The sequence below is a fragment of the Molothrus ater genome, chromosome 2 (genome assembly GCF_012460135.2).
Source record: "Molothrus ater isolate BHLD 08-10-18 breed brown headed cowbird chromosome 2, BPBGC_Mater_1.1, whole genome shotgun sequence".
Taxonomy (NCBI): domain Eukaryota; kingdom Metazoa; phylum Chordata; class Aves; order Passeriformes; family Icteridae; genus Molothrus; species Molothrus ater.
Genome location: NC_050479.2, coordinates 2,377,518 through 2,665,875, shown reverse-complemented (window position 1 = coordinate 2,665,875; position 288,358 = coordinate 2,377,518). Strand labels below are relative to the sequence as shown.

The 288,358-nt window shown below is 41.6% G+C and overlaps 4 protein-coding genes across 10 annotated transcripts in view; 2 read left to right on the top strand and 2 right to left on the bottom strand.

The window, feature by feature from the left end:
- The window catches only part of TTC3 (tetratricopeptide repeat domain 3), a 73,555-nt gene extending 44,753 nt beyond the window's left edge, over positions 1-28,802 (bottom strand). For 2 of the 5 annotated variants that reach the window (XM_054514123.1, XM_054514122.1), the window contains exons 1-15: positions 28,736-28,802; positions 27,673-27,761; positions 25,036-25,081; positions 21,286-21,418; positions 18,406-18,490; positions 17,019-17,072; positions 16,049-16,172; positions 13,842-13,927; positions 13,218-13,312; positions 9,665-9,727; positions 8,517-8,571; positions 7,734-7,896; positions 7,597-7,642; positions 5,453-5,579; positions 2,655-2,712 (exon numbers count right to left, since the gene is read on the bottom strand). In XM_054514123.1, coding sequence (XP_054370098.1) covers positions 2,655-2,712; positions 5,453-5,579; positions 7,597-7,642; positions 7,734-7,896; positions 8,517-8,571; positions 9,665-9,727; positions 13,218-13,312; positions 13,842-13,927; positions 16,049-16,172; positions 17,019-17,072; positions 18,406-18,490; positions 21,286-21,418; positions 25,036-25,081; positions 27,673-27,750 — 1,213 coding nt within the window. In that variant the 5' untranslated portion in view covers positions 27,751-27,761; positions 28,736-28,802. Of the gene's footprint in view, positions 1-2,654; positions 2,713-2,826; positions 2,907-5,452; positions 5,580-7,596; positions 7,643-7,733; positions 7,897-8,516; positions 8,572-9,664; positions 9,728-13,217; positions 13,313-13,841; positions 13,928-16,048; positions 16,173-17,018; positions 17,073-18,405; positions 18,491-21,285; positions 21,419-25,035; positions 25,082-27,672; positions 27,762-28,735 lie in introns of those variants that run through there. The other 3 variants (XM_036394227.2, XM_036394219.2, XM_036394242.2) reach the window with 2 other exon arrangements.
- A 118-nt stretch (positions 28,803-28,920) lies between these two features.
- Positions 28,921-33,126, top strand: PIGP (phosphatidylinositol glycan anchor biosynthesis class P). Its single transcript, XM_036384156.2, has 4 exons — positions 28,921-29,191; positions 30,413-30,485; positions 30,942-31,060; positions 31,326-33,126. Exons 1-4 carry the CDS (start codon positions 29,110-29,112, stop codon positions 31,454-31,456), a joined length of 405 nt encoding a protein of 134 aa, XP_036240049.1. The 5' UTR covers positions 28,921-29,109; the 3' UTR covers positions 31,457-33,126.
- Positions 33,127-50,483: 17,357 nt separating this feature from the next.
- On the top strand, positions 50,484-203,520 carry HLCS (holocarboxylase synthetase). 3 transcript variants are annotated; one of them, XR_004982280.1, is made up of 12 exons: positions 50,484-50,675; positions 54,783-54,935; positions 62,734-62,896; positions 64,546-65,426; positions 69,941-70,123; positions 98,829-99,100; positions 176,593-176,660; positions 177,768-177,928; positions 182,226-182,340; positions 185,911-186,124; positions 201,193-201,342; positions 202,364-203,520. XR_004982280.1 is itself a non-coding variant. In XM_036404865.1 (12 exons), exons 1-11 carry the CDS (start codon positions 50,484-50,486, stop codon positions 188,898-188,900), a joined length of 2,571 nt encoding a protein of 856 aa, XP_036260758.1. In that variant the 3' UTR covers positions 188,901-188,944; positions 201,193-201,243. The 3 variants fall into 3 exon arrangements, 2 of the variants coding, with proteins under 2 accessions (XP_036260758.1, XP_036260677.1); XM_036404865.1 differs by lacking the exon at positions 202,364-203,520 and adding an exon at positions 188,732-188,944 and having other exon boundaries at positions 201,193-201,243; XM_036404784.1 differs by lacking the exons at positions 201,193-201,342; positions 202,364-203,520 and adding an exon at positions 188,732-195,722.
- SIM2 (SIM bHLH transcription factor 2) lies at positions 196,161-258,314 on the bottom strand. Its single transcript, XM_036405066.2, has 11 exons — positions 258,140-258,314; positions 249,895-249,977; positions 245,858-245,947; positions 235,804-235,912; positions 222,113-222,198; positions 217,911-218,110; positions 213,948-214,054; positions 206,527-206,674; positions 205,302-205,470; positions 204,126-204,534; positions 196,161-196,951 (listed from the first exon to the last, which is right to left on the bottom strand). The coding sequence occupies exons 1-11, from the start codon at positions 258,312-258,314 to the stop codon at positions 196,245-196,247; spliced, it is 2,283 nt and encodes a 760-aa protein (XP_036260959.1). The 3' UTR covers positions 196,161-196,244.
- Between the last annotated feature and the right edge of the window lie 30,044 nt (positions 258,315-288,358).

Genomic DNA, 288,358 nt, shown 5'->3' with positions numbered 1-288,358 from the left:
CATCCCTTGTCCCCAGTCCCTCTCAGCTCTCCTGGAGCCCCTTTAGGCCCTGGAAAGGGATTTAAGGTCTCCCTGGAGCCTTCTTCTCTCCAGGCTAAAAAATAACCATTATAAAAGTATTGCTTGAACAAACAATACACTGCAGTATCAGTTATAACCACTTCCATTGGTAATAGATGGATTAAAATCCCTTGCTGTAATCATTATCTCCACCATCTGAAATCCAGGATTTATAATAGATGGATTAAAATCCCTTTTCTCTAATCATTATCTCCACCATCTGAAATCCAGGATCTATAATAGATGGATTAAAATCCCTTTTCTCTAATCATTATCTCCACCATCTGAAATCCAGGATTTATAATAGATTGATTAAAACCCCTTGCTGTAATCATTATCTCCACCATCTGAAATCCAGGATTTATAATAGATTGATTAAAACCCCTTGCTGTAATCATTATCTCCACCATCTGAAATCCAGGATTTATAATAGATTGATTAAAATCCCTTTTCTCTAATTATTATCTCCATCATCTGAAATCCAGGATCTATAATAGATTGATTAAAGTCCCTTTTCTCTAATCATTATCTCCATCATCATCTGAACTCCAGGATTTATAATAGATTGATTAAAATCCCTTTTCTCTAATCATTATCTCCATCATCTGAAATCCAGGATCTATAATAGATTGATTAAAACCCCTTTTCTCTAATCATTATCTCCACCATCTGAAATCCAGGATTTCAGATTTTACTTCTATTTTATTTCTATTTTACTGTTGGAATGCTGGGGGACACAAGGCAGATGATGGACTTTGGGCCTGGTTAACATCAGAGATTTGATAAGGGGATGCCTTGGCAAAAGCAAAGGGAACTTTGAAAATTAGACCTGGACTGCAAGAAGATTCAATCAGACAGGTTCACTGGAAAAAGAAAATCTCAATAAACTCTGCAAGCAAGAAATGTTGTTATATGCATAAATTTGTGTGTGTGATTGTAACCTAATCATTGTAGCACACATTGCTAGTCTCCCTAAAATAGAATATAAGTGTTTGTATCCCACAATAAAATCAGATCCTGATCACCAGCAGGCTCCTCATCTCTCTCCATCACCAACATTTTACCTGTACCCATATTTATTGGTTTATTGGTTAAAAACTCCTTAAAAGGTCTTGTGACCTGAGCCATGCAGTGAAGATGGGAGCTGAACTCACCCTTCCTGCCTGTGCAGAAAATAAGAAAAATAAACCACATCATCAAAAACAATTCAGAGGTCCCATCTTGAATTCTTTCAAAAATTCCTCACAACTCACAACCACTTCCATTGTGTAACAGATTGATTAAAATCCCTTTCTCTAATCGTTATCTCCAGCATCTGAAATCCAGGATTTATTTTAGCTGGATCAATACCTTGGGTTTGCCATCCTTAATCCTGAGGGACAAACTCCCAGGAAGGATCAGTCCCATCCCTACAAACCCTTGGGCACAAACCAGAGCTCAGGTCTGTCACTAAACCTGGCTCCAGTCACACCCAGACTCCTCCTGGAGAAGGCATTTGGGAACCCAGGAGTTCCTCACCCTCCAGGGGACAATTCCTGCCCAAAATCCCATCAAATCCTGCTCTGGAGCCATTCCCTGGGTGCTGTCCCCCCATCCCCAGACCCTTTCCCAGAGCCCCTTTAGGGACTCTGAGCTCTCCCCAAAACCTTTCCAGGCTGAACAATCCCAACTCTCCCAGCCTGTCTTCAGAAAAGAATCAAATTTTCATTTTTGCCTCCATTACCACCTGACATCTTTCCAATAAAAACATCTTGGGATTTCCTGTGCAACCTTCCCCACGTTTTCCCCCTCCCAAGAAATCCTTTAATCCTGCAAGGTGTTCACAAAGCTCTCAAGATCAGGATCCTCCTCCTGCTCATTCAAAAATAATATTTCCTAACACACCTTCAGTGCTTTCCTAAAATCCAATTTTCAGGTGCTCTGTGCTTTATAATTATTTGAAATATTCCAGGAACGGGGCACCAAAAGCTTCAGACAAGTGAGAGCAGGTGGTAAAAACCCCCAGGAAAAATGAGGGAAGGATTTCCCTTTGAAGCTCAGAACTGCCTGAGCTTCACTTGCAGTGCAGAAAAGGAGCTCTGGCACTGGGGGAGCTTTGGGGAGTGGGAGTTCTCTCTAAAAAATGATTTATTCATTAAAAAAAACCCCAAACACGAACAAGAAACCACACAACTCTGCAAGTCTGCAGCTAAAAATCCACTCTGCTGAATATTTTGTGGCCTCTTCCCTCTTAACCTGCAGAATTATTTTTTGATGGAGCATTTGTTAACCACAAATTAATTGTAAATACTGAAATACAGAATTCCTGTTTAATTTAAAGCCTGGCTTAGGAGGAGGGAAAGCATTTCCAGCCTGTGGCTCAGACTTTACTCTTTAATTCCAGTTTCAGTTCTGAATTCAGTCAAGGAGATCCAAATCGCAAAAGCATCGAGACAGAAATAGAGAAGTGTCAAAGGAAGAAGTCAAAGTTGATTTGCTTATTGTTGTGGAAATGACAGGATATTAACTTCTGGTCATTAATTATGGCACAGCAGAGGAAGAAGTGGCTCAGACTTGATAAAAAGCAAAAAAAGCAAAAAAAAAACCCCACTCACTTGGAGGCTGCTCCAGCGTGGAACCTTTGCCTTCTGCTCTCTGGGGCTCAGTCACCTGCTGGCAAAAATATCAGATTACAAAAGCCAAATCCACCTCCCTGACTGCACTTCAACAAAGCCAAAAAGCCCCAAACCCCTCAGCAAGCACAGCCATGACAAGGTGCTGCATTACCTTCCTCATCAAGAGGCAAAGAAAACCATTTCATTAGCAAGGGCTTTTCTAAAGATTTTCCTCCCAAGTTTGCCTCAACCTCCATTATCTACAAATCTGGCACGGAAACATCGCCCTGAGGAAGCCAAACTCACAGAGAGATTTGCAGCAGACAAGAAAAGCAAAGCCCTGAGCCCATCTGGGGCTTTCCCCAGCCTGTTTTTCTCTGCCAGAAAAGTCCAAAATTTCCATTTCCTGCCCTGCTGCTCTGGTTTCGTTTTTCCCAGGGCCACGTCACGGCCCAGGGCCCTCCCCCTGCTCGGACAGACGGACAAACAGCGCAGCAACAGCTCTGCTGGGGCTGCCCTGCTCTGGCTCAAAATCCCAATTATCCACCAGCATCTTCTGCATTCTGCAGCTTCTTTAGAGTGCAATTCATGGGCTAAATTAGAATATGTAAATATGTTATAAATATATTTATAAGAATAAGAATATATAATATCCATATAATATATATTTATATATTTATATATTTTATAAATATATAAATATTTTATAAATATATATTTATATAATATATTTATATAAATATATAAATATTTATGTAAATATATATCTATATATTTATATAAATATATAATAATATATTTATAAGAATATATATATAAAAGAATATAGATATATTCTTATACATTTATAGTATATATCTATATAGATGACATATTCATATATCCATATTTAATAGATAATAAATTTAAATGCAATATATTTCTAATCTATAATAATTATGTCTCTAATATATTTATAAGTAATATAAGTTATTATAATAGCTTAATGAATATATAAATATATATTTATATATCTATAATATCATACATGATAATATATTATAATATAAATGAATAGAATATAATATATTTATAAATATATTCATAAAATATATTCATAAACTCATTAATACTCAATATATTATAACTATATTATAAAATATTAAATATTAAAATATAATTGAATATTATATTTTTATATTATATAATATTCATATATTATATTATACAAATATAATATAATATATTCATATAATGTATCTATAATATTATATGTATTTTATAATACAATATAATATATTGTATAATATTATAATTTTTATAAATGTAAATATAATATATTTATAGCATATTATATTTAAATATATATATTATATTTATAATACATTATATATATTATAAATACATCCTATAGGATATAAATTGCAATTGATTATCTTACCATAATGACAGCCAAGACAACAAAAATGCCACAAATATCTCTTTAAATTAATAATGACTTATTACTGATTTTAAATTGAAAAACTTCAAAATAAAATCTAAAAAAAGAAAAGTAAAAAAAAAAAAACCATGACAACTCTCCCTCCAAGCAACCAACTGAAAATCCCAATTTCTGTGGTGGCTTTGGAAGGAAATATCCCAGGAAAATGCACAATTGCTGAAAGAATTGCAGAGCTGCAGGCACAGCACTGCAGGTGGAATTCCTGCCATGCCAGGTGCAATTCCTGCAGGAATTCCTGCAGTTCCAGCTGAAATTCCTGATATTCTAGATGGAATTCCTGCAGTTCCAGGTGCAATTCCTGATATTCTAGATGGAATTCCTGCAGTTCCAGCTGAAATTCCTGATATTCTAGATGGAATTCCTGCAGTTCTGGGTGGAATTCCTGCAGTCCTGGATCGAATTCCTGCAGTTCCAGCTGGAATTCCTGCATTTACAGCTGGAATGTCTGCAGGAAATCCTGCAGTTCCAGCTGGAATTCCTGAAACTCCAGGTGCAATTCCTGCAATTGGAATTCCTGCAATTCCAGATGCAATTCCTGCAGTTCCAGCTGGAATTCCTGCAGTTCCAACTGGAATTCCTGATATTCTAGATGGAATTCCTGCAATTCCAGGTGCAATTCCTGATATTCTAGATGGAATTCCTGCAGTTCCAGGTGGAATTCCTGAAGCTCCAGGTGGAATTCCAGAATTTCCAGATGGAATTCCTGCAGTTCCAGCTGGAATTCCTGTAGGAATTCCTGCAGTTCCAGGTGCAATTCCTGCAATCCTGGATCGAATTCCTGCAATTGGAATTCCTGCCATTCCAGGTGGAATTCCTGTAGGAATTCCTGCAATTCCAGGTGCAATTCCTGCAATCCTGGATCGAATTCCTGCAGTTCCAGGTGCAATTCCTGCATTTCCAAGTGGAATTCCTGAAGCTCCAGAGGGAATTCCTGAAGCTCCAGAGGGAATTCCTGCAATTGGAATTCCTGATATTCCAGATGGAATTCCTGATATTCCAGATGGAATTCCTGCAGTTCCAGGTGCAATTCCTGCATTTCCAAGTGGAATTCCTGAAGCTCCAGAGGGAATTCCTGAAGCTCCAGAGGGAATTCCTGCAATTGGAATTCCTGCATTTCCAGGTGGAATTCCTGTAGAAATTCCTGATATTCCAGATGGAATTCCTGCAGTTCCAGGTGGAATTCCTGTAGGAATTCCTGATATTCTAGATGGAATTCCTGCAGTTCCAGGTGCAATTCCTGCAGTTCCAGGTGCAATTCCCGCAGTTCCAGGTGCAATTCCCGCAGTTCCAGGTGCAATTCCCGCATTTCCAGCTGTACCTTGTCTGTCTCCTGCTTTTCAGCCCCCTGGGGCTGTTTGGGCTCATCCTGGCTCCTCTTCCTCTCCTTTTCTGCCCCTTTCTGCTCCTGGGAAGTTCCTGGAGCAGATTTTGAGGAAGTGCAGTCCCTGATGTGGAAAAACAGAGAATTCCTGGGTTTTTCCCCATGTTTTAGACAAATATACCATGAAAAAACCGGATTAATAAAAATTAATCTCACCCCTCTTGGAGGAGTGTAATCCCATAAATATATAACATATATTCATTTATATAGAATATAAAATAATAATTTATATCTATTATAAATATAGAAACGTAAAGGATTTCATCAGGCTTTTTTTACAGCTCCAAACTTGTGCAAAGATACAGCAACAGCAAAAAAAAATCCACAAATAAAAACATTCAATAAAATAATAAGATAATAAAATAATTTTAAAAAACATCTCAATTTTCTACAAAAATTAGAACTGAATGACTAAATTTATATATTTAGAAGTTAAATAATTAATAATGGGAATTAATTGTTAAAAATGCCCTGGGCCCACACTGCTTTGGATGCTGAAGTTTATAGAGTTCATAGAAATCCTCAGCACTTCTGATCAATTTATTAATTCTGGTTTTATTTCCTGATGGATAACAAAATTTATGCAATATGTGCATGATGTAGCACTTAATCATAATCTTAAAAAAATCTATTTTAAAATCTATTAAAAATCTATTAAAAATCAGTTAGAAATCAATGAATTAAATCAATGAATTAAATCAATGAACTAAATCAATGAATTAAATCAATGAATTAAATCCACAAGAAATCAATTTAAAATGAACCAAAAAAATTGCTAATTTTTTTAAAGAATCACTTAAAAATCAGTAAAAAATCAACGAAAAAATCAAGGAAAAAAATCAACAAAAAAAATCAACAAAAAAAAATCAACGAAAAAAATTAATGAAAAAAATCAATTTAAACCAAACAAACAAAAAATTGCCATTTTTTTTTTTAAATCAACGAAAAAGCAACAAAAAATCAATGAAAAATCAATTTCAAATGAAGCAAAAAACATTGCTCATTTTTTAAAGAATCAACGAAAAATCAACAAAATTCAACCAAAAAAATCAATGAAACACCAATTAAAAATGAACCAAAAAACATTGCCAATTTTTTAAAAGATCAATGAAAAATCAATTTTAAAAATCAATGAAAAAGGAACAAAAAATGAACAGAAAAAAATCAATGAAAAATCAATGAAAAATCAATATAGAATGAATGAGAAAAAAATCAATAATTTTTAAAAAATCAACGAAAAATCAACGAAAAATCAACGAAAAATCTACCAAAAATCAACAAAAAAATCAACAAAAAAATCAACAAAAAAATCAACCAAAATTCAATCAACCAAAAAATCAACCGAAATTCAACTGAAATTCAACCGAAAAATCAACCAAAAAATCAACCAAAAATCAACCAAAACTCAACCGAAAAATCAACCAAAAATCAACAAAAAATCAACCGAAATTCAACCAAAAAATCAACCAAAAAATCAACCAAAATTCAACCAAAAAATCAACCAAAAAATCAACCAAAATTCAACCAAAAATCAACCAAAACTCAACCGAAAAATCAACCAAAATTCAACCAAAAAAATCAACCAAAAATCAACCAAAACTCAACCGAAAAATCAACCAAAAATCAACAAAAAATCAACCGAAATTCAACCAAAAAATCAACCAAAAAATCAACCAAAAATCAACCAAAAAATCAACCAAAAAATCAACCAAAAAAATCAACCAAAAATCAACCAAAAATCAACCGAAATTCAACCGAAATTCAACCGAAATTCAACCAAAATTCAACCAAAAAATCAACCGAAAATCAACCGAAAATCAACCGAAAATCAATCGAAAATCAATCGAAAATCAATCGAAAATCAATCGAAAATCAATCGAAATTCAATCGAAATTCAATCGAAATTCAATCGAAATTCAACCAAAATTCAACCAAAATTCAACCCAAATTCAACCCAAATTCAACCCAAATTCAACCCAAATTCAACCCAAATTCAACCCAAATTCAACCCAAATTCAACCAAAAATCAACCCAAATTCAACCAAAATTCAACCCAAATTCACCCCAAACGACCCCCTTACTTTTTCTCTTGCAGAGGCTTCCTCGCCCTCTGTTTCTGTTCCGCCCCTACAATAAAAGCCAGAACAGGAGGAATTAAAGCCACCCCGAGCTCCCCGAGCACAGGGGCGCAGCTGAGCCCTCAGCAGGGAGGGATTACCCTGCGTGTCCTGGGAGCTCTTCCTCAGTTTCTCGTTCTGCTGGATGAGCTCCTTGATCCCCTCGGCGCTGCTCTGGCACAGCTTCTGCGCCTTCTCGTTGGCCACCAGGGCCAGCTCAGCCTTGCCCAGCAGGGCCAGGGCTTTGCAGTAGTGGTAGTGACCCTAGGACAAAAGAAAAAATAATAAAAAATAAATGAAATCAGGATTTTAAGGTTTTAGCCACACTAAGGAGAGGAGGATTTAATAGGAAATCTTGCTGCAGTAGCAGCAAAAAGGGTGAATTTTGTGTAATCCAGCGAGTGAGCTGCTGTCAGCTGATGAAAAATCAGATTTGAACTGCAACAGGGATAAGTCAGTGGGAAAAAAGGAAATTTGGGTGGTTTTTTTTTTGCTTTCTCTGCTTTGGAAAAGAGCAAATTTGCTTTTTCTTCTCAAATCTCAGCCACTTTCAATGTTGTAAGTATCTGTTGTTTACTCTCTTCAGGCCAGGAATATTGGCAAATACCTGTTGGCCATTAACCAGGAGTTTTCTATGTATCTAAATGCACTTTTTGAAGTATTCTGATAACTCCCAGCATAATAAATATTTTGTTCTCTCTTGACACATGCCAAGCACCTCAAAATAACATTTTAAACCTAAAAACCCAAGCAAAATGCACTTGGCAGAATCCTCAGCCCACAAAGCTCTGTGTCCATTCATTAAAAATCAGCTCTGGGTTCTCCTCTTGCTCTAAAATGCCAAAAAAAATAAAATAAAATTTTGGAATGTGCAAGAAACCAACCTTTGGCCAGTCAGGCTTGAGAACTATGGCTCTTTTTCCATCAAGGACAGCTCTCCTGAGAGAAAGGGAGGGGAAAGAAGAGGAATTTGTAATTTATAGCTTTATACGTTATATATATATAAAATAATAATATAATATTATATATATATATATATATATATATATATAATTATATAGTTTGATATATGTTATATATTATATAAATATATAATATATAAAACATACAATATATAAAATAAATATTTATAATATATAGCATATATATAAAATATGTATATATATGATATATAAGATATGTATAATATATAAGATATATATGTATGTATATTTTATATATATGTATGTATATTTTATATATATATATAATAAATATATATATATATATATATATATATAAAAATCTCCAGGCTGGTGTAAAAATAAATAAAATAAATACAAAAATAACTTAAATGCAAAAAAAAAAAAAAAAAAAAAACAAACAAACAAAAAAAAACCAAAAAACAAAACCCCTCCAAAATAATAAAAATACAAAAAATACAAAAAACCCACCATAAACAGAAATCTAATATATGAGAATATAAAAATTAAAAATTGAATAAAATAAATTAAATAACTAAATAACTAAATAACTAACTAAATAAATAAATAAAAATGGAACAGCAGCTCATATGGAAATTATGAAATGGTTTGGGGTTTTTTTTCCCAAACTATGGAATGGTTTGGGGTTTTTTTTTCCCAAACCATGGAATGGTTTGGGGTTTTTCCCAAACTATGGAATGGTTTGGGGTTTTTTTTCCCAAACTATGGAATGGTTTAGGGTTTTTTTTCCAAACTATGGAATGGTTTGGGGTTTTTTTTCCCAAACTATGGAATGGTTGGGTTTTTTTTTTCCAAACTATGGAATGGTTTGGGGTTTCAAAGGGCCTCAAATCCCCCCCAGTTCCACCCCAAAATGAGCGGGGCCACCTTGCACCACCCCCAGGCTGCTCCAAGAACAAACCCAAACTGGCCATAAACCCTTCCAGGGATCCATAACCACACCCAACTGCAGCCACACAACCAGAAACAACGTTTAGGGCTTTAGAAAATGGAATTTATTCCAAATGCATTCCCTTTTCTGCAAGCAGCTCAGCCCAGGGCTCACTCACCCGTATTGCCTGGTGAGAATGAAGCACAGAGCTCGGTTCCCATACAGCAGGTGGTTGGTAGGGCTGGGAAAAATCACATTATCAAGGGTTAATAATGGTTATTGCTCCTGGAATCACCAGGGAGAAGGGAGAAAATGGGATTTTCACCAGATCTGCCTGCAAAAAACTCCACACAGAAAACCCCGTGGGTTTATTTGTTCATTAGAACTGGGGATCATTTCTACGGTTTGGGGCCATCAATGCAACTTCCAATTGGTTAATAATGGCTACTCCTATTGAAAACCTTAGGGAGAAGGAAAAAATTGGATTTTTACCAGATCTGACTGAAAAAATTCCAGACAGAAAACCCCATTGGTTTGCATGGCAATGTTCATTGTAATTGTGGGATCATTTGTAACTTTTGGGGCCATTAATGCAACTTCCAATCAATTCAAATTATTCTCAGCCAGCTCAGAGTTAATAGTGGCTATTCCTATTGAAAACCTTAAGGAGAAGGAAAAAAATGGGATCTTCACAAGATTTGCTTGCAAAAGAGAAGAAAAAATTGAATTTTCACCAGATTTGCCTGCAAAAACTCCACACAGAAAACCCCATGGGTTTATATGGGAATGTTCATTGTAATTGTGGAATAATTTGCAAGTTTTGGGGCCATCAATGCAACTTCAAAATAATTCAAATTATTCTGAGCCAGCTCAGACTTAATCATGGCTATTCCTACTGAAAACCTTAAGGAGAAGGAAAAAATTTGAATTTTCATCAGATTTGCCTGCAAAAATTCCACACAGAAAACCCTATGTGTTTATATGGGAACGTTCATTAAAATTGTGAGATCATTTGTAAGTTTTGGGGCCATCAATGCAAACTTCCTATTAATTCAAATTATTCTCAGCCAGCTCAGAGTTACTGAAAACCTTAAGGAGAAGGAAAAAAATTGAATTTTCACCAGATTTGCTTGCAAATGAGAAGAAAAAATTGAATTTTCATCAGATGTGCCTGAAAAAAACTCCACACAGAAATATGGGTTTATATGGGAATGTTCATTAGAATTGTGGGATCATTTGCAAGTTTTGGGGCCATTCATGCAACTTCCAATTAGTTAATAAAAACTATTCCTACTGAAATCCCTAAGAAGGAAAATTTAAAAAGGGATTTTCACCAGATTTGCCTGCAAGAACTCCACACAGAAAACCCCATGGGTTTACAAGTTGTCACCGGGAATATTCATTAGAATTGGGGAATCATATATAAGATTGGGGGCCATTAATGCAACTTCCAATTAGTTAATAATGGCTACTCCTCCTGAAATCCCTAAGGAGATGGAAAAAAATTGGATTTTTACCAGATCTGCCTGAAAAAATTCCAGACAGAAAACCCCATTGGTTTGCATGGCAATGTTCATTGTAATTGTGGGATCATTGGTAAGTTTTGGGGCCATCAATGCAACTTCCAATTAATGCAAATTATTCTCAGCCAGTTCAGTGTTAATTATGGTTATTCCTATTGAAAACCCTAAGGAGAAGGAAAAAATTTGAATTTTCACCAGATTCGCTTGCAAAGAAGAAGAAGAAAAAATTGAATTTTCACCAGATTTGCCTGCAAAAACTCCACACAGAAATATGGGTTTATATGGGAATGTTCATTAGAATTGTGGGATCATTTGCAAGTTTTGGGGCCATTCATGCAACTTCCAATTAGTTAATAAAAACTATTCCTACTGAAATCCCTAAGAAGGAAAATTTAAAAAGGGATTTTCACCAGATTTGCCTGCAAGAACTCCACACAGAAAACCCCATGGGTTTACAAGTTGTCACTGGGAATATTCATTAGAATTGGGGAATCTTATATAAGATTGGGGGCCATTAATGCAACTTCCAATTAATTAATAATGGCTATTCCTCCTGAAATCCCTAAGGAGATGGAAAAAAATTGGATTTTTACCAGATCTGCCTGAAAAAATTCCAGACAGAAAACCCCACTGGTTTGCATGGCAATGTTCATTGTAATTGTGGGATCATTGGTAAGTTTTGGGACTACTAAGGCAACTTCCAATTAATTCAAATTATTCTCAGCCAGCTCAGAGTTAATAATGGTTATTCCTATTGAAAACCCTAAGGAGAAGGAAAAAAATGGGATCTTCACCAGATCTGCCTGCAAAGGATAAGAAAAAGTTGAATTTTTCATCAGATTTGCCTGCAAAAACTCCACACAGAAAACCCCATGGGTTTATATGGGAATGTTCATTGTAATTGTGGGATAATTTGCAAGTTTTGGGGCCATCGATGCAACTTCCAATTAATGCAAATTATTCTCAGCCAGCTCAGAGTTAATCATGGCTATTCCTACTGAAAACCTTAAGGAGAAGGAAAAAATTTGAATTTTCACCAGATTTCCTTGCAAAGAAGAAGAAAAAATTGAATTTTTCACCAGATTTGCCTGCAAAAATTCCACACAGAAACTCCCATGGGTTTAAATGGGAATGTCCATTAGAATTGTGGGATCATTTGCAAGTTTTGGGGCCATTAATTCCAATTATTCTCATCCTGCTGTTAAAAGCAGCCCAGCCCTGCAGCTCCTGGAAACCACACGACCTCCTCTGCACCAGCCCCAGGATTTCCTGTTTTTCTACCCAGTTCTGCTTTTCCCTTCCTGGCCTTGCCACAGTTTTGCAAGAAGGGTGAAATCAGCTCAAATGTGGGACCAAAACCCCTCCTGCCATGTGGCATTTATGGGGATTCAAATGGATTTATTCCCAGAATATTGCAAATTAATTGATTAAAATGAATTGTATACGATGAGATGTTGGTGTAGATAAAAGGGAGGGGAAATAAATCAAAAATCCTGATCCTTTGCAGGGCATAATTGTAAAGCTACAGAGTTCAAAAAATGAAAAAATCCAACTCTTGGCACAAGGGGGTTTTGTGGAAAGTGGGATTTTATCAATTTTCCTGCATTTTAGGGACACCTGGATGAGTAAAATCAGCATTTTCATGAGCACAGCCCCAATGGTGAACACACCAACCCTGCTGACACTCCAAGGGAAGGGAAAAAATGCCCTAAAAATTCCCATTTCATCCCTTTCTCCCTTCTCCAGAGCCTTTCAGGAAGAAACTGAACAAAGGTTTCAAAAGGAAACAAAGCCTGAGAGCTGCCAAGAACAAGCAGTGAAATATTTGCTCTTTGCTCCTTTTGCATCATGGGAATAAAGAGAAATAATGATAAATATTGGCAACATTTGCAAGAGCATTTCGAGGGCAAACACCCAAAGTGCCTGCTCTTGGTTGTCCACACCAAAGAATTAAAAGAATTTTTAAATTATTGGAAGAATTGATTTAAAATAATTTCTTTTTCTTGCAGGCTTGCTCCTCTTCTTCTTGGCCATTTGAAGCCCTAAAAGGACTTTTGGAGCAGAAAAAAAACAACTAAAAAAATAGAATTAAAATGGGTTAGAGGGCTTTTTTTAAAAATTAGGCATCATTTGGCCTCTAATTCAAGTAGCTGATGCAAAATTGCACAAAATGAGGAGAAATGGGAAGAAGTTGAGCTCAGCTCTTACCAAAACTCGATGGCTTTGGTGTAGGACATGATGGCAGAGCCCAGGGCTCCCTGGGAAAATTCTGTATTTCCTCTCTGCTTCATGGCTTCACTCTTCTGTGGGACCAGGAAAAAAACAATTTATGCACCAAATTCATCCAATTCAGCAGTGTAAAAGTCATCATTTCATCTAAGTGGGACAGGGAAAAAAACAATTTGTGCACTAAACTCCTTAAATTCAGCAGTATAAAGATCATTATTTCATGCAAGTGGGACCAGAACAGAAAATTTATGCACTAAACTCCTTAAATTCAGCAATGCAAAGGTCATTATTTCATGTAAGTGGGACCAGGAACAGAGAATTTATCCACCACATTTTATCCACCACATTTTCTCCACCACATTTTCTGTTCTGGCCCCACTTACATGAAATAATGACCTTGACACTGCTGAATTTAAGAAGTTTAGTGGATAAACTCCTTGAATCCAGCAGTGTAAAAGTCATTATTTCATGTAGTAAAGGGAATTTTTGATGTCAGAATTAAACACTTGAGCTTTTGAAATATTTCTCTTCAATAATTGGGGTTTTTTAACAGTCAGAACCCCCCTAAAAATGCCCCAAACAAACCCTGAGAGCTTCTCTCACCTTCCTGGAGCTCTCACAGGTCCGAGCTCGGAGTTCTGCCACTAAATCATAATCCTCCAGTGCCACCTTGGTGATGTAACGTTTCCCTGGGGAGGAAATTCAGGGGAGCACAGAGGGTGAAGAAATTCCCACTAAAAAAAATCCCACTAAAAAAAAATCCCACTAAAAAAAATCCCACTAAAAAAAAATCCCACTAAAAAAAAATTCCCACTAAAAAAATCCCGCTAAAAAAAATTCCCACAAAAAAAATCCCACAAAAAAATCCCGCTAAAAAAAATCCCGCTAAAAAAAAAAATCCCCACTAAAAAAAATCCCACTAAAAAAAAAAATCCCACTAAAAAAAAACCCACTAAAAAAAATCCCACTAAAAAAATTCCCGCTAAAAAAAAAAATCCCACTAAAAAAAAATCCCGCTAAAAAAAATCCCACTAAAAAAAAATCCCACTAAAAAAAAAATCCCACTTAGAAAAAAATCCCACTTAGAAAAAAATCCCACTAAAAAAAATCCCACTTAGAAAAAAATCCCACAATAAAAAAATTCCCACTAAAAAAAATCCCACTAAAAAAAAATCCCACTAAAAAAAAAATCCCACTAAAAAAAAAATCCCACTAAAAATCCTGCTCTGCTCCTGCCTGCTCCCAAAACCTGCAACAAATTCAGCAACAGGAGCAGCCCAAATCATCATCATTGTTATTATTATTATTACTATTATTATTGTTAGTATTATATTATCATTATTATTATCATCATCACTATTATTATTGTCATTGTTATTATTATATCATCATTATTATCATCACTATTATTATTGTCATTGTTATTATTATATCATAAATTATATCTAATTGCCAAAATTACATAAATATATATAAAAACTTTTATATAATATATAAATATACTATATATAAAATAAATATATAAATATAAATATATATATTTACATATCATACATAATATACAATATGTAACATATTATATATTATATAATTTTATAATCTACATTATATATATTGTATAAATTACAATATATAATAAATTCAATATGAATTTTATATATGATATATATAATTACATAAAATTATAATAAGATAATAATTTATATAAGTATATATAATTATATAATTACATAAAAGTATAATAAAATTATACTTTTATATAATTATATATAATTATATAATTACATGAAAGTATAATAAAATTATACTTTGATATAATTATACATAATACTATAATTACATAGAATTATAATAAAATTGTATTTTTATATAATTATATATATTATATACAATATATATTAATAATCACTATTATTGATATCTATTCTATAATTATATACAATTATAGAACATATATTGTAAATTATAATTATATATAATTGTAAAATATATATTATATAATTATATATTATATAATTACATATTATATAATATATATTATGTAATATGTATAATATAATATATATTATATAATATATATAATATATATAATATAATATAATATAATATAATATAATATAATATAATATAATATAATATAATATAATACAATATAATACAATATTATACAATATTATACAATATAATACTATATAATACAATATAATACTATATTATATTATATATAGCTTATATATATATTATCTTATATATATTATCATATATATTATATATTATATTATATATATATTATATATATTATCTTATATATTATCTCTTATATTATAATACAATATTGTATTATATTGTATTATATTGTATTATATTGTATTATATTGTATTATATTGTATTATATTGTATTATATTATATTATATTATATTATATCGTATTGTATCATATTAATTATATTATGTTATATTATGCTATATTATGTTATATTATGTTATATTATATTATATATAGCTTATATATATATTATCTTATATATATTATCTTATATATATTATATATTATATTATATATATTATATATATTATCTTATATATTATCTCAGTATTTTATATATATTATCTAATCATAACGAATTATATATTATATATTAACATATGATACAATATAATAATGATAACGATAATTATAATGACGATAAAAATAATTTCCTAGTGGAGAAGCCGGGGATGGAAATAAAAGCAGCAATGATTTCATGACTTTGAGAAGAGAACAGTGAATTTTCCCCCATTTTTGGCCCTCTGGAGGGTCCAGACTCACACTCAGAGAAGAACATGGCCAGGATGACCCTGCCGAAGTCCCCCATCTGCTCCAGGTCCTGCAGCATGCTGGAGTCCCCCACACACCTGACCCAGTCCAGCGCCTCTCCGAGGTGGAACTGACCCTGGTGCAATGGGGAAAAACCACAGAAAATCGAGGAAAAGTCACCAACCGGCACAGCAAAGCCTTGGAGCTCTGCTCTCTGCCTCTGTTCACAGACAATGGAGGAAAAGTCACCAACTGGCACAGCAAAGCCTTGGAGCTCTGCTCTCTGCCTCTGTTCAGCCTTGGAGCTCTGCTCTCTGCCTCTGTTCAGCCTTGGAGCTCTGCTCTCTGCTTCTGTTCACAGAAATCGAGGAAAAGTCATCAACTGGCACAGCAAAGCCTTGGAGCTCTGCTCTCTGCCTCTGTTCACAGAAATCAGGGAAAAGTCACCAACTGGCACAGCAAAGCCTTGGAGCTCTGCTCTCTGCCTCTGTTCACAGAAATCAGGGAAAAGTCACCAACCGGCACAGCAAAGCCTTGGAGCTCTGCTCTCTGCCTCCGTTCAGCTGATTTTCAAACGGACAGCAGCGAATAAACACAAATATTTGAATTATCACGAGAGCTCCAGCACAGCACAGCCACAAAATCAGAGCAGACTTGCAACAGGAAGAATTCAAATGGTGGAATTTCATTTAGAAGCTTCTGAAATGATTGAAAAATAACAAACCCCCCCCCCCAAAATTGCTTAGAAACATTCTTGTAATGACTGAAATTATTAAAAATTAAAACCTCTGAAAATTTGATTTAGAAACTTTCTTGTGATGATTGAACTTACTAAAGAAAATAATAAAAACCCCCTCGAATTTGGTTTAGAAATTTCCCTTTCTCCCTTCTCCAGAGCCCAGAAATTCCTTGTGATTCCCATTCATTCCTTGTGATGACTGAAATTATTAAAAGAATCTCCCAAACCATTCCAGAAACTCACATTTTCTATCCCAGTGCCAATCCTCAGGATGCCACTGATGAAATGGGGGATGTTCTGCAACAAGGATAAAAAAAAAACAACAAAAAAACCAAATTAAAAATCCATTTTTGAGAGGAGATAATTGGAATTTCTGCCTGCTCGGGTGCAGCTCAGTGACATTTCCTGTTCTGCTGGAATCCACCATCCCTGGGGCAGCTGCATTCCTGATTTTTGTTGAAAAATAAATGAGCAGAGAGGATTCCTGTGAGATCTGCTGAGGAAATTCTGCCCCTTTGAGCCCTTGTGCAGCTCCCAAAATCCCAAAGAACCCCAAAGCTGAGACACCCCAAAATCTGCTCCTCCAAGTCTACCCTACTCTTGGATCTACAACCCAGAAAATGAAGAGAAATTAAATAAGAAATGTGTTATAGCTATATTCATAAAATAAAATACACCTAAATTTATAAAATAAAATACGCCTAAATTCATAAAATAAAATACGCCTATATTCATAAAATAAAATACGCCTAAATTCATAAAATAAAATACGCCTAAATTCATAAAATAAAATATGCCTAAATTAATAAAATAAAATACGCCTAAATTCATAAAATACGCCTAAATTAATAAAATAAAATACACCTAAATTTATAAAATAAAATACACCTATATTCATAAAATAAAATACACCTATATTCATAAAATAAAATACGCCTAAATTCATAAAATACGCCTAAATTCATAAAATAAAATACACCTAAATTCATAAAATAAAATACACCTAAATTTATAAAATAAAATACACCTAAATTCATAAAATAAAATACACCTAAATTTATAAAATAAAATACACCTAAATTCATAAAATAAAATACACCTAAATTCATAAAATAAAATACACCTAAATCTATAACATAAAATACACCTAAATTCATAAAATAAAATATGTAGCTTGGGGTTGGACACACAATTTCAAGAAATAAAGTAAGAAATGTTTTATTACCGAAATTTAAAATAAAACCCACAACAAATGGACCAAATTCCTCACGTCCTCCTCTCCATTATTCTGTTTCTAAGTCAGCAAAAGCAAATTTAAAATATTGTTTGTTGAAATAAGGGGAAAATAAATTATTTAAGTCATTCATCCACCAACTTCATTTCTGACTGCAAATATTTCCTACATGATCCCATCTGGAATAAAGCCTAGGCCACAATTTCCTAATGATCAAATAATTGATAATTATGTCTTCACTTCAGCAAAAGGAAATGTCTAATTCAGGATTAGATGATGCTTAAGGGACAGATTTAATTAATTGTAATTAATTTAAAATTAAATTTGAAAAAAAAAATTTAATCTTTAATTAAATTTGAAAATTTAGAAATTTGAAATTTAAAATCCAGGACTTACAACAACTTTTTTAATTAAATCAGCAAGGTCTTCCATAACATTGAACTCATAAACTTTCTTCATGTTCCAGTCCAGGAACATCAAACTGTTGGAAAACAGAAGGAATTATTATTTAACAGAAGGAATTGTTATTTAGACAAACACCAAGCTGTTACAGGGTCTGAATTACGAATATTTAGAGGGATTAGATCTGAAAATGTTTAAAAATTCACGTCCAGCCCTTCAGAGGAGGAAGGAGAAAAATAATAATAATTAAAAGAAGAAGAGATGGAAAATTTTGCTGCTTTTGAAATGTCAGCATCTACAAAAATACTGAAATATTCCCCAAATTTCAGCTTCCCAGACTCCCAAAGGTCCCAAAACTCCAAAATCCCCAAGGTTCCCAAACTCCAAAATCCCCAAGGTTCCAAACCCCAGAATCCCCAAAGGTTCCCAAACTCCAGAATCCCCAAAGGTTCCAAACTCCACAATCCCCAAAGGTCCCAAACTCCAAAGTCCCCAAAGGTTCCCAAACTCCAAAGTCCCCAAAGGTTCCCAAACTCCAAAGTCCCCAAAGGTTCCCAAACTCCAAAGTCCCAAAGGTTCCAAGCTCCAGGATCCCCAAAGGTTCCAAAACTCCAGGATCCCCAAAGGTTCCTAAACTCCAGGATCCCCAAAGGTTCCTAAACTCCAGGATCCCCAAAGGTTCCAAAACTCCAGGATCCCCAAAGGTCCCAAACTCCAGGATCCCCAAAGATCCCAAACTCCACAATCCCCAAAGATCCCAAAACTCAAAAATCCCCAAAGGTTCCAAAAGGTTCCAATAGTCCAAAGTCCCAAAGATCCCAAACTCCAGGATCCCCAAAGGTTCCAAGCTCCAGGATCCCCAAAGGTTCCAAAACTCCAGGATCCCCAAAGGTTCCAAACTCAAAAATCCCCAAAGGTTCCAAACTCAAAAATCCCCAAAGGTTCCAAACTCAAAAATCCCCAAAGGTTCCAAACTCAAAAATCCCCAAAGGTTCCAAACTCCAGGATCCCCAAAGGTTCCCAAACTCCAAAATCCCCAAAGGTTCCCAAACTCCGGAATCCCCAAAGGTCCCAAACTCCGGAATCCCCAAAGGTCCCAAACTCCGGAATCCCCAAAGGTTCCCAAACTCCAAAATCCCCAAAGGTCCCAAACTCCAGGATCCCCAAAGGTCCCAAACTCCAGGATCCCTAAACATCCCAAAACTCAAAAATCCCCAAAGGTTCTAAAAGGTTCCAATAGTCCAAAGTCCCAAAGATCCCAAACTCCAAAATCCCCAAGGTTCCCAAACTCCGGAATCCTCAAAGGTTCCAATACTCCAAAGTCCCAAAGGTCCCAAACTCCAAAGTCCCCAAAGGTTCCCAAACTCAAAAATCCCCAAAGGTTCCAAAACTCAAAAATCCCCAAAGGTCTCTAACTCCAAAGCCCCCAAAGTTCCAAAATCCCAAAAATTGCAAACTCCAAAATCCCAAGGATTCCAAAATCCCCAAGATTCCAAACTCCAAAATATCCCCAAGATTCCAAACTCCAAAATCCCCAAGGTTCCAAAACTCCAGGATTGCCAAAGGTTCCAAAACTCCAGGATTGCCAAAGGTTCCGAAACTCCAGGATTGCCAAAGGTTCCGAAACTCCAAAGTCCCCAAAGTTCCAAAATCCCCAAGATTCCAAACCCCAAAATCCCCAAGATTCCAAACCCCAAAATCCCCAAGATTCCAAACCCCAAAATCCCCAAGATTCCAAACCCCAAAATCCCCAAGATTCCAAACCCCAAAATCCCCAAAGGTCCCAAACTCCAGATCCCCAAAGGTCCCAAAACTCAAAAATCCCCAAAGGTCCCAAAACTCCCAAGTCCCAAAGATCCCAAACTCCAGGATCCCCAAAGGTCCCAAACTCCAGGATCCCCAAAGGTTCCCAAACTCCACAACTCCCAAAGATTCCAAAACTCCGGAATCCCAAAGGTTCCAAACTTCAAAGTCACAAAGATCCCAAACTCCCAAGTCCTAAAGGTTCCAAACTCCAAAATCCCCAAGATCCCAAACTCCAAAATATCCCCAAGATTCCAAACTCCAAAATATCCCCAAGATTCCAAACTCCAAAATATCCCCAAGATTCCAAACTCCAAAATATCCCCAAGATTCCAAACTCCAAAGTCCCAAAGACTGCAAAATCACAAAGATGCCAAACTCCAAAATCCCAAGGATTCCAAAATCCCCAAGATTCCAAGCTTCAGAAAATCCATCTTAATTTTTTAATTTTTTTCCTGTGGATTCAAGAACTTCTGACCTCAACCCAGTCCAACATTTCTGCACCAGTTGGAGCCTCACTGGAAGCACCCATGGAATTTTCCCAGGAACAAGGAAAAGTGGGAGGATTGGGAGGGAAATGCCCTTGGAAAAGTGGAGGATTGGGAGGGAAATGCCCTTGGAAAAGTGGAGGATTGGGAGGGAAATGCCCTTGGAAAAGTGGAGGGTTTGGAGGAAAATGCCCTTGGAAAAGTGGGAGGGTTTGGTGGGAAATGCCCTTGGAAAAGTGGAGGATTGGGAGGGAAATGCCCTTGGAAAAGTGGAGGGTTTGGAGGGAAACGCCCTTGGAAAAGTGGAGGATTGGGAGGGAAACACCCTTGGAAAAGTGGGAGGGTTTGGTGGGAAACACCCTTGGAAAAGTGGGAGGGTTTGGAGGGAAATGCCCTTGGAAAAGTGGAGGATTGGGAGGGAAACACCCTTGGAAAAGGGGAGGATTGGGAGGGAAATGCCCTTGGAAAAGTGGAGGATTGGGAAGGAAACGCCCTTGGAAAAGTGGGAGGGTTTGGAGGGAAATGCCCTTGGAAAAGTGGGAGGGTTTGTACGGAAATGCCCTTGGAAAATGAGGATTCTCACCAGAAAGTATCCACAAAGGAAGTGCTTTCCCTGGTGAAGAGAGCACACCAGAAAATCCTGATTTTGATCACGTTGCAAATTTCCCTCAATTTTTCCACGGGCTTGCTGCACCACACCTCACAGGGATCGACTCCTGGAAGGGCAAAAATAAAACAAATGGCAATTCCAGGGCACAATTCAGGCATTCCAAAGTGCCAGTAAATACCAAAATCAATCATTATTTCAGGCAGTATAAATACCAATAAATATAAAAATAAATAAATAAATAAATAAATAAATAAAATTTAATATATTGGTATATAAATACCAATAAATAATAAAATAAAGGATTAATTCAGGCATTCCAAAGTGCCAGTAAATATTAAAATCAATCATTATTTCAGGCATTATAAATACCAATAAATATAAAAATAAATAAATAAATAAATAAATAAATAAATAAATAAATAAATAAATTTCATAAAATTTAATATATTGGTATATAAATACCAATAAATAATAAAATAAAGGATGAATTCAGGCATTCCAAAGTAACAATAAATACCAAAATCAATCATTATTGCAGGCATTATAAATACCAATAAATATAAAAATAAATAAATAAATAAATAAAATTTAATGTATTGGTATATAAATACCAATAAATAATAAAATAAAGGATTAATTCAGGCATTCCAAAGTAACAATAAATACCAAAATCAATCATTATTTCAGGCATTATAAAGTAACAATTAATATTAAAATAAAGGATGAATTCAGGCATTCCAAAGTGCCAATAAATATTAAAATCCATCATTATTTCAGGCATTCCAAAGTACCAATAAATACCAAAATCAATCATTATTTCAGGCATTATAAATACCAAATAAATACCAATAAATATTAAAATAAATATAAAAAAAATAAATAAATATAATAATAATTAAAGATATGTAATAAAATTTACATCTATTGGTATATAAATACCTATAAATATTAAAATAAAGGGGGAATTCAGGCATTCCAAAGTACCAATAAAATATTAAAATAAATCATCATTCCAGGAACTCCAAAGCGCCAATAAACATTAAAATCAATCATTATTTTAGGAATTCCAAAGTACCAATAAATATTAAAATAAAGGAGGAATTCGGGCATTCCAAAGTACCAAAAAACATTAAAATCCATCATTATTTCATGAATTCCAAACTGCCTATAAATATGAAAATAAAGGAGGAATTCAGGCATTCCAAAGTGCCAATAAATCTTAAAATCAATCCTTATTTTAGGAAGTCCAAAGTACCAACAAATATTAAAATAAAGGATGAATTTGGGCATTCCAAAGTGCCAATAATTAAAATCCAGGATGATTTCCGTGATTTCCTGACAAACCCAAGCAAGGGAATCTGAACACTCTGAACTCTCCTGGTAACTGAGGGGGGTTTTGAGAGGGGATTTTTATGGAATTATGGATAGGGAGCTGCTGGAAGGGTTTGCATGCCTGTGTTCTGAAGGGAGAAATTCGGATAAAAATGGAGAAACTCGGATAAAAATGGAGAAATTCGGATAAAAATGGAGAAATTCGGATAAAAATGGAGAAATTGGGATAAAAATGGAGAAATTCGGATAAAAATGGAGAAACGTGGCTAAAAATGGAGAAACGCGGCTAAAAATGGAGAAATTCGGATAAAAATGGAGAAATTCGGATAAAAATGGAGAAATTCGGATAAAAATGGAGAAATTCGGATAATTGCATCCTGCAATTCTCAGAAGCTGGATGGAACAGGGAGGGATGTTCAAATGAAAAATTTGAATTAAACATTAAAAATTAAATGGGGGCATTGAGGTGGCTTCAAGTCCTCTGGAGAAAATTCAAAGTTTATTGGGGTGGTTTCAGGTACTCTCAGGAGAGCAGCCTCACCTGAGAGATATGGAAAAGGCGGGAAAAGGCGGGAAAAGGGCGGGGCGGGAAAAAGAGAGGGAAAAAAACAGGAAAAAAAACAGGGAAAAAAACAAACAGGGAAAAAAACAAACAGGGAAAAAAACAGGAAAAAAACCAGGAAAAAAAACAGGAAAAAAACCAGGAAAAAAACCAGGAAAAAAAAACAGGAAAAAAACCAGGAAAAAAACCAGGAAAAAAAACCAGGAAAAAAAACAGGAAAAAAAACAGGAAAAAAAACAGGAAAAAAACCAGGAAAAAAACCAGGAAAAAAAACAGGAAAAAAAAAACAGGAAAAAAAAAACAGGAAAAAAAAAACCAGGAAAAAAAAAACAGGAAAAAAAACAAGGAAAAAAACAAGGAAAAAAAACAAGGAAAAAAAAAAAAACAAGGAAAAAAAAAACAAGAAAAAAAAAAAAACAAGGAAAAAAAACAGAAAAAAAACAGAAAAAAACCAGGAAAAAAAACAGGAAAAAAAACCAGGAAAAAAAACCAGGAAAAAAAACCAGGAAAAAAAAACAGGAAAAAAAAACAGGAAAAAAAACAGGAAAAAAACCAAGGAAAAAAAACAGGAGAAAAAAACAGGAAAAAACCAGGAAAAAAAAAAAAAAAACAAGGAAAAAAAACCAGGGAAAAAAAAAACAGGAAAAAAAACCAGGAAAAAAACAGGAAAAAAAAAACAAGGAAAAAAACAAGGAAAAAAAACAAGGAAAAAAACAAGGAAAAAAACAAGGAAAAAAACAAGGAAAAAAAACAAGGAAAAAAAACAAGGAAAAAGTACAGGGCAAGAAAGAGGGGAAAGGACAGGAAAAAAAAAAACGGGGAAAAAAAACGGGGGAAAAAAAGGGGAAAAAAAAAAAGGGGGAAAAAACCCCAGGGATAACAGACGGGAAAAAGATGGGAAAAGGAGACGGAAAAATAGGGAGAAAGGGCAGGAAACGGGCAGGGGAAAAAGACAGGGGAAAAACAGGAAAAAATGGGGAAAAAGAGAGGAAAGAAACGGGAAAAGACAGGAAAAAATGGGGAAAAAGAGAGGAAAGAAACGGGAAAAGACAGGAAAAAATGGGGAAAAAGAGAGGAAAAAACCAGGGGAAAAGACAGGAAAAAATGGGGAAAAAGAGAGGAAAAAACCAGGGGAAAAGACAGGAAAAAATGGGGAAAAAGAGAGGAAGAAACCAGGGGAAAAGACAAGGCAGGGAAAAGAGAGGGGGAAAAAGGTGAGAAAGGGGAAAAAGACACAGGGGGAAACTCACAAAAATACACAAAAAATTACGCAAAAAAAATTACGCAAAAAAATTACGCAAAAGAAAATACACCAAAAAAACACCCAAAAAAACCCCACACCAAAAAAAAAAAAACCCACAAAAATACACAAAATGCCCCATAAAAAAAACCACACCCAAAAATTTCCCTTCCACAGCTGTTTATCTGCTTATTCCCACAAATTAGGGGGTGGTGCAGAAAATAAAATTTCGAATTTGAGCCATCTGTTTTTCTGCAACTGGGAATTTTTGGTGAATTGTTACTGCAAAACATTCCCTGCAAAAAAATACCCCAAAAAATGGAAATTGTTTTTAGACCTACACAGCTGAAACCACCAGCCTTGCATCTCCACCCTCTCAGCATTCATTGCCTGCATTTCTGTAAATATTACTGAATATTTAATGTACAATAGGAGAAACAGATGAGAGTTGTTCCAGGGTAACAGAATATAACAATGCTTCTGCTAAAAAATAATAATGAACCAATTTTTCAGGCAAAATAAGGAAAAATAAAATTAAATAGCAATCCAAAGATCCAAGAAATGAAGAATACTGGTTTTGTTTCCATACCTGTTTTAGGATTAGGTGGCACTGTCTGTCCAAAGCTTCCATGATCCTAAAGATAAACACATTATTTACATATTTATATATACATATTTATATATTCACCATTTATTACATATTTACCATTTATTACATATTCACCATTTATTACATTGCACAGCCAATAGCAAACAAAGCCAGGAGCAAAGAAAGCATTTTGTTTGGAGGAAAAAAGAATATTTACCTGCATCCCCATTAAAAAAATGGCCACAGGTTAATGGTTGTGAATGGACAGGAAAAGCTTTACTCATTTAAAGAATATTTTCAGTCACACCAGAAGAAGATTCTAGGAATTCATAATTCAAAAAATCAGGCAGCAAAATCATGTTCAAGAGGACCTAACTAAACTCAAAGTTTTAAGAAGGTAACACAGGTTTTTTAAAAAAAATCAAAAATAATAATTACATTTTGAATGTGTATTTAAATAAAACCATCTAGAGGAAAATAAAGGGAGTTAATTTAGTATTTCATGTTACTTTTAAGGGGTTTAACCCCATTTGAGCACCTCAAGCTGAAAAAGAAATTATTTATTCCTATTTATAGATCCCTACAAAGTCTGTAATTTTAGCAAACATCCTAAATGAGTGATTTAATGAACACTCTGTATCACAGGAAATGCTGCACTATCATTTCATAGAAATGCAGAAATTATAAAATTCATGGATTTAACAGGCCAGGACACACAATAACAAAGAGGAGGAAAAAATCAACTGTGATTTAAAAATCAGCTCATCTTGAAAGACAACTGAGAGCTCCTAAAGATTTTGCTTTGGCAGCAGCAAGCACCCAAAAAATTTTTCACTGGTGCAAATAAATTCTGAATGGAATCAGAGGCATTAAAAATTCACATCAAACCCTTCAGAGGAGGAAGGAGAAAAATAATAATAATTAAAAGAGCTGAAATCCCAGGAAATAAAAGTTGAAACCCACAGGCCAAGAGCTGAAATCCCACAGGAGCCAAGAGCTGAAATCCCAAAGGGAAAGAGCTGAAATCCCAGGAACCCAAAGGGGAAATCCCAGGGGCCAAGAACTGAAATTCCAGGACCCCAGAATTGGAATCCCAGGAACCAAGAGCTGAAATCCCACAGGAGCCAAGAGCTGAAATCCCACAGGAGCCCAGAGCTGAAATCCCACAGGAGCCCAGAGCTGAAATCCCACAGGAGCCCAGAGCTGAAATCCCACAGGAGCCCAGAGCTGAAATCCCACAGGAGCCCAGAGCTGAAATCCCACAGGGCCCAAGAGCTCAAATCCCACAGGGCCCAAGAGCTCAAATCCCACAGGGCCCAAGAGCTCAAATCCCACAGGGCCCAAGAGCTCAAATCCCACAGGGCCCAAGAGCTCAAATCCCAGGACCCCAGAATTAGAATCCCAGAAACCAAGAGCTGAAATCCCAAAGGGCCCAAGAGCTGAAATCCCAAAGGCCAAGAGCTCAAATCCCACAGGGCCAAGAGCTCAAATCCCACAGGGCCAAGAGCTCAAATCCCAGGAACCCAAAGGGGAAATCCCAGGGGCTAAGAGCTGAAATTCCACAAGCCAAGAGCTGAAATCCCAGGGGGAAAGAGGTGAAATCCCAGGAACCCAGAGCTGAAATCCCAAAGGCCAAGAGCTGAAATCCCACAGGAGCCAAGAGCTGAAATCCCACAGGGCAAGAGCTGAAATCCCTGGAACCAAGAGCTGAAATCCCATAGGACAAGAGCTGAAATCCCTGGAACCCAAAGATGAAATCCCAGGATCTCAGAGCTCAAATCCCGGGAAACAACAGCTCAAATCCCAGGAACCCAAAGGGGAAATCCCAGGGGCTAAGAACTGAAATTCCACAAGCCAAGAGCTGAAATCCCAGGAACCCAGAGTTTAAATCCCAGGGCCCCAGAGCTGAATGCCCTGCAGGGACAGGCACTGAGTGTCAGGCTGAGCTGCAGCAGCCCGGGAATGGCCACAGGACCAACAGGTTGGGCAGGTTGTGTGACAGGAGCTGCACTCAGCAATGTCCCCCTGCTGCTGGCAGGGGACACAGGCTCTGGCTCTGCCCCAGTTTTGGGGTTTTTGTAAGGGAATCGTGGCCAGACAGCAGCTTGAGTTCATCAGCACTGGGAGTGACTCTGGAGATCTGATCAGAGAATCCCAGAATGATTTTGATTGGAAAGGAATTTAAATATAATCCCATCCCTGCCATGGCAGGGACAGCTCCCACTGTGCCAGGCTGCTCCATCCCCAATATCCAACCTGGCCTTGGACATTCCAGGGATCCAGGGGCAGCCCCAGCTGCTCTGGGCACAACCCCCCTGGAACATCCTGCAAGTTTCCTGTCACTACAGGACACAAAATAACTTGCTGCTCTTTTCAGGGTAAACAAGGACTTTTTAATTTCTGACTCCAACGTTTACAGATTTCCAAAAGTGGCAGAGGATTGGAGGGTGACAGTGCCACCTCTCCAATGACACTGGACAAAACAAATTTCTCCTCCTCCATTAAAGAATGCCAAACAATAAGTTATTTGCCTAAAGCGTGTGAGAAAGTTCCTTACAAGAATGTAAACATCAGAAGGCTTAGGAAAACTTCAAAAATCAGGGTTACAGCTTCCCATCGAGCTCCAACCCCACTTACCAGCTGAAAATAGGTTGGATCACCAGCAAAGAGAGCCAAGGCTGAAACGAGGTCGGACTTGGAGAGAGGATCGGCCATGGCACATCACCCTGAGAGAAAAGGAGGGTGAGAAACACCAGAAACACAAAAACCAGGAGCTGCCAACGCTTCCAAGGATCTCACTGCTAAACTCCACTTGGCTGGGTTTTGGAAAACTGTGCAGCACTTCGGCAGAGCTTAATGCTGAGCACGGCCAGCCTAAGCCCGGCTGGAAGCGTGGGACAGAGACTAACTCTGATCGGCACGGCAACAGAGCTGAAGCACGTTATCCCTGCCGGGACAATGGGAGCAGCAGCCCGGGAATCACGGCAGCAGCCCGGGAATCCCGGCTGCACCTCGGGAATCACAGCCGAACCCCCGGGAATCGTGGCTGAACCCCAGGAATTGCAGCTGCATCCCGGGAATCACCACGGCTGAACCCTGGGAATCTCGGCTACATCCCGGGAATCGCGGCTACATCCCGGCTACACCCCGGGAATCGCGGCTGCATCCCCGGGAAATCACCACGGCTGAACCCTGGGAATCACGGCTACATCCCGGGAATCACGGCTGAACCCCCCGGGAATCACGGCTGAACCGCCGGGAATCACAGCGGCAGCCCCACAATCACAGCTCCATCCCGGGCATCGCGGAGGAAACGTGGGAGTCGTGGCTGTATGCCCGGGAATCACGGATGCACCCCGGGAATCACGGCGACGCCCCGGGATGCCGAACACTCCGCCCCGTCCCGGCAGCTCCCAGGCTCCCCCCCCGCCATCCGATCCCGGAACGGCCCGGGCCGGCCGCTCACGTGCCTTATCCCGCCGGCACGGACTGCCAGAGCCCGGAGAGGCGCACGGCACCGCGCTCCGCCCCGGGCGGGCCGGGAGCGCCCGTCACGGTACCGGGCGCAGACCGGGCAGCGAGCGGCGGCTCCGGGCCGGGCGGGGCGAGGCGTGGGGGAAGGCGGCCGAGCAGCCACCGCTCCCTCCCTCCCTCCCTCCTTCCCTCCATTCCTGCATTCATCCCCGCATGGCGCACGCACCGCTCCGGCTCACGGCTCCGATCCCGATCCGCCGCCGCCGCCGCTCCCGCTCCCGCCGCCTCAGCGCGCCCCGCCCACCGGATGCACCGCCCATTGGTCGCCCGCCCTCTGACGTCACGGGCAGCGGCCAATCCGCGGGCCGCGCGCCTGCGCGAGTGGCCGGATGCGGGCGGCGCGGAGGCGGGAGCGGGGGGTAGGGAGAGCCTTCCTCCCTCCCTTCCTTCCTTCCTCCCTCCCTTCCTCCTCCTCCTCCTCCTGCTGCTGTCCCAGGGAGGGAGAGAGGGAGGGGTGCGGTCCCCGCAGCCGGGGGTCCCCCCGAGGGGCTGCCCAGGAAATCTCCGCCCTCCCCGCGAAGTTAAAGGGAACAGCCCGGGATGGTTGAGAACTCTCCGGCCCCGCTGCCAGAAAGGGCAATTTATGGATTTGCGCTTTTTTTGGGCTCGTGGTTTGGCTTCAGTGAGTATCCCACAGCCGGATCCGTCACCCCGCGCTGCTGCTTTGCTGCGTTCACGTTTTATTCCGTTTTTGCCCCGAATCGCGCACGTTTTCACATTCACCAAGCGCTGGAGGTTGTTGTGGTGTTACTTTGGGATGGTCTGGACAATGCTTTAGAGAACAGCCAAAGTTTATCTGCTTAACTCAAGGGAAATCATGGAGTGGTTTGGGTTGGAAGGGACCTTAAAGTTCATCCCATGGGCAGGGACACCTCCCACTGTCCCAGGCTGCTCCAGCCCCAGTGTCCAACCTGGCCTTGGGCACTGCCAGGGATCCAGGGATGGAATTGCATCCCAGCCCCTGCCCACCCTGCCAGGGAAGGATTTTTCCCCACCATCCCACCTAAACCTGTAATGTTTCAGTGTGAAGCCATTCCCTGTGTGCTGTCCCTGCATCCCCTGGAAATTGTCTCTCTCCAGCTTTCCTGGGGCTCCTGCAGGCCCTGCAAGGCCACCCTGAGCTCAGCCCAAAGCTTCTCCTGTGCAGGTGAACAATCCCAGCTGTGCCAGCCTTTCCTCCCAGCAGAGCTGGGTGTTTGTTACCTTCCCCACCAAAAACCTGAAATAAATAAATAAATAAATAAATAAGTCAATCTGGCCAACAGCGGAGGAAAATATTTTAGGTTCCATCAGCTTTTCTGTGCTGATTTCACTGAGGATCCAAGGTTTGGGAGGGTGGAAAACGCTTTTCTAACCCAAAAAAAGGTGCTGCAAATATCCTTCAGTGCAGGATCCTGCTGTGGGTCTTTGGCACCCTTGGGGAGTTGGGCTCAGCTCCTCTCCCAGGAAGAATCAGGAAGGATTTTCAATAATTTTTCATTACAGCTGCAATTCCATCTGGTTTTCTTCCCATTTAATGTCCTCTGCGAGATCATTTTCTGCTTTAATGTTATTTCTGTTCAGGTTCCTTTGGCTTCTTTTTATTGAGGTGTTTGGGAATGGTTTTGTTGGTTTTTTCTTTATTGTTCTGCAGTTTAAATTGGAATAAATTCTTGTCTGCCTTCATAGGAAATCAGAAATTAAATGTTAAATATAAAATGGATCCCAGGGACTGGGCAGGATTTGTGTCTGAGAGGCAAATTCTGCAATCTCTTGGGAGAGATATTTTAGTTTAAATAAAAGCAAAATGTACAAGTCTAAAACACCATCAGTCTTATTGTGACTTTTTAATTTTTTTGTGCAGTTTTGTACCTTATCTGGGCTTATGTTCCTGAGACTTGGCTCTTCTCCCTGGGACTGACATACTGGCCTCAAAAGTAAGTTCAGCCAATTAAACTCCTCAATCCTAATTATTTTCAAATAGAAAACCTTTTATTTTTAAGTAATGGCCTTGCATTAAATCCATTTTTCCCTGATGATAAAGGGCTGGAATGTTTCTGAAGCATTTTTTGATGTAACTATAGGGAAAGTGTTTTGTTGTGCCATGAAATAAATAATATTGGGATGTTTTAGGATAAATGTGACATTTTGCTTTTAGGAAGTTTGCTGGTGGAAATGCACTAAACTTTAGGCCATAATTAAGAAATAAACACCTTTTTAAAGGAATTTATCTGATGGTTTGTCAGCAGCTCCAGTGGAGTCAGGATCCATCACCAGAGGTGTTGTTTCTTTTCCTCTCGGAGAAACTCATCACAGATAAAAAACCAACATTAAAACTGAGTTGTTATTAAGCATTTGTTACTAAATGTCAAATTTGAAATCCTTTTTCTCAGGTACTGGGCAGTTGCTCTGCCAGTTTATCTCCTGGTGTCTGTGGGAATTGGTTACATTTTGCTTTTTGGGATTAACATGATGAGCACAGCTCCACTCAACTCCACTCACACCATCACAGGTAATTTTATTGCTTTTTGAAAAGTTTGATTCTTCACTGAGAATTCTGGAAATCTCTAGAGAATAAACCCCAAATTTTAAGCCTTTAAATAAAACCTAAATTTTAAGCCTTTTTTTAAACTCAAATATTTGATTTTTTCGGAACTCCCGGTGGGGTTTTCATCCTTCAAAGTAGCTAAGTTTGTAGTGTTGCACTATAAAATTACATAATACTCTGGGAAGAAAAGGACCTGGAAGCCATGAAATGCTCTCCTTATCTTTTGTAGATAACTTTGCAAGAAAGCAGCAGCAGAAGAAATTCCAGGAGGAGGCAATTCCAGCCCTGAGAGATATTCCCATCAGCGAAGTCAACAGGATGTTCTTCCTCCCTGAAAGAGGCACCTGCAACAGCAGATAGCTGCTATTAAAACCTGCTTGGACAAAAGATTAATAAGTTTTATTAATTAAAACCTCTCCAAGCTAAAAAGAAAAACTCCTCCAGCTTTTTTTTTTTTTTGGCCAGAATTTCTAATTAAATTTATATTATTATTATTATTATTATTATTATTATTATTATTATTATTATTATTATTATTATTATTATTATTATTATTATTATTACTATTATTACGCACTTTAATAACCTGAATTGCTCTGAAAATTATGCTCCAATAATTTATCTGGTTTTTTTCCTTTAAAAATTAAAAAAAAAAAGTGGTTTGAAAAGTGTTCTGTTGCTTGCAGCTTTCTGCTTGGAATTCCCCTCTGAGAGGGAAACAAAGCAGCTTTTAGGCAGAGTTTAATTCCTAAATTAATTCAATTTCTCTTTGAATTCAGGGGGAGAAAATGTGTTTTGCCAGTCAAACACTTGAGGATCTCTTTTAATTATTAACTGGAAGTGTTTGCATTGTAAATATGTCATTTGCCTTTGTAAATATTAATAGAATGTGGCTGGTTTTTCCATCTTCACCTTTTTCCTGTGGTTCTGGGAGGTTTCTCCTGGGCTGAGGTGATAAATGCTCCATTTCCTCCATTTCCCTTCACAAAATTCCTTATTCAGCCAAATCTGCTGGTTCCCCCACCCCCCAAAATATCAGATTTACTGAGTTACCAAAAATAAAGGTGGGTTGAGAAGATTTGCTCAAACAAGTGTTGAATTTACTTTTTAAAACTTAATTTTAAGAAATTACTGACAACAAAGTTCAAAGGAATAGCTGGAAATAGAGGAACTGACGGGTCCATGCTGTTAATACCCAAGGTTAAGTGACTCAGATGTTTTATAAACAGTGAATTTTAAGGGTTTTTTTGTTTATTTCCTTTCTCCCAAGTGTCACAAATTCAGTTATCTCCAGGACTCAATGTTATTTAGGTCTATTTTAAAAGCCAGTGAATTTATTAATTTATAATTAATAAATTAATAATCATAATTTATTAAGCCTGTAACCAACCTCAGCAGAGAATTGAGTTGAAAATGTTATTATTTCATTAAAAGATGAATAAATGGTTGAGAATTTGCCTGGAAAATCTCATGTCAGTTCTTTAGAAATCTGTCAAAATGATCATCAGCTGCTCTGGTAAAAATCACTTTGGTGTAAATATAAATCTGTGGTTGGTTGGCTTTTCTGCCTGAATTTGGAGGAAAAATCTCCTTGTTCAGCATTCCAGGTAGGATTAAAACACCTCCTTACTGAAGGGCAAAAAAGCTTTTCAACATTTCACTTTGAAACACTGAATTTTAGCTGGATTGGCACTGTATAAAAATAAATTTGTGTCTAAAGTAGAACAGCATTGATTTGTGTGGTAATTTAAAGTTATTTATGAAGTTTTGGGGTTTTATTTGCTGTTGTTTCTTGGCCCTGCCACGATCCTGTCCTTTTATTAATTCATTTTAATTAATGATTTCATTTCTTTAAATCGTGATTTGATAACCAGTTTTAAGTTATTTATGAAGTTTTGGGGGTTTGTTGCTGTAGTTTCCCAACCCTGCCATTATCCTGTCCTTTTATTAATTAATTTTCATGAATGATTTAATTTAAATTAACGATTTAATTCCCATTAAATCACGATTTGATGACCAGCAGCCACAAAGATGTGTTTGCCCTTTTGTCACTCCCCTGATCCATCCCAGACATTGAAGTAGTGACTTCAATCTTTTTTGTTTTTTCCTGTGTATTTTCCACCCTTTTTGCTTCCTGAGAGCAATTTCATCTGGAATTCCAGCTGCCACCGAGTGCAGGCCACATTTGGGATCATCTGATGGAAGGATTAATTCAGTGCCTTGCCAAGGGTGCCCAAATCCCTTCAGGACCAAGGAAAACCCCTGGAAAATGCCCTGAGAAGCACAAATTAAAGGATAAGAAAACCTTGGGCAAAGACTGGATGAGTTTCATTTCTCTGCAGACCCCACAATTACGGGGAGGCCAAGGCGGGGGGCTGGATGAAAATGAACTTTACTTTCCATTTTTCATACAAGAGGACTCTGAATTGTTTGCTCAAGGAAAACTTGCAGGGGTCAAACTCAATTTTGGTTTTTCTGTCGCTGCTGCTTCACCGCGGGGACCTTTCCTTCAGCTTGGGAACAAAATCAAACCAGGCAGTAGTGAGGTTTTGGGGCTGAAATGTGGATTTTGGGGAGTTGGGGATGCACAGGTCTTGCCTGTGACTGTGATGAGAAGATCCACAGCTCTGCAAAGAGGAGAGGGGGTTTGTAATGGAGATTTATTTAAATTTTGCTTCAGGTGTTGAGGAAAAAAAAAAAAGAATCCCCACATGATTGAACAGCAGTGGCTTTCCTTACAAAACATCCCTGGATATCAGGTGTCCATTCTTCTCAGAAACTAAGTGAATAAAAGGCAAAAAAAAAACCCTGAATTTGCCCTCATTTTCACCCTTCTGCCTTATTGGTAGAGTTCAATCCACTGCATTGGCCCTGCTGGAATAAAACCAGGGATGAAAATTCAGTTTTGAATTAAATTTCATGTAAATGCACCCTTTTGAGTTGTCCTGCAGGTTTTATCCTGTTGGGGAAGGGAAGGGAAGGGAAGGGAAGGGAAGGGAAGGAAAGGAAAGGAAAGGAAAGGAAAGGAAAGGAAAGGAAAGGAAAGGAAAGGAAAGGAAAGGAAAGGAAAGGAAAGGAAAGGAAAGGAAAGGAAAGGAAAGGAAAGGAAAGGAAAGGAAAGGAAAGGAAAGGAAAGGAAAGGAAAGGAAAGGAAAGGAAAGGATCACCATGAAATAATGGAGGTGTCTGGGTTCCCATGGAATGGGGCTGTGCCAAAGGAGCTGGGGCTGCCAAATTTGTGTCTCTGTCTTGTTTCCATCTTGGCAGGAAAGGGAAGGATGATAGAAACAAGGACTGTGAGGATGCTCCAAGGGCTGGAGCAGCTCTGCTGGGAGGAAAGGCTGGCACAGCTGGGATTGTTCACCTGCACAGGAGAAGCTTTGGGCTGAGCTCAGGGTGGCCTTGCAGGGCCTGGAGGAGCCCCAGGAAAGCTGGAGAGAGACAATTTCCAGGGGATGCAGGGACAGCACCCAGGGAATGGCTTCACACTGAAAAATTACAGGTTTAGATCAGATATTAGGAAAAAAATCCTTCCCTGGCAGGGTGGGGAGGGGCTGGGATGGAATTCCCAGAGCAGCTGGGGCTGCCCCAGATCCCTGGCAGTGCCCAAGGCCAGGTTGGACACTGGGGACAGTGGGAGCAGCCTGGGACAGTGGGAGGTGTCCCTGCCATGGATGAGATTTGAGGTCCTTCCCAACCCAAACCATTCCATGATTTCCCTTGAGTTAAGCAGATAAACTTTGGCTGTTCCCTAAAGCATTATCCAGAGCATCCCAAAATTATTCTGTAATTCCATATTCCATAAGGAATTCTGTCAGCTCCACTGGATCATTTCAAATTCTCCCTGTGGTTGGGCAGGGGGAGAACAGGAGCAAGGACAACCCAAGACCCCCTGATCTAAAATAAAAAGCTTTAATATTAATATTAAATGTTCATCCTGGGACACATCTGTGCTTGGGGTCTATAAACACTAAAAATGCAACAAGTTTCTCTGAACTTCAGCTTCATTTATGGGGGGAAATCATAAAATGTTTCTGCCTTACAAACAAAATACTTGATCTTGTGTGAATATATTTTGTTCGCCTTTCTTGTGGGCCTGAGTGGGTAAAATGTTCCATTTTAAGGGTCCTGTTGAATTTCCAGGCAGCTTTCACCCAGCTGGGATGAATGGGGGGTTTTGTATCTCTCCATTCAGGAACTTTCTCCTTTTCTGAGGAAAAAGTTTTGGAAAGATTCAGTTTTGTTCTGCCAGTTCCCTTCCAGAGGGGTTGCCAAAGTCAATTTTGTTGGGATGCTGTGCTGTGGATGAAAAGCAGCTGAGAGACGAAGGCAGTGCGGAATAAATAACATTTAAAAGGAATAAATAACAATAAGTAGGAATAAATAACAATAAATAGGAAATGTTTCAGTGAATTGGCTGGATTTTGTCTCTGCAGCTCAGAAAGCTGCTCTTGGGAATATTGTTGTCATTCTCCCTGCATAAATGTAATTTAGGAGGGGAAAATCCTGTTGTAGTCCTTTTTCTCTTAATTCAAATTAATCCTGCATCATATTTAGAAAAAAAACACATTTCTGTGGCATGCAAGAATTTGCTTCCCTTGGATGTTTTTATCCTTCAGAGCTTGTCTTAAAAGCTCCTGGAAGCAGAATTCAAAGCTGCTGCATGAAAATCAACTTTAATTATGATTTTTCCTACAAGAGGAATCTGAAATTGTAGAAGTTTTGTGGAGGCATCTCTGTAGCAGCGAATAAAAAGCTGCTTTTTGCTGCCATCATTTTTAGGATTTTTCATCTAAGAGGATCTGAAATTGTGCAGGTTTTGTGGAGGCATCCCTGTACCAGGGAATTAAAAACTGCTTTTTGTTGCCAATTATTTTTAGGATTTTTCATCTAAGAGGAATCTGGAATTGCAGAGGTTTTTCTGGAGGCACCCCTGTACCAGGGACCAGCAACAAAAAGTTGGTTTTGCTGCCATCATTTATAGGATTTTTCATCTGAGAGGAATCTGAAATTGTAGAAGTTTTCTGGAGGCATCTCTGTAGCAGGGAATAAAAAGCTGCTTTTTGCTACCAATTATTTTTAGGATTTTTCCTACAAGAAGAATCTGAAATTGTGCAGGTTTTGTGGAGCCATCCCTGTACCAGGGAATTAAAAACTGCTTTTTGTTGCCAATTATTTTTAGGATTTTTCATCTAAGAAGAATCTGAAATTGCAGAGGTTTTTCTGGAGGCACCCCTGTACCAGGAAATAAAAAGCTGGTTTTTGCTGCCAATTATTTTTAGGATTTTTCATCTAAGAGGAATCTGAAATTGTGCAGGTTTTGTGGAGGCATCTCTGTACCATGGACCAGCAATAAAAAATTGCTTTTTGCTGCCATCATTTTTAGGATTTTTCCTAGAAGAGGAATCTGGAATTGCAGAAGTTTTGTGGAGCCATCCCTGTACCAGGGAATAAAAAGTTGCTTTTTGCTGCCATCATTGCTAGGATTTTTCCTACAAGAGGAATCTGAAATTGTGCAGGTTTTGTGGAGGCACCCCTGTACCAGGGACCAGCAATAAAAAGTTGGTTTTGCTGCCATCATTTCTAGGATTTTTCATCTGAGAGGAATCTGAAATTGCAGAGGTTTTTCTGGAGGCATCCCTGTACCAGGAAATAAAAAGCTGGTTTTTGCTGCCAATTATTTTTAGGATTTTTCCTACAAGAAGAATCTGAAATTGTGCAGGTTTTGTGGAGCCATCCCTGTACCAGGGAATTAAAAACTGCTTTCTGCTACGCATTATTTCTAGGATTTTTCATCCAAGAGGAATCTGAAATTGCAGAAGTTTTGTGGAGCCATCCCTGTACCAGGGAATAAAAAGTTGCTTTTTGCTGCCATCATTTTTAGGATTTTTCCTAGAAGAGGAATCTGGAATTGCAGAAGTTTTGTGGAGCCATCCCTGTACCAGGGGATAAGAACCTGCTTTTTTTTTTTTGCTGCCATCATTTTAAGGAATGGAAAATGAAAGCAGCGCTGACTGGCAATGCTGCAGCTGTGGAATTCCCAAGGGGAGGATTTCTGGCACCCAGAATTCCACCCGCTGCCAGCGCTGCCTTTGAAGGGCTGAGCTGCCCCGAATCCTCCTGGGGAGGCTTTGCCACCTCGCTCCTGTAAAGGATGGAGGGAGCCCAGGCCACTCCGCCTCTGCAGGGCGGGACTGCAGACGAGACAAAAAAGCACAAGTGGGAACTGGAGTAAAAAACCAGAAGTGGAAAGCGAAAGTTGCCTGCAGCGGAATGAATGCCAGAGGCGCTGCCCCAGGCCACTCTGGGGCTGCTCTTAATCATTAACCAGGGAATGACATCAGGGCATTTTTGGGTCATCTCAGAGCAGTGAAATCATTCTGGGGGCTCTTCTGTTTGCTTTTGCTGCAGATTAAATAATGAGCAACCTGGAGCATTAGTAAATAATTAAAAAAAAAAAATTAAAATAATATAATTATATTAATATAATAAAATATTAATAATATTTAAATTTATTTATTTTTATTATTTTAAACATTTTAAAATAACATTTTTAAATATTTATAAATAAATAGTAAATTTATTTACTACATTTATTTCATTTTAAAATAAAAATGAAAATAAATTAAATTAAATTAATATCATTAAATAAAATTAATTGTTTTGCTGCAGATTAAATAATGAGGAAGCTGGAGCATTAGTAAATACATTTTAAAAAAATTTAAATAATATTTATATTTATTTATTTTTATTATTTTAAATATTTTAAAATAATATTTTTAAATATTTATAAATAAATAAATAGTAAATTAAAAATATTTTAAAATAAAAATTAAAATAAATTAAATTAAAATAATTAAATAATTTTTTTGCTGCAGATTAAATAATGAGGAAGCTGGAGCATTAGTAAATAAATTTTAAAAAATTAAAATAATATTTAAATTTATTTATTTATATAATTTTAAATATTTTAAAATAATATTTAAATTTGTTAAATTTATTTATTTACTATTATAAATAAATAGTAAATAAAAATAATATTTTAAAATATTGTAGGAAAAATAAATTAAATTAAAATCATTAAATAAAATTAAATTTTTTGCTGCAGATTAAATAATGAGGAAGCTGGAGCATTAGTAAATAAATTTTAAAAAATTTAAAATAATATTTAAATTTATTTATTTTTATTATTTTAAATATTTTAAAATAATATTTAAATTTATTAAATTTATTAAATTTATTTATTTACTATTATAAATAAATAGTAAATAAAAATAATACTTTAAAATAAAAATTAAAATAAATAAAATAAAATTAAAATCATTAAATAAAATTAAATTTTTTGCTGCAGATTAAATAATGAGGAAGCTGGAGCATTAGTAAATAAATAAAAAAAATTAAAATAATATTTAAATTTATTTATTTTTATAATTTTAAATATTTTAAAATAATATTTTTAAATATTTATAAATAAATAGTAAATAAAAATAATACTTTAAAATAAAAATTAAAATAAATTAAATTAAATTAAAATAATTAAATAAAATTAATTTTTTTGCTGCAGATTAAATAATGAGGAAGCTGGAGCATTAGTAAATAAATTTAAAAAATTAAAATAATATTTAAATTTATTTATGTTTATTATTTTAAATATTTTAAAATACTATTTTTAAATATTGATAAATAAATAGTAAATAAAAATATTTTAAAATAAAAATTAAAATAAATTAAATTAAATTAAAATAATTAAATAAAATTAATTTTTTTTGCTGCAGATTAAATAACGAGGAAGCTGGAGCATTAGTAAATAAATTTAAAAAATTAAAATAATATTTAAATTTATTTATGTTTATTATTTTTAATATTTTAAAATAATATTTTTAAATATTTATAAATAAATAGTAAATAAAAATAATATTTTAAAATAAAAAATAAAATAAATTTAATTTAATTAAAATAATTTAAAAAATTAAATAATATTTTAAAGAAATAAAATTCTTTTAGGACATCTTGTGAAATACCTTAAGTTATCTGTGCTTTAGTGCCATGTGTTTGGAATTGGAGAAGTGTAAATGAATGTAAAAGCTGAATTTTCCTCTGTCACTCTGGGGTTTCAATGTCAACTCATCATAGCGACAGAATGTTGTCTCCTGGTGTAAATTTAATTAATCATCCTCTTTTCAGTTTGCAAGTGAAGATGTTCCAAAAAATCCTTCATTCTAATTGGTTTATTCATTTGGAATCTTAATTTTCCAGACTTCAAATGTGTGACACTCCTTTGTTTGCCAGTGCCTGGCTGAGGGAGGAGCTGGCACAAACTTCCAGGGCTTCTGAAAACTCTCTGACCTCATCTCACAACCACCAGAGGTGCAGGAAAGGTCCAAAATCTAAAATTCTGCATTTGCTTTGTCTCATGGCAGTTTTGGTTGGAGTTAAGGAACATTAAAAATAAAAAAATTTTAAACTTAGTGAGGGCAAATATTTAATCCTTGATGTATTTAGAGGTGCTGGTAGCAGAGCAAGTGCTGAGAAACTCTCTGAGCATGAAAAACATTGTGGGGAAGGTACCACAAAATGCAAGTTTTGATGTGATATTACATTAAATTTTTGGGTTTAATCAAGGCTGACCTTTTTTCCTGGCTGGCAAAAGATTACAGAGGTGAAAATCTGATAAGAGGAGAATGGCAGAAGCCCAGAAAATATCACTAATGTTGGGTAGAACCCCAGAAAACATCCCAAATGTTGGGCAGAAGCCCAGAAAATCTCCCAAATGTTGGGCAGAACCTGTGCCTTGTACTGGAAATGGTGAGGCCAGCTGGGCATTCAGCATCTCCGCACTGCTCTCTGTAATCTATTTCACACTTTTGTGGATTCCAGCCTATTCTGGAGTTTAGGAAATTTCTCCATGGATGAGGGTCAGAGTCAGTGCTGCCCTGGGGGTCAGGGCACCCAGAGCAGACAGAGGAATATTCCCTGTGTGCCCTGGGTTTCCACATCATCTCATGGCAGTTGTCTTCTGTTCATTGGGCATTTTCTTTATCTCGTCCACACCCACTCCTCCCTCAGGAGGGGACACCTGCTGATAACAGCCATGGAATGTCCCTGCATGGCTGATAAGAACTGCAGCATCCCATTGGGAGATGTGAGCCCAGAGGGAGGAGCCAAGCATTCCTGCCTGGATATAATCTGGAGATTCTGGAACACCAGCACAGCTTCTCCACTGGATTCCCAGAGGAACAGCAGCTGCCTCTTCCACTGGATCTTCAGAGCAAGACTGCACCTTTCTCCAGGATCCCTCTTGGGTTCGGAGTTGTTGGAATGGCTCCCAAGGAATTAAAGTCTCTTTTTTCCCAGCCCCACGACCAAAGAAGAAGTTGAGATTCGTCAGTTTGGCTTTTCAGGGTTGTTTATTTTTCCTGATCTATTCCAGTCTTTCTCTGACCTGCTGAGATCTGTCCTGCAGGTCGGCTTGAGGCACACTGACTGCCCTCAGGGCGATGTTATCTTTTTATACTAAAAACTACACATATTTTATTTACAATCATTTTCCAATACCTATCAGCTATGTTAGACAGTCTGTCTCTAAACCAATCCAGAAGTGTCACCATCCCAGCAGAAGAAGGAGGACAACAAGAAGAAGAAGAAGGACAGGACATGCCCAGATTCCTCCATCTTGCCTCTTGAACCCCCATTCTAAAAACCCCAAAACTCCACTTTTTCACCCTGTGACAAATTCACTACCATTCCACTCAAACTCTTGTAGCTTGTAAATCCTCACACAAAGCTGGTAATTGTTTCCATGGGTTAAAATCGAAGGCACAGGTGTCTTTGACTCCGTGCCAGGGTCTCTGAGCCCCCTGCCAGGGTCTGGAGTCCTCCAGGGCAGCCAGGGGAATGTCCTGGGCTCTGACATCTCCCTGCTCCAGCAGAACCCCACCGGACACTGCAGGAGGGCTGCAGCCACAACTCCAATTGGAATGCTACCAACACCCTGACCCACAGGGTGTCAGGTTGAGTTCTGACCTTCTCCGTGTTGTTTTAGTTTACTGCATTGTTTATTTTATCTCTTTATTTTCTTTCTTCCCTGTGGTATTTTCTGGGTCCCCCATCAGAGGAGGAAATGATGAATCTGACTCCATGTTCTTAGAAGGCTAATTTATTATTATATTATATGATACTATAGAATGCTATACTAAAACTATACTAAGGAACACTGGGTACAGGCAGAAGGCTAAAAGATAATAATGAGAACTTGTGACTCTTTTCCAGAATCCTGACACAGTGTTGCAGTGATGCCATTTCCTGTTTCACCTATCCCAACCCCCAGGTGTGCCAACCTCTGCCGTCCCCTCCCCCTGTCCCCGGGCTTAAGAGGAGACAGGGCCACGTGGTCAGGATTCTGCTGGGAGCTGTTACCACATTCAGAGGTCTGTCATCCTGCAATAAACTCTGGATTAAAACTCTACAATAGAATCCTCTCCTTTCTCTCTTCAGACCATTCAGAGGTGTGTCATCCTGGAATAAACTCTGGATTAAAACTCTACAATAGAATCCTCTCCTTTCTCTCTTCAGACCATTCAGAGGTCTGTCATCCTGGAATAAAACTCTGGATTAAAACTCTACAATAGAATCCTCTCCTTTCTCTCTTCAGACCATTCAGAGGTCTGTCATCCTGCAATAAACTCTGGATTAAAACTCTACAATAGAATCCTCTCCTTTCTCTCTTCAGACCATTCAGAGGTGTGTCATCCTGGAATAAACTCTGGATTAAAACTCTACAATAGAATCCTCTCCTTTCTCTCTTCAGACCATTCAGAGGTCTGTCATCCTGGAATAAAACTCTGGATTAAAACTCTACAATAGAATCCTCTCCTTTCTCTCTTCAGACCATTCAGAGGTCTGTCATCCTGCAATAAAACTTGGATTAAAACTCTACGGCAGAATCCTCTCCCTTCTCTCTTCAGCATCGCCTGAACCTTTTCCACCAGAGGTAAACTGAGTTCCTGCTATGCCTGGATTTGTTCTGGCCAGCACCCAGCCGGCCAAAGGTGTCTCTGGGGTGAAACGCCACAGCTGCCACCTTTGGTCCAGCAGCAAGGGCCAGACAAGGCCAGGCACATCCCACCTGGAAATACTGGGATTTATATTCCATAACACAGCTTGACTGGGATTGGCCATTAAGTCAAAACAACTCACATGAAACCAATGAAACAATCACCTGTTGGAGAAACAATCTCCAAACCACATGCTAAAGCAGCAAAACACAGGAGAAGCAATTAGATAATTATTGTTTTCCTTTTTCTCTGAGGCTTCTCAGCTTCCCAGGAGACGAAATCCTGGCGAATTTTCAGAAAATGTGACAGTGACACTTCCCTAATACACAACTGTTATTTCCTGCTGCCATATTTTCCCCTGAGAGCCCCTTAATTTCAAATTAATAGCAATTCAGAGGGAGGGGGTTTGTATTCTCCATTTCAGGGGAGGCTCCTGCCTTCCTTAGCAGACACCTGAGACAAGTTCAAAGGTAGGACAGGCTCGCACCTTGGAGGCTGCTCCAGGCACACCAATCCCAGGGAAATGGCGTTTTTGTTTCTAGCAAAGCCCATGGGATAGAACATATTTATGCAATTTATCTTTCTGATACTGTTTTGCTGAATGGGAATTTACAGAATTCTCAGGATTGTTGCAGAATCGGGATTTGCTCTTTATTAAATACATCCTGTAAATGCACTTTTTTCATGTCCTGGGAGAACTCATCCACATCCTGTCCTAAAAAAAAGTCCAAATTCGCATTCAACTTTCTTCCCAGAGAAGGAAAAATAATTTTATTTACTGACCACAGATTATTTAGTGTGAATTGGGCACCTGCAGTCTAAATCTACTCCCTGCCATGTTTAAATACCTTGTGATATCTGTGAAGTTGTAAAGGAATCAATAGTGCCCTATTACAAATTAAAAATATGAGCACAGTCTCCATCCCTTTGACCATTTCTGTACCAAAATCAGTACAATTAACAGAACAAAGAACACAGTGAATAATATTAAAAATTCAAAATATTTGTTAAATAACAGCACAGTTCCTGAGGAAAAATGGCAAACTTCTTAAGTGACCTGCAGTGTAATTAAATATCTTGCTAAATTACAGCCTGACCTCCACATATTTAATTTCAGCAGCTCGGTTTTGTTTAGTCCTGATTTAACTTGAGAGTTGAAAGGGAAGTTTGCATTGGAGAATTGATATCTCTGATCTTGCAATCAGATCTGGATGTGAGGAAAATTGATTTATTCCTCTGCCAGCATGGATATTAGTGCAGGACTAGAGCCCAAACTGCTGGAATGTAACACCCCAGAAGGTGCAAAGTTATTCTCAAGTAAATCTCTTGGTAAAGCCCTGCAAGACCAAATTTATTACAGAATTATTGAAAATATAACTTTGGTGTTGAAGCTGCAACGTGATCAAATATAATTACTTGTATAAAAAATGTAAGTATTACATTATAGTTCTAATCAAACAAACCAAACAACATTAATTGGCATTTTTGTGGGAATCATTAACTGAAGTCAGGTTCCTTTCTGCAGTAATTTTAATGTAAGGTGCTTGATTTTGATATTTGGTGAAGAACACCGAATCAGAAAAGTTTTCCAAGAAGTCAGGGAAATTATTCAGATCTCTGACATTACCTGGGAATAACTTTGACAGATTCAACTTCTACAGAAAGATGAGCCCTGTGCTAATCATTTTGTGTTCATTAAAAGAGGCTTTTATCTTTGTGACAAATGGGTTTTATGCAGTTTTCTCATGAAGGCAATTGTGCATTTGCAAGAATAAAGGGCAATTAATAAATGATTACCAAGGTAAATTGGCATATTTGGGGAACCTGGACACCTCTACAGCATTTATAGTTCTGAATAATAGCTGATATTAAACAAAAAAACCACAGGCACTGATAGGAGGCAGAGCTCCTCCCAGAGAAATCCTTGGAAAAGCTTTTAAGGAGCAGAAGAGGGAAGCAGCTGGACACAAAGCTCAGCAAAGCCTCAAATTGTTCCTGTAAAGGCAAAAAGAGGAGCTCAGCTACTCCAAGGTTACTCAGGGCAGCTGGGAGCTTTGAGGGCTGAGATTACTCCCTGTTTTTCCAAGGTTTCCTCCCACCCTCTGAGAGAGGAGCTGACTGACATGGTTACTTTATTTTAGTTTAGAAAATCTATTTTAGTCAATCCCCTGGTGCATGCAAGGCCTTGGTTTCATAATAAAAATAATAACAACAACAGATTGTTTTCCCAATCTAAGGTTCTGAACTTTTTAGTAAAAGCTTGTCATAAAATCCTGAACTTTTTAGTAAAAGCTTGTGATAAAATTCTGAACTTTTTACTAAAAGCTTGTCATAAAATTGTGAATTTCTTAGTAAAGCTTGTCAAAAAATTCTGAGCTTTTTGGTCAAAGCTTGTGATAGAATTCTGAACATTTTAGTAAAAGCTTGCCACAAAATTCTGAGCTTTTTAGTCAAAGCTTGTGACAAAATTCTCAACTTTTTGGTCAAAGATGTCTAAAATTCTGAACTTTTTGGTCAAAGCTTGTCACAAAATTCTGAACCTTTTCGTTAAAGCCTTGTCATAAAATTCCAAACTTCCTAGTAAAAGCTTGTTGTAAAATTGTGAAAGTTTTGGTCAATGCTTGTCATAAATTTCTGAACTTTTTGGTCAAAGCTTGTGATAAAATTCTAAACTTTTTAGTTAAAGCTTGTGATAAAATTCTAAACTTTTTAGTCAAATCTTGTGATAAAATCCTGAACTTTTTAGTCAAAGCTTGTGATAAGATTCTGAACTTTTTGGTCAAAGTGTGTTTAAAATTATGAACTTTTAAATTAAAGCTTGTTTAAAATTCTGAACTTTTAGTCAAAGCTTATAATAAAATTCTGAACTTTTTGGTCAAAGTTTATCATGATTAAGTCCAAGTTACAAAATTACAGAAACTAGAAAACCTCCAGCAGCTTCACAGCTCTAAATTAATTCTGTGCTAACATGGGCAGGAGCTTGTCTTGAAACAAGGACTGGTTTTGCCTGTTTGGCTTTAGATTCCCTTGCATGGTGAGGCTTTGATTCAGTTTTCTCATTTCCTCATGAACTTCACCAGGGTAGGGGAACCTCAGAAATTGTCAAAAATGGGTATTTTATGATTGGCTTTTCACCAATATTCAAATGAATATTATATGTGCTATGTTAGAAAGTGATGCTGTATTTATTTTCTTAAGTAGTGTGTTAAATATAGTTTTAGGTTATAACATAATGATAAAATAGAAACTATGCTATGTAAGATATTTTTTTTAAGAGAGGAATGAGGTACTCCTGTAGAGAGCTTTTTAGATAATTGGTTAGCTGAGAAAAGACATTTCGATGTGATACCGATAGATAAAGATAAAAGAAACAAGCTGGGAACTGAGCAACCGGTGTCCAATCACTGACAAAGGTCACAGTGACCTTCGCTGAAACAAGAAGACGGGAGAAAAAAGCGCTTGCCAGAAAATGTAGATATCTTAAGTAGAGAAGCTAGAAGAATGCAAACATAGAAGCAAAATAATTATTAGAAGATAGAAGTAGGTGTGGTTGATCTAAGTGTGCTTTAACCAATGATGAGCTCAGCTTTTGCAATATGTATAAGCTTCATTAACACCAATATTAATATGTGTGGGGTTTCAATAAACCTGAGAGATTTGCCATTCACGCATGTTGTGTGCTGCAATTCCGCCCGCCGTATCTCGACATACTCCCACTGAGGCAGCAGCCACAGGACACCTGAATCTGTCAGAGAAAGAGAATTTATTGCCCCATTATCAGGAGAAATGAACTTCTTCCCACATCTCTCAGCCTTGAGGAGGTTGTCAGGATTAAGAAGAAGAAGCTGACACTGTCCAGACAGAACCCTGTGTTTGAATGGAATTTATGTATCATGGATGAGGTGTATGAATGTGCAACAGGCTGTTGTTTTTAAGGGTTAATCCTCTGTTAACGTGGGGCCTTTTTGGGGCTATTTTGCCCAGAAAGAGGTACCCAGACTGTCCTTAACTCTTTGTTCTTATTGTCTCATATTGCCCTAAATCCCAATTGTCCACATTTTTACTACTCTCATTCCATTACTATTTTAATAACCATTTTATTGCCATTAAACGTTTAAAACTCCAAACCCAAGTGATTGGTGTTTCTCACAGCAATCAGGACATGTTCCCTGTGGAGCTGAGCGCACTCCATGGCAGAGCAGGATGGGCAGCACGGCCCCTTCCTGCCCATGCAAAGCTCTCACAGAGCTCTGAGCAGGCCGGGGGCTCAGCCGCGCACCTGAGCCAAGCAGGAAAGCGGATTCCAGAGCACAGAGCTCCCTTCGGGGGTTGTTTGCTCTCTTTTGATGTGCCCAGGCAAGCACTGGGACTTCCTGCACGAGAGGAGGTCACACAAAGGAGCAGTGTGAGCTGTCGGGTGAGGAGCACTGGAGATTTGTTCCTCCCTGTGCAGGGCAGGCTGTGGCAGCAGCACAAGGTTGGTGTGAAAAATGGGTATTTGGTGATTGGCTTTTTGCAAATATTCAAATGAACATTGTATGTGTTGTGTTAGAAAGTGATGCTGTATCCATTTTCTCAAGTAGTGGGTTAAATATAGTTTTAGGTTATAACATAAGGTTAAAATAGAAACTATGCAATGTAAGATAGTTTTTTAAAAAGAGAGGAATGAGGTACTCCCACCGAGGTAGCAGCCACAGGACACCTGAATCTTTCACTGAAAAAGAATTTATTGCTCCATTATCAGGAGAAATGAACTTCTTCCCACATCTCTCAGCCCTGAAGAGCTGTCAGGATTCAGAGGAAGGAGCTGACACTGCCCAGCCAGAACCCTGTGTTTGAATGGAATTTATGCATCATGGATGAGGTGTATGAATGTGCAACAGGCTGTTCCTTTAAAGGGTTAATCCTCTGTTAACGTGGAGATTCCTTTCTCTCTGCGCAGGGCAGGATATGGCTGCAGCACAAGGTTGGGGTTTCTGAAGCTTGAGATGAAGAATTGTTTGAAATCTTTGGCCTCACCAGTGAAAGTGAGATCTGTTTGTGCCATGAGTTGTGGAAATATTGCATCCCATCCCTGGAGGTGTTCAAGTCCACAGTCACAGAATCCTCAGGGTTGGGAGAACCCTTCAGGATCACCCAATGCCACCGGCATCACCCCAATCCCTGTCCCCAAGGCCACATCCAGACTGCTCTGGGACAATTCCAGTGACCCCAAACCTCCCTGGGCAGCTCAGCCCAAGGCCTGACCACCCTGCCAGGGAAAAAAACATTTCCTGAATGTGAAAAACACCAATCACTTGTTTTTAAAATTTTTAAAGTTTAATAATAATAAAATGGTTATAAAAATAATAATATAATGAGAGTAATAAAAATTTGAACAATTGGGATTGGGACAATATGAGACAATAAGAACAAAGAGTTAAGGACAGTCTGGGTACCTCTTTCTGGGCAAAATAACCCCAAAAAGGACCCACGTTCACAGAGGATTAACCCTTAAAAGCAACAGCCTGTTGCATATTCATACATCTCATCCATGATGCATAAATTCCATTCACACACAGGATTCTGGCTGGGCAGTGTCAGCTCCTTCCTGTGAATCCTGACAGCTCTTCAGGGCTGAGCAAGGCAGGAAGAAATTCGTTTCTTCTGATTAATGAACAATAAATTCTTTTTCTCTGACAGATTCTGGTGTCCTGTGGCTGCTGTCTCCCTGCAAGTCCTTTCTTTAGAAAAAGTATCCTACATAGCATAGTTTCTATTTTAACATTTTGTTATAACCTAAAACTATATTTAACACACTACTTAAGAGAATTAATACAGCATTACTTTCTAACATAACATATATAATATTAATTTGAAACTTGTGGAAAGTCAGTCATAAAATACACATTTTTCACACTGAACATCCCCTGGCACAACTGAAAATCATTTCCTCTCCTCCTTTCACTTGAAATGTGAGAGCAGAGCCAATTTGTTCCTTGTTTATCTACTGCTAGAGACACACTTAGGGATAAAATTGTTATTTTGAAATACCCATTGCACTGAATTTCCAAGTGCAGAACAAGACCTTGAGTTCAGAATAATAATAAAAAAAAAAAGGTTGTGGCTTCCTGCCCAACTTTTTCAGGAAACAAGTGTCACATATCTGTTGATGCAGGTGTTTGCTTCTTTCTTGTGGCCTTGCATTTTGCATCTTTTTTTAATCTTCTCTTTTCCCTCACTCACCAAGTGTCTGCTAGGATCAGACTGATCCACACTTCCTCTCCCAGAGCTGTTGTTGTGGTTCCTTTCCCTAGAAAATACAGAAAGTATTTGCTAACTGTGGTGCATTGCTATATGGGAGGAGTTGAGGATAACTTGCTGTCTGTTGTGTATTCTGGAGGAGCAATTTGTGTTTGCCAGCACGCAGGGCACGTGCAAATCCTGCAGCTTGATTCCCTGCCAGGCTGTTCCTCACTCTGATGTCATTTGGTGAATCCAATGAATTGGCTTTAAATGCATTTCTGGCTGGAATTAAATGCATCCATTTGTGGCTTTGGTGGCTACAGGAATGGGAACTGGGGACAGGTGTCTTCTCCTGGTTCTGGGTGGGATATAAAAAGGAACACTGTGCCTTTAGGAGGACACCATCACTCTGGGAAGAAGGTCAGGTAGAAGTGTCATGTCATTTCTGAGGAAGATGAGATACTTTTGTGAAAAATGTGTATTTGATGATTGGCTTTTCGCAAATATTAAAATGATTATTATATGTGTTGTGTTAGAGAGTTATGCTGTGTTAATTCTCTTAAGTAGGGGGTTAAATATAGTTTTAGGTTATAACATAAGGTTGGAATGGAGATTATGCTGTGTGGGATGCTTTTTCTAAAGAAAGAACTCACAGCAGATAACGGCCACAGGACACCTGAATCTGTCAGAGAAAGAGAATTTATTGCCCTATTATCAGAAGAAGCGAATTTCTTCCTGCCTTGTTCAGCCCTGAAGACGCTGTTGGGATTAAGAGGAAGGAGCTGACACTGCCCAGACAGAATCCTGTGTTTGAATGGAATTTATGCATCGTGAATGAGGTGTGCATCATGGATGAATATGCAACAGGCTGCTGCTTTTAAGGGTTAATCCTCTGTTAACATTTGTCCTTTTTGGAGTTATTTTGCCCAGAAAAGGTACCTGGACTGTCCATAACTCTTTGTTCTTATTGTCTCATATTGTCCTAATCGCAATTGTCCAAATGTTTATTACTCTCATTATATTATTGTTTTTATAAAAAATTTATTACTATTAAATTAAAAAAAAAACAACAAGTGTTTGGCGTTTTTTCACACTTTCCTGTTTTCCATCAGGATAGTTTGAGCTTTGGAGAAGCAGAAGATTTATCCTGGGCTCCATCACAACTGGTGGGAGCAGCAGGTGAGGGGGGAATTCTGTCCCTGAGCCCCCACAGGTCATTCCCCACCTGCAGAGCTGCCCCAGGCCTGGGCCCAGCCAGGGAGGAGCTGGAGCTGCTGCAGAGAGCCCAGAGGAGGCTCCAGGATGGGCAGAGGGATGGAGCAGCTCTGCTGGGAGGAAAGGCTGGCACAGCTGGGATTGTTCACCTGCACAGGAGAAGCTTTGGGCTGAGCTCAGGGTGGCCTTGCAGGGCCTGGAGGAGCCCCAGGAAAGCTGGAGAGAGACAATTTCCAGGGCATGCAGGGACAGCACCCAGGGAATGGCTTCACACTGAAACATTACAAGTTTAGGCGGGATATTAGGGAAAAAATCCTTCCCTGAGAGGGTGGGGAGAGGCTGGGATGGAATTCCCAGAGCAGCTGTAGCTGCCCCTGGATCCCTGGCAGTGCCCAAGGCCAGGTTGGACACTGGGGCTGGAGCAGCCTGGGACAGTGGGAGGTGTCCCTGCCATGGCAGAGGGTGGAGCTGGATGAGCTTTAAGTCCCTTTTCACCAAAACCATTCTGCCATTCCCAGAGCAGCCGGGTCGTGGCGCCGGCGACGAGAAGACCTCGCCTGCTCCTCCTCCTCTTCCTCCTCCAGAGCACGCCTACAACTAACCCACGCCCCGAGCCGTTTGGAGCGATTTTGAGCGCTCTTTATTTCTTTTCACACCTCCTTCCACCGCGGAACTCCGCGGTCCTCTCAGCGGGAGGAGCAGGTGGCGCCCTCACGGCCGAGCGCTGAGGGGAGGAGGAGGAGGGGAGAGACGCGGCGCTGCCAAAGGGGCGGGGCGCCGCGCGCGCCAGCCCCCGCCAGCCAATCAGCGCTGTGACCGCCACCCGCCCTCCCTGACGCACGGCGCTGCGATTGGCCGGGGCGGGCGGCGGGGGGCGTGGCCGCGCGCCCGCCATGCTGATCACGCTGTGCTACCTCTACCTGTGGGCGCGCTGGGGGCCGCGCTCGGCCGCGCTCGTCCGCAGCACCGTGCGGAGGCTGCACCGCTCCCGCTGCTCCTTCACCTTCTGCGCCCGCCAGCCGCACCCCGACGAGCGCGTCTGCCTCCGCGTCGGCGGCAAGGTGTTCTGCACCGGCGAGGCGCAGGTAGAGCCGCGGGGATGCGCGGGGAGGCGCGGCGGTTGCCGCGGTAACGGGGATGCGGCGGGGGGCGCGGTTGCCGCGGTAACGGGGACGAGCATCCCGGCCCCGCGGTGACGGGGTTGTGGTTTGGTTCTTGGGGTTGGTGGCGGGCAGGGGTTTGGGATTAGGAAAAACAACGCGCGGAGGGAATTCCCACGTGGTGTCAGAGCCAGGGGAAGGAGGAGGGGACAGCCGGGTGGTCGCTTTGGTGGGAAATGTTAGTTCAGGTGTGGTTCCCTCTCCTCGCTGCTTGCCGGAGCTTGTTTTAGTAGGAAATGGGCTGAGAGATGCTCTGTGTGCTACAAATGTGTATTTGTATGTGTGTATATATATGTAAATATATAGAGGAAATAGGAAATATTTATACATGGGAATGTATATATATATATAGGAAATGTGTATATATATGGGAATAGGAAATGGGCTGAGAGATGCTCTGTGTGCTACAAATGTGTATGTCTATATATATATATGTGTCTGTATCTCAGAAATACGAAATATATCTATAGGAAAAAAAATATATATGAAATAGGAAATATATCTATATAGGAATATATATATAAAGGAAATGTATATATATAGGAATAGGAAATGAGCTGAGGGATGCTCTGTGTGCTACAAATGTGTATGTCAATATATATATATGTGTATATATCTCAGAAATAGGAAATATATCTATAGGAATGTATATATATATATATAGGAGACAGGAAATATATCTATATAGGAATATATATAAAGGAAATGTATATATAGGAAATAGGAAATATATATATATATATATAGGAAATGTGTATATATAGAGGAATAGGAAATGGGCTGAGGGGTGCTCTGTGTGCTACAAATGTGTATTTTTATGTGTCTATATATATATATATATATATGTATATATTTATGTATGTGTATTAAGTGCAGCTTTGCAAGTGCAGCAGTAGTTCTAGGAAAGCTTGGCTGGGAGAGCTTGAGAGAATTCCATAAAATCACAGAATGGTTTGGGTTGCTTGAAGATCATCCTGTTCCAACCCCCTGCCATGGGCTCCATGCCCCGTCCAAGCTGACCTTGGGCACTTCCAGCAGCCCCAGCTGCTCTGGGCACCCTGTGCCAGGGCCTCCCCTCCTTCCCAGGGAAGATTTCCCTCCTAATATCCCATCCAAACCTGCTCACTTTCAGTTTAAGGACATTTCCTCCTCATCCTGTTCCTGGGAAAAGCCTCTTTCATTTCAGCAACATACTTGGAGAACATGTAAGGCTTTAGTCTAAAAATATGTGCTGTGCTTGTGCCTTCAGGATTCGTGTCAGGGCTTTAAAACGCTGCTGGATCTGCCCTGGAATGTGAACTGCAGAGAGAGCTGGCTGCTTCTCCCCGCACAAAATGTGGTTCTAAGTGAGGAAAATGAGGTGCAAAATGAAAATCACAAATGAGCAGGGCTGGGGGAGGCTGTGGCCGCCCATGAGGGTGGAAAACCCCTGTTCCTGAACCAGCTCCACGTGGCACTGCTGGGAGCAGAACTGAAAGTGAGCTTGCTTGACTCTCAGGATCAGGAGTGGAGCTGGCACTGCCCCCAGCTCGTCTGAATTATTTAAATGGATGGTGGATTGCTCTGAATTTGGCACTAAATGCCAGAATTGGTCTGGGTGAGGCTCTTCTTGGTCTTTGTGCTTTTTGCTGCTGTTTGTGTGTGAGTGGTTGAGGATTATTTCAGTTGTTGCAGGGATTTATGGAGCATGTCAGTGGCTAAGTGCTCTTCAGGAAGCAGAGAAGCTTTTTGTAAGTTCAGTGGGTAAAAAGACCATTTGCATTTGAGGGAAAACAAGATTAGAAATGGTGATGGAGATGGTTCTATTTAAAACTAGGGTTTTTTGCTATTTATTAACAAATTATTTCACACTCAAGAGCGATGGTGGCAGTCTCAGAACCTTCCCCAGCCAAGTGAAATACCTAATTCACATTTCAATAAAGCCCCCCAAAACAAAACAAAGCTGTGTTTGGAGGAGTTCTGCCTCACTTGCCCTGGATTATTGTTCTGTGAAGAGGATTTCAGCTGATTTCTGCTCTTTGCTCCACTCCTGCTCATTTCTGAAACAGCTTCTCCTCAGCCCTTGCACTGCCAGCACATTTTTTTCTGTCTGCAGTGCTGTTCATGCAGACTGATTTTATAATCTGCTGGGTTTATTGGTGTTTATTGGGAGCTGGGAAGCCCTCTGGGGAATTGCAGCTTGGCATGAAGTTTGGCACAGACTCAGGGCTGTAATTCAATGTATTTTTGTCTCTTTAAAATATGGGGTGACAGCATTTGAAAATCCCTGGGGCAGGTCCTGTTGTGCTGCACTTCGGTGTGAGAGCTCTGGCTCTGCATCACTGGGGAGCTCTTTACATCATCTCTGAAGAGATTAAAGGTTAATTCAGATTTTTTTTTTTTGCTTCTGGGCAGCCAGCAAAGCTCCTTTTCTCTCTCAGTAGCTTGGACTGTGATCAGTAGCTTGCTTAAGATACTGCAAGTCCTAAATCATAACCTGTAAAGGGATTTTTTTTGGTTTGATCTTTAGCCAGAGGGGATGTTTAAGGTACTTTAAAGCTTCCTGAGCTGAGTTCACTTTCATGTGGGAGAAACCAGTGTTTGTTTGTGCAGCCTCTGTGCTCTCCAGGGTGGCTGGGTCAGTGAGCTGCCCCCTCAGTATTCTGGGCTGTGCAGGGATGAGCACATTGAGTGCTGGAATCCAGAGCCACGGGGGAATTCTCCCCTGCTTCCACATGGAATTATTGGAGGTGTGTGCAGAAGGGAAATGTGGGAAATAGTGAAGGTAAGAGGATTTTTAGGGAGTTGACAAACAAGACAAGACTACTAAAATATGTTCTTTGAGCTTTATTACATCACATTACATTTAAGACAATTAAAAGATAACAACTCACTTCTTACTAACAGCAACCAAAAAATTTCTTTGTAATAGAACATTTTAAAAACTTTTCAACCAATAACATCTGACCAAAACTTACAGGTAATTATTCTAGTTAATCACTAAATCCATACCTACTTCAAACAATACTTTCTTATATACTTCCTATTAACAATACACAATTATTAAACTTAAAACCTTCTCCTATCTTACTAAACATATTTTCTACAGTCTTAAAATCTGTCTTAACCAAACCTAAAACTCAAACTGAGTTGAGTTGTCTCAATAGTTTCATGTTTTGAGTTCTCTCATTGTTCCATGCCCTTGCTTACTGTACTGTTGTAACTTTTCTACTTTCAGATTTTACAGTTAACTCTAAGTTCTCTACTCTTTCTGTTTCTAACGCCTGCTTTCACAACTTTCTAAAAATCTTTTACCTTTACTATTTCCCACAGCAAACCAGTTGTTTCTAATGTTTGCCATTTTTAAAATATATCAGACAAATGAAGTTCAGTGCAAAATGAACGTGAAAATTAACAATGGATGTAATATTTTCCTGAGAAGCTGTGAGGTGTCTCAAATGTGTTTTTTGATCTGCTGATTCCAGGTTTTGAGCTTTATTTGCTCCTTGCTGAGGGCAAGAGAGGGAATCTTTTGTAATTTAATGAAGAAACTTTTGTGCAACGTTCTGCTGAGTGGTGGATGGAACAACTTACGGAAAAAATTATTCTGAATGAAGGATTTGTTTCTATTTTATGAGATTGGTAGTGAATGAGGAATTTTGTTGCAGGGGCATGAGGATTCAGTGCTCAGTGTGGCTGGGAGAGGAGCAAAGGTGAATGGGGGATGCTGCCAGTGGCAAATGTCCCACAAGGGTCCCAGTGCCAGGGGCTCAGGGGTTTTGTGTGCCACCCTCCCTTCCTGTGAAGCTGAGAGCTGGAGTTTGAGTTGGCTGCACAAACCCGCCTTGGCACTTCCAGTTTCACTTTTAGTGTTCCTTTTAACAGTTCACAACTTTATCCCTTCCTTTGTCTCGTGGGGAAAGTGAAATCATCACCACCCTTCCTGTAAGGCTGGAGGCTCGGATTTGAATTTAAGCTGGGCATAATTTAAAAAGGAATTCTTAAATCAGTTGTTTCCTGCTCAGACTTACTCTCCTTTCCCATTTCTTTCAGTTCCTTGATGACTTAAACAGGTGGAGGGGGCTGCTGGTTTCTCCCTTTCCTCACGCTGAGAAGCTGCTGCCAGCAGAGCACATTGCTTTTGTGACAGAAAGCATTTCTGCTCACCCAGAGCACTTGCAGAAAGCACCTGACTCTTCCAAGGAGGTGAGAAAATATCTTTGTTTTTGCATAGAAAAGGGGGACAGATATTCAATGTTCTTGTATAGAAAGGGGTACAGATATTCAGTGTTCTTGCATAGAAAGGGGTACAGATATTCAGTGTTCTTGCATAGAAAGGGGGACAGGTATTCAATATTCTTGTATAGAAAGAGGGTACAAGTATTCAATATTGTTGCATAGAAAGGGGTACAGATATTCAATGTTCTTGTATAGAAAGAGGGTACAAGTATTCAATATTGTTGCATAGAAAGGGGTACAGATATTCAATGTTCTTGCACAGAAAGTGGTACAGATATTCAATATTCTTGCACAGAAAGGGGTACAGATATTCAATATTCTTGCATAGAAAGGGGGACAGATATTCAATATTCTTGTATAGGAAGGGGTACAGATATTCAATATTCTTGCATAGGAAGGGGTACAGATATTCAATATTCTTGCATAGGAAGGGGTACAGATATTCAATATTCTTTCATAGAAAAAGGATATAGATGTTCAATATTCTTGCATAGAAAGGGGGACAGAAATTCAATTTTCTTGCATAGAAAAGGGGACAGATATTCAATATTCTTGCATAGAGGGGCACAGAAATTCAATATTCTTGTATAGAAAGGGGTATACAGATATTTAATATTCTTGCATAGGAAGGGGCACAGATATTCAATATTGTTGCATAGAAAGGGGGTACAGATATTCAATATTTTTGCACAGAAAGGGGGACAGATATTCAATATTCTTGCATAGGAAGGGGTACAGATATTCAATATTCTTTCATAGAAAAGGGGACAGATACTCAATATTCTTGCATAGAAAGGGGCACAGACATTCAATGTTCTAGTATAGAAAGGGGTACAGATATTCAATATTCTTGCATTGGAAGGGGTACAGATATTCAATATTCTTGCATAGAAAAGGGATATAGATATTCAATATTCTTGCATAGAAGGGGGCACAGATATTCAATATTCTTGCATAGAAAGGGGTACAGATATTCAATATTTTTGCACAGAAAGGGGTACAGATATTCAATATTCTTTCATAGAAAAGGGGACAGATATTCAATATTCTTGCATAGAAAGGGGCACAGATATTCAATATTTTTGCATAGAAGGGGGTACAGATATTCAATTTTCTTGCACAGAAAGGGGTACAGATATTCAATATTCTTGCACAGAAGGAGGCACAGATGTGTTGTGATGTTATGGGGAATAAAAAGGGAGTTGTTTCATTCAGATCACTCAATAATTAAACTCTATTTTGTGTTTCAAACAGACCCAGAGATATTTTGTTGAGATTTTCAGGAGCATTTTTCTCTGGCTGTGGGTGGGCATTGCCCCCCTGTTCTGGAGCCAGGCTGGGAGAACTTGGGATTGTTCAGCCTGGGGAAGAAAAGGCTCCAGGGAGAGCTCAGAGCCTGAAGGGGCTCCAGGAGAGCAACTCTGGGCAAGGAATGGAGTGACAGGACGCAGGGAATTATTGGGTTTGTGGGGTGCCCCATGAAGGGAGGAATGATGAACCTGACTCCATGCTCTCAGGAGGCTAATTTATTATTTTATGATACTATATTATATTAAAGAATGCTCTGCTAAACTATACTGAAGAATACAGAAAGGACACAGACAGAAGGATAAAAAGATAATAATGAAAACTCCTGACTCTCTCCAGAGTCCTGACACAGCTTGGCCCTGATTGGCCAAAGAGTGAAAACAACTCCCAGCAGAATCCAATGGAACAATCACCTGTGGGTAAACAATCTCCAAACACATTCCAAAGCAGCAAAACAGAGAAGAAAATGAGATAATTACTGCTTTCCTTTTTCTCTGAGGCCTCTCAGCTTCCCAGGTGAAAAATCCTGGGTGAAGGGATTTTTCAGAAAACCTGAATGTGACAGGGAATGGCTCCCACTGGGAAAGGGGAGATTTGGGTGGGATATTGGGGAGGAATTCCTGGCTGGGATGGAATTCCCAGAGCAGCTGGGGCTGCCCCTGCATCCCTGGCAGTGCCCAAGGCCAGGCTGGGCACTGGGGCTGGAGCAGCCTGGGACAGTGGAAAATCCTTCTCCTGCTTTTTGTGAAGTCCCCTTAAGGCCATGGAAGGCTTTGGGAGGGGAGGGATGGATCTCAGTGCCCCCAGGGAAGAGGAGGAAAGGGAAAATGTCCATGTCAGGATGTTTCTGGAGGCTTTAATAAAACATCTGGGCTGCTGCTGGAATCCCAGAGCTCTCCATGAACCAGGCTGGGATCACCCCTGGAGCCGTGGATAAGGGTGGGAAATGGATTTGTAGAGAATTTTTCAAGCAGCGTTAAAAGGGCTTAATTTCATTTGAAACCTTAATTTTAATTTTATTTTATTTTAAAACCCTAAAGTCAGCATTTCTTCTCTCAAAGTTTACATACAGAACCCTCTGTCAAACTTCAAGAATTCTCTACAAATCCACTTCCCACCCTGGCCTGGGTGTCCCTAAAGGGCCACCTGTCACCCTTATTTCCTGCAATCAGGAAATTTCAGGCTCCTTCACCAAAATTCCACATCCTTGGTGTTCCAGGACATCACATCCACAGGTGCTCATGGCCTGGCTGCTTCCCTGGGTGAGGATCTGTGTAAAAGAATTTTTTAGTCTTCAAGTTGTTGTTTATTTTTTGTCTTATCAGAAGTCCTACACTAGACTTAGCACACAAAGAGAAGGCAGCAGAAAAGCCACAAAAGTCACAAAATGTGCAGTTTCAAGGTCTTTTAAAGCTATTTTATCTAATCAACTCTTAAAATGTGCCTTATTTCTACTTTTTTCTACCAATAACTAATTATTTGCCTGGCACACAACATCTGTATTACAGCTCTCCCTAACTAATCACTCTATACCACCAGCACAATAGAAAAGAAAGCAGATAAAGAAGAAGAAAAAGATCAAACACCATCCAAAAGCCTCTGTTTTGTCTTCTATCCACCTCCATACTAAAAACCCAAAACTCTAAATTTTTCACCCTATGGTAAACTATACTACCAGCAATTTCCTTGTGGAAAAGCTGCAGCAGCTGCTTTGGGAATGGTTTTATTGCCTTTGGCAGGTGGAATCCATGCAGGTGAGCTCTGCTTCTGGAGATAAATGAGCTGTGCCCTCCCTCTTGTACACCTGGGCCAGCTCAGGTGGAAGATTTTTATTTTGTTTTTACTTTTTGTAGCAGAAAGATCCACAAAAACACCTGCATTGAAGCTGTAATTATCTATTCTTTTGGGGTTTATTGGAGTTTTTAAATCTTCTTGGGTTTGCTTTTGTTTTCCTTAGGAAGGAAAATTTTGCATTCTTACGTGGACATTAATAATTAATTTGATTTAGAAAGCTCAAAAATTATAGTCCAGGCAAAAAAAATCAAAACTAAAGAGGAAAAGGAAACCAGCTCTGCTGGTTTATTTTGTTTATTGTTCTTCTGTGTGAATACAATAAAGTGCTCTTAATTTTGGTTAAAAAACAGCTCTGGCTGTCACCATAGCCAGGGGCTGTGGGAACACATTGCTCCTGGGGGAATTTCTGGCCAAAAAAGCCATTTTTTTGTAGGAGTATCAGTGATCTGTGGCTGGTGAGAATGAGGAGGGACTCTTATACACCTGGGCCAGCTGAGGTGGAAGATTTTTATTTTATTTTTACTTTTTGTAGCAGAAAGATCCACAAAAACACCTGCATTGAAGCTCTAATTATCTATTCTTTTGGGGTTTATTGTTTTGGTTTTTTTTTTAAAAAAATCTTCTTGGGTTTGCTTTCATTTTCCTTAGGATGGAAGATTTTTCATCCTTATGTGGCCATTACTAATTAATTTGATTTAGAAAGCTCAGAAGTGATCGTCCATGCACAAAATGAAAACTAAAGAGGGAAAGGAAACCAGCTCTGCTGGTTTATTTTGTTTATTGTTCTTCTGTGTGAACACAGTAAAGTTCTCTTAATTTTGGTACCTCTGGCTGTCACCACATCCAGGGCCTGTGGGAACTCATTGCTCCTGGGGGAAATTCTGGCCAAAAAAGCCATTTTTTGTAGGAGTATCAGTGACCTGTGGCTGGTGAGAATGAGGAGGGACTCTTATACACCTGGGCCAGCTGAGGTGGAAGATTTTTATTTTTTATTTTTACTTTTTTGTAGCAGAAAGATCCACAAAAACACCTGCATTGAAGCTCTAATTATCTATTCTTTTGGGGTTTATTGGAGTTTTTAAATCTTCTTGGGTTTGCTTTTGTTTTCCTTAGGAAGGAAAATTTTGCATTCTTACGTGGACATTAATAATTAATTTGATTTAGAAAGCTCAAAAATTATAGTCCAGGCAAAAAATGAAAACTAAAGAGGGAAAGGAAACCAGCTCTGCTGGTTTATTTTGTTTATTGTTCTTCTGTGTGAACACAGTAAAGTTCTCTTAATTTTGTTACCTCTGGCTGTCACCACATCCAGGGCCTGTGGGAACTCATTGCTCCTGGGGGAATTTCTGGCCAAAAAAGCCATTTTTTTGTAGGAGTATCAGTGACCTGTGGCTGGTGAGAATGAGGGGGACTCAGACAACAGGAGTTTGAATAATGTCTCATCTCTTGCTGAGTGCTGGCCTTTCATCCTTTTTTCTGACAGAATTTTGATTTGGAATTGCAACAGGAAAGCTGGAAAATACTCCCTGAGGGTTTTTGCTCTGCTCTGAGCCAATGGATCGCTGCCTGATTTCAGGGTCACAGCTTTTGGCAAGAGCTTTGCTTTGTGAGCTGCTTCTGTGGGTTGGCTTTGTTTGCGCTGTGCAGCAATAATTACATTTTACATCTGAGATTTTACTTGGAGAAGAAACATCAAGAGCATCAACAGAACTTCCTGACAGCCTCCAGGTGTGGGTGTTACTTGTGCCTGTTCTTTGGGTAGGAAATGATGTTTAAATACTCTGTAAATCCTTCACCCTCCACCACAGGCAGTCCCATTGAAGCTGGGGCACCTCTGGTGGGGTTTCACCACCTTGAACTTGGGGGAGAAACCCCACACTCTGCTCCCCTTTTCCTCTGGGAAAGGGAATTTTTTCACTAAGGGTTAGCAGAAATCATGGATCACAAGATACCCAGCCAGGTTTATTGTTAGATATCCAAAGGCCAGAAATAGAAATATGGATTGAGAGCCCACCTGCAGAGCTGGGCCCAGCGCAGGGAGGAGCTGGAGCTGCTGCAGAGAGCCCAGAGGAGGCTCCAGGATGGGCAGAGGGATGGAGCAGCTCTGCTGGGAGGAAAGGCTGGCACAGCTGGGATTGTTCACCTGCACAGGAGAAGCTTTGGGCTGAGCTCAGGGTGGCCTTGCAGGGCCTGCAGGAGCCCCAGGAAAGCTGGAGAGAGACAATTTCCAGGGGATGCAGGGACAGCACCCAGGGAATGGCCTCAAACTGAAACATTACAGGTTTAGATCGGATATTAGGAAGAAATTGTTCCCTGGGAAGGTGGAGAGAGGCTGGGATAGAATTCCCAGAGCAGCTGGGGCTGTCCCTGGATCCCTGGCAGTGCCCAAGGCCAGGTTGGACACTGGGGCTGGAGCAGCCTGGGACAGTGGGAGGTGTCCCTGCCATGGTGAGGCAGAGAGCAGAGGCTGGGCAGAGCTACAGAATAAAGCAGGGATTGATTCAAAGCATCTCCTCCATGGATGCACCTTGGGCAGCACCAGAGCCCAGCCAAGGCTGCACCCAAGATGAACCAAAATGGCCCCAAAATGCACGGCCGGGCACGGGGTCTCTCCCTGGGATCAGTTCTGCTCCATTTGCATCTTGCAGTTCATTGTCCCATTGCAGCTTTAGCCCCTGCAGTCCCACCCTGCTTGTTTTTCTCTCTCCAGCCCACGGGGTTTGTGCTCTGGGGCTGAGATTTGGATCATTTGTCCTTGGTGCCCAGCTGGAGCAGGAATTGTTTTGTCTCCCTGCTCTGTGCACAGAGCTCACCATCCCAGAATGTGAACCCAGCCCCACACACTAAAGCAGCTCAGAATGTGAAAAATAGAAAAGCTCCAACCTGAGGCATCCATGGCAGGGGTGGCACTGGGTGACTTTTAAAGGTCCCTCCCAGCCCAACCCATTCCATGATTTTAACATGCTGTAAAAATGCTCAAATTTGGTCACTTTCAGAGAAAATCTCAACACAAGCCCAATGCAGCAGAGCAAGAACCACTTCAGGAAAATAACAAATCCATTTTAAATCAGCATCAGATAGTGGGGAAAAGTCCTTCCCTGGCAGGATGGGCAGGGGCTAGGATGGAATTCCCAGAGCAGCTGGGGCTGTCCCTGGATCCCTGGCAGTGCCCAAGGCCAGGTTGGACACTGGGGCTGGAGCAGCCTGGGACAGTGGGAGGTGTCCCTGCCATGGCAAGAGGTGGCCCTGGGATAATTTTTAAGGTTCCTCCAACCCAAACCATTCTGGTATTCTGTGACTGAATGGTCTCATTTGTGTTTGTTGATTACTCACCAGAAATTGTCTCTGAGAATGACTTAGAAAGGAGACAGAACCATTGGGGTTGTTGGTTCTGTCCTCTTGTTCCTTGGGAAATTCCACAACATCAAAAGCTGCAGCTGGATTCCCTTGGGTGGTGTGTAAACCATTTAATTGCAGAAAAGAAAGATAAATTTAGCTGATGGTCTAATTATGAACAAGCAGAATAACTGACAGCTCACCCTCAGTTTGTGCATCCAAAATAGGTTTTTCCTTCCTTCAATCAGTGTTTTACATCTGGTGTATGGGGGGGGAAAGCTGAACCTCATGGAAGTGTCCAAGTGCTGCAGCTGCTCTGAGGGAGTTGCACTTTGTCTCCCCATGTTCTGGAGCATGGCAAAGGCTGATTTTTTGACATTTTTAGGTCATGAAGGCAGGTCTCTAAAAATTCTTTCATGGGAGAACAAGTGGTTTGTGAATCCAGTTGTGTCTCCTACTTGTGCATTGTTTCCTTCCTGGAAAAAGGAATTTTTGATGTAGATAAACATCTTGAACCCTCATGGTTTAGTTAATACTTCTGATAATTTTTTATTAAAATTAGGAGTTTAAGATTTGAGGTGTTTAAGATTTGAGGAGTTTAAGATTTGCAGCCTGTGAGATTTCCCCACATTTGGTTTCCCACCCTGAGCTCTTTGTCCCTCACCACAACCTCTCAAAGGGCTGAAGAGTTTTTGAGTTTCTTGTAAAAAATGCACCATCATCACACCTGTTGAAAGCAGAATGCCAAGTGTGGTCATTAAGTAACTTATTAATTTATGACACAACGAATTTTTAAAATATATCTGCCCACTTTTAGCACTGCTGCCTGTAAATGTCCCTTCTGCAGAGCTTAACTTTAATTTTTTACCCAATCTATCTGCAGCCTTGATTCCAAATGCACTCAGAATTGACTTGGGGATGAAGAATTCCCTGGGAATGGCCAAGGAAGAAATTCATTTCAGCTGCCTGCACGAGCCTGTGGATGCACCTTGTAGTTAATAAACCCTTGTAGTTGAATTTTGTTCTTTTTATCAGCATTCTTGCTTGGAGTTTGTGCTGAAGGAAACAAATCCAAACAGAGTTTTTCTTACAGCTCTGCTGCCATTTTGTTGCTTGGAACTTTTAGAGCCTTGCTCTTTGGGAATGATTCCTTGGTGTGGATATTTTCCTCTTCCGTCAGGGCTCAATCTTTGCTGCCTAAAGCAAACCCCTGTCAGTAAATTCTTCAATTCTCCTGCATTCCTCTTGCAAACTCACAAAATTGTTGCTGCTTAGGGATTTCTCCATAATTTTCCCAACTGAAAGCCATCCATATGCTCTGTTCTAGATTGTCCAGTGGTCAGACTTTTGTTCACCCTTGGCCTATAAACCTGGTGAACCTTTTCAGTTAATTGCTGAAGCCAGTGTAGATAATTTCAGTAGCCTTGGAGTAGCCTTCCTGGAAGACAGGCTGCAGATGGAGAACGGGATGGTGCCACACAGGATTGTTTGTAAGTACCCTCCTGATCATTTCTCATGCCACAACATTCTTGATTTATGCTTATTTTAGGACTTTGTGCATATTTTTTATACCTACCTGAAAATTTTCCTTTTTTTTTTTTGGCAGTGGTTTTTTTCCTTTGGGGATTCCAGGTTGATCCCTCTGTAGCTCTGCTTTAATTTTTTTGGAGGATTTGGAAGGGTTTGGGAAGGAGCCTTAAAAATTATCCATTCCCAACCCCTGCTGTGGGCTGGGACCCTTCCACTATCCCAGGGTGCTCCAAACCAGAAGTTAGCAAATACTTTCTTTAAATCTTGTCTGCTAGATTAACAAATCTATTTTTGAAAATCCAAACTGAAAGTTTTTAGGCAAATGTTCTCATTTTTTTTTTCATATTTGAAATTAACATATATTTAAAGCTGAACGTGGATTGAAAACAATTTGGGGTGGGATTTTTTTTTTTTTTGGCCTTTTTTATGGGGTTTGTTTTTGCTTTGCTGTTTTATTTAATGTAGATCACAGTGCTCAGGCAGAAATGAAGGAATGACAAAATCAACAACATTTAGCTGAAGTGCAGGAGGACAGGAATATTCTCCCAAAAGAATCTGATGGGAAATTCTGTCTCTCTTGGTGCTGTTCTGCATAAATATTCCCCCAAGGAAGGCTGGCAGCTGAGAGTGTCCCAAGTCTGTCCCTTTTTAAAATGTTTTCTGCCTCCTTTTGCTTCCAGTGCTCTGTGGAAGCTGCTCCAGAACAGGCTGGGGGAGGCTCTGGATGGAATAACAGAGGTTGGAAACTGAAATTCCCTTGGGATACCAAAAAAACCCCAAATCTTGCTTCATGTTTCTGCTCCAAAGGGGATGTAATTTCATAATAAGGAAAGGGGTTGAAGTTGGATTAACAAAATGTTGTTAATCAAGTTTCTCCCTGGATTAAGAGCACAATAAATTGATTTGGTTGTGTGTGAGCGGGGAAGGATTCAGGAAAATGTTTCAGATTTTGCCTTGAAGCCCTCCCTTGTGATGAGTGTCTTTTCTCTCCTCTTTGCTCTGCACATTTCTTGCTGGTAATAATCATCTTTGCTCTTCTCTTCTCAGTTGTATTTGCTCCAAATTATCTTCACATTTCTGTCATTTTCAGGGGAAAAGGGGAATTTTTAACAGTTCTTCCTATTTTCTTGTTTTCCCTTGGATTCTTAGCTCCCAAATCTTGCTGTGCTGGATCTCTCTGCCTTTCTGCAGCCTGAAATCTGTTCAAATCTCTTTTTTACTCCCTTTTCTCGTGCCAAACCTTTATCTGCAGCCTGCAGCAGTGCAAGGGACGTGGTTCAATATCTGTCTTACCCAACACCATCACTTTATTAGCTTATTTCAAAACAGTTGCTTTCAAAACAGCAGCACTTTTAAACCCTGCCCTAATTAGAAGAGCTGTACTTTTCCAGAGGTATTTTCTCTTTTTCATTTTGTCTTTAGATTTGTGGTATGAGTGCAAATCTCTGTTGTCCTGGGGGGAAATAGGATTTGTTGTGTCAAATAAGTGAAATTCTTGCTGTTACAGGGAATTTGTACTGAAACTGAATTCTGCTGTTAATGATACTTATCCTAACCCTGGTAATCTCGTTATTTGAACCCTTTTTTTTGGTATCTTTACCTTTTGCAGCTGTCCATTTAGAGGAATCTGCTCTGAAGGAGCTGGCAAAGGAGGCACCGTCGGCGGAAGAGGAAAGCACAGACATGGATGCAGTAACTCCTGCTGGGAAATCAGGGTTAGGGCAAGCTGAGGAGGACAGATCCAAGCTGGAAGAAGAAAGGGAAGATGAGGAAACAGGAGGTGGGGAGCACCACCACCTGCACCTTTCCAGCTGCCACGAGTGCCTGCAGCTGGAGAACAGCACCATCGAGTCGGTGAAATTCGCCTCTGCAGAGAGCATCCCCGAGCTGCCCCGGGACTGCAGCAGCACAGGGCAGGAGGAGAAGGAGCACCAATGCCTGCAGAAAGGAATCAAAAGAATAAACCTGGCTGGAAAACCCCCTAATATCCTGATTTACCTGGGCTCTGAGGCTGCCAAAGGGAGGTTTGAGCAGGTGAAAGCAGTGCTGAGGGAGTGCATCGATGCTGAGAGCTACACCCTGTACCAGCTGCACCAGGAGCAGGTGCTCAGAGACCCCTGGGTTGAGAATTCCCTGCTGCTGCTCATTGCCACAGAGGAACCCATCCCCGAGGGCATCCACAGGCAGTTCATGAAATTCCTGTCCAAAGGGGGGAAGATTCTTGGGCTTTCTTCGTCCTTCACCTTTGGGGGCGTGCAGATAAAGCCCAAAAACAAACTGAGGAGGGCGGTGCACGAGCTGGTGGTGTCTAAAAAGGACAGCACCGAGGTGAAGCTGAACCTGCTGCTCAGTGGCTGTGTTTTTGAGGAGGGGATGAAGGGAGATGGCAGCAGAGTGAAGGTGTTGAGTCGACTGAGCAATGCTGCTGAGGACACGGTGATTGTGCAGCTGAGCCATGGGAGCAGTGGAGGAGAAGCCATCCTTTCCCAGGTACTGTGGGCATGCATTTCCTCATTGCTGCTTGGGCTGCAATCCTAAAAATGTTCCCGTTGTGTGTTCATTGGGGCTTCCTGTCAAGGGCAGGTGTGCAAGCATGGAATGGTTTGGGTTGGGAGGGAACTGAAAAATCATTTTGTTCCACCCCTGCCATGGCAGGGACACCTCCCACTGTCCCAGGCTGCTCCAGCCCCAGTGTCCAGCCTGGCCTTGGGCACTGCCAGGGATCCAGGGGCAGCCACAGCTGCTCTGGGAATTCCATCCCAGCCCCTGCCTGTGACTGTGGTCACAAGGGTTTTCAGGATGAAGAAGAGATGAGAATGTTGACTCCATGATCAGAAGGCTTGATTTATTATTTTATAATATATGTTACATTAAGATTATACTAAAAAGAAATAGAAAGGAAAAGGTTTCTTCAGAAGCTAGCTAAGCTAAGAATAGACAAGAATGAATAACAAAGATCTGTGTCTCAGACAGAGCAAGAGCCAGCTCTGCCATGAGTGGTCAGGAAATCCAAACACCCACAGGAGACCAATCCCAGCTCTACCTGTTGCATTCCACAGCAGCAGATAACCATTGTTTACTTTGGTTGCTGAAACTGCAGCTTCTCACAAGGAAAAATCCTAAGAAAGGATTTTTCATGAAAGATGCCTGCGACACCTGCCCACCCTCACAGGGAGGAAATTGTTTCTCATATCTGATCTGAACCTGTAATTTTTCAGGCTGAAGCCATTCCCTGGGTGCTGTCCCTGCATGCCCTGGAAATTGTCTCTCTCCAGCTTTCCTGGGGCTCCTCCAGGCCCTGCAAGGCCACCCTGAGCTCAGCCCAAAGCTTCTCCTGTGCAGGTGAACAATCCCAGCTGTGCCAGCCTTTCCTCCCAGCACAGGAACATCCTGAAACTCACCCAGTGCCACCCCTGCCATGGCAGGGACACCTCCCACTGTCCCAGGCTGCTCCAGCCCCAGTGTCCAGCCTGGCCTTGGGCACTGCCAGGGATCCAGGGGCAGCCACATCTTCACTGGGAATTCCATCCCAGTCCCTGTCCACCCTCCCAGCCAGGAATTCCTTCCCCAAATCCCACCCAAATCTCCCCTTTCCCAGTGGGAGCCATTCCCAGGTGTAAATGGATGTCCTGGATGTGCAGGGACCCAGGTGCAGGGTGGGTTTCACTTGGTGTTAAAGAAGGGGAATGTCACTGCTGGGAAAACATTCTCTTATTTTTGCCATGGATCAGGCAAGGTAAAGCCAAGTTTTGTGCAGGAAGCAGGAATTTCACTCATTAATCCAAGGAAATGCCTCCAAGGGGTGCCAGGGGATGGTGCCAGAGCTCCCAGGGGTGCCCAGTGGCAGCACAGGGAGCAGTGGCCACAAACCAAAGCCCAGAAAGTTCCAGCTCCACTTGAGGAGGAATTCCCTTCCATGGAGGGGGCAGAGCCCTGGAACAGCTGCCCAGGGAGCTGATGGAGTCTCCCTGTCTGGGACATTCCAGACCCACCTGGACACTTCCTGTGTCACCTGCTCCAGGTGACCCTGCCTGAGCAGGGGGTTGGAATGGATCACATCTCCAGAGGTCCCTTCCAACCCCAAATTATTCTGGGATTTTCTCATATTCCAGAGCAGAGCTTTCCCTCTCTGCCTGCTGGAGGTGGTACAGGAATACAGCTTGAGCAGATTTTGGGAGGTGGGAAATAAATCCCACAAAATCCTTACAAAAATAGGAATTGTGGCAAAGCAGGAAGTGCAGAATAAACTTTGCTGGAAACTTTTTTTGTTTCCTGAGTCCGTATTCAGGCTTTAAAGGTTGAAATGTTTAATATTCTGCAGCTATCAAATAGCTCAGAGAATCTGGGGGTGGAATTGGGGTAGTCTAGGATGAGCCAAAACCATTAATTCCACTTAAAAATAATATCCCACAATAGAAGTGTCTCTCCAGTATCATAATATTGTGATCTCTGGTTAAAAAACCACCAAACAGCCAAAGAAAACCCTCAAACAAACAACAACAAAAAAACCCCCACCAAACCCCCAAAAACAAAACAAAACAAAAACCCCAAACAAACAAATAAACAAAAACCACCCCACCCCAAAAAGACCAAACAGATAAGGTCAAGTGTTCATAATATTTTTTTCCTTTTTTTTTCTTCACTTTACCTTCTGGATAATGGGTGAGGAAGCTTCCATGGGAAGGTAAATGTTGGTCACTGATGATTGAAATTATTTAAATATTCCCAGCTAAAGTTTTGGGTGGTGGAAAGGCTGATGAGAGGTACCACGAAGTTTAGCAAATAAATAATTGAGAAAAGCAGAGCAAGATGAGTTTTCCAAGGTTAAGTTAAGGAATATGAAAGATGAACCCACTTTTTGAAAGATTCTATTTTTTACCAATATTTTAGGTGGGGAACTTTCTCAGCAGCCCAGAGCTCTGAAATTTTAACTGCTCAGGGATCAGGTAGCAAGAGTCTTGTAGCAGTTACAGAGCTCAGAAATATTCAGGGGGTTCTTAGAAGTGTTTTTGTCTTTGATTAGCTTGGATCTGCTGGGTTTTTGGGAACTCTGTTGGACACTGGAGGATATTTATTGCTTTTTTTTCATAGGCAGCTCTGCCAGCCAGAAAATGGATTTGATTCTGTCCCTGCAAGTTGTGCTTTGCTGCACCCTTTCAATTGATCCTCCTGCTGCAGTAAAACTTGATACTCCAGAGGTTTTTCCCAGGAAAAAGAAAAGGGCATCAGAGCACAGCTTCAAAAATCAGATTAAAAGCATTAGTGGGACATTTTATAATTCTCAATGACTTCCAGTCTGGATTTGAAAAGCCCTTGTTGTTTGCAGGCAGTGACATCAGCCAGGAACTATTCTGGCAGATTTGTTTCTCTTTCTTCTCTACTCCTCTGGTGGGTGGGTGTGTCCTGCCTCCTTTTTAATGTATTTATTTTACAATCATGGAGTGGTTTGGGTTGGAAAGGATCTTAAAATTATCCCATCCCAGCCCTGCCATGGCAGGGACACCTCCCACTGTCCCAGGCTGCTCCAGCCCCAGTGTCCAGCCTGGCCTTGGGCACTGCCAGGGATCCAGGGGCAGCCACACTCATTAATTTCCCTGAATTCCAGTGAAAATATGCAAAACACAAAGAACATAATGAAATTTTGCAAAATGGAAGAAATGGATAAAAATAAGGGCTTTATTTAATAGCAATCAATCGATCTGCAGAGAGTACAAGTGTGGATTCTTTGGAGTTTTTTGTTTGCCAAGGTCAGGATTAAATGTGTGAGAGGGTATTTCTTGTTGGCACTCAGATGTTGATCAGTTCTTATCTCTGTCACAGCCTCACAAACCCTGAGTTCTGCAGCACTTCACTCCAACAAACTAAAAATGGAGCCCTGTCTCTCTCTCCAAGGCCTTTGAAGGATAAACTGTCCAATTAACAAATGACACCTCAATTATTTTCACTTTTAACCCAATACCCAACCACCCGTGCCCACAATGGGGACTTTTTTATCCAATGACACAAAACCACCCAAACCCATGGAGGAGAAGAAGGTGAAGAAGAAGGAGCAGCCTCCACCCTAAACCCTCCATCTTGCTTTCTCTCTATTCCTGTATTCTAAACCCTTAAACTCTGAGTTTCCCACCCTGTGATATCACACACTTCTATTCAAACTCCACACCTTTAATCTCAGTTTTATTCTTGAATTTTGGAAGCTTCTCCATGGCCTCAGGTCAGTGCAGTGTTCTCTTGGGGATCAGTGCCTGGCAGCACAGAAAGCCCAAAATTCAGGGTTCCAACATACAAAGGCTTTGAAGTATCTTGGAAAAGCAGGAAAAAAGAGCCAAAAAGGAGGTTTATGAAGGATTTTTTCCTCTTGCATTTAATTTTAACTTCTAAGCATCTGCTTCAACCACGAGGAGTGATTTTCTACCAGGTGAAAAAGTACTTTTTAGACAGAAGGGTTTCTTTATCTGCACTGATTTCCACTGAATTCATGAGACTTGCTGGAGTTCTCCATACCTTGTACAACTTCTAAAAAGCTCTTTCAATTTTAATATAATTTTGATGGAATTTCACTTTTGATGGAATTTCACTTTTGATGGAATTTCAGTTATAATGGAATTTCAATTTTGATGGAATTTCACTTTTGATGGGATTTCAGTTATAATGGAATTTCAATTTTGATGGAATTTCAGTTTTGATGGAATTTCAGTTATAATGGAATTTCAGTTATAATGGAATTTCAATTTTAATGGAATTTCAGTTATAATGCCATTTTAATTGTAATTGCAATTCTGTTCATGCACAAAATATTAAATGACCAATCTTGCTGTTGGTTCTGGCAGAGCTGAAAAGCAGAACATTAAATTTAAGTTGGTAAATACAAGTTTGATCGACTCCTTCAGAAAGAGTTTCTGAAGAAGGGAAGTTTTAGGTAGGTTTCAGAGGAAATTCTGGTGTCTTGATGGTTGTGATCCCTGAATTAGAAACTGATTTTCTTTTTTTCTATCTCCTGCCAGGCCCATTTGGAGCTGGACAGCAATTCCATGGATGTGCAGACTGAGGAGGATTTTAATTTGCTCAAAATGAGCAATTCCAAGAGATTTGAAGTTCTCAGGGAGATCCTGAGCTGCCTGGGGCTGAGCTGTGAATCCAGGGCAATCCCTGAGTTAACGCCCATTTATCTGCTCTCTCCTGATGAGGTAAGCTGGGATTTACCCTGCCAGGGAAATTCAGTGTCCTCTTCAAGCCTGGTGCTTTTGTTTGGAGAGTTTTCAGCAGGTATTTCAGGTAAGGGAAAAAAATTTCATCTTTAATCCATCAGGTTTGGTCCCTGCTAGAAGGAATTCTGAATTTCACCGCGGGGGAATTGTGCAGGGTTAATTTTATTATATTTCTGTGTTTCTGTTAAGAAATTTTTAATGCTGTACTTTTTGAAGGCTGTAGTGAGCTGCAGAAATAACTGCTTTAAAAGACAGGATTTATTTTTTTTTTAAATATAAAATCAAGATAAAAAATTAATCTCTTAATTAAATCAAGATAAAATTTCCAAATTTTAAATCAAGAGAGGAAATGGTGAGGAGCAGAGTGCAGTGAATGGGAAGGGGCTGATGGCACAGGGAAATCAGTCCCTGATTCCTGAGGCTGTTGTAATATTTCCTGGGAATATTTGAAATTCAGATGTCAGCTCTCGGTGCTGCTCTCCTCCATGTGGGACCCTGCTCTGAACAATTGTCAGGAATGTATAAAACGGGGATTTTCACTTGTTTTTCTTTAAAATACAGCTTCAAAATCTTGTGTGAATTGATTCTCTATTTGTGTGGCAACGTGGAAACAAAACTAAAACCCATTTAACCTTTTTGGTTGTGTTAGATGTGCTCCAGACACAAGCCTTGTTTATTGAACTCTTCCTATTTTTCTTCTCCTCTTTCACTGTTTTTTTTCATGATTGTTTCTGTCCAATGCCTTTGGACTTCTCAAACATGTTATAAATTAAAATTCAGTTAATTTCTATCCAAACTTGCCATCTAGTGGCATATTGCAGGGTTGCAGACCATCAAGTTATTTTAACTGTCTATCCTTTAGTTAAAGTTTATACCACAATTAGTGTTTAAAACTTAAATCATAAATTCTATTAATAAATTATTTTATTCCTAAATTTCATTAATTGTGGTTTCATGTGATTGTAATTGTTTTATTCACATATTTAATGGGAGTTTTGCTGTTTGTAGTCGTTGTTTTAATGTCTTTCCCTCTAGGCCTGATATAATTCCAGAATCTTGTGTAAAAGGAAATTGCAACAAGTTACAGTTCCTAATGAAGAGAGAGCACATAAAAATAAATAATGAATATCTTAGAGTTTAGCTTTCTCACAAATTATTTATTTTTCCCCATCCATCCATTATTTATTCTTCTCTTTAGGCCTCCTTCCTTTCCCAGAGAGCCAGGAGATACCAAAAATGTGAATTATTGGAGGAAATCCTTAATTTTATTGCCAGCAAGTGATTTTGGGATGGTTTTCTTAGACTTCCTTGTATTAAAAATACCACAATGAGTCAAATAATGATCAAGCAAACTCAAGGTCTTGCTAACAGATACAAAAATAATGAGAAATACTTTTATATTCCTGAGACTGGGCAGCTCAGGAATGATTCCTCATCCCCAAACTGGACTTTCCATTGTGTGGTTCCCCTCAGCTGCTCAGATTTTCTAATTAATTTTAGGAACCCCAAGCTCCTTTTGCTTATGAGGAAAAAATAATAATTGGGTTTGCTCTGCGTTTTTTACTCCATTAAGAGAAAATGAAGCTGAGGGTTTGGTTTTTTTTGGCTTGTTTTGGTTTGTTTTGGGTTGTTTTGGTTTGTTTTTTTGTTTTTTTTTGTTTTTTTTTTTTGGTGGTTTTTTTTTTTTGTTTTGTTTTTGTTTTTTGTTTTTTTTTTTTTTTTTGGATAATTTTAATTCAGCTTTAAGTGCTGGTTTGAGGAGTTCTTCAATTTACAGCAGAGCTGTAAATTCTGTGGGATTCCCTTGGTGCCTCTTCCATCTTTTATCAGAGCTTCCACCTGACCTGTTTCCTGCTACCTTTTGGGCATCAAATAGAATTCTAAACTTTATTCTGTGAGCAAATAGCTTCTCCTGCCTTTGCTGAAATTCCCAGAAAATCTGAGTTTTTCTGCATCGTTGTTGAGATGCTGTTAATAATCCCATCAAACCTATGCTGCTAATTGATATAAATGTGATTATTAAGAATTTAAGATGTTCCTCTCCACTCTGTGGGTCTTTGTGCCTTTTACATTGGAATTTGAAGCTCTTCCTGAGGGGTGGATTGGAATTTTTTTTTCTTTTCCTCCTCAGAATTCCCATTTTGGAGTTTTAATTTCCAATTCACGGACCTTAAAACCACAGTCTTGCTGCATGAATTAAAAAAAAGCCAACAAAACATGAGCAAACTGGAATTATTATATTTTAAATCCAGATGAAAGCTCTGCTGTCTGAATAATGGATGGTCCTATCCATCTTTAAGGATTTTAGATCTTAGCAGGGAGAATTCTGCTACAACAACAACAACTGAAGAGCAATTAGATGAAGAACAATTAGAATGCTGGTTAAAAGCTTAATTAAATCTACACAGCTTGATGCTGAATGTAATTTTAGAGGTCAGTATTGATAGCAAACCCCAGCATCTTTGTTTTTTCTGCTTCTCTTGCTGGGCTGCAGAACAAATGGAGAGGGAAATTCAGTGTTCTGTGGGGAGGGGAGCCCCAGTGTCTGGCACCCACATGTTCAGAGGCAGCTCCCAGCATAGAGATCTGATTTTTAATGCAGCTTCTCCCTTATACTCTCAAATATTTGCTCTTTCAGCCATCTCCAAGGATAATTTTTCAGACATAAATGGCAGGATTGTGTTTTATTGCAGGGAGTTTCAGAGTAGATTTCAAACCAAGGATTTGCTCCTTGAAGAATGAGATTTGTCCCAGTGGTGATTATTCCCATTAGGAATTGTTGCACCCTCACATTTGCTCATCTGAAAACTTGAGTAAAAACTCCTCAGGCTCAGAATTTTTTTTTGTGCATTTGAGTAATTCAGTAGCTGGAGCAGAATCAGCTCAGAGCAGATTTCCATGTCTTGGTTCTGGGGTGGCATAGTCTGCTTTTAAATTCCAGGTCCATTATGTCAGCCAAGAAAATGTGCAGTCACTTTATCCTGAATAAATCTTCCTTTGAGAGTGGGAAATTTGAACTCTCAGCTAACACTATAATGAACCCTGATTTCAGGGTACATTTGGAGACAATTGTTTCTGAAATATTTCCATGCATATTCATGGCTGTTGTAGGACTTGAGATCCAACTTCAGGGTTTGTTTTTAAATTTCCAGGGCTAAAATCAGGGGTAGTTACACTGAGACTCCAGAGTTTTTATTACTACCCAGGGTTTTGGTTTATAAGTGAACCAAAAATGTATAATCTACAAAATGGGAGATTTGCTTGTTTTCTCTTATCCTCAAAGCATCAGCATCATCCCTGCCTTACAGACAGTAGAACAAAAACCAAGAGCACTTTAAAATTATTTATTCCAGAAAGGAAATTTGCTCTTTTCTCTGGCTCAGAAGTAAAATAAGAGCTGACAAAAATCTTAAATGACCAACAGACAGTGAGGAACTGGAATAAATCACTGATAAATCATTTGTCTAACATGTTTTACTTTTTTTATGTGTATTATTTTAAATGAGCAAAAACTTTTGTATTGAAGGCTTTTCCCAGTTTATTTCTTGGCTAGAAATGAAAATACCTTTCAAGGCAAAGTAGTTTCAAGGGAAAAAAATAGATGAAGCAATGTAAATATATCTGTACCAATAAAAAGGGGTATTTGCTGAAGCACCTTGCTGGCTTTGGGGAATGGATTTAATGTATCTGTAAAACGTCACCTAAGGACCGATAGCTGTGCTAGCAATTAAAAACACTGAATTTAACTCCATGGATTTAGGGCTTTTTTCCATAATAAATGCAAAGGAATGTGTTGGGCTGCAAGGCTTTGAGTTGCCTGTGTGTGCAGGGAGGAGGGGGGTTTGCATTTGCTGGGTTTGTGTTTTTCCCTCTCCCCTCCTCAAATTCACTTTTGTTTCTTTACAACAAAACCCTGCAAACCCAGAAGGGCCACACAAATCATAAAGCAAACTTTTTTTCAGTGTTGGCATTCATGGGAAGTGTCAATGTCTGGATTCTAATCCTAATTCCTGCTGTTTGCTGCGGTTGGAGTGTGGTTCTGATGGGAATTCTTCTCCAGGAATATGGTTTTTGACAGTCTGTGCCTCACTGTTTTCCTCTTTTTGCTTCATTAGCACTCAGAATAATGAAATTATGTAGGGATTGTGTCCAAATTCAGCAGTTCAGAGCTGCTCTGCTCTGGTTTTTGTATCTCAGTGATGTCTCCTCTTGTACCCAAGTGAACAACATATGTAACACTTGTCCCATGGTGGAATAAATTCTGTGTATTTTAGCATCTTTTTATTCTTTCTCCCCAGTCTTCTATTACTCTGCACACTTTTATTAATGTAGTTTCCTCACAGAACTGTTGGTTCTTGGGTGAATTTTGCAAACTTTTGGGTTCCAGTTATTTGGTAGAGGTAAAAGCTTAAGTCAAGCTGAGTTTGTGAAGCAGATTTTGCAGCAGTCCTGATGCCTCAGGTTTTAGTTTTTTCTATTTTTCAGGTTCTGTGCTGCTTTAGTGTGTGGGTCTGGGTTCATATTCTGGGATGGTGAGCTCTGTGCACAGAGCAGGGAGACAAAACAATTCCTGCTCCAGCTGGGCACCAAGGACAAATGATCCAAATCTCAGCCCCAGAGCACAAACCCCGTGGGCTGGAGAGAGAAAAACAAGCAGGGTGGGACTGCAGGGGCTAAAGCTGCAATGGGACAATGAACTGCAAGATGCAAATGGAGCAGAACTGATCCCAGGGACAGACCCCGTGCCCGGCCGTGCATTTTGGGGCCATTTTGGTTCATCTTGGGTGCAGCCCTGGCTGGGCTCTGGTGCTGCCCAAGGTGCATCCATGGAGGAGATGCTTTGAATCAATCCCTGCTTTATTCTGTAGCTCTGCCCAGCCTCTGCTCTGGGCCAGCCTGCACAAGGCATCAGTCCAGGGCAGGATGATTTTCACAGGTACTTCTGTGCCAAGGCAGCCCTGGCATTGAAAAATGAGAGTCACAGAATTCCAGAATTATCAAGGCTGGAGGAGCCCTTCAGGATCACCCAGTGCCACCCCAGCGCCACCAGCATCACCCCAATCCCTGTCCCCAAGGCCACATCCAGACTCCTCTGGGACAATTCCAGGGACTCCAAACCTCCCTGGGCAGCTCAGCCCAAGGCCTGACCACTCTGCCAGGGAAACTTTCTTTGCCAATCTCCAACCTGAGCCTGCCCTGGTGCCATTTGAGGCCATTTCCTCTCATTATTTTCCCTGCCCCTCCTGTCAGGAGCTGTGCAGATCAATGAGGTGTCCCCTGAGCCTCCTTTGCTCCAGGCTGAGCCCCCTCAGCTCCCTCAAGAGTTCTCCAGCCCTGCCCAGCTCCGTTCCCTGCCCTGGACGCGCTCCAGCCCCTCAAGGCCCTGTTTGAGGTTTTCCTCTTCATGGCTCTCTTCAGATGCAAAGAACTTGCTTGGATCACTGAGGCACATTAAATTAACACCTTGCCTTGAAAAATTGTGTTGTTCTCAAACAAAAAAAAAACCCCTTTTGCCTTTGTCCAGGGAAGGAGAATGGAGCTGGGAAGGGGCTGGAAAACCTGTCCTGGGAGGAGCTGCTGAGGGAGCTGAGAAAGGGCTCAGCCTGGAGCAAAGGAGGCTCAGGGGGGACCTCAGTGCTCTGCACAGCTCCTGACAGGAGGGGCAGGGAAAATAATGAGAGGAAATGGCCTCAAATGGCACCAGGGCAGGCTCAGGTTGGAGACTGGGACAGAAAATTTCCCTGGCAGAGTGGTCAGGCCTTGGGCTGAGCTGCCCAGGGAGGTTTGGAGTCCCTGGAATTGTCCCAGAGCAGTCTGGATGTGGCCTTGGGGACAGGGATTGGGGTGATGCTGGTGGGGCTGGGGTGGCACTGCATGGTCCTGAGGTTTTCTTCCCACCTTGATAATTCCATGATATCAGGAGTAGCAACAGTGACTGTAGGTGGAAGGCATGGAGAAGATGATGAGGACTAATGGCAGAGTCACAGGAAAATTTTTCAAGAAAATTTTCTTGGCTCTTTGGTCAGAGGCAACTTTTGGAACCAACCCTATAGTGCAACATGGCTGTGAAACTATAAAAGGCTTTTTACTGATTTGTGAGACAAAAATTCAACTGGTCAATTGAGAGATTGTTTATTCTGGTGAGAAACAGGATTTGAGTGACAAATGAGCTTTGTTTGTGCTGCCTCCTGTAAATCTGGCTTTGAGGTGAAGGAGGGCAGGGCTGGGTGGGATCTTGGCAATGAGGAATTGTTCCCTGGCAGGGTGGGCAGGGCTGGGGTGGAATTCCAGCCCTGGATCCCTGGCAGTGCCCAAGGCCAGGTTGGACACTGGGGCTGGAGCAGCCTGGGGCAGTGGGAGGTGTCCCTGCCATGGCAGGGGTGGCACTGGGTGACCTTTAAGGTCCCTCCCAGCCCAATCCATTGTGGAATTCTCTAATTATTAGAAGGCTGGATTATCTCCTAATTTGTTCACTCTCAAAACATTCTTCAGCCTTTTTCCTGGAGCTGTTTTTAGGGGAACCCTTTAAGGGAGCCCTGGGGTGCTGCAGGTGTTCCCAGTGCAGTGCCCAGCCCTGAGCAGTGTCCCTGCCCAGCTGAGCCCCTTTAGTGCTGTCGTTCTGTTCACATCCCAGGAATTTCTGCTGCTCCAAAGCTGAGTGCAGCTGAGCCTTTCCCTCCATCTCCTGCAGCCAGGGCAAGGTGTTTGCCAGCAGGGGACACTTCTGAGCTGCATTTGAGGGAAAACCAGGGAAGGGATGGAAAGCATTTTATGCACAGTGTGTTGGAGATAGATTTGCATGAAAATATCTTTGCATGTTTGCAGCAACTGCCCCTGTATAATATTTCCTCAGTTTGAAAGCAGCCTTTGAAATTCCACAGGAATCGATGGCATGTAGTGTCAGGATACAGTAAAACATTTCCAATTAAGAAATCTTGATGGGAGGTGAAGGGAATTCCAAATGTGGAGCCAAGTAATTCCAGGTGGTGCTTAAAGATACCTTTTCCTTTTCTGCTGTTTATTTTCAGGGAATATTTGCCATGTATTTAGGGGAGAGGGGAAGGGAAATCTGGCAAACATTGCCTTTATTTTATACTTGTCTACTTCAGATTTTGTTTTCCTTCTTGCAGGATGGCAGCAAACATGCTGTTCCTGTTAAACAAGCATGAGGCACATTTGTAGGCACATAATAATGAGCAGCATTCTTCCTTTGCATTATGGTTTGTAAACAACTTTTGGGCCCTGGATTGATTCAATAAATGGTTTTGAGGATCATTTGGAAAATGCAGGAAGCTTTGAGGAGTGGAAGCAAGTATGCTGTTTATAGCAATCTCCATAAAAAGGGGCTTTATGCTGCTGTGAGAACTAAAAGTTAATGCCTTTTGTACCGAGTAGCATTTAATCTTTGTGTGGAGCTAACTCTGATGTGAAATTATGATGTGCTGGCATCTGCCCAAAGTGCCACTCATGGAGTTGGATTCTCTCATGTTTCAAGGCTGGCTTGGAGTCAGTGTGCATGATACTTCACAACCACTTTCTTCAGCAGGCATGTTCCTTCTGTACTGGAGAGAATGGAAAATTTCATTATCCCCCCAGAATGGCTTATGTAATATATATTTAAAACATTTGTGATCTCTGCCTGCTGCTGGCTTTTCACTCTTGAGATGACAGAGAGCAGCAGCAGGCCTGATCATTGCTTGGGTACAGGTTACTCAGCAGAGTGCTGAGGCTGACTTTTCTTAATTTCAGTTTGGTCTCAGAGTTTGGGATGGGGATTAAATTTCAAAAATCAAACGTGGTGGCAGATTGACCCAAATTCAGGTGTCCCATTCTGCCTTGCTGGGAGGGCTGTATTCAAGTGCCTGGGTGTGGATTTTGTTTCAGCACTCCTGGTAAAGCTTTTGGAGTCAGGGCTGCCCTGGAGCAGAGGGGGGATTTTGGAGAGCAGGAATCCCTGCCCTGTGACAAACACCCCGCATTTGGCACCGCTCTGACCTCACCGCTCAGGATCTGACAAAAGTGGAGGATTTCCAAACATAAAAAAAAAACCAAAAAAAACCACCCTCAAGATTCCCTGATGTCCATGGGGCCTGCAGCTAATTTATGGAAGTGAGACTGGGAAAATGAGAGCAGGCTTGGCATCAGCTGGAGCTGGCGAGATCCTCTCGAGTTACCATTGCTCAGAAATGACGCCTCCTTCCCACAATGGGAAATTGTTGTGGGGCTTGTCTGACACTTCCATCAGGGCTCCTTTTGTAGCTTCACTTCGAAGCACATTACGGCCAGAATGTGTGTTTAATTCATGTATCATTTAATTAAAGGGGCAAGTTGGATAAATACAGGGATAAATAAATGTATAGGACAAAGAGGAAATAGAATTCAATCGCTCTTCAAAAAAGAAAAAACTGCAAACTTTAGCTGCTTTTGGAACACTGCATTTGCAACACTCAGGTCTTCTGAATTTGTATTTTATTCCTTTGAAACACTGCACTTGCAATATTCAGGTTTTCTGAATTTGTATTTTATTCCTTTGAAATGCTGAACTTGCAGCATTCAGGTCTTCTGAATTTGTATTTGATTCCTTTGAAACACTGCATTTGCAGCATTCAGGTTTTCTGAATTTGTATTTTATTAATTTGAAACACTGCATTGGCAGCATTCAGGTCTTTGGAATTTGTATTTTATTCCTTTGAATAGAAACCTGCAATATTCAGGTTTTCTGAATTTGTATTTTATTCATTTAAAACACTGCATTGGCAACACTCAGGTCTTCTGAATTTGTATTTGATTCCTTTGAATAAAAACCTGCAATATTCAGGTTTTCTGAATTTGTATTTGATTCCTTTGAAACACTGCATTTGTAGCATTCAGGTCTTTGGAATTTGATTTTATTCCTTTGACAATCCAGTTGTGCAGTAATGTGCAGGAAAAAAAACCAACTTGTTCACAACACAGAATTTATTATTGAAATTTATCAAGCTGGATTTATTCTGGAGAATTAAGATGGGAGTTTATTTGGAGTTACTGATTTCTCAGAGTTTGTCACTGGGCAAAGACTCCAAAAAAATCCATTGTCAGCTGTGACTGGTGCAGCAGTTGGTGGGGAAGGGGCTGCCTCTTCGGGGATTTTTGGGTTCATCCTCTGACAGTTCATTTCCAGCCATGATTTCTGACATGTTGAGGAAAGCTGGAAATTCCAGGTGCAGGGGCAGTGGAATTTGGCATGTGCCTGTCTGCCTGACACGACGCAGTTCTGAGAGCGCAAAGCTGATTAAAGAGCAGCTGTTAGCTGAAATCACCACGTTTGCTGCAGCTCCCGCTCCGTTCTTTGGGGTTGCAGTGGGTGTTCCCAACCTGAGACCATGTCTGACTTTAATAAACCACTCAACTCGATTGGACAACAAAGGATTGACAGGAAAATCGAGGCAAGGAAAAAATAAATCAGAAGGAAAAAATAAATCAGAATAAATACATCTTGTGCTGGCTGTTTTCATGGTACTTGAATTTTTCTCCTCCCAGGAAAAGTTTCCTGCGTAAAGTATCAGGGCAGCCTGTGTTTTACAGTTAGATCATGCAGAGCTGTTCTTCACAGGATGAAGGGATTTAATTTCAGGAATTTCAGCTGGTCACAGTTTTATCTATGCCAGCATTTCCTAGAGGATCCACAGCAGGGATGAAGTTTGGTCCTGCACCTGTATAATTCCATAATTCTATATACAGTCTTGTGTATGTGTGTGGTAATATGTGTAAAATGATGAAATTACTTTAATCTCTGGATAATTTTATTGTATTAATAATCACATATAGGCCACCTCAAGTTTCAAAAATTATCTCCTTTCTTTACCCATTCCTTACTAAACACACAAGATAATGTGTTAATACGTTTAAAATGATGAAATTACTTTAATCTGTGGATAATTTTATTTTATTAATCACATTGGCCACCTCAAGTTTCAAAAATTATCTCCTTTCTTTACCCGTTCCTTACTAAACACAGAAGATAATGTGTTAATACATTTAAAATGATGAAATTATTTTAATCTGTGGATAATTTTATCGTGTTAATAATCACATTGGCCACCTCAAGTTTCAGAAATTATCTCCTTTCTTTAGCCATTCCTTACTAAGCACACATTTAAGATAATGTGTTAATACGTTTAAAATGATGAAATTATTTTAATCTCTGGATAATTTTATTGTGTTAATAATCACATTGGCCACCTCAAGTTTCAGAAATTATCTCCTTTCTTTAGCCATTCCTTACTAAACACACAAAACAATAAAAGTGAGTCAAGTGCCAGAGGCCCAGAGGAGACCAGAGAGCTGCAGCCCTGAGAAAAGCTGGGATGAGAGTTCTCCATGGAGTGTGTAAATCAGAGCATGCTCCTTGACTGATGAGGATAAGAACTTTTTTTTTTTTTTTTTTTGGAGAGGAAAAATGCAGGAGGAAGAGCTGGTGGATGTGGTTTGATAGCAGATGAAAAGGCAGAGGCTGTGTGGGAGGAGGAGAGAGGGGAAAGGGGCGACAGCTGAAGAGCAGAGGTAAGGAGTAAGGCTTGAACATGGAGAAAATAACTTTATTACTGCGTTTTCCAGCATTCCCTGCAGCTGCTGGTTGTTATGTACATCTCTCATCATTTTAGCTATAAAAATGGTGCTGCTTTGGGCTGATGGTTTCACTAAAATGTGGGACGAGGTTGGATTTTTACAGCTTGTTTTATTGAGAATCACTTTCCTGCTCCAGTGTGGGTTGTTTCTCATTTGTTTCTCAAGCCTGTACTAAATTGTGCTGCTGAATTTATCTAAGAAATGTTTCAAGAACTGCTTCAGGAAACAGTTCAAAATATACTTCTTAATTTGTAAAAGAAACCAATAAATATATAATTAAAATAATAGCAAAAGCCAGGCAATAGCAGGATCAGTATCGAGGAGATTTTAACATGGAAAATAATATTTTCTTCAGTTTGAGAGTGTTAATTGTAATAAATTTATGATTTTTGCATGTGGTGAGCACTTAAATTTGGAGTTTAGATCATTTAGAAACTGAAGTCTTTGGAAGTGGGGTCACAGATTGCTGAGTCTCAAAACATTTGCTGGACAAACAACCCACATGGAAATTTTTATTCAGCTTTTTTCCTTTGAATATAGATTTCCTTACAGAACTCAATGCCTTAACAGCTTCAGACAGAGAAACTAAATAAAAATAAAGCTGTTTTCATTTGCTGAGAGAAAGAAAGAAAGAGAGATTGTGGATATATATGGATATTAATTTGGATTACTGAACCATTCGCTTATGGCTCTTGTTTTAGTGATTGTTTTTTGATGTTTCACTTGGAACAAAGAAATAAATCACAATTTCTTTTGTAATACGGCATTCAACTGATGAGCAGGTCATACTAGAAGTACAAAAAATTGCATTGGTCTCATTATTAAAATAATTTCAAGGAAGAGCAGCATTCAGCTGGAGAAGGTGTCTCATGTTAAGAGCTGTGCCTGGATGTTCTTTGCTTATGGAATAAAGTCAAGTTTTAGGAACTAAAAAACATCTTTAAATCCTCAGGAGTTTTAAAAACTTATTTAGTGAGAGCATGTCTCTGTATTTCCATGGAGTCAGAATCGATGCAAATCAATTCCAGGAGGTATTGCTGAAATTCTTCTGCAAGATAAGGAACAATAATTTGTGCTTTGATGCCTGATTGTCAAGATCTAAATAAAAAATTGCATCTGGCATGTTTTGACTTTAGAACTTATTACATGAAGTGAGCAATTACCCCAGCATTTTTCTGGCCTGGAAGACATTTCTTCTTTCCAAGATGGAATTGTTGGGCTTAGGGCTCGTGAGGGTACCACAGCTCCCTGTCAGGAGCTTTTATCTGGTTATTTTCCATTTTTAAACTGTCTTTTAGGTGTTGGGATCTCAGTACAATTATTTGCTGATGGAAAAGCAAATACAATAGCTGACAACAAATGCTCATTCTTATTGTTTTGCTTCCTTGGAGAGAGGGGCACTTTCCCAAAGTTGCCATGAGCAGTGTGAGCTGCAAATTAAAATCAATATTTGAATTTCCAAGGTTTTTGTTAGAAATACCTGGAAACATTTTTAACTGCCTTTCTACCTTTAGAATATTTCTGTCATTATTTTAAATTTACATAGTTAGGAGCTTTTTGCAGTTACGGGAGGTTTTTCCTTATTTTCCTTTTTTTTTTCCTGTTTTAGCCTCTTTTTTCTTCCTGTTTTAGCCATATTGCTATCAATAACACATATTGATATTAGCAATAAATACTTTTGATATTAAAACACATGTGATAGGGTGTTGGATTTGGTGTTTCAGTCCAGTGGTATTTCTGAATATCCAGAAAAGATAAGGGTTTGCTTTTGCTATCTCTGCAGCACTTCTGGAGGTGGAAGTGGACTTTGTCCAAATATTTCCAAGCTTTTTTCTATCCTACACAATCCACTCTGTTTAATTAGCAGCCCAGGATAAGCAGGTTAGACATTTTTGAACTGCAATAAACTTTATTCTAATTATTGCTGCTCTTATTGCCCAATAGATAAAAAAATTCTCCATCTGTTCAAGGGCATTTTTTCCTCTTAGAAGCATTTGATGATTTGCTGCTATTTGATCATTTTGCTGGTAGAATTTAACTTTCACAACCACTGTCCCAATCCTCTTTTTTTTTTTTTTCATTCACTGGTTTGGCAAACTGAAAGCACATATCAAACTTTAAACTCAAAATTAAAAAATATTTTTTTTGCTCACAGTCTCCTGTTTCCCCAGCAATTATGTTCAAAAACTAAAAACCTGTCCTTATTTAACCAAGGATAAATTAATTAATCACTAAATATCCCATATTGATATAGATTTTGTCTGGTTTGAGTGCATTAGTTTGTGTGCAGCTATGCTGGAAGTGCATTTTAAACTCCTTTTTTTTTTGCATTTTAGTTCTGGTCAAAGTAATCCCTGAAACTTTTGCTTTGAGGACAATTCATTTTTAGAAGTTACCCATTCAGTTTGGGACTATTTATTATACTATAATGATTTTCTACAAAGTTGTATTTAATCAGTTCAAAGTTTATTTTTGGAGTGGATTTGTGGTAGAATTAAAAATTTTGGATCCTTTTGTGACAGTAAAAAGAAAAACAACCAAGGTCAGGACAGTCCTACAAAAGCAAGGACTGAAACAAAAACCCTTCTGAAGTGGAGAACCTGGACAGAACGAAATGAAGCAAATCCTTGCCTGGATTAATACAAAATTTTAGAGTGAAAAAAATCATCTTTTTCAGGTGGCAATTCAGATAATTCGCACAAACCAGAAGTGAGAGATGTTTGCAGGCACTGTGATTTAATTTGAGTCAATCCTGAGTTCTCTTTGGGCTGAGTTGCACTTTGGAGTAACTCCTGCTCGCAGTGTGGAGCACAGATATCTGCAGGGACAGGGACAGGTGGTTCTGCTCAGAAAAAACCCCAGGAAAATCCCAAATCCTGCGGAATAAAGAATGTGCCCTGCTCAGAAATGCTCCTCCCCGCCTGTGCTTGGGTCTGCAGGACAGTTCTCAAGCACTGCCTCACTTTGGGTCTGTTCTTGTTTCATTCTTTGAGTGAATTTCCCCAAAATCCTGAATTCCAGTGCTGAGCTTTCCCCTGGACCTGGGGATCCAAACGTGCCCTTGTGGAGTAGGAGCTCATGGTGTGTTGGACTTGAGGCAAACCCTGGGTTTGTTCCACAAAATTGGACCTTACTTTGTAAGATTTAAATGAGTTTTATGTCCAGCTTTAAATGAGAAATTTAACTTGAGGTGATTCTTTCCCCATTTCTCCCCGAAATGCTTTCGGCTCCCTCTGGAGTTTCTGGAGCTCGTTCCTGGATCCTTAAATCCAAGGTGCAGCCCAGGGTTGGATCCCCATCGTCCTGGATTTCCTCTGGGGCAAAAACTTTGCTCCTTTTGCTCTGAACAAGGCTCAGTCCCAGCGGGAGAAAGTGTTACCTCTGAAAAAGGAGAAAATAATGAAAAAACACGTGGCTGGGAGAGCTGTAAATGAAATTGTATCATCCATTCTCACAATTGAGCATTGTGTGAATACTGTGTTTAAATACGGTATTTTCAACCGTGTTTTGTAAAAAAAGAATTATCAGTTTCTGCTAAACTGGGCATTAGTGAGGCTTCTTTCAAGGTTCAATATTTGCTATCCAAGTTTTAAATTGCTGTGTATGTATGCAATGTATTTTTGAATCATGAAGCTTCTTTGATAGTCTGCTAAATAAAAAGCAGATTTACTTTCTTTTTTTTTCTTTTTTTTCTTTTTTTTTCTTTTTTTTTCTTTTTTTTTCTTTTTTTTTCTTTTTTCTTTTTTTTTTTTTTTTTTACTTAAAAAAAATAATCCTATGCGGTCAAGGTAATATTTTAAAAATATCTTTGATTAGCAAAGAGATGTTAAATGAAAATCAGTGGTAGCTTAATACTGGGTTTTGGAGCAGGACAACAAGCCAAGTGTATTCTTGACATTTTAGTGCAAAATTCCCAAGAAATTCTTTCTTTCCAAGATGTTCCTTTTGGAATTTGGAGACCAGTCTGTCAACCTGAGTGTGTTTATAAAGGAATATAAAATCCATGGTCCATGCTGAACATCAGCCCTGCAGTTTTGGGGCTGTGCTGGAATCTCCGAGTTGTGGCACTTTTTAAAAATTTTTTTTTACTTTCTTCTACTTTAAAAAAAAATAATCCCATGCAGTAATGTCCATTTTTTAAAAAAATATCTTTGATTAGTGAAGAGATTTTAAACGTAAATTAGTGGTAGCTTCATACTGGGTTTTGTCTTTGAAGCTTGATAACAAACCAAGCATATTCTTGCCATTGTAGCGTAAAATTCCCAAGAAATTCTCCTTTCCAAGATGTTCCTTTTGGGATTTGGAAACCTCTCTGCCAACCTGAGTGCGTTTTAGGAAGGAATATAAAATCCAAGGTCCATTTTTGCACGTGGTGAGAAGTTAAATTTGGAGTTGAGATCATTTAGAAGCTGAAGTCTTTTGAAGCGGGGTCACAGATTGCTGAGTCTCAGAACATTTCCCGTGCAGTTTTCGGGCCGCGCTGGAATCCCTGAGTTGTGGTACTTTTAAACTTTTTTTATTTCTTTTTTTTTTTTTTTCCTTTCTTCTACTTTAACAAAAAATAATCCCATGCTGTCATGTTCATTTTTTACAATATTTTAGATTATTGACCAGATATCTTAAATGAAAATTAGTTAATGGTAGCTTAATACTGGGTTTTGTCTTTGAAGCAGGATAACAGACCAAGTGTATTCTTGCCACTGGAGCATATCAATCCCTGGAAATTCTTCCTTTCCAATATGTTCCTTTTGGAATTTGGAGACCTGACTGCAAACCTGACTGTGTTTTAGGAGTATATAAATTTAAAATCCAAATATAATATAAACTTCACAATCCATGCTGAACATCAGCCGTGCAGTTTTGGGGTCGTGCTGGAATCCCCGAGTCGTCGTACTTTTATTAATGTTTTTTTTTATTTCTTTATTTTCTACTTTAAAAAAATAATCCCATGTTGTCATGTCCATTTTTTTACAATATCTTTGATTAGTGAAGAGATCGTAAATGAAAATCAGTGGTAGCTTAATACTGGGTTTTGTCTTTATACCAGGACAACAGACCAAGTGTATTCTTGCCATTGTAGCGTAAAATTCCCAAGAAATTCTTCCTTTCCAAGTCGTTCCTTTTAGAATTTGGAGACCTCTCTGCCAACCTGGCTGTGTTTATAAAGGAATATAAAATCCATGGTCCATGCTGAACATCAGCTGTGCACTTTTGGGGCCGTGCTGGAATCCCTGAGTTGTCGTATTTTTATTAATGGGTTTTTTTTACTTTTTTTATTTTCTACTTTAAAAAAATAATCCCATGCTGTCATGTTCATTTTTTTTACAATATCTTTGATTAGGGAAGAGATCTTAAATGAAAAATAGTGGTAGCTTAATACTGGCCTTTGTCTTTGGAGTGGGAAAACACACCCAACGTATTCTTGACATCGTAGCGTAAAATTCCCAAGAAATTCTTCCTTTCCAAGATGGTTTTGGGAAACCACTCTGCCAACCTGACTGTGTGTTAGGAAGGAATATAAAATCCACAGTCCATGTTGAACATCAGCTGTGCACTTTTGGGGCTGTGCTGCAATCCCCGAGTCATGGTACTTTTTAAAACTTTTTTTTGCTTTCTTATTTTTTTTACTTTTTAAAAAAAATAACTCCATGCTGTCATGATAATCTTTTAAAAATATCTTTGATTAGTGAAGAGATTTTAAACGTAAATTAGTGGTAGCTTAATACTGGGTTTTGTCTTTGGAGCAGGATAACAAACCAAGTGTATTCTTGCCCTTGTAGCGTAAAATTCCCAAGAAATTCTCCTTTCCAAGATGTTCCTTTTGGGATTTGGAAACCTCTCTGCCAACCCGAGTGCGTTTTAGGAAGGAATCTAAAATCCAAGGTCCATTTTTGCACGTGGTGAGAAGTTAAATTTGGAGTTGAGATCATTTAGAAGCTGAAGTCTTTTGAAGCGGGGTCACAGATTGCTGAGTCTCAGAACATTCCCCGTGCAGTTTTCGGGCCGTGCTGGAATCCCTGAGTTGTGGTACTTTTAAACTTTTTTATTTCTTTTTTTTTTTTTCCTTTCTTCTACTTTAACAAAAAATAATCCCATGCTGTCATGTTCATTTTTTACAATATTTTAGATTATTGACCAGATATCTTAAATGAAAATTAGTTAATGGTAGCTTAATACTGGGTTTTGTCTTTGAAGCAGGATAACAGACCAAGTGTATTCTTGCCACTGGAGCATATCAGTCCCAAGAAATTCTTCCTTTCCTTTCTATGTTCCTTTTGGAATTTGGAGACCTGACTGCAAACCTGACTGTGTTTTAGGAGTATATAAATTTAAAATCCAAATATAATATAAACTTCACAATCCATGCTGAACATCAGCCGTGCAGTTTTCGGGCCGTGCTGGAATCCCTGAGTTGTGGTACTTTGTAAACATATTTGTTTTACTTTCTTCTACTTTAAAAAAAAATAATCCCATGCTGTCATGTTCATTTTAAAAATATCTTTGATTAGCAAAGAGATTTTAAATGAAAATTATTGGTGGCTTAATACTGGGTTTTGTCTTTGGAGCTTGAAAACAAACCAAGCGTATTCTTGCTGATATAGCGTAGAATTCCCAAAAAATTCTTCCTTTCCAAGATGTTTTTGGGAGATCACACTGCCAACCTGGCTGTGTTTTAGAAAGGAATATAAAATCCATGGTCCATGCTGAACATCAGCTGTGCAGTTTTGGGCTTGTGCTGCAATCCCCAAGTCGTTGCACTTTTATTAATGGGTTTTTTTTACTTTTTTTGTTTTCTACTTTAAAAAATAATCCCATGCTGTCATGTCCATTTTTATAAAATATATTTCATTACAAAGAGGTCTTAAATGAAAATTAGTCCTAGCTTAATACTGGGTTTTGTCTTTATACCAGGACAACAGACCAAGCGTATTCTTGCCATTGTAGCGTAAAATTCCCAAGAAATTCTTCTTTCCAAGATGTTCCTTTTGGAATTTGGAGACCTCTCTGCCAACCTGACTGTGTGTTAGGAAGGAATATAAAATCCACAGTCCATGCTGAGCATCAGCTGTGCACTTTTGGGGCTGTGCTGGAATCCCTGAGCCTGCTCCATGTGAAAATGCGTTGTGGTTTCACCTTAACATTTCCCAGACATTTCTGCAGCTCCCAAACCCCTCCAGTGTGAGATGGTGGGGAGGCTTTTTTTCCCTCAAAAAAGGCAAAAATGAGGTCCAGCTGAAAGCTTGTGGGAGTTTAATGCGTGTTTACAGTGCTAAGAGGAGAATCCTTGGCTCCTGTGCTGCTATTTCATATTCATGAACACTAAATTCATTCACATTTGATGTGTGTAACCCTGCTGAAAGGCAAAATAAACCTGCTGGAAAACCCTCAGCTAAGAATTGGGTATTATCAGGGAGAAGAAAAAATATTTGCTTAGGTTTTATTTACTTTAATCATTCTGCTGCTAATTCCAAGATTTTCAACAAACAATTTTGTTGTTAGTTTAAAAAAAAAAAAAAGTTTTGGTACCAAATAAAAATAGTATTATGTGATAGCTGTTGAAGAGAGCCAGTTTTAGCTGCTGAATATATTGCATCTAATTTATTGCCCTATTAGCTGAGAACAAAATTCTTCTGTATTTTCTTTTCCTTAGTCTATACAAAATACTTTTGAGAGTAATTTAATATATATGTGTACAGCATTTGGGGTTAGATTTATATCTGAATTTATGCTTCCAAACATGACTTGGATTATATCATTTAGAGAAGAAAAATCAACCCACTTTATTATGCATCATGCTCAGATTTTTATGCAAAAGTGGAATGTCTTTTCCTTTCTGCCTAGGCTTATTTTTAGCCCAGTTGCCCATAGGTTTAATTTACTGTAGACTTTTCCTTCAGAAAAATAACAATTTTATTACAAAGTAGGTGTCACGAAGAATTAAACGCCCGCCCTGTAATTTCTCACACCTTTTTTCTGGTAGGATAAATCACCACCTGGCAGAAATCTGATTTATCAGCCTTTGGCTGAAGTGTTTGGTGGTGATGTTGTGTCAAAGGTGGACCTTGTTCCTCTGGGTGCTTTCCCCTCAAAAGCAGATTTACGGGCTGGGGCAGCGAACGTGGCCCAATTACTGGTGTGGGACCGGTTCCCCTCTCAGAGCTGCTCGTGCACTCGTTCATTCTGACATTCAAAGCTGCTGGTAAAGGAGATTTTGCCCTGTGATTTTTAGTATCCTGTGCTTTAAAATAAAATGTGATCATTTACTGGTACTGAGCCTGAACTTGGATTTTGGTGTAACGCGTTGACAGTGCATTTGTGAGAAATTAGAGAAATCCTTCTTTAATTGTTGTGTGTGCATGTGGAGCTGAGTGAACACTAATAAAACATTTTAGAGTATTTTAACACAACTCCACTTTGCTCTTTTTGTCCATGAGGAAACAAAGCCTGAGCTGTAAATTCTGCTTTTAGCAGAAACCTCGAGCAGGCCTCAAAATCAGCCCTGAGAAACGAGCACAGTGTCCTAAAACTCCATCAAAAGAGGGAATTCTTGTTTCAGTGGACTGCTGGCCTTTCACATGGAATATGGTTCCCTTCCCAATGTCATGGGCTTTTTTTTCCACGTGCATGGACGGCCCCAGGATTTTTTTTAGGCTTTTTTTGTTGTTTTTTTTTTTTTTTTTTACAGCTACGCTTTCAGTTCTGGATGACGTTTAGCCTTTGACCCAGGCACTTTCTTACAATAAACAGTTTGTTGATGAGAGCAGCTGCTGGGAAGATTGTTTCCAGACTGTTCTGCTGCAGCTGAGGAAGGAGAGGAAGCAGAATCTGGGATGCACCTTACAGCCTCCTCCTTGTTCCTCCCCTCAGAGCTGGTGTGTGCCCAGCAAACCTCCAGCACCTCTTCCCATCCTTCTCCTGGCTCCCCAATTCCAAGGTGGAGCTCTCTGCTGAGACCAGGAGAGATGCAGTTAAAACAAATTCACTGTGAAGACCAGAATTAATTTCTTTTTGTATTATTTTTAACTTATTTACCTATTCCCATCCTTCTCCTGGCTCCCCAATTCCAAGGTGGAACTCTCTGCTGAGACCAGGAGAGATGCAGTTAAAACAAATTCACTGTGAAGACCAGAATTAATTTCTTTTTGTATTATTTTTAACGTATTTACCTCTTCCCATCCTTCTCCTGGCTCCCCAATTCCCAAGCAGTGCACCCTGCTAAAGCCAGGGGAGATGCAAACTTGCAGTGAAGACCATAATTAATTTCTTTATTTATTATTTTTAACCTGCTGCATGTCTTATTTTTAACCTTATGTATTATTTACTTATGTATTGTTTTTAATGTATTATTTTATGTATTAGTTATAGATTATTTTTGACCGCTTTACCTATTCCCATCCTTCTCCTGGCACCCCAATTCCCAAGCAGAGCACCCTGCTAAAGCCAGGGGAGATGCAGATAAATCAAACTTGCAGTGAAGACCATAATTAATTTCTTTATGCATTATTTTTAACCTATTTACCTATTCCCATCCTTCTCCTGGCACCCCAATTCCCAGGTGGAATGCTCTGCTAAAGCCAGGGGAGATGCAGTTAAAACAAACTCCCTGTGAAGACCATAATTAATTTCCTTATGTATTATTTTTAACCCATTTACCTGTTCCCATCCTTCTCCTGGCACCCCAATTCCCAAGCAGAGCACCCTGCTAAAGCCAGGGGAGATGCAGACAAATCAAACTTGCTGTGAAGACCATAATTAATTTCTTTATGTATTATTTTTAACCTATTTACCCATTCCTATCCTTCTCCTGGCACCCCAGTTCCCAAGTGGAACTCTCTGCTGAAGGCAGGGGAGATGGAGACAAAACAAACTCACTGTGAAGATCATAATTAATTTCCTTATGTATTATTTTTAACCTGCTGCATGTCTTATTTTTAACCTTATGGATTATTTACTTATGTATTGTTTTTAATGTATTATTTTTATGTATTATTTATGTATTATTTTTGACCGCTTTACCTATTCCCATCCTTCTCCTGGCACCCCAATTCCCAAGTGGAACTCTCTGCTGAAGGCAGGGGAGATGCAGACAAATCAAACTTGCTGTAAAGACCATAAATAATTTCCTTATGTATTATTTTTAACCTATTTTCTCTCATTTGTCATTATTTTTCTCTATAAAAAGTAACATCTTGACTTATTTTTCATCAGTCACTGAATCCTGCCCTGGGCACTGCTGTCTGTTCCCCAGGATGAGCTGCTGCCCATTGGATAAATGAATTTTCAGCCTACACCCGGTGCTTTTTGAAGCTAAATTTAATTTTGGATTGAGATTTAGGCAGGGATTTATGGGCAGTTGCTGGATGTGTAGTCCAGGAATGGGTTGAAATCTAAGATGCTTCGTGTTCAAAGAGATGGGCTTGCAATGAAGAGGGGAAGGATACCTTGCAGCACTTTGTTAAAAATCTTTCCCTTTTTTGGATGAAGTATTCCACATATGGGTTGGGAAAATGGATCCACTGTGTTTATGTAATGCAATATTTGTTTTTAAAACCACTCTGAAGAGTGGAGACAAAACCAAGGCACTTGACTGAGTGGCTGGAATGATCTCTCAGAAATGATGAGCTTTTTCTGCCTCTCTTCAGCTAAATATCCCCCCAGAGCCAAAATAACCTCTGGAGACTCCGAAAAAATCAGGTTGGTTGGGAATTCCAAAAGTGACCAACCCGGCCATCTCTCTAAATGTTCTTCTGTGCTTTGTGCAGTCCAAATCTGCTGCTTTGCACCGTGTCTCGCTTTAGGAAATATAAAAATATTATTAAGAAACTGCAACAGATTTACAGGCTGTGCAGAATCCTGGGAATGCGCAGCAAGTACCAGCCAAGGAACTGCAGTTCACGAGAACATGAAATGAAAATGTGCCTCACTTGTAGGACAATAAAATCTTTATGAAGTTCTTCAGGCCGTGGGGAAAGGAGGGAGTGCAGAAATGGGGGTTTGAGAGGTTCTTACCCAGTGAACAAAAACACCACTGGTGAAAATAATGGCCTGAAATTAATTGTAAGCAGTTAATGTTAAAGGAGTTTCCTAAAAATGTCCTAAAAACTGGATTCATTTGAGTACTTTGTGTATTTCCAGGTTCGGAATGTGGTGTAAAGAGGTTTTTGTGTTTAAAAGTTCTGTTTGTTCCCTTTGTCCCAGTTGGTAGAAAATCCATCTCCAGGCTGGCCCTTCCCTAAGTCTGGGTGTGAATGGGCAGTTTGGGAATGTTATTCAGTATTAACGACATCAGCATTGAAAGTATTCTCATTTTTATTTTTATTTTTTCATTTATTATTTTATTATTATTATCTAATGATATCTAATACCCATTCTTCATCCTCTCCACTTTCTCTGTCATCACCAAGAGATGATTTTCCTCATTTCTCTATATCAGTTTTGCATCTGTTTGTCTTTTTTTTTTCCTTCTCATTTCTTCAAACTTTTCCTACAGGAAAAGTCATTGTACTTTGTTTTTAAGAGAAAATCATGCACTTTAATGAAAGATTGAGGTAGTAAACTTAATAGATAGCATTTTACAAAGCCTCATTAAAAGGTGGGGTTTGAAATAAATAAGGACAGTAGATAACATCATTTTTCCTGCATATTATGTGTATTTACAGTAACTAAATATATTTGTATGTTGAGATATTTATATATTATATATAAATAATAAAAATAAATATATAAATATATTATAAAATATATGTTTATGTATAAATATGTTGAGATATATATGTTGATATATTTATATCTTTTTGGTCATGTTAAATTCCGCCTCTGTTGGATCCAAATGATGCTGTGGGAGCTCTCCAGTGATTAATTAACTAATTAATTAATTAAAATTGAACACCTTCAAAACTGTTGAGCAAAGCTGTGTAGGACAAGGAGCACGTGGAGATATTTTTTGGTCTGTAGGTGTGTGAATTTTTATCTTTCAGGCTGAACTCAAAGGACAACCCTCCATCAAAATATTTCCTTTCCTATCAGTGCTGACAGAGAATCCATAGGGATGAAATATAGAAATTTGAGATCCTGTTTGAGTTGTGTAACGCTCCTTTGGGAGCAGGAAATTCAGGAAAAAAAAAAAAAAGCAGATTTTAGTCCTGTTGGAGGTGTGATGTCTGGTTTTGCTTCAGGCAGGCTCCTCTAAAAATTGGGTGCTTTGTGCCTGTGTAATCCTCACTTGCTTGCAGTTCAAAAAAAGAGCATACATATAAATATATAAATATAAAATATATTAAAATTTATAAATAAATATGGTTTTGTGTCTATATATATATATATATACACACACACATACATACATATATATATATTTAAAAAAAAATATGAGATTTAATCACTCCATCAGCTGATAAAACATGGATCAGTGCATCAACTGGAAACTTCTCAAAATTAAATATAGTTAATTGAAAATCATAAGATTTTATACAAATGAAGGAAAAAAAAAAGTTTCAAATCACCTTTTGTGTCTCCAGAAAGTGAATATTTGACCTCGCTTCACAAGCACAGCTAATGTACAATATTTTAATCTCAATGTTGAGTGTACAGGTAAAATATTTTAATCCCAGTATTGAGTGTTCAATTACAATATTTTAATCCCAATAGATTGTACAGGTACAATATTTTATATCCAATATTGAGTATTCAGGTACAATATTTTAATCCCAATATTGATTGTACAGGTACAATATTTTATATCCAATATTGATTGTACAGGTACAATATTTTAATCCCAATATTGAGTGTAAGGTACAATATTTTAATCCCAATATTGAGTGTTCAGGTACAATATTTTATATCCAATATTGAGTATTCAGGTACAATATTTTAATCCCAATATTGATTGTACAGTTACAATATTTTAATCCCAATATTGATTGTACAGGTACAATATTTTATATCCAATATTGAGTGTACAGTTACAATATTTTAATCCCAATATTGAATGTTCAGGTACAATATTTTAATCCCAACATTGAGTGTACAGTTACAATATTTTAATCCCAATATTGAGTGTTCAGGTACAATATTTTATATCCAATATTGAGTGTACAATATTTTAATCTCAATATTGAGCGTACAGTACAATATTTTAATCCCAGTATTGAGTGTGCAGGTATAATATTTTATTCCAAATATTGAGTGTTCAGGTACAACATTTTAATCCCAATATTGATTGTACAGGTACAATATTTTAATCCCAATATTGAGTGTTCAGGTGGAGCATCATGGTTCATTTAAATCCTCTCCTTTTCCCTCACAGGAGAGAGGGAACTGATGGAAAATGTTTGGTTTATGGCATTGTATTTTTAGCTTTCCTTTCGTTTCACCTCCATGCTTTTAACAGGAATCAAATTGAAATGGAATTTAATAGGAACCAAATGAATTTAGGCTGCGGGTGAATTTTTTTTCCCAACAAAGAATTCCATTGATGGGGAGTCTCAGGCCCGTGGTAGAAAAAAGCAGCTCCCAAATCTGCCCAGCTAAATTGCATTTATCTGTGTACATGAGCATGCAGATAAAAATATAAAACCACATCCAAATCCTATCTATATAAACAGATTCTAAGAATAAAGTCTTGGATTTGGGTTTCTTTTTAACCATTACAACTGGGTGTGCTCAGTGCAGAACTCTCATCGTTTGACAGAGCCCAGGTGCAAATAAAATCTTCTCCATCAGGAGCTGTAATTTTGTGTTATTTTATACTGCAGCAGAGAAGGCTCCAGGTGCAGCTGGTTTCTGTCTCTGTCTTCCCTCCTTGTTGTTCAATCTCAGCCTCTTAACTGGGGAAAAGTGAAACTTAATGATTATGAAATTAAAAAGAATTTCAAACAGCAAAAGCAAACTTCAGTTACGGAGCATTGCTGCACACACCTGACCAAACTCTTGAAATTAGAGAGAGCAGGTGTGAAAGTAAATAAATAAATATATAAATAAATGAAACACAGCTTTTGCTCTTCCTTCTTTGTGTTACAATTAGCACAATTTGTGCTGATGAGTGGAGGAGCTGAGGGTCTGGAGTGTGCAGCAGCTGAACTTTGCATTTTTGGGAATTTTGGGAATTGCTGTCCTCTGCATCTCCCTTCTTGCTCAGAGCTCCTCAGTCAGTGCCACTCTCAGCCTGACAAACCAGAATTCTCCTGCTGTGTCCCTGGGAAATTCCCAATCTCTCCTCGGTTCTCTTTAAAGGATTCCCATTGAGCTTTGGAGTGTGGAGAATTTATTAGTGAAAGGTGTTGGGTAGTTTGTGTTGGTGCAGTGCTTTTCTGCTTTTGGGGACTTTTCTTTTAGAATACATTAAAATTACATTAAATTTACATTAAATTACATTAAAATTACATTATTATTTTTTACCATTTAAAATACAGGTAGAAACATTCTCTTCCTATAAATATTAAACTTGTAGATGAGTTTAATATTTATGTTAATAAATGATTATTTAAATAATAATGTTACAATTAGCACAATTTGTGCTGATGAGTGGAGGAGCTGAGGGTCTGGAGTGTGCAGCAGCTGAACTTTGTATTTCTGGGAATTTTGGAATTTTGGAAATTACTGTCTGGGTGTGCAGCAGCTGAACTTTGTATTTCTGGGAATTTTGGAATTTTGGAAATTACTGTCTGGGTGTGCAGCAGCTGAACTTTGTATTTCTGGGAATTTTGGAAATTCCCAATCTCTCCTTGGTTCTCTTTAAAAGATTCCCATTGAGCTTTGGAGTGTGGAGAATTTATTAGTGAGAGGTGTTGGGTAGTTTGTGTTGGTGCAGTGCTTTTCTGCTTTGGGTGACTTTTCTTTCAGAATACATTAAAATTACATTTTTTCCCAGCACTTCTCGTGGCAGTGGCCACCAGGGGCTGCTGCAGAACGGCAGATGCTGCTGGACCAGGAGAGCTTGGGAATTCCAGCTGGGTCCTGGGCTGAAATCCCACAGTTCTGACAGGATTGTGTTCCTGGTCAGTGGACTTGGAGCAGAAATTATCCCTGACTTTGCATATATGTTCATTTCATTATACAATAATGTCATTTTTGCTGGGCCAATGGTGGGATGCTCAGCATCCCTGTTCCTGGAACTTCGTGTGAAGGAAATTCTTACAGTAAAAAATTAATTTTTCTACTGTGACCTGTACTTGAAACTTTGTTAAACACCTAAACCCATATTTTCTTAGGAATTTGTTAGGAACTTTCTTAAGAATTTGTTTGGAATTTTCTTAGGAATTTGTTTCCGTATTTTCTTAGGAATTTGTAAAAATCCCCCTCCTTGGTTATGTGTTCATATTTTTGATCAGCTCAGCAAGCACATAGGCATTATGGTGGAAATTAGCTTGAAAATTATACACCTATAACAATTCTTAAATACTTCAGGATGCGTTAGAAGCAGTGAAAACAAGAAGTTTGCCTAAAATCTATGGAGGAAAATCACTTGAAATAATCCACTCAGGAGAGTAAATGGTTGGAACTGTGGGGCATATTTGTAATAATGGAACAGCACACAGAAATAGGTGCTGGTTTGCTCTTGCCAGGAAATATTGTGTGGCAAAACCACATCATAATTATCATTTATTTACAGTGTCATCACACTTTGGTCACCTTTATCTTGTATCTTAATTTCTGTCAGACTGTAAACCCGGCCTTAGGTGAGTTAATTCTTGGTGAGTCAAACCCAGTTTTTACTTTGGGTGAGTTAAAATCCTGTTTCTGTAAAATTCTGTAATTTTTAGAGAGATGAAATTAATTTTTAGGAGATTAAATGACTTAATCTCTGTCAGACTGTAAACCCGGCCTTAGGTGAGTTAATTCTTGGTGAGTCAAACCCAGTTTTTACTGGGTGAGTTAAAATCCTGTTTCTGTAAAATTCTGTAATTTTTAGAGATATTAAATTAATTTTTAGGAGATTAAATGACTTAATCTCTGTCAGACTGTAAACCCGGCCTTAGGTGAGTTAATTCTTGGTGAGTCAAACCCAGTTTTTACTTTGAGTGAGTTAAAATTCTGTTTCTGTGTGTAGGAGTTGCACATCCAGGTCTGCTGAGTGAATTTCTGTGTTTGGAAAGCAATAGGAAAACACTCTCTGATTAAGCCCAGTTTTTCCATGTTCTCCCTGACAGAAATGAAAGCTGTAATTTTTCTAAATATCAGTTACAGCCAATCAGTTACTGCGGGTATGTAAAACAAGTAGGATAATGTGTAAGGAATTTATTTATTCTGTCAAAGCTCTGAGTGAAGGTGCAGGTCAAAGAAATGCTCACAAAACCTTTAATCATCATCACATCATCATTTATGATGCAGAGCAAAAAAAAAAAGAAAAGGAGAGGGGGGGAAGGAAATATTTAAAGATATTTTGTCCAAGAGTTTAGACAGAAAATATTCAGAGGGAGCTTTAAGAAAGCAAGAAATGAGGAGTAATTTCTCTGTAACTAAAATTTAGCTGCCGAGCCTCTCTTAGGCTTGGGGCTTGACAGAATTTGGGAAACATTATTCTTTCCTTTGTGTCCTGTTCTGCCCCTGGGCTGACAGCACGGGCTGTGGAATTTGAGAGCAGGTCATTGCTGGGGGTGGAAATCCAGGGGAAGGTGTTGGGAACAGGAGCACTGCTCCCACTCCTTCTCCAGGTAGAACAGAGGGATGAGGAAAGGAGGAGCAGTTCTTGGGTGGATAAGTGTTTGTGGGGAGTTTGCTCTCAGTTTGTGGGTTTTGAGGAGTTGGGCTGGAGCTCAGACACATCTTCAAGGGCAGGTTAGTCCTGCCTTCAGCACTCACAGGAAATGTATTCCAGTTCTCAGATACAGCAGTGGTGGGAAGGAGGGGTGTGGGTTTGCTTTGGAACCTTTTTGTTTAAAAATCAGATCTCTTCCTCTTGGAAATTTGAGGGCAAGCATCACTAGTGCCTTATTTCCAGTCGAATTGAAGCCACAATTTTTTTGTGGTTTCATTTATCACATAAAAGACAACTTCAACTGTCTGAAATTTAAGCTGCACACTGAGCAAAAAGCCCCAGAATCTGTGTTTGTGGCTGTTCCTGAAGTTGTGGCAAACATATCAAACCTCTCAAAGCAGAATTTATCTCCAGAAAGAGTGAATGTGGAGCAGTTGGTGCAGGGTGTCACCACAGGGGTACTGGCAGCAGTAAATCATCCTTTAGCTGGAGGTGTGACCTGCTTTAGCAGATATTCCACTGAGAAATCACTAAATGGGTTTTTTAAACTGCTGGTTTGGCCTTCAAGTTGAGTCTTAGTTGTGGGAAATGGATTTGTAGGGAATTCTGCAAGCCTGACAGAAGGCTCACACAGTGTGTGCATCTGTGAGCAAACCTTGAGACAAGAAATGCTGCCTTAGAAATGCCCTGGAGTAGGACAGACATTGCTGAGAGAGAAATGGAGCTGGAAACAAGTTTCAAAGGATGGTTTTGTAAAAAAGACTGGATAATCTGGAGAAACAGAACTGTGAAAGATACATTGCAGTGGGACCCATGAGGGGTAATTTTAGATGTTTGGCTTTAAGGCATTTCCAGCATGGTGTGGCTAAAGCTGATAGGCCAAGAAACACTTACAGTGCATTGTAATTAGGAAATAATTAGCTTCTGATTGTGAATTATAACACCTGTATTGTCTCACCCCTCTCATGAGACTGAAAATGGAATAAAAGGTTTTAAAACACCTCTCAGCTGCCCCATCTCTGGGTCAGAAAAAGGCTCAATCCAGCCCTTAGTGCTGGACTACAGGGCTTCCTCCAGCAGAGCATCTCAGCACGGTGAAAATGAATGTGTGCCCTCCTTGCTTCAGGGTGTAGAGCACTACCAACAAGAGCACTACAATCCCTGCTACAGGGACAAATTAAGCTTAATTAATCTTCAAATGAGCGCGGTCTTGACTCTAGGAGAGTGTCAAGTACGTGCAGCAGAGCTTCGTTTTTGAGGAGGAAAAGTTTCCCTGTTTTGAAGCAGAAGATTGCTTGAGTAAAACCAGTTTTGGAAGAACGTTGGTGTGTCCTCACATGGGGCAATCTGCCTTTCTGATCTTGTTGCCCTTGCCCACAGGAAATCCATCTTGCTTTCCTGAAATGGCTGGAGGGGAACGTGGATGCCGAGGGGCTGAGGGCGTCCAGCAAGGTGTCCCTGAAGTTTGTTCCGTCCTGTGAGTCCAAGGTGGAGGTGACTCCGTCCCTGGTGCCCGTGATCACGGAGATGGGGAGCTTCTCCTCAGAGCATTTCAGCCTCCAGACCTATCAGCAGCATCTCCACACCAAGAAGCTGGGAAAGATCCTTCTCTTCACTGAGGTGACCACGACAACCATGAATCTTCTGGATGGGTAAGATGGGGATCCAGGGCATCCTGTGTCAATTTTCTGATTGGGAATTTTTAATTGTGGTAATGCTCACACAATGCTCAGAGAGAAGCTGGACACAAAGTCAAGAACTTCAGAATTCATAATTGTGGTAACACACAATGCTCAGAGAGAAACTGGACATGAAGTGGAGAACTTTATATTCACAGGATATTAATTGATAAGATATAAAATACTGAGCCCTAAAGAGTGGGGAAAGCTGGAAACTGGACATGAAGTTAAGAACTTTATCCTCATGGGGTATTAATTGATTGATAAGATGTAAAATACTGAGCCCTAAAGAGTGGGGAAAGCTGGAAACTGGACATGAAGTAAAGAACTTTATATTCACAGGATATTAATTGATAATATGTAAAATACTGAGCCATAAAGGGTGGGGAAGCTGGAAACTGGACATGAGGTTAAGAACTTTATGTTCACAGGATATTAATTGATAAGATATAAAATACTGAGCCCTAAAGAGTGGGGAAAGCTGGAAACTGGACATGAAGTAAAGAACTTTATGTTCACAGGATATTAATTGATAAGATATAAATTATGTATTATCAATATATATAAACTATATATATATAATTGATAATATATAAAATACTGAGCCATAAAGGGTGAGGAAAGCTGAGTAGGACAACTTTTTCCTTGGTAGTGGAGTTTAATCTTTATTCCTCTGAACATCACCATAAGAAAATTTGATTTAATAAATATTCATAGTTAGGAGATTAAATACATTCTCTAGTGGAAGTTATTCTCTAAGCCTCTTCCTTGAGAGCAATACCAAGGAGGTAATACCAAGCAATACTTGAGAGTGATACCAAGCAGGTTGTGCCCCTAGTTTTAACCTCCCTGTTTTCTCTCATTTCTTTTGCTGAATATTTCCCTAAAATGCTCTTTAGTGCTTGGTTTGTGCTCCTAAAACATGGATTAGGGCTCTGCTAGAGGTTCTTTCATCGTCACACAGATGACCCTTGTGAATGAGCTGTGGGATACCTCAGAGAAGGTTCCTCGTTAGAGTTTAAATGGGATTAAGTGATAGGAAAATCACAGTTACTAAATCTCAGCCTGGAGTCTGTGCACAAAGGCTGTACTGTCGTGTTTAGTGGAAATCTGGTGGAAAAAACTGTCCTGGGGAAGTTGTTGCCATTCAGGACAGAAACTCCAGGCCTGCAGCAAGTTTTGAATATCAGGGTTAATTTATCCGCAGAAATCGCAGATGAATTTTACAGGTGAAAAACAAACTCAGGAATTCTTTTGGGGGGATTTTTTTTCTTTAATCTAGATTAAATTGCCATGAGTGTTGTTGTCACTGAAGAGTTAACCAACAATAATGGCTTCAGTTCTCAGCCTGAGAGCCTAAATTGCAATTTGTGGAGAAATACAAATTTCAACTCCAAACCATTCCCTGTGTGTTCAAACATCCACACATTAGACAAAAAGTTGCTGTCTAATTTTGCAAATCCCCTCCACCAGATTTAATCCTGCAGCTGATTTTGCAGTGGCTTTTGCAGAGATAAAGACTTGCCAGTTTGATAAGAGGCCATGGAAAGTTATTTTACAGAAATTCAGTTATTTGTAGCATTTGCCTCTTCATTTTTAGTGCTCACAGCATGTTCAGCCCACAGGGTTGAAAGGAGGATTGTGAAGAAATTGGTGATAATTGAATAAATCAAGAGGTTTCTTCCCTCAGTTTGTTTTGGTAAAATGAAGTGTTTAATTCAGAGGTTTGGGATTTGATTTGCAACAAGCTAAATGGAATCTGTCCAATTTATGAGTCATTAATTATCAAGGCAAGGGAGATAAGAGAAGTGGTCTTGATTTTTCAGATATGTTTAAAAGTTGGTTTTTTATATTAAATAATCCAAATACAATGAAGTGCTCACAGATGTAGGTCTTCAAGATTTCCCCCATCATGATGAGGTTTAAATAGTTAATTTTCAGGTAAGTTCTGAACTACAAATCCTGACTCTACATATCTGAGGCTTAAATAGTTAATTTTCAGGTAAGTTGTAAACTACAAATCCTGATTCTACACATCTTATGCTAGGAAGATGGTCCTGGGCAGATCATAATTTGAATTATTAATTTATTAATAATCTATCTTAAATTTATCCTCCAAAAAGACCTTTCTTTTATAAAGTTAAAATAATTGTCTTAGGTGTTATGGCTGATGCTGTAAATACTCTGTTGTCATGGGTAATGGAATAATGTAATCCTTGTGATTTGCAGCTCACTGAAGAACCTTGAGATTTAAATGATAGCATTTCGTAATCTAGAAATTGATGCAAATTTTGCATCTAGAAATCGATGCAAAAATCAGGTAATTTTTATTGAGGGAAAAAGTTGTCAGTTTTTTAAGGTGCTTCCAAAGGAACCAATATTAATTTGTTAGGAAAAGTGTGTGGTGCTTGTGTCTCATTGTCAGTTCTGAATGAAAGGAAAGAACATCTCAGGAAAAAGAATTCTCTTGGCTTAAAGAAAAAACAGTTACTCTTTGATCATTCAGGATTCCCAGAAAAACATTGCAACACTTTATTCAGGCATTGCATGAAGGACTCTGTTAGAATCTCCCAAATTCGACTCTCTCAAATTCTACCAAGTTTTGATGGTTTAAAATATGCAGACACCTCAAGGACTTAATGAATGGGATTTGTTGTAAGTTGTTTAATTAGTAGAGTATCAAAAAAATTCAGCATTTAACTTCTGTCACATTGGATTTTCTCATACCTCTCCCAAAAGGTGCCAAACTTTAATTTCCCTTTTCCAAATTAGGGTCTCCCAAATTTGTCTCAAATTTCACGAAGTTTTGATAGTTAAAAATAGTTAAAAATGTACAGATACCTCAAGAACTTAATGAATGGGATTTGTTATAGTAGATTATCCAAAAAATTCAGCATTTAACTTCTGTCACATTGGATTTTCTCATACCTCTCCCACCAACTGGATGCCAAACTTTTATTTCCCTTTTCCAAAGTAGGGTCTCTCAAATTTTACCAAGTTTTGATGGTTAAAAATACACAGACACTTAAGAACTTAAAGAATGGGATTTGTTGTAAGTTGTTGAATTAGTAGATTATCAAAAAAAATTCAGCATTTAATTTCTGCCGCTTTGGATTTTCTCATACTGGATGCCAAACTTTTATTTCCCTTTTCCAAAGTAGGGTGTCTCAAATTTTACCAAGTTTTGTTGGTTAAAAATATACAGACACCTCAAGGACTTAATGAATGGGATTTGTTGTAGTAGATTATCCAAAAAATTCAGCATTTAACTTCTGTCACATTGGATTTTCTCATACCTCTCCCACCAACTGGATGCCAAACTTTAATTTCCCTTTTCCAAAGTAGGGTCTCCCAAATTTGTCTCAAATTTTACCAAGTTTTGATGGTTAAAAATATACAGACACCACCTAATGATTGGGATTTGTTATAAATTGTTGAATTAGTAAATTATCCCAAAAAATTCAGCATTTAATTTCTGCCGCTTTGGATTTTCTCATACCTCTCCCACCAACTGGATGCCAAACTTTCATCTCCCTTTTCCACCTCCCCAAATTTCCATAACCCCCCCAAAAAATGAAGGGATGGAAGGGGGAAAAGGGGGCTGGAATTAATTTAATGGCTGAGCAAGCTCACAGTGGAGAAACAGCCGGAGCCTAATAGGGGCCTTTGTCTGCATTTCCACCCTGGCTGGGAACGTGCCAGTCAAAAGTCAGGCAGGAGCAACAGGTGGGAACTATTAGACCTGTCATAAAGTTTGAAAAATTGATTCTGGAGGCTGAGGGAATAGATTGGACTTGACAGTGTTGTCCTAAAGATTCTAAGGGAAAGTTGTGTTGTTTAATTTGGGATCCCTTGATTGTTCATTAGCTCTCCAGATGGTGGCTGGGGAGCTTGGTGCTCACTGTACTGTCCCTGGTCTGTATTTGTGTGTCCTGAGGTCACAGCAAAGTGGGAATTCACCTGCAGGTACCCAAAATTTAATGGCATTGGCCTAGTTGTCAAATAAAAATTCCTAAAACTGTCATATGTTGTTTTAAATGATCAATATTCCTTCTGTGATTTCATGTTCCAAGTCCTTTCAGGCTATTTTTTAAAAGCACTGCAACTTTTATTTCTCAAACTGAAATTTCAAATCCTCCCCAAACATTGTTTTTTTCTCTAGATGGAAATTCTTTCTGTGAGTTTCAGAAACCTTTTCTTCCCAGATGTTTATCCTAATGCCACCTGAGCAGGTTAACCCTGCCAGAAACGGTTCCACTTTCCTTGGCTCCTCAGAGCATCCCTGGGAGTGCAGGTTTTAAAATGAAACCATTGTTTTTGAGGCTGCATCTGGTGTAGTGATACAAGTGTTACATTTTAGACTTAAAATGTGTGTATATATATATATATAGAAAGTGTATTATGTATATATATAATATATATATATTATATATATATTATATATATGTATAGTGTATTATGTATATACACACTATATATATATATATATATATATATATATATATAGTGTGTGTATATACATAATACACTTATTACACTCATAAGGCTTGAGATTAACAAAGAAATATTTCTATTTCTAATATTTCTACTCACTCTAATTGGGTGGAATGGTTTCATGAGCATTTCACTGAAATTATATTATGAGATAGAAATTTCAGTTTTGTTCTTTATCTTAGATCCCCTTTCAGTGTTTCAGTTGGCAAAAAATTTGATTTACACGTGACTAAACCGGCATGGGATATATTCTGTATGAAATGCCATCATGAATCCCTTTTCTCCAATATTTAAGAAGCACAAAGTGCCATTGTTAGGGAAAGTTTGACACAAAAGTGGTGAATTTTAGTGGAAGTGAAATGTGGGCTGAGGTTCCTTTCATAACTGCTGAATAGGATATTTAAATAAAATGTCAGTTGAGAGTAAACAATTTCCAAACAGCTACAAGCTTTGCAGAAGAAAGTCTTTTCTATCACTGGTGTCCTTTTACTTTTCTAGATTCATACTGCTGAATTGTGAAAAGCTGAACTGCAGCTCTGATTTTGGGAAGTGAGCATGAGGACTCATTTTATTTGAAAACTCTTGGTTTAGCTGGATTGAAATACGGATGCTGCTGATGCAGGTCTGAGTTAAGGAAAACCAGTGTGTAATTGAAGGAGATGGGAATGGCACTGCAGAGGCAAACAAGCTGAGATTGCCAAACTGTCTTAGGGACTGGGGGGTTTTTAATTTGGTTTCCAAGTCCTTGTTATGTTTTACTCTGTGTTTAGTTATTCCTTGCACCTTGGCAATGCCCCTTACTCTCCATTCAAACTGTATTTTTAAAAAACTGAGTGATTGGGATGAGCTTTAAGACCCCTTCCCACCCAAACCATTCCCTGGTTCCCTGATAATCTTTGTATTTCAGCATGATGAGACTCTCCCAGTACATTTTTAGCCTGCTAAAAATGAGTATTTTGTCACAGACATTAACAGTTTTATAAATTAACCCCCTCCACCCTTGTCCCTCAGGAATTTTGGTTGGGGAGTTGGAGAATACCACGGTGTGCAGGAGGGATTCTTCCTTGCAGGAAAGGTGCCTTTCTCTCAGGAAACAGGAAATTTGAATAGGAAATTATAAAACCATGTGCTGTTCAGTAGGTTATTTGCATTTTAACACTGAGTATCTCCTATACTCTATCTTTTCTGCAGCTACATAACCCAAAAATATTTTGTCAGTTTGGATATCGAGGTCACAGTAGTTCATACTGCCTTTAAAAACTCAGATCCCTTGATTTTGTGAAACTGTAGGATGGGATAGGAATGCTGTGCTTGACTAATGTCTTACTTGTAATCCAAAGTTTGGTACTAAAAACAATAGACCTGCTCTTTATATTCCTAGATATAGTAATATATATATATGATATAGTAATATATATATATGTATGTATGTATGTATGTATGTATATTATATCGCTTCATTATTAACATCACTTTTATTACTAACTTCTAAGCTTCCATTTTTTAATTTATTTAAGTGATTGAAGGATTTTTATCCTCAAAACAAAATCTTGGTGCATTAAATAGCTGCTCAAGGATTTTTTTTTTTATAGGCAGTATTTTGTGCCTTTCTTTGGTGCTAAAGACCAGCTCATATAGCAGAGTAAAGTTTGTTTCCCTTAAATCAAATCAAATTAAGTTCAACAGGAGGGTTTTTTTTGCTAATTTAGTTTTAAATGTATAATATTTCATACTTTATTGTGCCATTCATTTATGGGCAGCGCTTTGCACCAGCCAGTGCTGGGGGAAGCTCAGCCCGATAACAAAAGATCACGCAGGAATTTTGGAGTTTTTGTGACACAGCCAAGAGTCTGTTCCTTCCCTGGAAGAATGGGGAAGTTTTTGGCACTGATTTGCTCCTGTGCCATTCCCAGACTCTTCCCTGCCATACCATTTTCCAGGACACACTTGCTGAAGGATTTCTCTGTTGGGATTTGGCGTCTCCTTTGCGTCACTTTCCCCTGATTTTCTCTCCACCTGTCGTGCACCATTCCTGTGGGCACCGAACAATCAGGTCCCTATTTTCCTGTCACGCACCTTGTGTGCCTGATTTTCCACGGAACTGAAGGCAAAATGTGCCCTTCTTTCTTCTTTTTTTTTTTTGTTGTTGTGTAAAATCAGTGGATTTTCTTCCTGTTAAAGGAGTGGGCCCCCTGCTTGCAGTGCAGAGGGAGGTTTGGCATTCCCAGTGGGAATTGAGTCATAAAATAAAGATTCCCGTTTGGCAGAACAATTAACCCGTGCTGAACTCCAGGGGGAGATTGGGTTTCCCTGCTGCTGGAAGTTCCTGAACAATCCCCATTATCACAGGGACACCACCACAGCCCCGAGCAGCCTGGAATCTGAGGGAAATGTTCTTTAAATCTGGGGGACTTGTTCCTTAAATCTGGGGAATTGCTCTTTAAATCTGGGGGAAATTGTTCTTCAAACCTGGGGGAAATTGTTCTTTAAATATGGGAGAAATTGTCCTTTAAATCTGAGGGAAATCGTTCCTTAAATCTGAGGGGAATTGTTCCTTGAAATCTGAGGGGAATTGTTCCTTAAATGTAAGGGGAATTTTTCTTAAATCTGATGGAAATAATTCCTTAAATCTGAGGGGAATCTTTCTTTAAATCTGAGAGGAATTCTTCTTTAAATCTGGGAGAAATTGTCCTTTAAATCTGAGGGAAATCGTTCCTTAAATCTGAGGGAAATTGTTCTTTAAATTTAAGGGGAATCTTTCTTTAAATCTGATGGGAATACTTCCTTAAATCTGAGAGGAATTGTTCCTTAAATCTGAGGGGACTTATTCTTTAAATCTGGGAGAATTGCTCTTTAAATTTGGGGGAATTGTTCCTTAAATCTGAGGGAAAATGTTCTTTAAATTTGGGGGAATTGCTCTTTAAATCTGAGGGGAATTGTTCTTAAAATCTGAGGGGAATCATTCCTTAAATTTAAGGGGAATCGTTCCTTGGAATCTGAGGGGAATCTTTCTTTAAATCTGAGGGGAATGGTTCTTCAAGTCAGAGTGAATTGTTCCTTAAATCTGAGGGAAATTGTTCTTTAAATTTAAGGGGACTCTTTCTTTAAATCTGATGGGAATAATTCCTTAAATCTGAGGGGAATCGTTCCTTAAATCTGGAGGGAATTGTTCTTTAAATCTGGAGGGAATTGTTCTTTAAGCCTGGGGGGAAACATTCATTAAATTTAAGGGGAATGATTCCTTAAATGTGAGGTGAATCTTTCTTTAAATCTGAGAGGAATTATTTCTTTAATTTGAGGGGAATCATTCTTTAAATCAGAGGGAAATCATTGCTAAATCTGAGTGGAATGGTTCTTTAAATCTGAGGTGAATTGTTCTTTAAATCTAAGGAGAATCATTCCTTAAATCTGAGGGAAATTGTTTTTCAGATCTGAGGGGAATCATTCCTTAAATTTGAGGGGAATCTTTCCTTAAATCGGAGGGAAATTGTTCTTTAAATCTGAGGGGAATAATTTATTAAGTCTGAGTGGAATAATTCCTTAAATCTGAGGGAAACCCTGGCAGGCTGCACAGCTAAAACAAGAGTGAAGGAATCGTCATGGCAGGGTTTCAGTCACATTTTGCTGGTTTGTTTTACACAGTGCTGTTTTCATGCCCGCATTTGAAACCAGGAATTTGGTAATAAAGTGAAAAAATTGAATGCTGAAGTTTCAAATCATTGCAGCTCTTTGAAGAGGAGGATTAGCTTGAAGCATATGATCCGTGTAGCTGAATACAATATGCCATAATACATATGATATCTTGTTATAAGTAATATTAAATGCAACATATTATGTGTATATTATTGCTCTTGGTTTGCTAATTCCATGGCTGTCAATTTTGTTCTTGAATTGTAACTTTTATTTTGGAAAAGGAAATGCTGCCTAAGCTTAAACTGCCCAGAAGTACTCAGGGATTGATATTTGTACTTCATTGAGAAAGATATCATTGTGTTCATCAAACAGCCAACTTTGCCTTTTCACATGAGCTCAGAGCAGAATATAGTCTTAAATAAAGTCATGTGCTTATAAAAATAACTTCAAAACCTCAAACCCAGTCATAAATCAGTCTAGGACAGTGTGATGGACTTAAAAAGGGGAGCGTATGGCATAGAAGAACTAGGTATGTCATTAATCACAGAATCATGGATGGTTTGGGTTGGAAGGGACCTCAAAGCCCACCCAGTGCCACCCCTGCCATGGCAGGGACACCTCCCACTGTCCCAGGTGCTCCAGCCCCAGTGTCCAGCCTGGCCTTGGGCACTGCCAGGGATGCAGGGGCAGCCACAGCTGCTCTGGGCACCCTGTGCCAGGCCTGCCCACTGATAATGTGATCAGAAGAGTCAACTTTCCCACCCCCTGATTAAGCTCATGGAGTAGCTTGAACCTTGGAGAAATCCTGGATTTGCATTTTTGTCCCAAACCTCTTTCTTAGACTTCTAATCATCAGACTAATGAAGGAATGTATTGCCAATGTTGCATTCAGATAAAACAGAATAATAGTTGGGCATCCACGTGAGTTGAGAATGGGTTTGATTAACAGATTGCTGCCCACATGATGGACAGGGACATTTCACAAGGGGTGGAGTGACAGGACAAGGGGGAATCGCCGTCAGCTGAAGGAGGGCAGGGTTAGGTGGGGTATTGGGAATGAGGAATTGTTCCCTGGCAGGGTGGGCAGGGCTGGGATGGAATTCCATCCCTGGATCCCTGGCAGTGCCCAAGGCCAGGTTGGACACTGGGGCTGGAGCACCTGGGACAGTGGGAGGTGTCCCTGCCATGGCAGGGGTGGCACTGGATGGGCTTTAAGGTCCCTTCCAACCCAAACCATTCTGGGATTCTATGAAAGATCCAAAGGCTGAGCTACAACCAAATGCAGTTGCACAAAGTCAGAATGATTCCCTTGAGATTTCAGTGAAAAGAGCAGGAGTAAATTTATTAGAATCTCAAAGTTAGATCACAGTTTTCCATTTTGCACATCTCCCTCTCGTTCCTTTTGTAAGGAAAAAAAAGAAAAAGGAAGAAAAAGAAGTTGGATTTCCTCTGGAAGCAAAGTAGGAGCTGGGAAACAAAGCATGGCTGCTTGGGGAAATTCACACAGCACCTGTTCTGGTGTGGTTAAGAATAAATACACCAATTTTTGTTCATTCTTATGTTGCCAGTCAGAAGAGAGTGATTTCGTTTTAGAATTAATTTCAAGTGCTTGTTTCTAGAGCCAAAAGCTTTGAAAGCTTGTGTAATTTCTGTCTTAAGCAGTAAACATAGAAAATCCCACAGAATCTGAATTCTTGCCCTAAATCCCACTGGCCTAATTTATTTTCACTTATAGTCCTAGTTAAAATATTTTAAGAATCTGTTTGTATTCAAACGAGGGCTTGCATTTATCACACCTCATATCATTGAGCCTGAAATGTCACAGCCTGGAGAATGGTGTGTAAAAAAAAGTGAGGTTCCCCCACTTCAGCTTTGTGATCCCCAGGATTGCTATAAAATCCTGTACCTCATGTTGCTCTCCAGAAATTTACTGGCATTGTTCTTTTTGCTGAACTCTTAAACGTAGATGAACGTCCAGAGTTTTTTTGTAAACTTGAACTGACACTATTTTTACACTTTTTTTTTTTTACTGGTGATATTATCTTACATCAAAAAAAGAAAAAAACTCTTAAGGGTTTTACAGGATTTTTTGCAAACACAAAGCTCTCGTGGCTCGTTGCATTAAGGAGTTGTGGAATGCAGCAAGGAAGTGTCCCATGGACATTTTTAATTGGATTTTTATTCAAATGGATCATCAGGCTGCCCATCCACTTAGGAAGATGAAGAGGGAGAACTGGACAAGGAAGAAAAGGAGGGAGATGGAGCTGATACAGGAAGAAGGAAATAAAAATTCAAGGGAAACAAATTTTTACTGGTTATTCTTAAGCAAATACTCCAAGCTTAATGTAAAATAAATGAGATGTAGGGAGATTGCAGCATGAATTGGGGAACAATCATTGTTAAAGCACTTATCAAACAATTAATGATCACAAGCCCAAGACTCCCCTGTTCCACTGGCAGATTGTCAACTGAAATCTAATCAGCTCAATGTTGAGGTGGGATTTTTCGGATTTTTCTGAAGTTAAAGACTGGTAAGAATTCCAGTTAAGCACATGGTGGTTCCAGTCCTAATTGTTTTGTTTTAATTGGGAACTGGGGAGTGTGAGGGAAGGAGTGCACCCCTTATTTTGTTGACACTAAATAATAACTTTGCTTGTGGTCATAACTGAATCTGCAAATGCTGATGTCCTGCTCTCCTGGTTTATTTTTAATCATCCTTTCAGTCTTTCTTACAGTTATAATAATATTTAAATACCTAATCTGAATCCCAAAGATTTCTTATATTGCCTGCTTTTAAAAATGCAGTTTACAATATATTACCTCGCACTTTTTGGATAAAAAATACTCACTGTATTGCATCTGCTAAGTATCAATAGAAAAACTTCAGAGTTCAGATGATCTTGAAGGCCCCTTCCAACCCAAACCATTCCATGATTCTATGATTTTATGATTTATTAGCAACAGATAATGTATAAACTCCATATGGAGAGTGGTGCCAGATGTGGGAAATAAAAAGGAATTGCTGGTGGCCACCTGCTTTAATGCACATTTCAGCTCTGCTCTGGTGGTTGATGGCATGAAGAGTTCATGGAATCCATTCAAAGTCAGCAGAGCATGTCAGGTTAGCAGGGAGTGATGCTTGTGGAATGCTGGAGAATCCATCTGTTGGAAAGACAGAGCCATCACCTCCTGCCAAGCTTTTGAGGATCAGCTGTGAGTGGATATTTGGGTTTTTCTTGTGGTAGGGAAGCACCCGAGAGCTTTTGAGTGTGAAGGTGTTGGAAATTCAGGGCAGTGCTGGGACTGCTGCTGGTTTGCCTGGCTTGCTCTGATCTTAGTATTTCTGTCTTTATATCAGCATTGTGCTGCCGCTCAGTTTAGACTGAGAATCATAAAATTACACAATTATTAAATTACAGAATGGTTTGGGATAGATGGGACCTTAAAACCCATCCAGTGCCACCCCTGCCATGGGCAGGGGCACCTTCCACTGTCCCAGGCTGCTCCAGCCTGGCCTTGAACACTTCCAGGGATGGGACGAATTGGTTTTTAATTCCTATTCTAGACAAAGTTTGAAAATTGAAGTTTGAAAAGTTCGCAAATCAGCTTTTTGGGGATAACAAAACAGACATTTTCTATTTGCGTTATATTTATTTCTATTCCCAGTATTTTCCTCACACATTTCTAATTTTTCCTGCAATCAGTAATTTTTATTTCCTTTCTTGTTCTTTTTAGTTACTTGGGTTTTTTTTTTTTGTTTGATTTCATGTTTGGGATGGATAAATATAACCTCTTGTTGCTACAGCTTACTTAATTAGTACGAATTATTAAAACTAGAAATTGCAGAACTTAAATCTTTCCAGAGAAAACCAAATATTTTCTTGTTGAAATAATCCTGATAGTGGCTTCCTGATAGGTAAAAACCAATAAATTAGAAGAAATCAATCTTATTTCAATTATAAACTCACATATTGGCTTTCTTTATACTAGAAAAAAACCTTTTTCTCAGCTATGGGTTGCAGAAATAGCAATTTATGGGGTTTTCCCCCCTTGTATTTTATACAGAAATAGGAGTAGCCAAGAAGAGGTACAGAAATGCCTTTTTGGGGTGTCTGCAAGAAGAGCTGTAAAACATTGCACACTTAGTGTTGATTGACTCACCAGAAACCAGAGAGTAAAAGAAGCAGAGAAGCCATTGACTCTGCAGAGTTTTAGTCCAGTTTTGGGGAGGAGGATAGAAGGAAAAGGGAAGAATATGGGAGAAAAATTGGCATTTTCTTATTTTACAGAGTCTAGGTCGGTCACTAATGTTGCAATCTGAAATGCAGGGAACTCTCAGAACTTTGGGCCTGGAAGCCAAAGCTTAGAATGAAACCCAGGATTTGATCTGAGACCTTGGGAAAGGCTCCCAAACTGAGGGGCTGGAAGGGAGAATGGGGATTTGTAAAATCCAACAATCCAGTTTAAAACAGAGACACATTAAGCTAAGTAAAGGAATGTTTAGAGTTTTAGAGTTTAAGATATAGAAAAAATAAAAGTAGTTACAGAGGTTGATGCCTTGTGCAGGCTGCCCCAGAGCAGAGGCTGGGCAGAGCTACAGAATAAAGCAGGGATTGATTCAAAGCATCTCCTCCATGGATGCACCTTGGGCAGCACCAGAGCCCAGCCAGGGCTGCACCCAAGATGAACCAAAATGGCCCCAAAATGCACGGCCGGGCACGGGGTCTGTCCCTGGGATCAGTTCTGCTCCATTTGCACCTTGCAGTTCATTGTCCCATTCCAGCTTTAGCCCCTGCAGTCCCACCCTGCTTGTTTTTCTCTCTCCAGCCCACGGGGTTTGTGCTCTGGGGCTGAGATTTGGATCATTTGTCCTTGGTGCCCAGCTGGAGCAGGAATTGTTTTGTCTCCCTGCTCTGTGCACAGAGCTCACCATCCCAGAATGTGAAGCCCAGACCCACACACTAAAGCAGCACAGAACCTGAAAAATAGAAAAAACTAAAACCTGAGGCATCAAGGTAAACAAGGAGTTCAGAGTGCAGCACTGTAGGTTTGTGTGTCAGAACACGATTGGCTAAGAAAGCTCACACTGCAACATGGGTCCATAAAACAACATATTTAAGAATTGGGTCAAAAACATAAATATTATTGTTGGCAGTGTTTTATTGCTTAATAATCCTTAAAAGGTCTTGTAACTGAGGGTCCTGGGACCTTCTGAACCGTACTGTAACAATGTGAGCTGAACTTACCCTTCCTGCCTGTGTAGGAGATAAGAAAGATAAACCACATCATCAAAAAAAAAATCAGAAATCCCATCTCCAGTTCCTTCCAGAACTCCCCACAAGTGAATTATCACACACCAGGCAGATCCTTTTCCACTCAGGATGCCTGCAGGTTCTTCCTCAGACTCCTCTGGTTTTTATTCCAACATGGCATGGACAGGGAATGTTCAGTAGGAGAGTTTGGGAGCGCAGGTAATTGGAATAGTAGGATCCTACTCAATATTCTGTTACTCATCTAATGCACTGCTTGGAGAGTTCAGCACTCAGTGGTCATCAGAACAGAAAATTATTCATTGATGAATTCTCTTTCATTAGTAATTGGGGAATAACTGGATAGAAACTGGAGCCCTTTCCCTGGGAGGAAAAAGGGAATATTCTCCAGTTGGCTGGGGCTGTAGCAGGGGATGTTGATGACAACAGGATTATATTGGTTTGGAGGGAAAATGGGAATTTGCTGTGAGTCCTGAGCTTAATAAGTTGGTGTGTGCCAACAGCAGAGGTTAAGAGGAGTGAAAAAGTTCTATTTTGATGCTTTGCCAAGCTAAGCAGTGAAATATTGTGAGCATGAACCAAGTGAGATGGAATGTGTGGGATTTGGAACCCAAAATCCCAGAGAGTGAGGGCTGCAGGGTAGATGCCTTCCTTCCTTCCTTCCTTCCTTCCTTCCTTCCTTCCTTCCTTCCTTCCTTCCTTCCTTCCTTCCTTCCTTCCTTCCTTCCTTCCTTCCTTCCTTCCTTCCTTCCTTCCTTCCTTCCTTCCTTCCTTCCTTCCTTCCTTCCTTCCTTCCTTCCTTCCTTCCTTCCTTCCTTCCTTCCTTCCTTCCTTCCTTCCTTCCTTCCTTCCTTCCTTCCTTCCTTCCTTCCTCCCTTCCTCCCTTCCTCCCTTCCTCCCTTCCTCCCTTCCTCCCTTCCTCCCTTCCTCCCTTCCTCCCTTCCTCCCTTCCTCCCTTCCTCCCTTCCTCCCTTCCTCCCTTCCTCCCTCCCTCCCTCCCTCCCTCCCTTCCTTCCCTTCCTTCCCTTCCTTCCCTTCCTTCCCTTCCTTCCCTTCCTTCCCTTCCTTCCCTTCCTTCCCTTCCTTCCCTTCCTTCCCTTCCTTCCGCCACTCCCTTCCCCCTCTCCCCTCCCCTCCCCTCTCTTTACCCATGGCTCATAAACTCTGGTAACCCAAGATTTTCCAAAATTTTGGATGTAAATTTTCCATTAATTCCATTTATTTTTTTCTATTTTAGTTTGTTTATATGTTCTCTAACTCGTGTCAGGAAGGCTTTCTACAAAGAGTGCTTATAGCTTTTTTTAAATTAAAATCCTCATTTTCCATCATTCTTACAGTGTTTTAAGCACACACTTCATCCAGTTCTTCACAAAAATACCTGCAAATGGTGTTAAAAAAAAGAAATGTGAACGTGGGGGTTGCATTCACTGGATCCAGAACCAAGATCTCTTTGTTACTTGGCTACATCTGCATTTATCTCATACCCATCAAAACCTTCTTGGAAATTGGGACTATTTTTTTTAAAGGGATGGTTACTATACAAGGAAAGCCTAAGCTAAATTTAGATTACAAAGTATTAGCTCAGAGATGAGCAAAATAATACAAAAAAACACCACCAAGAGTCCAACTGTGCTGTCATTCCTTTTGCGTTTTTCTTCTGCTGTGAGATGATTCAGATGAGCTTTTTATTCCTGTGTTTATCTGATGGATGCTGGCATGGGAGGCTTTGGTTGGAGATAAAATGGGGGTGGTTTTGTGTCCCACAGTGCCCCAGGCTCCCTGCTGGGGGCTGACAGAGGAGATTCCAGGCAGTTCTGTGGAGCAGCCTGCTGGGAATGCTCATCCATCCTGGCTGGCTGTCACCTCCAGCACAGGGCTGGGGACACAGCTGAGCTGCTCTCCAGAAAACCAGGGTGTTTTCTTCCTCTAGTTAACAAAATTAAACACCAAATTTTTTTTAAAAACATCAAGTTTTGGCTGTCTGTACAAGCTACGACTACATAGTTATTAAAAAGCTTCATTAAGGTTGTGGATTATGGAATATCCTTTTTTTTTTTTTTTTAAATCACAGAAAAATTGTTTTGTTTTTAAACTGTCATGTACTCCAGTCTTTCTGAAGGTCTTTTTTAGCTGTGGGGTATTAAGGTCACCCAGGGAAGGTGCTGTGAGGCCGAAGGTTTTGCCTTCTTTGTGTTTGCAGTTTTATGTGCTCTGGTAGAGCTGGGGTGCCTGGTTCTGCTTTTCAGGTTTCAAAACACATTCACCATCTCTCCATCTCCATCCAGTGCCTCATCCCACCTCATTCCAAGAGGAATCTGATCCCTAGGTGTGGTTTTCCCTCAGTGGGGTGTGTGCATGTCTTGGTTTGAAGAGGCAGGTGTGGGCGAAGGAAGGCCGGAGCCTCCCTGAAATGGAAAATGCAAACCCCCTCCCTCTGAATTGTTATTGATTTGAAATTAAGGGGCTCTCAGGCAGAGATATGGGAATAGGAATAACAGTTCTGTATTAGGGAAAAATAAAATAAGAATGCAGAAATACAGAACAACACTGACAGAGTGAGAATAGGAGCTGACACGCTGTGGGTCAGGGTGTTGGTAGCAGAGCTTCAAGGTTGCAGATAGATAGAACTTCCTACAAGTTTTACACTTTCATCTCTGTTATACTGAATTTATTTTTAGTAATTTCACCTGGGAACCACTACTGATAGTGGAAGGTGCTGTTTGGTGTTTGTTTCCTAAGATGTGTTTTCTTTAAAAAATTTTTCTTTTAATCCATCGATTCCACGGGGGCTCAGCCCTCCTGCAGTGCCAGCTGTGGCTCTGCTGGAGCAGGGATCCTGCACAAGGGGGGAGTTTTCCTCTGCAGCTCCAGGGCTGCTGGAGATGGGCCTGGGCTCCCTCTGGCCATGCAGGGCAGCAGAAGCTGCTCCTCTGGCAATGCACTGGGCAAAGGCTGCTGGGCTGTCCCAGCACCTCAGATTGGATCCAGGTAGGAATGCTTGGCTCCTCCCCTGGGCGCAGCATCTCCCCATGGGATGATGGGATTGGATCAGCCCTGCAGGGACACTCAGTGGCCATGGACAGCAGAGATCTCCTGCAGGGAGGATTGGCTGTGGGAGAGAGAAAGAAAAAACTGCCCCATGGACAGCAGAGAACTGCCCCAGCTCTGACAGATGGGAACAGAACACACACAGCCCCTGTTACATTTGTAATCCAGGACACCTCCCTGGGGTTTGGGGCTGCCTGGCTCAGTTCAAGTGCTGCTTCCTGAGGGAGCTTCCTTGGCTGCTTTTGGCAGGTGTGAGAAACCAGCTTCACTCTTTAAAACTTCTAAAGATTTGCTAAAAAGAGCTGAAAGGGATAATAGTCAGCACTGGGTGTGTAGCATTAGTTAGAGGCACACAGTTAATTATAACAATTTTTTTCCTATAGTTTTTTATTGTATTGATCAAATACATATTTCTGAAGATTATACAAATTCAAACATTCTTTTTCAATTTGTTTACATGTTCCGGGAATTCTTTAGCATGGTTCGATTCTTGACTCATGTAGAAATTGTGAATTTTAATTTTTTTTTATTTTTACAACATTTTTTTTGGTTTTGTGATTTTACTAGTTGATAGTTATTGATCACATCTCTTTTTAATCATACAGATTGCATTAGTTATTTTGTAAATATTTTAGAGTTGTTTTTATTGTCAGTTAGTTACAAAAGCAAAAGCATTAGTTATTATTTTACAGTTGCAGCTACTTCTGCAAAAGTTAAATGTACAAAACATATTTTAATATTGTCCAAAGCCATAATATATTTATCCCATTGTCCACAAACTAAAACACCATATATAAATGATGTTCTGAAAATACAAGTTACACAGTGGCCAGAGCACTGGCCACAAAAGTGTCCAAATTATACTGTATGAAAAGCTGTTAAAAGTGATTACAAACTGTACAATATCAAAATTATTGTGATTAATAATTTGTAAAAATTAATCTCTAATAGTGAATCAATTACTCAGTTATTTATCAGAGTAGAGATGCAACATTTCCTTCCCAGGCTCTGCTGCTCCTGGCAGACAATTGCAAGGTTGATGTGTGACAACTCTTGTTTATTTAATATGACTTAAACAGTGTCCTTTTTTAGGAATCAATGTCACATGTAGGGCCACCATTTTGAAGCACTTTCCATAATAAAAAAATAAAAAAAATTTCCAAGGGAACCACCAGTTTGATTCTCTGTGAAAAGCAGTTACTGAACAGAAAACCTATTTAATGTCAGGTACAGCCAGGTGCCTTTTTGTGGGTAAACACACAGAACTGATGGTGCTGAGTTCTGTCTGAGCAGATTCTGAGAATTTCAGCTGCTCTGCCATAGGACAAGGTCAGACATTTCAAATTAAAACTGTTTTTATCCTCTTGAATGAACTGTATTGCTCAGGAAAAGCTGATTTTTGTTTGGGATGCTGCAGATCCTTCCCCAGTGGAGACTCCTGGGCTGTATTTTCACCTCAGTTGTTTGAGCAGTCACAGGTTGGATGTGATGACCCTGCAGAGGTTTTTTCCAGCTCTCATGACCCCAAGATTCTGTCTTTGCACGACCTTCTGAATTTGAGTGCCTGCCTGGGAGGCACCTGATGGTTCAGAGAATTTCAGTGCTTTGATTTCAGGCAGCCTCAGCAAGAGTGGAGCTTCCAGCTGAGGTGAGCTCAGTTTTCTTGTTCTCACATGGGTTTGTGCAGGGAAATTTGAACTGAATTGGAACAGCTGGGAGTGGAGGACTCTGTGTCCTATAGGGACAGGAGAATGAGGGGGAAGGGCCTCATCTTCTTTTTTCCTTTTCTTCCATCATCCCCAAGTGTCTGTGATTTTTCAAGCAGTCCAGTTGTAGCTGCTCTTTGTCTCTCCCATGTCTGTGAGGTGGTGCAGAGGTTTGAAGACAAGAGCACACAGCCTCGAGCTGCACCAAGGGAAATCCAGGCTGGAGAGCAGGGAAAAGGTTTTTCCAGCAATGGTGAGAAAGTTCTGGAATGGCTGCCCGGGGAGAAGGTGGAGTCCCCATGCCTGGGTGTGTTTAACAAAGCCTGGATGTGGCACTGGGTGCCAGGGTTCAGTTGAGGGGTTGGGGCTGGGCTGGACTCGATGGTCTGGAAGGTCTCTCCCAACCCAGGGATTCTGGGAATTCTGTGATATTAGAGAAGAAGAGGTGAGGACACCTCAGAGCAGCTTTCCAGGGACTGAAGAGGCTCCAGGGATTCTGGAGAGGGACACTTCATCAGAACTGCAGGGACAGCACCCAGGGAATGGCTGCCAGTGCCAGAGGGCAGGGCTGGATGGGCTCTTGGCAATGAGGAATTGTTCCCTGGCAGAGTGGGCAGGGCTGGGATGCAATTCCATCCCTGGATCCCTGGCAGTGCCCAAGGCCAGGCTGGACACTGGGGCTGGAGCAGCCTGGGACAGTGGGAGGTGTCCCTGCCATGGCAGGGGTGGCACTGGGTGAGCTTTAAGTCCTTTCCAAACCATCCTGTGCTTCTAAATCCCAGTAGGAATTTGCCTTACTTGCATTAGTTCCAGATAACTCCTCATTGTGAAGTTTTATTCAAGAAGCTGCCACTCTCACAACCATGTAATTACCAGAGGAGCAGAGCTGTCCAGATGATTTCTTTGACTTGGATTGGAGCCACGCTGTTTTCAAATGGTAAAAATAATAAAAGTCAGTGGCATTTTCACTCCACGTCTCAGTAAGCTGCATGAAAACTGGTGCCTGTGTGGGTGACAGCCCTGGACAACTTCATTTAAAAATTCAGGCATTTATTTCAAGAATTTGAGGCAGAGCAAATCTGTGTTATGGCTTTCTGATGAACCCTCTGATTTAAATCTGTTGATTTAGTTCCTATTAGATGTGTGCTGATGCAAATGGTGCCTTGCTGAGAGGAGAGAAGGGGGGAAAAACATCCATGTGTAGAACAGCAAGAGAAGAGCAAATAAAAAGATTCCTCATCAAAAATGCCCACGTGGGGAAATAATTTATCTGCCTGGTCAGTTCTGCCAAGGATATATTCCTGTCTCATCTTTAAGCATAGTTTTCCTCAAATGGAACCTAACGGTGCATTAATTATAACATTAAATGTCCAATCACCCTTCCTCAGAACTGGAAGGGTGTGTGGAGATGGAGAAGGGGAAATAATCCCTCAGTTTCCCTGGGTTAGGTCCTGGTTTAACTTTGAGAATCCCACTTAGGAATGCAGTTCCCAAGTGCAGAAGATAGGAGTGGAGTAGCAGAGCCCAAAAGATGGAAGGTTTGAACTGTACAAAGTGGTGGTGTGTCCTCAGTGGTGTTTGTACAACACTTGTGAAAACAAGAGGTTACACGAATATTTGAGTTTTCAAAGTTCTGCTGCAGTCTCTCTTAGAATTTAATGTTTTCTGATCCAAGTTGGTGGGTGATATCTTGTTTCAGGAGTGACACAGAGTATGGAAATGGCAGAAATGTGGATTTGTCACATAAGCAGTCATGGCTCTCTCTTGTTTCTTCCTTGGTAAACCCAGCCTTGCCAGATGATTTTTGGGCTGTGGAAATGGTTCCAAAACAAACCCTCTCTGTAGTTACATTATCCTTCAGTGCAAGGAACATGTTTGGCTTCCTTACTGCTGACATCTGCCAAGTATTTCTTCACCAAGTGCTTAGTGTAATTTGCAGTGAGCTGCTGAATACTTAATGGCCTTTGTAGAACTTCATCTTTTATGTCCTCCTAGGCTTGGAGCAAATCCTTTCATCATCAGAGTTACCTTTGTGCTGCTTTTTGGTTTTTTGTTTTTTTGTTTTTTTTCTGGGGAGATCCTTGCATTTCCCACACCCAGTTTCTCTGGGATTTCTGGGATTTGATTTGGAAGTAAATGCCTTTTTTTTTTTTTAATTGTTTTTAATTAACTGGTACTGAGTACTATCCAAAGAATATAAGTGATGTAAGGAAGGGACACGTTTTTCATTTAACTCCTAATAAAATGTAAGGACTTCTCCTCCTTTGGCATCCTGATTTAAGCTGCATAAGTGAAGTGGAATCAGGATTTAAATGGGAAATTTTAAAAGCTGGTGGAAGTGGTAATGATAGTTTTACTTCTCTCCTAAGTCCTTACGTGTAGGTGCTCCTAGTTCTGTTTTCATGATGAAATATTACTCCTTTCCCTCTCTTCTCACTTCCTCAGGCAAGAAAAATACCCAGATCAGTGCAGTAAAAGCAGGTCAGAGCAGTAAAATCAGTTTTGTGCCATAAAGGGCCTGAATTCTGAGGGGAAGGTTGGAGATGGGGTAATTTCTGTCACCAATCTTTTCTCTTTCTGGGTCTGAATGGACCTGGAGTCTCTGGAATTGCCACAACGGAGATGTAGGTTTTTAAAAACAAAGAATAATGTTAATTCTACTACCTGTTCAATCTCAGTTAATGATATCCTGCTCAGCTAAGTTGAACTCGAAGATAAAACCCCAAAAAATCAGGAAGTTTCATTTACAGCTTATCCATGATAATCTCCAGACTCCTCAGCCCTGCAAAATGAAATCACCAACCACATTTACAAGAAATACAGAAATCCACAGTCCAGTCAGGCTCTTCCAGTCGCTGGCTGAAGGAGAAATGGCTTGGAAAAGCTGTCATAAAGTCATTGAAAATATCCTTTTTAGTGGGGGAGAAGATGGAGAGGGTGGTAGGTTTTTAAAGCAGGCAATGTTGGGCCAGGCTGGGTGAGGCCAGGTCTTTATTGATGGGATGTTGTGTGCAAGCTCTGGTGTTTGCTTTCAGATTTAGCTGTTGTTTGGCCAAGGAGGACTCATATTCCTTATTCAGATCTGCATGAACACAGCTTCAAGGTCACACATAGCAAGAACTTCTTACAACTTTCACACTTTCATCTCTGTTATACCAAATGTATTTTTAATAATTTCATCTGGGAACCACTACTGACAGTAGAAGGTGCTGTTCAGTGTTTATTTCCTAAGATGTGTTTTCTTTAAAATTTGCAGCAAAGTCCTTAAAGTAGAATTTTTCCACATTTGGTGTGAGCCACAATATTCTGAAGCTTTTAATTGCTGCAGAATCATTAATTTTCTTGTAGTGAATTCTAACAGGTAGTGATAGGTTCAGAAATTAGTGATTCTTAAAATGCTCATAAATATTTTTTTCCACAATCATTAATTTTGATTTTGTATAGATCGGCATTTGCCATCACATTTATGAAGTTTATTGTAGAGATGAAGGCTGGGATTTTAAGCCTGTGATTTTTTCCACATCAGAGCATTTTTCCTTCTGCTTTTCATAAATACACGTTCTGTATGTCAGAATCTCTCAGGCTTGTGTTACAAGGGTTTTTTCCCTGTTTAACTGGTACAGTTCCAGGTGGGACACAGGTTCTTGGGAATGCAGAGGAAGTGGTTCAGGAATCTTTTGAGCTGCAGGTTGCTCATGGTTGGGCCCTTGCACAGAGGGGCAGATCTGGTTTAATACAGATATGATAAAATCAGGGAATGCTTTGGGCTGGAAGAGACCTCATCAGAATCATTGAATAAACCCCAGAGTGGTTTGGCTTGGAAGGAACTCCAAGATCATCCCATTCCAACCCCAGCACCTCCCACTGTCCCAGGTTGCTCCAAGCCTGGCCTTGGACACCTCCAGGGATGGAGAATCCACCCTGCTTTACTCAAGCTGTGACTCAAGACACCAACTTCACTGCATCTCTTCCAGTGGAAGCAGTGCTGCAAACCCCAGCTCAGGTTGGTATTCCTGATTATTGGAATGCTGATTAAAATCTGCAGCAGAAGCTTGGCAGGTCCTGAGTGCTGCTGCTGGGTCCAGCATCAGGGGAAATTCTCTGGAGCAGTTCCTCAGAAAATTGTTCCTGTGTGGTTCCAGTTGGAGGAAGCCTGGCAGAGAGGGATTTAAACTGACAAAGGGCAGGGCTGGGTGGGATATTGGGCAGGAATTGTTCCCTGGGAGGGGCTGGGATGGAATTCCCAGAGCAGCTGGGGCTGCCCCTGGATCCCTGGCAGTGCCCAAGGCCAGGTTGGACACTGGGGCTGGAGCACCTGGGACAGTGGGAGGTGTCCCTGCCATGGCAGGGGTGGCTCTGGGTGATCCCTAAAATCCCTCCCAATCCAAACCACTCTGGGATTCTGGGATTCTCTGGCTGCTTTTCTGTTTGAACCTGTGATTTCTTCTCCCCTCTGAGCACTTTTCCCATCCTTTGCCCAATCCTCACACCAGGCAAACCTCGTGCCATGGCTGTTGTGGTTTTGGCCCATCCCATTCCTGGCCTGGTGCATTGTCCTGTGAACTGGGAAAAATCCCTTGGAGACCTGGATTTTGCCTCAGTCCCTCTCCCTTTGGCAGTGCCAGAACCCAGGGAATGGCTGCCAGTGCCAGAGGGCAGGGCTGGATGGGATATTGGGAAAAAATCCTTCCCTGGGAGGGTGGGGATGCCCCTGGATCCCTGGCAGTGCCCAAGGCCAGGCTGGACACTGGGGCTGGAGCACTCTGGGACAGTGGAAGGTGTCCCTGCCATGGCAGGGCTGGCACTGGGTGAGTTTCAGGATATTCCTGTGCTGGGAGGAAAGGCTGGCACAGCTGGGATTGTTCCCCTGCACAGGAGAAGCTTTGGGCTGAGCTCAGGGTGGCCTTGCAGGGCCTGCAGGAGCCCCAGGAAAGCTGGAGAGAGACAATTTCCAGGGCATGCAGGGACAGCACCCAGGGAATGGCTTCACACTGAAAAATTACAGGTTTAGATCGGATATTAGGAACATTTTCCTCCCTGGCAGGGTGGGCAGGCCCTGGCACAGGGTGCCCAGAGCAGCTGTGGCTGCCCCTGGATCCCTGGCAGTGCCCAAGGCCAGGTTGGACCCTGGGGCTGGAGCAGCCTGGGACAGTGGGAGGTGTCCCTGCCATGGCACTGGATGGGCTTTAAGGTCCCTTCCAGCCCAAACCATTCCATGATTTCCAGTGTTTCAGCCCTGCTGAACATCTGTGTTTTGTTCTGACACTTGAAAGAATAATTTTCCTCTCATAACCGTGTGTTGTAATCAAAACTCATTTTTCTTTGGTTCAACAACTGAAGATTTCCTATCAAGATCCATAATTGGTGTTTAAAAGTAAAATCAATCATTTCTCTGTAATTGCCCAATTTCTAACCCTTCCTTTACCTCACAGAACCGTGGCAGTGTGCTGTAGGTAGAGAGGAAAAAGAGGAAGGAAAATGGGTTATTTGGTGAAGCACAAGGCATGCGATTGTTGTTTGTTGTTGTATGAAATCACAATCAAAATTGACACAAGTTGCTATTAAACTCTATTTCCTGTGTTAAAAAAAGTCAGTATTAGCTAAAAAGAAACCTGCAGCAGTAGATTTGCACATAGACCTTAATGAGCCCAATTGACCTTCTGTGCTGTATTTACAATTGCCTTCAAATTGTAAGCAGATGTTTGAAAAACTTTTGTTAATAGGTCCCTAACATCTGTTTCACCAGGGATATTGCCCACCAAAGCAGCTGTAATTAGTAGAGCACCTCGTGCAGGCATCTTTTTTTCTTACTGGTGCAGATGATCAGGTTTCTCCCTGGGGTATTAAAGCAAAATCTTATTGGCACTTTTGTTTTCATAAATTCTACAACATCTCTTTTGTGAGGGGGAAAGTTTTTCCACCGAAGGTAAGAGGTTTTTTTTTTTTTCCCCTGTGAAGTCCTAAAAAAAAAAAAAATAAAAAGCTTTGCAGAGCTGATACATCACCAAATAATATGAAATACTGAGTGCAGCTGAAGCTTTTGATGGGGTTTGTCCATTTGTGCTGCTCAGGTTCATGATAAAATGTGTGTTCCGAGTGGAAAAAAAGGCAAAAAGGAAGAAAATCTCAAACCCTGCTGCTGCTGCAGGAAAAAAAAAAAACAAACCAAAAAAAGAAAATCCAGTGTCATTTGCCCATTAAAGTTCTTTTATAGGACATAGTTTCCATTTGTTGGGAACACAAAAACCTGTCTGCTTGCTGAGTTTACACAGCCCTGCTTGCAGGGGATTGTTCTGACAGGGGCTCAGGAGGGCTGCCAGCCTCCAGAGCTTTTCCTGTTAAACAAACTATTGTGCAGTTTGGGAGCTCTTCTTTGCCTCCTGCTTTCTAAAATGGAATATGGAAAATGCAACTGGAGCAGGGAGGCTTGGGCCGAGCCTCCAGTGAAGTTTCCACTCAGTTTCCAAGTGGATTTCTCTGGAGAGAAGTGAGTGACAGAGGAGCAGCCCCTGTTCCAGAGGGGGGAATCCTCTTGGGAATGTTCTGCTGGATCCCAGAGCAGCCTCTCCAAAGCCCAGCAGCTTTCCACAATAATCCATTTTATGTCCTTGCAAAGCTGGGCAGAGGAGCAGCCCCTTTTCCAGAGGGAGGAATCCTCTTGGGAATGTTCTGCTGGATCCCAGAGCAGCCTCTCCAAAGCCCAGCAGCTTTCCACAGTCACCCCTTTTGTGCCCTTTCAAAGCTGGGAGGTGACCACTGTGTCAGAGTTTGTGAAAATAAATGGATTTTAGCTCCATCCTTTGGACAGTGCCATAGGAATTGCTTCCAGAGGGAGGAATTTTAGGAAAAAAAAGAAGGGTCCTGATGATGCTGCAGTAAAACTGTGAAATAAATCTGTGTTATTCAGACATGTGCTGCCTGAAATGTTGAATTACTGCTTGGATTGATGTTATCAAACTCTGCAGAGCAAGAGTCTGACTCACATTTCAGGGAATCAGGGAATGGTTGGGGTTGGAAGGGATCTTAAAAATCCCATCCAGTGCCACCCCTGCCGTGGCAGGGACACCTCCCACTGTCCCAGTGTCCAGCCTGGCCCTGGGCACTGCCAGGGATCCAGGGGCAGCCCCAGCTGCTCTGGGAATCCCATCCAGAACAGAAAACAGTCTGGGGTTGCCTTTTCCACACAAGGGCCACCAATTATCAGAGCCCTTCACTCTCCCACTTGGGTTTCTGGCTTCTAAAAAGGGAATTAAAGGAACTTTTTGCATCTTCTCTTCCCTGAAGAGAAGATTTGCCTGTAGGAAATTAGGGTGAGAGTTGAATAATGTGTTATTTATTCTCAAGGATGTTCTGCTGTGTGTTGTTTTTTATAGAAGTTCATTTTTCACAGAAACATTGTCCAAGTTCAGTTGCTGCAATGACTGTGCAGATGAACCACTACTTCTATAAAAAACTCCGAGTTTTTTAAGTCCCCTTTTCCTTCCAAGCCCAAAATACAAACCAGCTTATTTCCTATTTTTTTATGAAATCACGGGGGTAGGAATGAAACAGGTTTTCTCTAAAGATGCCAAAAAGAAATAGATTTGATTGATTGCAAGGGAGGCATTTTTTCATTACTTCTCTAGACAAATGTAAAAACACAGAATATCATTATGGAAAGCAGCTGATAGAGAGGCTCATTTTTTACTTCTTTAAGTCATTTCCAGTGTCTCTCCTTCCTAATTAAAATATCTTTTCAGAGGGGACAGCTTAGTACTCTCTATGGAAAATATGTGCAGTTCAGCTTTTAAACCAATTTTATTTTCATTGTTTCATTGGAAAAAGCTGCATTTTTCAACTTGCTGGGCTTTTCAGCCTTCTAGTTTGTACTGGGCAAATCTAAATTTAATCCAAATTGTCAAGTAAATCATGCTTATACCTCAAGTAAGACTGGAAATACTTCTGCTGTGAAAACTCCAAGGATTTTTTGAAAAGCCTTGAGTTCTGTGTGGTTTTGCAAAGTGCTGCTTTACTTTTAGTTGGAGCTTTTTCTGGGGGACAAATCCTCAGGAAATTCAGACTCACTCCCAGGAATTACTGGGTTGATATTTTGAATTTGAAGTGAATCTGACACCTGTGAATTCATCATGAAATTCATTTGAAATGTCAGTTTTCTGTGAAGATCATCAGGTTTTAAAGCAGGGGACAGCACACAGAAATATCCTTTGGAATTCCACAAAGGTTTATCCAGCGTTTCCTTGCTGGGTTTGCACAAAGCCATCGAGAGATGGAAACTTGGGCTGTGCTGATGCCAAAGGGAAACATTCACAGAGTAAATTCCTCTTTTCTTTGGGGTTTTTTTTTCTATTTTTTGCCTTTTTAAGGGAATTTATTTCTGATTATTAAACTCCTTTGATAAACACCATCAACAAGTGATCCCACTCCGAGGATTAGCCAAATTCTAACTCAACAATTTCACATTTTTTAAAAATATAAAACACTGTAAATGTCCTTTAGATCAAATAATTATCCATTCACCTTCTCCTCCATTAATCCTGAAGGTTAATCAGATTTTTTTATATTGAAGTTTTCATTTTTTTTAGATTACTCATAAATCATTTAGAATTATTGATGCTCTCAGACACCTCTTTGTACAGATGAGAAACAGTGAGAAAATCACTGTGAGCATCATGTAGGTCACTAAAAATCCTGCCAGGGTCATCATATTTTATATTTTATATTTTTATATTTTATATTTTATATTTTTATATTTTATATTTTATATTTTATATTTATTTTATATTTTTATATTTCTCTATTTTATATTTATATATATTTGTAAAATATAATTTTAACTATACAGTATGTTTTACATATTTTATTTATTGTCAAATATATAAATATAGCAAATTATATAAATATTCATGCCCTTATTATCTATTTATACATTTATTTATAAAACTATATAATATATTACAGATGTTATATTTTAAGATTAAATTTTATATATTTATCTAGATTATTTTACACAAAATACATACATTTGTATACTTTAATTTATATATATATATATATATTTTTTTTTTAAATGTACATATTTAAATATACTTCATTTTCTTCACCTCTGGCTTCTCTGAGCACTGAAGAGGAATTTAACCTGTTTCATATTAAAGGAAAAAAATTATTGAACGCAGGTTTGAGAGTTCTAAAATTATTTAGGGTGCAGGAATTATTTTAATGTTCAAAAATAAGGTTGTTGCCAGAAAAATTCCCAAAACTGGAACCTGCTAAATTTGAAATAATGTGACAAGGACGGATTTTTTCTTTTTTTTTTAGATGAGATTGTTTACAGGTTTCCTTTACAGTAACAGTGTTATTGATAATTCATATTTCCAATACCAAGTGGCAATGCTCAGCTCCCTGTGGCACAAAAAAAATCACCAAAATCTTGAATTATACACATAAAACTCTTTAGTTATACACATTAAATACTTTTACTTGGGAATTTTGGCAGCGAGGAACAGCCAAACAAGGTTAGGCCGCATTTAAAGCTATTCCTGTTCTTATTTGTCTGCTATGAAAAGTTTTGATTATGAAAAATGTTGATAATGACTCTGATTTATTGAATTCCCATTGAAACCAAGTTGCCTTTTTGGATTTACAAGTGCATCACATCAGCTGACATCAGCTCATAACGTGAACTTTCTTTTCCTTCAGAGCCAACCATTAGCTTAAATATTATTTTTAAAAGCTGGGAGATGGTGAACTACATCAAAAAGAGATATATTTACATTATGGCTTCAGACAGATCTGCTTTTTTAGGAGGTAATTAACTTTTTTTTTTTAAATTTATATGCTGCTTTTTTAGGGGGGAAAAAAAAAAAAGAGAAAATGATGTAGAAGGACTGAGCAGCAATTTTGAGTGTAGGGAGCAGAAAGTCTCCCTGTCTGTCTGGAATTCCATGGTCTCATGGATGGAAAACAGCAGCATTCATTATGCACCTTGACAAAACGCCCCTGATTGCAGCTGACTCCCAGGTTTCCCTAAAATTACACTTCTGAGCTGAGAAAACAGCTCTGGCCATGGGTAGGAATCCCCACCAGTGCTGCAGCTCTGACCTCTGCTGATCTCCTCGTTCTGCGCTGTTCTCACACGGCCCCGCCTGGCTGGGGGGAGTGGGGGACATGAAAATGTCATTTTGGGGAGAGCAAGAGTCAGGGGAAAAGGTTCAGCCCCAGTTTCTACCAGAAATCTTGGAGGAAGTTTGAAAGCTTCCAGCTCCTTGAATTGCGCTGAAAATGGAACGTCCCATAAAGATTTTCTGCACGTCTTTAAAAATTAAATTTAGGGGTTTTTTTAAAGCCAAAAATTAAATTTTTTAAAATTTTTTAAGCCAAAAATTAATTTTTTTAAATTTTTTTTTAAGCCAAAAATTAAATTTGGGCTTTTTTTTTTTTTAAGTCAAAAATTGGTTAAATATTTGAGAAGTTGCTTGGAAGAATAATCCACTTTCCAAAACCAGATGGGGTTGACTCTGTGGCTTCCCTGAGTGCAGGTGGCTGCTGGAACATCCCAAAATTTTGGAAAACTTCAGCTGTGAATGGAATTAGAGCTGAATATTGTATTTATTTATGTCAGGTCCTATTAAGCTTTGCTGTTCAAACAGGTTTCTTTTCATGAGAAGAATGACAAAGGATCATTTTTCCATTTATTCCTGATTTTGAGGATCTCAAATATCATGACAGGGTTTTTTTTTTTAAACTGGATTTTCAGAGTGTGGGATCTGTTGTGTTCCAAGGCCTGTCAGTTCCATTATTTGGGGGTTTGTAGAAATGATTGCATGGAAAAATCAAGTGCATGGAAAAATCAAGTGCATAGAAAAATCAAAATTTTCTCCCAAAATAAAAGAATTTAAATATTTCTCCATTTCTGTGTGAAGTAAACGGAGATTTTTAAATTTTCCTTATATTAGTGCCGTTCTTTTAACTGCTTTCAGTAAGATCATAATTTCATTATTTTTGAAGTGAAACCATATCAACTTTCATCAGAAAACTTTAAAATTGCAGGTAAAAATCAAAACCTGCTTCCTTTTAACTTAGCACAGTTTTTAAACCTACACCTAGGAAAAAAAAAAAAGTTAAATTATTCCTCATTAAATCTCCTTTTTCAAAAAAATATTAAATCCAATATTTCACTCCCTGTTATTTCCATGCTGCAGTTGCTGTTAATTAGCAGCACTCACTGGCACTTTCAGCTCTCACCTTCCACACCAAGGTTTGAGCTGAAGCTTTGCCCTATTTAAAGCTGTCAGTCAGGGGCAGGATTTATTATTTTTAGCCAGTGGAGTTGTCTTGATACAATTCCTAGAGTAAATAGACTTAAATAGGTGTGAGGATACATTTCCAGCAATTTTTCCTATTTCCCTTTCCTGTCTAGCAGTACAACTTGGATGGACAAGCTCTTAGGGAAAAAAACCAGCCCAAAATTCAAAATCTTAAGAGGTTGTTGCCCTGTTCTGTGTTTTTTATTTCCTTTAGTGTCAGGCCCTTTTCTGTGACATCCATCCACCCATTTCTGTGGGGTTTTTTGGGGTTGAGAGTTTTTATTTATTTAAAAATAAATGTTTATTGTGAAACTTGTGAAGTTTTGGTCTCCCTGATTGGACAGCACAATCTGGAACGAGAGAATTTTCCATTGATACGACGGCTCTGAAATTTGTTTTTTGCTAAAAGCAGGATTTTCACCTCCTTCTATTTGTAGACGATGGAATACTTTAGTAAACAGGATTTACTCAATTAATCAAATTTACAGATTAGCTTATTGATCACAACTATTTCGTGCTGAGGATCAATGCTAATGGACTTCAAATCTGTAATTGTTAATCCATTTCTGAATTAACATTGATGCTTGTTGCTATAATCCCTGCTCATTTGATTTTTGCTTTTTTTTTTTGTGGAGTGCTGGAAAATTCTTTCTTATCCATTAAGGCATTTAAGGGAAGAAAAGGACAAATCCAGCCAATTAATTTTCTGGGTATAATTGAGGGTGCTCTTAGCTAAGGAGTGTTTGACATCATAGTTTTTAAATTTAGATTAGGGTGTCTTGTATTGCATTTTATACAGAGAGATATAAAAGATATGGGAAAATAGTAAAATATTTCTTATTTAGGGCTGAATTTATTCCTGTCTGAATCATGGAGATCATATTGTCCTGATCACTGTAAGCCATTGCTGCAGTTCTAGAATGGGAATTATTCTCTCTCTTTGGATTTATTAAATGTACAAAATCAATCATTTTTGCAAAATTAATGGCAGAGACACAGGAAAGGTGAGTTAGAAGCACTTTTGAGCTGCCTTGGCCATATAAACTAGAAATAGATGGTGCAGGAGCTTTGAGTGTCTGACAATTCAAGACACAATCTCACACTCCCAATAATTTTTCTGAGGGCAGGAAAATGAAATTTGAGGGGATCAAAACTTAGCCCAACAACATCACAAAACCCCAGTGCTGTCAGATCTATTTCAATTTCTTCTTTTTTTTTTAAATAAACTCTCTGAGCAATCATTTACATAGAGACTTTTCAAACTGCAACTCTAAAAGGGGATTATTCAGATGGCAGAGTCAAGCGCTTGGGTTAATAGATCCCACATATGCCATTTATTGCATAGCTGTGTTTATTGCTTAAGGCACTAATTCCCTTAAGTGAAACACAGGATTTTTTAGAATTAAATAAAATAAATTATTTCTTTACCCGCTTTTAATGTGTTAAGCAGAAAATCTCCGGAGCAGACGAGCATCCAAGACGCAGCAAACGTTGCCATTGGTGTTGTTGCTGCTAAAAGCTGAGCCATAATTTAACTAACAGAGAGCAAACAGCACGGTAAAGGCGATTTCTGCTGCATTTTCCCAGGATTTCAGCAGGGGAATGGAATTTCTGCGGGGTCAGGGGAACAAACAGTGCCTGAGGTGGAGCTGGGGGTTCAGCCTGGAGGGGAGAAGCTCCAGGGAGAGCTCGGAGCCCTCCAGGGCCTGCAGGGGCTCCAGGAGAGCTGCAGAGGGAATTTCCATGGAAATGGAGGGACAGTGATGCCTTGAGAGGGAGCCTGGAACAGAGGCTGGTGCTGGTGCTTGCAGGGCTTTTAGGACGGGGAAAGAGATGAGGATCTTGATTCCATGTTTCAGAAGGTATATTTGTTCTTTTATGATACACATTATATTAAAAGAAAATGATATTAAAGAAAGAGGAATGATTTCATCAGAAAGCTTAAAAAATTAAAAAGGAATGATAATAAAATCTTGTAACTAGCTAGAGAGTTTAAAACAATTAAGCTATAAATAACTATTAATTAAAAACTACTACATGAAACTAATAAAAAATGCACTCGTTGCATTCCACAGCAGCAGATAATTATTGCTTACATTTCGTTTTTGAAACTTTTCAGTTTCTCAAGAGAAAAATCCTAATAAAAATATTTTTCAAAAAATATGTCCGTGACAGAGGCTGGGCAGAGTTAAAGGAATAAAGCAGGGATTTATTAAAAGGCCTTTAAAGGATCCACCTTGGGCAGCACAAGACCCAGCTGGGGCTACACCCAAGATGGACCCAAAATGGACCCCGGGTCAGGAGTTTTCTCACTCTTACAGGTTTTGGTCCATTTCCATATTGGGGTTAATTGTCCAATTACAGCTCCAGGTTATGCAGCCCCATCCTCCCAGATTGCTCTCCTCAATTTGCTGCTGTTTGTGCTTTTTGGGCCTGGAAAAGGATTGTTTTATGTGACTGAACTGTGAGGAGAGCTTGCTAACACTTCATAAAGAGTTCAGAGTTATATACTAATACAAAATCTGGGAAATATAAAAGCTAAAATTTCAGGCATCAGCAGGATGAGAAGGACTGGTCTTAAACTGAAGGAGGGCTGGGTGGGCTCTTGGCAATGAGGAATTGTTCCCTGGCAGGGTGGGCAGGGCTGGCATGGAATTCCATCCCTGGATCCCTGGCAGTGCCCAAGGCCAGGTTGGACACTGGGGACATTGGAGCAGCCTGGGACAGTGGGAGGGGTCCCTGCCATGGCTGGGGTGGCACTGGGTGATCTTTAAGGTCCCTTCCAACCCAACCCATTCCATGTTTCCGTCAGTGTAACTCACTCTGGGTGTGTTGGAATGCACAGAGTCCACCCCTGCCCCTCAGTGTAGGAATTTCACAAGGTCCCAAGCACTGGAGCCACTCACAACTAAAATTATGCTCATGCTTGGGTATTTCAGGGCACAGGAACAGCTCCAACATGGTTTATTATTATTATATAACCAAGTGAATATCATAATTCTTTCTGTCTGGTGTTCTTCAGCTCAAATCTAATATCAAAGTATTACATCTAAATTCTCCTTTTAAGGGCCACAGCAAACACAGCGTGGGTGGACCTGCTCAGACTTTTATTCCAAGTAATTCCAAGACAGATGTTCAACAAGATCCAGAAAACGCTGCTTGATGGATTGAAAAGCATTTCTCTAAGTGGATTAAAAGACTACAAGAGTCAAGATGTTTCTATTTGTGCTTCACACAATTATTCTCTTTAAAGAGACTGTGTTAAAACTGTTACCATGGTGTCTGCATTCTAAGGTTACATGTTGACAAGTATGTCATTAAAAACCAGCAGACACCAGTGAGGATCTGCTCCTGATCACCCCAGTTAAGCTGGTTTGGAGGGATTGTTCTGCCCATGTGTTTAGCACATTCAATTCCTTATCTGCTTTAAACAACACTCATAAAAGGCTTTTTCCATGCAGCAGCATAAACCATATCAAAATGGTGTCAGGTTTTTACTGCTCGGCCATGTTGCTGTTTAATAAAACAAAAAATAAAACAAGCAGCTTTATCTGGTAACATTTATCCAATTCATCAAGAGGCTGACACTTCACTGAATTAAATCCATCCTACAACCCCGGCTCTTTCAGCACAGCAAAACCCTGTTTGGTTCAGCAGCCAATCCTTCAAAGCAGCAAAATCTCCAGTGGGATGATAGGGAATTTCTGGGATGGGGTTGGACCTGCCTGGGCAGGATGGGGCAGCAGAGATGATCCCTCTGTGTGGCAGCTGTGGGCTGGGGGATGTTCTGCACAGATCCTGTGCTTCTGTTCAGTATCAAAGTCCCACAGCCACGTGGGGATCCTTGGGAAGGTGCATTCCATTGGCAGGGATTGGTTTTATTTCTCCTTGGAGGGTGGTTGGGTTTCTGTGGCAATGCACAGGCTCTCGTGTGCAGCTGGGAAAGGCAGCGGAGATTTGAGAAGTGGCCCAGGAGAACCTGGTGGAGTTCCAGAATTCCCAGTGCCAGGAGCTGCTCCTGGGTCAGGGCAATCCCAGCCAGGAAGGAGAATTCACTGGGAGCAGAAATGAGGGGAAGGACTTGGGGTGAAAAACTGGACAGGAGCCACCAGTGAGTGCTGGGAGTCCCAAAATCCATCAAAATCCTGGGCTGCAACCAGGGAGGAGAGAGCAGCAGGAAAGGGATTGGGATTGGGACTGGGATTGGGATTGGGATTGGGATTGGGATTGTGCCCCTGAGCCCCTCAGGTGATTCCCCACCTGCAGAGCTGCCCCAGGCCTGGGCCCAGCCCAGGGAGGAGCTGGAGCTGCTGCAGAGAGCCCAGAGGAGGCTCCAGGATGAGCAGAGGGATGGAGCAGCTCTGCTGGGAGGAAAGGCTGGCACAGCTGGGATTGTTCACCTGCACAGGAGAAGCTTTGGGCTGAGCTTAGAGCCCCTTCCAGTGTCCAAAGGAGGTTTTAAAAAGGAGGAAGAGGGACTTTTTGTATGGACAAAGAGTGACAGGACAAGGGGGGAATGGTTTTAAACTGCCAGAGGGCAGGCTGGATGGGATCTTGGCAATGAGGAATTGTTCCCTGGCAGGGTGGGCAGGGCTGGCATGGAATTCCATCCCTGCATCCCTGGCAGTGCCCAAGGCCAGGTTGGACACTGGGGCTGGAGCAGCCTGGGACAATGGGAGGTGTCCCTGCCATGGCAGGGGTGGCTCTGGATGGGCTTTAAAGCCTTTTCCAACCCAAGTCATTCTGGGATTCTGTGAAATCAGGGACATTTTTGCCTGGCATGGCATAAGCCAAGTGACAGCTGCTGTAATTGGGACCTTGCTTTTACCAAATAACCCTTAAAGCTCAATAACCCTCCCTGGCATGGGCTGACCCCTCCTCCCCAGTAACAGTGGCACTTTATTTCCTGTAAGTGGCTTATCTTCATAACCTGATAATAATTGATATTCCAGGATGGGAAAGTAAGTGCAAAATGACAGGCAATGCCAAAAGATGAGTCTTGAAAATTATGAGCCCATTATCATCTAGAGACTTTTTAAAATACAGGCTTGAATATCCCTGAAATAGCAGAAGGGTGAAAAAAGGAAATGATGTTGGCTCTCTATATCTATGTGTATATATATTGTGTATATATTTTTTTGTTTGTTTGTGTATAACATTGCCTGGAAATCCTATTCCATAAAAGATCAGAGTCTTTGGTATATCTGTGATTTTTCTGGGCTGTGTTATTGAGGGCAGTACCTCCTAGATCTGCTTTATCTTCTCAGTCAATGCAGTTTTTACTTCCTCAGTAGCAGCACAACCTTTTCATTCCTAATTCCATCCAGCCCTGAGAGTTAGCACTTGTATTAAAATTGCATGTAAAAATACAATGTATTTTTATACATTGTCAGTTTAGCACTGCCATGTTCCCTGCAGCAGGAAAATTCCCTTCAAATCTGATTTTTCAGTCCAGTTGTACAAAATCACCGGTTTTTCTGCAGCACAACCTTACTCTATAAATCCAGGAAAAAATGCACATTTTGCGTGTGGCTTTTGGGCTATGAGAGAAAAAGGCACTTTCCATGAGCTCCCTTTTATCTCTAGTGCATGATGTAATTTCCATCTTATTAATACAAATGATTCAAAATACTGTTCCTCTTTCTACTTCTTTGCCTCTCCCTTAAAAAATCAAGTTCAGAATAAACAGTATTTTATTACAAGACATAATTTCTATTACTTTTTCTTTCTCTTTACTTCAGACTTTAGACTAAAAGGCTCCTAATTTTCAGTTATTATTTCTCACCTAATCTTTATTTCATTTTAGGAGTTCTTTTGTGCAGCTTCAGCGCTGCCTGAAGAAAACTTTTCCATATTTTCTTCTCTCAGGTTTTGTCAGCTTTTCTCACTGTACTCTTTCCCAATCACATCTCATAAAAGTTTTAGTTTCCAGCTCGGTATCTTTTATGGAAAAAAATTTATGTCGAAGATTTTGCAGAGCCAAATTCTTACCAATTTCCTTTTTTAGGGGTATTTTAAGGAAAGCTGATTTACAAATTAATTATATTTATTGTTCTGTCTACTTTTGATCAATAAAACCTTTTCAGAATTCTTCTGACAAAATATTAGGGCTAAGATCTGGAAATTCTGGAAGACTGACACATGAAGTTTTTGCATAAATATGAATAAATCTATAAGAGCATAAAAAGTGCCCAAAAAATACCTATAGCACGAGGAGTGATGAGCTGGAGCCACAGGATTTTGTTTTATTTGTTTATTATTTGTTTTATTGCCTTCACTGAGAATTCTTAAAGGTTCTGTAATAAAATGGTTTAGAACTAGCAGAATTTTTACTTTTATAACTTTTTGAAGTTGTAAAATAAATCAATAATGAATGTATGAATAATATGAGAAAGCCATTAATTCGTTTTCTGGGTGGAAGGGAGTATTAAGAGCTATTCTGCTGTAGGATTTTCAGAAAGCCAATCCTTAGTCTTTAATTGCAACACTGAATCCTAAATCAACTATTTTTTAAATTTTCACTTTTTATTTAGTTGTTTTTGTTTTTTTTTAATGTTCTTTCTTGTTTTGGTAGCTGTTTCTCATGATTCAGTTATTGCAGTGAGCAGAGACTTTATCCCATTAAACTCAGGCCAGCTTGGGCCAGTCCATGGCATTGTGGAAACTGTGCTTGCTTCATTTCCTGGGATTTCAGAGCAGGAGACATTTCACTGTCAACATTGCCATCTTCCTCTAGCTCCCTTTCTGAAAGGACGAAATGGCCATCACTTTTGTTGAGGGGGGGAAAAAATGCATTAAAACACTTTTTTTTCCCCTTTCATCTCTAAGTAGGTCAGTTTGTGGCGGAAAGTAGAAAAATAGCGGAAAGTATTAGTTTGGATTTTCCATCTTCTCCTAAAGTATCTCCAGGATGGTGCTTGTGTGCTGATTGCAGGATTATATCACAAAAGCAGACCCGAGTGCAAGTGAGTTGTGCGAGGGCTCAGCAAAATGTGGTGCCACAAATCCCTCCCTGCCTCCAGAGGGAATCTGGAGGGAAAATTCCCACCCGGAATCGCTGCCGGAATTTGTTTGCGCGGAGATGCCAAGGAGGCGCTTTAATGAGCAGAGTTCCCAAAAAACCAGCGAGGTGAGGGATGATCTCAGTCATAAAATCTGTTTTGCCAGAGCTTTTTGGCCTAAGGAGGTGAATTCCGTTCCCTTCCCGAGTTTAGGGTGGTGGAGCTCCAGTGAAATCGCGGCGCGTCAGAATCGGCACGCGTGAGGCACCGGGCGTGGGAGGTGAGGAGTGTGTGGGGATGACCCTCAGCTCACCTGGTTTGCCTCAATTTATCCCATGCCAGATCCTGGAATGACCCTCAGCTCACCTGGTTTGCCTCAATTTATCCCATCCCAGATCCTGGAATGACCCTCAGCTCACCTGGTTTTCCTCAATTTATCCCATCCCAGATCCTGGAATGACCCTCAGCTCACCTGGTTTGCCTCAATTATCCCATCCCAGATCCTGGAATGACCCTCAGCTCACCTGGTTTGCCTCAATTATCCCATCCCAGATCCTGGAATGACCCTCAGCTCACCTGGTTTTCCTCAATTTATCCCATGCCAGATCCTGGAATGACCCTCAGCTCACCTGGTTTTCCTCAGTTTATCCCATCCCAGATCCTGGAATGACCCTCAGCTCACCTGGTTTTCCTCAGTTTATCCCCTGCCACATCCTGGATTGGCACTCAGCTCACCTGGTTTTCCTCAGTTTATCCAGCCCTGCCAGATCTTGGCAGGGTACAAATGAAACAGGGATCTTGGAACTCTTAGCTGCTCACAGTGACCCTGAGATCTGTCACAAAGTCTCTTTTCCCAGCCCAGCAGTCAAAGAAGGAGTCAGAGCTCTTCAGTTCTCGGTCTCAAGGTTGTTTCTTGTTCCTTATCTATAAAATTCTTTCTCCTGTCCAGCCAAGGTCTGCTCAGCAGGACAGTCCAGGCACTCTGCCTGCCCCCGGGGCGGTGTTATCTTCTTATACTAAAAATTCCATATACAATATTTACAATTACTTCCCAATACCCATCACCTATGTCAGACAGTGAGCTTCTACTCTAAACCAATCCAAAAGTGCCAACATCAGAGCAGAAGATGGAGGCCAAGAAGAAGAAGAAGGAGAAAGGCTGGACATGCCCAGATTCCTCCATCTTGCCCCCTGAACCCCCATTCTAAAAACCCCAAAAATGTATTTTTCCACCCCGTGATAAATTCACTATCATTCTACTTAAACTTTCATGGCTTGTAATCCTTCATATAAGGTTGGTAATTGTTTGTTCCAAGGGCTCAATCACAGGCACAGGGGTCTTGGGCTGTGTGCCAAGGTCTCTGAGCCCCCTGGGCAGGGGCTGGAGCCCTCCAGGGCAGCCAGAGGAATTTCCTGGGTTCCGACACAGGGACCTTTCATCCCGTAAGATTCACTTCAGGGTCTGATAATCCAGGAATATTCTGCTTTTAGCCATGAGTTTTGTGATGTGGATTCTTTAATGAGGAGTGAGGGGCGTGAATTTCGCTTTCCAAACTTTGAGGAGTAGAAAAAAATGACAGAAAATAAGTTTTTAATACAGGGCCCTGGAGTGTTTTGTGCTTTTTTGTCGCGATTCCTGCTGAATCCTTGTGTTTTGGTGACACCACTGCACACTCTTTAACTTGCTTCTCTCATGTTTTACAAGCTGAAAACAGCAAAAAATTCTCAACCTCCAGAAAATTCTCAACTGCACACCTTTTAACCTGCTTCTGTCATATTTTACAAGCTGAAAACAGCAAAAAATTCTCAACCTACAGAAGGTGAAGGGTTTGCTTTTGGTTCTCCCAGTCAAATTTCAACTTCAGTGAGAGTAAACAAGTTTGTCTTTTATTTTGGTATCCTTTTCATTTTGAAATGGATTCTTTTGTTTCATAAAGCTTAACACCATAATATAGTGCCACTGCCTTCTCATAATTACTGAGAGAATTTGTGTGGAGTGGACAATTTCTGTCTTCTCTTGGTCCCCATTTTCCTTTATTCTCTGTCTTCACTGATGAGTCAAGAGTCTGGTTTTGACCTTTGAGACTTTTGATGTGGCTGCATGCAGAACAGAAGATACCCAGATGATATTTTGCCTCTTCAGAGGTTTCTTTGCTTAATTTTTGCTGATTTAGATACAAGATTCAATTGGAAATTTTGAAAACTGAATGTCTGGATGATGGCACTCAGATTGAACGTGCGTTTGACGTCACTGGAGTTTGTAAAACTCAGCATGGGTGTACGAGCAGTGCCACATTCCCAGGTGGTAACTTGATCATTAATTTCTTTTTGGGAGTACAAGCAAACATAATTGAATTTTGTATCACTGTAACAGGTCCTGAGTAAGTTTTGTGTGTAAATATTTGCTCCAAGGAGGCTCCACTGTCCTCTTTTTGCAACGTCATGGAAATGGATGATTTCTATTCACATTAATACAAGTTTTAATTTTTTTTTTTTTTAGGCATTTTTAAGAGCTTGAAAGAGGTAAAGCTGCGTGCAGGTGCCTCCAAAAAGATGTGCTGTCTTCCCTGAGCCCTTGCACTTTTAATGAACCATCTCATTGTCAGCCCTCAGCATCTCCCCGTGCGCCTTTTGGTGACGTGGCTGAGAATTTTAATGCAGCCGGGTTCTCATTCGGCACGGCCTGCGTGCCCCTCACGGGAGGGCCTTTAGAAATGGGATTAACTTCCAGAGGAATGCATTAGCCATGGCCCAGGAGTGGGCAAAGCTCTAACCAGCCTGATAGATTGCTCCACGCTCCAAATCCTCCTAAGCACCCCCTCCATCCCTGGCGCATTGACAGCTCCCATTGAGCGCCGGGCGGCCTCGGCGCGCTCAGGAGCGGGGCTGTTTTGTAGCAGCCCTGGGCTGATCTCAGATTCTCTTTCTGAAATTAATTCGACGCTGCTTTACATGTTAATCCTCAGGGGATTGATTTGGGGAAGGTCAGAGCGGTGCAGCCTCAGAAAAAGGGGAGAAAGGCTCCACTTAAAGCAGCTCATTTCAGTTCCCAGCCGTGGGCAGAGCTGCCTTTTCTTTGTGGCGCTGGGCCAGCTCGGGCAGAATACATCAAATGCTGGCGTTTGATGGGATCTGCAAGGAAGTTGAGCTAATTAAATTTACCTTCATTAACCAATGGCAGCTTGCAAATGGCACAGCTCTGCTTTGGGAACCTGCAGGGTGGCAAAAAAAAAAAAAAAAAAAAAAAAAAAAAAAAAAAATCCCTGCCTGTCTTTATAGCACCGCCAGAGGAGTGAGAGCAGTCAGGAGCACGGAGTAATTTGATTTTTTTTTTTTTCTTCTTTTCTTACTTGTGGAGTTTTCGGCGTTGCTAAAACAAAATAAATACCCATGGAAAAAACCTGCCAGCGTGGGATGTGCTGGTGCTGGACCATTATGGATAAATCATATGTTTTATTTGGATCTCCACAAAAGGGCAGGAGACTTCAGTGGGGAAATGTTATAGCAAGAGCAGGATAAGGACATCTAATAAAAAAAAAGTATTGCAGATATTGAGAAAGTGTCACTGAGTTGCAGCTGCACCTTGCTGAAATGATTCTTTTAATTTGAAAACAAACCTCTGATGGTTTGGTAATAGCTTTTGGTATTTAACAGCACGGTGTGTTTGTAGGATTTTAAAAAGTCAAGGGTAAAAATGGAATTTTTTTTAGTGTGTGGATTAACTTAAAAAATACACTGTGTGCTTTATATGAAAATGCAAAAGAAATTTTAATTATAATCCACTTTTTACTTGTAGATTCATTAAACCATCACAATTAAAAATATCAGGAAATTAAACATTTTACAGCTATTCACCTTTCCTACTTTAACTTTCACGAGTACAATATGGATATAACGATTTTACAACAATAAAAAATTTGGATTCACATTTGGATTGCAAGAGTTCAAACTCTTTCAGGTAGAATTTGTCCCCCAAAGCCTATAAATGTCTAAATTTGACTGCACTGCTCCCTGAAAGAGTAGTGAAGTCTTTTATGGAGTTCAGATGTGCTCTAATTTTGGAGGTTTTCCTTTCAGGAAGCTTGCCTTATGTAGATAGAACCTTATGAATCCAACCGTATATGTCTATAATTTGAATATTTAATTTAAATGTAGGTGTTGGAGCTGTCAGGAATGAATGTAATGTCCATATTCACCTGCTAATATTTGCTCTGAATCTAATAATAGCTTCATATAAAGAGAAAAAAAGAAATTCACATCTAAAATTATTTCAGTTTATGATCTCTTGTGGCTCTGCTCCCCGGGAGCAGGGACAGGAGCAGAGGGAACGGCCTCAGGCTGGGCCAGGGCAGGCTCAGCTTGGACAGCAGCAGCAATTTGCCCATGGAAAGGGAGCTCAGGCCTTGGCAGGGGCTGCCCAGGGAGCTTTGCAGTGCCCAGCCCTGCAGGTGTCCCCTGCAGGTGGCACTGAGTGCTCTGGGCTGGGGACAAGGTGCCCATGGGGCACAGCTGGCACTGCATGGGCTGGCAGGGCTGGGCCAGCCTTGATGATTCTGCCGCTGAGCCTTAAGAAAACCAAAGTGTTGTGATGAGAAAATTGTGAATAGTTTGTAGAAGTCATTGATAGTGTTGTGGCAGTTCAGAGCTGTCGCGGTCCCTGTGTTTAAGTCACTTACAGCAGACAAGAAAAGGCAGAATCTCCCTTTAGACCATCAATTCTTGAACTTCTCAGCCCCCTGAACTCCTTCTTGATCCTGTTTCCCTTCCTGTGTCTGGGTCATGGCTCCTGGCACTCTGCAATTTTAGGGTTCTAAATGTTCTTTTGTGTTGGCTGTTGAGCAGCTTTTTCTCACCTCTTGATTCATTCTCTTCACCTCTTTTTGTTTTACAACTTAAAGTCACTTTAGGTGTGTATATAATTGAAAAAACAATTATACTTTTTATAGTTATGGTGAGTTACCATCAGAAAAAGTGCTTTTATTTGGAGAGTGGAAAGTGTCCCTGCCCATGGAACTGGATGAGCTTTAATGTCCCTTCCAACCCAATCCATTTTGGGATTTTGGTGACAAAACGAACCCCTCGATTTGTTGTCTTCACCTCTTTTTGTTTTACAACTTGAAGTCTCTTTAGCTATGTACATAATTGAATAAAACCATACTTTTTATAATAAGGGCAAGTTACCATCAGATAAAGTGCTTTTATTTGGAGAGTGGAAAGTGTCCCTGCCCATGGAACTGGATGAGATTTAATGTCCCTTCCAACCCAACCCCCATTTTGGGATTTTGGTGACAGAACCAACCCCTCAGTTCGTTGTCCTCACCTCTTTTTGTTTTGCAACTTAAAGTCACTTTAAGGGTGTATATGATTGAATAAAACAATTGCACTTTTTATAATAATGGCAAGTTACCATCAGAAAAAGTGCTTTTATTTGGAGCAGCCTGGGGTAATGGAAAGTGTCCCTGCCCATGGAACTGGATGAGCTTTAGTGTCCTTTCCAAGCCAACCCATTTTGGGATTTTGGGACTGTCAGTGTGAGAGGAACCAGTTCCAAAGGAGACGTGAGGGATTTCTAATGAGCATTGTGTGCATATAAAGTTTACCTTTTCCGATGACAGAGTATATAAAGACATAAAATTGCTCCTTAAATGCAATAAAATCACAGCACAGATGAGTTCATGGGAAAGAAATCCATCGAGGGTTGTTGGATGGAAAGACACTGCCTTTGATGTAGGGAGGAATTAAAATTTCTGCCTTCAGAAGAAATGAACCTTTCACCAGTCAGAGCAGAGCCCTTTAACCACGGCGTTGCCACTGGGCCACAAGATTTAGTAGGGAAGTTTCCCTCAGAGTTTTATTTTATTGGAGTTTTTTTTTTTTTTTTCCACAATGGATTATTGAAGAAAAACAATCTTTCTGAATTTTAGAGAGAATTTTGACACCGAGGGGTCCACACTGAGTTTGCTCACTGGCTTTGCGCTGGTTTTCTCACCATCAATTCTGGTAGGAATTACTTGATGAACTGAGGCTGTAATTGCCTTTTAAGTGGCATTCTGACTGTGAAAAATGGTGTGTGAGCCAAGTGCAGCAGGATGCCCCAACCCAGGCCATGATATGGAGCACCCCAGTTTCACCTGGAACCCTTTTCTGGCATTAAAAAGCTCTTTTCAATCCTCTCTGCGAGCTCTGCGCTGTATTTTTGATGTCTGCCGCTCTAGCCAGGGTCTGAATTTTTCCTTTCTCGACTCCCTGCCTCTTATGTTTGTGCAGAAATCTTGTTTTAAGTCTGTTCTTTCTTGTAACACTTCCAGGTTGTGGAATATCCCTTTTTTCAGCCCGGACCCAGCTGTTTCCCATCGGAGAGGGAATGACTGGTTGTGTGGGGAGACTGGAATCTCCTCCTTCCCAAAGCCAACAGATGGCTTAAAGATACCTTTAACTGAGCCTTTGAGCACTCAGCAGTTGGTGATTTTGGAAAAAAAGGGTGTGTTTGAGGAAATTTGAAGCCTACTGTGCCACATAATTATGCTCCAAACTGAAGTCTTGGGATTCAGGGTGCAGCTTTTCCTTCCCCATTTTCTCCCATCCAGAAAAGGTGGAGGAGTCATAACAAATCCAATTTCCTAAAACTGGTGGAAAATGGAAAGGGTTTGAATGGAAGTTCCTTGTTAAAAGGTGATTTGTGTGCAATGTTAAACTGCAGTTACTCAGGGTTCAGGTATAATTTCTTTATTCTACAAGCTGAGGAGGTTTATGGATAAACCAAGGCAAAAATATTCCATGGTATGGAGTTTAGTTTGGGATAGGAATGGGAGAGAGAGCAGCTTCTTAATCCAGAGGAAAACCTGGTACTGAAAGGTGAATATTGTGATTAATTTGGGTGCCCTCTAAATGTGCTGACCCCTGAGGGAGGCATCCTTAATCTTAGTTCAGCTTGAATCTTGGGTTACTTTCCTGAAGTAAAAATCATCTTGGAATGAAGAAATTAAATAATAATCAAGCAAGGATGTATATTATGAACTCCTCAGTCCCATAAAACATCTGCAGTTTACATTTCTTGTCCATGTGCCCAAGTATTTGTTTCTGGTGATTTTTACCGTGTAGTGAAACACATGTAAAGATGTCCTTCCTTGGGCACTTCATGAAAAATTTCTTTTATGTTCTGATTTTCACTTCTTTTGAAAGCAAGCAAATACCTTTTGCCCTCTCTCAGATTTTTCTACCAGAGCTACCTTGAAGTTAAGGCTTCACACAAGATGTAACCAAAGGCAGAAGGTGGGAGGGGGGGAGAAGTACAAGGACTGAATTGTTTTAAAAATGCATTTTTTAAACGGAGGGAAATGATTGTTTCCATTCATCACAGCCTTTTCACATTTTTTTGTCATATCTGATTGATAGTGTCTAGAACAGAAGGGTGCACTCAAGCACTTTGCATAGGTAATTATTTCTGTATGTGGTTATTTCTGCTTGCTGCTTAATTAGAAATGGAGGAGTAGGGAGTAGGGAAGTGATTATCAGGAGCAGGGCAGGGATTGTCCCTCTGTGCTGGGGCCCCTCCAGGGCTGGGCCCAGTTCTGCTCCTGCAGGAGAGCCCTGGAGGGGCTGGAGCGTGTCCAGGGCAGGGAACGGAGCTGGGCAGGGGCTGGAGAATCCCTGAGGGAGCTGGGCAGGGGCTGCAGAATCCCTGAGGGAGCTGGGAATGGGCTGCAGAATCCCTGAGGGAGCTGGGCAGGGGCTGCAGAATCCCTGAGGGAGCTGGGCAGGGGCTGGGGCTGGAGCAAAGGAGGCTCAGGGGCCCTTGTGGCTCTGCACAAGTCCCTGCCAGGAGGGCACAGCCGGGGGGGTCGGGCTCTGCTCCCAGGGAACAGGGACAGGAGCAGAGGGAACGGCCTCAGGCTGGGCCAGGGCAGGCTCAGCTTGGACAGCAGCAGCAATTTGCCCATGGAAAGGGAGCTCAGGCTGTGGAAACCCAGGGCACAGGGAATATTTCTGTGTCTGCTCTGGGGTGCCCTGACCCCCAGGGCAGCACTGACTCTGACCCTCATCCATGGAGAAAGTTTCCCAGATTTCTAGATAGACCAGAATCCACAAAAGTGTGAAATAGATTATGGAGAGCAGTGCAGGTGCATCACTTGGTGAGAAATTGAGGGTTTGGGGTTTTTAGTGTGCTGTGGATGGAAGCAAGATGGAGGGCACAGGGTGTTGTCCTGGGTTTCTTCTTCATGCTTCTTCCTCCTTCTTCTCCATGGGTTTGGGTGACATTTTGTAATTGGGCAGAAAAGTCCCCATTGCAGCTCTTTGGGATCAGTTATTGGGTTAAAAGGGAAAATAATGCAGGTGTCAGTTCTTCATTGGATAGTTCAGTCTTAAAAGACCTTGGAACAAGAGATTGTTGGCCATTTTGTGCCTTCTGATGAAAAGCTGCAGAACTCACAGCAGTGAGACTGTTTTAGTGATAACAAATAATAAACACCTGAGTCTGAACATGAAACACCATCTCAAGTGCCTTCAATCCAGACCCAGAGAAAGCCACAACTGGGACCCCCCACACCAGGCCTTGGCAGGGGCTGCCCAGGGAGCTTTGCAGTGCCCAGCCCTGCAGGTGTCCCCTGCAGGTGGCACTGAGTGCTCTGGGCACGGGGCACAGCTGGCACTGCATGGGCTTGAAACTCTTTTCCAGCCTCAGGGATTCTGGAACAAGAGCCAGCATGAATGTTTTAAAATATTAGTAATTATTTTGTGATCTCCGTGTGCTTCAGCTCCTGACAGCCAAGTTAAGGCAGGTGCTGCCATTGCCCTTCCAGGTGCTTCGTGCCAGGTCCTCAGGGAGCCCCTGTCCAGGTGGACAACCATGGTCACCTGCAGGGTGGCAGCAGAGGTGACAGGAATTTGTCACCAGTGCTGGACACTGCAGTGCTGGCACTGAGGGGGAGTGGGTTGTATTTTATTTGTGTTTTATAGGGTAAGCAGGGCTGTTTGTACACGTGGAATGTTCCCTTTGAATATTACGAAGCTGCACTGCTGAACACATCCTGAAGATTTAGAAACAAAATATCAAATCAGTTCTAATAACCTGCTCTGTTTTTTCTTTTTTTTTTTTTTTTTCTTCACAAAACCTCCTCCAACTTTAGCTTTTGTTGTGAAATTTTCTTCCAGGAGCCTGATAGCTGAATAATATTTATTGATTTTCGAAAGCCCTGAGAACAGAATTATATTTCAGCCCGCCTAATAAGATAATTCTTACCAAATTACTCCCTAATAATTTTGATTCTCAGTCCTCCCCCGCGATCCTCAGCCCTGCTCACACAGTCCCCAGCTGTGTTATCTCCCCCCAGTGCAGAAAATTAAGTCAATGTAAGAGTATACTCTGGTTTTTAAGGAGAGGTCACGAATAGCCTCCCTCCCCTCGGCAGCCGCCAGCGCTCTCATTACGCTTCATTTGTGCGCTGGGGGGACCCAGCTGGGCCCCCCGGCTGCTCTCATCAAGAGTTAATTTCTGCAGGAGGTGCTGCTGGCATGAACAAGTGCAGGAGGTTCTCTGGTGGTCCTGCCAAACAACGAGAGCTCTTAATTAGCAGCGATGTTCAATCAGGCTCCTTAACGCGCCGCGGCGCCGAGCGGGTCATGTTCCTTCAAAGGAGCCCCAGCACCCCGCCCAAATATTGGGTTTTTTATTTCAAATACGGCCTTGCTTTTCTAGAGGCAAGGCAAGGTGTGAGCTGTGCTGGAGAGCTGTCAGCACTGGGCTGAAAAATCTGATTTTTCATGAAGGATGTGGGGGTTTCTGCTCCGTGGGTTTGGAAGGGAAGGTGTTTTTCATCACAGTGCTGAATATGGAAATTTGTCGGCTTTGTCTGGGGTGGGAGGGGTTGTCCTGGCCTCCAGTTATTTTGTAGAATAACTTTTTGGCTAAAAAACCAAAAGCAGAGGCTTTGCAGTGCATCCTTTCCTCTCCTTGGTTGTTAATGATGCACCAGGCACAATTTTTGGTCTTTGGAGGGGGTTTTGGGAGCTGCCATGGAGGCCTTGAGTTGTGACAGAGCTCAGGATGTCGAGTGCAAAGCGAGGAATCCCTTTAAAAGTTACTAATTATTATATATGAATTACATATTAATTACTGTACATAATCACCCGCCCAAATATTGGGTTTGCTTTTTTATTTCAAATACGGCCTTGCTTTTCTAGAGGCAAGGCAAGGTGTGAGCTGTGCTGGAGAGCTGTCAGCACTGGGCTGAAAATCTGATTTTTCATGAAGGATGTGGGGGTTTCTGCTCCGTGGGTTTGGAAGGGAATTTTCGTCGCGGCGCTGAATATGGAAATCTGTAGACTTTGTATGGGTTGTCCTGGCCTCCAGTTATTTTGTAGAACAATTTTTTGGCTAAAAAACCAAAGCAGAGGCTTTGCAGTGCATCCTTTCCTCTCCTTGGTTGTTAATGATGCACCAGGCACAATTCTGGGTCTTTGGAGGGGGTTTTTGGGAGCTGCCATGGAGGCCTTGAGTTGTGACAGAGCTCAGGATGTCGAGTGCAAACCGAGGAATCCCCTTAAAAGTTACTAATTATTATATATGAATTACATATTAATTACTGTACATAATTACCCGCCCAAATATTGGGTTTGGTTTTTTATTTCAAATACAGCCTTGCTTTTCTAGAGGCAAGGCAAGGTGTGAGCTGTGCTGGAGAGCTGTCAGCACTGGGCTGAAAAATCTGATTTTTCATGAAGGATGTGGGGGTTTCTGCTCCGTGGGTTTGGAAGGGAATTTTCGTCGCGGCGCTGAATATGGAAATCTGTAGATGTTGTATGGGTTGTCCTGGCCTCCAGTTATTTTGTAGAACAATTTTTTGGCTAAAAAACCAAAGCAGAGGCTTTGCAGTGCATCCTTTCCTCTCCTTGGTTGTTAATGATGCACCAGGCACAATTTTTGGTCTTTGGAGGGGGTTTTGGGAGCTGCCATGGAGGCCTTGAGTTGTGACAGAGCTCAGGATGTCGAGTGCAAAGCGAGGAATCCCTTTAAAAGTTACTAATTATTATATATGAATTACATATTAATTACTGTACATAATCACCCGCCCAAATATTGGGTTTGCTTTTTTATTTCAAATACGGCCTTGCTTTTCTAGAGGCAAGGCAAGGTGTGAGCTGTGCTGGAGAGCTGTCAGCACTGGGCTGAAAATCTGATTTTTCATGAAGGATGTGGGGGTTTCTGCTCCGTGGGTTTGGAAGGGAATTTTCGTCGCGGCGCTGAATATGGAAATCTGTAGACGTTGTATGGGTTGTCCTGGCCTCCAGTTATTTTGTAGAACAATTTTTTGGCTAAAAAACCAAAGCAGAGGCTTTGCAGTGCATCCTTTCCTCTCCTTGGTTGTTAATGATGCACCAGGCACAATTCTGGGTCTTTGGAGGGGGTTTTTGGGAGCTGCCATGGAGGCCTTGAGTTGTGACAGAGCTCAGGATGTCGAGTGCAAACCGAGGAATCCCCTTAAAAGTTACTAATTATTATATATGAATTACATATTAATTACTGTACATAATTACCCGCCCAAATATTGGGTTTGGTTTTTTATTTCAAATACAGCCTTGCTTTTCTAGAGGCAAGGCAAGGTGTGAGCTGTGCTGGAGAGCTGTCAGCACTGGGCTGAAAAATCTGATTTTTCATGAAGGATGTGGGGGTTTCTGCTCCGTGGGTTTGGAAGGGAATTTTCGTCGCGGCGCTGAATATGGAAATCTGTAGATGTTGTATGGGTTGTCCTGGCCTCCAGTTATTTTGTAGAACAATTTTTTTGGCTAAAAAACCAAAGCAGAGGCTTTGCAGTGCATCCTTTCCTCTCCTTGGTTGTTAATGATGCACCAGGCACAATTTTTGGTCTTTGGAGGGGTTTTTGGGAGCTGCCATGGAGGCCTTGAGTTGTGACAGAGCTCAGGATGTCGAGTGCAAACCGAGGAATCCCTTTAAAAGTTACTAATTATTATATATGAATTACATATTAATTACTGTACATAATTACCCGCCCAAATATTGGGTTTGGTTTTTTATTTCAAATACAGCCTTGCTTTTCTAGAGGCAAGGCAAGGTGTGAGCTGTGCTGGAGAGCTGTCAGCACTGGGCTGAAAAATCTTGATTTTTCATGAAGGATGTGGGGGTTTCTGCTCCGTGGGTTTGGAAGGGAATTTTCGTCGCGGCGCTGAATATGGAAATCTGTAGACTTTGTATGGGTTGTCCTGGCCTCCAGTTATTTTGTAGAACAATTTTTTGGCTAAAAAACCAAAAGCAGAGGCTTTGCAGTGCATCCTTTCCTCTCCTTGGTTGTTAATGATGCACCAGGCACAATTTTTGGTCTTTGGAGGGGGTTTTGGGAGCTGCCATGGAGGCCTTGAGTTGTGACAGAGCTCAGGATGTCAAGTGCAAGCTGAGGAATCCCTTTAAAAGTTACTAATTATTATATTTGAATTACATATTAATTAATGTATATAATTACAGGTGCTAGAAGTATTTTGCAGGTTGAGGATAAATGGCAGGTGCACAAGAGCCCCAGAATAAACAGTTTAGTGCTGCATGGCCAACTCTCAGAGGGCCATTAAACAGGCCCAAGTTTTGAAAACAAGGCACAGCAAATGTCAGAATATCAGAAATGACAATTTCAAGCAAAATTGACCATTTGATCCGGTGAAATTGCTTATTTGCCCTTCTCAGTGGCAATTGGGAGTTGAAATAAGAGTAAATAAAAGCAGACAAAGTTAGGCCTGAGCCACATCCCAAACATTCCCAATTTTTTATGTTCAATATTTACATTTATATTGATTATTCCAGTTGATGCTCCTTCCTCTGTAAGGATTATGATTCGTTACTGGGGGTGGCATTTTCATTTTTTAAAATTAATTCATTTGTTTTCCATCTTTGTGTTAAAAACTGAAAACTGGCACATGATTGATGATTGCTCATTGCCAATAAAAAAGGAAAAAAAAAAGCTGGGTCATATCTTAAGGTGCCAGTTTTACATTGAAAAGTATCTCATTTCTACCATCTAAAAATTTCATTTTTGTTTGATTAAATTGGAAATTGTGAATGTGGGAAGAAAGTTTTGTTTGCTTTTTTAACTTTCTGGGAAGTCTCTTTGAGAAGATTCTTTGATTTGAAGGTATAAATGGTTGCTGTTTACTGTAGATTTTTTTTTTTTAGGTTTTGTTTTATTTTTTATCTTAAAGCCTTAGGGGTTTAGGACACCTGTCTAAATTAGTGACCATCCAACTATTTAAATTAAGATAATTAATTTTTCATGTATTTCCAGTGCAGGTAGTTGCATATGGACAATCTAAATCTTCACTGGATCTGAAATAATTATTTTAAAAATGGGTTCCATCAAAATGAAGTGAAATTTTAATATGAACAGAAGAGTTGTAGGAAGAAAAGAGTTGATTGCCCCAAGCCCATTTTACAAGATCTTTTCCTTGGTGGGAAAAACCTGGCCCAGAGTGGTTTCCTCTACTGGAGATGAGTAGATGAATAAGAGTTTATTTTATACGCCTTTTTTTACTTTTTTTACGCCATTATTTTTTACTTTTTTTTTTCCATCTAATTACGTCTGTTGAAAACAGAACCTTTAATGAATCACTAAAAGCAAGAATGAGTTCTATAAATAAATTATTATTTGAACGTAGAAAACATGACTTTTGATTTTTAATTCTGTAGATAGGATTGAATCTACAGCATTTTTCTATTTATTTCATCATAAGATTTAAGAAAATCACAGGATTTTTCTTTTCACTTTTTTAAGATTTGTGTGAATAAGCAGATTTAAAGCAGACCAGGACATGTTACTCAGGATTTCTTCTTCAGCAAAATTTGTAGATCCTTGCGCCCTTAAAATTATCATTTTGTCTAATAACACATCTTGATAAATTCAGATTCTGAAAGGCAAGGATTGGGAGGTGTAGGTGGAACTGAAAATAAATAACTTCCCTTCTGAACTGAGGAACTTTGTAAATCTTTAAATTTAAGCCCTACAGGTTCATTTTGTTCACTCTCTTTTCCTAATTGTCACTGTAGGCCAGGACATGTGGGACACTTAGAATAGGGCAATAATTCCTAGTAAAATGCAGGATTTCAGATGCCAAGCCTAAAATCTGAAATTAGATTTAGTGGGAGGTGTAAGGAAGAAGATGGTGAATGTTGTAATGGTCAACTTCTTACCAAAAAAAGGGAAGGAGAAAAAAAGAATAATCAGTAAGGTTGTCCTTATGATGTAAGATAAATAATATATTAAATTTGCATGTAATATTTTCTGACTGGACCTGTGTTGAGGTTTTTGACCACTTTGGTCTCAAGGTCTTGGAAAGTCTTTGAAGTCTTTCAGAAGAAGTTGTTCCTTGTTGGATTAACCTTTAAAAATTCAGGTGCACATTTCTCGATTTATTCTCTCAAACAAAGTGAGATTCTACATTTTTCAAGTGAATGAGAATATTCCTTAAACCTAAATGTATCCAGGCAAAAATTCAGGCTGGAACATGCCCATTGCCATTTCTAAATGCAGCCACAGTGCAGTTTTAGAGAGGCAGAAAGGAACTGCACATTGGCATTTAGCCAGGAACGTGGCATCACTGTCCTGTAACACCAGCCACCAATTATTTCATCCAATAAAAACAGAATAATCTGTGTATTGCAATGCTCCTAGCAGGCTTCAAAGGAAATCTTCACTGGATCATGCCCACGAGTCAAAAATAATTAAAACTTCAAGGCCTAAATGGATCTTAGAGCTCTGCACAGAGATAAATTCTCTGTTAAATTCTCGCTGTAATTTCCCAGACTGGAGGGAGATTTGAGCATTTTTTTTTTGCAGTGGCTGCACATGTTTTTTTCATCAGCACTTTGGGGCTGGGCTGTGTGTCTTGGAATGCACTTGAAATTTCTTGGGTGGCTGCAGATGGCCTCGGTCTCGTTTGCGTCACTACGAGCAGAAAAATCAAAATAATTCTTTGAAACTGGATTTGGTGAGCGTTGCACTTTAAAAAGGAGGAAGTGCCCTGGAAGTTCCCTGCTTGAATTTTTTCAGCTTGAAAATTCTTCAGTATTTAATTACCAGCTGCCATTGAAGGGTGGGAAGGCACGACAAAGCCAATCATTTATTTTGTGCCTGTGTATCATTAAATGAATATTTTAGGTTAAGCTGTTTTGCTGGAATCAGTCTTGGATCTGAGGTCTGAGTTTTGTGTGGGGATCACCTCAGAACCTTCAGAAATTTCCTGTGCCCCTTCCTTTGGATTCTGGGGAGAGCAAATGCTGCCATTTTAAGCCAGTGTTGCATGAGCAGTGGAATATTAGGTGGCCATGGGCGAAGAATGAAATTCTGGGTGACAGAGGCCTGGACATTTTAATTTCTGATTTTATTCCAACAGCAATTTCCATGTGGAGCAGGAGATGAGTTTGTGGGTAGGCACTTGATGCCTGTGGTTGTGGGAGAATGAGAGGTTTGCCATAAAACCTCTTCCTATAATAATTGTGCAGTCATTGGCACATCCACTGCTCCATTTGTTCCTCTGGTGGCCCAGGGTATGGGACAAGCGATTCAGCCTCAGATCCTCCTGCTGTGTTCCCTGATTTTTAGAAATATTTGTTGCTGATCCTGATGCCTCAGGTTTGAGCTTTTCTATTTTTCAGGTTCTGTGCTGCTTTAGTGTGTGGGGCTGGGCTTCACATTCTGGGATGGTGAGCTCTGTGCACAGAGCAGGGAGACAAAACAATTCCTGCTCCAGCTGGGCACCAAGGACAAATGATCCAAATCTCAGCCCCAGAGCACAAACCCCGTGGGCTGGAGAGAGAAAAACAAGCAGGGTGGGACTGCAGGGGCTAAAGCTGGAATGGGACAATGAACTGCAAGATGCAAATGGAGCAGAACTGATCCCAGGGAGAGACCCCGTGCCCGGCCGTGCATTTTGGGGCCATTTTGGTTCATCTTGGGTGCAGCCCTGGCTGGGCTCTGGTGCTGCCCAAGGTGCATCCATGGAGGAGATGCTTTGAATCAATCCCTGCTTTATTCTGTAGCTCTGCCCAGCCTCTGCTCTGGGGCAGCCTGCACAAGGCATCAATCCGTGTCATTTGTGGGATTAGGAATAATAATTATAATAATTCCAGGACCTAAAGGGGCTCCAAGAAGGCTGGAGAGAGACAATTTAAAAGGGATGGAGTGACAGGACACAGGGAATGGCTTTGAACAGATGGAGGGCAGTGTAAGATGGGATTTTGGGCAGGAATTTCCCTGTGAGGGTGGGCAGGGCTGGGATGGAATTCCCAGAGCAGCTGGGGCTGCCCCTGGATCCCTGGCAGTGCCCAAGGCCAGGCTGGACACTGGGGCTGGAGCAGCCTGGGACAGTGGGAGGTGTCCCTGCCATGGCAGGGGTGGCACTGGATGGGCTTTGAGGTCTCTTCCAACCCAAACCATTCCATAAATCCATGGTTTTTCCTGCTTTTATGGCATTGTCCTTGTGTGGATTTTGAAGTGCTTTGCCAGTAGTTATCATTCAGCTTTCAAGATCCCTTAGGAGCACCGTAAATCAATAGTAATGAAAAGTTTCCTCACACTCACAGGGGTGGAGAAATCCTCCACAAGGATGATTTTTGCTTTGGATCCTCCAAAGGCACCCAAGAAAAATCGTGTATGGGAAGACCTCATTCAGTCAAAGGGCTGAACAGCAAAAAGTGACTTCATAAATCCAATAAATTTTATCTTGGAGTTGTAGATTGGAACCAGAGGTTGAACCATTCCTTGCATGCAGGCTTGAATCATGGAATCCCAGAATGGTTTGGGTTGGAAGGGACCTCAAAGCCCTCCCAGTGCCACCCGTGCCATGGCAGGGACACCTCCCACTGTCCCAGGCTGCTCCAGCCCCAGGGTCCAACCTGGCCCTGGGCACTGCCAGGGATCCAGGGGCAGATCCAAAGCTATTAAAAAGTGGGACTGGGATCCAAATTTTTTGTGTTATTCCCCTCTACTTTGAGTGACATTTTTCTAATCAAGTGCAAACTCATACTGATATCCTGTTCAGCTTTCTGTGTTTTTTTTCCCTGTGATTAAAATAATAACTATACATATATGTGTATATATATATATATACATATATATATAAAATAATAGTGATATATAAAATATAAACAATAACAACAGTAATAACAATATATAATAACAACAATTATATATAAGTATAATAATTATATATAATATATTAATAACACTATATAATAACAATTAAGGATAACTTTATTTAATCTATATTATTTATTAATTATGAAATTTATTTATTTATTTATTTACTTACTTACTTACTTACTTATTTCCTTACTTTTTTCTCTGCTTATCTAAGTGATGTCTAGCTCTGCCATGGCCGTGCCATCCTGATGGGATTATCCCATCCCCAGCCCCATTCCTGGGATTCAGGAATGCTCTGCCAGGACTGCAGAGCTTGTGCAGCCCCAGAAACTTAATCCCAGTTTTTCTGGGAAAGGGGCAGCCCTGGAACAGCTGCATTCCATGAGACCTCGTGGCAAAGAGCCTTCACAGAATGTTTTCACTGAGCTGCAGGGCACCAGATCATTCCAATAAAGTCCAGGGATGTTGGTCAGCCATGCAGGAACTTTATAATGTTATAATATTATAGTAATGTGCCTTCTTTCAAGTCCTGCAGTTTGCTGTGTTAAACTGAATAATAATTTTTTTTTTTTTTTCAGTAGAAAATCTCATGGGATTTTATTGATGTGGTAGTGGCTTCGTTTTGACTAATTTTAATTTTGCAAATATTTATTTGTGGCCAGAGTGAGTTAATTTTTGTGTGTTCAGTATTACAAGCACCACTTGGACTTGGATATTCTTCTCAATGTCTGTTCTGCCTGGAAAGAAAATTTATTTGCTTAATGAGCAGGGAAATAAAGCATTTTTCTGCTGTCACATCTTATATTTTATGATCTCATTTCTCAAATTCAGTCATGTTTTCTTTCTGGAAGTATCCTAAAAGCTAATGAATACAAGGAAATTCAATTAGAGGAACTCTTCAATAACAAAAATAAATGTTCATGTCCCAGGGAGAGATAGAATGTGATAAATAATCCAAGATGTATTTTATGTTAACTTCCAGGAAATTTTTTTGACAGTAGAGTTTAAAAATAGCATTTGAAATTGAGAGCTTGACAGTGCATTTCATGATTTTGGAAGCCACCTTGCCTTATGTGATACTGGAATCTAATAACATAAATTGGAGTATTACATATACATTGGAACAATAATAAATTGAAATAATAATGTTATATTTAATTGGAATATTTTATTGGAACACAGAATTTGAGGGAAGGTTTTTTTTTTTTATTTTTTACTACTAAAAAGATTCCATACCAGCTTTTAAAAATGGGCAGTCAAATACATAATTTATTTAAAAATAGAAATACACTAATAGGCAATAAGCAAATGTAAGTTGGCAATACCCAACCATTCCGTTGCTGCATTAAATGTGAAGGTTTTGGTTGATTAAAATAAATTGAAAGATTTAAAAATGTGGAGGTTTTGGTTGATTAAAAAAAAAATTCAGAAATTTAAAGGTTTTGATTGATTAAAAAAAAACCATTTAAAAAGGTGAAGGCTTTGGTTGAGTAAAAAAATAAAAAATTAAAAAATGTGAAGGTTTTGGCAGATTAAAAAGTTAAATTTGGTTGATTAAAAAAATCAGATTTTTGTCTTTTGCTGTTGCTAAAGCACTGAGGATCTCCAGGCAGGATTTACATGAGCAGCCTGTAAATGTGTGGATTTCCAGGGGGAGAGTTCCACTCCTTTTGCTGCTCTTGGCTTGTGCCCCTTGGTGTCTCAGCTTCCAGCACCTGCAGAAGGAAAAGCCCCTGTATTGTGTTTGGGTTTCCCCCAGATGAAGGCAGGAATGATGAATCTGACTCCATGTTCTCAGAAGGCTCATTTATTATTTTAAGATCCTATATTATATTAAAGAATACTAAACTATACTAAAGGATACAGAAAGGATACTGACAGAAGGCTGAAAAGATAATAATGAAAACTTGTGGCTCTTTCCAGAGCCCTGACACAGCTTGGCACTGATTGGCCAAAGAGTGAAAATAATTTACATTAATCCAATGGAACAATCACCTGTGGGTGAACAATCTCCCAACACATTCCACATGAGCACAACACAGGAGAAGCAAATGAGATAATTGTTGTTTTCCTTTTTCTCTGAGGCTTCTCAGCTTCCCAGGAGAAACATTTATCTCTGGCTGGGGTCTGTGTACAAATCACCAACAGGACAGGACTGCTGGGAACGTGCCTGGAGCTGTTTGATTTTCCAGCATCACTCTCATTCCATGCTTGTGACAATGGGAGATGCCAGCAGCTCACAGCCCAGCAGCAGACCAAGAACTCAATGTCACAACTCACTTTTTAAAGTTTTCTGACCAATCCCACAAAGCAAAAGCACATTGACAGTGTTTATATCTGTATAGTATATATTCTATATTGACAGTAGTTCTATCAATCACTATAAGCACAGGTACCTTTGGTTAAACACTGTTTGCTGATTTCAAATACAATACCTGCTTGTGAGCCTTCAAACACAATGCACAGAGCAACATTATTAAGCTTAGAACTTCCCAATATCTCACTGGATAAACTTTTCTTAGCTTAGGGAGTTATTCTAGACAAGCATTAATACACAGACCACTGTTCTATTTGTCCTTGCTTCTCTACTTTTTACATCATTTTTCTGCTGACCAATCTCATGGCTGCTGCTTAGCTCCAGTCACAGTTCCACTCTCTCTGAGGCCTTTTGCAGCTTTCCCAAAGCCCTCTGAATTTATGGATTCCCACAAAATCCCGGCTGAAGGGATTTCCCAGAAAACTCAAGTGCCGCACCCCTGGAGAGCGAGGTTCCCACACTGGCAGGGGCTCCATTGCTGTGTTTGGTTTGGGGCTGGATGTGCCAATTCCTGCTGCCGGGGAGGAGCTGCTGTGGGGAGCACTCGGGGTCGTGTCTGCCCCGGGTGATCTGAACTTGTTCTTGACAAGGTTGAGTGGTGGTAAATTCATTTTTTGGTCTGAAAAGTCAGTTCTTGGTGTCTGTTCTGTGTGCAGAGAGGGGGAAGGGGCTGGAAAACAAATCCTGGGGGGAGCAGCTGAGGGAGCTGGGAAGGAGCTCAGCCTGGAGAAGAGGAGGATCAGGGGGGGATTTGTGTCTCCCTTGTGTGATCTGAACCGTGGGTGGGGTGGTGGTAAATTCATTTATTGGCCTGAGAAGTCAGTTCTTGGTGTCTGTTCTGTGTGCAGAGACGGGAATGGAGCTGGGAAGGGGCTGGAAAACAAATCCTGGGAGGAGCAGCTGAGGGAGCTGGGCAGGGGCTGGACAATCCCTGAGGGAGCTGGGCAGGGACTGGAGAATCCCTGAGGGAGCTGGGCAGGGGCTGCAGAATCCCTGAGGGAGCTGGGCAGGGGCTGCAGAATCCCTGAGGGAGCTGGGCAGGGGCTGGAGAATCCCTGAGGGAGCTGGGCAGGGGCTGGGGAATCCCTGAGGGAGCTGGGCAGGGGCTGGGGCTGCAGCAAAGGAGGCTCAGGGGCCCTTGTGGCTCTGCACAAGTCCCTGCCAGGAGGGCACAGCCAGGGGGGTCGGGCTCTGCTCCCAGGGTGTCACCCTGATTTTTGAAGTTTTTCTAAGCCTTCTGATGTTTACATTCTTGTGAGGAATTTTCTCACGAGCTTTATGTAAATAACTCATTGTTTTGCCTTCTTTTATGGAGGAGGAGAAATTTGCTGGGCCGTTGGTTTGTCCAGTGTCATTGGAGAGGTGGCACTGTCACCCTCCAATCCACTGCCACTTTTGGAAATCTATAAATGTTGGAGTCAGAAATGAAAAGTGCTTTTTTTACCTTGAAAAGAGCAGCGTGTTATTTCGTGTCCCGTAGTGACAGCCAGGGAACGGGGACAGAGGTGACACAGGATGGGGACAGGAACACACAGCACGCTGGGGACACACGGACAGGGTGGGGACATGCTCCCACATGAGGAAGAGCAGCCTGGGGACTCATGGATGGGGACAGAGCCCCGCAGGTGGTGACAGGGGACACAGGGCCAGGACAGATGGATGCCAACATGCCAGACAGGCAGGGCACGGGTGGCAGAGGGTGCTGTGAGCCCTGTGGCAGCTGGGGGTGGCCTGAGGGGACACAGAGGCCATGGTGCCACCCCAGAGCAGGAGCCTGCACCCACCACTGGGCCTTTGTCACCAGCTGGTGTCACCCGCTCATGGCAGAGCCCCAGAACCCCAGAGGGGCCCTTGAGGAGGGGACACTCTGGGGGTCATTATGGGGCTGTGGAACACCCAAAGGGCACCAGGGCAGGCTCAGGTTGGAGATTAGGAACAATTTTTTTCCCTGGCAGGGTGGTCAGGCCTTGGGCTGAGCTGCCCAGGGAGGTTTGGAGTCACTGAATTGTCCCAGAGCAGTCTGGATGTGGCCTTGGGGACAGGGATTGGGGTGGTGGCACTGGGTGATCCTGGAGGGCTCTTCCAGCCTTGCTGATTCTGGGATTCTGCCCACATTGCTGGGAATTTTGTGTGAGGAGAGAATCCTTTCCCCCTGCTGGATGCACTGCAGAGATAAAGGATCTGCTGTGGGGTTTTTGGATTTCACCTCTCCTTGGCCTTTGGATTCCTTTTGTTGAATCACTTGAGCCACCCCAGTGATGCCACCAGGAGTGACACAGACACAGAATGAAGGTCCCTGACCCAGAGTTTACAAATTGTGAATGAGGGAAAGACCTCCAGGGGCAGGATGACTCTGGATGTTGTACAGAATGATAAAAAGGGAGCACGAGGGGTTTTTATTTGCTGCAGTGGAGAGGTTATCCCATAAAACAAGGGTGATAGGAAAATGGATTTTACAGGTTTACTCTGTATAAATAGGAGTACAGTTTTCTGTTAGTGTAGTCTGATGTTCCAGTTGAAAAGTTGAAATTATTTATGGACTACTTGTAGAAAAAGACATTAAAAAAAATATGTGAAGGGAAAAATATTTCCTCCCTTTTTTCCTTCTCAGTTATATTCAATGTTTAATATATTGTGCAAGGTGGAGGAGACAGACAGCTGCAAACAGTTGACATTTACAACTGCAACTTTATTAATTCTGTGAAGAGTTCCTTGTTAAAATTCTCTTAGTGGAGAAAAGGAAAGATTATGATTTTTTTTCTCCAGTGATCTTTCCCCTTTTAGATGCTTAACTCCTCAGTGTCACAACTGAAGGGTTTAAATGCCATTCTTAAATCTTAAACCTTAAATCCAAGATCTCTTCCTAGGCCAGACTGCTGAGGCTTCAGATCTGCCACAGCTTCAGTCATTTCCATGAATAATTTGGGCGACAGAATTAAAATTTTCCTTCTCAAAAACTCCTCTTTGCTGGGAGAATCCATAAGGTTCTAAAAAGGTGAATTTAAAACTCCAAGCTTGACAAATCAAAGTGTGGCCTCAAATAATCAGATGCAAATCATGGAATGGAGAGAGAGTGGTTGAATATCAATTTTCATGAGAGGTTCTTTAAGTCTGAGTGAGCAATCGAATGTGAGTTAAAAATAAATTCCTGTTGCAACAAAGGAGGTGAGGACTGGCACTGAAATTCGTACAAAAGTGCTTAAAAAGGTGCTAAAAATGTCAGGGTAATCCTTGCAGCTCCACTCAACACTGGGAGGGTTTAACTGGAGTTATTGGCCCAGTTTTCAGCTGGAGGCTTCAAAAAGTGTGGATTTGCTGGGCATGGTACAAAGCAGGGCAAAAAGGGAATTGTTCAGGGTGTAGGAAACATGATTCCTTAGGTGGGGAGAGTGGGAGAGCAAAGAATTGTGTTTCTTTCCTCAGAAGAACTCAAGAACAGTGTAAAGAAATTCCACTCCAGTGCCTGGTACAGGAAAAAAAGGAATGAGCATTTTCAGTGGGTATGGGACAACATTTCAAATACAGATGTCGGAATTTTGCCTTTAAAAATTGCTTAAAAAAGGATTTTTGCTTAAGTGAGCTGTTGTTTCTCCATGGTTGTGAGATTTTGTGAGTAGAGCTGAGAGTGGGAGAGCAAAGAATTGTGTGATAGCAAAGAATTGTGTTTCTTTCCTCAAAAGAAGAACAGTGTAAAGAAACTTTCACTCAAGTGCCTGGTACAGGAAAAAATGAATGAGCATTTCCCCATTTTCAGTGGGTATGGGACAACATTTCAGCCCAGAAACACAGATGGAGGAATTTTGCCTTTAAAATTGCTAAAAAAAGGGAATTTTGCTTAAGTGAGCTGTTGTTTCTCCATGGTTGTGAACTTTTGTGAGGAGAGCTGAGAGTGGGAGAGCAAAGAATTGTGTGATAGCAAAGAATTGTGTTTCTTTCCTCAAAGGAGCACAAGAGCATTGCAAAGAAACTTTAATTTGAGTGCCTGGTATACAGGAAAAAATAAATGAGCATTTTCAGTGGGGATGGGACAATATTTCAGCCCAGAAATGCAGATCAGGAGTTTTGCCTTTAAAAATTGCTAAAAAGTGGAATTTTGCCTAAGTGAGCTGTTGTTTCTCCTTAGTTATGAGATTTTGTGAGTAGGGCTGAGATTGGGATAGCAAAGAATTGTGTTTCTTTCCTCAAAAGAACTCAAGAGCAGTGAAAAGAAACTTTCACTCAAGTGCCTGGTATAGGGAAAAAATGAATGAGCATTTCCCCATTTTCAGTGGGAATGGGACAACATTTCAGCCCAGAAACACAGATGGAGGAATTTTGCCATTAAAATTTGCTAAAAAAAGGGAATTTTGCTTAAGTGAGCTGATGTTTCTCCATGGTTGTGAGCTTTTGTGAGGAGAGCTGAGAGTGTGATAGCAAAGAATGTGTGATAGCAAAGAATTGTGTTTCTTTCCTCAGAAGAACTCAAGAGCAGTGAAAAGAAACTTTCACTCATGTGCTTGGCACAGGAAAAAAATGAATGAGCATTTCCCCATTTTCAAGAATTTTGCCATTAAAATTTGCTAAAAAAAGGGAATTTTGCCTAAGTGAGCTGTTGTTTCTCCATGGTTGTGAACTTTTGTGAGGAGAGCTGAGAGTGGGAGAGCAAAGAATTGTGTGATAGCAAAGAATTGTGTTTCTTTCCTCAGAAGAACTCAAGAGCAGTGAAAAGAAACTTTCACTCATGTGCTTGGCACAGGAAAAAAATGAATGAGCATTTCCCCATTTTCAGAAATTTGAAATTCTTTCAAATTTCAAGAATTTTGCCATTAAAATTTGCTAAAAAAAGGGAATTTTGCTGAAGTGAGCTGTTGTTTCTCCATGGTTGCGAGATTTCATGAGAAGGGCAGAGGATCCTTCCAGCACTCTGGGGCTGTGCTGTGAATTTGGGTCAGATTTTGCTGTTCCTGTCAGAACCAGTTTGATTTTGGAGTGGGATTTTGGGATTTCCAGCTCATTTTACCATGGATTTTTTTACTTCACACAAATGTGACTAACCACTGATTTTTCTTTTATTCCACATATTGATGCCTTTTATTAATTTATTTCCCAGCAGTTTGACATATCTGTGTCTGTAACTTCCCATTTCAGTCATTCCTCCACATTTTTCTCCCTCTCCAGCCAAAGGAATTCTTTGCTACATAATGCCCTTACCCTTGATAAAACCTCACTTTTTCATTTTAAATAAAATACCACCTCAGTGTTTGGAAGGAATTTCTAGGTTTGGTGAGGTAATGCAAAATTAAAGGCATTTTTTTCTTTTCTGCTTTTTGGGATATCCAGATTCCATCCTCTACTATATGAAGATGTCAAGTGTCAAGATGACAAAATTCAAAATAAATTTATTTTCCAGCCCAAACCTTCTGTGATTGTGTGGTGACCCATCCATCACCTCTCAGGAGGATTTGTACATATTTTATTTGTACAACATTTTATTCTTCCTGGGCATATTTTAACCTCTCAGAAATAGGAACTTCCACGTTTCCAATGTGAAGAATTGGAATTAAGAACATTACCTGGGGACTTTTGAGCTTTTTGGTTTTTTGCCCTTTGGGATATCCAGATTTCATCCTCTATTACTCTCTTACATGCAGATGTCAAGATACCAAAATTCAAGATAAATTTACTTTCAACCCAAACCTTCTGTGGTGAGCCATCCACCACCTCTCAAGATGGTTTGTACATATTTTATTTGTACAATATTTTATTCTTTCTGGGCATATTTTGACCTCTCAAAAATAGGAACTTCCACCTTCACCTTTCCAATGTGAACAATTTGAATTATCTGAGGACTTTTGGCCTTTTTTTTTTTTTGCCCACCTTGGCAAAGGAAATCCCTTTTTTGGGGCTTTGAGTAACAACTTCTTTTTCTTTTCTGCTCTTTGGGATATCCAGATTTCATCTTCTACTATGTGCTGATATCAAGATGCCAAAATTCAGGATAAATTTACTTTCCAAACCAAACCTTCTTGATTCTGTGGTGACCCATCCATCACCTCTCAGGATAAGAATTACTTGCACATATTTTATTTGTACAACATTTTATTCTTTCTGGGCATATTGTAACCTCTCAGAAATAGGAACTTCCACCTTTCCAATGTGAAGAATTGGAATTAGCAACATTACCTGGGGACTTTTGAGCTTTTTTTGTTTGCCTACCTTGACAAGGGAAATCCCTTTTTTGGGGCTTTGAGTAGCAACATTTTTTTCTTTTCTGCTCTTTGGGATATCCAGATTCCATCCTCTACTATATGAAGATGTCAAGTGTCAAGATGCCAAAATTCAAAATAAATTTCCTTTCCAACCCAAACCCTGATTGTGTGGTGACCCATCCATCACCTCTCAGGAGGATTTGTACCTATTTTATTTGTACAACATTTTATTCTTCCTGGGCATATTTTAACCTCTCAAAAATAGGAACTTCCACCTTTCCAATGTGAAGAATTTGAATTAAGAACATTACCTGGGGACTTTTGAGCTTTTTGGTTTTTTGCCCTTTGGGATATCCAGATTTCATCCTCTATTACTCTCTTACATGCAGATGTCAAGATACCAAAATTCAAGATAAATTTACTTTCAACCCAAACCTTCTGTGGTGAGCCATCCACCACCTCTCAAGATGGTTTGTACATATTTTATTTGTACAATATTTTATTCTTTCTGGGCATATTTTGACCTCTCAAAAATAGGAACTTCCACCTTCACCTTTCCAATGTGAACAATTTGAATTATCTGGGGACTTTTGGCCTTTTTTTTTTTTTTTTGCCCACCTTGGCAAAGGAAATCCCTTTTTTGGGGCTTTGAGTAGCAACATCTTTTTCTTTTCTGCTCTTTGGGATATCCAGATTTCATCCTCTACTATGTGCTGATATCAAGATGCCAAAATTCAGGATAAATTTACTTTCCAACCCAAATTTCTGTGATTCTGTGGTGACCCATCCGCCACCTCTCAGGATAAGAATTACTTGCACATATTTTATTTGTACAACATTTTATTCTTCCTGGGCATATTTTGACCTCTCAGAAATAGGAACTTCCACCTTTCCAATGTGAAGAATTTGAATCAACAAATTTTGGGATTTTTTTTGCCCACCTTGCCAAAGGAAATCCCTTTTCTGGAGGCTTTGAGTAGCAGCTGTATTTTGTGTGAGTCTGTGGTTAAAATCCACATTATTTTGATGGCTGTTGATGATGCTGTGGCCAGCAGAAAGCAGCTTCCTTATCTCGAAATCCATTTTTAATCAGCCATGAAATGGTTATTTTGGAATTATTTCATGGAATTACTGGGAGTCTGCCTTGGAGCTCGCACAGCCCAAAAATGAGAGGCTTTCCAAAATATTCACCAATTATTTGGAAACAGAACTTTGCTGTCCCTAATTCAGCTGCTTTGGAGAGCTGGAAGAGCTCTGAGCTTTAATTCTGAATTTAGAAATCTTGTGGTTTCTCTTGGCACTGGCAGGGCTGAAACTCTGCTGCTTGATGAGAGCATTTTTGGGGTTTTAATTTTCATTTCTATGCGAGCAGAGCCAGCTGAGCTCAGCTATTGTGTTGAATTCACCACGAGAAAAGCAAAATATTTTTCTGGAATTCACCTTGAGAGATGCAGTGAATTTTTCTGGATTGTTACCTCTTCACATGATCTGTGACTTGAAATCAGGAAAAAAAACAATCAGTTCTTTCTTCAGGAGGAAATTCTGTGTAGGGATGTTGGAGATAATCTTCATTTGTGTGTTTTAAGGGAAAAATGGCATTGGTGAAATTAATTCCTCTCTGAGAATTTAATTCCTCCTCTTAGAGAACAGCAGCTTTTCCGGATCTCTTTTTCCTTTGAAAAATTATGTGTATAGTAAACATTCCATCAGGTCTAATAACATTAAAGAGAAAAATTAATTTTATAATGAATAAAAATTAATTATGTTATTTATTTTATTCTATAAATTAGTTTACAAATCAATATCGTTTCTAAATAGCATTATAAACTATGAATTATTATTTCTAATCTATAAATTAATTTTTAAATTAACTTAATTTTAATAAATTATTTATAATGTTTATAATATTTACAATTTTATAATTATTATTTGCTATATTAAAAATATTAGAATTTTATTTATTTGTTTTAAAATATTATTAAAGATAATATTCTAAACTTCACTTGGCAAACAAACTATTTCAAATTTTAGCCACAGCTTTAGAGCTCAGCTGCCATTTCTTAAGGATTTTATTTTAAAATCAGCTCTCACTGAAACACTTTGAGACAAAAAAAAAAACCTTTTTCTCCTGGAAGTTTGCATTAAACTTCTCCTTAATCTCTTACATTATAATTTATGTTTACATTCTTTATATATTATGTTTATTTATGTGGTTCTATATTTATATTTGTTTATGCACTATTATTATGGTATATTTATATATTAAATTTTTTAGTATTCTACCTCTACTTTTTATTACAGAAGGATTAAAACCCAGACATTTTATCTGTGGGAGTTTTTTATGAAATCCTGGGTTCATTGACACGGAAGGAACGCAGTGTTTTGATTGCTTTTACACAGCAAAATGTTAATAATACTTAATAATATTATTTTTTTCCCCCAAAGATTTCATGCATCACCATTCTTAATGGGAAAAAAGCCATGCAAGTGAAATAATTGTGCTCTAGCTGCCAATTGATGAAGCCACAACTGGGAAAAACTGAGGAAGATTTGATTGAATGCCAAGGAAAATGTGTCCAGAAAGCGCCTCAGGGATGATGCTTGTACCATACACGGCCCAAAAATCAGAATATGCACCAGCATTTACAACTTTTGAGACCTCCCGTGTGTATTTTCCAATTAAATTTTCAATGTTTCAATTCATTAATTAACGTTTCACAAAATGAATTGAAATTTTCAATTAAATGGTGAGAGATGAGAATTCGGAAATTGAAGCTCGCATGCTTCTGACCAAGGACAATTGAGGCAATGGGGAAATTTGCCTGAAATTTTAGTTAATTGTCTTTAAATGTATTTTTTCAGAAAGAGAGTTCAATGAATGGACAGGGCCACAAGAAATGGCAATGTGAAATCGCTGCCTTTTGGTTCAGGGTAGGGAAACTGTTGTGTGTGCCTTCAGAAAGAGGAGAATAATTCAAATTATTTCCCAGTTAGCACTGGGTGAAGAAAACTGGGAATTTGCTGCATCCAGAACCTAAATTTTGAGCACAATGGATGTTGCAGGCAGAAAAGAAAAGAAATTAAAGCAAATAATGGGGAAAAAATCAAAGGTTTTAGAGGGTTCTCCTAAGCATAAATTACTTCCGTGACGTTAAGTATTGATGAAACTTTTAATAATAAGAAGAGAGGAAAAATATTAATTTAAATAAGGAAAATAATCGTTATTACTAATTTTTGAGGTCTTTCACAGTTCCTTCTGTGATTTCAAATACCGATGAAACTTTAAATAATAAAAATAAAAAATAAAAAAAATAATTTAAATAAGTGAAAAAATTGTTGTTACTCATTTTTAGGTCTCTCACAGTTCCTTCTGTGATTTTAAGTATTGGTGAAACTTTTAATAATAATAAGATAAAGGAAAAAAATAATATAAATAAGGAAAAGAATTGTTATTATTAAATTTTTAGGTGTTTCACAGTTCCTTCTGTGACTTTAAGTACTGATGAAACTTTTAATAATAATAATAAGATAAAGGAAAAATATTAATTTAAATGAGGAAAATAATTATTTCTAATTTTTAAGGTTTTTCACAGTTCCTTCTGTAATTTTAAGTATTGATGAAATTTTAAATAGTAATAAGATAAAGGAAAAAAATATTAATTTTAAGAAGTGAAAAAAATTATTACTAATTTTTAGGTCTTTCACAATTCCTTCTGTGACTAAGTATTGATGAAACTTTTAATAATAAGAAGACGATAAAGGAAAAAGTAATTTAAATAAGTGAAATAATTATTACTAATTTTTGAGGTGTTTCACAGTTCCTTCTGTGATTTTAAGTATTGATGAAACTTTTAATAATAATAAGATAAAGGAAAAAATTAATTTAAATGAGGAAAATAATTATTACTAATTTTTTAAGTCTTTCACAGTTCCTTAACAAGGAATGGATTTTTTTTGTTGTTGAAATTCTTTAATTTTTCCCACTTTGCAGGGCTCTGGGAAGGATCTTGGGAGGGCACCTCACACAATTTTAATAATAAGATAAATGGAAAAAATTAATATAAATGAGGAAAATTATTACTAATTTTTTAGGTCTTTCGCAGTTCCTTCTGTGATTTTAAGTATTGATGAAACTTTTAATAATAATAAGATAAAGGAAAAAAATTAATTTAAATGAGGAAAATTATTACTAATTTTTTAGGTCTTTCGCAGCTCCTTCTGTGATTTTAAGTATTGATGAAACTTTTAATAATAATAAGATAATGGAAAAAATTAATTGAAATGAGGAAAATAATTCTAATTTTTTAGGTCTTTCACAGTTCCTTCTGTGATTTTTAAGTATTGATGAAACTTTTAATAATAATAAGATAAAGGAAAAAAATTAATTTAAATGAGGAAAAGAATTGTTATTAATTTTTTAGGTCTTTCTCAGTCCCTTGACAAGGAATGGAATTTTTTTGTTGTTGAAATTCTTTAATTTTTCCCACTTTGCAAGGCTCTGGGAAGGATCCTGGGAGGGCACCTCACACAATTCTTATTTGTGCTCATTTGAACTTCCCTGATAAATCCAGCGTGTTTTGTTGTGCATCCTGGAGTGGCTGTTTGGGAATAACCTCAGCACCTCTCTGCTCAAACATGGCAGCGCTTTCACAGCCTCAGTGATTCAAGCCAGGAAATGAAGTGATGTCTTCAGAAATTGCAGAGAAATTTTCATAAGGAAATGCAATCACCGTGGCTAGAAATTGGCCAGAAAATCACATTAAAATCTCTGTGTGAGCAGAAAGTTCTCACTTGGCTTTTTTCCACCTGAAAGGGAGCTAAGGAATAAGGGATAATGAGGAATATTGGATAAATTCACCTTCACCATGGGTTACTTTTGAGATCTTCATGTGTGTGATGCCTCACTGTGAATTAGTGAATCCAATGCTGATGTAAAATGGATTTGTTATTTTCCTGAAGTGGTTCTTGCTCTGCTGCATTGGGCTTGTGTTGAGATTTTCTCTGAAAGTGACCAAATTTGAGCATTTTTACAGCATCTTAGAATCATGGAATGGGTTGGGCTGGGAGGGACCTTTAAAAGTCACCCAGTGCCACCCCTGCCATTGATGCCTCAGGTTTAACTTTTATTATTTTCAGATTCTGTGCTGCTTCAGTGTGTGGGTCTGGGCTTCATATTATGGGATGCTGAGCTCTGTGCACAGAGCAGGGAGACAAAACAATTCCTGCTCCAGCTGGGCACCAAGGACAAATGATCCAAATCTCAGCCCAGGAGCACAAACCCCGTGGGCTGGAGAGAGAAAAACAAGCAGGGTGGGACTGCAGGGGCTAAAGCTGGGGTGGGACAATGAACTGCAAGATGCAAATGGAGCAGAACTGATCCCAGGGAGAGACCCCGTGCCCGGCCGTGCATTTTGGGGCCATTTTGGTTCATCTTGGGTGCAGCCCTGGCTGGGCTCTGGTGCTGCCCAAGGTGCATCCATGGAGGAGATGCTTTGAATCAATCCCTGCTTTATTCTTTAGCTCTGCCCAGCCTCTGTTCTCTGCCTCACCATGGCAGGGACACCTCCCACTGTCCCAGGCTGCTCCAGCCCCAGTGTCCAGCCTGGCCTTGGGCACTGCCAGGGATCCAGGGGCAGCCCCAGCTGCTCTGGGAATTCCATCCCAGCCTCTCTCCACCCTGCCAGGGAACAATTTCTTCCTGATATCTGATCTGAACCTGAAATGTTTCAGTTTGAGGCCATTCCCTGAGTGCTGTCCCTGCATGCCCTGGAAATTGTCTCTCTCCAGCTTTCCTGGGGCTCCTCCAGGCCCTGCAAGGCCACCCTGAGCTCAGCCCAAAGCTTCTCCTGTGCAGGTGAACAATCCCAGCTGTGCCAGCCTTTCCTCCCAGCAGAGCTGCTCCATCCCTCTGCCCATCCTGGAGCCTCCTCTGGGCTCTCTGCAGCAGCTCCAGCTCCTCCCTGGGCTGGGCCCAGGCCTGGGGCAGCTCTGCAGGTGGGGAATCACCTGAGGGGCTCAGGGGCACAATCCCCCCCTCACTGTGGGGTTCTGGGCTGGGGCAGGTCCAGATCTCATCCCCAGCACCCCCAAATCCTCCTCCCAGGCTGCTCCATCTGCTCATCCCAGCCTGGCTGGATCCCAGGGGTTGCCCCATCCCAGGGTCAGGACCTCACTCTTGGTTTTGTTGATCCTTTTGGTGTTCCCAGGCCCTGTCCCGAGGCTGTGTCACTTTCACTTTCTAGTGGGATGACCCACAATCTCTTGTTCCAAGGACTTTTAAGACTGAACTATCCAATTAAGAACTGACACCTGGATTATTTTCCCTTTTAACCCAATAACTGATCCCAAAGAGCTGCAATGGGGACTTTTCTGCCCAGTTACAAAATGCCACCCAAACCCATGGAGAAGAAGGAGGAAGAAGCATGAAGAACAAACCCAGGACCACACCCTGTGCCCTCCATCTTGCTGCCATCCAGAACACACTAAAAACCCCAAACCCTCAATTTCTCACCAAGTGATGCACCCACACTACTCTCTATAATCTGTTTCACACTTTTGTGGATTCCAGTCTGTCTTGAAGTCTGGGAAACTTTCTCCATGGATGAGGGTCAGGGCACCCCAGAGCAGACAGACAAATATTTTTCACAGGGCAGTTCTCTTCTGTGCTGGGTTCGACCTCAGACAAGAAGGGCTGGATCTGGCTTTGATCAATGTGTTTATAAATTTTATTATAGCCTGAAGATTCTACTCTTACCATGTTATGATAAATATATTTCATTGCATCCTGGTAAATCTTCTGTTTCTCAAATCTTGGCACTCGAGTTGTATTTCCTAACAAAATCTGTTTCATTCCCATTTGTCCCATGTTCACTTTTGGCTTGGGGTAGCTTTTTCAAGCAAGGTTGTGGATTGAAAAGATTACTTACTAGATGGGGAAAAGTGAAATAAATTGTTCAAAACAGGACAAGTTTTTGCTTTTCAAATTAAAAATCGAAAGAAACTCCTAAACTCTCCTCACATCTGCCCTGGAAACGCCCTCCTTTGCTGTAACTTTGTGGTCTTGATGATATTCACAGAGAAACTGATTTACTGAATAAAGAAGTTCTTTAAGTTTGCAGTTTTGGAACATGACCAGTGTGTCTGAACCCAGGTTTCAAATTTTACTGGCATTTTGTTGGCAAACTAATTTTTTGGAGTCCTTTCTTATTTGGGTATGTTTCCTGACACCTCTGCCTGTATGGTGCTGTGTTTTAAAATTCTCTTTTTCTTTCTCTTTTTTTCAAGAGGAAAAGCCTATAAACATAGACAAAGGACTAATTATAAAATAGCAGGTATAAAAATAGAGAGGCAAGAAAATTACCAGCTGAAAAATGCAATGAGCAGAGGAAAAAAGAAAAAAAAGAGGATTTCATGGTAGAGTTCTGTGCAGCAGGCCTTGATTCTCAAAGCAATTCCACCAGCAAAGCATGAACCATTCCCCATTTATAATACCATCATTTCAATCAAGCATGGGTGGTAAAAAAGAGGTGATTTAGGTGATTTCATCTTCCCTTCTGCCCCCTGGCATCTCTTGCTGCAGCTTTCATTTCTGGAGAGCTGAAAAACATCTCAGGAGGCTCTGCCCAGCTCCCAGCCCTCCTCCACCCTGCATTTCCCCTGGAACTGAATTGTTATTATCGCCCTGCTGAAGGATTTACCCAGCCAGCCCAAGGCTCTGGGAGCTCCTCACCCACGTCATCCGTTCAGGAGAATATTCCTTGCTGGAAATGCCCTGTCTAGTTCAGGACAATCTTCTTTTTGTAGCATTTCTTGAGGGAACAAGGAACCAGCTGTGCAAGGTTGCAGTGCTTTTTTAGCTTTCCCCATGGCTGGGATATTGTAATCCCTTTAATGCTTTTCCTCACTGGTGCAGGACTTTGGTGTATCCAAGGAGTTCAAGGAGAATTTGACATTAAATGGCCCTTTCTGTGCTGACTTTGCTGTGGGGGAACCCACTAGAAAGTGAAAGGAGCAGTGAATTTTTGCATTAGAACAGAAGAGTGCATTCATGTCAAGGGGCATTCTGGTAAATGTTTTTTTTCTTGCTGGATTTAGGCGCAGTTTTAAGTGAGATTTCTGTCATTTAAATCAGCCTGCGTTGGATTAACAGCTGAGGTGTTCTCCTTGTCTCAGCTGGGGGAGCCAATCTTCTGGGAGCACCTGGTTGTGTGTAAAATGCCTCATGGAAAGTGGAGGATGGAGAAATGTAAATATTTAGGCTTGTTAGAGAGTGTGCAAATGGCTTTAGGATCCTGCCTTGATGGGATTCCAGTGACCACCACTGGGGCTAAATCACTGATTTAACAGTTACAATGGCTAATTTCTGTTAAATTTAACAGTTACAATGGTTAATTTCTATTAAATCGCTGATTTAACAGTTTCAATGGCTATTTTCTAATTTAAGTCACTGATTTAACAGTTACAATGGCCAATTTCTGTTAAATCACTGATTTAACAGTTACAATGGCTAATTTCTGTTAAATTTAACAGTTACAATGGTTGATTTCTGTTAAATCACTGATTTAACAGTTACAATGGTTGATTTCTGTTAAATCACTGATTTAACAGTTACAATGGCTAATTTCTGTTAAATTTAACAGTTACAATGGTCAATTTCTGCTAAATCGCTGATTTAACAGTTACAATGGCTAATTTCTATTAAATCACTGATTTAACAGTTACAATGGCTAATTTCTGTTAAATTTAACAGTTACAATGGTTAATTTCTATTCAATCACTGATGTAACAGTTACAATGGCTAATTTCTATTCAATCACTGATGTAACAGTTACAATGGTTAATTTCTGTTAAATTTAACAGTTACAATGGTTAATTTCTGTTAAATCACTGATTTAACAGTTACAATGGTTAATTTCTATTAAATCACTGATGTAACAGTTACAATGGTTAATTTCTGTTAAATCACTGATTTAACAGTTACAATGGCTAATTTCTATTCAGTCACTGATTTAACTGTTACAATGGCTAATTTCTGTTAAATTTAACAGTTACAATGGCTAATTTCTGACTTATTTCAGCCAAACCTAAATGCCTGCTGGAAACACCAGGGATGCCAAGTTCCTGTGCATTTTCTGGAGTCAAGAATCCCTGAAGGTTTCTAGTCCAAACTCTTTTCTTTTCAGCAGAGTCAACAATGAATTCTGACCAGCTTGATAAAGGCTTTTTCCAGTCAGGTCTGGAAGAACTCCACATCCTATTCCAGAATTTGGTTATCCCCTCAGCCCAGTGTTACTCACTGGCTGGATGTGTGTGCCATCTCCTCCTCGATTCCCTCCTTTCCTTCACCTCTTATTAAACTGATGAAGACATTAAATAGGACTTGGAGAATGCCCTGAGGGTCTGCAGTTGTATCCAGCCCACAGCTGGAGCACAAACCAGGATTTTCAATCCCAGAATCCAGACCCTTTCTGCTCAAGGCTTGACTTGGATCCAGGGATGGAGATACTTTCCCTCTCAGTCTGGCACCACCCGGACGTTCCTGACCATGAGGATGGGAGAGCTGGATGTGCCCTCAGCACTCGCAGATCCATCCCCTCTTCTCCCACCAACCTGACTGTGCCAAGGTTTCCCAAGAGATTTATGAGATCAATTCTTTTCTACTGCTGGGGTTTCCTCTTCTCCCTGAGCCCTGTGTAAAGTCCTGAAGACTTTGCTGGTGAAGCCCTGGGCAAAGAATTCCTTGAGAGGCTCAGCCTGAGGTGTATCCACTGTGTTTTAGCCTCAGCCAGCTAAGACCCCACATTTTCCTCTCTTTTTTAATTTTTTAAAAATTTTTTAATCACATTCCAGTAGAAGTTTTTGTTGCCTTTTTTTCCCCCCAATCTCTGATATAATTGAGCTTTCCATTCTTTGGACCATATTTCTGCATTTCTCCTTTTAATATTCCTCCTTGCTTCCATCTTTTTTGGACATTTTTTACACTCTTGGGTTCCCTTTTTTAGCCAGAGCAGCCTCTGTTCACGTCCTTATTTTCCTCAGGATTGTGACAGGGTTATTTTGCGGGGGGGAATTTGTAAAGATCAGATCTTTGGAGCTCCTTTGCCCCTCAGAGATGTCACCCATGAAATCCCATCTACCAGGTACCCAAATAAACCGAATGCAGAGTTTGTTCGTCCTCAAAACTTTCCTACATTTCCTGGTTTGGTGGCTTTTAGCGATTCCCAGTGTGGTGTCACTCACAGAAACTGCTGCTTTGGGGTCAGTAACAACATTTATTTTATATTTGATAGAATCACAGAATGCTTTGGGTTGGAAGGGATATCCAAGATTGTCCAATTTCATCCATGGCATGGGGCAGGGGCACCTTCCACCATCCCAGGCTGCTCCAGCCTGGCCTTGGGCACTGCCAGGGATCCAGGGACAGCCACAGCTGCTCTGGGAATTCTTTCCAGGGCCTTCCCACCTTCCCAGAGAAAGATTTTTTCCCAATATCTAATCCAAACCTACTCTCATTCATGGTGTCTTCTCCTCTAACTGTGGCCCATCAACCTAAATAATTCTGGAATTCATTGACTTGACTAAAATTGAAAGGGTTTGGGTTTTTGGGTTTTTTTTTTGGGGGGGATTTTTTGGTGGGTTTTTTTGGTAGTTTTTTTGGGGGGGTTGGGTTTTTTGGGTTTTTTTGTTGCTTTTACAATACTCTCTAAACAACCTCTTTGAGAGTTGAGATTTTCAGGCAAGGAACTCAAAGGGAAAGGACAAATCTGCCCATAACTCTTGTGCCCAGGTATTTGAACATCTGGAATGCTCTGCTGGCTGTGGTAATGCCTCTGCAATACTGTAACACAGCAGGATGCTTTAATGAGAGTTTCAACCTTAAACCCACAACTTCAATGAAATTTATAGCTGTTAACATTAGTCAAACGTGGTTTGGGGGGTTTCAGTTCCCATTTTATGTTCATGTAGGATGAAAAGTCGTTGTGTTGGCAGGAGAGTCCTCCTTACACTTGGAATTTCTGTAAAATAATTAAATATTGTTTATTACTCTTGTCAGCGCTCATAATATGCACTACAGGGTGGGGAGGAGGGTATTTGTATAAAAAACTGTGCTAGAACCTCTCACTATTTCAGCTGAATGCCAAAAGTGCCTTGCTCACATTTTGGAAAATACCACAAAAATGTTGAAAAAAAAGAAAAGTTTACATAAAATTCCAGGATCATCTTCTATGATCATATAGATGTCATCTGATATTCTTCCTGATGGGTAAATTTATTTAATCTTATATCTCATTCTGGTTTTTGGAATTAATACACAGAACATGATGGTTAAAGAGCACAAAAAGAAGAAAAAAAAATTAAAAAAGATAACTTCTTGAAGGAAAATATTTCATGGAGGGGGGGAAATGTGGTGTGCACTGTGATTAAGCCACTCTGCAGAAAAATGAAATTGTTAAGCCTGCAACTGATTAAGTTGAAAGAGAAGAAGGGAAGTCAATATGTAAAAAAGTGCACGTACAGTTAATCTTTCTGGTAAGGAAAATCCAAGTTGTTTCTCCCAGAGAAGAACAAAACCCCACCAAACTAACAAGCACACACCATGCTCAGAGCTCTGAGGCTGAGGGAAGGCAGGCAGGAGGCTGTGTGGAGAATTTTATTATCATTGCCTTCATGTTAATTCCAGCACAATCTCAGGAAGCAGTAAAAAAATCATTCTGTGTGTCTCTCGGTGCATCAGCCTGGGAATTAACAACTTCCCCAAGTTGTGTCCTTTAAAGAATTTCTTTGTGACCCTTGAAAGTCCAGCCTCAGCCTGTGCATGTAATAAGTTGTTACCTGCTGCCAAGTCTCCAAGAGCTGCATCATCTGTTCTCCTAATTGTATCTCTTTGGTGCAGAAGCCTGTGTTTTGCATTCCTAATTAGCTTTTTTCCTGCTCTGTTTATTTTCCTCCCCTCATGGCAGCACATGATTTTTATTTTTCTTTTTTCATTACTTCAAAACAGATACATGAATGGAGGAGCAGCAGAAATCCGTGTGTTTCAACAAAGCCTGTAATTTCCTCCTAACTGTGTGTCCAAGTTTAAATTGGATTTTTATGTTGCAAAAACATGGAATTGGTGTTGTAATCAGGCTGCTCCCAGAAGACAGGGATAAAACCTCCAGAGCTTTGGGGGATTTTCCCCCTGAGGGGCTGGAGTGTGTCCAGGGAAGAGAAGGATCTGGAAAACAAATCCTGGGAGGAGCAGCTGAGGGAGCTGGAGAGGCTGAGCCTGGAGCAAAGGGGATCAGGGGGAGCTCATTGCAGGAGGGGCAGTGAGGGAGGATTGGGGAAAGCGAAAGGAGGAGAGGAAATGGCCTCAAATGGCACCAGGGCAGGCTCAGGTTGGAGAGGGGGACAGAAAATTTCCCTGGCAGAGTGGTCAGGCCTTGGGATGAGCTGCCCAGGGAGGTTTGGAGTCCCTGGAATTGTCCCAGAGCAGTCTGGATGTGGCCTTGGGGACAGGGATTGGGGTGATGCTGGTGGGGCTGGGTGATCCTGGAGGTCTTGATGATCCTTCCTGCCTTGATGGTTCTGAGATTTAGTATCAAGAGGTAAAATTTACTTCTAAAGGTGGTAGGTAGGTGGGCCTGGTCTCAGCATGTGATCCCCAATGTCCAGAGGAGACAATTCCCAAGGTGTGTTCCATGGAAGGTGACTGGCAAAGAGATTTTCTGGCTGTTGGCCTTTGATGGCATCTCCATGACTCAGGAATAATGGGGAAAACATTGTGGGGCCTGGTCCAGCTCCTGCTGCTTTGTGTGTCCCTACCCATGGCAGGGGATAGAACTGGATGATCTTTAAGGTTCCTTCCAAGCGAAACCATTCCAGGATTCTGTGATTTGTATTTAGCAAAGACATTTGTGATCCAGACTTTGCTTGGGATTTCCAATAACCTCATCACCATGAAAGCAGAATCCCAGAATCCCAGAATCCCTGGGTTGGGAGAGACCTTCAAGGCCATCGAGTCCAGCCCAGCCCCAACCCCTCAACTGAACCCTGGCACCCAGTGCCACATCCAGGCTTTGTTAAACACACCCAGGCATGGGGACTCCACCACCTCCCTGGGCAGCCATTCCAGAACTTTCTCACCCTTGCTGGAAAAACCTTTTCCCTGCTCTCCAGCCTGGATTTCCCTTGGTGCAGCTCGAGGCTGTGTGCTCTGGGTGTGTCAGTGCTGCTGGAGAAAGAGCCCAGGGCCAGCTGAGCCCAGGCCCCTTTCAGGAGCTGTGCAGAGTGAGGAGGGCAGCCCTGAGTCTCCTTTGCTCCAGGCTGAGCACCCCCAGCTCCCTCAGGGCTTCCTCACAGGGTTTGTGTTCCCAGCCCCTCTCCAGCCTCCTTGGCCCCTCTGCATGTGCTCAGTGTCCCCAGGTCCTTCCTAAATCTGAGGCCATTTCCTCTCCTCCTTTCCCTTGGGACATGGCAGCAGAGCCCAAACCCCCCCGAGTGCCCCTCTGGGCAGGGAGTTGTGCAGAGCCATTCCCAGAATTCCCAGAATTCCCAGAATCCCTGGGTTGGGAGAGACCTTCAAGACCATTGAGTCCAGCCCAGCCCCAACCCCTCAACTCAACCCTGGCACCCAGTGCCACATCCAGGCTTTGTTAAACACACCCAGGCATGGGCACTCCACCACCTCCCCAAGCAGCCATTCCAGAACTTTCTCACCCTTGCTGGAAAAAACGTTTTTATAACATCCAACCTAAACTGATTTAGGCATTTGAAAGATGCTCTGAAATCTCTGGGTTTCTTGCATTTTGGTGCTGCCACAGCCCCAGGAGCTGCTGATGTCCCATTTATCAGCCTGTGGAGCAGGAGCAATGAAAGGTTCCTCATCTCAGCACAAAGAATTGTGTCTCTGTGGGACACTCACAGCTCCTCTTTGCTGCTCCTGCACCTCTCGATTGCAGAGCTTGAAACACCTCCCAAACCCATCTGAAATTCAGGGGAAATTGGTTTTCTCAGCTGTTACAGAGATGGGGCAACTGAGAGGTGTTTTGAAAGATTTTATTCTGAGTCTTGAATAGTGACATAAAAGAGATGTAAAACAATGCCATTCCATCAGAAGCCAATCTATTTCTTAATTCCAATACTTTATAAATGTTTATATTTAAACTTATGAACTATTATGTATTTAAACTTAATAACTTATACCACACACAATAGTAGTATTACTTCTAACACCAATTACCTGCATTTTTTCCTTACATGGCCTTACTACAATACATCTTTCACAGTTCTAATTCTCTAAAATACCTAATCATTTTACAAAACCATATTTTAAATCTTACTTACACCTTATCTCAGTATTTACATACAAATATACATCACTATGTAAACTTTCTAGCAAATTTTAGAAATTCTTCACAAATCCATTTCTCACAGGAAATCATTGTGAATGGTGCTTTTTTCTCTGATTTGAGCTGCCCTTACCCCTGAGACAAGATTGCTTTTATAGGAATGAACAACATGGTGTTTGTGCCTGTGGGAGAAGCAGATTTGTGGGCTAGACATCCCTTTTTGGGCTTACCTCACAAGCAACATCTTGAATATGTTTTATCTCTGAAATAACCCTGAAAATGTGAAATGGAGGAGGATCATGGTGCAGTTCAGATCTGTTTAAAAGTGGCTTGAACAAAGTTGTCACAGTAGGGTTTTTTCTTCTTTTCTTTTTTTTTATTTTATTTAAAGTGTAGCATTGACTCATTTGGTGGTGTTAAAGTGCACTTTCTACTTATCCCCAGAGGAAAGTTAGTATTCTTTTAGGTGAAACTATTTTAAAAGCAGAACACAAGCCTAAAATAAGCCAGTGTTCTCTAGAGCTCTCAGAAGGTGTAGATTTATTTACTGTAGTTAAATCATAATTAGTTCTCAGGGGATAGTGTATCTTTTAAACTGCTTTATTGCCACCATATTGGTTTTCTAAATAATCAGAAACTGCTGCTCTTATATTTTGTAGTATGACCAAAAATTCGCTGTAAGTAGAAACAAATGTTTGGAATTGCTGGTTGTCACTTGCTGAAGATAGGGACACCCAAAGAATGAGCATTTGAGGGAGAAGTGAAGAAATACAAAACCTGGGTTATCAGAACTCAAATGAACTGTAGCTCTGACTCATTTCAGAGAAAATAATATTTTACATTATCGTTTTTCAGCCAATCATTTTTTAATATTCTAATGGGTTTGGTTCGGGACTAAATGTTAACTGAAAAAAATGGTGGTGCAACGTTAACATAAAATATTACCTGATATTTAAGCCTTGATTTTCATGAATGTAGCTTAGTGTTGCAGCTGATAAGCATGTGGGGTTTTTGGTTTTTTCCCTAATTGGCAGGTTAATGTTCGAGTTGCCTGAGGAGATGGGTTTAATAGCAGTGGCTGTTCGACAAACACAAGGGAAAGGTGAGTAAATCTCCTTGTTTTATTCATAAATGTGTATTAAATACACAAAATAGGACATTTTAAGCTGCATTATGAGCATTTTTTGATAATATAATCCATAGAATAAGCCTGTCGTCTTCTCCTCCTGCTCAAACTGTGGATTCAAACTCAAAACCCAAAAGTTAATAAGAGACCAAAGTAAACATTTTCAGGATGTTTGGTGGCTTTTGCAGAAATGATTTAATGGTCTCCTGGTTCCTGCCAAAAAAGTTTTGCCAGTCACAAAAGCTGCCATCACTACACTGAGTGTAACACAAGTCAGAGCTCCAGATGAAAACTGAAACTGGGTTAGCAGGAGCAGGACTGGGGCTTGACTTGCTCTGAGATTGAGTCTGAAGGACCTGCCTGAGCAGATCAATGTAAGCAAGTCGTGTTTCCTGCCCAGAAAAATGCTGGCACTTCTTTGAAAGCCACATTTATTCTGCTGCAAGAGCAGAGTGTGTGGCCCAAGAAGCTTTTTCTGAGCACAAATCCATGAAAAGATGATTCCCTGCTTGCAGTGCAGGGTGGCTCAGAGTTTGGGTGCATTTCTGGGTGCACACAGAGCATTTTCAGAAATGCTTTTCCACTTGAGCAAAGCAAGATCTTTAAAATGTGTCTGTCAGCAGAGACCAGGAAAATCCTGGAAGCAGGGGATTTAGGACATGCTGGGAAATTGAGCAGCAGCTTGTCCTGCAGAACCTCAGAGCAGAATTCTAGAATGGCCTGGGTTGGGAGGGACCTTAAAGATCATCTTGTTCCACCCCCTGCCACACCTTCCACCAAACCAGGTTCTCAGAGCCCCTTCCAACCTGGCCTTGAACACTTACAGGGATACAGCAATATTTTAAAAACTCCAATATTTTTTTAAGAAAAAGCTTTGCACTTTAACCCTTTTTCTTTCAAAATTAGTTTGGAAAACTCCATTAAAGGAACTTTTGGTGCATTCTTGGATGGATACATTTGAAGCTTTCTCTTTAGTTATCTCTGTCTTTAGTTATCTTTTGTTATCTACATTCACAAGGTGATCTTTTTTATAAAAATGTTCTTGTCCTGAGTTGAAGTTCCCCTTTTTCCTCTCATGCCCAGGTCGTGGTGGGAACGTTTGGCTCAGTCCCATGGGCTGTGCCCTGTCCACTCTGCACATCTCCATCCCTCTACATTCCAACCTGGGCCAGAGAATTCCTTTCATCCAGCACCTGGTGTCCTTGGCAGTGGTGGAGGCAGTCAGATCCATCCCAGGATATGAGGTATGTCCTTCTAACTCATCTCAAAATTCCTCCTTCCATTTCCAGGAAATTCAGATTTTTGCTGGGCCCTTTCTGTGCGTAATGGCTGAATGTATAATTCAGTTCTTTAAAAGAATCTAAACTTAACCTTCCTCATGTTTGATTATTGATATGTTTGGAGAAATCCAATATCCAGAGGATGAATGTTCTTTTACAGAGCTGATCAAATGCACTGCACTCATTTCACTCTTAATCTTATGAAACTTAAGCCTCAATCCTCAGCAGTAAAGAAAAAGTCAATTTTGTTTGCCCAACAATGGAGCTGATTTGTTTTGATTTTGAAGGAGAATAAGGAGGAGGGAAAAATGAATAAAACTGACAAATCCTTTTCTGCTTTTTCGTTGGTGCTGTTTCAGTGGTCACTTTATCCCTTTTAAAGGATTTTTCCAACCCTTGTTTAAGGTTGAAAACTGATTTCTAAAGCAAGAGCTGAGGAGAATTGCTCTCGAGAGGGAATCAAGTGTCCTGTCATCAGTATTAAAATGAAGAACCAGTCTTCTTTACCACCTCATATATCTCCTTTTTAATGTTACCATTTCCTAATATTTGCTAACTATAAAACTTTGGTATTTTACAGAAGTAGTTAACTAAAGCATATGTTTCCTATATTACAGAAAATCAATGACTTATACACATTTACACATGAACTTTATTATAGTGGCACCCAGTAGCTTTGCTGGAGTTTAGGGTCTGTCAGCCTTTCTATTAAAACCTTCTAAATTCAGTGCTTCATAACCTGACTGGAAAAACAAAATGCTTCAGGCTAAAATTTGCAATATAAAATATTTGGCTGGAGTGGATAATTTGACCACTTAAAAACAAAGGGACAAGGGTTAGTTTTATAAAATATGGGGATGACTGGGGAAGGAGCTGATTTATGAATGGAGGTGGTTTTGCTCCTGTGTGCCTGCCCTGATGTAGTGTGGCATTTTTTAATTTTATTCCATTCAAGAGGAAAAAGGTGACTGAAGTTCCAAATATTGATGTAAAAAATGTGGATCGATAATGGGTGTACTGTACTGAGCATATGGAGAGTAAAGAGTGACCAGGGCAGATCTGCTGAACCTGAGGGGACATCAGCCCTGGGCAGGGGGGCAAAACAGAGTTAAAGGTTTAGAATCAATGATGTTACAGCAAGAAAATGTTAAAAGTTATCAAAAACTCAGTGCTTGAACTTCCCCTTTGCACTCAAGTCTTGCAAGGCTTTTCTGTATGTCCATGTCATACCAACTGCAGCAGCCACAAACAATGGGATGATCTGCAGAGTGATGGAATCATGGAATGGGTTGGGTTGGAAGGGATCTGAAAGATCATCCCAGCCCTGCCATGGCAGGGACACCTCCCACTGCCCCAGGCTGCTCCAGCCCCAGTGTCCAGCCTGGCCTTGGGCACTGCCAGGGATCCAGAAAAAAAAAAAAATTTTTTCCACCATCCCATCCAAACCTGTAATGTTTCAGTGTGAAGCCATTCCCTGTGTGCTGTCCCTGCACGCCCTGGAAATTGTCTCTCTCCAGCTTTCCTGGGGCTCCTCCAGGCCCTGCAAGGCCACCCTGAGCTCAGCCCAAAGCTTCTCCTGTGCAGGTGAACAATCCCAGCTGTGCCAGCCTTTCCTCCCAGCAGAGCTGCTCCAGCCCTCTGCTCACCCTGGTTCCAAGAGGTCCATGGCTCAGTTTATCAGCCACTCATGGCTTTTAGGATGGCCACAATCACTGACTCTGCTGAACCAGCAGAAACCAAGGCTTTGGTGTGGGTCCTCCCAGAGCAGATCTGAGGGCTCGGCTGGAAGTTCCCTTGTCAGATGTTCATGCTGAGGATGCAAATGGGCTTTAAATCAAGAGGATGCTTTGTTCTCCCATTCTGAGAACAGCAGAGTCTCTCTAGTGAGGGAAGACAAGAATTGCTCCATTTCCAGCATATTTTGTGACATTTTGTGTGGTACCTGGTGAACACACTCCATGGCAAAGTCACATGTGGCATTCACATTTTCTGAAAAATCCCTTTACCCAGAATTTTTCTCCTGGGAAGCTGAGAAGCCTCAGAGAAAAAGGAAAACAATTCTTATCTCATTTGCTTCTCCTGTGTTGTGCTCACATGTGGAATGTGTTTGGAGATTGTTCACCCACAGGTGATTGTTCCATTGGATTCTGCTGGGAGTTGTTTTCACTCTTTGGCCAATCAGGGCCAGGCTGTGTCAGGACTCTGGAGAGAGTCAGGAGTTTGCATTATTATCTTTTTATCCTTCTGTCTGTGTCCTTTCTGTATTCTTTAGTATAGTTTAGCAGAGCATTCTTTAATATAATATAGTATCATAAAATAATAAATTAGCCTTCAGAGAACATGGAGCCAGGTTCATCATTCCTTCCTTCATGGAGGCACCCCACAAATACAGCAGTGAGGAGAACACCCAGCTGCCTCAGCTGTTCTTGCTGCTTGTTGTCACTTCAATCACAGAGCTACTGTCTGCTGTCTCACAGGTGTGTGTTTCCCCCTTTTGTCACTGAGAGCACCATTTCACTGTGTCATTCCTCCCATGTCTCCAGAGTCCCCTAAAATCCTTCCCCCAGTGCAGGGAGCCAAGTTCCTTTCCATAACGAATAGGAGCTGGTGATACTTTCCCTCAGAATGCTTTGATAGCAAAATCAGGTAGTATTTCCTGTCAGTGGACGTGTCATGGACTCCTCCCTGGCCTTTAAATCTGTCAGGAAAGTAGACACGGACCCAGGTGCAGCTTTCACACATCCTGTAAAGGGATTTCTGCCCCTACAATAGGAGGGAATGCGACTCCTGTAGGCCTGGAGCACCTCCCCTGATTTGCCCCCGGGGATGCAGCAGCCATGGGCAGTGTTTCAAGCTGCAGGAAGCACATTTGCTTTCTTTTTGTGTTTAAGTAGCCAGTGCAAAGCTCAGCTCAGCCCCGTGGTTTCAACAAAAGCTGCTCTGTGGGGCTGGGATGTTGTCACTGCTCAGTTTGTGTTTCCAGCAGGGACAGCCTTGAACCATTTCTGTGGTTGGGAACTGGGATTTCTCCTGTCTGCTGAATTTCCTTTCTGAAATTCAGGATGTCACTGTCTCTTTGGCTGCTACTGATGCCTTGAGAAGGCTGAGAAAGAGCAGAGGCTGGGCAGAGCTACAGAATAAAGCAGGGATTGATTCAAAGCATCTCCTCCATGGATGCACCTTGGGCAGCACCAGAGCCCAGCCAGGGCTGCACCCAAGATGAACCAAAATGGCCCCAAAATGCACGGCCGGGCACGGGGTCTCTCCCTGGGATCAGTTCTGCTCCATTTGCACCTTGCAGTTCATTGTCCCATTGCAGCTTTAGCCCCTGCAGTCCCACCCTGCTTGTTTTTCTCTCTCCAGCCCACGGGGTTTGTGCTCTGGGGCTGAGATTTGGATCATTTGTCCTTGGTGCCCAGCTGGAGCAGGAATTGTTTTGTCTCCCTGCTCTGTGCACAGAGCTCACCATCCCATAATGTGAACCCAGACCCACACACTAAAGCAGCACAGGATGTGAAAAATAGAAAAGCTCAAACCTGAGGCATCAGTTCCTGCAAGGTTCCTCAGGCAGGGTTCCCTTTTCTGTAGCATTTGTGGATTTCATAGATTCTCATTAAGAGGAGCAGTTGACAGCAGCATTTTGGGTGTGGTAAAAAGGCAGAGGAAATTCTCTTCCTCTGCCTCTGTCTCAGGTGATTTCCCACCTGCAGAGCTGCCCCAGCCCTGGGAGGAGCTGGAGCTGCTGCAGAGAGCCCAGAGGAGGCTCCAGGATGAGCAGAGGGATGGAGCAGCTCTGCTGGGAGGAAAGGCTGGCACAGCTGGGATTGTTCACCTGCACAGGAGAAGCTTTGGGCTGAGCTCAGGGTGGCCTTGCAGGGCCTGGAGGAGCCCCAGGAAAGCTGGAGAGAGACAATTTCCAGGGCATGCAGGGACAGCACACAGGGAATGGCTTCACACTGAAAAATTACAGGTTTAGGTGGAATGTTGGGAAAAAAATCCTTCCCTGGCAGGGTGGGGAGGCCCTGGAAAAGAATTCCCAGAGCAGCTGTGGCTGCCCCTGGATCCCTGGCAGTGCCCAAGGCCAGGTTGGACCCTGGGGCTGGAGCAGCCTGGGACAGTGGGAGGTGTCCCTGCCATGGCAGGGGTGGCACTGGGTGGGCTTTGAGGTCCCTTCCAACCCAAACATTCCATGATTCTCTACAGATTATGGAGTCATGAATGAGCCATAAATGTCTCTAAATGTCTGCTTTTGTTTCTTTAGGACATTGAGCTGCGAGTGAAGTGGCCAAATGATATTTACTACAGTGACCTGATGAAGATTGGTGGAGTTCTGGTAAACTCAACACTCATTGAAACAACATTTCATATTCTCATTGGTAAATGTCTGTTTTGAAGCTTTTTTGGCTGATTTTTGTTTTTTTCTGGAGGATTTTGTTATCAGTGTCTGTATCAGTAAAAATGGCAACGACAAGAACAAATAATGACAGCAGGCATAAGGAAATAAAGCACAACATTCAATCCAGAGGAAGCACAAAAAGTAAATGTTTTCATTCTTCTTAATAATTCCATATGCCTGACAAGTAAAACATAAATGCAGGCATCTGGATTGGTGTAGGAGAGTTCAAAGGAAGAGCATTACATGGGAGAGGGAAATTGTCCTCCTTGATTTATTGCAAAACCAGTGGAATATACTGAAAACTCCATCCTTTTTTCCCAATTTATGGATTTTTTGGGACATGTCAAATAGTTAAATGAAGAACATGCCTTTTAAATCAAAAGAGCTACATGCACAGGGTAATGTTTTTTCATTTTTTAATTATTGAGATATTTTTGTCATCTCTAGTCTGATTATCATCCTGCTCTGTGATAAGGAAGTTTTCCCCTAAGCATCCCAGATCTGCTCAGAAACCTGCCAGATTCTGGTTCCAAAAGTAATTAATTGTCTCTGCTGTGTCTAAAAAATTGAAAGAAAATTCCTTAGCAAGTCTAAAAGGATAAAGAAAAAAATGATATTTGCTATTTGAATATAGCACAAGTAAATATCCTGCAAAGATGGAGTGGTCATGACGTTGTTTCTGTCAAAGTTCTGTGATTTTAGAGGTGCAAGGTAGAAAAGAGTTGAAGAAGTCACCTCCTTCTGTGAAACATGCCCAGACATGACATTTTCTGTTCCATTTTATACCTTCATTTTGTAAATAATCCACTTGAACAGAGTGGAAATTGCACAGAAACTTAAGAAATCTCTCTGTGCCCCTTCAGCCATTTACAACTTCCATGTTTTCCTACAGCCTGGTTAACACAAGGAAAGCAGGAATACATCCAAAAATAGTTCATTATATCAAATATCTCTTTAAGCACTTCACATATTTGGTTTGGACCTTTCCATTCTTACCCTAAACATGAAAATACTCCAATTCAAACGGAGACTTTCTGTATCCATTCTCTCTGATACCCATCTGGAAGGCCTGAGGTATAGATAAATGTCCATTTTCATCAGTCTGTTTTCAGCTGGAAGCTTTTCAAATTGAAACTTCCTTGCTCCATATGAATCCAAGGATGTTTTCCATCGTTCCAGTGCTGTGTCTCACTGGGAGTCCTAGAGGGGCCTCATGACACTGAAGCGTTGGGATTGGTAGGAGTGATGGGATCCAGCTTCCCCAGCAGGAAAGGTGTGTCAGGTCCATCTCCTCTTTTCCAAAGGAGCCTTTCCTAGACAGAATTCCAGGATCCCTGAGGTTGGAAAAGCCCTCCCAGCCCGTGGAGTCCCAGCTGTGCCCACCTTGTCCCCAGCCCAGAGCACTCAGTGCCACCTCCAGGCACCGAACTCACTCTTTGCATGGCATTCCTCAAAATCTCCCATATGTGAGGATAAGGATGGAAACCATTTGAGCTGGGCTCGGTCTCTTTCTCCGGGCAACAACCAACAGAACAAGAGGACACAGTCTCAAGCTGCGCCAAGGGAGATCCAGGCTGGAATTAAGGAGGAAGTTTTTCACAGAAAGAGCGGTCAAATACTGGAATCATCCACCCAGGGAGGTGGTGGAGTCACCATCCCTCGGTGTGTTTAAAAAAAGCCTGGATGTGGCACTGGGTGCCACGATCCAGCTGAGGTGTTAGAACACGGGTTGGACTCGATGATCTTAAAGGTCTCTTCCAACCTAGAAATTCTGTGATTCTGTAATGATGGAAATCAAGGATCATCTCTGTGGCTTCCCTGCTCCGAGGAGGAGCTCAGGAGAGTAAGATCAGAGACAAACCTGCATTTTCATTGCTCAAACGCTGCAGGTGACAACGCTTCACGCCGAGACTTTCAAACACCAGTTTGGAAAAAAAAAAAAATAAACCAACCAAAAACCTTTTCTTTCCAATTTGGGATTTAAAATTGAAGAACTTCACGGTGTTGGGACTTCTGGAGGAGGAGTTCTGAGGAGAATATTCACCATTAATGCGAGGGCCAGGCTCGGAGCCGGCGGAGGAGCCCAGCTCCAGTGGAATGCAGGGGGCAGCCAGCGAGCGCGAGCAGCAAACCCTGCTCTGCCTCTGCTCAGGCACGTCCAGCTCCTCGTGGATCCCCCACTGGAACATCCATCAGCCACAGCAGCACTGCTGAACGCTCTCTTCGCCCGTGGGCACTGCCCAGGTGCCCCCAGAGCCCCGAGCACCTTGTGGCTTTCCAGTTTCCTGGCTGCCTTTCCCCCCTTGCCGTGTTCGTCCCCAGGTGCTGGGGCTTCAGCCGAGCTCCTCGTCCCAGGGTGGCTGCTGTGTCCCACTTTTTGGGTTGCTGAGCAGTGATCCTGATGGACCCCAAGAGCCTGTGACCCCTCAGTGGGGTCTCTGTTCCCTCACACTGGGGTGCAGATGGCTGAGTTGGGATTTGCTGGCACAGCTCGTTGCATTTTCCAGTTCATTTTCCTTTATCTCTTTCCAATAACCCATTTCAGCTCATTTCCACAGGACTGGTGTGTTGGGATCCCTGTGCCTTGTTTGTGTTCATTCCCTGACTTGTTAAAAGTCCCAAACTCCTTTTCACTGAAGGAATCCTTCTCAAAGTTAACACAAATTATAAAGTATTAACAGCAAATTTACAAATCAAGACATCTGCACCTCCTTGCAGATGGAGCTGCATCATGTCCAAACCTGATTGACAGACAGGGAGTTTTATCCCAAATGTCTGAGGGAAGAAAAAAAAAAAAAAACAAACCCAAATTATTAGGAGAAAAAAATAAACAGGTAATACAATATAGTTCTTTACATCCCTGGAAGGCTGTTCCTGCAGGCTGCAGAAAAGGCCCCAAGAGCCATATTTAAACAAGGGAGGCATTCTGCCAACTCAGAATTTGGGAATTGCAGCTGGAGAAATCTCAGCGAGAGGCTTGAGGCTTCTAAAGGATATGCTGTGGTGAGATAGATTAGGCAAACTGGAGTCTTACAAAGTTAAAATCAAATCTTCTGGGCTTTCCTGAGCAAGCCAAACGAGGCTTATCAGCTGAGTGCAAAGTCTGGGGTTTTGGAAAGGGCACTGAGCTCACTGCAGGAAGCAGAAAAGGTCTCTGAGCTGAGTTTTAGACTGGGAGATAAAAACTCCATTTTAGGCTGGGATGAGTTGTTCTCTGAGTGGGCTGAGGACCTTCCAGGGAGCACAGGAATGTCTCACGTGGATGGTTCTGGAGCCAGGGTGCAGTTTGTTGGGGTGTGGGTGGAAGGCTCTGCTGGATTTGCCTCTCTAACTCTGAGGAGGAATTTTGAGGACAAAGAGCAAAATCTGAGCTGAGAAATTGTAATTATAGGAGAAGGAAGATCCAAAGGTGTAAGAGGCTGAATGAAACCAGCTGTGGGAGCCATCCTGAGTGAGGGATGATTGTAGGGAGCAGGTGAATTAAGTGCTGGCTGTGATGGTAACAAAGAGTTTGTCTCTTTGATTGTGTCCTCCTCTTTGTCCTCTGCAGGCTTTGGGTTTAATGTGAATAACAGCAACCCCACCATCTGCATCAATGACCTCATTGCAAAGTTTAACAGGGAAGAGGGGACAGAGCTGAAGCCTCTGAGTGCAGATTGCCTCATTGCAAGGACTGTGACTGTGCTGGAGAGGCTCATTGAGGTGTTCCAGGAGAAGGGGCCCAATGGAGTTCTTCCCCAGTACTACAAGTATTGGGTACACAGGTAAGAGTTCTCAAACTTTCTTTTCATAAAATTGGTGGAAGAACTCATGGGTAATTTGTCTTTTTCCACAAAATTCCCCTTAATATGAGTGAATAGTTTAAAATCCTCCCAAGCAGGGTGCACATTTTTAAGGGAGAATTAAAGCAGCACATAATAAATCAGTGATAGCTTGAGTTAAAGAATGCTTCCAGGTATTTTAAATGTATCATCTCCAAACAAAGGCAATTTGGAATGATTTGGTTTGAGATGGATGAAGCTGCTGTACTTTTAGGAGGAAAAAAACAACAGATTGTTTGGATTAACTCCAACTCTGTCCATTCCACAAAAGGAAATTAAAGCAGGTAGAAAATGCTGCTGAAATTCAGGCATTCACAGAACCAGTGAGGTGGGAAATGCAATATTCTGTTAGAGGGTGAAGCCTTTCCTGTGAGGGTGCTGAAGCCCTGGGAAACCCTGGCTCTCCCTGGAGTGCCCAAGGCCAGGCTGGACATTGGGGCTTGGAGCAGCCTGGCACAGTGGTGGAGGTGTCATGGTTGGAGTAGGATGATCTTTAAGGTCATTTCCAACCCAAACCATTCCATGACCCTTTTAATGATTCTGATGAGTCCTTTGAGGTGATTTTGATGCCTTGGAGTGGCTCCCTAGAACAGAGGCTAGACAAGATTAAGAGAATAAGAGCAGGTATTTATTAAAGGCTCCACAGATACACCTGGGGCACTCAGAAGCCTCCAGAGGCCTCACCCAAGCTGGACAATGGTCACCAGTGTTTCACACAATTATCAGTTTGGTCCATTTACATATCAGGGGTTAATTCTCCAATTACAGCTTCAGGTAATGAAGTCATTTAACCCCCAGTTTGCTCCTCCCAATTCACTTTTGTTTGTATTTTCAGGGCCTGAGGCTGTAGGGTGTCCTTGGATCTCAGGCCTAGGGGGATTGTTCTGTCTGACCAAAATGTGGAGACAGGAACTGACACTTCATAAGGAGTTTAGAGTCATGCACTAAGGCAGTACAGGATTGGGAAAATAGAAAAGCTGAAATCTTAAGGCATCAGTTTTAATTGCTCAGTGTGCATGAGCTGCTGCCTTGGTTTGGAAAGCCAGGTGTCTGCTAAGGAAAGCAGGAGCCTCCCCTGAGAAGGAAAATGTAAACCCCCTCCCTCTGAATGATTATTAATTTGAAATTAAGGGGCTCTCAGGCAAAGATATGGGAATAGGAATAACAGTTCTTTACTAGGAAAATTAAAAATACAAATGCAATAGTACAAAAAAAACCCCACTTCTGCCAGAGTGAGAGCAGTCCCTGTCCCCTGTGTGTCAGGGGGGTGGCACAGCCCCATCCCATGGGGGCTCAGCCCTCCTGCAGTGCCAGCTGTGGCTCTGCTGCAGCAGGGATCCTGCACAAGGGGGGAGTTTTCCTCTGCAGCTCCAGGGCTGCTGGAGATGGGCCTGGGCTCCCTCTGGGAAGACCAGGTGTGAACTGTGGTGTTCCCAGGGGTCCCAGGACGAGGGAAGAGATGAGAATCTTGACTCCATGTTTCAGAGGGCTGATTTATTATTTTATGATAATACATTATATTAAAAGAAAATTATATATGTTATATAAAAAGATATATATTATATTAAATTATATATATATGATATTAAATAATATATTAAAATTGCATATATTATATTAATTTTATTATATAAAAATATACTATATATAATATAGTATATATGTGATATATTATATAATATATTATATATTATATTATATAAATTATATATTATTATATATATTACAAAAATATATATTAAATTAAATGTATGATATTAAATCATATATTATATTAAAATTTTATATATTATATTAAAAGAAAATTATATATATTAAATTATATGTATGATATTAAATCATATATTAAAATTGTATATATTAATTTTATTATATGTAAAATATACTCTATATATAATATATATATTATATATTATATATTATATATTATATATTATATATTATATATTATATTTTATATTTTATATATTATGTAATATATTATATATATTATATCTATAATATATATTATATTAAAATATATATTAAATTATATGTATGATATTAAATCATATATTATATTAAAATTTTATATATTGTATTAATTTTATTATATATTATATTAAAAGAAAATGGTACTAAAGAATAGAAGAAAGGATTTCATCAGAAGGCTAGAAAGGAATGGAATGGAATGGAATGGTAATAAAATCTTGTGACTGACCAGAGAGTATGAGACAGCTAGACTGTGATTGGCCATGAATTAAAAACAACCACACAAGACCAATCCCAGATGCACCTGTTGCATTCCACAGCAGCAGATAACCATTGGGTACATTTTGTTCCTGTTGCATTCCACAGCAGCAGATAACCATTGGTTACATTTCGTTCCTGAGGCCTTCTCAGGAGGGAAAATCCTCAGGAAAGGCTTTTCCATAAAGCGTGTCTGTGCGAGATTCCCAGAGCAGCCCAGGCTGCATTCCCAGGCTGCATTCCCAGGCTGCATTCCCAGGCTGCATTCCCAGGCTGCATTCCCAGGCAGGCAGGCAGGTGCTGACGGCCTCTGTGTTCCAGCGGGCAGCAGGTGAGGCTCCGCAGCGAGGGCGGCCCCGTGGCCTGGATCGTGGGCATCGATGACTACGGGTTCCTGCAGGTGCACCAGGAGGGCCGGGCCGTGGAGTCCGTGCACCCTGATGGCAACTCCTTCGACATGCTGAGGAACCTCATCGTCCCCAAGCACTGACAGCAGCTCTCACTGCCTGGCACTGGCTCCTCAGCCTGGGAAGGGTAACTCGCAGTTTGATTTTTTTCCCTTCTGATTTTCCGCTCTGTGTTTGCCGTGGGTAACGGCAGCAGCTGAGAGGAGGTGGTGATCTCACAGCTGGAGGCCTTTATTCTTTTCATTAACTTTAAAACACACCTCTGTTGCCATTCTTTGTAAGGATCTGTTCTTTGCAAGGAATATTTGTGGTGAGCACAACTTTCTCCTCCTTTACACCCTGTACTGGAGAGACTGAAGTGGCTCAGCATTTCCTTTATTTTTGGTTTCTGTGTGATTTAGCACAGTGCAGGACAATATTTACTTTTTTACTTTGTTTTTGGGGTTTTTTTTTAAACTAAATTCTGTTTTTCTGTGTTGTCTGCACTAAAACCAGCTGGAACATCACCTATTCCTGAATTGCTGGGATCACCACTGTGCTTAATTCCAGGTCTGAGTGAAGATCCTGATTTGGTTCTTGTCTGTGTAGAACCTCTACAATAATTTACCAACCTGTGCTTTGGTCTCAGGTCTGCAAGTCTTAAAGGCTGCCTTGAGTTTTTGGGAGAGTTTTGCATCAGCACTTAGGAGCTGTGCTGGGTTATCCAAGGGATTTGCACTCTGCTCTCCTCAGTCACTTGGATCTGAGTCAATCATCTCACCTGTCCTTTAAATCATGGTTTTCCAAGGGGCTTCAGGAAGAAAAACCCACTGGAGCAGTGCCACACCCAGGGTTTTGTAGAATCCCGTGTCAGGGGGTGGAACCTGAAATTAATGTAGAATTTAGTGGTAATTTTTCATTATCTCAATCAAGTTAAGTGAATAAATAAAGGGAATAAATCAGATTCCCTGATGCAAACAACTGTTCCAGTGAGAAACACAAATCACAGCGTTCCCCCATGCCCAAATTCTCTTCCACAGCCCTTTTGTCACCCCCTTTCGCAAGCCATGTCTGGTTTTGCTGCTAAGCCCTAAACCCAAGAGCTTTAACCCCTGCTGACCTGAAAGCAGCTCATTTTTGGGGCTGCCTGCACATTTCCAGGTGGGGGGAACACCCTGGGAATTCTCCTGGAGCTCCCAGTGGCAGCTTGGTGTGGTTTTCTCCCAAGGAGACTCGGCCACCGCAGCTCCCCAGACAATTCTGTGCCAGCCGGGCTTGTCCCAGGTGTGATGTGGCCACCTTAATTTCTTTTTTTCATGGTGGATCAGCCAGATTGGAAATTGCAGAAAGGAAACTACTGTGTCCTAGCCAGAACTGGGGTTTTTAGGTTAAAGTTCACCTCATAAACGATCCAAACGTTTTAGATTGTTTCAGCTCCAAAGCCAAGAAGTCTTAAAACAAGGAAACTGGTCTGTAATGGTAATTTTGACCAATCCTCACCTATTAGGGTTTAGGTGGTTTGGCAGCAAGAGTAGAAATTAAATTGTCTCTGTTAAATTTAGGATTTCATGCTCCATCTCACAGAGGATTTGTCCTGATTGTCCAAACCCTGCTGGGTTTTTTTTTTTCCCCCCCTATGATCCAAATCACATGAGGCTGCACAGCAGCATCTCCTAGAACTGCACACACACAGCTGTTAATTGCCAGAATTAAAATGATGCACCAAATTTAGCTTTATTCCACCAGATGCTTTCGAAACTGCTTTGGGCTGAGAAGGTTTGGCAGCTGCCTTTGATAGCAGAATTCAATATTAATGCATGGTGTGATCAACTGAAACTCGAGTCTGGCTTAATAAAGCTTCAATAAAAAGAAAAAAAACATCTGTTTATATATAGACCTGTAAAAAATGGGTGTGCACATGCACACTCACATCTTCCCGCTGCATCCTCATTTCTTTTCTGCCTTTTCCTTCACGAGCAAACTGCAGCAAAGCAGAGCTCTGGTGCTGCTTTTCCAGCCACAGAGTTTTACCAAACTTCACCTTAAGTCAGAATTTGTAGCTCAAACTGGCTCAGCTGTAGGGTTTGCCTGTAGGGAGCACCTTTTGGGTTTGTTCGTGTTCCACACAGACTGGGAAGTGCCTGGAGGGATCGAACAACCAGGTGGTGCCTCAGGCTGGAGCTTGAGTGGCTTCTTTAAGAAACTTCCTTTTCCTTTCACCAGGGACAAAAAAAGAGATGGGGAAAGGGATAAAACATGGGAATTTTGGAAGGGCAGAATGAGTTTGCAAAGATTCAGTGGCTGAGCAGCAGCAGAGGGATTTTTTTAGCATTTTTTAAATGCTGCAACATTTCCTGGTTGCTGTTGGTCCTTATGTAGTTGCTCCAGTGATGAGCTGGTTCTGTTCTCACTGGGAATTCTCAGGTTATTCCCAAAATTTGTTTGCACTGGGAAGAAACTTGGAGTGGAATTTCCTTGCCACAGGGGAGAGCTGCCCAAACCTGGATGTGCCAGAGCACGGGGGGTGCTGTGGGAGCCACTTTGCCCTTTCAGTGGCCTCTTCTGGTGTCTCCTGGATTTGGGGAAGGATTTGTTGCTCTTCCTTCAGAACCAAAGACAGGGAGAATTCCCATGGGACAGAGAGCAGCTGGATGAAGTCCCTGGAGAAATCCCTGACTCAGGTAGAGTCTGACTCTTCCTCTGCCCAACGTGGCAGGCCCAGAAAGCCACAACATTTCTGCAGGAAAATCCTGGTTTTCCTTGTTCTCCGTGTGTGACAGACAGATGTGGTGTGGGGTGTCCCTGGATGTGGGGCTGGGGAGATCCAGCCAGCCCCAGGCCCAGGAATAATGCTCTGAAAATGTTTCATTTCATTCAGCTGTCTGGATTAGTAAAACACCTCTTCCATTGTGAGGCTGAGGTCATATCTTAAACTATTTTCTTGATGAAGTGCTTTCAAAAAACCCATTTATTACCATGTCCCCATTTCTATTTTTTTAATTTTTTTTTTTTTTTCCCCTGCTGGGCTCTGGTAGAACATTTCTCATGGTGAAAACATTTGTGGGGGTTGTTTATTGATAGGAAAACTTCTGGGTGTGTTGGCACGTGTGCGAGTCCAGGCTGGGTCGTGCCCAGTCAGCAACAAAGCTGCTTCCAAAGGTTTGAAAAAGTAATAATGTACTTCACATTTCAGAGTCCAGGCAGCACATCCTGCTTCTAGTAAAGCTTTTATAAGACTTCAGAGCTTTTTTTTTTTTATTTTATTTTAATATATCCAACAAATCAAGGGCTATTACCTGGAAATAATATTAAAGCATTTAATTCTTTATGCTGCTGCTTCACTGTGCAAAAATTCGTTTCTTTGCTTTCTCTGATTCAGCTGCGTCAGCAGCCTGAGAAAAAAAAAATTACTTTTTGCAACTACAATCAAAATATCTGTCATGGGAGAGATTTGTGCTGATTCCTGGGGGTAACTGGTTTGATAAAAAACATTTGCATGGCTAAGTGGTGGTGGGGATGCACTGCCTTGATCAGACACCAAAGAAATTAAATCTGGGCCCAGCAAAGGGCAGAGGTCAGGAAATGATGGAGAAAAAAGAACTGCAGGGAAGAATTGTCAAGTGTTGAGTTTCTCATCAGTGATTCTGTGTTATTTGCATTTTCCAAGTGTCTTCATTTAAAATGCAACGTGGCAAAAATACAATAAATTTTAAAAACTCTCTGTGTGTTTTATAGTACATTAATTGTCAATATAGAACATGTCACAGTTGAAATAAATTTTCAAATATGCACCATTGTCCTTTGTGAAATACTTTGGTTTGTGTTTTTTAAAAAAAAAAGAGAAATTCAACTCAGTTTTCCTTTGGCTACAGGATTTTATTAACATTTTAACAGTTTTGTTTTACATAATAAATAAGCAAAAATGCTTTACATTTTTAGGGAATACATATATAATTCTGAGCTTGAATAGGTTGGTTGGGTTGCGTGCTTCTTCACCTACACTTGCCAAATAGCTTTTATCTGCATCATATTAAAAAAAAAAAGCAAAATCTAACCTTCAGGAAAGAACTGGAATAACATTTCCTCTGTGGCATTTTTGAAGTGTGACTGAAATGCTGGAAAAAAAAAAAAGAATTTATGTCCTGTCTTGAGATTTCTGGAGCAATTCTGGCAGATTTCCCATTCATTGGCACTTTCAGTGATGAATTCCCCAGTTTTGCCCCTGTTGTGCTGAATTTCCTTAAATTACCTTTTTCAAATCCCAGGGCACAGAGAGCTGGGGACAGATCTGTGCCTTTATCACCTTGTTTTATTTCCATTGCACTGCTTCCAAAACTTGCAGAGCTCTCACTGTGGGATTCACTTTTCCAGCTTTACCTGGGTCTGGTGGAAGATTCCCTGATTGGCAGGGCCTGGAGTGAGATCTTCAAAGTCCCTCCCAACTCACATTTTCTATTATTTTGGTGAAATATTCCCTCTTTCTTTCTCCCATTTTCCATGATTTTCTTGCCAAGTCTGAACTCCCCCAAGAGTCAAAATCTTGTGAAGTCTCACAACAAAGGTGTGGCTCAAATACTACAGAGAAATGAGGTTATTTTTCATCATATATTTCAATTCACATTCCCCTTCAGTGCCACCATTTTTTTTCATTACTAGAAACATTTTTCATTATTAAAAACTTTTTTCATTATTAAAACCACTTTTCATTATTAAAGCACTGCCACTGTGATGGCAGTGCCCTGTTCTGCACTATGATTTTGCTGAGAACATCTCTAATTTAACTGACCAAAAAAATCCTGGTTTTCTCCCAATGTAATTTACTCCCAGATGGGAACATGGAATTGCTGTTTAAATCTTGGGAGAGTGGCAGGAAAAATAAAAAAAATTCCTTCCCACATTTGCTTTTGCCATCTTTTCTGCACCTTCCCCTGCATTATCAGCTGGGAGGTCTTAATTGGTTCATTATTGGCTGGCAGGGAGGTTTCCTGTGCCTGGGCATCAGCTCCCCTGGAACACCTGGGGCAGGATGATGGAACACCTCCTCTGCTCTGGAATAAAGCCTGGGAGTGGGAGTAACAAGGTGGGAAAATATCGAGCTGAAAAACAGCAATGGTGGTTTTCCTCCAGCGAAAGCCCAATTTTTGTGTTTTTACAGCAAGCGGGACTTGCAGGAACACCCAAAGGCAGCAGGGCCACTAATGAGGGAGAGAGTGCAGCAGGAGGGGGCGGGCATCAGGTTTCTTTTTAATGATGCCAACCATGCCAGTGGCTCCTTTGTGGGGCATGGGTTTAATTGAATTGAGCAAAATGAACCCGTAATTATCTTTGCAGGATCGGGGTCGTTCATGGGGAGCAGGGGCTGGGAGGGCCCTGAACCAACGGGGAAAGCGGCTGGTGTCTCCTGCCTTTGATTTGTGGGGTCAGCATGATCATAACCCACATTTGCAGCTTTTCTGGAGGCCCGCCAGCTTCTCCAGCACTGAACAAACTGAGGTTACTCAGGGAGTGACTCTGCTGGTTTTGGTTCTGTTTGGGGTTTTTTTGGAATCACTGATTTGGCTTGTTTTGTTCTGTTTAGCACAAAATGTACTTTTCATGCAATTGAAAGCAACAGCTGAGAGTGTTCAGTTCAAGTTCATTTTCAAGTGAATATTAATTTGATAATAAAGCTTTCTCTGTTAACCTTTAGTGGGATGCAATGAAAAAAATACTGAAAATTGTTGTCAAGCCTTTGCTTTTAAAGTATTTTTGTGTCCTCGGAGCAATAAATATTCATACACAGAAGGAAATAACTTTATTTCTGTATTCTAATGGAAAATTCCCTGCCCATTTCAGGGGCTTGGAACTGCTGGATGAGCTTTAAGGTCCCTCCCAACCCAGACCATTCTGGGATGGATTATTGCTGCGTAGAAAACATGGAATTTTTAGGGCTGAGTATTGCATTATGATTTTTCTGACAAGGTGCAATCCACGAGCAAGGGGTTTTTTTCCATATTACACAAACCAGGTAAGAATTTTCTTTTCAAAGAATTATGGAATGGTTTGGGTTGGAAGGAAGCTTAAAGCTCATCCAGGGAACCTTCCACCATCCCAGGGTGCTCAAGGTTTTTCAGTGAAGTTCTCTTTAGAGTCTGATGAGAGGAAGTTTGAAAAATTCTGAATTAAGCTTGAATTGGGGTTAAGAAATGGAGCTGAGTGAGATCTAGAGCCACATTTATTGTTTAGGGAGCCTTTTTTTTGTTTTATCCACTCACAGTGTTTGGGGAAATGGTTGAAAACCACCATGGGCTGAGTGTTGTCAGTTGAACTCCCACAGACCCATCCTCTGCAAAGAATTAAAAATAAAGGGGTGAAAATCTCTTCCTGGCTGGCTGGGCCAAACGTGAGCGTTTCAAATGTGCTGTTTGGGATTTGTGGAGTGCTCCAAGCAGGGAATTCCAGCCCTACCTTTGTGCTGACAACAGGATTTATGCTGGAGGAAGTTCAGCGTGTTAAGAGCTGGAATTTTCAAAGCTCACAATTCTACTGGTAAGTTCAAAATAAGGCAGAAATGTTCATTATTCTCTTGACTATAAAGAAAACATTTCTGGTGCTGTTATTAAGATGTATTTGTGACTGGCTGGGTTGGAAATCTGCACAGGCTTCCCCCAGAATACTCAGGGAAACACAGGATTTAGGAGTTTCCTTTTCTTATTTGTGGAGAATTAGTTCCTGCTCCATAATTTGTCCCAATTTGCCATGACAAGACCTGTAACCCTGTAATACCTATCTTTGTACCTATTAATTTGTCATATTGTCCCTTGTCAAGATAAATGGTGGTGGCAACAATCTCAGAACACTGAAATCTGTGTTAAATAAATCAAATGTAGGGTTGATTTATTTAGTTTTAAAACTTTTTGGTAATTAATAAATAAGCTTTTTTTCCCTGTTTGGGTAGGACAGCTGTGTTGTGGTTGTTCAAAATCACCACTCTCTCAACAAAGTCCATGTGTCAGGGGGTTGGGTGGAGAGTTGATGCGAGGTTTCACACAATTTGTCAAAAAAAACCTAAACTAGAATGCATATTTTATGATAATGATTAAAAAAAAAAATCTTGAGTTTATTTTAAGGAGGGGTCAAGGAAAAAAAAAAAATGTTCTTCATATAAACCTCTGCATATAACACCTCTCATTTCCTTCTGCTGCACACTATAAAATAACAAAAATAAGATCTGGAACTTGGCTTCTCCCTGGCACCAGAGCTGTGTCTGGGACACCGAAGCACGGCAGGGAGGGAGGGGATTTTCCTGGCACTCCTGGAACTCACCGCTTTGTCCCTCGCTGCCCTCCAGCTTTGCTCAGTCAGTGTCACTGTGTTTCCTCATGCTTTTTCTTTTTTTTTTTTCCTTTTTTTAGCAAATCATTACAGTTTGGCTTCTTCATTAAACACAGAACCCTCCCGTGCTACCGTCACCTGCCGTTGGCAATGATGACAGAAGTCCCAATGTAGTGGGGCAGTGCAGATTCCTTGTGGGTTTCTGGAGAGGACGCCGAGGAGGGGCTTTGGTTTTTGTAAAGAAACGCGTTGACTTCCTCGGAGTTGTAGGAATAGTTTTCCCCCACGTGTCCCGTGGCCGTGCAGGGGGAGGTTTGGAAGGCTCCGTGCTTGGCCAGCACGTGGTGGTAGTTGAGGAGCACGAAGGGGACCTGGCCCGAGGGCCTCACCTCCATCAGCCGCTCTCCGTCGGCCTCGTGGTCCAGCTTCACGCTCATCCTCTCGTCCAGCTCCTCCAGGCTGCCTGCGTGGTGGCTGATGTGCCCAAATTTGGGCTCTTTGACGCAAATCCTCCTGCTCTGCTCGTAGACCGAGGGCACGGGCAGCAGGTGGCTCAGCTGTCCCACGGCCTTGGCCTGGCAGCACTCGGATTTGGGCAGCAGGGGGTTGGAGAAGGAGCCCTCGTTGATGGGCATTTTTTCGGGCAGGTCTCTGGTAAAAGCCAGCTTGTTCTCCTCTTTGATGAGGTGGGCGTGGGGCTGGATCCTGGGCTCTGTTTTGTTGTGTTTCACGATGGAAGAGTCGTAGAGCTCCTCTTTGTAGCGGCCCGGCACGGGCGCCATGCAGCTGGGGAAGGCCTCGGGCAGAGCGTCCTGGCTGTACCTCCTGTTGGACAGTGGCACTGGCAGGGGAAGGAAAACGTGTTAATCACTGACAAGGAGCCTTTGCAGTAATTGCAACTCACTGGCATGAACTTCTCTGAACTTATTGTAGTTCAGTCAAACCAAAGAAATGTTAGGAACTGCAACCTGAAACCAAAAATCTTCCCCTGAAGTAAGCTCGTCCCAGAGATTTATCTAAAAGGTGGATTACATTGGTACCTATCAATCATTCCATTACTAAACTGGTGGAATTGTTTTAATCATGGAATAATAACCAGAAATAAACCAAATTTATTCTTCCTGTCATTGTGAGAGTGCATTGGACACTCGTCCTTGCAAGGAGAACATCCAGCTCAGAGGGTGGGCTCAATGATCTCAAAGGTCTTTTCATTCTGCAGAATTCTGTGGATTCTGGTTGATTCTGTTAATTCATGGTATTAATTTGAGGTGCATTTAATATCTATGTAAGATATTAGAAGGTGACTTGTAATTATCTAATTAGGAAAATCTCTTGTGATACCCAGAGTGGGTCATGTTAGAGGCTTTGCTTTTTCTCTTTGAAAAGCTGACGTCAGATATTAAAAATATCTCTTGAAAAGCCACACAGATACCTCTTCAGCAAGGCTGGGTCTTTATTACATGGGAATATCTTAAAAGAAAAGGCAGACAATGATAAAAATGCAGGTTACAACTTTGAATGGGGGAGGGAAAAAAGGTTATTTTTAGAGAATTAGAAGCCAGATACTTCATTTTTCAACAGTGTGAGCCTAGGATGTCTATCCCAGCTTTTCCTCTAAAATATATTGAGCAGTCTTTTTTCTCCTCAGTTTCTGCATGGCAACTGAACTCTTGAAGCAATTGGAGTTTTTTTTACCATTTTCTGCTTGCCTTATGAAGCTTTTCCTTTCTGTACACCCCTATCTACAAGCAGTGAGAGAAAAGACCCCTGGTTTTCTCCTGTACCATATGAGTAATAATTTTTTTTTTGCACTCTCCTATGAACAGTTTGTGAGTTAAACAGCTCCTCCAAGGCACATTTGAAAGTTTTATGTTAAAGGAAAAATGACACACTGAGCAAATTTCCCATGTTAGACCCAAACTCTTGTTTTGTGTGAGGTTCACTGGAAGCCCTGGACACTAAAGTGCCCTTTTTTAAACGGATTTTCTGTTTTTCTAACACTTTTATTCAACATCTTAAAACTTTTGGAGTTCCCCTCTATTGGTTGCTGATGTAACCATGGCCATTAATAATTAAATATTCCCTGTGCTGTAATAGACTGGCAAAGCCTTCATGGATAACAGAGGAAGCAGAAATAGCTCAATTGTACCTTTTTTTTTTTATATATGCAGAGCTCCATTAATTTCAGAGGGAGTTGCACTACGTAATTAACACCAGAATTTAAACAGGAATCTGGTTCCAATTTCTTCTTCACCCTCCTAGAAACAATAACCTTTCAAGTTATTCTTTCCCTTTTCTATGTATACATTTTGTCACAAGAAGGAGAAGCTGAAGGAAGCTGAGTTCTCACCAGCTGGTGAAAAATGGCCCTTTCAGATCACAAATCCAACCAGGGTTCAGCCATGTGCAGTGCTCAGATTTTAACTCCACATTTGGTGGTTTTATTGTGAAATAAATACAGATGCTGAGAGCTACTGGCATATAAATAATATGGTTTATTGATCAGGTGTTCTGGGTTTAGGGTGTCCACAAGAGGGATGGATTGTGTCCTCCTGCAGGTTGGAATATTTTCAATTTATGGCTCTCCTTTAATCTCTGAACAAAATATTTTCCTTCTCCATTTCTAGAGCCCAAGAGAACTTGGAAGAAGCTGAGGCACTGCAGCCACCAGCTGGCCTCTGCCTTGTCACCTTTAATTTTGTAATCTCCAATCCTGCTGGGCTGAGGATGAACCACCAGGCTGTAAATCCCAGAATGGTTTGGGTTGGGAGGGACCTCAAAGCCCATCCAGTGCCACCCCTGCCATGGCAGGGACACCTTCCCCTGTCCCAGTGTCCAGCCTGGCCTTGGGCACTGCCAGGGATGCAGGGGCAGCCCCAGCTTCACCTGTGCCAGGGTCTCACCACCCTCTGAGCAAAACATTTCTTCCCAGTCTCTGGTCTGACCCTGCCCTGGGGCAGTTTAAAACCATTTTCCCTTGTCCTGTCACTCTCTGCCCCTATAAAACGTCCTTCTCCCTCCTTTTTATCAAACAAGGCAGAGATAGAACAGGTCTTGATACACCCCCTGCCCATGAAAAGATATTTTTTTAGATTATCTCAGTCTGTTCCTGTCCTGGTCTGAACCTGAATTTCAAATCACCCAAGGCATGGGCTGATCGTTCTCCATTATTCTCCCTCAAAAAAACCAAAGGTGAGACAAAATGTCTCTTTGTCTCATGGGCAATCCCTTTGCAAAATGTCATTTCTTTCTTCCAGTAGGCACCGGTTAAACCTGGGGAGTTTTTTTTCCAGAGATTTTCTCAGTCTTTTTCCTCATTTCCTGAGTTTTGGCATGACTGGTGGCCCAGAGCTTCACACACGTAGCTCAGAAGGCCCAACAGCACCACTGAGTGACCAGCAGGTCCCGTGGTGCCCACAGCAGCAATTTCAAGGGTAAAAAGGAAACTTCTGACTAAAAACACAGTTGCCTTCACTGAAATGATTTTTTTTTTTTTTTTATGATGACTGGGCCAGCTGGGAAAAAGTGGAAGAAGCTTCAAAACCAGATCCTGAAGCAGAAACATCTGATTTGCAGGCAGACGTATCTGCTACGTGCTTCTTCAGAGCTTTGATGGCTTGGCACCATCATCCTCCAATCTCTGATCTCTCCAAAAGGAGCTATTTTCCATGGAGAAAAATGTCTTTGGCCCACGGGGTTTTTGGCAGCTGCTGCCCTGGATGTGATGTGGAATGGCCCTCGCCTCCAAGCCGGCTGCCAGATGTCAGATTTGGCTTTGCCTTTGGATCGAAGATGATGATGCTAAGCAGATCCTCCCTGCTTTGAAGCTCCCTGGCTGTCAGTTCTCCAGTGAGCCACTGGAAAAAAGCAGCACTTGACAACCTAAGGCAGATCAGATGCAAAAAAAACCCAAAAAAAAACCCAACCAAAAAACCAAAAAAAAAAAAAAAAAAAGGGGTTTCCAAAGGTTCAGAATTCAGCAAAAGTGCAACAGCGCCTTTGAAACAAGGCTGGAAAAATTGGGTGGAAATCCTGTCTATAGGGGAACCTCTGTTTTCTTTTCCCCTTTTGCCCAGGCCTGAGTTTGACCATATTTTTTCCTCAACACAAAGGAAACATGTATATATTTCCATTAAAAAAAATATATTTTTAAATACAACTCAAAGCACTTTTGCAGAGAATTAATTGCAGCAAGCCAACTTTCATCAAATCCCCAATAGATATCCGTAATAAATATCCATTAAAATGCATCAAAATGCTCAAAAAAGAACCCAAATCTCCCAACTAAAAAAGAATCCAAATTTCCCAACTCCAGCAGCAAAACCTTCAGTGGAAGCAGCACCAGAAATAAGAACTGCTGGAATTGCAGCTCCATTTTCCTCCTGGTGGGGAAATGGTGATGTGGGATGAGATTGAAAAACAGCAGCAGTTCCTTGCAGTAAAAAAATCCCTTTTCTATTGGGATTTGGAGGTTTTTTACCCTATTCCTGCAGGTTTACTGGGGATAGGCAGGATTTACTTAAGTCTTTATCCTCAAAATATGTTGGTTTTTGGGGAGGTTTTGCGGGGTTTTTGGGGGTTTTTGGCTTTTGTTTGTTTGTTTGGGGTCTTTTGGTCCTTTTTTGATTTTTTGGGGTTTTCTTGTGGTTGTTTTGTTTTGTGTTTGTGTTTTGTGTTTGTGTGTGTTTTTTACCCTGTTCCTGCAGGTTTACTGGGGATAGGCAGGATTTACTTAAGTCTTTATCTTTATCCTCAAAATATGTCGGTTTTTGGGGAGGTTTTGCGGGGTTTTTGGGGGTTTTTGGCTTTGTTTGTTTGTTTGGGTCTTTTGGTCCTTTTTTTGATTTTTTGGGGTTTTCTTTGTGGTTTTTTTGTTTTGTGTTTGTGTGTGTTTTTGGGGGGGGTTGGAGGTTTTTTTTGTTTTTGAGCGTGGGTTTTGGTGGTGGTGGTGGGTTTTGTTTTATTTTGGGTTTGTTTTTCTTTTCTTTTTTTTTTTTCCTTTTACTTTTTTCCCCACAGCGTCTTCAGAAAGGACAAAACCATTTCCTATTTTTGGTCTGAAACTCCTCCTTTTCCCCACAGTCCACAGGAGCAACCAAAGGAAAGAGCAAATTAGAGGAGCACAAACTGAGGAAAGGATTTAACCTGCTCTGGGCTGTGAGCAGAGCTTCCCTCTTGCTCATTTTTCAGCCTAACCACAGAAAAGTGAACTAAAATGCTGCTGGCAGTGAGGTGAGCTCCATCATGGGTGAGGTCAAACCATCCTGTGAAGGACAAAACCCCGGGCAGAAATTATTTGTTCTTCTGTGGGAAGCACATTTGGTGTCTGATTCCATCTCCTGTCTGATGCAGCAAGCTCAGCTTGAATATCTTTGTATTTTAATATATTTGTATTTTAATATTCCCTTCAGATCTTGGAGATCTACACCCATTGGTGAATAAATTCTTGATTTTGGTTTCCAAGATCCTACCTAAAATGGTACCCTTAAGACTACCTAATTTTTTTTATTTAAATTTTTAATTTTTTTTAATTATTTAAAATAATTTATTTTAAATTTATTTTTTTATTTTAAATTTCCCCTTCTGCTTTCTCCATTCCAAGAAATGAGGGTTTCCATCTGACTGCACAGCAGTACCTCAGTCCTCATCAGTGATTTTTAATTAATGCAAATTATGAATGCAGAGAGATGTGGATGGGATCCAAGGATTGGCTCTGGATTGGAATGTGATAAACTGGAATTCTGCTTAAAGGAGTTTAAATTAAGGATTTCCTGGGAGTTCTGCAGCAGCTGAGCTGAATTCTGCCCTTGTTGATGTTCTCTGACACTTTCAGATACACCTTAAATCACAAAAGAACTCCTATATTTAAGAAGATTGAATAAACTCAGATGTGGTGGGGTTTTATTTATTTAATTTTTTTTGCATATTTTTGTGACAGGTTTTTCTATCATTCTCACAGTTACTGAAAGTAAGGCAGGGAACAGGGGGGAAATCCAGGCCAACCAAGGCTGCTCTTGCTAAAATCAGCAGCAACCTGAAATCTCAGCAGAACTTCCAAGGCTCATTCATGAAAACAATTAAATTCAGAGTCATGTTTGGCTTGAAGGGGAAGCTGGGTCAGGGGAGTAATTAATGCTATTAATTGAGTTATTATTACTTGACACCATCCCAAAATAGCCTGAATTGCCAGAGGTTGGTTTGTCCAAATATTTTTGTTTCTTTAGCTGATTAACATTGTTCCTTGCCCTCACAGCTTGATTCAGTTTCATTTTGGAGCTGGGGCAGCTGTGAGATCAGGAGTGTTTGAAATGAGAGAGAAATCTGTGCCAAAACCACTGCAAGAAACCCTGTTCTGGTGGAACACAGTGGAAATAAGTTGGACAAGATGATCCTCAGAATTCCCTTCCAACCCTAATTATTCCCTGATTCTGTGATTAGAGGGTATTTTGAGCATCTTTACATTTGGTTGTGTCATAATTTTTCAAGGTTATTTCTTACAGAGAAGTCAATGCCTTTCCTCAAAGAATTTCTATCCCTGACCATCTGCACAGTGAAATAATGCAGGTGATGGGAGGCATTTTCAAATTCACAATTATTATAAAAAGTAAAACAGAATTATTACTCTGTAAGGTAAAGACATTCAGAGTGGCTTTGTGCTGAGAAAGGAAAAGCTTCAATTTTTATGGGAATAGATGGTGTTTATTTTAATTTCTGTGTTAAAATTATCAAAAATTACTGTGGAGGTCAAGTTTCAATCTAGCTTCAGCTGTGACTTACCTGAGAAATTCCACTTAAATAACTCTGAGAGTACAAAACAAGAGGCTAAACTGTGCCACTACTGAAGGAAAAGATATCCTGTGCTGCTCTAAAAGTGATTTTTGTGAGAGCATTTTGTCAGCTGAAGCTTTGATAATATTCCCAGTCCAGTGCTGATGGAAATGGGAAGAAGGAACATTGGGAATACCATAAATATAATGATTGTTACACTTCACTGCCTCTGATTTTCTGTCTTTCCTAAACTGAAGCCTCAGGATTTCAGCTTTTCTATTTTTCCAATCCTGTACTGCCTTAGTGCATGACTCTAAACTCCTTATAAAGTGTCAGTTCCTGTCTCCACATTTTGGTCAGACAGAACAATCCCCCTAGGCCTGAGATCCAAGGACACCCTACAGCCTCAGGCCCTGAAAATACAAACAAAAGTGAATTGGGAGGAGCAAACTGGGGGTTAAATGACTTCATTACCTGAAGCTGTAATTGGAGAATTAACCCCTGATATGTAAATGGACCAAACTGATAATTGTGTGAAACACTGGTGACCATTGTCCAGCTTGGGTGAGGCCTCTGGAGGCTTCTGAGTGCCCCAGGTGTATCTGTGGAGCCTTTAATAAATACCTGCTCTTATTCTCTTAATCTTGTCTAGCCTCTGCTCTAGGGAGCCACTCACAGAATCCCAGAATCCCTGGGTTGGAAGAGACCTTCAAGGCCATCGAGTCCAGCCCAGCCCCAACCCCTCAACTGAACCCTGGCACCCAGTGCCACATCCAGGCTTTGTTAAACACACCCAGGCATGGGGACTCCACCACCTCCCTGGGCAGCCATTCCAGAACTTTCTCACCCTTGCTGGAAAAACCTTTTCCCTGCTCTCCAGCCTGGATTTCCCTTGGTGCAGATCGAGGCTGTGTGCTCTGGGTGTGTCAGTGCTGCTGGAGAAAGAGCCCAGGGCCAGCTGAGCCCAGGCCCCTTTCAGGAGCTGTGCAGAGTGAGGAGGGCAGCCCTGAGTCTCCTTTGCTCCAGGCTGAGCACCCCCAGCTCCCTCAGGGCTTCCTCACAGGGTTTGTGTTCCCAGCCCCTCTCCAGCCTCCTTGGCCCCTCTGGATGTGTTCCAGCATCCCAAAGTCCTTCCCAAACTGAGAGAGGGATCCAAGGCACCAAAACCATTTTTCAAGCCACGAACACAAATCCTCCCCATCCACCGCACAGCCCAGCTTTTTCTCCTGGCTCAGAGCGACACCCACCTTCATAACTCTGTGCAAGGTTGTGCCTGATGATGTTCACTGGCTGCTCAGGAAGGCTTTTGGAGGGTGACTGGCTGCTGGGAACCAGGGAGTTGGTGTAGTGCCACTGGCACTCGCCGTTGGTCTGCAGCGCGCCCAGGAAGAACCGCGCCACCTCGCAGGGCGCCCCTTGGGCCTGCCCGAATTTCGCAGGCAGCATTTGCTTCTTGCCACTGAAGACGTGGGAATCCACAGGGAAGTGTCCATAGTGGTAGGAGAAGGGCAGGCTGTAGGGAGGGGCGTACAGGAGCTCGCTGCTCTCTGAATGGAAGTTCTGTTCCTGAAGGGCGGCGGCACTGGCGGCGGGGCTGGAGCGCCAGCTCCCCACCTGGCTGCATTCCAGTTTGTCTGCTTGGAACGAGCTGTATTGCTGAGGGAAAGAGGGGGAAAAAGAGCAGGGAAGAGAGTTAAGGGAGGAACTTTTGTAGGAAAGTACAGGACACGTCAGACAGGCACCCAGAGCTGCGCCTCGCTGGCTCAAGGCACGGACTGAGCGCTGTGTCTGAAGTTCCCCTCTTTGCGACTTCGCCTTCACATGGGAACAAAAAATCTGCTTTGATCTGATAATTCTGGCAGTTCAGTTTTACAGAATCACAGGATTAAGTTTGGAAAAGCCCTCCCAGTTCATGGAGTCCCAGCTGTGCCCGATGCCCTCCTTGTCCCCAGCCCAGAGCTCTGAGTGCCACCTCCAGGGGACACCTCCCAGGATGGGGACTCCAAACCTCCCCGGGCGGCTCTTCCCAAGGCCTGACCACCTTTTCCAGGAGAAATTCCTGCTGATATCAAGAACTCCACACACCAACAGTAAATGACACACATCCTACACCAGCACAGATTTTCACAGCACAATTCCAAGTGCAGGATTTTCTTCTTTTTGCCAAGAAAGGACGTGGTGGTTGAAGTGCTTCACACACTCCATATCCCAAAGGTTTTACATCACTTGCCAGAGCTGCTTTGTGCTACCTGTACTTTCCACCCCAAGGAAAAAGGATCTAATTTTATCCTGATTTATGAGGGATTTCCTGGGTTGACAATCCTATAGTCTGTTTTATAGTAAATTCAGTCCTGGATTATCTCTACACTGTCCCAAGAACTCAGTGAGAGCAACTGGTAATTAAGTATTGCTGAAAAATTTACCTGTGGTGGGTAAGGTGTTGTTCTGAGTTTTGCCTTCATTTTATTACTTTTGGGTTTTACTATTTTCCTTGTTTCCTGCGAGGTAGGTACTGAGTTTCTGCATGAAAACTGTGACTTGGAAATGGTAACCTGGTCCAGTGACAACTGAAGTTCCTTGTACTCAATATCTCTGCAAAAGAACAGCCCAGTAAATTAAAAACACAGGAAAATCCAAACTAACTCCTGTAAAAATACATGTTAGCATTCACAAGGCCTGAATTTTCACTCTTCCAAGATTTTCACTGAGTCTGGGGATGTCAGGAGGCAGGGGATCTTATGGGGTGACCTCATTCCCATGCAAGTCTATTAAAAAATTCCACTGGGAACCACATAAACACCTTTGGATGAAGTGTACCCTCTCTCTAAGCCTGAGCTGTATCATCTTCCCTCAGCCATCCCTGGCTCCCTGTGGTTTGGAATCATGGAAAGGCAGAGATCAACTAATCTGTCTCCTGCTCAGCCAGGAATTGGTCTCTGCCCTGAGGAAAGGAAAAGGAGCAATGTTCCTCCCCTGTCAGCAGTGTGTGATTGTAACTAAACCACACAAGCTGCAAGGTTGGTTTTGATCAAAAAGTCACAGAATACTCAACTTTGGAAGAGATCTTCAAGCTCATTCAGTCCCACCATTACCCAGCACCACCAGCATCACCCCAAGGGCCTCATCCAGACTACTCCTGAATAATTCCAGAGAGAGTGACTCCAAACCTCCCTGGGCAGCTCAGCCCAAGGCCTGACCACTCTTTCAAAGGAAAAACCCTTCTAATCTCCAATCTGAACCTGTCCTGACAAAATTAAGGCCATTTCCTCTCCTCCTTTCCCTTGGGACACAGCAGCAGAGCCTGACCTCCCTCACTGCCCCTCCTGTCAGGAGCTGTGCAGAGCAGTGAGGTCCCCCCTGAGCCTCCTTTGCTCCAGACTGAGCCCCCCCAGCTCTTTCATGAGATATTTCCCAGCCCCTTCACCACCTCCATTGCCCTTCCCTGGGCAAGATGAAGATCTAGATAATAATAATAATTAACACAACAACATTTTCTCTCAGCTAAAGAGATGAGACCGCACAAACAGAGAAAGCCGCACCACGCAAGCACAGAACACCGGACGGCACAAGCCAAGAAACCCTGGCAGATTTAATCATTAATGAGTCAATTAGTGAGAACAGGTAATGGTACAAAGTATTTGGACTTACGTAAGGACATAATTGACACTCACTATGCAGTGAGGCCGTGACGAACGGCTGTTGTGCACGATGGTGGCATAGCTCTGCACCCACACCCAGCCTCCCTGCTTGGACAGCAGCCGGTAGTACTTGGTGGTCACTTGGCCTTTCACCAGCACTGTGAACACAAGAAAAAGAACATTTTTTTAAAATTCACATGTTTTGGAGTCATGACCTCTTCCTGGAGAGGTTTATTTGCAAGGCAAGTGCTTTTCTCGCTCACGGAATCACAGAATTAATGATGTTGGAAAAAACCTTTCAGATTTCTCAGTCCAACCTATGTTCTAACACTCTCCTTCCTCTTCCTCCCAATTAACTTTAAATAACCACCTACAAAATTACCTATCATGCCCCTTTCTATAGATTCATTATTATTTATATAAAATTTGAAGAGTCCTAAGTTTGCCCAACCTATGTTCTAACACTCTCCTTCCTCTTCCTTCCAATTAACTTTAAATAGCCCCCTACAAAATTACCTATCCTGCCCCTTTCTATAGATTCATAACACCACATTATTGTTTATATAAAATTTGAAGAGTCCTAAATTTGTCCAGCCTATGTTCTAACACTGTCCTTCCTCTTCCTCCCAATTAACTTTAAATAACCGCCTACAAAATTACCTATCATGCTCCTTCCTATAGATTTATTATTATTTATATAAAATTTGAAGAGTCCTAAGTTTGTCCAACCTATGTTCTAACACCCTCCTTCCTCTTCCTATGTCCAATCTATGTCCTAACACCTTCCTTCCTCTTCCTCTCAACTATCTTTAAATAATCCCCTACAAAAATACCTATCCTGCCCCTTTCTATAGATTCATAACACCACATTATTATTTCTAGAAAATTTGAAGAGTCCTAAGTTTTGTCTTCCTTCTTCTCTGGGTCACCTATGGTCGCATTCTTCACAAACACTGCTTTAAAATTTCTAACAGTAAAAGAAAAGTTCAAGGCAGCAAAAGTATTTTGAAATGGACACAATTCTTTTGAAAGAAGGAGAGAAAATGGTCCCAAATTGCACCAGGGGAGGTTGAGGTTGGAGATTGGAAAAGAAAATTTCCCTGGCAGAGTGGTCAGGCCTTGGGCTGAGCTGCCCAGGGAGGTTTGGAGTCTGTGGGAGTGCTCAGGAGGAGTCTGGACGTGGCCTTGGGGACAGGGTTTGGGGTGAGGACTGCATGACCCTGAAGGTCTCTTCCAGCCCTAAGGATTCTGTGATTTTGAGATTTTTTCCAGATTAGTTGGAAGCACTTCTCTCATAGCTTGACAGATTATCATGTACTTTATTCTGTGGTGGTTTTTTTTCCTCTGTTATCATGAAGGTTGATTTTAAAGGGTAAAATTAAAAAAACTTTTTGATTGTGAAGCATCTAAACAAAGACAATTTATTTAAAGACAAGGACAGAGAGGGGAATCAGATATCTGATAAATTCACCAGCCATGTAATCCTCCCTGAGCTATTCTGGATCCTCTGTGAACAAGGATATTTTGGCAGGAGGCTGTGCTGTAACAGGAGTTGTGCAGCATCTCTAAATATTAAATCCAACCACAAATATTTCTGGTTCAGTGCCAGGCCTTTATCTCAGGATTCACTAGAAGATAATGCCCAGCCTTTGAAGCTGGTTCTTCTCTTGTGTGGCCTTGGATCATTCCTCTGGAAACTCCATCCTCTTACTCTCCTATCCAGTTATTAATTGTAAATCAGGGAATCATGGGCTGAGCTCGCTGCACAAATTGTGTTCAAAAAAAGTGGCCAATGGCAGAAATTCCTTTATACAAATATGATTAAGAAAAGGAATCTAAACCTTCTCTCTGTCATTTTAAAACCATTCCCCTTGTCCTGTCATTTTTTCCTGTCACTGACAGAACCAGAGGACACAGCCTCAAGCTGCACCAAGGGAAATCCAGGTTGGATAGCAGGGAAAAGGTTTTTCCAGCAAGGGTGAGGAAGTTCTGGAATGGCTGCCCGGGGAGGTGGTGGAGTCCCCATGCCTGGGTGTGTTTAACAAAGCCTGGATGTGGCACTGGGTGCCAGGGTTCAGTTGAGGGGTTGGAGCTGGGCTGGACTCGATGGCCTTGAAGGTCTCTCCCAACCCAGGGATTCTGGGAATTCTGTGAATTTTGCACATATAAAAAATCTCTCTACTTCATTTTCATCCATTTCCTTGTGGTTCTGGAAGACTCAGTGAGGTTTCCCAAGGTCTGGAGCCCATGGGCCACCTCTCTGGGCTACCTCCTCTCTTATCCATCGCACATCCCAACATATTTAAACTTTCCTTCAATTCCAGTTTATCTCCCAAAGAAAATCAGGCTCTTACAAAATTGACAGCTCTTTCTGGAAGTGTCAATTCTTCCATTTTAGGATGAGGTACCTGTGTGTTCAGAAGGCAACAAAATGAACACCTAAAACTGTCTGCAGCTCTGACCTCTACTCCCTGGGGCAGGGACAACACCCAGGGAGGGCTGGGACTGGGCCTGGAGGGATTTGGGTTGGGTTTTAGGGCAAGGCTCTTGCCCAGAGGGTGCTGGCACTGCCCAGGCTGCCCAGGGAATGGGCACGGCCCCGAGGCTGCCACAGCTCCAGGAGCCTTTGGCCAGCGCTGCCAGGGATGCCCAGGCTGGGCTTGCTGGGCTCTGGGCAGGGCAGGGCTGGGATTGATGATCCTGGGGGTTCTTCCCACTCAGGATATTCCATCATTCCATGATCCTGCAGAACATTCAAAACCCCCCCCTCCATGATGGTCACCAAGCCATTGCTATCTGGGGTTTCAAATCTCTCTTAGCTATCAGCTTTTTGCCTCACTCTTGTTGATGTTCCTTCCACTCCTACATTTCTACATGGAATTCTTTATGGGAGGAGGGTGTGCATGATTTAAAAAAAATCATGAGGAGTGTGTTTCTAAGTATGCAAACACACCTAGAAAATATAAAGACATTTGTATTTTTAAGTGCAATTCATCACTGCAAGTTGAAAGTCATGGAGTGGCTACTCAAAGATTCTGTTCTAGAAATATTAATAATTGTCTCTATGCCACAGTTTTACTATTTCTGAGTGTTCTATAATTGTGGGTGCTGCTCTGTAGTTGTGCTGCCCCATCCCTGGAAGTGTCCAAGATTAGGTTGGACAAGGTTTGGAGCAAAGTGGGACAGTGGAAGGTGTCCCTGCCATGGCAGGGCGTTGGAATGAGATGATCTTCAAGATCCCTTCCAACCCAAACCATTCTGTGCTTTTATGATTTGATGATTCATTCTGAAATCCAAATGGTCCCGTTCCAGGAAATGATCCTTACATTTCAGCACAGGCCATGTAACAGGTAATGTTTGGAATGTGGTCTGGCCTTTCAGAACTAGGTCTTTGTGCTGGTTTAATGAGCACATTTTCCTTGAGTTCGAAATGCTTTGCTACACTCAGTCTTCCTAAAGAGAAATTAATGCTGTCATGGATCGCTGACTATAGCAAAGTTCTTCCCTGTGCTTTGGGACTACTTTTGGCTTTCCTCCTCTCTCACTGATTTTTTTTAAGTCCCTCTTTTAGCTCTGCAGTTAAGACAGTGTTTGAAAAGATGTAAAAACCACTGAGGGCTACAGCGTTCAGCTTTCCTTCCTAATTATATGGATTAACCAGTATTTCTCTGGGGACGGGGGAGGATTTTGTGTCTCCTGATTTTTTAGTAATCTGGGGAAAGTCTGACCTTGGCTGAGGGACAGCAAGTGAGACAGTGAGTGAGCTCAGCTTCCATCTGGCTCTGTGCTCAGCTGCCCTGTTTGATGCTGAAAAGGAAACCTCAGGAATGGGAGTGAGGCAAATCCACCACCCAGACAATCTGTGCAGGCTCAGGCTTCTTGGTGGCCTCTGCTGCAGCCCAAGGGGGAGGATCCTGTGGCTTTCTCCTCTGGATGTGCCCTCTGTGACTGGGTGTTCCAGGGCTCTGGCTCGCTCCTGGTTTCACAGGGAAGCTGGGAAAGGCTCTGGGCTGTCAGACAGGACTATTTTAAAAGGCTCCACCAGGCTCCCGGGCGTGTGGCTGGGAGTTCCCAGGCTGCACTGAAGGATCCCACTGCAAGAAATGGATTTCTTGGCTCCACACTGGCAGCAGATCCTGGTTTAGCTGTCCTGGCATGTCAAGGGCACAGCCCCTGGGCAAGGCACGGTGCCCAGCAAACTCCTATTTTCTTTTCAGACCTCTGAAAATCTGGTGCTGCTCTGCCAGGAGGTTTGAGTGCTGGCAAGGCAGAGGCAGACCCAGCACCAGAGATGGTGGAACTGAGCTTTTCTGTGAAATAACCCTACAAAAACACAGGGTGACTTCCAGGGAGCAAGAGAAGGCTTTGGTGAGGACACCAGCTGGGCTGGGTACAGAGATCTGAACCCTGTTCAAGTTCCTGTGGGAAGAGCAGGGATGCTGCAACATGTGGGATGCCCCAAACCCCCCTTAAAATGGTACAAACAAAGGGATTTCTCTGAGAGCACAAAGATATTTTGTCTGCACTGGAACTCTGTCCTGTGTTTTTGAGTGCAGGATCCTCGGGCAGGGCCTCCTTATTTGTGTGGCCACATTTCAGGGCAAACACTGTGAGTATGAAAGGGGTTCTGGGAATAACACAGCTTCAAACACCACAAGTGTATTCCTGGAGCTGGAAGCCAATCAAATGCTTCAAGCAGGAAACTCTCTTTGCTGCCAGCACACCTTAGGCAAATATTCACATCTACATTTCCCTCCTAGCTGGATGTTCTTGTTCTGTCCCTCCTAACTTGTTCCCCTCACTGTTTCCTTTGTTTTATTCCTTGTGCTGCCTCACTCTGAGTTCAGCTGCTTCAGGGCTTCAGTTTGGGATTTTTTTCCTCTTAAAAAAAGCAAATGGTTATCCTAGTTTAGGGTTGCTTTTTTTTTTTTTTTCCCTTAATACCCTTATTAGGTGTAAGATGTTTCTCTTTGGATTTCTGCATCAGGTGACACTTCATCATCAGATTGCTTTATAGAATGGTACAACAAACCTGCCAACCTTTCACTGCTCATGTTCCTGAGACATTTGCTGATGGATGCTGGGGGAGCTCTCACAGTGCTCCCCAGAGGGACTTTGTGCACTTTACATCTGGTTTAATAATTCCCATTACCTGGTATTCCAACCATGACCCTGCACTGTTCCCACTGCTGCCCAAGCATTACTCATTATTTTCTGCTTCTTGGGATTTATCTGCTTTCATAAATTCCTATGCATGGCTCCCATTTTTCTTCTGTTTTTAAAGTTTACAGTAATTTATCTTTAATCTACAGAACTGCTCTTAGTATCCTATTTGGCTGAGGGATTTTTTTTTTCCTTGTGGAAGGATGTGGTGGGTAATTCAGTGAACACGATTTGTCTCTTCATTTAAAACTCCAGTCGTACATGGATCAAACTGGCAGCCACAGAATTATCCATCCTGCTACTCTAAAGTGGAAAACTGTTTTTCCAGAGGTGATTGTGGCTGTGGTGGCATCATCTCCATGCTGGTTGATGAAGGTATTTCAAACAGTCTGGTGGAAATAACTGAGTTCATTCTGAACCGGTCAACAGCCACATCCACATGCAGATGTCACCGCTACAGGGAGGGCGTCCCTGACAGGATTTTCCGTGTGCCCTGTTCATTCTTTTTTCCAGTTCTCAGCAGCCCAGAGTGTTCAGTAATGTTTTGGTAAATCTGAACTTGCTGTTCAAGATCAGATTTTGCTTTCCCAGGTGTAGCACACCCTGCCCCCGGCGGAATTCAGCACTCGCGATTTCAGCTTGGACTCGCCAAACACAGTTACAACCTCCTTGGTATTCCAGATCCTCATCAGTAGCACACACTAAGAGAAGAAGGAAGCCTAAAAGAAGGATTTGACTCTGGCTGCTTCCAGCCTACAGGAGCAATCTGGAAAAAAAATTCCCTGACATTGGTTTTTGGATGTCATCTTTGCCTCGTATGGGTTGCAGCAAACGGAGCCAAATCCAGAGTTCAGCCATTCCCTCAATTTGCTTTTCAAATTAATGTGCTACTGAATGAGCTCCTTCCCAGATCCAGATGTTTGAAGATATGATTAGTGACTCTGTTGGAAGATGGGAAATTATTAAATGTGTCATTTTTTTCCTGACAATCCATTCTCTGAACCTCATCCACATGCTACTAATGAATGTCCCTCCAAGGAGTTTTTGGGATTGCATTCCCTTCAAACACAAGATGATTATTACTAACATATTTCAGAGGAATGCAGAGCTGCTGCATATTTTTGTTTTAACAGCAGAGGCTAGTGAAGTTCAGATTTTCCCCTCTCATTTACTTGCTCCTTAGGTTTTCTTTTCCTTCACACAATCACCATCCAGAATTAATTCCAAATATTCAAAATAGCCTGGATCCCCTAAGTACAAAAACTGGCCAGATAAGTTGCTTTGGGTGTTGTTTTTTTTCTTTTCGGAAGCCCAGCATATCGAGCTGTATTTACACAATTAATGGTTTCCTTAAGTCATAGCCAAGAACTTTTGAAAATCTGTCTCCAGTCAAGATTTGGAAAGGATTTTTTTCTGCTTTCCAGCATGCTGCTTGTTGTCTGCAAAACTTCTCACTGTACTCAACGTATTCCATAGAGTCCCAGAATGGTTTGGGTTGGGAAGGACCTTAAAGATGATCCCATTCCCACCCTTGCCATGGCAGGGACACTTTCCAATGTCCCAGGCTGCTCCAAGCCCCAGTGTCCAACCTGTCCTGAGATGCTTCCAGGGATGTGGAATCCACAACTTCCCTCTGCTTTTGGCCCCTGTTCATTATCCCTCACTCCAAAGCCTGGATTATTATTTTGGTGAGAAGAGTTTGACACCTGATAACTTGAAGTGTTCAGGTTCTTGGGCTGATAAATGACATCAGCCAGGCTTGGACCTGGATAACTCATGGAATCATGGAATCACAGAGAGGTTTGGGTTGGAAGGACCCTAAAGATCATCTCATTCCATCCCTCTGCCAGGGCAGGGACACCTCCCACTGTCCCAGGCTGCTCCAGCCCCAGTGTCCAGCCTGGCCTTGGGCACTGCCAGGGATCCGGGGCAGCCCCAGCTGCTCTGGGCACCCTGTGCCAGGGCCTGCCCACCCTGCCAGGGAGGAAATTGTTCTTAATACCTGATCTAAACCTGTAATGTTTCAGTTTGAGGCCATTCCCTGGGTGCTGTCCCTGCATGCCCTGGAAATTGTCTCTCTCCAGCTTTCCTGGGGCTCCTGCAGGCCCTGCAAGGCCACCCTGAGCTCAGCCCAAAGCTTCTCCTGTGCAGGTGAACAATCCCAGCTGTGCCAGCCTTTCCTCCCAGCAGAGCTGCTCCATCCCTCTGCCCATCCTGGTGCTCTCCAGCAGCTCCAGGTCCCTCCCATGCCCCAGCCCAGGCACTTACAGAGGTGGTGAGCGTATCGCAGGTGGAAAACGTCACAGCCGTGCACGTGGTGGTAGAGGGTTTTCTCTATCAGATCCTGGGGTTCATAGCCAGTTAATTCCGTCACCCTGGAAAAGGAAAAATCTGCAATAAACAAAATCTCGAGGAATATTCCGTTTCATTGACCCAGCATTTGGTTGTGGCAACAAATCAGTGCCTGAAAGCTGTGGGATGTAATGTTAGTTTTGGAAACAGAAACTTCACCTTTACAAGAAAAGAAACCCTTTCAGCCCAACCAAAGCAAGGTGCAGCTTTTCCCTGGTACACCCAGGCAGGAAAAAGAGCTCTTTTACTGATTTCCACCTTGGGCTTTTGCCACTGCCATGCAGGATCCTTTGCACAAAGTTCCACTCGAGGAGCTGCTCGTGAAACAATAAAACCTCTCTTGTGGGCTGCTGACACATTTTCATTTGCTTTTGCAGAGCTACAAGTGTAGAAGGTGTGTTGGGCCACATGTGATCAGTGCCTGTGAATAAATCCAGGCTGGTGCCTAACAGGAGAAAAAAGCAGGAGCTTATTCCAGCTGAGAATGTGGAAAGACAAGGAGGTGTGAAGACCACAGGGTGAGGAAAGGAAAGCTGAGGCAAGACTTCAAAAAAAAGAAAAAAAATAAAAATCCCAGAAGTAGAAGAATGGAACGAATTCAAAACAGCAGCATCTCTGCAGATGTTAAAGAATCAAATTCAGGGTCAGACTTACACTGGGTCAGACATGAAGAGTCAAACTTCACGTTTCAAATGGACTTTTTTTAATTTAGTTGAGGAGAAAAAATAGTCCTTAAAGTACAATGTGCCACTTGGGCAAACAGTGGTTTGTTCACCCAGGGTTGTGGGGGGGTTTGTGATGTCCTGAGTTTTCTTTGCCTCAAAAAGGCAGAACAGTAAGGAATGTCCACATTAACAAGTGTCACACTCCCTTAGCAGGTGACAGTAAAATTGTCTCTGCTGAGGATCTTCTCCTGCAGCAGCAGAGGCATCTGCACATTTTAATTGCAGGAGTTTTACCAGCTCTGGCTAGGCCTGTGGACTGAAATACTTATTAAAGCTGGAGTGTCCTAGGGTGCTCTTGGAGGTTGTCCTCCAGTTTAGACCAAAGGAAGTCCAGTTTAAATTCCCCAAGCCTCTTCATGCCATGAACTGAGCAGGGATGGGCAGGACATGGACTTGCAAAGGATGTTCCTGGTCTGAGCTTCACACTGGTGAGGGTGCACAGCACAGAGATAGCACAGGAGTGTCCACAGAAACGAGCACAGGTCCCAACCAATTCCTGTCATTGTAGGATTGATGATAATGCACATTTCGATTAGTTTTTTAAAAATTTATGACAATTGTGCATCTTCTGTTCTCATGCTCTGACTCTAACCAGCCCAGTGGACCCCACAGAGGCTGAGGAGGTTCTGCTTGAGAGGGCCGAGGGCTTGGATTCTTCTGAAGGACAACAGCATCAAAATGCCTTTGAATAGATGCTCGTGTTCCTCCTCTGCAGTGTGTGCTCATCCCAAATCCTCACTGAAGCCAATCAGGAGCACGAAATAATGGTGGAAGATCCTGCTCAGGTTTCAATTCTCCTCCTGACTTCAGTGCACTGAAAAGCAGGGTGGCAGCTCCATCCTGCCCCTTTGGTGAGTACAGACACAGCTCATGCTGTTAGTGTTCAGAAACACATAATCACATAAGTGATCATATGCAGGTGCTTTTATTAAGAGCTCTGGGTGTCAGGAGTGTTCAACTCAAATCTGACTCCGACCATACATTCGAGGTGATCGTGGTTTTTATATTCTATCGTTATATAACTTTCATGTTAATTATTAAACTTATATTCTTCTATTGTATACATAGATTTCAGCTAAACATAGCCCCCTTAAATTTCCAACATAGTTTCTCATGATTCTTCTTATGATTATATAATAATTATATTTAATTACTAAACAATCATCACATCTAACAATTATATCATTTATCATACTGCTTACGCAGGTGCAGTGATCTGAGAAAACACAAAGCCTAAGATTTTCAGAGTTCTATCTTTAACATTTTCCAAGGCTCCGCTATCAATCCAAACCCAACCAAAGCACCAAAAACACAGCCCAGGGGTTCAGGGGGTCATTTTCCCAAAGGTGCAGTCTCACTTTGAAGCTGGTGACACAAAAACCATCATTGACAGTTCCTAGGACACCCAAATTTCGGAAAAGGTTGAATCTGGAAATAAACTCAGCTGGTTTACTTCCTTAACATCAAATTAATCTCTCAGGCAGCCTGGGCTCTCCAGGTAGGGCTGTGCAGGTGACAGGACACACAGAGCTCACCCCACTGATCAGTTCTGGTCTCCTGAGTCCTTCAAAGTCTTTTTAAACACCCTGGGAATGAAGGCACCCCAAAAATCAGAGTGAGCAGCTCACTTTGGAGGGAAGTGACTGTCTTCTCCTTCTAGTGACTTCAGTGGATGAACTCCTGTGTGGTTTATGTTGTGTCAGGTGGCCAGAAAGGGATTTTGAGCTGCTCCTTCCCATGGTTTTGTGCTGTCTGCTGTGACTGTTATGTCTCAAGATCCATTCCCTTCTATGGAAACCAGAACCAAGCCTGAAACCAGTCTTTTCTAACTCCTAGCATGCCTCTGTTTTCAGCAAATACAGTTTGGTTTGCTCAGCTGGGAGAGCAAAAGGCTTTGGTGAAGCTCAATTCCCCTTCTTGTCCCGTGCGTGGATGACACCCATCTGCTCCTTGGTAAACACAGCTCTGCAACAGCTCTGGGTCTGTCCCTGCTCCTGTCAACACCCCTGCTTGTTCTGTGGCCTTTGAAGACACTTCTGTCTCCAGGCAGTTCCTCCCAGGCACATCATTTCCTTTCCCCCACATGCAGGGACGTGTTGCTGAACCCCTCGTGCTCCTTTGTAGCCGCGGCACGAAGCGCCGCGTGCCAAAAAAACGAGGAAGGGCTCCAGAAACAAGGAGCCCTTTGTGTCCCAGCAGCTGATGGAGCCACTGTCTCCTGGGCTGAGCACACAGAAAAGCCTCTTCTTGCATGCTTGGCCTCCACTCTCTTGGGTAGAGAGGTTTTTCTCCCACATTCACTGCATGAATGTGTTCCCAGCAAATCCAGCCTGCCAGGGAAATGGGGAATCCCACAGGAAAGGATTTTTGAAGAATTATCATCTTGTCAATACTTTGTGTGTTTGGGATTTTCCCTTCAAGGTCTCCTGGACTGCACTGGACAAAGTATTGTGTCCTACAAGGTACTTGCTCCAAAACCAGAGAAATGAGTTTCAGTTCTGGTTCTGTGCTCATCTGAGCTCCATCAGCTGAAGTGGAGGCAGGGCTCTCCTTCCTCAGCTGTTTTTCCCAAAATTTTGTTCAAGAAGGTCCTGTTTTCATGTGTAGTAGCCAATGGAATTAATTTCCATTCTAACAACCCCATTATTAGTGTTGGTTTCATGGTTAAAGCATTACACAAAAAGACAGAACTGCTGTTTCCTTACTGCTTCCTAACTCTCTTTCCTTACTTCTCTCTCAAAAGCTTTCTGGATGATGCCAGCCAGTTGTTTGATCTCAGTATTCCACTTTTGGGGTTGTTTTTTTGGGTTTTTTTTGGTACATCCTCATTCCTTTTGCTGGCTTTGCATGATAAAATTTGTGTCCTTTCAGATAAAAAAAATGTTTCACTGCTCCTCTGATGAATCCTCACAACAAGAACCGTTCAGCTGACCCTAAAAGTGCAGGTAACTCCAGGTTAAATTGGACAGGCTCTTATTTCTTGGCATTCCAGACAAAGTTTGGTCTATCCAGCTGCCTGAAAGGCTTTGAAGGCTCTGACTTCCAGATCTAGCTTGGACCGCTGGATTTTTTTCCACGGATGTTTTGACCCGTTTGGAAACCACTGCACGTAAACACATGAAAGCTGGATGCTGGAGATGAAAGAGCTGCTTACCTGGAATCGAGGAAAATCAGTTTTAAATCCAAGCTGGCTCTGAACATAAACATGTTGCTGTGGAGCTTGATCTCAGTGATTGCACTGGGAGGCAAAGATTGCCCCACGGCCACCAGCCCCACGATTTGGTAACAGGAGTCGTACAGGGACATGTCCAGCATGTACTGGCGGATCTTCAAGTAGCCACTGCAGTGGATCACCTGGAAAAAGGGGAAAACACCCTCAGGATCTGATGGAAAAGGCCCAAATCTGCTGCCCACCCAGTCTCAATGAGGTTAGAAAGACACATAACTTGTTTTTATCTTCTTTTCTGCCTGGGTCAGGGTCAGGATTGAAAGTACTTGAGACGGTATTTTGTGCTCAGACTCAGATGTTTATTAGTTCTTATTGCTATTACAGTCTTAAAAGTCGTGAGTTCTACAGCATTTCACTAAAAAGCTACAAAATGGCCCTGTCTCTCTCTCTCCAAGGTCTTTTAAGGATAAACTGTCCAATCAACAAATGGCACCTCAATTATTTTCACTTTTAACCCAATACCCAACCACCCGTGCCCGCAATGGGGACTTTTTTATCCAATGACACAAAACCACCCAAACCCATGGAGAAGGAGGTGAAGAAGAAGGAGCAGCCTCCACCCTAAACCCTCCCTCTTGCTTTCTATCTATTCCTGTATTCTAAACCCTTAAACTCTGAGTTTCCCCCCTGTGATATCACACACTTCTATTCAAACTCCCAGTTTCACAATCCCAGTTCTGCCATTCCATTCTGGAAGCTTCTCCAGGGCCTCAGGTCAGTGCAGTGTTCTCTCCTGGCAGCACAGAAAGCCCAAAATTCTCAGTATCCAGGATTCCAACAGACACACTCCCCCATAACATTCAATTCTGGGTTGTCTGTTGATTGCAGCTAATTTGTAAATAGAGATTAAGACTCAGTAAATGCAGTTTTGTGTTTGCTGACAGCATGACTAATCCAGTATTGAACCACCTCCTCTCTGGGGACTGCCTAATTGCTTTCTAATTAATGCTTTAAGCTCCTTGATACAGATTTCCTGTAGATACAGCCAGAATTCTTGTTCATTGATAAAAAAAAATCTGGAAGTTATTTATTTTAAATGTCCATTTCTCTCCCACACACACTCAAAGATGAATAAAAACATTTACATTTTAATGAGTTATTATTCTGATGTAAATAAAGACACATCAAAAAAGGCACTTTAAAAACCCAGTGGGTATTGATGCATCACAACAGCAATAAAAATTAACTGTTGTTTATGCAAATACACAAGAAATGAGATTTAAGTTCTCTGCTCAAGTTCAGAAGGGCTGGTTTTTTTTGACACTTGACCAAGCCCAAGGTCCTGAGCTCAGATTTCGGGATCCCTGTGTACGATTGCTGTTCACAGAGGTGATAATGACAGTGTTAGCCTGTAAAAATTCAGTGTCAGCTAAAGGGGAGGGGGAAATGTAACCTGGGGACTATTCCAGCCCAGAAGATTTATTTAGTGTTTATTTATTTAGGTGCTGGTGTTCAGAAATCATCAGTGCCCCTGCCAACTTTCTGGCCCAAGCAGCAGGAATATCACATCCCTTTGCTGAATTTCTGTGCTTGTTTGGCTTTTAACTGTGTCCTGTGGACAGGAATTAATTTTCAGTGTATTTAGTGCTCTAAACAACTACCAAACATCACCTGGAAATTGGCTCCTCCTGCTTAACCTTCCTCCTCTCCAGTGATTTAAATGCTCAGCAAAAGCACGGCCAGAAGATCTCCCAGCAGATCTCAATTCCCCCATCACTTGGTCCATGAGTTTTTTCTGTGCTTCAGCTAATGAGGTGATTTCTTAAAAATTAAGTCCTGACTTTAGGCACAGTCAAATAGAATGAATTTAGGCCAACATCTCTCCAGACGAGAGAATCCTTTGATTTTTCACTGTGCAAACTTTTAATAGTGAGGCAAAGAAAGTGATGCCTCTGATTAACAGTGATAATTGGGAATTAAAAAACCCAAAAACCCCCAAAGCCACGTGGAGACGTCACAATTGAAGCTCTTCTCTCTTTTCCCTGATTTCAGATTCAGCTTTGGGACAGCAGCATTTTTGTGGGGAGCAGCTGAGCAAACAGGGCTCAGTGTAATGAGGAATTCCCAGTGCAGCCAGGTAGGGAAGAGAGCAAACAGATCCACGTCTGCACCTTGAACACGTTCCTGCAGAGAGACCTGCTCCTCTGCCAGGCTTTGCTCTCTGGGTTTTCAACAACCCAAAATGGGAACAACCCTCCCTGATGGAGCAGAGTGAACCTGCAGCTCAGAGAGCAGCAAATGACAGCTGAAAATAAAAACTGCCTGCAAAGCTGGAAATTAAAACTATTGCACATCTGAAAATAAAAACTACTGCAAATCTGAAAATAAAAACTGCCTGCAAAGCTGGAAATTAAAACTGTTGCACATCTGAAAATAAAAACTACTGCAAATCTGAAAATAAAAACTGCCTGCAAAGCTGGAAATTAAAACTGTTGCACATCTTAAAACAAAAACTACTGCAAATCTGAAAATAAAAACTGCCTGCAAAGCTGGAAATTAAAACTGTTGCACATCTGAAAATAAAAACTACTGCAAATCTGAAAATAAAAACTGCCTGCAAAGCTGGAAATTAAAACTGTTGCACATCTTAAAATAAAAACTACTGCAAATCTGAAAATAAAAACTATTGCACATCTGAAAATAAAAACTGCCTGCAAAGCTGGAAATTAAAACTATTGCACATCTGAAAATAAAAACTACTGCACATCTGAAAATAAAAACTGCCTGCAAAGCTGGAAATTAAAACTATTGCACATCTGAAAACAAAAACTACTGCAAATCTGAAAATAAAAACTACTGCACATCTGAAAATAAAAACTGCCTGTAAAGATGAAAATTAAAACTGTTGCACATCTTAAAATAAAAACTACTCCACATCTGAAAAGAAAATCTGCCTGCATATCTGAAAATAAAAAGTACTGTAAATCTGAAAATAAAAACTAGCTGAACATCTGAAATTAAAAACTGCCTGTAAAGATGAAAATTAAAACTACTGCAAATCTGAAAATGAAAACTGTTTGTAAAGATGAAAATAAAAAGTACTGCAAATCTGAAAATAAAAAACTACTGCACATCTGAAAATAAAAACTGCCTGTAAAGATGAAAATAAGAACTACTGCACATCTGAAAATAAAAATTACTGCAAATCTGAAATTAAAATTGCCTCTTAAGTTGAAAATAAAAACTATTGCAAGTCTGAAAATCAAAACCACTGCAAATCTGAAAATAAAAACTGTAGAGATGAAAATAAAAAAGTACTGCAAATCTGAAAATAAAAAACTACTGCACATCTGAAAATAAAAACTGCCTGTAAAGCTGAAAATTAACACTACTGCAAGTCTGAACATCAAAACTACTGCAAATCTGAAAATAAAAATTGCCTGTAAAGATGAAAATAAAAACTACTTCAAATCTGAAAAAAACTGCCTTATATGTGAAAATAAAACTATTTCACATCTGAAAATAAAAAGTACTGCAAATCTGAAAATAAAATCTGCCTGCACATCTGAGAATAAAAACTACTGCAAATCTGAAAAGAAAAACTACCTGAACATCTGAAAAAAAAAATCTACTAAAAATCTGAAAATAAAATCTGCCTGCACCTATGAAAATAAAAACGACTCAAATGACAGCTGTTATTCTACGACTTCAGTGTTTGCTGTGGCGTCGGATTTCGTGTCATAAATAAAAAACATCACACAAACTGCAAGATTTATAGACAGACTTGGTGGTTTACTACAATTCCAGCCCGAGGTGATGGCAATGGCTGAGTTTGTTTAGTGTTGAGGCCAAGGAGGTGCTTTGTGTAACTGGGTGGGATGTGGAAAAGGTCCAAATTCCTGCTCCGGGTTCCTGCCTCACCTGCCTCCTGCTCCATGGGGAATAAAACCAAACTGTGCTCCAGGGCTGGACTCCAGAGAATTCCCAGGGACCAAGGGGAGGTGTGTGCCACCAAGTTTCAATTGGAATTATTCAGGGTATTTTGGGGATCTTTTCTGATTCTTCTCATCACAGGCTTTGCTCTCAGCTACACGTAGGTAAAAATAAAACCCAAAAAACCACCTAGATAAATAGACTTGTCAGTGGTGGGATATTTCAGGGTTGGAGGAGTAATTTATAGACATTACCTTGTAGCCACTGCAGGTCAGGCCTGCATTCCTCTTGGCTAGGACACACTTCATCCTCAGGAAAAAGGATCTCTCGATTTCATACTCTGAAAGCACAAAGCACATTTGGCTGCTGATTTATTCCTGGAGATCTCAAACCTGCCCAGAACATTGCCCTTCCCTTGCTGATGCTTCAGCTTTAGGCAGAAGCAGAAATCACATAGATGCCTCAGGTTTGAGCTTTTCTATTTTCACAGTTCTGTGCTGCTTCAGTGTGTGGGTCTGGGTTCACATTCTGGGATGGTGAGCTCTGTGCACAGAGCAGGGAGACAAAACAATTCCTGCTCCAGCTGGGCACCAAGGACAAATGATCCAAATCTCAGCCCAGAGCACAAACCCCGTGGGCTGGAGAGAGAAAAACAAGCAGGGTGGGACTGCAGGGGCTAAAGCTGGAATGAGACAATGAACTGCAAGATGCAAATGGAGCAGAACTGATCCCAGGGACAGACCCCGTGCCCGGCCGTGCATTTTGGGGCCATTTTGGTTCATCTTGGGTGCAGCCCTGGCTGGGCCCTGGTGCTGCCCAAGGTGCATCCATGGAGGAGATGCTTTGAATAAATCCCTGCTTTATTCTGTAGCTCTGCCCAGCCTCTGCTCTGGGGCAGCCTGCACAAGGCATCAGCCATTCTCCTTTCCCACTCCATCCCTGCCTTCAGGATTTATTTCACCTTCCTGTCAGGATTCCCTGTGAAATTTGGCCAACTGAGCACAATTGGGTCTCCAATTTTCCGGTTTTACCACCACTGATGTTCAGTTTTGGGGTTTTTTTAGGGTTGGGATTCAATGTGTGAGATGGTATTTTTTGTTTGGATTTAGATGTTTGTTATTGTGATATTTTATTTGAAAAATCCCTTTGCCAGGATTTTTCCCTTGAGAAGCCCCAGAAACGAAATGTAAACAATTATCTGATCGCTTAAAATGTGGTTTGGAGGTTGCTCACCAACAGGGGCATCTTTGATTGGTTCCATGTGAATTGTTTTTACTTAATGACCAATCCCAGCCCAGCTGTGTCGGGACTCTGAGTCTGTCACAGGTTTTTATTATTCATTCTTGTCTAACCTTCTGATGTCTCCTTTCTCTTTCTTTAGTATAGTTCTAGTATAATATTCTTTTAATATAATATCATAATGTAATAAATCAACGTTCTAAAAACTTAGAGTCAATTCTCATCTCTCACCTCATCCTGGGACCCACAACAACACCACAACAATTAGTAACCACAGATGTTGATTTGTTTTTATTCACATTATACTTTTATAAATTGTGAGTTTTATAGTACTTTATTCATAAACTAAAAAAGGGAGCTGTATTTTTAGAAGGTCTTTTAAGGATAAATGTTTCATTTAGAGATGATATTTAGATTATTTTTATTTTTAATTTCATAATTAATTATTTGTGGTTTGTAATGTGGACATTTTTATTTGATTACATAATATTATTTAAACTCCAGAAGAAGGACTAACTTTCATTTTAAAACTTTATTTCTTTTATATATATTACTATATTTTAAAACTTTAAACTCTATGCTTTTTACTACACGATATTACACACTTCTATTTAAACTATACTCTTATCATTTTAGTTTTATTATTTAATTGTGGAAGATTCCTCTATGGTTTTAGGTTAAATGTAGTGGTTTTTTGGGGTCAGTGCCTGCCAGCACAGAAAATCTAAAATTCTCAGTAACCAGGGTTCCAACACTTCACAAGGAACTCCTTTCTTTCCAAACAAACCCCAGTCCTTATTGGTAAAGGGAAGGAAAAGTGTCCTCTGAAGAGTGGGGGAATTAAGGGAATCTCCAAACTAACAACAGAGTGGGGAACAAGGGAATTCAGTGGGTTTGTATTAATTGTAATAATTGGGGAACAAGGAAATTGAGTGGGCTTGTATTAATTGTAATAATTGGGGAACAAGGAACTTGAGTGGGTTTGTAATAATTGGAGTGCACGTGGCTGGTCGTGCCCAGACCTTCTGGGCTCCATGTGCAGTGTCTGACTTCCAAAACCCCCCCTGGGAGGTTGTTTTTAAACAAATATCTTCAATGATAACCTCCAAAAAGGTTTAAAGTTCATGGTGGTCATTGGTCAGGTACGCACAGACTTTCTGCTAAGGATATGGGACAGGAATATTCTGATAGAATATCAATAATATGGAATATATTTATTATATTTATTATATATTTTATTATATAAATAATATAGATATACTTATTTATTATATAAATAATATAGAATATTGTTATTTATTTATTGTTATTGTTAATTACTCTCAATAATGGTCCAGACACCATGAATAATTCTGATTTTTTACTGAAGGTTGCAGTCTGGCAGAATTATTTAAGGGCAAGAAAACCCATTTGGTACAACTGTGAATAGGAAAATCAGGGAGGCAGGAGGGTCCTCACCTTTGTCCTAAATCCCCACAGTGTTTTAACCAAAACCCACTTGGGATCTTTCTTTAATTTGATTAAACTGCTGAGTTTTACTCCTGATTTTTGTGCCTCCATCACCCAATTCACTCCTCCAGTGGTCTGAGCCTCACAACCAACAGGTTCTCTGTATTAAATTCTGGGCTTAAAGGTCTGAAGATACGACCACAGAAAAAGGATTTAGCAAGGAGGGGAAAGAAATGTTTCCTGAGCATTTGAATTTCTCTAATTTGTCTCTCTAATTAAAATTGGATCCCCATGGGGAAAAGCTGGCACTTGAAGGGGCTGGCACTCCCACTGTGGAGTTTTAAATACAAATTTCCACACTGGGTGGGGGGAAGCCACACAGCAGAGATTTGCTGTGGCTGAAGCCTCATCCCATGAGTCAGGATTGGCTCTGGAATGTGCAAGACTGTGAATTGACATAAAAAACCAATTAATTAGGTTTTGTGTTAACTCTGCCAGCGTGACCCACTCAGTACCCTCAAAAACAGCAGAAATGGACAGCAAAATGAAAAAGAACTGAATTAAGTTTGCAATTGTAAAGCTGATTGAAAGGAAAATAAAGCCCTGGGATCCTGCTGGGTGCTGCCACATCCATCAGAATAAAGCAAAACTCAAAATATCACAGCTGGGTGATCCTTGTGGGTCACTTCCAGCTATTCTATTCTATTCTATTCTATTCTATTCTATTCTATTCTATTCTATTCTATTCTATTCTATTCTATTCTATTCTATTCTATTCTATCCATTAATTTGATCTTTTTATGACTCCAAATTCTTGTGGATTTCCCATCCCTGGCAGTGTCCAAGGCCAGGGTGGACGCTGGGGCTTGGAGCACCCAATGGGTGCAGGATGAGCTTTAAGAGAAAGATTCTCTCCTCTGATGAGGATGATGTGGAAAATGGGGTACTCAGAGGTTTAGCAAACAAAGAGGGAGACATTGAATATTCAAATAGGAGAAATCACAGTTAAGCTTGGAAAAAATTGAAAAAAATAACAACTTGCAGCATCTAAACTTAATGGTGAAATTATTGATATCACTGGGGTTCTTTCAAGCAAATGTGAGAGCCCAGAGAGAATTTGGGCTGTCAAGAAGAGGTAAAAGAAAGAAACTCAATGAAGTTCTTAAGGGTTAAGAGATCTCTGGGTGAAGCACATAGATATGAAAGTCAAGAGAGAAAATAACGAATAATAAAATGTTATGACTGAACCACAATGTAAGAAACACTAAAGGAAAATAAACTTCTTAATTATTAGAGAATATTAATCTAACAACTGAAGCTGGGCCACTGTATTTAATTATTCAGGAAGGTTAATTATCTAAATGCATCATTGGAGGTGAACTCCTTTCTTCTGAGATATAAAAAATGTTCAAAATTCTATGTATATTTATTCATTCTAGAGAAAGGTGAAACCAACGTGTTGCAGACATCAGCTGATGAAGGATGAGAACCAAAATAATCCTGGAGAGAGCAGAAAATCCTTCAGAGATATTCCAGCTGGAATTGGGTGATTCTTGTGGGTCACTTCCAGGTCAGCTATTCTATTCTATTCTATTCTATTCTATTCTATTCTATTCTATTCTATTCTATTCTATTCTATTCTATTCTATTCTATTCTATCCATTTATTTTATCTTTTTATGACTCCAAATTCTTGTGGATTTCCCATCCCTGGCAGTGTCCAAGGCCAGGTTGGACACAGGGGCTTGGAGCACTCAGTAGGGTGGCACTGGATGAGCTTTAAGGTCCCTTCCAACCCAAACCATTCCATCATTTTGTGGTTCCATGAAATCAGGGCCCACATCCATGTCCAGGATGTCCATTTCAAATGCACCACTGTGTATCTTTTTATCCAAATCCATGTTTCCCTTATCAGACTCATCAAAGTTTTTCTGTCCCAATGATTATTTCTATTTTAATCATTATTTCCCTATTGCCTGCTCAGCCTACAGATCTCCCTGCCTGAAGAGATGGAGTTGAGTAGGTTCAGTAAAAGCTATAAATGAGGCAGAAATTAAGTTATTTAATTCAAATCCCAACCCAGATTTGTCCAAACACCCCCCTAGAGCTGAAACACAGGGAGCTGGGGATAAGAACACAGAAAATCCATGCTATGGACATGGAGAAGTTGTGTTTCTTTCCCAGAGCACCATTTCTACAAAGGGAATCTTCTCCATGAATCCCTTTTCTTTTATTAGCCTATCCTGCAATACAGTTTGACTTCAAGGCAAGAATAAACCAGCTTTTTTCTCTTTCACAGATTTGTATTTTCATACTCCCATAAACAGAATAAATGCCATGGTAAAGCAAAGGAGCCCTGATATTTTGGATAAAGAATTTGCATTTGTTCACTCCCATTGCACGACCGCCAAGCAGGGTTCTCCAAACATTTCTTTGAAATTATGCTTTTGTTTATGGAAGCCAGGATTGGCCACCCCTAGAGGAGCAACTCTGAACTCCATCTTTGCTTTCCAATCCGTCTTTAATCTCTTTTGACAGAAAACAGTCACAGAATCCTGTGGTTGCTCAGTGGAGTGAGGAAAGAAAGATCACTATGAACTTTTTTCCCCACAGCTTCACCTCTCATGCCTTTGTTTTTTGTTTTTTTTCTGAGGTAAAAGCTGCTCTTTTATCTCCCATTTCCAGATTTTGACATTACCAAAACATGACACTGCTCTGTTGCAGAACCACTTTGTAAAGGAATATTCCTGAAACTGCCCATGTGTTGCTTTAGGAATGGGGCACCTCATCTGTCCCTGCACAAAATAATCTGGAAAGAAGCATTAAAATGGGGAGCTTTAGGAATGGGGCACCTCATCTGTCCCTGCACAAAATAATCTGGAAAGAGGCATTAAAATGGGGAGCTCTTGCCCAGCCAGTGATTTGTGTCTGCTCCACAGAGCAGCTGGGGTGCAAACCCAAATTCCAGCTCTGGTGGAGGAAATGGAAAATAGGAAAGGCAAGAATTTTTAGAGCACCTAAAAATGGCCACCTGATTCCACCTTCCCTCCTGTCCACCTTGTGCCTGCCTGGAGCTCCTGCGTCCCACAGGTTCCCATGTCCCTGCTGGAAACCCAGATAACAGAAATCCCCTTCACTGCCCATCCCCCAGACACTCTGCAGGGTTTTGTCCCTTTCAGTTGTTATTTTTTTGGATCTGCTCTGTTCTGTGAAGCCTCACGTGCTCTGCTGTTGCTGTGGTGGGATCTGCAGAGCATCTGGGGCCCACACAGCCCAGGGCCTGCTGAGAGAGCTGGGCAGGATCTCAGCTGGCTCTGGTGAGCACAAGGTCATGGATTTGTGACACACAGAAAGAATCCCAGAATGGTTTGACTTGGAATGACCTTAAAAATCATCCAGTGCCACCCCTGCCATGGCAGGGACACCTCCCACTGTCCCAGGCTGCTCCATGTCCCCAGTGTCCAGCCTGGCCTTGGGCACTGCCAGGGATCCAGGGCTGGAATTCCATGCCAGCCCTGCCCACCCTGCCAGGGAACAATTCCTCATTGCCAAGATCCCACCTGACCCTGCCCTTGGTCAGTTTAAAACCATTCCCCCTTGTCCTGTCACTCCATGCCCTCATGGGAAGCTCCTCTCCAGCTCTCTTGGAGCCCCTCAGGCCCTGGAAAGGGCTCTGAGGTCTCCTGGAGCCTCCTCCTCTGAGGCTGATCAGGATCCAGGACACCACAACTTCCATCCCTTAATTCTGAGCAAGGGTGACACCAAATTCCAAACCAAAAGAGAGCTCATCTGGGCTCATACAGAAGAGATGTCTGCAAAAAAACCCCAGTTTCAGGATAATCCTAGAAGGTGAAAATCCAGGATTGGTAAAAGGGACTTGCAAACATTTTGATTTTTCCTGGTAATGATTTGTTGGGGTAGAAAAGCAAAACCAGTTATGTTGTCACCCGTCCTGGAGTTCCAAACTTGCACAAAGTATCCAAATTTCCTCCCCCATTTGGGCAGTTTGTTCTGTTTCCTGCCTGTGTTCAGAATGCTGGCAGTGCTGCAGAGGGGAAATTCTCCATTATCATTCCTATCATATCCAAACTCAGCCATTCACTGACATCCACCTAAATCCTCCTTTGCTCCTCCAAGTGAAGATCCCAAAGTTTTCTTGGGAAAGGGACTCAGCAGGAAAGGAAAATAACAGATTTTTACACTCTGCTTTGGTGGATTTTACTGCTAATTACCAATGAAAAGAGATGTTTTAATGAGTTGTCAGCAATTTGCCATCTTTTTCCACTTTTGTGCATCAAAATTTATAATTATAATTGGTAAATTAGAGTTTATAAAATGATAATTTCCATGTTTCTCAGATTTAAAGTAACCCTAACAAACAGTGACAACGGGATCATATTAAGCCATCACCTCTCAGTAATGGTTCTGTAAAATACATTTAAATTAATGAAAATTAAAATAACTTTCCATGTTGGTATTTTGCCCATGTACAACTAGAAAAAATTCTTAAGTTCATGCAAAAAACATCTTGCCAGATGCAAAATTTTTCTATTCCCTTCTTTAAATATGAAGTTTCTGCATTTAGGGAATGTGGAGGAAAATCCTGCCCAGGGATTTGCTGCTTGGCTGAGGGAAACAGAGCCCTTAAAGCATCAAGTGGAGTGGAGAAAGGCTGACATAATGTATTCCACATTCTTCTGCAGCTTCCATCAGGTTGTAACTCATCATTTCAGAATTATCCAGTTAGCAGAAAACTGGAAGAACTGCAGGAACTTCCACATTTCTTTCCCTGCTCTGGGGAATGTTCACAAACTGCTGTTAGCACGCCACGCCTTGCCCTGTGAGTCAGCAAAATTTGGGGAGCTGAGGATGTGTTTTAAAGCTTTCAAATCCCAGGAAAAGCATCTGAAAGCAATAAGAGGCACACAATGTCTGCCTGCAAACACACATGGAAGGGCAGCGTTGATTAATTCCTTCTCCTGGTTAACCTGCAGTGCAAATATGTTTTATTTTCTTGTTGTCTTGCTTGCAGCAGCAGCCAGGACAAGAAATGGATGGATTGGGAAGTGTGGCTGCCCTGCTGCAAGCCTTAAACTCAGTGTTGTGATCTGGGAAACAAAGATTTCTGCATAAATAGGGAGACAGAGCAGCGTCCCAGATGTTTTGGTTGTAATATTTGAGGCCTTAAGGTCCTGGTTGCTCATGTTCATCCCAGCCTGTGTTTGCATTCCATGGTTTTCCCTTCCAAGGCCCTGCTGGTGGGAGCTGGGTGTGATCAACAATCCTGGGGCAGCCCTCAGGACCCAGTCCTGAAATCCAGCCCCAGGTTCAGCCTCATCCAAAGTGCTCATCACCCCTGGAGAGGGAACTTGGTGGCATCACATGGATGCCTCAGGTTTGAGCTTTTCTATTTTTCACATTCTGTGCTGCTTCAGTGTGTGGGGCTGGGTTCATATTCTGGGATGGTGAGCTCTGTGCACAGAGCAGGGAGACAAAACAATTCCTGCTCCAGCTGGGCACCAAGGACAAATGATCCAAATCTCAGCCCCAGAGCACAAACCCCGTGGGCTGGAGAGAGAAAAACAAGCAGGGTGGGACTGCAGGGGCTAAAGCTGCAATGGGACAATGAACTGCAAGATGCAAATGGAGCAGAACTGATCCCAGGGACAGACCCCGTGCCCGGCCGTGCATTTTGGGGCCATTTTGGTTCATCTTGGGTGCAGCCCTGGCTGGGCTCTGGTGCTGCCCAAGGTGCATCCATGGAGGAGATGCTTTGAATCAATCCCTGCTTTATTCTTTAGCCCTGCCCAGCCTCTGCTCCAGCTCAGCCTTCTCAAGGCATCAGGGTCACAAAGCCCTGCCAGCCTTGTCCCCTCACCATGCCAGAGCCAAAACTCTTTGCTGCTGAGCTCTGGCAGCTTGGGCTGGCCTGGAAATTTGGATTTAAGCTCTGTGTGAGGAGAGCAAAGCTTCAAACTCCTCAAGGCCTGCAGGAAGTTCTGGAGCTGCTCTTGATCAACCTCAGCCCGAGTGCTGGGGCTGTTCTGGGTACCACCAGAGCAGGAAGGTCTAAAAGCTCTCAGAGAGTGCCCAAAGCAGGGACATGAGGATGGTGAAGGGTCTGGAGGGGCCACACAAGGAGAGGACACTTGGAATGTCCGTCTGGAGCAGAGGAAGCCGAGGGGAAGCTCCTCAGGGGCTGCAGCTCCTCCAGAGGGGCGGCTCTGATCCGGGACCCGCCAGGACCCAGGGAGCAGCTGGAGCTGGGCCAGGGCAGGTTTGGGTTGGGTTTTAGGATGAGGTTCTTCCCCCAGAGGGTGCTGGGCACTGCCCAGGTGCAGACAGGCTCAGCAGCTGCTCTGCGGGGCAAAGAACTAAGTTAGCAGGAAAAGAAATTAATAAAATTCGAGTGTATCCATAGCAAAGAAAAGCAACAAGGCCATTTACATAGAAACTGATAAAATAAATATATAAGGGATGGTTACAGTACCTTACTGAACAACATCCATACCTTAATAATTTGCTTTGAACTCTTACCAATCAATTATTAACATTAATTACTTTATACCAGTAAAATACAATATGCTAATACTGTGTTCAAGAAATGAAATTAGCTGGTTTAATACAACTAATAACTTAAGATCATGCTTTGTTAAGGGTATAAAACTTGAAAACATCTTGTAATAAGTAATGTTGGGTTGTTTTGGTTTTTTCCTAGGGCCAGGGTTGGGATTAAATGTGTGAGATGTCATTTTTTGTTTGGATTTCGATGTTTATTAGTTTTTATCTATATTCCAGTTTTATAAGTTGTGACTTTCACAATGCTTCACACTAACAACCTACAAAATGGAGACTTTTTTTTTTTCTATAAGGTTTTTTAAGGATAAATTGTTTCATTAAGAAATGAAACTTAAATTATTTTTATTTTTGACTTAATAATCAACTACTTGTGGTCAGCAATGGGAAGTTTTTTATCCACTTACACAAAACCACCCAAACCCATGGAGAAGGTAAGGGAGGAGAAGGTGAAGGAGAGGAAGGAGAAGAAGAAGAAGAAAAGAAGAATTTAAAAACACTAAAATATAATAATTTAAGAATTTTTATGCTTTATAAACAATATGGGGTTTTTATTTTTAATACCAGGGTGATTCATCTGAAGAAAAACAATGTGAGGATTGAGTGAGGATTGTGTAAAGAAATCCACAGACTGTCTGATTTTATGCAAAGCAATAATTTGCATTTCCCTGAGAAATAAATAGAGGTGGCACCCAAATTTACAAAAACTCTAAAACCAGAGGTCAAAACTAATCTGTGCTGAGTTCTTAATCCCAATAACAGAATATCACAAAGCACAGATATTGTCGATATTTGTGATTTTATTCCTCTCAAAACAGATCCTATCCAGCTGCAACTGCTGAACTAAAAATGGATATCAATATCTGAGCTTTAGCTGAAGAAAACATCTTGAGCAAGGCAGGTTCCATGAGCCAAGCTGGAAATTTGGGATATAAAATTCTGTGTCTGCAGTGCAAAGTTGATTTTATGCCCAAGCAATGCCCCAGATTGCAGAAATATATAAGATAATAAAGTTATAAAAGGAAATTTTTGATTCCACCCAGCGACTTGATGATTCAGGTGTGTTTTAAAAGATTAAAAGAGAGAAAATCAAACTGAAATGACAAAAAAATACCATTAAAATAGTCTGGTTTCCTCTTGGTTATTTTTTTTTAATCAAGCCACTTTCACTTCACTGCCCTTTAAGTTATTTATAGAACTTTATGTTTTACTTAAATATTGAAAATATCTACTCAGACACAGACAGAAGTTGCTTCATTCCTGTCATTTATTCAATAGTTTTTAAATCTTCACTGGATTAAATAAAAAACTTGATTTGGTTATTGCAGACCAGGTAGTCTCAGGTTATACCTCAAGATTTTAATGGATAAAACACTGCAGGAAAGGGAATTACTGGCACAAGGAAGGCAACAGTAAATAAATATTTGTTCATTCTGCTCGTTTTAGAAAGATTTAGCTGTAGATTCTGGTTATTTTTATACACACGCTCCAGAACTGAGAGAAAATAAAATAACCCCTAAACAGAACAGAATTCCATTCTTTATCTCCTCCAAGTTTGGGAATCCAAGGAGATGTTGTTGCTTTGAGGTTTTTAGCAAAATTTGAAAATAATTTTCCTTATTCTTATCCTAAATTTACTTATCAATGTAGGATGAGGCAAAGAAAGCTGCAGAGAATGAGGAATTGATCTGGAAACAGAGCTGAATTCCTTTATTTGTCTCCTCCAAGTCTGGGAATATAAAGGGGATGTTCTTGCTTTGGGGTTTTTATTGATTCATTTCCACAAAATTTGATACAAAATGCACATAAACTGACCAAAATTGAAAATAATTTTCCTTATTTTGACCCTAAATGCCCTTATCAATGTAGGATGAGGCAAAGAAAACTGCAGAGAATGAGGAATTGATCTGGGATGGAGAGGAAGAATTGTGGGATTATCTGCTTTGGACACAGAAATTAATCCCAGTCGGTTGCTCCTGGCTTTAAATCTGTAAAAATCTCTAAGAATGAATTGAAAAATATTTAAATTTTACGCCAAACAGGAGGTTGTTGCCATTGCCATTGCCAAGCCAGTAGGTATTCAAATATCTCACTACTAATTCTGGATATCAGCAAAACTGCATGAAAACTCCTGGATTTCACCAAATTATTGAGGCTGGAAGAGACTTTAAAGATTACCCAGTGCCACCATGAAAATCGCCTTTAAATCATTTCCATCAGAGGTGTCTCCTCTGTTTCTCAGTAAGTTGGGAAAAGGGAGAAAAAATTTTAAAAATATCAATATGATTTTTTAAAATATCAATATTTTTAAAAAATTCTGACAGAGGAATGAACAAAGTATGAAATAATCATATAAGAGGAGATTGAGAAAAAGAAGAGTTTGCTTTCCCAGACACCAAGGGAGGGGCTTTTTTCCCAAAAATACCTATTTGGGGAGGAAGAAAAGAGAAGGAGGCTGAGATAATTCTTGCATTTCCAGCATTTGGAGCAGCCCAGGTGCTCCCAGGCACGCCAACATTCCCTGAATTCAGAATTTACACTTCTGCCCTGATGGAATCACAGAGACCAGAACCAAGCACAGGCACCACAAGTGAAAAAAATAAAGAAATCCTGAACAAAATCGTAGCAAGAACCCAAAATTCCTCAAGTTTTTTAGGAGCTGTGCTTGGAAAAGGCTGGCAGAAACTGGCAGCTGAAATCAATAAATCCAGATAAATCAATTCTGAAATACAAGTGGGAGCTGCTTTGTGCTGGAGCCCGACTGGTTCTGATCTTTGGAAGTTCAAAGGATTGGCCCTGAGGAAGCACAAACTAAAAAAATGGGAATATTTTTGTTTCTGACACAGAAATTGCAACACTGAGGTGACAACTTCACACTCAAAGGGTGGGGCCAATATTTCTGTGGGTGACAGCAGAAGAGGACAAGATTTTCCACAAAAGTCACTTTTTAAATGAGATTTTTTTCTTTGCCGAACCCATTTCTGCTCTGCTTACAGTGGAGAATATTAAGTCTGGTTTTGTTGTCCAAGCTTTGAATGTAACAGTTGTTTTAAAATATTCAGAATATCCTTCCATTTCCCAATTAGCTGAGGTTTTGTTGGCTCTTTTCCACACTCAGACCTTGCAGCTGAGCTGTGCACAGCCAGGCCACCACAAGATTTCTGCAGCCTCAGCAACCATGACAAAATAAAAGAGATGAAACAACCACTGGGCTGAGATAAAAACCTCTTTAAAGCTCCATGGCACAAAAGACTTGGTTTAATTCAAGGTAACATATTCCCTGTAAGAACTTTAAATCCTGGATCACACTTTTGAGGTCCTGCTGCTCTCCCGTTTGAGCTTCGAACAGGATAAAATAAAATAAAATAAAATAAAATAAAATAAAATAAAATAAAATAAAATAAAATAAAATAAAATAATAAAATAAAATAAAATAAAATAAAAGCTCCATGGCAAAAGGCATTATTTAATTTAAGGTACCTTATTCCCCGTAAGAACATAAAATCCTGGATCAGAGTTTTGAGTTCCTGCTGCTCCACCATTTGAGCTTCGAACAGGATAAATAAAAATAAAAATAAAAATAAAAATAAAAATAAAAATAAAAATAAAAATAAAAATAAAAATAAAAATAAAAATAAAAATTAAAATAAAATAAAATAAAAAGCTCCATGGCATAAAAGGCATTATTTAATATAAGGTACTTTATTCCCTATAAGAACATTAAATCCTGGATCACAGTTTTGAGTTCCTGCTGCTCCCTCATTTGAGCTTCGAACAGGATAAATAAAAATAAAAATAAAATAAAAATAATAAAATAAAAATAAAAAGCTCCATGGCAAAAGGCATTATTTAATTTAAGGTACCTTATTCCCTGTAAGAACATTTAGTCCTGGATCACAGTACTGAGTTTCTGCTGCTCTCCTATTTGAGCTTTGAACAGGATAAATAAAAATAAAAATAAATAAATTAAGAAAAGCTCCATGGCACAAAAGGCATTATTTAATTTAATGTACCTTATTCCCTATAAGAACATTAAATATATAAATCCTGGATCAAAGGGGAGTTTCTGCTGCTCCCCTATTTGAGCTTTGAACAGGATAAAGAAAAATAAAAATTAAATTTAAAATTAAATTAAATTAAATTAAAATTAAAATTAAAATTAAAATTAAAATTAAAGCTCCATGGCATAAAAGGCATGATTTAATTTAAGGCACCTTATTCCCTGTAAAAACATTGAATCCTGGATCACAGTTTTGAGTTTCTGCTTCTCCCCCATTTGAGCTTCGAACAGGATAAATAAAAATAAAAATGAAATGAAAATAAAATAATCAAAATAAATGAAAATAGGCATAAACAAAACCCCAAAATTAAACATAAAATAAAAATAAAATATAACTATAATTATGACTATAACTATAACTGTAACTATAATAAAAATAGAAATAAAAATAAAAATAGACATAGAAATAAAAATAAAAATAAAATAAAAATAAAAATAAAAATGAAAATAAAAAAAAATAAAAATAAAAATAAAATAAAAACCATAAATAAATGTAAATGTAAATGTAAATGAACTTATGGATTCATGGAATGCTTTGAGTTGCAATTTGGTACATTTCAATCTGGAATGGGGTTTTTTTTATGCTTTTCCACTGTGTTTTAATGGCAGATCTCAGAAGTACCTTGCAGGAGGTGAGGATGCAGAGGCTGGTGGGCAGTGAGGACAGCAGTCATCTCATCGTGGTCCGAGGGGTGGATGTACTCATAAATGCTGTTTCCAGTGAGCTCCACCTGGAAAGAAACCATGGAATAAAAGCAGCTGGGTCATTTTCTGCCCTCAAACACTCCAGTGTTAAAACATGAGCTGGGTGTATCAAAAGCATCTCCCAAATCACAGCCATTAATCCCAATTAATTCTTTCCTCAGCGGTGATTGATGTCGGAGAGGTTTTTGTGGGAATTTCTGGTGTTGCATCAGGGACAGAGGAGCTCCTGTTAGAGCTGGGAATGAAGTGATAAATTAGAGCAGCTGTAGAAAAGTTAAATTGCCACAAACGGGAGGAAAACTCAGAGCTGTAGAAATGCCTCTCAGGAAGGCAAATATTCAAATAAAAATGATGTTCCTGCAGGTTCCCAGAAACTCTCACCTGCTCTCACACAACCCCTTTGTGTTTTCCCACCAGCAGCAGGGCCAAAATGACTTTTTCTGAAGATATTCGAGGAACAGGGGTTTGGAAGTGGTTTTTATGGGTTTACATCCTTGTTTTCTCTACCTCTTCAGCTCTATTTTCTCTCATAGCCACTAATTCCAATATCACTGTTATAAACACAGGTCAAGTCTTAATTTCTTTTTTCTGCCAGGGTCAGGATTAAATGTGTGAGAGGGTATTTCTTGTTGGCACTCAGATGTTTATCAGTTCTTATCTCTGTCACAGTCTCACAAACCCTGAGTTCTGCAGCGCTTCACTCCAACAAACTAAAAATGGAGCCCTGTCTCTCTCTCCAAGGCCTTTGAAGGATAAACTGCCCAATTAACAAATGACACCTCAATTATTTTCACTTTTAGCCCAATACCCAACCACCCGTGCCCACAATGGGGACTTTTTTATCCAATGACACAAAACCACCCAAACCCATGGAGAAGGAGGTGAAGAAGAAGAAGAAGAAGAAGAGGAAGAAGAAGAAGAAGAAGAGGAAGAAGAAGAAGAAGAAGAAGAAGAAGAAGAAGAAGAAGAAGAAGAAGAAGAAGAAGAAGAAGAAGAAGAAGAAGAAGAAGAAGAAGAAGAAGAAGGAGGAGGAGGAGGAGGAGGAGGAGAAGGAGAAGGAGGAGGAGGAGGAAGAGGAAGAGGAGAAGGAGGAAAAGAAGAATGTGAAGAAGAACAAGAAGATGAAGAAGAATGAGGAGAAGGAGGAGAAAAAGCAGGAGAAGTATAAGGAGAGGAAGGAGAAGAAGAAGGAGCAGCCTCCACCCTAAACCCTCCATCTTGCTTTCTCTCTATTCCTGTATTCTAAACCCTTAAACTCTGAGTTTCCCACCCTGTGATATCACACACTTCTATCCAAACTCCACACCTTTAATCTCAGTTTTATTATTGAATTTTGGAAGCTTCTCCAGTCCCTCAGGTCAGTGCAGTGTCCTCTTGGGGTCAGTGCCTGGCAGCACAGAAAGTCCCCAATTCTCAGCAGCCAGGGTTCCAACAAACACAAACACACATCCAAAGATCTCCACTTTTGGGGTTTTTTTTAAATTAAAAATACAGATTGCTACAAAAATTAAGGTACGCAAATGGCCTCTGAGAGAACCCAAAAATCAGATTTCCATGGATGTTCACTGCTCTGAACAAAGACTCGCAGCGAAGATCTGCCTTAAATATTTGTGCAGTCCCTGTCCCGCCCTGAGCTTTGCCTGCACAGGATGTGCTCCTGCCTTTCCCACTGCTGACAGTGGCACAAAAAACCAAAAAGGGCCTCGTGCCCCCCGTGCCCCCTCTGCCAGCTCTGCCTGCCACCCCCCAAACCCCCAGAAAGCTGCAGGAATGGATTTAAGGGGGAAACAGAGCTGAATTCCTTTATTTATCTCCTCCAGTTCTGGGAATCCAAAGGAGATGCTGTTGCTTTGTGGTTTTTATTGATTAATTTCCACAAAATTTGATACAAAACACACATAAATGGACCAAAATTGAAAATAATTTTCCTTTATCCTATCCTGGATTTCCTTACAATGCAGGATGAGCAAAGAAAGCTGCAGAGAAAGGAGGAATTGATGAGGAAACAGAGCTGAATTCCTTTATTTATCTCCTCCAGTTCTGGGAATCCAGAGGAGATGCTGTTGCTTTGAGGTTTTTATTGATTCGTTTCCACAAAATTTGATATAAAACACACATAAATGGACCAAAATTGAAAATAATTTTCCTTATTTTGACCCTAAATGCCCTTATCAATGTAGGATGAGGCAAAGAAAACTGCAGAGAATGAGGAATTGATCTGGGAAGGAGAGGAAGAATTGTGGGATTATCTGCTTTGGACGCAGAAATTAATCCCAGTCAGTCGCTCCTGGCTTTAAATCTGTAAAAATCTCCAAAAAATGAATTTTAAAATAATGAAATTTGAAGGAAAACAGGAGAGTGCTGCCGCTGCAGGGTTTGAAATGAGTCTCAGTTGTTCTGGGCTGCCCCGTGTGCCTCGGGCCCCCAGTTCAGAGAGGGGCAGTAATTGGAGCCACTCTTCTGAGCCCATCCCGCTCCTCTCTCAGATCCTGGGAGCTGCCTTTTCTTTGGAATAAATGAAGTTGTCTGCCCTCACAAAGCAATCTTTTTTTTCTTTCTTTTTTCCCCTGAAAATGTTCCTCATCCTTCCATTTTCTGCATTATTCATGGAATGTCCCTTCCCAGGGCTGTGCAAACTTGCTTTTTGGTTTTTTTTCTCTCCCCTCTAAGCATCTCTTCCTCCACTGCTCCTTTCCAACAGCCCCTCCCTGCAAACACAAAAACATCAACAGGGAGCTGATCTTGTAACCAGGCTGAAAATGCACTGAGGTAGGAAAAAAAGAGGAAAAAAATATAAGGAAAGGGGAGATGGAGAAGAGAAAGAAAAAGAGAGTGAAAGGAAAATAAACGGGAGGGAGGGAGGGAGGGAGGGAGGGAGGGAGGGAGGGAGGGAGGAGGGAAGGAAGGAAGGAAGGAAGGAAGGAAGGAAGGAAGGAAGGAAGGAAGGAAGGAAGGAAGGAAGGAAGGAAGGAAGGAAGGAAGGAAGGAAGGAAGGAAGGAAGGAAGGAAGGAAGGAAGGAAGGAAGGAAGGAAGGAAGGAAGGAAGGAAGGAAGGAAGGAAGGAAGGAAGGAAGGAAGGAAGGAAGGAAGGAAGGAAGGAAGGAAGGAAGGAAGGAAGGAAGGAAGGAAGGAAGGAAGGAAGGAAGGAAGGAAGGAAGGAAGGAAGGAAGGAAGGAAAAGAAAAAAGAAAAAAGAAAAAAAAAAAGAAAAAAGAAAAAAGAAAAAAGAAAAAGAAAGGAAAGGAAAGGAAAGGAAAGGAAAGGAAAGGAAAGGAAAGGAAAGGAAAGGAAAGGAAAGGAAAGGAAAGGAAAGGAAAGGAAAGGAAAGGAAAGGAAAGGAAAGGAAAGGAAAGGAAAGGAAAGGAAAGGAAAGGAAAGGAAAGGAAAGGAAAGGAAAGGAAAGGAAAGGAAAGGAAAGGGAAAAGGAAAAGATGGAATGGGGAAGGTGATTTTCTACATTGCTTCATTTCTGTCATTTTCTCTAAATTTGCCCTTAAAAAGCTCTGGCTGCTCCTTTTCAGCCACAGACAGGTGGGGGCTTGCTGCAGGAACACCCCACATCCAATTTCTTGTCAGGGAGGAAGGAAAACACAAAATCTCCCTGTGGGTCCTGCCTGGAAATTCTTCTGTTTATTTCTAATTACAAGGGGACAAACATCCTGCAAATGTCCAGAGGTGTCTTCATAAATATCCTGATCACCTACATTAAAAAAAGTCTAAAAATTCTTCTGATGATGGACATTTCATTTTCAGAACAGGGCAAAATTGCCGTTCTGTGGTCAGTGTCCAACCCCAAAGGATCATCACTCACAAACCTCTTCTCATTATTTTATCTTTGGTTAAGAGTGATTTTTTTTTTCACTGAATGTTTTGCCCTTGGAATGAAAGCGCCATTTTTAGCAGAGAATTTCCCTTCCAAAAGAAGAAGGAAAAAAAATAGAATTCATGGGTGGCTGTGTATTAATTCCCTATAAATAAACAAACAAATAAAGAAATATTTAGGGTTTAAATAAATAATTTAGGGTTATATATAAATATAAAATTTATTTATAATAAATTTTATATTTATATATAACCCTATAAATATCCCTTTAATTTAGGGGATTTCTGACATAAAAAACCCCAATCAAGCTGACCAACCTCATCAGCTGCAGTTGATATTTTCTCTTTAAAACTGTAACTCATGGATGGTTCTTGCTTTTCCCAAACTCATCGCTGTTTTTAAACAATTCCTCGTGGAAATTCACATTTTTCCACAGGATTCAAAGGGTCAAAGGTCACCGTTTTATCCAAAATTTCACTTTTTCGTCCCAGGGTTTATGTCTAAAATTCAAGCCGAAAATCCTTTGTGCAATAATGACTGGTTCTCCTTGTTATAATCACTGAAAAGGTTTTTATTCTGATGGGTTTATTTGCAACCCCTGGAAAATCAGCAGGAGGCAAAGGTGCAACACTGACTGTGGGGGTTTTGGTGAATTTTGAATGAGTTAGGGATGGGAACTCTGAGCTTTTTTAGGTGATGTGATTTATTTTTCTTATCTTCTACACAGGCAGGAAGGGTGAGTTCAGCTCACATCTTCACTGCATGGCTCAGAAGGTCACAAAAACATTAATGACAAGATTTTTTCACTTATTGACTAATAAAACACTGCCAACAAGGATATTTAAGGTTTTGACCCAACCCTTAAATATTTCATCTCATGGACCCATGTTACAGTGTGAGCTTTCTTAGCCAGTCATGTTCTGACACACAAACCCACAGTGCTGCACTCTGAACTCCTTGTTTACCTCTGGAACTGCTTTCATTTTTTCTATATCTGAAACTCTAAAACTCTAAACTTTCCTTTCCTTAGCTTAACCTGTCTCTGCTTTAACCCACAAATCCCCATTCTCCCTTCCAGCCCCTCAGTTTGGGAGCCTTTCCCAAGGTCTCAGATCAAATCCTGGGTTTCATTCGAAGCTTTGGCTTCCAGGCCCAAAGTTCTGAGAGTTCCCTGCATTTCAGATTCCAACAACTGACCCCAAAATTGACTTTCAAAATGGACTTTAAAATAATAAAGCCACCAGCGAAGAGATGGGGGCAAAGGCAGAGTCAAATAACCAAAATGTGGATCCATAGTTTGGAGTCTCGCCCCCTTGCTAGGCACATTCAGCTCTTTCAAAGCCCACAAAGAAACCCTGAAAACTTTAAAATACAGAAATTCTACAGCTCAATTCATAAAGCTAAAGCCCCATGCCTCAGGTTATTAAAGCACCTTCCTTGATGCAGTTTTTAATAGCTGTAAATACCAAATCTCAGCATTTCCTGCTAACAGGGGGTTTATGAGCAACTCAGATTTATTTTCTTTTTTTTCCAGCCAAGGAATGATTCATAATAAACACACAGGGCTAAGTGGATGGATTCTAGAGCAAATAATTACATATTTTACCTCTCATAGACTCATTGGATAAAAGCAAAATAAACTCCTGGAACAGTTCATTTGTGGTGAAATATTTCAAGATTTATCAAAGATAAGCCTGGCTCCCTCATGGATCCAGAAAACTGCTGGAATAAGCTCCAGACCTCCAAATTAAATTAAAAATTGTCTTTCCACATTGCTCCCCGAGAGGATTTTCCTTTCTTTTTTGTGCCTTTGGACTCTGAGGGGAAAAAAATATTTGGGGAATTTGAAGCTGTTTGTTATCCATGGAAAAAAAAAAAAAAAGGCAAAATAATAAATTGGCTGTGCCAGGCAGTCCAAGGCAGCTGATCCCTGGGCTGGGATGAGCTGGAGGAAGGGTCCTCCAGCAAAATTCCCAATTTTCCTGCTCCAGCTGGGAGCAAATCGAACTCCAAAGCCACAAATGAAGTGGCAGGGCCACAAATGAAGATGTAGATTTTTCAGAAACTCTGTTTCTGAGGCAAAGCCGTGCTTCAAAACAATCCTTAATGCTGGCTTGAAATTTATGACTGGTTCAGGCAGCCTGGCTTTTGCTCAAGCTTTAATTTCTTCCTGCTGAAGTTAAACTCGGCCAGAAGATAAAGGCCACTGTAGCAGGCCTCCAAAAATAGTCTGCAAAACTCTTTTAAATGGCTTTTTTATTTAGTTGAACGATATATTTTTAAACAAATGGCACTCGAGCAGGAAATTGATGTGTGGGCTAGTTGATTGTCAAATTATTTAATAAAAAGGCCTCTCTGTGCCCATTCTAAAGGATTTTTTTTTTCCAGTCACCACCACTCTGCTCTCAGCTTGCTTTGGCTCTGTGAGGGCACTTGTTGGAAATATAATGTGGAATTTCTTTTTTATTCTATGATGGGGGAATTTCCTTCTCCTGGCCAAGCCCATTCTGGTTGGTGGCAGGGGCAGGAATGCCAGGATTTCCAGAGGAGTGGGAACAAGATCTCCTCTGGAGGCCCTGGGAGCTGGCAGGAATACCCCAGGATAAATGGATTTGTATTTGAGGAGTGGGAGCAGCCCAAATCCAGTGCTGGTTCTGCTTAAAGCCAAATTATCCCTTCAAAAAGAGAATATTGAGGCAGAGCAAGAACAGATTGGTGAGAAATCAGGATGAAATTTTAGAAATAAATTTAAAATATTGTATTATTTAAAAATTAATTTTATTATTAAAATGTATTATATTATTTATATTAATATATTATTAGATTATATAATAATTATATTCTATATACTATATACTATATACTATATACTATATACTATATACTATATACTATATAATATATAATATTATATAATATAATAATGTATTAATATAAATAATATAATACATTTTTAATAATGTATATAGAATAATATATATGATTATATATATAATATATATAATATATATAATATATTATATATATTTTTATATATATATTTACATACTATTATATTATTTATAGTAATACATTTATTTTATTAAAGATTTTATTTATAAATAAATTTTATAAATCAATCCCTGCTCACTGTGAATTTTTGTGTTTTGAGAATCCCTTCTATTTTAAATCCCACAACTTTCAAGCTCAGCTGTTCCAAACTCCTGCTGAAGTGAAAAGTTTGGGATTTTAGCTAATTAAACTGTCTTCAAAAAACAACTTGGCCAAATCTTCTGATTTTCCTCAGCCCAACTTGCACTAAGGATTTATAGATATTTCCATCTATGTGGGATTCAGACACAGAAGATGACCAGGAGGGATAAATGGGATTAAAACTTGTGTGACACTGCCGGTCCCCTCTTCCTACACGTGCCAAAGTCTATTTAGTGTCCCATTGATCCCATAATTCTTTAATTGTCCCAAATAACTGGGTTAATAATAAAAAATAATTTAAAATAATAAAATAAAAATTAAAAAATAAAATAAAAATTAATAATGATAATGATAATAATAGTCAAGATCTGGTGGATGGATATTCCTCCAAAAGAACAACTTCTGGGCGAAAAATGGAAAATTTTGGGAGCAAAAGATGCAGGGCAGGGAATTTCTGCTCCAGGATGGATGGATGGGAATGCTCAGTGCTTTGGGATAATGGCACTGATGAAATGGATGGATTTGAGCAGGTAAAATCCTGAATCCTTCAGGATTGAAAATTCAGGGTGAGAGGAACCCAGGCTGAAAAATGAGGAGCAAACAGGGCCCTTGTGGAGGGAAGTTGATTGTCAAGCAAAGCAAGATTTAAAGGAATTTGAACGTGAATGAAATGGTTTGAAACAACTAAAACTGTACCAGAGCAGAGTGAACAAACAGCACTAAGAATGTTTCCTGCTCATATTTTTAAAATTAACAGGTAAAAAAATAAAAGTATTTATGGTGGCTGCTTATTCCCAAAATGGCTTTTTCTAAGAGGAGCAGGAGTTTAGAAGTGGTTTTTATGGGTTTCTATCCTTGTTTTCTCTGCTTCTTGAGTTCCATTTTCTTTCTTATAGCCACTAATTCTAAAATCATTGTTATAAACACACATCCAAAAAACTCCACATTTTATTCAATTAAAAATATGGATTACTACAAAAAATTAAGGTAAATAATCCCCACCATCAAAGCCCTTCTCTCTCTGTTTATGGAAACAGCCACAGGATAAATTCACCAGAATTAATTTCAGAATATTTTCAGAATATTCTCCTCTCTCTCACCTTCAGCTCCTCTGCTCTTTGGGCTTTATTTCAATTCATTTATTTACTGATAAATGTTTGACACACAAGTGAACACTTCAGCTCCTTGCAAGTCCCATCCAGGGCCTGCTGAAATTAATGAGGAATTTTTTTAATGAGACTTTGGCAAACTTCGGGTCAGGTGCTACCGGTGGATTTCAGTTACAAACAAAGGCATGGAAAGACAATTTCTACTTTAATTTCAATTTCTATAATAAATTCAGGCTCTTTGCCCTTGTGCCTATCCCAAGAAGGCAAAAAAAAATTAGAAATGTCCATCTAAGAGGAAAAAAAAAACCATAAAACCATAAAACCCCTCATAGTTCTGGTGCAGAACAGTAGTAAACTGAGTTTTATGAGTTCTATCACAACCATATAAAATGCTTTGCTGAAAAGAGCACTGAGCTGGAAAAACTCAGGAAAAACTGCCCTGAATTCCATGTGAACACTCATAAATCTGCCCCCCTTTTTCCTTTATTTTTATTTTTATTTTTTTTCCTCCTCCTCCAGCGCATTTTCCATAAACCCCCTGTTCCACATCAGATTTCTCTGCCTTTCACGGGCAGCCTCGATATCTGACACAATCTCAGGCTCACAGAGTCAAATTCTGAGTTTTATTTCAGTTAATTGTCAAATTATTTAATAAAAGAGCCTTTCTGTGTCCACACTAAACCATTTTTTTCCTTTTTAAATTTTTTTTCTCCTCCTCCAGCACATTTACCATAAACCCCCTGTTCAGATTCTCTGCCTTTCATGGGCAGCCTCGATATCTGACACAATCTCAGGCTCCCAGAGTCAAATTCTGAGTTTTATTTCAGTTAATTGTCAAATTATTTATTAAAAAGGCCCTTCTGAGTCCTCTCTAAAGCATTTTTTCCTTTTTATTTTTATTTTTTCCTCCTCCTCCAATGCATTTACCATAAACCCCCTGTTCAGATTTCTCTGCCTTTCATGGGCAACCTCAATATCTGACACAATCTGAGGCTCCCAGAGTCAAATTCTGAGTTTTATTTCAGTTAATTGTCAAATTATTTAATAAAAAGGCCCTTCTGTGCCCTCTCTGAAGGATTTTTTCCTTATTTTAAATTTTTTTTCTCCTCCTCCAATGCATTTACCATAAACCCCCTGTTCAGATCTCTCTGCCTTTCATGGGCAACCTCGATATCTGACACAATCTTTTTTTTTAATTTTTATTTTTATTTTTATTTTTTCCTCCTCCTCCAATGCATTTACCATAAACCCCCTGTTCAGATTTCTCTGCCTTTCATGGGCAGCCTCAATATCTGACACAATCTCAGGCTCCCAGAGTCAAATTCTGAGTTTTATTTCAGTTAATTTAATTATTAAAAAGGCCCTTCTCTGCCCACTCTAAAGCATTATTTTATTTTTATTTTTTTCTCCTCCTCCAGCGCATTTACCATAAACCCCCTGTTCCACATCAGATTTTTCTCCCTTTCACGGGCAGCCTCGATACCTGACACAATCTCAGGCTCCCAGAGTCAAATTCTGAGTTTTATTTCAGCCCTATTGCCTGACCACGCTGGGGTTTCAGGCCCTGCCTCCATCTGCAATTTGCAATATCATATTATTTATGGCCCTTCTGAAAGGTAATGAGGGGTAAAATACAATGAACAAGAACAGATATAAATTCAGGCTGATGTGGTGGCAAGGAGAGGAAATTTGAGTCTTTTACCAAAGCCCTTTGCAAGGAGAAAAAAGCTTCAAACAGCCCTGAAAAAAAATAAATTACTTTATATAAAAGCAAGGCAGCAGTGTGAGAGTCCAAATTTGTGTTTAGCAGCTTTATTTTATTTATATTTTAGGTGTCAGAGCACATACCTGGGACAGGCCAAGGTGCACAGAGGCTGTTTCAGAAATGTACATTATTTTGCCATCGGATGCCACGACGAAAACAAAACCATCCAGAGTCTGAAACGAAGAGAAATGCACAGGGTAAGAAGCAAGAAATCTGTTTAAAGCATTTACAGTGGGGGAAAAAAATGGATTTTGGAGGATGATTTCCGACTTCAACAGCAACAAACAGCAAAATTTTGGGGAAATAATAAAATTAAAATTAAAATTAAAATTAAAATTAAAATTAAAATTAAAAATAAAAATAAAAATAAAAATAAAAATAAAAATAAAAATAAAAATAAAAATAAAAATAAAAATAAAAATAATAATAATAATAATAATAATAATAATAATAATAATAATAATAATAATAATAATAATAATGCCAAGACCTACAAGATCTGGTGGATGGATATTCCTCCAAAAGAACAACTTCTGGGCAAAATTTGGAAAATTTCGGGAGCAAAAAGTACAAGAGAGGGAATTTCTGCTCCAGGATGGATGGATGGGAATGCTCAGTGCTTTGGGATAATGGCACTGATGAAATGGATGGATTTGAGCAGGTAAAATCCTGAATCCTTCAGGATTAAAAATTCAGGGTGAGAGGAACCCAGGCTGAAAACTGAGGAGCAAACAGGGCCCTTGTGGAGGGAAGTTGATTTATTATATTATTATTTATTATTATATATCAAGCAAAGCAAGATTTAAAGGAATTTGAACATGAATTAAATGGTTTGAACAATTAAAGCTGTACCAGAACAGAGTGAACAAACAGCACTAAGAGTGTTTCCTGCTCACATTTTTAAAAATTAACAGGTAAAAATAAAAGTATTTATGGTGGCTGCTTATTCCCAAAATGGCTTTTTCTAAGAGGAGCAGGGGTTTGGGAGTGGTTTTTATGGGTTTCTATCCTTTTATCTGATTTTGTTCCTTTAAACTCAGGGTCATTGTGAAATCCACCTCGGCCCCTGCATTTGCAGCTTTGCTGCTGCTGCCGTTTCAGGGGATGTTTTGCTGCTGTTGAGGCTTTTTTTAGTGCTTAGCCCAAATCCTGAGCTCTGTGGTGCTCAGGGGGGAGTCAGGCCCTGCCTGAGCCATTTTTTCTGGCACAATTGGCAGACCCAGCTATTTGCAATGTATTTCATGGCACCGCCAGCAACGCTGAGATTGGGCTGCGTTTTCGAGGATGCGTTTCTGAGCAAAGAGCTCTCAGCTCTACAACAGCGTGAACTTCCAAAAGGAAAGCAGAAAAAGTCAAATTAATGAGCGCAAATATCTCTCTTTGAACCTCAAAGGGAATTCACCTGCCAAAAAAAAAAATAAATTAAAGAATTCAAGGCTGGCTGTGTATTAATGATCTCTCCCTTCAATTTAGAGACTTTCTGACATTAAAAAAACCCCAATCAAGCTGAGCAGCATCCAAAATTAATAAGCACAAATATCCTTCTTTGAGTGTGATGAAGTTGTATCCTTGCAGTCTGCAAACCTCAACCAGCTCAAACTTGAGGCCGAATCCTACAAATTCTCCTTGACAGGAAATTGGCTGGGAGGCAATTGAAAGTAAAAACTGAGGTTTGGTTTGGTCTGATATTATTTATAGGAGAAAAAAAAAAAAATAATGTGGTAAAGCTCAGCCAGAACTGGCCATGATTTGGATACAAAACCCCTCAGTTTGGGGGGCCCTTGATTTCTCAGTGCCCAATTTCAGGCATTTTTTTCAAAAGTAACTGATAACAAAAAATCTGCATTATCTCTACCCAGCACAGAAAGCTTTGACCAACAGGTGACTGTCAGTGAATATTCCCACATGTGAATATCACTGGAAAATATATTTGGAAGAGAAAAATAATTTTTACAGGACATAAGTAGAACAACCACCTGTTTTAATCCATTTAAAGCCACTGAACTGGAAGAGAAGCAATAAAATCCTGTCTACTCAATGCTCCTCTAGTGCCACCCCAATAAGAAAATATTCCAAATTATTCTCTGGCCTACTAATGGCTCTACAGCATATAACTGAAACCAGATTACTCTTTGCCAATTTAAGCATAAATTAAATTTTGTAGCAATATTAAAATGGGAAATAATTTATTGCAGTTTTAGACGCAATTTTGCTTTGAGCACTGTTGTCTTGCAATTGCTTTACCCTTAATTAATAATTGTTTATTAATTTATCATTTATTAACTTGGCTCAATGCTGCTGTTACTGCAGCACACCCCAAAATTTCATGTACAGGGAAGCACACTGAAGCTGAAAATTCACATGGAAAATTTCAGTCTAAGAACCCTTAGGAAAAAAAAAGTTTGCAGTAAATGTGGGTTTATTAAAACCTTCAGCATTCGTCATTCAGAAATAACTGAACTGCAAAATGAGAGTTGCTGGTGGTCAGCATTTAATTTGTTATAAATTCAATTAATGCCAGACAAAACAGGGAACAGCCAGGAGGAGGAGCAACAGCAATGATTTATACAACTGGGTCTGCACTTTAATACATCAATTAAATTATCATGCAGGTTATTATACACAACTAGATCAGCATTTCCAGGTGGGCTCGTGACTGAAACAGCTGAGAGGGCAGCAGCTACATAAAATAAAATAAAATAAAATAAAATAAAATAAAATAAAATAAAATAAAATAAAATAAAATAAAATAAAATAAAATAAAATAAAATAAAATAAAATAAAATAAAATAAAATAAAATAAAATAAAATAAAATAAAAAATTCCAAGGCTGGAAATGCCTCCCCAGGAGATCACTTTGAGCTCTGCCATCGCCTGGATGTTGTCAGCACCTCCCAAAAATCTCGTTTTTCCCCGCAGGGGAGGTGAAGAACGGCGCTCGTCATTCCCAAGGTCGGAGCGGCGGCACCGCGGCCGGGACAGGGATTTTCTGTCGGGTTTTCATCCCCGGCCGAGCGAAAGAGTGAAAACAGCTCCGGCTCTGTGAGCAGGGATTCACCTCCCACAAAAAACCCGCCCAATAAACGATTCCGGTTTGGTGGCTCTTTAAAATCGGGGGGAGAAAACCTGTGTCGTATTTGGTTCGTGTATAAATAAATACATAAATAAATAAATAAATAAATAAATATTAGAATATATAAAAATAGATACAAATAAAATATATAAAAATACAAATTTAGAAATAAAATTAAAATTAATTAAAATTAAAATTAAAATTAATAAATGAATAAATAATATTATCTACATTATATAGTATATATATTATTATATATAATATATTAAAATTATATATATTATATATTATATATTATATATTATATATTATATATTATATATTATAATATATAATATATAATATTATATATATACAAATATACATAAGTATATAAATAAAAGTAAAAAATTGGATTTAAAACTTAAAAATATAAATATATATAAATATATATATATAAAAATGTATATAAATATATATAAATATATATTTTATATATTATTTATATTTATGTATATAGTTAAAGTCAATTTTTAATTTTCTTTTTATCCCTCCTGCTGGCACCCCCGCCCCGGCTGCGACTTCCTAAATTCAGAACTCAGAGGAATTCCAGAGCAGATCACCGGGGTTGTGAAGAGCGGGACGTTCAGGCGCTAAAGTCCCAGGAGATCCAATGCAGGTGTTGTCCCCTTCCCGGTGCCACCACCGGGGAGCGCCTGTCCCCTCCCCCGGGGGCTCCCTGGGGACATCTCCGCCACTTTTCGGGCTGGGCGAGCTGGGCCTGCACAGAGAGGACAAGCGCCTCTTGCTTCGGCCGATGCCAAAGGCGAAAAATCGTGAAATATTTGGAATTTAAGTGGTTGGTGCCTCTGGTTTTCTGCTCTCCCAGCCCGACGAGATGAAGGCCTTCAGCCAGGCTGCTGTGGTGGTGCGAGAGGAGGAGGAGGAGGAGGAGGAGGAGGAGGAGGAGGAGGAGGAGGAGGAGGAGGAGGAGGAGGAGGAGGAGGAGGAGGAGGAGGAGGAAAAGGAGAGGCAGCCCCTCACCCCCGGGTTGTCCATGTGCCCTACCTGAAGCAAGTGGGATCCGAGCTCCATGGCCACGTTATCCAAAGGGCCGATCCTGCTTGGCTGTCCCCAGGCGTCGCCCAGACCTACAAAAAACCCCAAGGATTTGGTCAGAGCAGGCAGCGGAGCCCGAGCTGTCCCCCCTGCCCTGCCCGCGCTCCCCCTCCTGCCACGGTGGCAAAGGCCGAGTCCCTTCCCCGCGCAGTTTTTGGGGAGGAATTGTTCTTTTTCTGGAGCGGAGCATCCCCGCGGATGCGCCTTCCCGGAATTCCCGGAGGGAATTCCTGCAGGGACGCGGCTGCAGCTGCTCCCATCGCCCGCCGGGCCCGTCTTGTCCTTGCATCGTCCCTGTCCCTGTCCCTGTCCCTGTCCATGTCCCTGTCCCTGTCCGTGTCCCTGTCCCTGTCCCTGTCCCTGTCCATGTCCGTGTCCCTGTCCCTGTCTGTGTCCCTGTCCCTGTCCCTGTCCCTGTTCCTGTCCATGTCCCTGTCCCTGTCTCTGTCCCTGTCCCTGTCCTGTCCTGTCCCTGTCCCTGTCCCTGACCCTGTCCCTGTCCCTGTCCCTGTCCATGTCCATGTCCCTGTCCATGTCCGTGTCCCTGTCCCTGTCCCTGTCCCTGACCCTGTCCCTGTCCGTGTCCCTGTCCATGTCCGTGTCCCTGTCCATGTCCCTGTCCCTGTCCATGTCCCTGTTCCTGTCCCTGTCCCTGTTCCTGACCCTGCCCCTGTCCATGTCCCTGTCCCTGCCCCTGTCCCTGTCTATGTCCCTGTTCCTGTCCATGTCCCTGTTCCTGTTCCTGTCCCTGTCCCTGTCCATGTCCCTGTTCCTGTCCCTGTCCCTGTCCCTGCCCCTGTCCCTGTCCATGTCCCTGTTCCTGTCCATGTCCCTGTCCCTGTCCCTGTCCCTGTCCCTGTCCCTGTCCCTGTTCCTGTCCCTGCCCCTGTCCCTGTTCCTGCCCCTGTGAGCGGCCACCCCCGAAGTGGACAAGGAAGAGGAAAAGAGGTTAAAGAGGAGCTCGATTGGAGATAAACCGCCCCGATTTCACCTGAGCACGGATGGGACCGACAGAGCTTCATCCCCTGGCCCCATCGGGCCCTGAGCCCACAGCCCGAGCCCAAACCCAACCCCACAGCCTGAGCCTAAACCCGATCCCATACCCGAGCCCACAGCCTGACCCCAAACCCGAGCCCACAGCCGAGCCCACAGCCCAGCCCGCCTCGGGGCAGGGGACGGTTCCTGACGGAGCTGCCTTGGGGCCAGGAGGGGCGGCGGGGCTGGGGTTGGTTGGTTGATTTTGGCTTGCAGGGTAAAAAGGAGCCTTTCAGCAGCTCCCCAAGGAACCTTTCAGGAGCTCCCCGAGGAGCCGAGGCCGCCACCCGGTGACAGAGGGGTCACTGTCCCCAAGGGATGGAGGGGAAGGGAAGGACGCGACCGCATCCGTTTGGTGCCTCGTTTTTGGAGCGAAACAACAACCCTGGGCTTCGGGGAGGCCTCAAAACCCAAAAAGGGTTTTTTTGGCCCCTAGCCCTGGATGATTCGGTGCTGCCAGCCTGGAATTCCGGCCCGTTTCGCGAATGCCCCGCTATGAAACCGAGCCCCGGTGCCCTCTGGCCGCCCAGAGGCTCTCCAAAGAAATCTCCTTTCTGCCGGCTGTGCCTCCGGAGCGGGAGGGAAAACTGGCAGAAATTCCTGCCCTGAGCTGCAGCCCCGCGATTCCGGATCCGTTTGTGCTCTGGGCACTTAAACCCTGGCCCGGGAATGATGGGGGGATTTCTCTCCACTCTTGGGACATCCCTTGGGGTGGGCAGGATCTCCCACTGGAGGAACGCGGTGCTTCCCCCGAGTTTTGATTCCTTTCCCGCCGGGAAAGCGCTGAGGATCTTCCCATGCCAGGCAGGGGGACACCGGGCACCTAAGCCGGCCCTGACCCCTCCTTTTCGCCGTCCCGAGGCAGCAGCAGCACCCAAAAAGAGGGGTCTGCATCCGCACCCCGTGTCCGTCTCCCCAAATCCCGGGAATTGCCCTCGTTTTCCCCTTTGCCTTCCCCGCTCTGAAAGAAGCGCTGGGAAAATTGTTCGGGAGAGCCAAACGAAAATTCGCGCTTTTCTCCGCCTTTCCCCAATTCTCCGTTTGGGAAAGCCTCCTAGATTTCCAGAGATACGGCAAAAATGTCCTTTCTGCTGAAAGGCTTTTTTGTTTCGCGGGAGAGAAAGTTTGGGAATGGCGGAGTTATCCTGCAGCTTCTTTCCCGAGACGGCAACAAACGCAAACTCCAGAGTCTGTCCCTGTGCCGCGGGGTTTGCCCTTATTTCGATTTACTCATTACAAATTTCGAATTATGAGACTGCAAACCTACAAAGAGAGGTGTAAAAACTGCCCTGAGCAGTTCCATTCCCAAAGGCGGAGCAGATTTATTCCCTGAGCTCTCACGAAACCCTTCAAGAACGAGCGGCGTCTCTGCCCCACCCGTGCGAGACAATTCGCTCCGTCCTGTCCTTTCTCAGCATCCCAAAATCTGCACGGGTTTTGAGGTTCTTTCCTAGCCCGGAATAAAAAAATGTCACTTGCTCAGATTCGCTCCCTCAGGAATTTTAAATTGGAGTCGGAATCGCGAACGCGCATCAAACGTAAACACGTTCGGTGGATCAGCCTGGCATTCGTCTGAGCTTATTTTAAAGCCGGCGATTTTATCATTTAATCCGCCAGCAGATCGCTTTAAAGGTGAAAACGAAACGAATAAAACCTTACATTCGAATAAGGGACTAACGCCCATTAACTTCTCCTCCGAGCCATTTGCGAACGCGCGTTCCTGTAAATGTATGGATGCCATAGGCTGGGCCTGGCTGCTCCTGCCCGGCCGGGAAATAACTCCCAAATTCACTCCCTGGCCTGGAGCGAGGCCAAAATCCCTGCGGATCCACAGCGAGCCTTTCTGCACCGCTCCTTGGCGGGGATGGGAGGCGATCCCTGCCTGGGGACGCTGCCGGGTGTCCCACACGGGGCGCTTTGGAAGGGGACATTTCCAGATGTCCCCTCGCAGCAGGAATTCCACGGCCCGAGAGAGAATTCCCAGCCAGCGGGCGGCTGGAGCATCCTCCCCGCAAACGCTGGGAACACCCGTGGGGGTGGCCCGGCCCCAGCGCGGCTCCTTTGCCGTGCCAGAGGCTCGGGGATCACCCGGATCCAGCGATCCGAGGGAATTCCGGCAGCGGGAGCCGGGAGAGCCGGGGCTGGGCTCAGCGGCAGAGCCCAGAGCCCCTGCGGGAAGGTGTCTGGCCAGTCCCAGGCTCAACCTCCGCTTTTCTGGCACTTTGCCGCAGCAGACACGGGCGAGATGAGCCTCTCTCCTGCTTTTGCCGGTGTTCGGACCGGTGTCTGTCCCCCCGGGCCCGGCAGGAGGAGCGGGATCCCGGGCAGGGTCAACCCCGGCCCCGAGCGCGGCTGTGCCCGCCGGACCCCTCCGGGCACCGGGAGGCGGCTCCTGCAGCTCCGGCTCGGAATCAGAGGGGGTTTTAAACAAACACCCCAAAATTCCTGCTGCTTTTGCCGTTGAAAAACTGGGGGATTTTCGTACAAACGCGCCCTGTGGCAAACACGGACAAAATCCGTCTCTGTCCCTTTTGACACCTCTGGCTGTTTTTCAAAGTACCTCAGCACTCACTTTGTGCCGTTTGTACATTTCCCGGTTTCCAGGGAGCCAGCGGGGTGAGTGGAACTGTAATAAGATCTAGAAATGTTTGGGAATAACTCCCACCTTTGCTCTCGGCATACAGAAGTCCGTCCGCACACACATTTGAAAGCCCGGTAGCTTTTCAGCTCGGGATTCTGCTAAAAGAATTACTCAGCCATGTATTACGTTCAGTATCGGGTTGCCCTGTAACTTGGACTATTTCCTTTGTGTCTGCTGGGCTGCTCCGCGGAGCGCAAGGTCCCGCAGCCTTCACGAGGAACAAGGGCAAACCCTGGGGGCTCGCAGCCAACTCTGCTTTTTGGGGTTTCCCCAGCGCGGTTGTGCCTCCCTCGGCCGGGAGAGCCTCGGGGACATTCCCGTGGGGCAGCCCCGGAGCTCCACCAAGCTCTGTGCCCCTGGCTGAGCTCCACCGAGCTCTGTGCCCCTGGTTGAGCTCCACCGAGCTTTGTGCCCCTGGTTGAGCTCCACCGAGCTCTGTGTCCCTGGCTGAGCTCCACTGAGCTCTGTGTCCCTGGTTGAGCTCCACCGAGCTCTGTGCCCCTGGTTGAGCTCCACCGAGCTCTGTGCCCCTGGTTGAGCTCCACCGAGCTCTGTGCCCCTGGTTGAGCTCCACCGAGCTCTGTGTCCCTGGTTGAGCTCCACCGAGCTCTGTGCCCCTGGCTGAGCTCCACCGAGCTCTGTGCCCCTGGTTGAGCTCCGAGGCTCCGCTGTCGCCCCGTGGGGAGGGTGCGAGGGCAGCGCTGACACCAAGCCCCGTCTGCAGCGCGGACCGAGGGAATCTCAGCCCCGACGGCACCGCTGGGTGCGGAGCCAGCGGGGAACACCCGGACCCGGCCAGGGGAACCCCTGAGAGAGGGGAAACCCCCAGGTCGGGGCGGGTCTGGGAAGGAGCAAGTCCGGGCAGGGACGTGCGGGGCCGCCCGCTCCTCTCTGCGGGCTCAGCGCCGAGAAGGTGGCCGAGGGTTGGGCGGTGGGAAGGACGGGCGGAAAGATCAAGACTTTTATTTATAAAAATAAAATAAATATTTTTTTTTAAAGGGTGAACTCCCAGGAAAAAAAAAAATTGAAAAGAAAAAAGAAAAGTGAGGAAAAAACATTCTAACAAATCTGCCCCCCAGGACACCCGCACAAACCCGGCTCTCCCCGCCGAGCCCAGCCCACCAGGTCGCGTTAAGAGGCCCCAAAGCGGCCGTCCTACAGACAGGGAGGTCACGGGCAGACCCACGGCGGTGACCCCCGCCCTTCCTCTCCCTCCCTCCCTCCCTCCGGCCGGGAGAGACCGGAGCGACCCCGCCGCCCGTCCCCGCCCCGACCCCGCCGCCCGTCCCCGCACCGCGGGGCCGCGGCTCCCGCCGCCTGGGAACGGCCCCGGGAAAAGCCTAAAAAAAGCACTTTTGTTTTAGTGAGACCTTTAATGTCACTGTTAGTGGTTAGTACAATAGGGGCTGGCTTTCCAAGAAGGGATTACCCACGCCTCGCGCTTTATTTATTTGTTTAATTCATTAACGAACCTTTTCCGAGCGCGTGTGACCATCAGATGAAATGGCTGCGATTCGCCTTGATTTTCTTAAAATTTACATTCGTGGCCAGGTTTAAATGGGGACCGAGGGCTGTGAATATTCCTAGTAATTTCTAATGTCTGCCTCTCGGAATAAGGAAGGTCTGAAATCTACCGCTCCGTCACTTTATTCAGATTATTTTCTATTGCGCACATTGTATTTTGGGTCACATATTAATTAGCTGGCTCCCATCCGGTTGAAACAACCATAAATGTCCAATTTCATAATCGGTTTTGGACACTGCGCCGGGGATGGGGGAGGGAGAGGGTGACGATTTCACCAGTCTGTCGTAACCGGGGGGCAGAGAATCGCAGTTTTTAAACGCAGTTCATTCTCGCCTCTCTTTCCTTCATTAACTCATTTTCAAAATAAAAATAAAAAATAAAAAAATACTGACAGCGGAGGCAGAAGACGACTCGTGGTGTGTTTTTGTTCTACAGCAACAAAGCCGTGGCAATAACAACAACCAAAAAAAAACCAAAAAAAAAAAAAAAAAAACCAACCCAAAAGAAAAAGAAAACACGAGAGAAGACGGTGTTAGAGAACGGGAGGCTGCTGTGTCCTGACTTTAACTCCTGAATCTCAAGGTCGCAGCGGTACCGCAGGGCACAATCTGGGATTTCGCAGCCCGAACTTGTCCCTTGCAGTGCTTGGGGTAAAGGAGCCGGGGTACAAATCCCCTTTGGCTCTCTGGAGCCTGAGCGGGTTCGGTCCATCTTCGGGAAAAGCAGGAAACCTGTCCCAAGCCCTGTCGGGATCAGCCACCTTCGCTGAGGGGCTCAAACTTTTCCTAAACTACGTCTGGAAACCAGGGGGTGAGCCCTCCACCGAGGGGTTTAAAACCACAACTCTCTCTCTTTCTTTCTCTCTCTTTCCCTCCAGCCCAGACGGAGCTGGCAGCCGGGTCCGCAGCCGAGCAGCGCTCCTGCCCGGGCTGGCCGCAGTTAGTCCGGGCCTAGCACGCGTCTGGTTGTGTCTCAGACCTGTCCCCCGCACCCTGGCACCCCCTTGAGCCCCAGAGGGTGACGGCTGGGGCAGCCCGGGGTGCTGCGGTGTGCCCGCCTTCATTCCACCGCCCGGGACCCACCGGCTCCGGCCCTGGCCGTGGGTTCATCCCCCGGCTCTGGCTGGCCCGGGGTTGAAGACGGGACGCCTCTCTGGGCTGTTTCCCCTCCCAGTAAAGCCAACTGGAAACCAGTTGTGAGGAGGGGGGGGGGGAGGACGGACAGAAGGACGGACGGGTGGGGACCCCCCCTTCCTCTCTTTCCACAGGCAAATCCCGAGGGAGAGGGAAGCTCGGGTGATGCGGGACTGTGTGGAAGAAACCCCCCCTAAAAAAATCCTTCGGCAGCCGCCTCTGCCGGCTCCCCCCTTTCCCCTGCACCCTCCCAGGCATTAAACGCAGGGCTCGGGGTCCGGAGGAGGCAATTCCCCCCGGCCTGTCATCCCTGGATGCAAAGCTTTGGTTTTAAATGTATTTCCAGCCGTACTTAAAACGATGAAAGATCAGGAATTCGCTGTATGCATTTAAACGTTGCCCTTAATAAGCAGAGTGTGCGGAAGCGCACGCCCGGCCTGTTTAGGGAAGACAGACACATAAAGCACACCCGAGCTCTGGGTATAAACCTGCTCTCGGGGTCGGCTCGTTGCTCTTGAGGATCAGCAGGGCTGGAAAAGCCCGGGACGCATCCAGCAGCATCTCGAAACGTGCCGCTCTCCCTCGCTCCTAAATCAAAGGCGTTCGGGGGCACGTTCGCCAGGCACGGCCGGCCAGTGACCCCCTCACCACCACCACCGCCTCCCCCCCTCGAAATTACGACGCTCTATTTCTCACGGGGAAATTTCCCGGTGGGGGATAATGGCTGGAAAATGCGGCGGAGCAGCGCCTCGCTCCCCTCGCTCCGCTGGCTCGGGAGCCCTGGCTTCCCAAATTAGCACGGCTGCTCCGTGCCCCCGAAATTTCTGAATTAAATGGCCACGACGGTAAGCTTTTACTCGGGTTGGGAGGAGGGGGGGGGGGGTTTCTCCCCGCCCTCCCCCTATTTTATTTTTTGGTCGTGTTTTTCTTTTTAGCCTTTTAATAAAGCTCCTTAGAAACCGCGCTAAGGAGGAGAGCAGACCTTCTCCTGCGGAATTTGCTAATTCCTTCGCCCTGCTCCCGGTGCGGAGAGGAGGCACAAACAAATGACAAAGCGGGGCTGCTGGGCTTTCTTCGGCCGCCCGCAGGCACTGCCCAGCGCATCAGCTCCGCGGCCGCACCGCCAGCCCCCGGCCCGCAGCCTCCCCTCGCCCCGGCGGCCCCAGGGGCGCTCGGGGGAAGGCAGGAGCCTCCCGAGGCGATGATTTCCCCCAAATCCAGCGGGATTGGTGCCGGGCCTGGCTGCTGGGTGGCTCCGAGAAGAGCCACGGGAGCCACAGCCCCGGGCCGGGCCGGGCCGGGCTGGGCTCGGATTCTCCTTCCCCTCTCTCCGCTCTCCGTCCCCGGGAGAAGCCGCAGGGCCTCGGAGCGGCCGCGCCTTCATTCCCAGCCTGCTTGCCTGGCTCCAGAGAACTCCAACCAAAACAAAATAATAATAACAACCACACGGGTTTGGGTTTTTTTTTCCCCTCCGAGGCCGTGCCCGGACGGGAAGCGCCGTGCCCAGGGGCCACCCCCTCGTCCGGGGCTGAACGCACGAACCGAGCCCGCTCTCATCGGGACGGGACCCCCGAGCCACCGGAGCTGAAGCGGCAGCCGAGGAGGAGGAGGAGGGGGAGGAAGGGGGGATGAAGCGGCCGGCTCTGCCTCCCCCCGCCGCCGGGCTTGGGGCAGACGGGCTCATTCGCAGCCCGCTTTTCCCTCAATCCCCCCTGGCTCGCTCACCCCGTTCTGAGACCCCTGCGGGCATCCCCTCCCTCCTGCCAGGGCGCCGATGGGGCCGTGCCCACCCCAGCACCCCCTGCCCCTCTGTCCCCGTCCCTTCCGTGCGGGCTCCCGGAGCCCCGGGGCTGTTTTTACCTTCGGGGAAGACGGCTCGCATTTTCAGGTAGCTGGTGGTGAGGCGGATGATGGACGCCTTGTCCAGCTGCGAGGTGATGGCCGAGGGCAGGGGCAGGAGTTTGGCCAGTTCGTAGAATTCTCCATTTTCTTTTTCCCGTCTAGTCTTTGCCGCGTTCTTGGATTTTTCCTTCATCGCGACTGCTGCAAGGCGGAGATGTCACTGGCATATTAGACCCGGTTCTTCCGAATGGCAGGGGGCATGGATTTCGTCGGCAGAGTTAGTATTTTCGTTTTAGGAAGGCAATTTACCCGAATCAAATAATTAATAATAATAATAATAATAAACAACGAAAGGGGGAAAAAATAGACAAAAAAGGGGTGGGAAAAATAAAGCTAAACCGACCAAACAAAACCAACAAGAACAGAAATGGTGCTAGGAGGGGGGAGGCGATCTCGGAGCTGCAAGCAGGACAGGAAAGCCGCTCGGAGAAGGCAGTTCTGCTCTGACCCTGCAGCAGCGAGGGCTCCGAAAGCCAGACTGAAAGATCCACGGCAGCCCCCGTCCTCTGCGTGCAGCTGGGAATCGGATCTCGATCTTCTCCTTAACGGGGGAGCAAACCGCCGGGTTCCCTTCACCGAACGATTTCTTCTACTCAATCCTGCCCCATCCAAAAATAATAATTAAAAAAAATAATAAAAAAAAAATAGAGCGTCCGTGCAAGAAATCATTGGGCTAAGCAGGCTGAACCATTTTTGGACATTTTGTCTCTCAAGAGAAGAAGAAAAGAAAAAAAAAAAGGGAGAAAACGAGCGACCTAGAACGAAGTGACGAAGTGCAAAATGAGCTGGTCCCGGAGATGCCGAGGACACGACGAGCTCCCCGCTGAGCCGAAGTCGAAGCCGGTGGCTGCTGCTGGCTGGAGCGCTCCGGGATCAGCGGCTCTCCTTGCCCTCCGCCTCTCCGCTCCGGCCGGGCTCCCGCGGCCCAAGGGCGCTGCTGCTGCTGCTGCTCCGCCCGTGCCCGAGGGGCTCCGGCAGCGCCGGGGCTGCCGCGGGGGCCGCGGGGGCTGCGGGGGCTCCGGGGCTGCTCCTGCCGCTGCGGCCGCTGCGCCCGGCTCCAAATGCGCTTCTCATGCGGAGTCAAATTAAAGGATCCGTTTTCCTCGGGACCAGTGCCACTTCAGCGTTGTTGTCTCTTTCCAAACAAGTCCGAGCGCTGGCAGAGGCGCGGCATTGATTTTGTTGCTTTTATTTATTGGTTTGGTTGGTTTTTTTGTTGTTTTTTTTTTTTTTTCCTCCCCTTTTAAAGAAAAAGAATTTGAAGGATAGGAATCTTTCCTCTCTCTAATTTTTTTTGTTTGTTTCTTGTTTATTTGTCACGTATTTCAAGAGCGAAGCTGTAGCTCTTTGGCAGAGACATGCCTTTCAAAGGCAAGGGGAGGGTTTGCTACATTCACCTCCCGCAATTCGGCAAGGATCGAAGGTAAAATTCCCCTCCTCTCGGAAATCACAGCCGCCACGCTCCTCGTCTGAAAGCACCGATATCTCCGCTCTTTTTTTTTTTTTTTCTTTTTCCTTTTCTTTCCTCGCCTTTTTTTTTTTTATTTATTTAATTTTTTTTTCCCAGGGGCAGAAGGAGCTCTGAAGCGGACCTCTCGGTTAATTCTTTAGCAAAGGCTGCGGAAAGCCAGGAGAGCCTCAAGAGGGGAGGGGATAATGTATCCGTGACGTGTCCTCCCGCGCAGCGCCCTCCGAGGGACCCGAATGCAGCGCGGAGCCGCAATCGGCGCTTGCGGGGGGACGGGAGGCCGGCCCGGGGGGAGCCGGGGGCGGGGGGACAACCCCAGCCCGCTCCCGGCCGAGCCCCTCGGCCCTCGCTGCCCTTCTCGGTGACCCCGAGGGGGCCTCGTCACCCCGGCCGGCGCTGGGGACACGGGGAGGGGGGGTGTGGGGCCGCGACACGCGTGGGGCCCTTCCCCAGCGCCGGGAAATCACCCGAGAGCTTTATTGTGGGTGTGGGTAAAGCACACCTGGACACAGGCGCAGGTACGCGCGGCTCGGATAGACCCCAGCGCTGATTTATGTCGGGTGTGTAATAGCCATTTTACACATTTGTACACAAATGTATTCACACGTTCCCCTCGCACACGCCGAGGAGGGGGCCGAGCCCCGCTGCTCATCAGCCCCCGCCGGGCTCCGCTGAGCGGGGCTTAACCCCGGAGCTGCCGGAGCAGCGCTCGGGAGAGATGGAGCGAATGAAGAAGATGCCGAGACCCCCGAGCCCCCTCCCTCGGAGAGCCCAGGGCCACCTCTGCGGAGCTTGTCACTAAACCCAAGCCTGCGCCCCTCGTCATGTCCCGAGTGAGGGAATTAAGCCCAGCCCGGGCAGGGTTTAACCCGACGGGAGCCCTTGAGCAGCCTCTGGGGACACCAAGCCAGGCGTGTGTCCCTGTCCCACCCGCACGGGGACACAGCCCCAGCCCCCGGAGCCAGCCCGGCCACGCGTGGGGATTAAAGCAGCGAGGAGAGGAGGGACAAGCAGGGACAAGGAGGGACAAGGAGGGACAAGGAGGGACAAGGAGGGACAAGGAGGGACCGGCGAGACGCGGCTCCGCATCCCGAGGGGGATGGGGGACACAATGCCCCGCTCCTTAATCCCCGCGGGAGGCTTGGCCGGCGGGCGAGCGCCTTTGCTGGAGCTCGCCCGGGCCTCTAAAATTAATGATCCCATGGGAGCAGCGAGAGCCCGGCCCGGCCACACCGAGGGAGAGGCCGAGCTCTTCAACCTGCCCGGGGCTCCGTAATTAATGATCCCAGGAGAGCAGCGAGGGCCCGGCCCGTTCACACCGAGGGAGAGGCCGAGCCCTGCGACCTGCCCGGGCCCCGGGTGGCGAGCGGGGACTCTGCGGCACCTCCGGCCGGAGATGGGGGCGAGCAGAGGGCGAGCGGAGCCCCGAAGGGTTCCAGGACTGCCCCAAATGGCCCCGAATGCATCAGGTCAGGTATCCTAATCCTGATCCATCCTCCTGATCCATCCTCCTGATCCATCCTCCTGATCCATCCTCCTGATCCATCTCCTCCCGCTCAGGTACCGGCACCGCGCCCGGCCCTTGGCTGACGCGCCCGGGGACGGCGGCTTCTGCAGGGAATGGGTGGGATTTAGTTTGGATTTAGGCTCGCAGGTCAAGGAAAGCTGAGCGAAGGGCGAAATGTGCGGTGTGCCCCGTTTACCCCTCCCGCGCTGCCCTTTCTACCCGCAAAATAGGGGAAAACAGCAGCCCCGTGCCCCTCTCTATGGGGACACCTCTGCTGGGCACGTTGGAGATGCCAGGTTTAACCCACAGCTGTATTTTTATTTTCATTTTAACTGGAGCGTGTTCCGGCTGGGACTTTTTGCCGAGCAAAACAAACGAAAATTAATTTAGGGGAAAAAAAACCCTAAAAACCAAAAAAAAACCCCCAAACAACAACAAAAAAACCAAAACCGAAAAACCAAAATCAGCCATCGAAAAGAAACTTCTGCTTTTCGGGGAAATTCTCAAAATTCAATGAAACCTCCGCCCGCCGCCGAAACTGGACGTATGAGCAGAGGTAAAAAAAATAATAGATATATATATCGGGGAAAATATTTTATTTATATATATATATTTATTTTTTGCGGAAAATTAGCTGTATATCAAGGCAGATCCTAACGATTCAACGAGCTCCGTGATTGCTAACCCCGAAAAGGAATTTATGTGGGGCATTTCTGTGTCCTGTGAACAAAATATAGAGATAAACGACCGGGTGGCAAAGGAGAACGTGAGGGGAGATTGTTGTACTTCAAAAAAAAAAAAATGCGGTGGTTTGGAAAAAGGGCAGATTTGCGAAAGTTTTCAAGAGAATCCCGACAGAAAAAGAGAAAATCACGGTGCTGCAAGGGTGGCCCGAATCTATCGAGGTGGATTCGCTGTGTGCAGCTCGGTGAGCCCGAGGTGGCTGCAGGGACTTCCCTGCCACCCTTTTCCTAAAAACTCCACGTCGGGACGAAAATAAATCAGGAGAATAAACAAAACAATTTATTACTTAAATATTCAGATAATGTTTTCACGGATACCTTGTCGTGGAATCTACGCCGGGCGCGCACAAACCCCACTGTTACTTAACAACATTTTCCCTTTGCTTGGAGGGGAAAGCCCTCCAACAGGGAAAGAGTTTCTTTCCCAGGTGAGCTGTGTAACAAAAGGAACATTTCCAACCTTTTCCTAAAACAAACTCTTTTCCCCCATCCACCCCAAACCAAACTCTTGTGGCGTTTCCCTTGCCCAAAGGGTGGGTGCCCCGTGTCTGGGTGGCCACGGGGACAAGCCCGATCCTCCAAGGGAGGGGGTCCAACACCTTTTTTTGGGGCAATTTCGCATCTTTCAGGCGTGGGGGCGGCACCGCCGGGACCCCCGACACCGCTCCCTTCCCATCCCAAGGATCCCAAGGAATTCCCAGGGCCGCTCCAGCCGCTGTTTCCAGGGAAGGACAGCAGGAACGGGGTTGCCATCTCCTGAAAGTGTCCCTAAAAGTGTCACTCTTGCCCCAAAAAACTTGGCGGTGCCGCGATTTTGGTGTTGGTGGAATTTTCCTGCTTTATTTATTTTTTTTTTTCCCCTCGGTGGAGGTTGGGGGAGAAAATTGGGGCTGCGGAGCCGAGCACAGAGCGGGGCTTAACTTTAGTCTGATGTGCTTAGCTGAAGTATTAACTGTGAGAAATCCCAGCGAGCTCCACAGGAAAGAAAACACCGTCAGATATTCGAACATTTCCAGTCTGCACCATCAGCACCGCTCCCAGCCCGAGGAGCAGCAGCGCTGATCGTCCCCGGAGGAATCCCCCGGATTTTTGTGTTTTTTTCCCCTGTAACGACCGCTCCCAAGTGTGGCTGTACACACACAGCCGCTCACGCACGCAAATCCTATAAATGCTAATAAAACAGATTCCTCGGGATTTGTTCAACTCGCCCCGGCACCGCCATCCCGTGTTGATCTTCAGTGGGGTTATTCGCTGGCGGTGCCTGAGGATTACCGGCGAAGCGGAAGATTTTGGGATCGACCTTCTTAGGGTGCCGTGTCCCTTCAGACAAGGTGGGAGCCGTAAACGTCGGCAGCAGGATGGATTCGAGCTGAACACTTGAAAGGGGAAGAAAGGAAGTGGAATCTCGGTGCTGGAATGATGAAACTATGCAGAATGGAGGCCTCCGGCTGCAGGGGATCGTTTTCAGCTCCTTTCTGGAAGCTGTATTGCTGCTATTGTCCAACCTTTGCTGGCCACATGGGACACGTTTGGCAATGGGACAGAAAATTATTTCTACTGGGCATGAACTGGAAATATCCAGCTGGGGCATGGATCCCATTTCTAATCAGGGTGGAGGGAAGGAAATCTCCAGGCTCTTTCTTGTTGCTCAGACAGCGTTTGGGGAGGGGGTTGTCAAAAGCTCCTATCCAGAAAAAATACGGCTGTTTAAAAATGAAATAAAGGTTGTGGGGTCTTTTTAGTTACCCTTCAAACTTGTAAATGTGGGGGTTTGATTTGCTGTCCTTGCTGCGGAAGGGGGTGCATGCTGTGTGTGCTGGGCAGTGATAACACAGGCGTGCAACTCTGCAGGAGCTGTCAGACTTGATGGACTGATCCAAATGGATGATATCTGCAAAAAATATGCCCAAGTTAAAAACTCTCAGTGCTCATGTTCAGGTCAGGTTTTCAATTTCAGTTTTCTAAGGAGAATAAAGTTGTTTTGTTAAGGTCAACTTCAATTTTTTTTTCCCCCTCCACAACCGGAGCTGGAATTCTATGAATTTTCCGCAAGTATTTTCATAGGGCTCTGATAATTGGTATTAATTATGACACCCAAAGTTTCGTGACCAAACATTTGCTGCTGCTAATACAAGCTGCAAACCATATTTCTTCTAAGTATGGGAGATAGTTTAAAAGGCAAAAGCTGGGAATAGGAGAGGGAGTGTATCAATCAGGGAGAGGAAGCTTCTTGGCTGGAGAAACTGGAAAAAACCTAGTGGGAAAAGCACACACTGGATCATTTTTACTCTATCTGTCTGAAATCCTTTGAACATTCTAAAAAGTCAGTGTGAGTATTTTTATTTACTTTTTGAAAGTTCTGCTCAGAGATTTGTTTTCTCAGTGGTCCTTGGCTTATATGAGCAGTGTGACTAATCTAGTGGAGATGAATAATGGATCTGTGAGGAATAGAGGAATTCTGATTCAAAAACATTTCTCTCTTTTTTTTTGGTGGTATTTTATGCTGCTTGGCATTCAATACATTATATAATGACTGTCAGGAGAACTTTGGTAAAACTTGATGGTAAAGTTTATAAATACTTTAGTCATGATTTAGAAATGATGGATGGAAAATGTTATTTATGCATAATGCTATTTATGCCTAATTATGTGATGTTTTACTCTGTTCTGAGCACAGTCATAAGCAAATGAATGTGCTGTCATTAACAACTGCACCTTTGATTTCTAAATAGGTTTTTTACCATGGACAGACAGAGAAATTTAAGTAAAGAATGAGCTTTTCACAAGGGACAGGAGCACGAGGGGCAGGGAGGGGATGGAGAGGGAAAGCAGAAATTCTGGCCAAGGTTGTTTTTGGGAACTCAAGACCTCAGCCCTGCAAATGCACCTGGATCAGCCAAATCTCCAAGGCAGGAGCTGAAACCAGCATGGAATTCCCAGAGTGCAACCTCAACGAGGCAGGAGAAACACTGGGAATAGAGGGAAGGGGAAAGGGGAAAGGGGAAAAGGAAAGGAGAAAGGGGAAAAGAAAGGGGAAAGGGGAAAGGAAAAGAAAGGGGAAAAGGGAAAGGGGGAAAGGAATGGAAAGGGGGAAGGAAAGGGGAAAGGAAAAGTTTCCTTGCTGGTGCCATCAGGCCGATTGGGAAGGTCTGGCATGGGAAAAGTGAATTTTCACTTCACATAGAGGAACTTGCTGCTTTTCCTTGCCTTCTTTCTTTAGTCAGGGTTCATATCATCAAGGTTTCCATATTTTATTGTGGGAATTTGGGATAGGTTCAATCTTACCTGAACAAAGATGACCCAAGTTCAGTCTCTGTCACCATTGGAAAGACACCCAGAAGATGCTGCCCCCTAAAATTCTGTGTTTGGCCTTTGGATGCTGATCCTGAAATTTGGACCTCAAAGCCCAAGGAATCAGTGAGGAATACACAGTGCAAATGCTGAAATCTTCTCCCTCTCCACTTCCAACTCGTTCTACACACAAAACCAGTCAGACAATGAATATCCAGGCTCAGCTCGCTCCCTTGTCCCAAGAGGTTCAGTCAGGGCCTCTTGTGCTGGGTGGGCCCTGCCTGGGTGCTGGACACCCCCCAAAGCCACTCTGCCACCAAAGCCACTCTGCCACGCCCTCCTCAGCTGGACATGGGAGAGGAAATATCATGGAAGGCTCCTGGGTTGAGGCAAGGACAGGGAGAATGCTCAGGAATTGCTGTTACAGGCAAAGTAGGCTCGACTTGGGGAAAAATGAATGTATTTCCAGTCAAACTAGAGTAGGATAATGAGAAATAAAAGGTTGGTCTTAAAAAAAATACTTTCCTCCACTCCTCTCTTCTTCCTGGGCTCAAAATGCACTTGATTTTCTCCAGTGGCTCAGGGGGAGCTCCTGATGGAGCTTTTCCATAGGGTCAGTCCCTCAGGAATTGATCCCTTTATCCATGGGGTCAGTCCTGCAGGAATTGATCCCTTTATCCATGGGGTCAGTCCTTCTGGAGCTGATCCTGTTTCCATGAGGTCAATCCTATAGGAACTCCTCCAGTGTGGGTCCTTTCCATAGGGTCATTCCTTCAGGAACTGCTCCAGGTGGAAGCTTTTTCCATGGGGTCAGTCCTACAGGAATTGATCCCTTTTCCCATGGGATCAGTCCTTCAGGAACTGCTCCAATTTCCATGGGGTCAGTCTTTCAGGAATTTCTCCCTTTCCCATGGGATCAGTCCCTCAGGAATTTCTCCTTTTTCCATTGGGTCAGTCCTGCAGGAATTGATCCCTTTTCCATGGGGTCAGTCCTGCAGGAACTCCTCCAGTGTAAGTCCTTTCCATGGGGTCAGTCCCTAAGGAACTGATCCCTTTTCCATTGGGTCAGTCCTTCAGGAACTGCTCTCATTTCCATGGGGTCAGTCCTGCAGGAATTTCTCCCTTTCCCATGGGGTCATTCCTGTAGAACTCCTCCAGGGAGGGTCCTTTCCATGGGGTCAGTCCTGCAAGAACTGATCCCTTTTCCATTGGGTCAGTCCTTCAGGAGCTGCTCCTTTTTCCATGGGGTCATTCTTTCAGGAAATTCTCCCTTTCCCATGGGGTCAGGAACTCCTCCAGTGAGGGTCCTTTCCATGGGGTCAGTCCTTTTGGAACAGCTCCAGGTGGATCCCTTTTCCATGGGGTCATTCCTTCAGGAAATTCTCCCTTTCCCATGGGGTCTGTCCCTCAGGAACTGCTCCCTTTTCCCATGGGATCATTCCTGCAGGAGCTGCTCCAGCCTGGGCCTCCTGTGGGGTCACAGGTCCTACCAGCAAACCTGCTCCAGTGTGGGCTCCTCTCTCCACATTTTTTGTGGAAAAGATGGAGATTAAAGTTTGAAATCCCTCAAAGACCACTGAACTTCCCCCTCAGTTCATCAATTCAGGGTCACTCACAGGAAAAATGTTGTTCTGAAAAAGACTTAGAGCTTGAACTTTGTTTAATTTTTGCTTTTTCTCTTAAAATCCCAAATCTAAAAAAGGAAAAAAAAAAAAAAGAAAAAAAAACCCACCAAAACCCAATAAAAATAATAAAAAGAAAATTCCAGCTGGAGAATGTCAGGATGAGGAAGCTTTTATGTCTGAGGTAGGAAAAAGGCTCTCAGAACCATCCCAGTACCTTTAAAATCTCCCTGTGACTTCCTCCTGCTCAGTTATTTTACACATTCTCTTGGAAAAGCCCAATCCCAGAGCAATTTATAACTTTGGAAACGATGCTGTGATTGGGATTATTTGCAAGGAAGCAGAAAACCTGGTTTTATGTCTTCAAAGTAATTTTTTTTCTATTTTCCTATGTTTAAAAAACCTTCTAAACCCAACCAAACAAAACCCAAAATAAACAACCAAACAACCAAACAGGAGAAAATTTCATGTTGCTGTAGACAAATATATAGATTTATCCTTCTGTTTCCTTGTCCTACTTATTAGGAATTTCCAAAAATTCCTGGAATCATCTCTTCTCATGCTGAGCTCTCCACAAAACCAACCTCAGCTAAACAAGATCCTTGCCTTTAAGTCTCCCAATACATTCATTTTCTGAGGGAAGAGAGCAGTAGATCCCTTGCACCAACACAAACTGGTCCAAATTGTTGTCTCCAGACCCTCCTTTTGTCACTTGAGTGGCTCCAGAAATTATTTTTATCCTCCTCCTGCCAAAAGACAAATTCTGAGTGCGTTTTTCTCCTCTTTCCTCCCTTTTGAGCCCAGAACCTTCTTTGTGTTTATTTTTTTCCCCCAGCTTTCTCTGCTGTGGGGTTTTTCCAGCAGTGGGGAGGTGCCATTAGCATATCTTGGGAAATCTTCCTGCAGTGGGGATTGGCAGAGAAATGTTTACCCTGAATAGATTGGGAGTCTTGGGCAGTGCAAATACAGTGGGATTGATTCCACCGATGCCTCTGACCCTCAAAAAATGCAGCATGGACTGGAGAGTTCAAAAAACCCCTCAGAATTAGCCAAATTTGTGTAATTAATATGAAGGAATATTCTCCCAACTGCTTTGCCCACCATCACTGGGGAAATTTGGCTTCCAAACCCATAAATGTGGGATTTCAGGTCAGTAGAGCAGGCTGGAAACTGCTTTTTACAAAAGCAGAGCGAGGGGAAATAGGAGCATGAAAAACACAGGGAATATAATTTATCATGGATTCCTGGGAGAATCAGCTGCAGAGCTGAAGTGAATTTAGGAGCAGATAAAGCTGACAGATAAATCTCAGGCAAATCTGAGATGAGAGCCCAGCGTGGCTGGAGGAATAAAATGGATGTGGTGATGAGAGGTGCTGGGGGAGGAGGGCAGCTCTGCACAAATCCAACCCCATTTTCAATAAACACTGGGATCTTTGGGGATTACCCAGCCAGAAACTACAACTCCCCTGAGGTTTGCCTGGACACCAAGAAAAACTCACAGGTCTGATGCTGCAAACAGGGGTTCTGTGAAGAGGCCAAGCTCCTCATGAATCACCACCGTGGTCTTCAGTGTTTTCACTCTTTTCCAAGTGATGTAATGTTTGAAACTTGATATTCTCCTCCATAATCCCAGCCAGGATGGGGAGATTGTGGATTCAGGAGCAATCCTAGAATGCTTTGGGTTGGAGTCTGTTGGACTCCAGCATTGTTGGATTGACCCTTTTTCTGACCCAGAGATGGGGCAACTGAGAGGAGTTTTAAAAACTTTTATTCAATTTTCAGTGTCATGAGAAGGGTGAGACAGTACAGATGTTATAATTCACAATCAGAAGCTAATTATTTCCTAATTACAATGCACTGTAAGTGTTTCTTGGCCTATCAGCTTTAGCCACACCATGCTGGAAATGCCTTAAAGCCAAACATCTAAAATTACCCCTCATGGGTCCCACTGCAATGCATCTTTCACAGTTCTGTTTCTCCACAGTGTCCAGTCTTGCAAGGCCATCCTTTGAAACTTCTTTCCAGCTCCATTTCTCTCTCAGCAATGTCTGTCCTACTCCAGGGCATTTCTAAGCCAGCATTTCTTGTCTCAAGGTTTGCACACAGATGCACACACTGTGTGAGCCTTCTGTCAGACTTGCAGAATTCCCTACAAATCCATTACCCACAGGAGTGGACCTTAAAGGTTGTCCAGTTCCACCTTCCACCAGCCCAGGGTGCTCAGAGCTCCATCAGTTTTGATTCCTTACTGGAGAAGTGTTGGAGTCCTGGAAGCTGAGAATTTTAAACTTTCTGTGGTGAAGGGAACAGACCCACAAGAAAATACTATATTTGACCTGAGGCCCTGGAGAAGCTTCCAGAATGGAATGGCAGAACTGGGATTGTGGGGGTGGAGTTTGGATAGAAGTGTGTGAGATCACAGGGTGGGAAACCCAGAGTTTAAGGGTTTAGAATACAGGAATAGAGAGAAAGCAAGATGGAGGGTTTAGGGTGGAGGCTGCTCCTTCTTCTTCACCTTCTCCTTCTTCTCCTTCTCCTTCTCCTTCTCCTTCTCCTTCTCCTTCACCTCCTTCTCCATGGGTTTGGGTGGTTTTGTGTCATTGGATAAAAAAGTCCCCATTGTGGCCATGGGTGGTTGGGTATTGGGTTAAAAGTGAAAATAATTGAGGTGTCATTTGTTAATTGGGCAGTTTATCCCTCAAAGGCCTTGGAGAGAGAGATGGCTTGCCAGTTTTGTACCTTGTTAGTAGAATGCTGTAGGACTCACCACTTGTAATACAGATAAGAAATAATAAACATTTGAGTCTGAACATGAAATTCCATCTCAAGTGCTTCAATCCCAACCTTGACAGAGGCAGAGGTAGACAAAGAAGCCAAAAACCCACAGGTAAGTGGTTTAATAATTTCTCAGCTTCAGCCCCTGGGACACACAGGTTGTCTCCAGAGCCACAAGTGAGTGAAAATTGAGCCTCACACTGAGTGAAACTCTGCATTCAGGAGCAATCCTAGAATGCTTTGGGTTGGAGTGGACCTTTAAGGTCATCCAGATCCACCTTCCACCAGCCCAGGTTCCCCAGAGCTCCACCAGTTTTGATTCCCTGCTGGATAAGTGGTTTAATAATCTCTCTGGTTCAGCCCCTGGGACACACAGGTTGTCTCCAAAACCCCAACTGAGTGAAATCATCAGACCTGATGCTGAAATAAATAAAAAGGAGAATTTCAACCCTTTCCTCCCATGGAAAGGGAGCAGTTCCTGAATTTCAACCTCGATTTACTGCTGGACCAGTAAATGAATGAAGGGAATATTCAGGCTCCTGGTGTGTGCACATCCATTTCCTCGATGTAGGACTTTTGATAACTTCATTTTAATGACAAGCCAAGCAAAAGAAGGACTCTCAACCCTCCACTCTAAATTTCTTGGGTTTTGACAGATTAAATCAAATCCTTAAGGCCATTTTATCACAGTTTTTTTCTCTCTCTGTGCAAGGGTGTGATTTATGCTCCCTTTTTATTGCACAAGCCTTTGTCTCGGCGCTGTTTGATTCACTCCACTAATGGCCCTCAGCTGATTTTATTTTAGGAGCTGCAAATTTTTGCACACCAAGCCAGACAAATACAGCACGGGGGTGAACTAAATGGTGGAATTCAGTGAAAAAAAAAAAAAAAAAAGCAGATTACAGAGAGAGCAAGATTTTAAGTGCTGATCCAAAGCAGCACTGCATGTAAACAATGGCTCCTTGGTGTTTACTGTACATTATCTGCCTAAATCCAAGGATTACTGTTTCCCCTGGAGCAGCCACTGGCTGGAGGTTCTCAGTAGTAGCTGTTATTAGTAGCAATGACATATTAATTGAACTTCACTGCTTCCAGGTGTGTGGCACACTCCGGGGTCACCCAGAGCACTCCAGTTTCACGTGGATTCAATTACGGCAGCGTTATGAAGGAATGCGACATGTCATGCATTAAAATGTCAATTACCACTTTTTATGGGATGCAGGGCAGGGTTGGGGAGGAGAAAATCAACCCATCAGACTTTTTCCAGCGTCATTTCTGTCTGCTTGGGTGCTCTAAGCAGGCAGAGGAGTGTGGGAACTCAGCACATCGCTCCCGATGTCCAGAGATGCCAGGAGAACCCTTGGGGGTCTCAGAAATCCTGGAATGTTGCCAAGAGTGTTTGGTGGCTTGATTTTGATCCATCCACAGAAGTGACAGCAGTTTGAGGACATGAGAATCACTTTGGAGTGAAGGGTGTAAAAGGGACACATTTAGAGGGTGAAATATAAACTTTAAGGTTTTTGGTACAGGGGGGTTATGGAGACAAGATGGAGGGATCAGGGCGTGTCTCGTCCTTCTTCTTTCTTCTTCTTGTCCTCCATCTCCTGTGGTGATGTTGGCACTTGGGGATTGGTTTATGGTGAAAGTGTACTTGCCAACATGGGTGAAAAGTATTGGAAAATAAAGGTAAATATCATGTAATAGATTTTAGTATAAAAAGACATGACCGCCCCGTGGGTGGTCAGAGTGCCCTTGGCTGCCTTGCAGATCAGACCTCTGTTGGGCAGACAGAAAATTTTGTAGATAAGAAACAATAAACAATCTGAAGATCGAAAAGCTGAAGAGTCCAGACTCGTCCTTTGAAAGGCGTGCCACCCAAGAACCACCCTACCCGTGTCGGGGCAGAGACAGACAGCCGGACCCGACAGAGGAGTTTGTGTTTGTCTCCCAGCTCATCTGTGCAACCTGAAGAGGCAGAGAAATGTCTTTAAAAACGCCTTGTTAAACTCCTTTAGTGGCTCGGGTGGATCATTTGGTGTGGTGAGTGCCACAGAACCAAGGGACTTTTAAAGGTCCTCAGGTCCCCACTGCAGCGAGCGGGGACATCCTCAACACCATCGGGTGCTCAGAGCTCCCTTCAACCTTAAGTAATTCCAGGGAATTATTTAGGATCCCTGTTGGAACCCTAAATAATTCCAGGGAATTCATCCTAAATAATTCCCTGGAATTATTTAGGGTCCCTGCTGGAACCCAGGGCACAGGGAACATTTCTCTGCTTGTTTTGAGAAGTCCTGACCCCCATGAGAACCCTGCTTTTAACCTTCATCCATGGAGAAAGCTTCCAAGCCTTCAGGATGAATTGGAATCCCTGCGTGTGAAATGGACAGTGGCAGAGTTTATCACAGGGTGAAAAACTCAGAGTTTTGGGTTTTTTGTGTGGAGGTGGGTAGGAGACAAGATGGAGGATTTGGGGCACTGTCTGACCTCCTTCCTGTTCCTCATCTGCTCCATTTTCTGCAGTGTTGGGGGCACAGGGGGATTGGTTAGAAAGAGCCACAATCAGATGTTGTGTGAACAGACAAATAATTAGTTACTAGGTGTTAATATTATATATTCACACTATTTTAGGTAGAGAGGTAGAAATAAAATGCATTCTAAGAGTTAATTGGACAAAATAGCTTTAAAAGGCCTTGAACCTGTGTGTCTGGTGGCTTTTGGTGCCTTTCTTTTCACACTCTAAGTCTGGTGTGCCGACAGCATGCTGAGCTTTTGACAAGAGAAAAATAACCAACAACCTGTAGACCAAAAACCAAAAGTCCCATTCGTCTCTCAATTCAGAGATTTTTAGGGGCCTCCCTAAAATCCTCAGGGAGGCTTCCCCCAGATCCCTTTAGGATCTCTTTGGCCTGAGGGACTCCAGGCCATGGGCACAGAATCTCCAAGTGTTTTCAGGACACAAAGCACCCAACTCTGCCCTCTGGCCAGGCCATCGTTGCCAGAACACATCCAGTTGTGTTTCACAGGCTTCTCCAGCAATTTTTCCAGCAAATTTTGCAGGGATTGAAATTTTGCTGTGTAATTGTTCATCCCACACATTCCCTGGGAAATGTTCCCCTCCAAAGAGAAATTCCCTCTTCTGTCAAGGTGCTATTTTTGTCCCTTTAAATCCCTTAAAATCCAACCTTTTGGAATCAGATGGGAAGTGGAAAACTTCCAAAACAAATTTTAGCTAAAGGCGATTGAATTTAAAAAATTTGCAATATTTTTATCATGGAGCATTTTCGCATCTCTAATTGTGTTCCATGAAATCCCAATCCTCACGCTCTTTGCTGGCAAACTGTTTTTAAGTTCTCTTGGAAAATTCTTTGTTGGCTGTGAAGCTGGGCTGGGGGGTGAATGATTGCCAAGCCACGTGGGCCAGGCCATGGTCAGCTGAATATTTATCAGCATTTATTTTCCTGGTGTGGTTGCTCAAGGCTCTTGTGAGTCAGATTCATACAGAGGTCAAGATGAGTAAATTACTGAATGAAGGCAAAGATTGATTTTAGAATTTAAACTGAGGAGACTTTAATTTTCTTTGTTTATTATTTAATTTTAATTTTAATTTTAATTTTAATTTTTATCTTTATTTTTACTTTTTTATTTTCACTTTTTAATTTTTATTTTATTTTTATTTATTTTTATTTTTATTTTTATTTTTATTTTTATTTTTATTTTTATTTTTATTTTTATTTTTATTTTTATTTTTATTTTTATTTTTACTTTTTTATTTTCACTTTTTAATTTTAATTTAAATTTTATTTTTAATTTTATTTTATTATTATTTTTATTTTAATTTTTATTTGATTTTATTATTTTCATTTTTATATTTATTTATTTATTTATTTATTTATTTATTTGTATTATTTTTATTTATTAATTTTTAATTTCCATGGACATGGGGAGCTGACAAGAACAGGAGCTTGTGCACTGCTGGTGAGGACACTGGACTAAACTCTTCCATCAATAACATCCCAAAGAAACACTTTAACTGCTTCCATCCAGATATTCCAAATTGGATTTTCTGTGCAAGCTTGGAAAAGAACAGCAGGTCTAAAGTGTTCCTGCATTCATTCATTCGTGGTGTGTTTTGTACCCCATCAAATTCCAATTAAATACATTTGCCTGTGATTTCTAAAGTTCTTACTGTGAGATCAACCAAGGAATAAACCAACTTTTACCACTGAATATGATAAATTTCCAGTAATTTGAGGCCTTGAAAGCGGAATTCAATCTAAATCCCACAAAGTAAAACACAGGCAAGTCACGGGGGTGTGGCATCCCAAGGCTTGGAGATCCAGGGATATTTTTAAGAAAGAGAAAATTGTGACGATCCTTTCCAACCCTAAAATCTACAAAATTGTCCTGGATCATGCAGGAAGACATTTATAACATTTTTCAGTCCCCTCTTTAAGCCATAATCACATCCAATCCCTACTTTCTATTAGGGAAATACATAAATACATTATCTATCTATCTATCTATCTATCTATCTATCTATCTATCTATCTATCTATCTATCTATCTATCTAATAATATAAATATAAATACTAAATGTAAATATATACATAAATGTAAATAAATATAAATATACGTATCTACATATATATCTATAGATCTATATCTATATAAATAGATATAGATATAAAAGAAAGCTAACTAAATACATCTTGCCAATTTTAAGGGGAAATAGAAGCTTCCAAGAGCCCCCAAAACACACAACAGTTCTTCAAGTCCCTGAGTGTCAGAAGCAAATTTTATTTTAATGATTTCTTCAAAAGAGTGCAGAGGCCTGAAGGATTGTGTAAATGTTTCCTGTTGTGAGCAGCCTTTCAAAGCTTGAAGGATAAACACATATTCACAATATATATAAATATCTCTGCTCGTGCAGAACACTGAGTTGCACATCATTACTTTGGAAACAGCCTAAAATGGCTCTTTCTGATCTTTGTGTTTGGGAAAAAACCCAAAGCCCATCAAATTCGAGATCACACAGCACTTAAAAACTGAAAGTGCAAAATATGGGCTGTGAGTGTGTCTTATTTATAAACACATGCTCTGAAATTCAGAATGGGTGCTTTATTTTTAAATCCAAGGCACAATGGGACATTGTCTTTCAGCAGACACTCCAAGCAGCTCTCTGGCAAGATTAATCCTGAAAATGACCAATAATAATAATTTGAATAGCACCATTGAGAGGGAGGCAGCTCTGAGGGAGCCTCTGTTTGTGGGGAGTTCTTTGATGAAATTATTTATTGCTGACACAGGGGATGATCCTTGTGGGTCCCTTCCAGCCTGGCTTGTTCTGGGACTCTGTGGAAGATGACACATCCCCTGGGGGCAGGAGAAGGCAGAGAAACCTCTGCAAGAAATCCCTTCCCTCCTATTTTAGGTGTTTCTCCAGGCTGAGGAAGGAGTGTGGGCATCTTGTTCTGATGCTTTGAGAACCTGCCCCAGAGCAGAGGCTGGGCAGAGCTACAGAATAAAGCAAAGGTGATTTTTTCAAAGGATTTATTCAAAGCATCTCCTCCATGGATGCACCTTGGGCAGCACCAGAGCCCAGCCAGGGCTGCACCCAAGATGAACCAAAATGGCCCCAAAATGCACGGCCGGGCACGGGGTCTCTCCCTGGGATCAGTTCTGCTCCATTTGCACCTTGCAGTTCATTGTCCCATTGCAGCTTTAGCCCCTGCAGTCCCACCCTGCTTGTTTTTCTCTCTCCAGCCCACGGGGTTTGTGCTCTGGGGCTGAGATTTGGATCATTTGTCCTTGGTGCCCAGCTGGAGCAGGAATTGTTTTGTCTCCCTGCTCTGTGCACAGAGCTCACCATCCCAGAATATGAAGCTCAGAACTGCACCCTAAAGCAGCACAGAATGTGAAAAATATAAAATTAAAACCTGAGGTATCACTCAGAGCACCTCAGCTGGGATTTTCCTTGAGATTCCCTCTTTCTTTCCAGGGATGAGCCTCCCCCTCCCCATCTCCTTCCACCAGGGAAGTTTTTCTGCTCCATTAAATTTCCATTCCGTGCCCGTGTTTTGGGAGAAGACCGTCCATCCATTAAGATGGGATGAGAAATGCTAATGTATTTTGGAGTCTGTTGACTGAGGCCTCTGTGCAGGCAGAAAAAATCCTAATTTTCAGTGGTGTCCCCACTGCTGGGACTGCTGAGATGATTAAAATGAAGCGCAGGTCCCAGGCCCTGCCTGAATCAAAGTTTAAACGAGATTGGAAATGGTTGCTTGACTTTACATCACATTAACATTAGCAATTTCCTGGCTATTGTTTTTCTTTCCCCACAGTGGTGACTTTTCCAAAATAGATCCCTCATCTGACTGTAAAGGTAAATGAAAATCAGGCCCATTAAATTTACTGTCTGTAAAGCACTAATGCCTAACAAACAGTATCTTTACATTTAGATGGCATTTTTATCCTGAGGAATCTCAAACCACTCCATAAAAACCCTGACCTTGATCCTAAAGTCATTTCCATGTACGAGCAACTTTTATATTGAATTTTGAACAGGACTGCATAAAAATGTATAATTACTTATAGGCATATCGAATTTCCTAATATGTAAGTGCCTCTCTGAGAAATTATTATTAATTACACACTTTATACATAAAAATTAAGATGTTAAATAAAGGTTTCAACCAGATTTCATGCTCTTTATCGCACACCAAATAATATTTCTGGTCTGCATCCTCCCAGCTGTTGCCTCCCTCCTTTTTTTAGAGGAATGCAAGCAATTCCAGGATTTATTGGCAAGTGTCACAGGAAAAGTGTTAATGAAAATCAGAGCTGCAAGTCACATAAACGAGGCATCATTTTGGGGTTTTTCCATGTTTGAGTCTCAAATTCTGGAAATGCCAGAATAAAAGGCACTAAGCACGTGATGACATCTGGCTGCTTGGCCAAATTTCATCGTCCTCTTATGTTGGCTAATCTGATGAAAAGGTGAAGTTGAATAAATCCAAAACAATATCACTCATAGCTATAACTCCTAGAAATTCTGCCTGACTGCAGGCTCTACTCAAAATATCCAGACAAGGAATTCTGATTTAGGAACCAGCTTCTCTCAGTATGTCCTAAAAAAAAAAAATTATTATTATTATTATTAGTAGTAGTAATAATAATAATTAGTAGTAGTAGTAGTAAAAATACTTCTTCTTCTTCTTTTTCTTCTTCTTCTTCTTCTTCTTCTTCTTCTTCTTCTTCTTCTTCTTCTTCTTCTTCTTCTTATTATTATTATTATATTGTTGCAGCATTTTTTGTAGCTGACCCTCTTGGTTGTAGCTCTTGCCTTAGACACAAATGACAAAAAACCCACTTTTTTTTTTTTCCTAATTCGATATTTTTTCTAATTCTTATTTTAATTTCTGTGCTCTGGGAGCACAAGATTTCAAGGAATCTCTTGTATCAGAAGGTTTAGCCTTCTTTCTTGCGGACATTTACATTTTTAGGCTTTTCCCTGCAGCACAAACGCAGCCAGGTAAGGTTTTTAGCCCATTTTCAATGCCCCAGTCCTACAGCCAGAAAGTGCCTCTCACCTTCCAGGTATTTAGGAAAGTCCCTTTGTGCCAGGCTCAGAGGGCATTGCCTTGTAGGCAGCTATTTAAATCAATTTTTAATGGAATAATTGAAGAAAAACTGATTTTTCTATATCAGGGTCCTTTTGAATTAACAAATCTCCCAGCACAAGCTCAAATCCTGCTCAGGCTGTGCCACACTTGATGTTCTCACAAGGAAAGTCCTGAGTTCATAATTTTTAAAGCAAGATATAAAAGACAGATTCTTCTCTCTTATTTTTTTCATTCATCTTGACCCTTGACAAGCCTCTGCTGGGCTCAGGGTGGGATTTGCTGTTTTCCCCTTGTTGCTCCTGCTGGGAAAGATCCTGAGATGAGAAGTTTGGGGAAAAAAAAAAATCACCTTTGGAAAACAAATCCCTTTCCCTCCCTGTCCTTCCCTGGATCAGTCAGGATTTTGTCCAGTGCCACACATTCCCCCAAAAACGTTGACAACATCAAATGTTTTTGCCTTCTGGAAATTCAGTGGAGTAGAAACCGAACAACAAGGGAACTCAGAATTTTATTTTACTAAGCTGGGAAATAAATCTGGTTTTATTCAACAGAAACATTTGTTGTTATTGCATCTTCTCTCTTTGCTTCAGCAGCAAAATTATTTGGCAGAATGTTCCAGATAAAATGTCCTCTTCATTTTCCTTCTGCTCCCCACAGAAAATCCACTTGTGTATCTGAAGGGCTCTGTCTGTATTCACAAGTGCTGGATAAATGCTGATTATTCTCCTCAAGCCCTTCTCATTATTCTATTTAAGTCCTGATCACTCAGCATGGTGTGAAGATGAGATAAAAATCAGCTTTATTTCTTATTCTGAGAAAAGCTGACATCGGGATCAATAAATCCTGACAGAAGCCATTAACATTTTAATGAGTTACTCAATAATATTCTAAAGATGTGCTGGCAAGTCAAGCCTCCTCTGATTAAGGACAAATTTCTTAGACTACTGTAAATATATATTTCAAGGCCCAGAATGCAAAGCTGTCACTTATCAATCAAGAAAAAAGGGCAAAAGTCAGGGCTGAAGGAACTGGGGAAGGGGCTGCCCACATGATTATGATGATTACTGTACATGAGGGAACTTTTTAAGATCTGAACCAAACACGGCCAAATATTCATTCTGGGGTCGTGGGGTTGTCATAAAACTGAAGGTGCATCCATGGGTTCCTTCTACAACATCCAGGGATCCCAAAAAGTTGGATGTGGTTGAGTGGAAAAATAAATAAATATGGAAAATCAGGTGAACAGGGGGGAAAAAAGGGTCTGTGCAAAGCCTGCTGAGCCTCAGGGTGAAATGTTCTTCTTCAAGGGTGAGTTTTGCCCTTCAATTCCACAAAAAGAATCAGGATTTGACAGGGTGTTCTAAGCTGCAATAAATTTGCTGTCAGCATCATGCTATTGAGCATAATGCCAATAACTTCCAGGAAAATCCTGCCTGGGATTCCATGCCTGCAGAATATTGACCTGAGAGCATTTTAATAAACAAATATGAGCCTTTGGACACCAAGCTAGGGGTGACTTTTGTGAGGGAGTCAATCCAAGGGAATCCAAAGCTGGGCACAGGAAAGGGGTGCAGCCATCAGGAACTGGGGACAGCTGGGTAGGGCAAAAAAAAATCCCATTATGAGCAATGCCTGACCAAAATGTCAAAAAAATTAAATAAATTAATAATAATTCATAGTCATTAATAAATCAAAAATCAGAGTGCATCAGTGAGTAAAAAGTGAGTGCATCATGGGCGAAATAAATCCCATTAGCAACTCTTCCCTGTGAGTTTGAGCAGATGGAAACATGGAACTGCTCCTCCTGGCTCCCAAGGCGAGCATGGATTGATTTCATTGCTCCAAGCTGGAGATGAAATTCTCCTCAAATATAAAAGTAAAGAACAGAAATGGCAGCAAAATTTTGTGTTATCAATGATAAACTCTTTGAGGTTGGCTCATGATGTTCTGACGCCCGAGTTTACAGCTCGTAATGAAAGAAATACGTACAAGAACTGCAAAAAAATATTCCTCTTTCTGCACCAGAAAAACCAGAGAGTTGAAGGTCTGGAGTTTGATGACCACAATTCTTACAGCTCTTAAAACAGAAATTTGACTGGAGACTCAGAAATGTCTCATCCAGCACTTTGATGCTTTATAATGAAGAAAAATTCCTGTTAAGGAGAACTAAAAAAAAATTTAAAAGGGAGGAAAAAATGGGATAATTTGAGAAATGTCCACAAGATTGTCTCTTTTGCAATGGGCCATGTTTGAGGTGCTGCCATGTGAAAATGCTCCCATCAATCACCCCTTGGGAACTCCTCAGAGCCTTCCTGCTCTGAAATGAGGAGTGAGAGGAGTTCACGAGCAAGGAGGTCCTGAGGCTCTGAACCCCATCCAGTGCAGAGCGAAATATTCCAGATTTCTCCTCTTTGTGCTCTCTCTGTATAAATTACATCTATAACTTGTGTGCATAAACAGCACCGAGGAGACCCCAGGACTAAATGAATAACGTTGGCATTCATAAATAATTCAACAACTGAGGCTTTGTTGCCCCCAAGTTGCTGCTGGCACTCAGGAATAGACAGGATATTTATTTACCTCGTGACATAAATCAGAATTTCTGGGGCTGAGCCCCCCCAAAAAAACCTCTGGGAGAGCCCTGAAAGCCACTTCAGTACCTTGGGCATGTGGCAAAGGGGTGGATTCACCCAAAGCCACTGATGCACTCTGATTATTAATTTATTAATTATTGTTAATAAAAAAATTAAAATTGAAATATTTTTATTTAATGTATTAATTAAAAGCAATATATTTAATTTTAAATTAATGATAATTTATATTTATTTAATTAATAAAAATTAGTTTAATTTTAAATTAATTTATTAATTTAAAAAGTAATTTGCTTAATTTCTTTAAATTTTGGTCAGGCATCGCTCATAAATAAAGTCAGTAATAATTTCATCTACAGATGTGGTTTTTTAAACAGTATTTTGTCTGATTGCCAAGATATTTTCCACTATTTTGAAGGGATTGTGTTGCAGTCTGCACCTTAGCGAAGCAGAATGCTCTGTGGAGATTTATTATTATTTTTTCCTGTTGAAGTTCTTGCACTGCACAGATCATCCACGGGTGGGAAATCAGCTCATGTAGAGCCTGAAAATGATCAAATTTGCCCTCATATCAGTTTAAGGGTTTTCAGAGCCTTAAAATCCCTCGTTGTGCAAGTGGCCAGGGTGGCTGCCAGCCCCAAAGAACTCTCCAGGCTGGGTTCAGACCCTTCCCAGGAGCTGCTGAATTCAGGAAAAAAACCCAAAAAAAAGCATATCAATAAGCAGAGATAAAGAAAGCAGGGTTTGCAAAGAAAAGTTTGAATTAATGGGAGAAGAAAGCATGGAAATAATATGGAAATAATATCTAGGGGGAAAATAGGAATAAGCAAAATAATAGAATAGAATAGAATATATAGAATTATCTATTTAATATATTATATTAAATATAAAATTAAATATATAATTAAAATATAATTAAAATATTAAATATAGAATTAAAGATTAATAAATATAAAATTAATTATACGTTTTATATAATATAATAATACATATAATAAATATAATATGTGTACTATAATATAACATAGTATAATATAATATAATATAATATAATATAATATAATATAATATAATATATGTAATATAATGTAATATAGTATAATATATAATTATATTATATTATTATACTATAGTATAATGCTATAATATTATAATGTTATAATAATATTATCATATTATTTTATACTATACAATTTTATTACTATATATGCATTATAATATAACACATGCAATATAATAATATAGTTATAATAAATATGATATAATTGTAATAATAATAAGCATAATAAGCAAAATAAATTAAATATTTCAGAGCATTTAATGAATGCACTTGTGCACATCACTCAATTTCCTCCACTGCAGCCACCATGTACAATGCAGCACCTGATTGGAACATCCCAGTCCTTCTTAAGCCACCCCCGAAGGGTTTTTTGTGTGTGTGACCCAGCAAACAGAGCCTCGGCAGTGGCTCTGTCACTGTCACAATGGTTTTGGTTTGCTAAGCAGAGATTTTACTGAATTTTAGATTTTTTTAGCTAATGCACTAACTAGCGTGGTGGGTTCAGTGTTGGTTAATCACCAATGCACTTAATTCTTGTTGTGAGCTAGGATTAGCAGAAAGGCAGAGCAGGTTTAAAACTTTTAAAAGGGATAAAGAAAAATGATATCTTTATTAAATCTGGGCAGCGCCTGGCACAACCTGGGGGCTCAGAAGTGCTTCAGCTGCTGGGCTGGGGCACAAAGGGCCTTTGTGGGCACTGCAACCTCTTGCTCTTTTCCAGCCAGGGTGACAAAAGGGCTGGGTGACCTCTGGCTGTGCCACTGAAAGGAACAACAGCCCGGGTTAAGAGCCTAAAGCCCCCAAAAGGAGCCCAAAGCTGCTCTTTAAAGCTTTTTTCACTCCAAACTTCGGAGGCAAGAGAAGCAGGGCTGGACCTGAGCCATGAGGGAAGACAGAAAAAAGCATCTAAAATATCTAAAAAGCATCTAAAGGGACACCTTTAGCTGGTTTTTAGATGTTTTAGATGTTGGACTCCCAGGTTAGACTCAGCTTTAATGTTGTGACTTCGCCCTGGAAGCACAGATAGGAATAAAATCTTCTGTCCCCTCACAGATTTGGAGGTTCCCAGGAAAGTTGTGTTTTGCAAAAGCAACTAATTCTCTTCTGCAGAACTTCCAAAAGATTTGAATCAAAATCTTCCTCTCAAAATTTTGAAATTCTCTCAGTCACATAGGTCTGATTTAGCCATTACAAGTTTTTTTTTTTTTTAAATAATTGGAAATAAATCAGAAATTCCTGCTAATGTTAACAGGCCTGTGTAAACGAATTAAAAGCTCTGAAATATTTAACTGATTATTATGCTTATTCATATTTTCCGCCTATATATTATTTCTGTGTTTTCTTCTCCCATTCACTCAAATTTTTCTTTGCAAGACGTGTTTTCTTTATCTTTGTTCATTGACTTGCCTATTTTTTTTTCCCCTGAATTCCCTCTAATTGACTCCTTCAGTGTTGGAGCGGGTGGATCACATCCAGGCTCTGCTCCTGCCCAAGCCCTGATGATATTTTCCTGCTGGGATGTTTTCCTGCAGCCCCATCCCTGATTTTGGGAAGGAATTGTTCTTGGCAGTGCCCAAGGCCAGGTTGGACACTGGGGCTGGGAGCAGCCTGGGACAGTGGGAGGTGTCCCTGCCATGGCAGGGGTGGAACAAAATGATCTTTCAGTTCCCTCCCAACCCAAACCATTCCATGATTCCATAATTCTGTGATTTTTGCCTTTCCACAGCCCCATCCTCTAGGAGATTGTCCTGGACTGAAAGATAAGTGTGTGCTTTGTTCCCATCTGTCAGAGCTGGGGCAGCTCTCTGCTGTCCCTGGGGCAGTTTTTTCTTTCTCTCTCCCACAGCCAATCCTCCCTGCAGGAGATCTCTGCTGTCCATGGCCACTGAGTGTCCCTGCAGGGCTGATCCAATCCCATCATCCCATGGGGAGATGCTGCGCCCGGGGGAGGAGCCAAGCATTCCTACCTGGATCCAATCTGAGGTGCTGGGACAGCCCAGCAGCCTTTGCCCAGTGCATTGCCAGAGGAGCAGCTTCTGCTGCCCTGCATGGCCAGAGGGAGCCCAGGCCCATCTCCAGCAGCCCTGGAGCTGCAGAGGAAAACTCCCCCCTTGTGCAGGATCCCTGCTCCAGCAGAACCACAGCTGGCACTGCAGGAGGGCTGAGCCCCCATGGGATGGGGCTGTGCCACCCCCTGACACACAGGGGACAGGGACTGCTCTGACTCTGGCTGGGGTTTGTTTTCTTTTTTGTACTATTACATTTGTATTTTTAATTTTCCCAGTAAAGAACTGTTGTTCCTATTCCCATATCTTTGCCTGAGAGCCCCTTAATTTCAGAATTATAATCATTCAGAGGGAGGGAGTTTACATTTTCCATTTCAAGGGAGGCTCCTGCCTTCCTCAGCACACACCTGGCTTTCCAAACCAAGACACTGACCCATCTGCTACTGGAACCCTCCAGAACTATCTCCCCTCTGCTCTCAACAGCACCAAGCAATTCTGTGCCCTGTTCTGAAAATTATGAGACATTTTGTGCTCTGGCAGGGTCCTGGGTCTGTGTTCCATCCTCTGCTGCCCTCCTCCTCTGGCACAGAAATGGCTGAGAGGTTTTGGCAAGAGGAAATGGATTTTTACAGAATTCCAGGTGTGATTTGATGTCTTCGGGTTGGTGAAGCAAATCAATTCTCTATTCAGTTATTGGGCTGGACATTGCCTCAGGACAGGGATCCAAGTGAGAATCTCCCGTGTTTTTCTGCATCCAATATTTTTGGTTTCCCAAAACTGCATTTATTCTGTGCCTGGTCCTCTCTGATTTCATCATTACATGGTCATGCTGAGTTTCTGTGCTCATCTGGAAGTCCTTGATCCAGTTTCTAATTTGTGTTTCAGACCTGTGAAAAGAACTCAAAATTTACCCATCTGGGCCTTCTCTACTCCATTTCCCATTCCTTTGGTTTCTAACAAAATTTCCAGAAGGTTCCTTCACACTGCCTTGAACCAGTTTCCTGGGAGATTGGTCCTACAAAGTTTCTGACCACAGAAATCAGAGAATTATAGAATTATAGAATGGTTTGGGTTGGAAGGGACCTCAAAGTTCACCCAGTGCCACCCCTGCCATGGCAGGGACACCTCCCACTGTCCCAGGCTGCTCCAGCCCCAGTGTCCAGCCTGGCCTTGGGCACTGCCAGGGATCCAGGGGCAGCCCCAGCTGCTCTGGGAATTCCATCCCAGCCCTGCCCACCCTCTCATTGTTTCTATTTTGCTGCTTTTCCTTCCCCTTGATTCTGAGCTCTCTCATTCCACTCCTCTTTCCTCAAGTTTCCTTCTGTGGGAGCCAGTTCCTCCCCAGCCCCCCGAATTGCCTCAGGGGAAGTTTCCTCCCTAACAGCTTTCTTTGACCTTAAAATAAACTCATTAAAAAGAAAATGGAAAAAACTGTGTCCCTCGAGTTTTCTGGACAGCTGACTCACCTCTCTCCCCCAGAAGATGTTTGGTGTCCATCTCTGCTCTTTCTTCAGGGCAGGACCTGCTGTCACCCTGTGCTCCTGTTGGAGACTGGCAGCGATGAGCTCCAGAAACCCTATGGGTTGAAACTGAAAGAGGGGAAATTTAGGTTGGATATTGGGAATTAGGAATTGTTTCCTAGGAGAGTGGGCAGGGGCTGGGATGGAATTCCCAGAGCAGCTGGGGCTGCCCCTGCATCCCTGGCAGTGCCCAAGGCCAGGTTGGACGCTGGGGCTGGAGCAGCCTGGGACAGTGGGAGGTGTCCCTGCCCAGAGAATTTGAAAAATCCCAATCTTCCATCTGAGTCTGGCTCTCAGTGGCACAGGAGAACTTCCAAAGCTTCTCTGCTGAGACTGAAGTGATTCAAACCACCCTTTGTAAAGCAGCCAAACCAGATGTGATCCCTGGGACAATGTCTGGTGGACAGCAGCAGCAATTTGCCCATGGAAAGGGAGCTCAGGCCTTGGCAGGGGCTGCCCAGGGAGCTTTGCAGTGCCCAGCCCTGCAGGTGTCCCCTGCAGGTGGCACTGAGTGCTCTGGGCTGGGGACAAGGTGCCCATGGGGCACAGCTGGCACTGCATGGGCTGGCAGGGCTGGGACAGCCCCGGGGATTTGGGATTCTGGGATTTGTAAGTTCCTGGAAGCCAGCAGCACTTCAGCTGCTTTGACTGATGAGATGATTCCCCTCTCAGAAGCTCGTTTGAGCACAAACCAAATAAAGAAATGCTCTCAGGCCCCAGGGAATGGCTGTCACAGCTTTAGGGTTAGCAGCAGCTCACAAAATCCCTGTAACTTTCGTTCGCTGTCTCCGCTTTGAGGAAAGGCTTCAGTGCCCTGGAATTACATTTCCCCTTCTCTGGCTGCTGCTTTCTCTCCTTGCCCCTCTCCAGAAGGGCTTTTTTGCTGATTTTTAATGAAATAGCTGAACAAACAGCAAGCTTGGGGTTACTAAGCAGCCTTTGTAAAGAGTGGGCACTGCTCAAACCCCCTCCTCCTTCTAGCTCCTGGCTGCTGCCTCACAACAGCCCTGTTGCATGGAAATTCCGACACTAAAACACCAGCAAACTTCACATTTCTGCCCCCACATCATGCTTTTTATCACAGCATTTATTTTATCACCCCACAAAATCACGGTGATGACTCTAAAATGAAAAGACCCCAGTGTGCACTATCCCCCAAAAAATCTAACAAAAACATTAAATACATCCCAGGAAATAAAATTTACAGTGCAGGAAAGCTTTAGTGAGTTCATTGCTCAGATTACCAGCTGGATATCAGTTTCATCAGCAGCAGCCTCCAATTTCCTGTTGTGCTTATCACAGAATTACTGTTTTCTTTTTTTAATGTTTGCACAGCCCATAAGGCAACAGCTACATTAAGAATAACATTAAATACAGGGTTTTTTGGGGTTTTTTTATGATGGATTAAATGCCATGGTTGTTCTGTGATATTTTAAGACATAATAATGTAAGAAAAATCAGGAACTGAATGTATATAAAACACAAATAGTGCTTGTATGTTTTTTTTTTAGCTTTGGAAGAAGGAGGATTCATGGCACTGGGTGCTTTAGGATTCCTGATTTAGGTGCTGATTCGTGCCCTGGAAATGGCACAAATTTGGTGCCATTTGGAACAAAAATTTGGAAATTTGTTCCTTCTCACTGGCTAATAAGTGCCACCAGTTCACAATAATGTGATATATTCCTACAGAATGTATCACAGAAACTTGTTTGCCTCTTCTCTCCTTACCTGTATGGATCAGAAACTGTCAACTCTTTGTGCTGAAAACTTCCCTGATCATCTTTAAAAAATCCCCCAGTTCTATCCCTTGCCATGGGCAAGGACCTTCCTCATCCAAGGCTGCTCCAAGCAAAAATGAATTTTTCATTTGGAAAAAAGCCTGTACAGATATGCTGAGATGCAAAGCCAATATTAATGAACAAAATAAATTCAGCTTCATGACTATATTAAGAAGCCATAAAAATTCTGTAGGTTTATAAATAGAGGAGCCTACAGCAAATTTCTCCTGTCCTCCTGCAAGCATCAGAATCTGCTGGTTGAAAAGTAAATATTAGCTGACATTCAAACTAAAGCAATAATTACCTGTGCAAGTAATTGTTTCCTATTTGCAAGACCTGACTCGTTGGCTACTGAAGCAGTTAAAATACAGTTGTGAGGTTATTTTTTTCTTTTTTCCATGGAGAACAATGCAGCAGCATTCAAAAAAATTTCCCCTTTGTAGGTGAAATTGAGTTCACAAATCCACTTCACATAAAACTTCCCACATTCTGCAGCTTGGGATCTTAGACTCCTCTTTTTGGCATTTAAACTCAGCCAGCCAGGATCAAGAGACTTTGAGCAAAAGTCCAATTAACATTTCCTTTCTCCTTTCCTTTCCTTTCCTTTCCTTTCCTTTCCTTTCCTTTCCTTTCCTTTCCTTTCCTTTCCTTTCCTTTCCTTTCCTTTCCTTTCCTTTCCTTTCCTTTCCTTTCCTTTCCTTTCCTTTCCTTTCCTTTCCTTTCCTTTCCTTTCCTTTCCTTTCCTTTCCTTTCCCCTTTTCCTTTCCCCTTTTCCTTTCCCCCTTTCCTTTCCCATCACACCAACAATTGCTCTATTTCCAATATCACTGTGACTCTATAAACATTTCATTTATCTCACTGAAACAATGTTTAATTTATGGAATAAAACCCTCTAAATACCTTGTAAAACTCTGTATTGTCAATATGGATCTAAATATGTGGATATGAACAGGTAATAAATTGTTTGGAGTAACAAAATCTGACCCTGACTAGGAGTTCTTAAAAGCTTTTCCCATGAAGAAAATTGAAAAAATCCATGGATAACAAGCTGCTCTCAGCTTTTCTGGGTGTTTCTCTTGCTTTAGCAATTAGGATAATAAAAATAAAAATAAAAATAAAAATAAAATACAACAACAAAAACAATAACAACAACAACAATAATAATAATAATAATACAGATGGCATGGTAGCCTTACATTTCTGACACTCTCAACAAAAAATATTGCTAAAAATCACAGTTTTGAATGGTTTTGCCTCTTCTCTCTGCCTGCTGAGCAAGCTCCTGAGGCTGAGTGGGTTTTCAGCCTCATTAAGAGGAAGATTAACACTAAGGAGTAAAAAACTTGCAATCCCAGCTTGGGCCTCACTTCTTTTTTCTTCTGCTTCACTCTTTTGCTAAGTGGTACCTGTTTAATTCCAGATAATCTGTTAATCTGAACCTTTCGGTGAGTTTGGAATATCCAGTGTTAATGCTCAGCCAGGGGGGGAGGAAAACCAGAACCCACAATGATTCCAGGGCCATGGAACTCGTGTTCAGTGCAGGGCACTGATGGGAGAATCTTCTTTTTAAGCAGTGCTGTAACACCCTCAGAAATTCACCCTCTACCTATGAGGCAAAGAAGAATAAAATTCTTTTCCCCCCTGGTGTTTCAGTGCCCAGGTTTTTCTGTGAATTTTCCATCTCTGAGAGGAGGAGGAGATGCCAAAGTGACCAGGAAATACCAAATACCTCTCAAGAACTTTCCTGCCTGTTGAAATGACTTGAAACTAGATCAAAGCATCAAAACGCTGCTTGTGGTACCCACCAGTCCCCACATTTATCCAGCAGCACTTGGGTAATTCAGATTCTGCCCCAGAACCCCAGGATTAAGGCTGGAAATGGCCTCCAGGATCTCTGAGTTCAGCTGTGCCCAATGCCCACCTTGTCCTCAGCACTCAGTGCCGCCTCCAGGAATTCCTTGGGCACCTCCAGGGATGGAGACTCCAAACCTTCCCGGGGGAGCTCTTTCCAAGGGCTGCTTGGGAAATGCAGGAAATCTGGAATACACAGGAGAAATTGCCAGGGAGGCTCAGGTTGGACACCAGCAGGAATTTCCCCATGGAAAGGGTTGGGAAATACTGGGAGGAGCTGCCCAGGGAGGTTTGGAGTGCCCGTCCCTGCAGATGTCCTGGAGGTGGCACCTTTCCATGAGGA

Bases quoted from the DNA above. Each gene is read 5' to 3' on its own strand.
- PIGP (XM_036384156.2), top strand. From the start codon at position 29,110: ATGGTTGAGAACTCTCCGGCCCCGCTGCCAGAAAGGGCAATTTATGGA. The intron at 29,192-30,412 runs GTGAGTATCCCA...TTTTTTGTGCAG, and splicing joins GGGCTCGTGGTTTGGCTTCA to TTTTGTACCTTATCTGGGCT. The intron at 31,061-31,325 runs GTAATTTTATTG...TATCTTTTGTAG, and splicing joins CTCCACTCACACCATCACAG to ATAACTTTGCAAGAAAGCAG.
- HLCS (XM_036404865.1), top strand. From the start codon at position 50,484: ATGCTGATCACGCTGTGCTACCTCTACCTGTGGGCGCGCTGGGGGCCG. The intron at 65,427-69,940 runs GTACTGTGGGCA...ATCTCCTGCCAG, and splicing joins GAGAAGCCATCCTTTCCCAG to GCCCATTTGGAGCTGGACAG. The intron at 177,929-182,225 runs GTATGTCCTTCT...TTGTTTCTTTAG, and splicing joins GATCCATCCCAGGATATGAG to GACATTGAGCTGCGAGTGAA.
- SIM2 (XM_036405066.2), bottom strand. From the start codon at position 258,314: ATGAAGGAAAAATCCAAGAACGCGGCAAAGACTAGACGGGAAAAAGAA. The intron at 235,913-245,857 runs GTATGTGCTCTG...GTTTCTTTCCAG, and splicing joins TGCACCTTGGCCTGTCCCAG to GTGGAGCTCACTGGAAACAG. The intron at 218,111-222,112 runs GTAATGTCTATA...CCCTTTTTCCAG, and splicing joins TGACCTGCAGTGGCTACAAG to GTGATCCACTGCAGTGGCTA.